Genomic DNA, 253229 nt, shown 5'->3' on the forward strand with positions numbered 1-253229 from the left:
ACCCAACCCTACGTACATACTTCTTGTCAAATGTCCCCACATGTTTTTAAGGGCCTCCAGTGGTGGATACGCATGATGGTCCACAGAAAATCTATTCCATTCTTTTTTTTAAATTCAAGTTCATCATTTTTTGAAAGGCTTTTGTCTCACATTGGCCACCAAACCACAATTACACACAGAAGTCCTCCTACTCCTGGAACATTAAAACCTTCTCCAATGTCATCTGGTGGCAGGCAGTGTGGGAAACAGCTCGTATTCACTGCATACTAAATCTCATTTCTCAGCCTTCACTCTTCCTGACAGAAACGCTACTGAGAGCCTGCTCTGGGAATGGTAATTAGTTTGTTGATTAATCATCAATGCTCAATGATACGGTGTCATTCCTTGTGCTTTTCGGTTTGGAGAGAGCTGTCCCCCTCAGCCGAAGGAAGCTCGGGATGGTGCTACATCAACCCAGCTCCTGGAGGAGGGTTCCAGACACAGGCAGGTCTGCAGGTGTGCTGTGAGCCCATCACCCACCCATGCCGGCTCTCACCAAACCCAGGGCAGAAATACCAGCCAACTGCTCTGCGCAGTGAGCCCGCAGTCCTCACCTGGCTCTACCCCTTGCGCCAATAAAGCATTTTAACATTTCGAGGCCAATTCTGTTGGTTTCCACCCCCTTGCAAACACTGTCTTTGTTAATACAAGTTGTGAATTTATTTCATTTTCTCCAGGAGCTCCCACACCATCAAGATCAAATTTAAGGTGTTAATTAAATGGAATGTGTAACACTTTACAGCCCAACAGACAACAATTTGGGCTAACGGCAATGGCTGGAGGTGGGTTACAGCCGCGGGCAGGGAAGGCTCTGATTGCCCCCTGTTGGCCTCCCACTAACCAATATTCCTGTTTTCCGATATATTCTCCCACTCCCTGGATTTCGATAATTATTTGACTACACCTCACTGACAGCACATATTCAATTTAAAGGCTTTACTTGTCAGCTTATACACGCTTATCTGCAAAAATAATTCTCCATGTTTATGGTTTTCAGTGCCTCAGCCTCCCAGATGTCTTTAAGTTCAACTTTATTTTGCCATCGTCTTAATCCAACAGCTGCAGAGGAAGACACAGCAACTTCCAGGTTAACTAGTTGATGGGTTTTAGCCAAACATCGTAACGAGTTCACGGTGGACCATAAATTCATTTCAGGCGACAGAGAGCACACCTGGTCAGAGTCTCTGCACAACAACAACCTGTCTGCAGCAAAATCCAACTGCGCGCACCTATCAGAAAAAAAAAACAGTGCCCCTGTTTTGCCCTGGTCTGTGCACCTTGTATACTAATATAAAAACTTACTTTAAAATAAATTTTTGTTCAGGAATTCTTTTGTAACAGTGGATAACAGAGTTTGCCTGATAATTGGATGGCTTCTATTTTCTATAAGCTTGTATTAAAAGTTAAGCTGATCAATCGGACAGAATAAGATCTCTTCTAGGTATGAACTGTCCAAAAGCAGCATCAGATTTTTCAAACTGACTTACCATCAGCCTGAATATTTTTCGTGACAGTTGGAGCTGCTCAGAAGGAATTTTGTATTTGATACTGGAAATGCAGACCTTGTTCATTAATTTGGACAAGGTATATAGAGATAGTGGCATTTTATTTTGGCCCTTTTACTGAAAAAGTTTCCAGTGTGTGTATTTACATGTAAAAGTTCAAAATGTCTTTCTACGCACACTCTTTGCCACCGACCTCTAATTCCCTGCTTATGCAAAAGTCTTTGCAAACAAACTGATCTGTTACAATCTCCTCAGAACAAAATACAAGATGAGTGCAAACACCAGCAAAGCCAATCCAGGGGTTTATTTACTTATTTACAGATAACTTGTTGAGGGATTTTCCCTGCTTCAGTTGACAGCTGCTTTGCTTTTTCTGCAGCAAACTCATCAATCCACTTCAGTTTCTGTCATGGTGGAATGGCAAACCCAGCAGTGGAAAGGTGGATAAAGTCAAGCAAATGCATTAAAGTAGTGCACACTGTTTGCTGCCTAAAGCTACACAGTCCAGCCCATATTTCCAATCAACATTCAGTTTTAGCTCAGTTTGTAAGTATGAACAGCTACACTGCTCTACTAAGATTAAATTATAAATGTTAAAATAATTTTCATCAGTGTCCAGACCCAGCACCTTTTCATCCTGCAAACTGCATTATAGTCCCCCACCACGTCATCATACTCCTGTGATCACCAGCATCCCACACGGAACAGAACAGGTTAATTTTTCCAAGGCTGAATCATCACAGAATTCATCTATAATAGCCCATGCAGAATAAAAAGCTAGAGATGCATTTAAATACCCCCAAAGTAATTTGGTTAGTCAATGAACCACAGTATCTTCTCCCCACTTACTGGTTCACTCGGCATCCATCACTTTTATTTTGTATCAGATACTCATTGTCTGGAGCGATAACAGATACGTGATCCAAAGAAAGGAGCATCCCATTGAATTGCTGGCACACAGCATAACACTGTCGTTACTCTGCATTGTGGTGCAAGCCAAAATACCCATTTTTAATGTGTTCTCTGCAAAGAAATGATGGCATCCATAACTCCGCTACATAATCTCAACAAGTTATTAAAACCAATAACACTCATGATGTGGCTTCATCCTGAGTGAGATAACATGGGTTGGTCTTAGTTTTAAACATGTAATTCCACAGATATAGATGATGCTGACACCTTTTTTTTTTTTCTTTTCTTGTAGAATAACATTTTTTAAGTTGAAATCAAGTGTACAGAGTTTCATAGCACAGAAACTGCGAGAACAGTGCTTACTCCTGAAAATGCATACTGTAAAGCTGACAGTTTAAGAAGAGGTGGTAATTGGATAAATTATTAGGAAAGAGGGCACAAATGTAACAGAACACCTTTTCACTTGCAGCCGTGGGCACCAAATGTACCCAAAGAACTCTGTTTCCTTTACTATCATGGCCATAGCTCTTTCCTGTGCCTCCAAGCTGAATTACATTTCCCTTCCACCTCCTTCTAGCAGCTGCCTCGCTCCTCTCTGCTCATCCTCACCCTGAGCCTGTTCTCTTGAGACAAGGTGTTTATTGCATTGCACAGCAAGAACATAGCACAGTGTAATGGTTAAATATCTACAAATATTTCTACCATGTTTTTCTTAGCAAAAACTCACAGTCTGCCTGACACTCGCTTACTCAAGGTACAGCGACCCTATCCTGCCACTGTGTCCCTTCTGGCATATGTCATCCAGGGAGCCCCAGCAGAGGGAAATTAATTTTATTCCACCATACGCTCCAGGAACACAGATGCTCAGAGGAATTCGGAGCAATCTCAGCTCTCAGAAATAGCAATCCAGCACCAAAACTTTGTTCAAAGGGAATTATCTGTCTCAGAACAAAGGCTGAAGTCACGGAGTCTTACAGCTTGCTTAACTCTCTCCACCCAGAAAACCTTTAAATCCAGCATTACTGTGCCAAGCCTATCGCCAAGGTCTTAAAGCCTGCTCGCAGTTGGCTCTAGGCAGTTAAAGCTGCTGTGCAGAGTTGCAGGGCCTTCACCTAGTTACATATATAGGATTTCTCCTTTGTTTAGATGTTTCTGTAACCTACTGGTCAGAGTGAAACCTGTGAAAGGATTCCAATGATGCTTCTGAGGTAAGACACAGAGAGACCATGGTGGATACCCAGACAAACCACCTGGGGAAGGGGAGGGCAATAAGCTGCAAGAGCAAAGTTGATTTTTGAGGTTATTTCATTTGCAACACAGTGGGGAGGGTCACCAAGGTGAAAACAGTCTTTGTGACGGAGGTCCTGCAGGGTGCATGGAAGGTGACTGAATGGCCTTTGCTTCTCTTTCAGGACCTCTAGCACTTTCAGGTGTAAGGGAAAAAAACCAGCAAGATCACAGCTTATTTCTGCATTCTGAGGAGAACATAAGAAACACAGAGATGACTTAGCAAAAAATGCTCATGCAAATCATCAGTGGGGGCTGCCTTGGGATCCTGCAGCAACCTGGCTTCTCAGCAGGCACACCGAGTGCTAATCCCATGCTGGAAACCTCCAAGCACCAAAGCCAGCCAGTGCTCCAGTGCAATATATATCAAAGCTGAGGCTCAGGGTTTTGGCTTTCATTCAGACACGTCCAAACTGTTTTGGTTTGCTGATTCCTGGCTTACCCAACAGGTAAAGTTTAAAGGTTAAATGAAACAGCAACAAAATCAAAGCCAAGGAGGATTCTCATTGATTTTTGAACAGGGTGAGGGAGCAGTGGTTTGCACCAGCTCTCCAGAAAGGGAATAATTGTAAATAAACAGCCTCCACACCTTCCTCCCACATGCGCAGGCAAACGCACTCTAAGCTGCTATCTCATTTCATTCAGCTCCGACAGCTCCCAGTATTAAAGATAATCAACCCTTTTTATTATTAGTTCCAATGTATGGCATGCTTGCATTTTGCTCTTAAATCCTGAGGCTTCTAACTCAGGCCAATTAACCACGTAGGATGAGGAGGAAAGCAGGAAAGAAGAGCTATTGTTACAGAATTACATGCGGGCAGCCCATCGCACGAGGACACGTGAGCTAAACTGGGGGACCAACACTGTCCCTTCAATGCATGCCGAACCAGCACCAACATGCTGTCCTTCTGCAGGCAGCAGCCACTTGTGAGCAGCTGACCAACCTCCTACGAACACAGGCACCATCATATTTATCCCTACTGAGCACTGAACATTTCTCTTAATGCAACATTCATTTGAACCCTAGAATCCCCATTCCTGACAATCAACATGGCCTATTTAGGTTACTTTAGCCCAAAATAACCCCTATGGCAATGACCAGTTCTGAGGAATAAAGCAAGCATAACTGCTTTCCACCTAAGCTCAGTAGAACCTCTATCTTTGCATTTGATCTCTTTCTTCATCACTAGTATTGTTCAGAGAGCTGGGAACACACAGTCAATGCAGATTTAGGAAATATCAGGGGTTTTTAAAGAAATAAAAGTCTAACATAGGCTCAGAGATTTTCCATACAGAACTACTATTCAGGCTCCCAAAAGAAGACATATATATCTGTATGTATGCATATATATGTGTGTATATGTATGTATATACATACATATATATATATGTATATATACACATACACACATACTATGGGCACGGTACCTGGAGACTACTGCACAGCAAAAATAAGTTATTCCAGCAGCCCTGGGGAAGGCTCCAGAAGGCTCCAGCTTTGCAGAGCCAGCAGCCAGGTTTGGGCTCATGGCAGCTCCTCTGGCTGCTGCAGTGGGCATGACAGGGGGCTGAGTCAAGCTCCCACAGCCCCCTCCCCTACCCTGCAAGAGAGCAGAGAACACCTGCAAACCTCTGGAAAACTCTCCTCCAAGGTGCTGGGTGAACCCTGGAGCAAGCAACTCCCCAGCCACCCAAGCCGGTGCTCCCGTGCAGGGCCTGACTCAGAAACAGCGTCACCAGCGGATAAGCTGCAAATTTCCCTGCACCACACAGCCGTCCTCTTGCAGCAGAGAATTTCAGTACATTTCTTGTGTGGGTGTTTTTTCCACTTCTGCAGCCGCAGCAAGGACGCTGACTTGGCTGCAGTGCTGTGGTGCGTGCGTACTTGAGCACGGCCGGGAGCAGAGACAGGGCTGGGGACCAGAAAGTGCTGAGCCAGGGTTTCACCCCCTCACTGCCACGCACCGCTGGGGCCAGCCTCTCCACAGGGCAGAGGAAACGCTCAGCTGCTGTTATGAAACAGCGTCCGAAAATGGGTTTGTTCCACAGTGAAATTATGACAGCCTTGACCTGCTTTGCAGGCATCCCGGCTTTCTGCCAGGCTGGTGAATCAAGTGATGCTGAACTGCCAAATCCACCAAACATCAAAGGAAATGAAGCTGTTCCCATGGGACTCGTTTTGCGCTCTGGCCACAGAAATGTTGCATCAGAGCTTCCCTTTGAAGAGCCAGGCAGCGAGGTGCAGCGGGATCCCCAGCAGCTCCTCGGTGGGGCTGGCCACCTCAGCCAAACAGGGCTTTATCTTCTCTGCGGTACAAACCAACATGTCTCAAAATGATTGTGAAAAAGCCCTTGCAAACATAATAGGAATGATTAAAAGGAGAGGTAAAAATAGCTAAGAAAAGGAAAAAGGTAGTAAAAGAATTAGGGCCATTTGCAAATGGTTTGTATTTCCAAAGAAATTCCTTACTGGTTGCCAGCTGTCTGAGCCCTGAAACTTGGCATAACTACAACAGACACTGAATTTGATACAGACATTTGGTTCCCCATATTAATCATGTAGAGTAGAAATGGAATACATCACTTATGTGTTTGCCTCAACAGCTAAGGCTTTATCCCCATTAGACTTAATGGAAACCTTCCCTTGACTTTCCTTGTGGCCAAAATTTCAGCTCCAGAGCACACCTCCAAGGAGACACCACTGGGGGGAAAATCCTATGCACCCGACAGAGAAATTCAGACAGTGCAGGCTTGTCTCTTGCATAGTTGGGACTAAAGTGGGCTGCTCTCTTATCCTTTACAGAGGACAGAAACCCTGAAAGACCAAAAGGAAAAGAACATCAGAATCAATGAGCTGCTTGTGCTGGAGGGGAGAGCAAGCAGGTAGAGGGAGAGCTGGGAAGCTAGGGAGCTGAGTGATGGCTGGTGCACCCTGGGCAGTCAGGACACCCCTCTCTCAGGCAGCGTTTGCTGGACTGGATTATGCCAAGTGAAGCAAAATGGTCCTATGTGACCTTAAAAGACATTAAAAGGTCAATGCACATGTTTGCAGTACAGTGAGAAAAAGCTTTGAAGTACCGCCAGCCTTGCCCATGGTGCAAAAGCCAGGAGAGGAAGAAGAGGTGATTCATTGCAGTATCTCTCCTTTCTCCTTCAAACACCAAACACCCACACAATTACTCTAAAACCATAACACATCAGGGGGGTTAGTATTATAACATGTGCCTTATGCCAGTATTGTTCTAGAAATGTCTTTTTTCTTTCTTTTAGCTACTCCCACAGGGCAGTAAGCACAATACATGTGCATGCATCTGGTGTGCCACAGACATCACAAAATGAGTCAGGTCCTCAGCTGGTATTATTCAGCTTGGCTGTCCTGATGGTTTTAATTTTATTTTCTTATTTCTGTGCCTCCTTCCAAACATTCTCCCTTCTCACATTCTGTATGCAACAATAGCACCATAATACATAATTGTATCATAAGCATCTCTGCAGTCCCTCACAAAAGAAAAATAGATGTGTAGATGTTGCTGACAGAGCGGCTGTGTCTGGGTGGCATTTTCCTTAACAATTCCTGACATCAGATTCCAAATCCTACCTTCACTTTCCTATATGAAGAGTTTCTCCTTCAATTCTGGTTATCTAACATACTAATCCTGAAAATATGCTTTTGAATATCTTTATGCTGGGAGTGGATTCTCAGGTTGTTCATGGCTGAGGCATGAATCCAAGTTCCTTCCCCTGCACTCACAAGTCTCCACATCACATCATTCCCCCTGCACCACTGATCATTTTGTCCCATTAGTGTTACTAGAGTTCACTTGCCTGCTGGATAGAAACCCTCTTCTGACTTCCAGAAATGTAAAACTTTTGCTAGAACTATTAATTCCACATATAAAAGAGAGTATTTTGCTTAAAGTTTTTGTCATTGTTCGGGGGATAAAAAGCAGTTACATTTCGTCCTTTCCGTATTTAAAAGGTCTACTGATGATCTAAGTGGTGGAGTTGGTTTTGTGCTGCATTTCCATACCTGGTGGTAGATGTCACCTCCTTTTTCTGACTCGGAGAACTGCATTGCATACGGCTATGCTGCTGCAAAGCCCTCATGTGATTTCCAAGTCTGTGTCAATCATACTGAACAAAACCATTTCATTCTTGCAAAGCATTACGTTTTGTTCCATTACAATGCATCCCAACACAAGAATTATTATACCAAGTCAGACCAAAGGTTATTCTAGCTCAAACCCAGTGCCTTACTGGGTCCCAGAAGAGAACAAAAGTATGGGGAAAGCTTGTTTGCCTCGATAGATTGTCCTCCCTTCCAAACACCAGCAATGCAAGGACTTTCTAGAGGTTATATGTGAAGCATTAGCATCAAAAAAAGCCCTGTACAAGGAGTGCCATGTTTCAACTGCATGGAGAGCATCGATTTCATTTGGTGTTCTCCAGTTCCTGCACTATGGGAAACAGTAAATGATTATTTGCTGCTCACCTTCTTCATACTGCTCCACAGCTTCCCTGTTACCAGAGTGCCAGAAGAGCACTGATAAGAGACAGTCTTATGACAAAGTTGCCATATAGCTTTATGACAGTCTTATGACAGAGCGTCTCATGACAGTTATGGTAACAACTTTCAATGTGGCCATTTGTCACCCTCTAGAGGTGGCCAAGCAATAAAAGGATTGATACAGCCCAGCTGTCAGACTGCTCCCTCCACCCTTCGCTGCTGAGAAGGAGGTCTTCTAGCTCCCAAGGCCAGGTCCTGCTCATTAACAGCCAAGGATGCCAGGTTTGGTCTCCTGGTTTTGCCACCCATGTCATTGTAGGGCATCGTACACAAAGATCTGCCTTCCGGACTCCACACAACAAATACCTGAGAGACTCGAGACATGCTATTCTTGAAAATCCTGTGAAAGAAATCTGCTCTTACAACTACTCATTTATTTAAAGGGTTATCCATAACCAAATACCATAGTGCACACCCACCTTTTACTCCCACAACAACTGAGCTCCCATGGTAATCATAAAATCATTTGGTGGTTGCTTGTTAATCTGGAGTGACAGATTCAATCTCTGTAAACAAATACTGGATATGGGGAAAAAAAAGCCAAGTTATGAACTTTTTGCTATGTATTGATCTACCAGCAGTATGACAAATATAAAGGGAGATGTAAAGCTATCTACATGGCTCATCTTACCTATAACTCTATAAAAATAGACCAAACTCTGCAGAAGGAGGAAACAACATACATTATTATGCATTTCTTACTTGTACTGTGGTGGTTTCTGAAAGCATACTCTACTGTGCTAGGATCTCTACGAACACAGAAGGTAAAGACGTGTGCTAGCCCACATCACCAAGCTAAAGACTGTGATACCGCTTGCCATGGATCAGCATAGCCCTCCTGCCTACCATGCAGCCACCTCCATTTGTACCATCCAAATATATTTCTCCTGTTTCTTGCACTTAATATAAAGGAAGAACCTAGACAAAACCAAAGATGCTCCTGTTCTTTGGCATCTCCTAGTCATAATGCAGCAAATCCCTCCGCCTCTAAGGAAACCACCAGGTGAAGTGGGCAGACTCAGCGGAGCCCCCAGCTTTTGCTCCCACAGGCCAATCCTTCTGGTGCCGATGTGTGAAGTGGTGTTGGTCCATGGCCTGGATCTGCAAAGCCTACACCACCAGGATCCAACATACCAAGGAGCAAAGCTCCCACAAAAGCTTTTTCTCTGTCAGTACCTGTTATGGAATGAAGTGCTTTCCGTAATAATGCTTACAACCCCTGTAAGAAGTGCCACCATGAGCTGGGACACGTTTCTTCCTTGCTTGTGACCATACATAGCCATGTGGGAGAAAGAAGCCAGAGGCTGGGTGACAGCAGAATCATTCTCTTTGCACCACTTGGCTTCATCTCATGGAAGCCCCTCGGGTGTGGGAGAAGTACTGGAAAGCAACTTAGCAAAGAGACATCAGGAAGCAGTGCAGGTGTTGTCAGAGCAGTTTGCATAAGGTGACCATTGCATTATGCAATCTGAGCTGAAATACTGGTCAGAGGGCAACCTGTCTGTCTCCTTGTCTTTCCTGATATTTCATCACAAGCTTTACTCTGCTAGAGAAGACAGCCACGCAAACACTTAGGACAGCCTTTGGAGTTGAGCAGAATTGCATAACTCCAGTTATCTCAGACATATCTGTGCCTATTTGCACAAGAGGAGAGTCTGGTCCTATGGGTTCAAAAAAGCAATCAGCATCTGCTTCTGAAAAGATTATTGCTTTATTCTCATGATTCTGAGAGGTCAGGTAAAAACCCCATCAGAAACCAGGTTAATGTGTTCTCTGCAAAACCTGCAATTCCAGCAACAGAAAAAATGTAACACATGGCTCCAGATCTCACTTTCCCTGGGTCACCTAGTGATAGTAGCTTCATTAAATTCAGCAGCAAATTTCTACCAGTGGAGAACCTGGACCAGTATTCCTATTTAAAGGGGCAGTAAAAGAAACATGCATTCCCAGTAAAGCTTGCACCTCTATTCCACTTTCTTTACCCCATCAAAAGACATAGAACAAAAAGAAACTTAAACTTTCACATCTGAGGTGTGAAGACAAATATTAAGAAGGCATGAAGAATTTTTTGCTAATCTCCAAATTAGTAAGAGGATAACTCCTGAAAGCTGGCTGTTTTCCAGTGCGCTTCCACCTAGTCCATTTAAATCTTCGACCCTTCTGAAGTGACAGGATCTGCCTGTTCCTTCTGAAAGGATGTTTTGAAGTACGCATTGGCTCCTCAGCTCTACAGGAATAAGTTTAATATTTCAGCTGCATATACTCCTTCCTCCTCCACATTGTTATTTGGGACTTGCTTGTGAAGCCCAGAAACAAGGAACACGGCTTCAAACTCCTCTGGAGGGACTCACCCCATCCAGTCTGTCTGCAAAGAAGCCCATTTTGGCATCAGCAGTTCTTTCAGAGAAAGCTCTTAAAAAAGCTGCATCTCTGCTGTGAACAGTGGACTGGGCTGTACTAGGGAGTTAAATACATCCATTATTATGCTGTCCAAGGCCTCCTTTAGACCAAGCATGTCAGACATTTTTGACATAGTGTATTTCTCTCATATTGACAATGCTTTGGATCTCTTGAATCTTGTCAAACCATTGAGCTCAGTTTCAGCAGCGAACTGTGCACGTAGGTACTTTGGCATTCAGACAGTCCTGCTGCTCACCAGGGCTAACTCTCACTCTTCAACACGGCTTTTCTCTGTTCAGCTTTTTCTGATAGAGGTGACATGTTTGCGTGTATTTTATACTTGCAATAATCAAAATGCTACAATAAGAACCTCAATTAGGAACACGATGAAAAAGTCAGAAAAAGAAGATGCAGTAAAAATGGCACCTATCACAGACAGTTGTAGGACATGCACTCTCTAATGAACTGCCGTCCAAGATTTGTTTGGGATGATTAATAAGACATAATGACAGATGATGAATATCTCGAGAGCAACTCCATCCCTCCTACTTACTCTGTGAGTCTAACAGAGCTGACCTTTTTATAATGCCTAGTAATTTTCATACTACATCCTGAAAACACAGCTAAAATGAGCATTCTGAATTGCAATACGGGACCACAAGGGACACACCAAGCAGAGGAAAGGTGTTTGCAAAATGTGACAAATTACGTATCTGCAACTTCACAGACTGAGGTTCAAGTCCAGTTTGAGATTCTGAGTGATACATGTTTGATGGATTCAGCTTAGCTATATCAGACAGACTGGCCTATAATCCAGTTTATAACTGTCACACATTAGTTGATAATGCTTAGGAGAAGATTGGCAGGACAGAATGACACGGTAACAGAATTACCTCCATCACCCACCTTACACGTACCATTTACTGAACTCAGATCAGAACTAGTGAGTCCGTGTTCGGGACCTCATGTCAACACAGTCTGTTCAGAAACCACATCTTTCACACAGTTGCACGAATAACTTTTTTCTTTTCTGGCCTGCCCGGCATTTAGAAAAGGTCGAAAATAAAAATTGTTTGGGGATGAAAAAAATGTATGATTCACTTTGAGCTTTCTGAAAAAAAGGAGGAGGGAGGGCATACATTTCAAAACCCAAAATGTTCACTTGAAATAAAAAATTGAAAACTTATTGTTTGACAAATATTGAAATGAAACATTTCAGTCATTCTGTCTTTTTTTGTGACAGGTTACTTGACGCTTTTCTTCCCCACTGAAATATTAGCTGAGGCTTATATTAATTTGCAAAACATATTGGTTAAGACAATTTTTCATTTTTCCTCCAAAATTATCTTAAAATTACAACTGTATTTCATGTTCTTTTACTCCATAGACACCCTAACTTTCCAGGAAGCACACAGGATTATCCACATTGAATGTGGACTGACAGCGATAGGCCAAAGATACATATATCTTTCTACCAACTTCTGTAGCTCCCGGGTTTATGAGAAGGGAGTCATAGCTCCACACCTTGCACCCACAGAGAGTAGCTCTTTTTATGGGCAACTTAAGTTTGCAAATAGCATTGCCTTTGTCCAACGGGGACAACTCATCCTTCTTGAAAAGACACATAGCTGTAGCTTAGTGATACTGTGGTCAAGAGCAATCACTTGATCAGGTCTGTTTCCTTCAGCTTTGGGTTACTGGATCTCTTCCTTCTCATGTCTCTGCTTAAGCATCATCTCCTTCACTCTGACTCCCTTCACTCTCCTTCGGCCCACAGCTGGGTTAAGTGGGCAGACTCTCTCTGCAGAGGTTACCCTTCGCCCACTGCTTGGTGGGAATAGGACACAAGAAGGAGGACCGTTGGCAAAATGCAGAGCATCACAGGGCAGGGGTCTGCAAGAAGCAAAAAGAGTTTTCTGGAACTAATGTGATGTTCCTTAATCACAGTGTTAATCACAGCCACATGGCCCAATTCTTCCCCTGTTTCTCTCCTGGACTGTGCCTATTTAGACTGAGAGTTTGTCAAAGGATGAACTTCAATCTGGGTTTGGCAGATGTAAATGCAGAGTGGCCTTAATAAAACAGTGCCACAGCAGTCCACCTCACGTCCTTTGTGCACATCTGTGAAGTGCCAAGAACACTTTTTGGTGTCATACAAAAATAATAGAGATAGATGTAGTTAATAAATAGGTAAGTACATTTTCAGTCCTCTGAGCTCCTCATTTTCTTTCAGCATAAGCCCATTTTTTACAGCTGACTGCTGTGATCTTCCAAGGGATGTGCTGATGTGGCTTGAACCAAGTTAATTTGCTTCCTTTTTCTTTTTTTTCAGGATTGCAGATGTCATCAAAAATAAACAGTACAAAGAGGGGGGAGAAAGAATAGGCAAAGCAGAAACTGATTCAGAAACTAATTAAAATAAAGCATAGTTCTCAAAACCTCTTTAAATTATTCAGATGTCACAATCCAAGGAAAAGCTGTTCTTTTCTAAGCATTCTGCTTTTTTTCCTTCTTCCTCCCTGCCAAAATAACTAGTCTAATTAAATGTTGAAGATATCTCCAAGTGAATTCAGGTTATCACAGACAGTGGTTTTGGAGGCATCCAAGGATCTTCAAGTCATGGTAATTTTGAAGAGCTAAATACATGGGTTTTTCTAAAAGTTGTGAAATTCAGGACTCAGGAACTAAGGGGTGAGGGAGCTGGTACAGCTGCCAATAGTCCCTGTCCTTGCACAAGGTTATAACCGGGTACTGTACAATGAAGGGAGCAGCTCCAGCACATTTGGAGACTTGAGAATTAATTATGGCTCAAGGATTCACAGTCCCTTTCTCTCCACTTGCTGTGTGCAGAGGACAGAGGGTAGAGAGGCAATGAATGGCTTCTGCTGCTGCACCACTCCAGCCCCTCTTTGTCTATCTGATTGCAACAAAGAGCATCAGATAAAATGTGCAACCACAGCTACCATCATCTTACAATGAAGGTACCAAGCAGAGGGATGTTTGCTCCACTTCAAACCATGATATTCAAACCATTCTGTTGCCTCATTTGCAACAAATAACACAAATCCCAAACTACCAAGCACTGTTTCAGATAGATAAAGTAATAGTAGATTAGCGAGCTCTTTAGAGTGACTTTTTAATCCAATGGGTGTTTCCACCAAGAAGGCAACTCTCCAGAGCTTTCTCTTCATTTCACATCTCCCCAGCAGGAAATGTAGCAACCCCGAGTGCAGCAGGACAGGTCAGCATTTACCCATCATGGCAGGACGACTCCTCCTCCTGACAGACCATGGGGATAGCTGAGTTCTAAGCCTTTTCCACCCGAAAGCGGGAACAAGGTCTCCAGTTTTGGGTGGTGAGAAAAGAAAAATTCCTCTAGCATGACCTTTTCTCCCCATATGAATATTTCAAGGAAACACCCAAGGAAATAGCTATTTCAGGCTGGTTGTGGGGACATTTGTGCTGGCTGAACATGCTAGCAATGCATTAAAAGACTGCAGCGGATCATAATTCTCACTCAACCTACTTAATATCTCCAGCAGTTATCACTGCTCCTGGTGCACACCTTCCCTAACCTACAGAAAATATGTGAGCTCAGTTACTTTGCTGCTGCACCTCAGTTCCTGCAGTGCCAAGACGTAACCTTCAGCGCGGGGCTTCCCCCACCCTAGGAACCAGTTCTTCTCACATCCATAAGTGCTTTTCTTAATTTGTTCTCTGTGTTACTGATGTGCAGCCTTGTGTAAATCCTCCACCCATTTTTGCCTCCAAATCCAGCCCCTGCCCACAGGCCTTCAGCTTTGCTCACTCGAGAGCGATTCTCAGAGCAATCATCTCTCCTGCAGCTGTTAATCTGTCATTAGCGTGCCATAAGTCAACCAGATATAGTGCACCATTACAAAACCTCAACAGAGTGGAAAAAATCATTTGCTTTACTGTCAACATAAAAACTTTTTATCTTCATTGACAGTTTTATTTAGAAAAATCTCGGCTATATTTTAATTTGGCTCTAATGATAGCTCTCAGAAAGCAGTGTCTGTACGTTAAAGTTTAGTGCAATAGCAGCTGCTAATTTTCTTTTTCCACTTTTTGGTTTTGTTTAACAGATATTTCTAAAGAAAGGATGTTTCTGGGGGGTTTTTTGTTGTTGCAAAAAAGCGCATATTTCTGGTAACACTGCAAACTGGCTAATTACCAACGGCTGCTAAAACCAGCTTCCTCCGTGTTACCATCAGCACTGAAATGGAAAGGGACATCTTTAAATCTTTATCTAGTAGGATAGCTACAATTTACTTCCCAGAGAGCATGTTGCACATTTGAGTGCAATAGCGTCCTGCCATTGCTCTGTGAATATCTATCTCCTACCACAATAACAAAACCAATGACTTGGAGTGCAGTCAAAATGCAGGGGCTAGTGAAATAGTTTTATATCTCTAATTTCAGTGAGCAGGCTTGGTGCTGAGAAAGGAGGTAGAACTAATGGTCTGAGGCCCTGTTTTCTGCAAAATAAGTGAAAGAAACGAAGGCATCATTGCTCTATCCATTCTTTTGAGCTCATTCTTTCTTTTACTGTGGTAGCATTAGCTAGGTTTTCCTGGTTCAAGCTGACAATGAATTCGTGCATGGGGAGAGTACATAAAATAGCAGCTGAGGTTCTCTACTTGGCCAAAACCTACCTGCCTTCTATAAAATATTTCCTTTGGAAACAACAATGCTTCTACAGAGCCCATAACCTTCCAGCTCTGTGATTTTGTGAATCGAAGTTCATAAAAATCTATAGGCCGCATCCTCGCTGGTAGAAAATGGCTTGCAACAGGCCAGTACTTTTGTTCTCTCTCCTGTTATCCACATCAAACAGCAACAAACACAGTGCCAATAGCCTGGGAAAGCTGGCACGGAGGTGGGGACATCAAGACATTCAGCAGTTTTGGGAGCAGTTCCCACCACACCAAGATCCATGTAAGACCCTAAAGTGTGTAAAAACAAACCCACTACGCTCTTCCTTTAAAAATTAAGCATGGCACAAGATTCTTGGTAACATTTGACAAAAAATCCACCAGAGGCTGACTGTCAAATAAATAACATTTGTAAAAGATGTTCCAGAGGGATCGTGCTGGCTTTGACTAGACATGGACAGCAAGAATGGCAGTTAGTTTGAACTTCTGCAGAATCTGTTTTTGTTTGTTTTATTTTAAATTGTAACAATATGAAACTGATCTTCCAAAACACTTTCTTTTTTTCTTTCCAAAAGATAAAACCCCAGAGCAAGAATATTTGTGCTGAAAAAAAAGTCTCTCAGATGAATAGCTTTATACATACGAGGATAGAATTGCCTGAAATAGCTTTGTTTTGAAACAATGCATTGTCTCGCAGGAATTTTAGACATTCTTTAGGAAGGCAGCACTTGGCATTATATTTCATGCCTTTCAAAGTATCTATTTTCTTAGGAAATGAAGGAAGGGGATGGGAGAGAGGTTTTTCACTGAACTGACTTTGCAGTTGTAAGGATCTTGAGCAGGAAGATGCATAAGAATGGACAGAAGAGAAAAGATTATATCCTATTCACCCCAAATGGCAACAGGAAAAATAAAGGAATGGTCTCTCCAGATCATGTGCTTGAAGAAAGACTTTATTTGAACAAAGTCTTCTCTTTATTGCTGCAAACCTGGTTCAGCTGGACTGATGAATGCTGAAGAATTGCATAGGTGAATTCAGAAAACCACAGCTGACAAATATCACATCAGGATAGATCATTCCATCAGCTCAAATAGTCTCTCTCTTTTCCTAGCAGTTTATTTTCTGTTACATACATGAATGTTAAGCCTTTTTTTGCTAGAGCAAATATAATGTAGTAATGTTTGGATATGAGCCCTATTCACAATGCCTCCAAAACCTGAAGGGTCTGATCTGGTGGTCTGGTTCATATCTGTCTGTCTCTAAGGTCCAAGGCACAAACTCCAATCCCTTTCCCACAGCCCTGTGGATACAGTATTCTGGTCTAGATTAATCTCAGAAATCCCCCAGGACTCAGATTTCAGGTCTGGAACATCATGTCACTTGAGTCTCCTGGTGGTTCCATTAATTATGGGAAAGCACCACAGAAGAAAGCAAGCAAAAAACTAGCAGGTACACAGAAACTTTCTCTTTCCAAGCTCCAAGTCACACAACTTCACCCCCCCCCCTACACACACAGTGTTATTTCACTTTGTGGTGTATGCCTGTTTGCTACCATATCTTGCCAGAGGGCTGGCTCACACCTCATCTTCCCGGCTTCATTTTCAGTTGGTAGTTAAATCCATCATTCAAATACTTTTTTATTTGCATATTTCTTCTGAAGAAAGGTCCGTGGTGGGCATATTATTACTCACTCTCTATTTCCAGTATAAATTTTAAGTCACCTCTTTGTCCCTTGTGCAGCCCACACACTGACGCAGCATCTTCTCACACTTCTCTCCCACACAGGCAGTTCATGAAATTACACTCCTAAGCCATACGGGGGATGATGGATGGTTGGTATTTATCTATTCCATGCAGGACTGGCTTACTCAGAGGCTGGTAATGGGTAAGAGAAGTTTTAGCTGGCCCAAGCACCATGCAAGATGCGCTGGCTGCCTACATATAGATCCTTAATTGCTTAAAGAGTTGACTTCACAAAAAATATTCCATGATTGACAGGTCTACAGGCAGCCTCGGGCAAGAGGTCAAGGAGTAGAGGCAGCTGATTGCCAGCTGGAGCTGAACACTACCAATTCATCAATCAGTGACGGAGCTACCCCAGAGGAACACTGACTGGGGGGGGGGGCGGGTTCAAAGTGATCAGTAGAAGGTTGCTAGAGGATGGAGCTGCTGGGGGAATTGCTGAAAAGGTGGAGGAGAGGTTTTGCCAAGAAATGGGAAAGGTGGAGCTGAATATGGTATTTGTGCGCTTGTCAGATAATACTACCATACAAGAGTGAAAAAACAGCTGTAGAAATCTGTTTTTCTACTTTACCCCTCACATCAGTAATTAATTGCAGGAAATCACCCCATTGCAGACACACTGGTAAAATGCACTCACAACCTGTCTCGCTTTCATGTCGGGGCTTTTTTTTTTCCTTGCTGAGGTGTTGAACACGAGACCAATAATTTTGCCTCCGAAAAAAAATTAGCTTGGAGGACCTGCTTCATCATCTTCCTTCTGCTTTTCTATAACAGTCAGTGTGGCAATATCCGTTTAAGTTTAGAAAGCATATTGTTACAGGATGTGTGGGAACCACAAATACCATCTGAGGCCAAGTTACAGTAAATTCTATTCTTAGTGTCATTAATGGAAATGCTTCCTTCTCGTCACAAAAGCAAATGAAAGAAGGTCCATTAATTTTTCACTCATGGAGCAGTAAGAAGGTGCTTTAAAAAAGGGGGAGGAAGGACTCCAGTCAGGCACATGAACAACTTCAAGACCTTAGCACGCTGCTGATCCCAGAGGTTGGAAACCAGTTCTGTCTGTGAATGGTCAATACTCAAGTTCTGCTTGTTGCTTTATAAATATCTTAAATATAAGCTCAATTTGAATCTGTAATTATGTTTGTGTTAGCATGATATTAGTTATTAAAGCCAAACACTGCAATAAACAGCTAATCATTACTTCTGCTTTTCCTGGCCACTGTCTGCATTACAGTAGAATAAATCAGAAGAAATGCATTTTCTACTACTTTGAATGTGATAAGACATGAGACAGTAAATATTTCACTTGGTCTTAGTGTTTACACTCCCTGGACTTGGTATTCCCCTGATTTATACCAAAGAATAGTAGGAGCAAATCCGCCAAAGTCAATGGAGTTAAGCTAGGGTAAATCAAGCCCTCTATTACCAAAAATCAATTTTCCATTTGTTTTAATAACATTAATTTAAATGAACTCACTTGATAATCTCATACCTCTGATACGTGCACAGAATTTATGCCAGGGGTAATCCTGGGCAAACCTGGGTGATTATGGCTTCTCAGCCACTCAAATTTGAATGACTAGTTTAAATAAAAGTATTAATAGGATTTATTTTTTGATCTTGTATACTGAAGCCAAGTGCATGGCATCCAGTTAACTTAAAAACATGTAGCAGACTTCAGCCAGTCAAGCATGTTGTTATTGCCCATCTCCTTTATCTTGGGGTCCATTTACATTTCCATTTTTAGATGCACACTTAACTTGTATCATGGCTGTGAAGGCTGGAAGAATTGTCAATTAGAATTGTGGGGTGCAGACCCCACTTCTGAGCCTGCTGCCCTGACAGCTTTGGGGGTTAAACTCCTCCTGCTCCCTTGGTCTGCCTTGCCAGGGTTCTGGCCTCAAGAAGTCACCAGAGCATCAGTTAACCAGTTCCCATATAAGATGAAAGGGGGAAAAACCTAGATCTCATTTTCTAGAGGTTTTATCCTGCAAAGACCCACGTCCACTAGCAGTGCCTGCGCGTGAAAATACACGTTGCTGATGCCGCTGTAACAACATACGCAAAAGCATTACAGGACGAGACAGGGCTAAACCACATCCATCTGGAAATAACAAGTGGGAAGAAACCTCCAGAGAAAAAGGTAATGTTCCAAGGAGAAGATGCTTTGTTTTTTAAAACCAAGGGTTGCAAGTGGGAAAAAAACACTGATCAGCTTTGGGGTTATAAATCCTTTGTTCAGGGCTGGAGTTTAAGCAAACGGAAAGCTAAATATGGTTACAAAATAATTACTCTAGGTTTGCTGGCCATTGGGGGCAGAGAGAGAAAGGCAATGGGAAAGGTCATTTTTTGCCTTGAGGACCTGGCTGCAGGTGAGATGTGGAGGTCAGCTGTCACGAAGCCAAAATACCTAAGTCACCCTGATTTTTACCCACCCTGGAAATTTGGAAATTTAGTCCCCAGGCTCATCTCTGAGACATGCTCCCTTGAGCATCAGGCCTGAGGTAAGGACTATTTTGTGAATATTGCTCCTCCACTGGCCCCAGGCAACTCTGTCCAGCTATGCTTGGCCCTATAGCTCCTATGAGGGCATCAGCCACAAGATGTCTCATTCAATGATGCATGTGTATAGGATCTAATGCAACCTCATCTGGAAAAGTGACAAAATCTTACACCTAAAGCCTGCAGGAAAATTACGTCACCCAACCGTGTTTCTTCAAAAAAGGTCACCCAGTGCTGCGTATAGGGCTCTGACAGATAACATGAGGCATTGTCTTTAATAAATAGGACATCTAGTTCCTGGAAAAAGTCCATTCCTTGTTGCTTCATAATATTGTACTGAAGATTGATAGTCATAATAAAAAAAAATCTTAGCATGTCTGCATTTTCTTACATATATTAGGTAGATTAGCAGGATACTTCCAGCAGAAGTGCTGTAAACAGAGATAAATTATGGTTTATGTATCTTGTGAGCTGCTAGTGTTAGAAGTCTAAATATTTCATCAGACACATACATCTTCACATTTCTCCTCCTTGGCTGATAAGGCAAACAGAGAGTAGTCAACAAGAACTTAAAGAAAAAAAACGAAACCTCTCTGATAGCTGGCTATAGAGAAAGGGGGAAGCTCTGAAAGGCCAAGAGACCACTCCAAGACCTGAAAGATCCCTCTCAATGAACCACTACGAATTAAAATTCACATTGGCTTCGTGAGGCACCAGCTAAGCAACAACATGATGAACAAGGAACCGTGCTTTGAGGTACAGACCCAGGTCTTTCGGTTGTGCAGAAGAAATAACACTTTGAGCCTGCCTTGAAGCCCATCTTGACTTTCTGCAGGAAATGTGCCCTGCAAAGTTTTGCCAGTATTAGGTCATGTTAGTGCATCACTGCAAGGACAAACACACAAGAACAGTGAAGGCAATCAGGCGAGAAGGGGACAGGGAAGTGAGTGGTGAGAGGCAAGGGAAGATTATGGAAAGAAAAGGGAATGGGAAGTAGAGGAGTAGAATGAAAGCAAGTACAGGAAAGCTGCTAAAAAAGGACCAAGGAAATCATCCACGCACGACAGCGCATTCATTTCCATCATTGTTCTGCTCTGAAGTCTTGGTTTCCAGATTCTGCATCACTTCTGACTGCCCAGAAACCCAGCCTCAGGAGAAACAATGCAGCTGCCTGGGCCAGCGGCCAGGATGCTGTCTGCCTAAGAACATTTTTATTCAACTTGAGGTTACAATTATTTGTTTCCGAAAACGTAACATTTGATGTAAACCCAGAGTGCTGACCTATTCCTTTTGAAAATGTAGAAGTCATTTGGGTTTTAGTTCCAGCTTTTGATTAAAAAGCTTTTAAGGGTAAACCTCAAAAAAATTCCTATGAAAATTCCACGCCAAACCCATTTTCTGGCCTTTAATTTCCAATAACCAGGGAGAAAACAACCATAAGTGGAGGGAACAGAGACACATATAAGTAACTTCAAGGAGATTATTCATTTTCCTTAATAAGGGTCTTTAACAGCACGACGACTCATGCAATATAGATAAGCAGAAACAAATAAATCAAGAAATTAAATAGAAAGAGAAAACAAATGGAAAACTCAGAAGAGAAAGCATTTAATAAAAAACTCAGGGAAGGGGGGAGGGAATGAACTAGTTCCCCACCTAATACCATTGGCTGGGTTTTTTGCCCTTCGTGGGCCATTTCTTTTGCCTATGTCAGGCAAAAGTCTTGGGAGACAGGAAAAGTCCTTGGGAGTTAGTAGAGCTCTCTGTCTTCCTCCAGCGACGGACCTGGTACAAGGTGGCCAGGTCCTTCCCATGTCTCCTTCCAGCACCTAACTACAGACCCCTCCATCACTCACCTGCCTGGTCTCTTAGAAGCAAAGACCCTGGTAGGAACTGGCAAAGGGGTGCTGTGGGGATGCAGAATAAGGACCATCTTCTGCTATAAATATACTACAGAGGTGGAAGAGAGATCATAGTAGAAAATGGCTATGTCTGGGGTTGGTTCTATCCCAGTTTTAAATTTGGATTTCAACTCTTCTCTGTCAGAGAGCCCCCGATATGGACAAGCATCTGTATTGTTGGATTTTATGGTGCTCCAGTCTTGGCAGACCTGTGCAGTGGTACATTTAGACCTGCAATAAGGGATGGTGTGATTGGTACAGTTAATCAAGTGCACCTTACAGTGTTTCTACCTGTTATCTTCTTTGTATTTAACACCATTATTTTAGAATTTTTAAAATGATCAGAGCTAGGCGATACACCCAAAATGAACAATAGCTTAATTAAAGTACCACCTTTCTTTTGTCTTTCAACCTGAGAAAATGCTTCCACTCTTTAATGCCCATCATTCCAGCTTTTGCTGATGCTTTGTTTTAATGATGACAATCTGTTGCAGCTCAGACACAGAACTCACATTTTCCCCCAGACACCCAGTCATTTGTTTCTTTGTGTGTGTGCTTTATTTTTTATGGGGCCAGCTGCTTTGTGATCAGCGAAATGTCAGAAAAATCATCTTACCATAACAAAGCTGAAAATAAAATATTCAAGGAAGCAAACTCCCATGGAAATCTTTAAAGCTCTAACAAGGGAGAATTCTCATCTCTGTGCACATGGGTGACTCACTGAAGTAAATGGGAATTACGTGACTGCATCAAAGATTTCAGTATGAAGAGCACAGATTTTCTCCTAGCTTTGGCCTTTTGGAATGAATTCACAAATAAGTTTTGATGAAGATTCTAGACAGAGATAAACTTGCTCAGTGATATCAGCCATGACCAGAATACCAGAATGATTTGCGGGAGTTACAGTATTTTCCTATCAAGATTAATTGCGTGCTTAACATAATATGTCCTTAAATGCTTTTTATAAATCAAGCACTCACATTCAACTGTCCAATTTGCAAATGGAATGAATGATACTTAAAGGTCAATACAGATGTGTCTTTGCAAATACAGAGGTTAATTGACATAAAACTTGTTACAACTTACAACACGGAAAAAAGCTGTTACAATTTCTGTAAATATTGTAATTAAACAGAATGTTGTTTTTCTAATTGTTAGAAAAGAAAGCCCAAAATTACCAGGAGGAAAGAAATTACAGCAAACAGATCTGCAGGAAAATATTCTCATTTTAAGTATCAGCTAAAATATAAATTGCCTATGAAAAATTCACAAAGATATACTCATGATGCACCAAATTATCCTCTCGGGTTTCATAATTCTGCGAGTGAGTGCAATTAGTTAACGGTGGTGGTGTTATAAAACTACATACTGTGGCTGGCGGGTTTTGAAACTACTCCAGAAACCAAAGTCTGACGCGAAACAACTATTGTGTTTGGGTATTAGGCAACAGGAAGTCTGCTTGATGATAACTGAGTTATACCAAGCCCTGCAGCAGCCACTGAGACCCTATGTCCATTTAATCTGCAGATGGCAAAGTAGATATGCCATTCACAGCTGCATGCATGAGGATATGACATCTTTGTCTATATTAATCTCATGGCTGGCTTCACATGACTCATTCAACCTTTTTTTCTATTACATGAAAGGGAAGGTAACTAGCGAGACCTCTGGTGATTTTTAAATAGGTCCAGCCTTGCTCTGATGTACATTTCAAGCAATAGGCTACAGAGCTACTCTCCATGTTCTTAAAGCTCTCCTGCCACGTGGTTGTGTAAGTCCACTGTATCTACGCAAATCCCTCGTATGTGTCATTAGCTCATTTCCAAAGCAGTCTTGTTACAACTCCCAGGCTGTGATGCCAAGAATATGACAAGTGGGTCAAATGTATTAAAGTATATTTGGGAGAGACAACATCAGCAGGATTTGTTATCCCAGTTATCAGTAGGGAGATAGAAGACTTAAATATATGAACAACCTTAATGTAAAAAAAAAAAAAAAAGAAAAAAATCTGCAGCATCTCTGTTTCACAAAGAAATAAGCTGACAGCTAAGGCAAAACACGGCTTTACCCAGAGGCAGCAGGAGGAGTGTAACAGGCTTCCCGGCTCTCCTCGTCCTCTGTGGCAAGGTTAAGAAAAACACCATCATTTTAGCTCCAAGTGGTTCACAGGAGCTTTGCTTTTCAGAGTAGCTTGATTTTGAGATCTTGTGCTCTGCTTTTCAGTCAATATTCAGATAAATACATCTTCAAAGTGGAATATCACCAGGGAAAAAATATCAAGCTTTTCAATGTCTTTTCCTGGAAAAACGCAAAGAACCCTAGCAGATTTGAGGACATCCACACAATAGTACTATTTTCAGTTATAATAGCTCCTTCAGGCCTCAGAGAAGACTGTTTAGAAAAGAAGAGACATTCCCCTCCCCAGAGAATTAACTCCTAGAGTTAGCCAAGATACTGAAAGTGAGGAAGAAACAGAAGCAGAGAGCTGTCACGGTTGGCAATGGTCATATAGACCCCTCAAGGAAGGGGTTAGCTGAGGATGCAAAAGGAAACTGAAAAAAAAAGAAAAGAAAAAAAATCTTTCTTAAAGCATTTTCATAAGGAAAAATAAACGTTTTCATGCTAAATTCCCATTTTGAAATTCAGAGCTTATGTTTTTCCATAATAATCCCATCCAGCCTTATACAAACAAAAATAATCAAACAAGAGTGGAATATTTTCCCCATAAATACTTGTCCCATGTGGACAGGAAGCTCCAGTTGCTTGCAGAAAGCTGAAGCTGAAGATTCAGGCTCCAGTCCTACTGACAAGGTTTTCAATGTTTTCTTGTTTGCATCCCTCTGCTCACAAGTATACTCGGAGAATAACAAGTTATCAGTAGAAAATAACTTGTGGAGAGAACACCTTGACCCAGAGGAGTGGAACCAGACTCTAGTCAAATGTTTTAAACCTCCCAGATAAGTATTAAAAGCCATGGGCTTCTGTAAAACACATATCATCTCCACTTTTTCTGTATGCAAAAAACAAATAAATTCTTAATATACTTTAAAGTATTTGAAGATGTCCAGATTCTTTAGGAAGGCTAAATTAAGCTTTTCAGAGGCTTTTTGATGATCTGCACTATGCTTGAAGCAAGCTCACTAACTGTGCTTTAGGAGACTTTTAACTTCAAAGATTGATGTGCTTGAGGGGCAGTGAAAGAAGTAATTTGTTAAAAAAAAAAAAGTAAGCTAAACACAATCAGAAAGACTTTGATGCATACCTGTGTTGACCTGGGAGCTGAATTGCAGCAGCCACAACAGTAAGTTATAACATGTTTAGAACAGAAGGGAGTAACCAACTTCTTGCAGAACTGGGAACTGGGAAAGCAGTAGATATTCTCAGACTTTGCAAAGCACATCCAAAGCTGTGTCAGATCTTGGCAGGTCAAAAATTCACAGCTTCCCAATGCAGATCACTCATAGGGAACATACATCTTTGTATGTTAACGCTTTTCTATTTTCTTATAAAAGAAGAGCAGAGATGCTACTGAGTATTCCTAAAACCCTCCAGTGACAAGAGTTTCATTGTCCCTAGGCAAACCATGGTTACAAACTTTTTTACCTCTTCCAAAACCCCAGTGCATTGATCTAAGACAGCATTTCCTTTTTCTTTAACAGATCGATGCTTATGACACACAGATGAGGAGTTCTACTTATTCCTTAATCCTACTTTGCCATTCATTACCTCTTCATGTGCATGAGATGTAAAGTAAGATATTGATACCAGATTTGGAAACCATGAAAAGGTAAGGGGCTTAGAGTATGACAACAGAGAGCATAGCAATAGAAGGAGACCTTGTTCACGCTGCTGATTCCTAGCACAAAATACCACAGTGTATCTGGATACCAAGCTGGACATTCACACTTCTGCTAAGCAGTCTGCAGGGGCAAAGGTATTTCAGTCAAACCTAGAATTTAATGTCTAGCATGAAGGTAGCCCTGGATTAAATTCACCACGTGCAGTGCTGGCTAAAATTATTTATCATGTTAACCATGAGATAAACCGGTAGTATTGCTACAAGATAACCAGGCAGTTACTTTTGTTTGCACAGAGCTGCTGGGTTGTTACCATACATCCGTTGTAAGTTACCGTGCAGTGTTTCTGAAGTAATATCTCAGTAAATAACCTGTCAAAACTGCAGCGAGCCCTCACCACGCAGGTCACTATCCCTGCAGGGGTACTGGGTAAATAGGAGCTGATCCCTCCTTTGGAAAGAGAATATTGCTGAAATCTTGCAATCTTACAGTGAGAAAAGCAGAAATACTTTTGAAATTGCTTTTCATCCTTTTACAATCCTGCTCTTAACTCTTCAATCCACTGGTAGGAAATGGACATTTATAGCGACTGTCTCTCAACTGTCAAACCTGACAACAGAATTAACAGCTCTGGTAATTAGCAAGAAAAGTACCTTGCCAGGCACAAGGCTCAGACTGCAAGGTGATCTACAGACTTTTTTTTTTCCCCCCAGGGTCAGGGTAGGGGTAAAATCATAAAAATGGTGAATTGCTTAGGATATGAAGAGAAAAGAGACAGCTAAGCCACAAATTTTAGCTCAGCAAATTGTAGTCAGATACTCTATAAAGACATCGGTTAACCTATACCTCAAAGCTTGTTAAAAACAAAGCAAGTATCTTAGAAACCCAGCAAATTAGATATACTGGAGACGGTTAACAGGAATAAAGGAGATTAAGTGGACACTAGTCACACTTTCAAAACCAGAGGAGAATTTAGTACTCATCTGAACCGCTTCAGACACAAAACACTCTCCTCCCAATAATACAGAAACTAAAAGTATGAATCTTGGGCTAAGAGGCTTGCTGACCACTTTTAGAATTACCAACACCTCACCTATTTCTTGAGATGAAAAAGTATTGAAAACTACCCGAGAAATAGATGTTCATACTTCCCTGCACTCAGTGTACAGTATTTGGCAGCAGAGCGATTCCAAGCGACCCAGAGCCCCGTCTGTATTAACACCACTAGGGATACATGACAAAAATAGTCATAGATGGGCAATGTGCTCACTGTTACAGAAATGGTCATATTCCCTTTTTGAAGGAAAATTACTTTTTTACCAAAGTGGACATTTCCACAGAAAAAGCATGTTAAAGTTGGAAAGCATTCAGTTTCAGATGACCAATACCTTTTTGGAATGTAAAAATCAAAAAATTTTTCAGAGAACATGCTGGTGAAGATTTTTTTTTAAACCAAGCATTCACTCTTTTTTCTTTTTTTCTTTTTTCTTTTTTTTTTTTCCTGCCAGGAGGAAATATAGCCTCCCAACCAGCTGTTCTCACTATTCAGAATGCATAAATATCAAAGCAAAACAGAAACATGAGCAGTATGGAAATACTCTCGAGGAACGATAAGACTACCTAGTAGCCTAGTCTGCAACTATAACTGTAACTTACAGTGAAACCCTCTTTCTAAATAGCCACAAAAAAAAAGATTTAAAAGATGTGCTGACAAACCAGAAAGGTCTTGTTCATTTGCAGGCTTGAGGGCTACATAGCACTGCATCGTATCAGGAGCAGCCTAGGAAAAACTCTTTGAGGACATGCATGCCATACACAGTGACTTAGCACCAGGATTGACATGACACAGCAAAGTAGCACAATGATACAAACACCGTGAAGGAAGAACTCCCCTCATTTGTTACTAATTAGACTTTGGAAAATACAGAAAATCAATATTGGTTCAGATTTTAAACTACTTTTCCTTTGTATTTAACAGCATTATTTTTATGTATATTAATAATAACCAAGATAAGCAATTCTGTGTGTTAGCAGCTACCCTAGAACATAATCAAGCAGCCATTGTCCCTTTTGTGCTTCTACTCTAAATATACAGACAAAGCACTGGGGAAAGGAAATGTTATTATTCCCACCTTAGAGCTGGAGAATAGAGACAGATAAGAACTGAGCAATTTTCCATCCTTAGAAGGGAAGTCTGTGTCAGAAACTGGGACAGAATGCAAATTTCTACAGCTATTCTCAAAGCAGGTTTGTTGGCATAATTGTTTTTGGACTGCACAGGTTGCCAAAGAATCCTGAGGAACATTTATGAAAAGTGAACCTTAAATATGTGCTATTCAGCTAAGAGCCCTTTCATGTTAAGAACGTGGATGGAGAGAGAGATTCTGTGCAGCTGACTTAAGAAAACCATAAAGAGGAAAAAGTGACAAAAGTAAATGGAAGAGAAGATCCAAGCAAAGTGAAATGCAATCATGTCAGATACCGTAAGCACAAACTGCAGCGTATATATGGAAGACGATACCCAAGCATAGCTGGGTGGTCCATTAGCAAAATATCAACTCATGTCACTGATTTCAGCAATGTTACTGCAGCCAGCTAAGATCATTGCAATGCACTGATTAACAAGGTGAGATCTAGACAGAGGGGAAAAAATGACATATGAATGCGTGGGGCTTTTGCTGATAAAGTACTCCTATAAATTCTGAGGGTCATATGCTGACACAAAGACAAATATAACAAAACCACACATGCACTGTTGGTACCCCACTGAAATCAATGGGTTTCCACCCTCTGGTAGAGATACAATTTCAAGATTGGGTGTGCAGAAATCCAAACGTATTGAGATTTTACTGAGGAAGACAAAATTACAGGCTGACTGTGCTGCAGACCACAGCCACAGTATTGATGTAGTTTGACCTTTTTAGCGAAACCCTCACTAGAAAAAAATCACACTGTGCTTGATTCCAGCCTTCAGATTTGGTACAAATAAATCTACTTTGTTAGGAGCAATTGGGTTAAGTATAGCACTTAAAGATGTGTCTCAAAGGATTGCTCATCCAAAATTCTTTTATGTTTATGGGATACTAATAGTGGGTGGATTTGCAATTAGGGTTGCATTTTCCCAAGATTTTAAACAAAACACTAATATTTATATGCAACAAGCACAGCTCCTTCTTTTGGTATGGTAATTCTGCTTTCATAAAGCACCTGAGCTTCCCCTGTCCTCAGTATAACTTGTCCTATTTAACAACCTAGACAGAAGAACTTTAAGAGGTAACCATCACTAGTTTATATTTTTCTACTAATTTGTAAACTGCTTTTGCAAAGTAACAGCTTTTCTGCTTTTAAAAGCAAGGAAGGGCTGCCTGGTTTGTGTGAAAGTCCTTATTAGCACATACACTTCTGTAGAGAAGCAGAGGCTGTGTCTCCCACTGCTGCAATTGTAGTTAGTACTGCAGTAACGTGGGGTAAGAGCGAGGGCTGCTCCTGCCCCCCAGCTAGCTGGGAGCCCCGATGCTGCACGGCATGGAGGTACGGAGATGCATCAGCCTGAGACACCTTTGTACAGCAGAGACTGGCACCAATGCCACCAAAAAGACAAAAGATGTGCTCAAAAGAGAGAGTTCTGCAAGGATGAAGAAAAACTAAGCTAAAGCAGCAATGGCTACAGAACATAACTAGACAGACTACTTCCCTCCTCTTTGGCTATGCTTTTTTTTCCCTGGATGCTTATTATTTCTTATCCCATTAAACAAAAGGATTGAGACCAAGTATAGTATATGCGCGTGTCTGTATATTTGCAGTAGCTGACTCAGATATGAGGGTGATGGGTGGCTTTGCTAGCTGCTGTGCCCTATCAGATCTTCCTTGCGTTGACTTTGCCAGCCTGATAGACTCAGCAGAGTTGCTCTCAGGATTTATCAGCACAAGCAATGTCAGAATAAAAACCCTGTGCACTTCTACTACAGCCTGTGGCAAAAACACGATTTCCTATTTGGGAGTTACTAATCTATCACACATTAATTAATCGTATAGACTGTAGATAGAGCACGGCTGAACAAACTTGGTAGAGAGAGGAATCTGAAGCCACACCAATATCCCAAGGGCTTGTCATAGCTCTGCCCTCCATACTCGGAAATGTCATTCTCTAAAGTAGGTCTTACATCTTTAGAAGATGAGCGTGGGGAAGAGCTCTCATCTGGGATATAGAGACAGTTTCAGGCAAAATAGCAAGAGTGGTTGCTCTGGTTTGATGAGGGTTTCCTCATTATGTTCTGTGCATTTTAAATGTGAGAGTTTGGTTTTGTAATGATATTGCACATCATCTTTGAGCCTCTGGGGGCTGGATGTAGGATTTCAGAAATAAATATATTAGCAGAAACAATTGCAGCTTAAAAGAAAAAAAAGTTATACTTTTCCTGATTGATAGCTTCTGTGTGCCACCTACAAAGGTTTGTGTTTCTCTGCTCTGGAGTTTCCCAGGCTCTGAGGTACTTCAATTAATTGTCATTTATATAACCAATGCATCCCTTTCTCAGGGGCAATGAAAGCTCTGACTCAGGAGAAAGTCATCAGATCCCTTTCATCACTCAGGAGCAGGACCAGTGACTAAAAAGCATAATATTTCATTTGGGTTTAGTCTCATCTCGGCAGCACATTATAGCAGGCAGCTCTCTGCTGCCTAGTTTTTGTTTGCTGACTTCAGGAGTGTACTTCAAAAGCTCCCTGTCCGCCTAACAAAAGTGCTATGCCTGTCTTTTATCATATCTTTTGTTCTGATGTTTAGCCCGCATTCCCAAATGGAAGATGAAGAATAGGAAAACTTATTCGGCATGACAAAACAGTCATTGTGTTAGAAAAAAGTGTAGCATGTATCTAAGTGAAAATGTTAGAGAAAGAAACGCCTAATAAAGAGAGTAGACCTACTGAGATATGTTTTTCTCCTAACACAGTGCCCCTGCTCTAGAACAGAGAAAAGAGAAACAGAAGAGTCATGTAGAAAGGACAGGCCCATCCCAGTCCAGCTTTAAGGAATCCTGTTGAACAGGGTTGGAGGTATGTGACAGGATATGTGGTTCATCTGCTGCTCATGAACACTCTGCCCTCAGCTCTATAAACTCCATGTACCAACTTCTTTGAGGTTAAAGGAAGATGGTAGCTAAAACAAACTTTAAAGAAAAAAAAAGTGTTGGAAAAAAAAAATTTCTGTATTTGTAAGGTGCTTTACTAAAAAAGCTTTTCCTTGGCTAATTTCTGGCTGATCCAAGAAATTATTTTTGAGGTGTAATAGTGGTTTGTAGTTATATCTTCAGGATATATTTTTGAGTTTGAAAAGAAAAGGTTTCAATAGAAAGGCTGCAGTCTCAGGATTATTTATGTCTCCCTACAATTAAAAAATTTAGTATTTCTGTCTAGCAAGCTCAGTCTAGTCTGAGCTTTCTTCCTGGTGAGACTTACACAATACTCATACCTACCTCCTAGGTCTGATTTCCTTAACAGTACTTTGGACTGGATTTGCATCAGCTAATTAGCCATTCCAGAACAGTACAGCAAGTACCTTCCAATCCTAATCTCTTTTTGTGTAACTTGTAGTGGCATTTAGTTAGAACAGAGCTCTCCCAGCTTTCTATGCAACTTTGAAGAGCTACTTATGCTCCATGTGGCATTTGTCTCTTAAAAGTGTGATTTACCTGGGTTCTGAGCTGCCAAGTCCTGGCAGGAGGAGGGCACACACCACATCAAGCCTCCTGAGAAAATATAGTTAGTAACTCATAGCTGTATGTCAGATGTAAAAAAAAAAAAAAAAAAAAAAAAGTGGCATCATTTCAGGAACATTGGTGGGCCTTAGCTCTGGGGAAAGGGCAAAAGTACAGCTAATCTGTTCTCTCTGCTTACAGGTTGTTAAGTCATCCAAGTGAGCCAAATCCACTTTTTATATGAATTAAGTAACTATTTGCACACCAAGAATGAGAGTGAAATGATAAACACTTTGCAGAAATCCAGGCTAAGGCAACATACCCACAGATACACCTGCAAGTGAGAGTGCTCTGTGTTAACTGACAGCCTTTTCTAAACAGACCTTGTGCTCCCTGCAGCCTCGAGCAGTATCTTCACAGCACGTACACCAAGCCGTGACTTTGCCTGATACCCCAGAAATTCCCCTTCACTATCTAGGATCCACTGCCTTTTTCAAATACAACAGACTGCACAAAGCAAGGTACCAATGCCATTGCATGTCTGCATTTCCTGACTGCATTTATTTGCATTGCTGCTCCAGTTAATTAGTGACAGCACTCTCAGTCTCACCTTCTGCATAGACCCTCAGTAATTCACTCTTGTCTATGAACCTGCCTTACCCTTTTTCTCTTACTTCACAGCTGGCAACATAAACTGGTCTCTAGCCTTGAAAAATCCTCTTATTTATAATCTGGTTGGCCTTAATCTACTAACTCAAGTTCACTCTGAATGATTTGTAAAAGGTACAAAACAATTTTTAGGCTTCCACAAGGAATATGAGCTGTTTTGTTCCAGTTTGTTAATTTATCTGTATCAAGACCACAGATCTCTGTGGGTCTGAGCAGGTTACAGATCCCTGGTATGCACACATTCTTTAACCTGAAGTGTCTCCAGCTTAAAGAAATTTATCTCTCTCACTTGTTCATTTTACTACTTGACTTCAATCAAAACTATCTCCACTGAAGTCATTCTACAGATTTCATTTCTCTACTTAAACACACCATCTATCCTCACTTGTACCACCTCCCTCCTCCTACTCATTTAAATGGGCTGTTATACCAGGATAGATTAATGTCACAGTCGTCTCCCTTGATTTAAACGGTGTTTGATTATATCTGTCAGGATATACTTCTCTCTAAGTATGTGTTCTTGCCTGATGTGTTAATCTGATGGAGTAAATGGGCCTAGAGACATGGCCTAATCATTGCACAACATTTAATAGTTAAGGCAAGGTTCAGGCCTCCAGGTACAGACTTGTATTAGTAATCCCCGCAGGCGGTGGAAAACATGCCATGTTTTGATGATATAATGGACAAAACACAAAAGGAAAGTGGCGTTCTCCAAGCATGAGGTAGTCAGCAAATACCACATTTTCTACATTTTTACATCTCTTTTTTTCCCCCCATTCCCCCTCTTTTTTTTGAGTCAGTCTTAGAAAAAGCTGCTTTGTCTTCAGCACAATTTCAGGGCTGGGACATCAGCCATGAAAGCTGCTTTTCTTGGACCTAAGAAGGAAAATTAAATTTTCACACTATAGGCAGTCCCTCCCTTTCCAACAGTCCCCTGGGTAAGAAGAGTTGGATGGACCACGTCACCTCCTTCAGCACACAGAGGTTCAAGATGAGGTGAAAGAGCAAGATGGTGGGGATGGGAAAAGCCCATGGAAGCAAAGCAAGGTTTCATGTTTCAGGCCAGACCTTACTGGAGATAATCTGGACCCTCCTTCAGGGTCGCACCTTTTTTGGGGGTGCAGTGTAGACTATTTAAGACCTTACCTGTCTTTGACCATAATTAGATACTGGTTTTATACCAACTTCATCAGCAAGGTTGTCCAGTATAGGAGTACATTTCCTATGGGAGAATCTCTGAAGAGGTGGTAGAATTCTCTCATTTGCTGAAAACTCCACAAATTTGGGAGTTCATTTTAATTCCAAAATAGAAAACATAACTTCAAGTAGCAGAGGAATGAAACTTCAATATTGTTTAACATTCTGCTTTAGTTTTTTCTTAAATAATAATTGAAATAAGCTTTTGAGATTATCATTTTTGGATCAAAAAAAATCACAATTAAAATATTGAAACAGATTAATGATCTCATTGAAGGGGTTTTTTTGACATTTTTCTCCTATCTAGCATTTTAATAAAAGTTAAACCAAAGAAGTTTTGATCTACTTAAAAAATAATTTTAGTAAGAAAAAATTTAGAAAATTTGTGGAGAGATTGTTCTGGGAACACGAGTAGGGCCTTAACGTCATTAAAACCTGCAAGTTTTAAAGAAAAGCTCCAGATCAAATTAAAGCCAAAGCAACACCCACTGTCCTCATTTTGGATTAGATTTCTTGGGACAAGTGTCTTCTATTTCTTCCAGCTTCTCTTTTGTGATGCTCTCTGCCTACCGCAGCTCTGTTACGCGCTTCCACATCTGTTGCTGTCCTTCAGGTTACTGCAGCCCTTACCTTCACACAAGAATTCTTGCGATCGCTAATATTGGCCTTTGTTTTCTGCATCTCAGCCCCAGGCCAAATCCATTGTAAAGTTCCCTACTCAAAACTGCTGCATCACAGTCAGGTTCATGCTTCATATGGAAAAAGAAGGAAATAACATGGAGAACAGACTTCTTCCCTGAAATGAATACATCAGATAAGGATGAAAAATCTTCTCTGCCAAAAAAATCTTTCCTCAGCAACCTAGATTTGTGATAGGTCACAAAAAGGAACCAAAGGAAACACTGAACAGATAGATGATGACATGAAGGTTTCCTAATAAAGCTAGATGCACTAATTTTTTTCTTAGCTGCAATTTTATGACTAAGCATAACACTTCTTATGAGCGATAGTAGAAAAGAACCATAAAGCTGACAACATAATGTATGATTGTGGTCCAAAAGACTGGGAGATAAATGCACGAGGAGAGAAGAAAGCTAGTCTGGGGAGGAATTGTTCTAGAGCTCTGCGATAAGGGACTTGTTAAACAGTTTTGTGGCAGTTACACCCAATATCGGGTGTACATACTATGGAAGTAACCACGATAACAGCTTCATATTTCTCTAGCACCTTCCTTCTAGATGGATCATTATTTATATAGCACTTGGATGTGGGCTAGATGCCCCCTATAAGAATTTACAATCTCATTTTATTCATGATGTTCAGTTACTGTGGTGAAAAGAGCCATTTATATCTAGAGACAGACAAGCAGTAAGAGTAGCAAACAATGGGGAAATGCAGTGCAATAAAAAGAAGCCAAAAATCAGGATCCCAGAGGGTTTATTCACTGAGAAGTTTGGGATGACTTTCTCCAGCTACAAAGAACAGTTACTTTGTGGTGATGGTATATCATGTTATACTTGATATCAGTACAAATCCTTCCTATGCATATTCGTTATGTTCATACTCGTTCCTCACATTCATACGCATTGGATCAAGCCTGATCCAGGGGACAGCAACGTTCACAGCAGTGCAGGACTGTGGTTATCTATACACCAAATCAAAGCATACTGACAGCATCGGACCACAGAACAGTTCATCCCCACTCCAACCCTGGAGAGCAAGACAGTTCAGCAGAAGCGGAAGAAGAGGTGGACCTGTTGTGAAGTCTACACTGCAGCTGAGTAAATCCCATCAAGGAGTCAAGATGCACTGATCACAGGAAAGGAGGTAGCCCCAAGACACAACTGGCCAGTTCTGCCACCCATCTGTAGCTCCCTGGCAGAGCACAGGCCCCTTGGCAGCCCATGTGTGAGAAGAGTGCACAGATCCCAGGGGAGAGCCTAAAAACAAGCTCCCTTCTCCACAATCATTCATGAATTATACAAGGGAGGAGAAAGAAGTGATATTGCACCTAACGTGCAGTGTTGCTATGCCCAGCCCTTGACATCTTGTTTTCTGTTTCATTACCCACAATATCAAGGCTTCCCAAAGCCACCTGCAACAGAATAAAAGTAAAATGCTTTCTCTTCTCTGTCTCCTGAAATGAGTTAATTTTTAACCGAGAAGGTTTATTGATGGTATAAGCATGAGAGAAAGGGCTACTCCTAATTACATCCCTATAAAGAACGGAGGTTTGGGGCAAGCAGGAAAAGCACATGGAATTAGAAGGGCTAGAAAGAAGGTTTGGGAAAGATCCTCCTCTCTACTAAGAGAAGCTTAATGGTAATAGGAAAGATATTGAGAGAGAAAATCCTCTAGCGACAGGAGTAGCAGTGATTCACCGCTCATTCTGCATGTATTAGATTTGACAATTGTATGCAAGAGCCCACCCATCCATCAACTCTTTTTCGTCATCATCAGTCCGTCATGGTAATGGGATAGTCGTGTTTGCAAGGCTGATATACAGTAATGATTCCTGGTTAACGAATCAGACTTAGCATTAATTACTTTCTGTTTTCCTCACAGAATGCCACTACAAAGATATTTTATTATCCCTTCTGTTAAATCACCATCCTACTCCCTTCAACTCTTAGTCCTTTCATATACTGGTGTGCTGGTTTTGGCTGGGGTAGAGTAAATTTTCTTCATAGTAGCTAGTACAGGGCTATGTAATGGCTTTCTGCTGAAAACAGTGTTGATAATACAGGGATGTTTTCGTTACTGCTGAGCAGTGCTTACACAGAGCCAAGGCTTTTTCTGCTTCTCCCCCCACCCCACCAGCGAAGAGGCTGGGGGGGCACAAGAAGTTGGGAGGGGACACAGCTGGGACAGCTGACCCCAACTGACCCAAGGGAGATTCCAGACACCATAGGACGTCATGCTCAGCATATAAAACTTGGGGGAAGAGAGGAAGGAAGTGGGGGACACGTTCGGAGTGATGGCATTTTGTCTTCCCAAGTAACCATTACACATGATGGAGCCCTGTTTTCCTGGAGATGGCTGAACACCTGCCTGTGGATGGGAAATAGTGAATGAATTTCTTGTTTTGCTTTGCTTGTGTGCACAGCTTTTGCTTTACCTATTAAACTGTCTTTATCTCAACCCACGAGTTTTCTCACTTTTACTCTTCTGATTCTCTCCCCTATCCCACCAAGGGGGGAGTGAGTGAGCGGCTCTGTGGGACTTAGTTGCTGGCTGGGGTTAAACCACGACAACTGGCTAGGCAGCTCACCAGACAGGCCCCCCTGTAGCCAGTACTATATCATTAATGCACACATATAATGGACTACTTATAGGCACAGTATTACTCATGAACATGGCCTATACCTATTTTGACAAAATCCACAAAGAAAAAAAGAGATTGTAGTTACTATGCAGATAAAAAATATTTTTCAACTAAAATGAGATTGCATGACTTCAATCACGTAAGCCAAAATACTTTTTCCTGAGCTATGTTCTAACGTTGTTCTTTACACAAGCATTGATTGTCTACGCAAGATAATAAATGTTGGGAGAAAGTTTTTAGAATTGTTCATCTAGAATGAAAGGTGGATGTTTCCTAATCAAAATAACTGTGCATAGAGAAATGAATGAAAAGAAAACAAACCCAGCCATTATCCACACTCAGCTCCATGAACAAAGTGTTAGGCTGAGCCAAGCACTGGTATCAATTTTCTTTGCTTAATGAAAAGGTTTTCCGAGATGTAGTCCTTTCTGCTTCACTGTGGATTGACAATACATTCTGACCTAATGGATGCTGATTACTGTTTCCATTATGCAAGGCTGACAGAAGCAATATTTCTTCGAACCACAACCTGTTGTTGAGCACAGAGCTATTGTAGTGTGACTCTGTGCTACAAAGGCCTTTTCATATCACATGTTCCTCATCTGCTTTGAACCACCAGACGTCCTCTCACGTGGCAATAGGAAGACCTGTGAGGCTGTCCTGCCATCACAGCTGGGATATCATCACTCAGAAGAAAAAACAAAACCATCTGGAAGTCTTAGTTCAACATGAAAACCAGATGAGACACATACTACACTTCAATTCTCTAAATTTAAAGACAAAAATGAAGTAAGCACCACAAGTGAGAGATTAACTGGGTGGGAAGTCCTTAGCTCCTCCTGATCTCCCCAAGGCTTCAACTGAGCACTACCAGAACTGGCACAAGAAACCACATCCTTCTTGCAAAACAGAAAAGAAAAATTTAAACAGTATTACTGTGTACATCTTGTATCTACCCAACAGCTATTTGCATTTGGAGCATTTGGGAATTTACCAAAGCAGGGCCAGAGCCTGGGCTGCTCAAGCCAGGCCTGTGGTCAGAGGCATTACATACAGCCCTGCCACTGGCTCCTCTCAAAGCAACTTATATACTCGGTGCTTTGTTTGTATTTGTTGATCACATATATCAGCGATCTTTTCACCATTTAAATTTCATAGCCTAACAGCTAAGACCAATTCTTCCAAGCTCTGATAGCACACTAGATGCTCATTTTGCTAGGTGCACTACAGGCTGCATTTCCCAAGGTAAGCTTCAGATGTCCCTTCCCACCACAACAAATTAGCCTGGTCAATGCAGGGTGCAGTTAATCTCACAAGACCACGTGAAGCAGAAAACCAACAGGCTGGTGTCTGACATGCTGTGCCATTGCCAAATGTTAAGAAGCAATGTGTCCTGGGCACCAGGAGAAGCGGGAAATGAGGATGAAGAGAATAGCCAGTGCTAAAATTACAAGCGTGTGGAATGGCTTTGAAGAAAAATTAAAGGTGGAAAGCTTAGTACAAGAGGCAGAAGAAAGCATATTCAGCTGGGGAGCAGAGTATCCACCATCTCCCATATCTGAGCCGTCACTGCAGGAGCTGCTCTGAGGCTACTCAGTGCTGTAGCTCTCTCTGGGTTTCGGCATCACTATGCCAGGCAGCCATCTCAGGAGAGACCCTCCTAAGTGCTTTGCTTTGCCTGTGCGATCAGCGTCACTATGGTTTGTGGGAACCCTCAGTGTCCTCTACATTAGACAAATCCTTGCTAAACCAGCTGTGAACCACGCTTGTGCCTGCAGAGCCTCAGGAAAAAGGAAAAAAAACCCACCAAAATGAAAAGAAGCCTCTTCCAAAGAATATTAAAGGAGAACTAACATGGTTTTCACATGCTGGGTGAGGAGGCCTGAGTCAGCGCGAGGAAGTGGTTGTCTCTCTACACCACCTCAAACCACTCTCAGCTGTACCGAGCCTCTGAGCAAATCTTCGCCCAGAGAGAACAAACTAACTGCTAAAATATCTTCCTGAGTTTTTGGTGCACACATTTGCTCCCTGTTTGGCTTATATTCACTCCAGCTATCTGCTATCAGAAAAATGTTGCAGCAAGTGGCAGGGCACAGCCAGCACTGGAGAGCACTGCCTGGACCCCATTCCCACGTGCCAGGCAGCAGATCGCTTGCCCATCGCTCACCAGCTCTCTCCAGTCTCTGCTGACCCTGAGAAGAGCAAAACTTCTGTGACTGCTTGGAGGATTTCTCCCTGCACTTCTGCTGTGTCTAGGGCTTCACCCGCCAAATGGTGTGTTGCTGGGTGACTGGGATCTTGTTAAGCTGCAGCAAGAGCAAAACCATTTGATGCTTTTAAAATAACAACTAGAAGGACAGGAAAAAAAACCCAAGACATTGTTGGATGTGATTATTCTGCAGGAACCTAATTGCTGGCATGGTGCCACTGAAGGCACAGCAGCTGAAGGTAGGACAGAAACACATGAAAAGCCACACACCGATCAATTGCCAGCAAAAAGTCATTACTTATGCGCTCATGTGTTTATTTTTCTGGGGACCAAAGGGGACATAGGGTTCTATAGCTCCAGGAACTACAAAGTTTCACACCAGGTTGATATTGCAGGTAATCCACTTCTATGCTAGTGAAAATACACTGCTGTCCTAAACTTGCCCAATGCAAGCAACTCGTGCTTTTTCACACCTCCACACAGCAAACAGCTACAAAAAGAACAGCACTCAACCAGCGTCACTCAGTGTGACATATTCGCATTGTCCCACTTCCCTCTCGGCTTTTTCTGAAGACACCTGGTGCATCTTCTCCACTGGCCACTTGGCACCTCCACTGGGTATCTGCAGCCAGGCTGTGTGACTCCTGCCCAGGGCCCAGCACCCAGCTCTGGCACTCAGGGGTCAAACTTTGCTTGTCAGTCAAGCCTGAGGTGGAGGGGTTTGCCTAAATGGTACTGTATTAGTGTCCTGAGGAGCCACTTAATGGCACTGATGATCAGCGGGACAATGTCCAGTCTGTGGAGGTTTCCTACTTAAACTACAAAAGGTGGAAAAGGAAAGAGATTAAGTGACCTCTTTAAAATCAAGCAGAGGCACGAGTAAAACCACAACTCTCCCAAGCTCTGTGCCACAGATTTATTCTTGGAGCCACAGACCACAGCACTAAGAAGTTGCTTGACTTCAAAAGCCTGTGTGGGTGAATGAGAGCAGCAACTCTTTCCAGTTCCCTTTTGCCATGCAAGATAATCCTGGTATATCTCACATATCCTTGATGCATCCTACTACTTGGCTGGCTTTCCTGCATAGGATACTTCCGATTATCTGTTTACCACCTTACCTGATGTGCAGGACAAATGGTTTGGGTTGTGAATTGTTCAGAGTACTGTACATGGTGAATATGTATTTTGTTTGCTATTCTTGGGCTACTGAGATCCTACATCAATGCTGTGTAGGAAACAGCTATGGACACATACCTAGTGGATAACTATGCCTTGCCATCACTCTGCAAAACTGTACGCTATTCTAAAACTGATTGATTGTGGCTCATGTAATGCGGATGTCTTTGCCAATGGAAACTGTGCTCACAAAACAACTCCGTAAGACGTGCAGCCACACTGGCACTTGCATATTTGTATGCTTCATTTAAAAGGGTCTGCTATGTGTTGTGGCTTATTTTCCAGGCACGGGTAAGTCATATTTTCCTAGCTCTTCAATTTGTAGCAACTTCACTCTCCTTCAATTCCCTCCAGTTTGCTGTGAACACTGCTGCTGCAATACTTTTCCATTTAGATGAACAAATAAGTCGCACAGCCCCTTGGAAACTGTTACGAGAGGTACTCAGGAAATAGCTGGCAAGAAGAATGCTGCAGTTCATATTCCCCCGGGGCAAGCACAAGATTGGCACAGTGCAAAACCAAGCCAAAAAAATCATAAATACAGATGAAAAGAAAATTCGGCATAATCCTTTCCCAAAGCTGATCGTTAGTGAATCTCTGAGATGACAGGCTGAGTACATGCCTAGCTTTCTACTGACGTTATAATGGCTGATAAGACTTTGGCAAATGAGTAGCAGGGAATGATCAAGCAAAACAGCTTTTGCCTCCTTAACTGTGCCTGAAATAGACCTCCAGTTGCATCTCACATAACCTTAGCAGGAAACTTCACCACCTGAAAGCAGCACTGCAGTAACCTCAGAAACAGAGCTGGGGAGACCATTGTACCAACAGAGAATACTGGTTCACTGAAACAAAAACTCTTTGCAGAAAGATGATTATTGTAACAAGGCAAATCAGGAAAGTGTATAGCAGAAACACAGCGAGCATCTTCTCTGCTAGATGCCAGCAACCCACCTGCCAGACTGACTGCCCACCAATCTGGGAGCCCTACCTTCCAAAATCCTATTTACTTTATTTTTTTTCCAGATTAGGCTGTGGCTCACGGGTACTGAACACCGCCTGGCCTCTGGTTATGCAGAGGAGTTTCCCCAACAATTCACAGCAGTCTGTTTTCTGACTTTTTTTCTACATGCTAGTTTCAAACAGGAATTTTAGCTTCTAGTCATGTTTATTTCTAACAATAACAGCCAGATCCTCATTTGCTATAGATGCCTATATCTCCACAAAAAATAAAGTTAACACCTGAATAAAGGTGTACCAGGCTGGGTTTCAGGGAGCAGTGTGATCTGACTTCCACTTCAGCTCCAGACAGGCCAGGATTTGGAGATCTTGGGGTAGAAACTATACATTCAAATTTCTTTCAATATGCTGCTTGACTTTTAACCACAGCCTTCTATGAAAATCCAAGCACTCTCAGACTGCACGATCTTTTGTCACCTATTACTTTAAATACCTACTGCTTGCCATTTCCTCTTTTGGGCCTGTGTAGAAACATTTCTAACGATGCTACCCAAAAAGCAAGTTAGTACAAACCTATACAAGCCTATTAGCCTCTAAGTGGTCACGCTGACTTAAGTGGAAAGACTCCAGCTGACTTCATGGGAAGCTGAATCAGGTCAGTAATGAAGGTTGCAAATTCAGGTTTGGTTCAGTCACACAGAAGTTCAGAGACTTGTCTAGATCTGTTGAATATGTGAAATCACGAAGGCTTTTGCACTTTGCAAGAGCAAATGCTAACACAAGAGAAAAAAATGAGGATACTGCAAGACTAAGCCTTCGCACGGCACTGCCACTATACCGAGAATTGAAACAAGAAAGGCAAAAAAAGGGGGCATTTGGTATAGAAGTGAATACAATCTCAAAAAGGGGGATTTTTTTTTTTTCCTCCTTCCTGGATGCTCATCTTTATTTCACTTCCTTTATTGTGTTGGCTCTTTTCATCTGGAGAAACAGTATGCTCCTCACTGCTTTCTGAGGTGGTAGCCTTGGTCCAAATTACAATCTTAACCGCATATATTATTAGTTACATGTCTATTGCGATCAGCTCCTCTCCTCAACAAAAGGCCTCTAGTCCCTTATTAACAATATTTCATCGCTGCATAGATAGATGTAGAATGACAAAGGCATATGAAATAATGAACAATGCAATGAAAGCCCCTTGGATTTTCCTATTCTACCCATAGTGCAGGACAATAATAAGGAGACATTTCATGAAATTAGAAAGGCTGCAAAGGCTGATATGGATTAAAGGAAAGACTTTTCCTCTTTGAACATAGTTTAGAACCAGCCTGTGAAATTAACTGCTGCCTACCCAGGGCTGGGGAAGAACAAGATCATATTTTTTGTGTCCTTTTTTCATGTGGGATCTAGTGCTATTCATATTCTCAAAGCACATTTTGAAATAAAGTAATAAGGGAACACCTTAGTTAAAAGAAAAGATGAAACAGGAGATACTGGTCTGCATAAGGCTCTTACAGGAGCTGTTGGTTGTTGTCTGGCTGGATTGGCCTTAACAATGCTCTTAAGAGAAGGAGGCTTAGAATAAGATGCTTGAAAAGCAGATGGGGGCAAGAAAGCTAACGAAGAAAAGGGAGAGGCCAAGGAAGGAAGGGTGAGATGCAGAGTCAACAAGCTGAAGACCTTCAGAAGCCTGGGCAGACTTCTGGAGTAGGATGGACAGTTCTGTCTATCCCACAGCAAGAATGATATTTGGGGTAAGTCAGCAATGCCTTGCTGAACTGGGGCACATCAGGAACAACAGGCACGGGGGGCACTGAGCTGGCACCAGCTGCCCCAGCCTGGGACAAGAGGGGCAGGGAAGCCAGGTGCTGAGCCCCTGCCTGCCAGGACACAAAAGCCAGGCGACTCTAGAAGCAGGGCAGCCCAAGCTCCACACTGCTCTGTGGGTTGCAGTTTGCCATACAAACTCATCAGTGCAGCCTTTATTACTTAGGAAACTGCACTGTTCTACATTTCATGGTGTCAAGCATCTTTAAATAAGGAACTCAAAGATGGTCTAATCCTCTCTCATAGTAAATGTAATAGTAAAGTTATGTTCAGCTTCTCTTGTAAGCTTGTTTCTGTGCCTATAAATCCCCGATGCTAACTCTTGATTTCCCTGGAGCTACTCCTGACAGCACTGCTGGTCACAGTCCTCTTCCTCCATGAAGCAGCTGTCCTGCCTGGTCTTTTTGCAGAAATGGCAGTGGGACAATACATGCTGGACTTCCCCACCAGCTCCTTTTTGTAAGATGAAAATCACATAGTATATTACTCAAAGATTCAAAAGCTCATTGCAGTAGCTTAAGATCCACTGGCAAAATTAAAAGTGATAAGGGATGTTAATCTTCATGCTCCAGGGTATAAACTAATTACCATCTGGAGTCACAGGAGGAAGCTTTCCTCTTTATACTGATACAGCCTTTTACTGTTGCCTGGGAAAATGATGAGTTTGGAAGAGGTTGTTTCTCTCTCTGATGCATTGACCTTTGTCAAAGACTGGATTCTCAGCTAGTGGATCAATGGCCTATTTTAGGATGACATTCCTGTGTTGATATATCACCTTCCATTCAAATACATTCATCTGATTTAACATCCATTAGCAAGGTAATGCCCCAGAGCCTTGTATTTGTCAAACTGTTTATTTACCCTTTTTATTCTGGAGATTACTGCAATCTTACATGCAAAGTGCAAGTGAACACATTCATTGCTCCATAACTCGCCTTTCATCTGAAAGGTTAGTGTTCCCTCCATGCCTTTTGGAGGCAGCAGTAATGGTGACACTGGTACAGACCTAAGCCTTTTATCAATGAGCAGCGTGGCAGGTCTATTTGTTTGAGCCCTTGCTGACACCCACAGTCTCTGTAATTCAGTCTGACAGATTGAGGCCGTGTTCCAGATCTCACAAAAGAAGCAGAGGCGGGTATTGATTTTTCTGTTATTGTTGGTGATTTGCTGCTTCATTCCTTTAACAAATGTTAAAAAAAAAATATAGTAAACAGGAAGGTCACAGCTGCAGGTTGGCAGAGCACACAGTGCTGTTTCCCCTGTTATTCTCTTCTGTCTCTATCTTTCTGATTCAATGGGCATGTTCCACAGACCTTGGGCAACAACACTGGATAAATATGAAAAAATAGCCATGATGCTGCTAACAACCCAAAGGGACTGCAGGAGAAATCTGGTTCCAAACATCTTTCACACTGCAACTTTGAGTAACGCTCCTGAATCACAATTCAGAGTAACAGCTGTATATATAGCTTCTCCTGCACTAACTCTGTCATGGAGATAACATTCATGATCATATGAAAACCAGGCCCCTCAGCATACTATGCTCAGGCTTAACTGTAACTCACCTCAGGTGTCAAGTTATTTGTCAAGCCCAGACCCAGTGCAGGTCCTACCACAGATATGCTGAATGCTGCTGGCTATGCCACCTCACTTCTCCAGGTATCACATGGACACCTCGGATCAGGCACATACCTGCTCTACGCATCTGCTGCATTTGTCCAGCATGGTGCACATCTTGTAGCGCCTTAGTCCTGATGTACAAAGATGCTAAGGGACCAATCTCTCATTAAAACCAACAGAACTTAAACACCTAGATCCCTTCCCTAATCTATTATATTGGTTCTTGTGCTTCTGGGAGCTTTCTAATCTCCAAGTGTACTAAAGTAAACAAAAGATAAACCTTTATGAGTCTGTTGCTTCTATTATACATCATCTCAAAATGCTCAGGATTTCCCTTTTAACAGCTAATTTAGGACATAAGATGTGCAGATTCAGGTCTGAACTCCTGGACAGAGCATGCTTCCATGTGCGGAAATAAGCCATCTGTAGTAATTTGCAGATAGATTCTGAATTTATTACCAGTGTCTTCAGAGTTCTCTTAGAAAACGCTGAACACTGCATCGTGTTTAGCACTGTGTTAAAAAAAACAGTTGCAGTTGCTCAGGTTTGGGTTTTTTTGTTTCTTGGGGGAGTGGGGTGGAGAAGAGAGGCTGGACTGCTCCCACGTATCCTCAGCAGAGCAACAGAAACAAAAAAATCAACCACTTTAATGGTATGCTGATGCCTCTAATATAACAAAATATATAAAGGATTTTTTTTAGCAGCCTTTCAGACTTTGAGAGATAAGTAATATCTTCGTACTGTGAGCGGAGCCATTTTCACTATCACAGGGCTTTGACAACCAGCTTCCTATGTAGTTTGTCATGTTGAATGTCCCTAATACTGTCTGAATACTGATACTGTTCATGACTTTTTGTTATGTCTCATGTAAAGATTTTATGTATTTAATTTAGCAAAGGCATTGATAAACGGATATAAATCTTTGGAGAGGCTACTGATAAAAAACTCCTTTAATAACACTGATGTCTGTGCTGTGTTAGGCTTCAATAATATTTACATGTTATCCTTTTTATGAGCTCAGTGGCATTGCAGTGATTGTTCTTAAAGATGATTGAAAAGCATAGTAATCTCCTGAGAACACTGACATAAATCTAGAGTAACCTTGTTGCTTCTGGAGGAGATACTTGTGCATTATTAGGAGCGCTATTCGGCCCAGGGATTGTGTCATACCTGCAGTTACCAGGAAGGAGAAATATAGATACTTAGCTTGCTACATGTCCTTATCCTTTCTCTTCAACATCCTTGGCTTGTTTGCCAAAACAAGTATTTTCCCTTCTCTACCCGTGATGGCAGTGGTGTGCAATACCTTCTTCTGGCACTGGTTCACAAGGAACATTTTCTGCCCTCCCAGAGGATGGGCCAGCAAAGAGGAAACCTGCTCCTGCATGGGTCGCTGGTTAGGGAAGCAGGACCACCAAAATCAGCAGAAATCTTTATTTCTCTTGTTCCTTGGCATTCCTGGCTTGCACTTCATCCAATGCAGCCTTGCTCTCATCAGCTGGCTTCAAGAAGCGCATGAGGGCATGTCCCTTAATGGCCATTCTCCAGCCGGGAGCTTGCAGCTTGGGCTACACAGGGCAGCTGCAGGCTGAACAAACATCTGCTTCAGCTAGCAAACACTGAGCTACCAGTGGTTTTGCTTTTAACAGTTATAACTCTATCTATTCTACTGCCTTTTACAGTTACCATCACGGGCAAAATGGACTTGACTTGGGGAAATTAGTTTCATCTATTATCAATCAAATCAGAGTAGGATAATGAGAAATAAAACCAAACCTTCCCCCCATCCATCCCTTCTTCCCATGCTCAAGTTTACTCCTGATTTTCTCTACCTCCTCCTCCCCAGCAGCACAGGGGGATGGGGAATGGGGGTTACGGTCAGTTCATCACACGTTGTCTCTGCCACTCCTTCCTTCTCAGGGGCAGGACTCATCACACTCTTCCCCTGCTCCAGCATGGGGTCCCTCCCATGGGAGACAGTCCTCCATGAACTTCTCCAACGTGAGTCCTTCCCACGGGCTACAGTTCTCCACAAACTGCTCCAGCATAGGTCTCTTCCATGGGGTGCAGTCCTTCAGGAACAGACTGCTCCGGCGCGGGTCCTCCACGGGGTCACAAGTCCTGCCAAACTGCTCCAGTTTGAGCTTCTCTCTCCAGGGGTCCACAGGTCCTGCCAGGAGCCTGCTCCAGCACAGGCTTCCCATGGGGTCACAGCCTCCTTTGGGCATCCACACGCTCCGGTGTGGGGTCCTCCCTGGGCTGCAGGGGGACAGCCTGCCTTACCCCATGGTCTTCCCCACAGGCTGCAGGGGAATCTCTGCTCCAGCACCTGGAGCACCCCTTCCACCTCCTTCTTCACTGACCTGGGGGTCTGCAGGGTTGTTTCTCTCACATATTCTCACTCCTATGTCCAGCTGCAATTTCTTTTGCACAGCAACTTCTTCCCCTTCTTAAATATGTTATTCCAGAGGTGCTACCACCATCACTGATGGGCTTGGCCCTGGCCAGCGGTGGGTCCAACTTGGAGCCGTCTGGCATTGGCTCTATCAGACATAGGGGAAGCTTCTAGCAGCTTCTCACAGAAGCCACCCCTCTAGACCCTCCCGCTACCAAAACCTTGCCACACAAACCCAAGGAGGTAAATCACTGCTTGCTCTGTCTCTCAGGAGCTGATCTGTGCTCCCAGGCAGGACAGACTCCTTTTTGAAAGGTGTGAGGTTTAATTCCCACGGTGCCACTGCATTTCTGTTTTACATACCCTGGCCTGGAGGTGATAACCGCAATGGGGGTGCAGCACTTCACACCTTAGGGATGCTGGCTTGTATCTCCCAGGGATGCAGCTTACTAGCAGTCCTGCAGCCCCACTGAAAGGGAAGGCGTGACTTTTCACTGTTTCCATTAGCACCATGCCAAGAGGTCACAACAAAGGCTGAAGGGAGTAGGATCACACCATGGGTGTGAGCACAAGCAGGTAGTCCCAGCACCAATGTGTTCAGCCAAAACATCAAAGCAGAGAAAGGTGGGAGTAAAAATGAAGGCAGAGAGGTGAGGTGATTGGCCCAAGGTCAAAGAAAAGCTCTTTGCCAGAGCTGGAAACACAGCTCTCATAAGTCCATCTACAGAGCTCTGCTGATCCTCTGAGCTGCTTTCCCGCAAGTGGAATACATGCCTATTTTGACAGTATTTTATTTGTGTACAACTGTAGTTGTGAACTTGTCATGGTAAATTGCTGTGTGAAACTTGGTCCTATTTGGAATATTACTTCTTCAAATTACACAAGAAGTCTTGTAGGAACACTTTACAAACGTTATTCATGTTACACCTCAGGGGCAAGATAAATAATACATAAATTGAACGAACACCCAGGCACATTAATGGGAAAGGCTATGCAACTTCAACTACCCCATGAACTTTTCGATTTTCCTTACAGAAATTGTTTCTGTCGATATTTTGATTTAAATTGGGCTGAAAGGGAAGAAGGAGGAAAGTTTAATCAGAAGGTTGTCAACAAACTGTGCTCACTTAAGAATTAGTGGACAGTGTCACTACTCGCAGTTTTGTACACTACATATCTTTCCTACAGATAAATTGTTCTGGGAGCTCTCCAGGGGGAAAAAAAGAAACAAAAAAAAATTCACCGTATTTAATTTTTTACTTTGTTTTGGAAAAAAGTTGATTGGAATTTTTTTCATTGCTGGTGTATTTTTGCAAGAAGTAAAAACCTTAAACTGGTACAAAATACTATTTACTGTAGATTACTCCTAATTGTCACGCAATTTTCCTCAGTGTTGGGAGACTCATGGTTAGCTGTCAGAAAAAGTTATGCTAACTAAAATAAGGAAAACTACGGAAACACACTCTGCTGCAATCAGTTCCCACCCTGTCTCCTGTCATGATCCTTTATTACTTTCAGCCCTTGATTTACATTGAGCTCTGCAAAGCAAGGACTTGTCTGTTTATTTAGCTCCTGTAACATCTCTTATCCCTAATGCATACAATTAACAGTAACACCATAGCAATACAAAACCTTAGATGCTGTCTAGATTGGTGGCAAAGTACACATTCACCATTATCTTCACAGTCTACTGAGATTTAAGAGTTTGAATTAGAAGAGACCATTGTGTCACCTAGCAGTCAAAGGCTAACTTTAGCCCAATAGGCTCACATCCACGCTCCAGAAAAGCTTTTCTTCCCATTAGGCGCAGGAGAGACGTGGTCTTACTTCACAATGTCCTTTCCTCTCTTTAACCTAGATACCCCTGTATCAAGCTCAACAGCCTGTGATCTGTGGTGTTCATTGATAGCCCATTTCTACGGTGGATAAAAACCACTGATCCTTCACTGAGGTACTTCCTGAATCTTGCCTTTATCCTTCTAGTATTGGCAAGAGCTTATCTTTCAGCAACAGAATCCAGCCAGGGATGGAAGAAAATATTGTTCATCTTGGTTTAGTACAAGTTTGTCAACCTAAGGAGAGCTTTCTTTCCCAGAGGAAAGTATTAACTCTTGTGAAGACGCAAGAAGGGATGCAGAAAGGCAGGGAGAGGTTGGCCAGGTAACACAAAGCAAGCAAGTTCTACTTGAATATCGCTACTGCTTTCGCCCTGGCCACACTGATTGATCTGATAACAGCATCATTTACAACAGGAGATGAGCCTAGTCCAGGAGCAATGGCAGCTGCTTGGCAGCTTGGGAAAAGAGACGTTAGGCTAGATTTCAGTAAACAAGTGATCTTCAACAGCATTCCTGCACTCGCAGTTGTATTGCTGGCAAGGCCAGCAGAAGCCCCAGGAACTTGGAGAAGTTTGGAGGCAGAGAATGGTGGAAAGATTCATGTCTGAAACAGTTACATACTTCATTGTACAATGATATAATGAAGACTGCACAGGTTCTTTTCATCGAAAATTAGGGGGTTTGTTTAAATAAAACAATAATTCAAGGTCAAGAGTAAATACCTGCAATACTACAAGTGGCAGGACAAAGTAAGAAAGCTCGCCCAGAATACAAAAAGCATTAGGACAGGAGGCAAATTAAGAAGTGCTTATAAATTGATAGTGTTAAAGCCTAGGGAACCATAAATGAGGAACACTCTAGTCAGTTATAGAAAGACTTAGATCATTTAGAAGCTAATGGAAAAGACAGTTCAAAGCTGACAAACACAGAATAATGAGGACTTTTAAATATCTTATACTTTCTGTGAATCTTAAAATGCACAGATTAAAAAGGTAAGGAACTCCAAAGAGACAATCTAAGGGTTGTTTTGCTTTTTCTCTTCTGCAAATGGAGAGCAAAATGCAAAGTCTTTCCTGGGAACAAGTGCATTAAGTAAATGCCCTTACACTGGGAAGAAATTTAGCCAAAATAGTTAAATTGTTTAGTAGGTAGCATAAAATCTAAGGAGAACAGCAAAAATAATTTAGAAGGAAAAAATTTGAAATCAACAGAAGTAAACATCCTGGCTAGTTATATATTCTTGAAAACTATAATAAACATCTGAATTCCTTTGGAGATCTGGCCTTCAAGCACTTCAAAGTCAGGTTTCATTTAAAAGTCAACATACTTAAGAGTTCACTTGCTTAAATCATCCTTTACAGTAAGACTAAGATTCCTGAGTCACTTTAGTGCTTTGGAAAACACCATTTTGTGCCCAACACAATACCATACCAAGCCCATACCAATCACACCCTCCTGTTCATTCCTCCAGGCCACACTTCAAATTTAAACATATTCTATATGAACGTTCAGAGTGTAACTTTCAAAGCTTATAAGACCCTACTGCTCATAACCGATCTCATAACTGCAGATCTACCGTTACTCGTCTGGTGTTTAATTAGGTGAGCTAATCTTTTCCTCATTTCCTAAAATCATGTTTCTTTCAAAAAAGAGCTGACATGTACCCCCCAGCAGATCCTTGCTATTACATAGCTCTTCCAAGAGCATAGAGACCAGACTCTCCTTCTGCACAGTGGAGCTATTCAACAAAAGTAAAAAGGTACCATTTTCACAGGACCTTTTGCACTGTGAAGTCCTGCTCCAGAGCCAACTTACACCTCTCCAACCTGACCAGCCTACTCCTACACTGCAGATAGGTGTTCAGTGACATCCCTGAACATTTCTAATGCTTCATTAAAGCACTAAATTGTGAATGCCACGTTTCTAGTCTCACAGCCCTTGCTGGCCTCTAAGCTGCAGAAAACCCAGCAGTTCCGATCCAACTAAAACAGTGGTTGGTTACCATATATTAAATAACATTGACAAAAACTTTACTGAACTCCTACAGCATAATGTACAAATTACTTGGCCAACAAACATCATTAAGCTTTGCTTAAAAATCTTGTAGTGTTTGGCAAACATACTGTTCAATAAGTGCCTTATTAAATTTAATTTTAAGTCTTTCTTTGAGATATGTAATTCTAAGGGTGAGCATGTATTTTATTATAAGATATAAAAAATACCCAATCAGACAGAGTAAGTGATTAAAAGAGCTCAGAAGCTTAGGGAAAAAAAAAAAAAAAAAAAGAAAAAAGTCAAGCAGACCTACTTGAACACTCTGAAAATTGCCTGGATATGGAGTTTACAGACAATTTAAGGGCTAGACAGTTTCAGGATGTTGCCTGTAGGTGTTTAATGACCAGCAGGTCTGTGCTGCCATGGGAAAACACAAATACCTGCAAATGACAAACATGAAACAAAGCTCCTATCAGTAAGAGACAAGGCAATTTTTGGAGGATTTCACACTCCTTTAGATATAGCCTTGCTGGTACTGAAGGGACAAAGGGAAAAACCTGTGTGGAAGTCATGAAGGTAACTATTTCCCATCTGCTGGTCAGGTTGTCTTGATTACATGGATGAGAAAACTTGAACTGGAAGAAGGATAATTCATTAAGCCACCTTGTATTCAGGACAAACTGATGAAGGCTTGTAGTAATGGTTGTAAAGAATGACTGACCAAGCCATAGTATGATAGATGAAAAATAAGAGGAAAATAGTCTATAATTATTGGAAGTACAAAATGTAATTCTTACTGAGGCTTCAAAATTCACCAAAGGAATGAAATAAATACACACAATAATATCTTGTTCCAATTTATAAGTGAGTCATTGGAGAAAAGATTAAAAGTTAAAGCCACATATTGAAATGGAGAGAGAAAATAAGTAGATTTTTATAGTTGTGTTCAAGAAGGGAGAATCATACTAAAAGTACAAGGAGATTAAATAAGCTAAGTATGTAACTGCTGCTGTAACAACACAGTTAGAAACCTCATTGAATTCAACAGTTAAAAAAAAAAAAAAAGGAGAGAGAGATGAAGAGATTATGTGTTCCAGGACTGTTGTATCATGTTCTCAGTTACTACATACTGGCCTTAACACCACTTGTTTTACTTTAACCAGTCAGCTCCACTCACTGTATACAAGGACAGGTACAACACAGAGCATCTTAAATGCTTTGTATATCTTTTTGCCATTGAAATGCAGCCACTTCCCGGAAAGTGTGATGATGCAATGCAAAGATCCTATGCTCAAAGTAGCATGCCAGAAAATCAACACCTTCTCCATAAGGAAAACTCAAGAAGAAAATCCTCATTTTTATTTTTTAAATGGGAAAAACTGATTTACCTCCCAGGAGACTGAAGTTGTTTTGAAACTTTTCAACATTTAGTTATTAGCCAAAATATTTTGACCAGTTCTGCTCTAACAGAAACACGGAAATGAAAATTGAGACAAAGATATCAACTGATGGCCCAGACTCCACAGCTATTAGACCCCTAACTCAGGATCTGACCTTACCACATGAAAATTATTTGTTAAGAAACATCCACACAAAGGACTTTCATTTGTGATATCTTGTCCAGGTAACCCACACCTGGCAGCCTTACAGTACTTCAATTTATAAGCCTCAGAAAGCTGAAGAAATGCATTTTAAATATATCTGAACTGGTGTAAGTCTGCGTGAAATCAATAGGCAGCATTCATTTAGCAGGAAGTTGAACTCACGCCAGTTCTGACTGAACTGGAAGGTCAAATAAACAGATATTTCAAGATTAAGGTTTGGGAACATTAATTGACCTTTCATATGCTTCTCTAAAATTACATCTTTAGTTCTGGGAGGCAATAACAGGAGCTGGAGCTCTACAGTGACTAGATCACATTGGTGACATGTGAAGTTACTGCCCATAGTTTTAATTTAACAAATGATGCCATTGATGGCTACGCAGAGACGTAAAAGGCTCTGCAGTTTCCCCACAGTCATTCGTTTTCCAACCAGTGCAACAGCTTTTGGAGGAAAGAAAGGAAGGCACTATGTCCTGCATCAGATTTGCAAGCTGTGGATCTATACCTCTGTGCATGACACCAAGTTTCACACCTCTGCTGCACCAGTGAGGAAAAGTCCCGGGCATCTGAATCTATCATTTATGCTGGAGAAAAAGCAAAGGCACCATGCCCATTCCTTCCTTGGCACGCTGTCCCTCTTCCCCCACCCCATTCTCCCCTACCTACTTTCAGACAACAACATTCAGCGTTATTGGCTCTGCTGTGGAGCCATCTCTGCATGAAGGCATTGAGCTTGTCAGGGCAGCAAACTTTTTTCCTCTCCATTCAGTACCTTCTCACCATCAACCATAAATAAGTGACCATCATTGATGAAGCTCTGGCTGCTGCTACATTTTCATTTTGTATTACTACATGCATGTGGGAGGGGGCAGTCCTTGCCCTCAAGGGTTGACCAACTAAATAGTAAGGAATGGGGATGAAAAAGAATATATATCTTACACCTCACCATTGGCCATGGGCCTACACAGAGGTCAAACATGTCCATGGAAGCCACAGCTGGTCTCCTAGTCCCTGATGTGCACCTCCGCCTCAGCACAGAGGGGAAAAGGTAACCTCCCTCTTCAAAGAAAAATCATCCCCAATTATAGTAACCTGAAATTCCTCAGCAAAGAGACACTTTTTGAAGCTGGGCCAGGTACAGAGGACAAAAGGAAACCAGTGTACACGGTAACTGTTCCCAGAACATTGCTTCAAAGTTTCTCTGAATGATCCAATTTTCATGCTATTTATCAGTGCAAGAAGGAAAATACAGCTCACCTGAGTAGATTATAATGTTGCTGATGGTTTAAGACTTAAAGCAAGTCTTGTCATCTTTTATTAGGCATAACATTAGAACACACTAGTAAGGCATAAACTGCATCATTGCTAAGTAATATCAGCTTTTTCAACTATTATTATTCCAGTCATCATCATGCTGCAACATGTAGAGATTTAAAAGGCAAATACCATAATTAAACCCACAAGAGGCATGTGTGGAAGGGAGTCCTTGCTGGGTTCATAGGTACACACTCTTGGCAGGTTTGGTTTCTCTATGTTTGGGGTTTTTTGGGGGGGGGGGGGGGGGGATGGTGGTTTTTTGTGGGTTTTTTGGGGTTTTTTTGGTTGTTTTTTTTTTTTAAAGGCAGTGCAGCAATAATTCAGGCATTCAGACTTCTGTTACCTTTTTCCTCTTGTAAATGCTCAAAACAATACTTTCAAGTATAGGTTGCCTTACCCTGTCTCATTTATTTTAGCAATCCTACTGACAGTACACTTTGATAGTAATCTTACTGAGTCTCAAGTCCAGGGTGGTGAAGGGAGAAACTCACTTTTCCTATTAGCAGTCAAGTACCACTGGTTACAATTCAGCAGCTATATTTGAATGAAATTCAGGTCAAGAAATTATGGGAAATCAATGAAACTCTGTTTCACTGAATTCCTGAAATTCTGGATAAGGTTGCATTTGTGCAGAGTTAAGCCCAGTGGTGCCAAAGGCATGGGTTGTATCCAAGAAACAAAAGCAGGTAAGTAATTTCTCCTCATCTTCCACGACCAGCAATTCTGCCCAAAGCCTGATCCCAGCACTTAGTTACTTCTAAAAAAGAGAAGTATACCTCTTTCAGTAGGTTGTATTGCCTTCTGTTTCTTCCTGTCACTTAACAATTTTAAAGCGGCATTTTATTGGTGTTTATCATGATTTAATGGTACAATCATTTGCTTAATATTTTGTTACCCGAAAATAATTATTTCTCCACTTAAGCAGGTAAGTTCGCCTTAAGAACAATTGTAATACCACTTCTGTTTCAATGAAGCTTCACTACACTGAAAATTCCTGATATATTGCTTTTCTCCCTTATAGCCTTGACATATTTTAGTTATAAAAAGGAGAATAAAAGTACAAAATTTTTAAAACTATGTTTTGAGCCTCTCACTAAGCTTAATTGTCTAACAGCACTGTGCTTCAGTTATTTTTCAAAAACACAAATTAAGGTAAGAATTATTCCATGTTTCATTTACTTATAAACACCACAGTTGTGGCCAATGTTCTTGATGCTCACAATATGAAATTGCTTCAGTAAGTATAAAAAAAGGTAAAAGGCTCATTGAGAACATCCTGGCTCGTGTACTAATTTCAATTACATCCAGCAGAGAACTAGCTGGTAGCTGCAGTGTCATTACATAAAATTCAAACAAATGTAAATGAAAGCAGAATCTAACCCAAGGTTATGGGGTCTCATGACCTGTGAGGAGACGTCTTGGTTCAAATGTCAGGGTTGTCTTATATTTTGTTTAGTCGACGCAAAAAAGCCTAGACTTGAACATGCCCACACCTTCAAGGCTATAAATCCATCCCCAAAAGCTGCAACTGGAAATATCAGAAAGCCACTGCTTGTGGATGTCTTACGCACCGTTTCAGCTCCCCGTTGCTCTGCCGAAGGGAGGTATGTGCTGAAGAAAGAAAAATGTCACCTGGTGCCAGTGGGCAAACGCCTTCAGGCATAAACCGATGTCTTCCTGGCGCCTAGGAGAGGGTCCTCCTGCCTGGTGAACCATGCTCTCTGAGGAGCAGAAACATTGTACAGTGAGAAATCCAGGATGAGCCACTGACTGAATTAACAAAATGGCTCCTATTTTATGATTTGGAGATCCAGCAGGAAAAAATGGAAATCAATAACGTTGCATATATCAGAATCCTGAAAAAAATTCTGAATTTCATGGAGCCTAAATTACACAAGGGTGTGTTTATCTCTGTTAGTACTTTTTTTTTTTTTTTTCCCCCTCTCCTCTGAAAGGCTGCACCAATTTTGCCTATTTAACAAGATACAGGAAGCCCTACATACCACATCCCACACTGATGACCTGATCCAAAGCCCCTCAAGGAAAGTAAGGCTTCCACTGACGTCAGCACCTTTGGATGGGGTTGAAAGGAAGTGGGTTTTTGTCCAAAGAAACAGACTGATGAACCTGGCACATTTATAGCATGAAATCCAGTAGGACAGCAAAGGACAGGATAACTGTGCCAGGGTACAGGCAGGAGGACAAAGGTAGTCACAGCATGGCATCTCTGCTCTTTTGTCCCCAGCTGGCTGTGCCACCAGCTGCAGAAGCAGTACTGGTGGTGGGTACTACTGCTGCTGGAGCAAGCCCCTGCCAAATGCCTGTTTGCCCACCCATTTCCTTCCCTCCTGGGCAGGGCAGGATGGCTGGGTTTGGCCCTCACACTTTCCAAAGGATAGTGCCACATACCAGGCTGAAGTGGAAGCACAGCTCTGAGCTGTCTGTGGATGGGATATGCTCCTGTAAGTCAAACAAGTCGTTCTGGCCTTACCTACTACTGCACTTGCTTTTCCTTACTGCTAGTAGATAGTTTCAGTCAATATAACGCTTTCTTTTCCTTTACTCCATCACTCGGTTGATGTCTGAACAACCCCAAATTTAAAAGTTATTGGAACCATTTAATGTTTCAAGCAACACAACCGCCTAGATCAACTTCTACTGAAGCACCAAGAGGAAGGGGAAGGTTTAAAACATTTCAGCACTTAGCACCAGGGAATATTATAAGATCCTGACAGTATAAATCTTGCTTCTGAGCTGTAAACATTGGATATTTGACATGTTCACAAGAACTCTAAAAATAAACTAACTTGAATTTTAAAAGCCTTTGTATCCCTGAAGGCCAGCTCACCACCACCAGTATAGTTTGTAATCTCAGCAGCAGGAGCCACACAGCCTGGAACTGTCACATCAGTGTCTGTAGCTGTTCTGCTACAACAGGAGGGGAATCGGGGATAATTACAGGCTGAATGAGTTGCATAATACAGCATGCATCCTCAGCAGTACATTGTGTCCTGATTACCGGCACAGAAGCTAGAGCTGCATTGATATTATAGTTTTAAATTCAGCCGTCTTTATTCTAAGAGACTGAATGCGAGAGGCAGACCAACCAATTCCAGAGATGAACAAAAAATGGTCAGGAGCTTGGAAAGAATTGTATTGTCTTCTGGCTGGCAGTCTGACAGCTGCTGATTTCTGTGTAGCACTGTGTCTAATAAATAGGTGGAAAGGCCTTTGAACAGGTTAGATTCTCCTCTTAAGCTCTTCATTAGAAGGTTTAAATTTCAGGACACCACTCTCTTCCAGTTATCACAAAGGATCAGGAAACCTATTTCCAGTGACTGCTGCCCAAGAGATAAATAATGCCAGGTCCTGGCAAAAAGAGAAAGGACAAAAAGATAGAAACAGCTGCTCAGTCTGATGCTCAGAGGCTGCTAAAGGATGGATTTTAAAAAGAACACAACCTGCCACATGCTAAAATGTCCAAATAGGCTTTGGGTTCAATTCCAGGTCTTCAAAAGGAATATTTTCAATCATGTCTTTGTAGGGTCTTGGAAATTCTTATTAGCCTACTCCCTACATGATTTCTTTATTCTCATCTTCTAGAGAGGCTAGCCCCTTGCTGAACATCCCATGCTCCATCTCTTCCAGCACTATCCCCACCATCAATCTGGACAGTTTGTCACAGCCGTTTTCATTTAGTTTTCACATAATTTCTCACTGTATTACATTGCAAATGGATTAAACTAATTTACCCCCTTCTTATGTTAACAAACAATTTTTAATGAAATCATGGCTTCCATCAAAGACAGTATTTCTTTTCATATTCTGCTGTATGTAAAATGCTCACAAAGCCTCTTCCAGAATTCATTATTTATCACTTCTGATGCAAAGATCAAAGGCCTACAGGACTGAAAGTTGAATTTTCCTCAGAAGTAGACATCAAGATGTCCCATCAATGGTTCTGGCACAGGTATATATGCAGGTGTATATGTATATTCATATTCAGGTATGTGTATATATATTGGTGTTCACCTTATATTTCTGCTCTTTATAGCCAGCCTTCTGAATGAAAATAGATACAATTTCAAGTCAAATTCACTGGAGAAAGGTACCAGTGTACTTGTACAGTGTTTAAGTGTCTCTTAGTGACCATAGATGCCTGAATGCTGCCAAAATGGTGCACCAGCCTAAATCTGGCCAAATACTTTCACTGGGCAAGGGGGCCAAGCGGTCATCATCAGAAACATGAGTCATTGAATCTGTTGTCCTTACATAAAGGAAAACCCTTTGACACTTTCATCCACCATGTCCCTAAGCACTGAAGTCCTCATCTGGATCCAGTCGTGTCAGCACAAGAAAGTAAAATATCAAGCAGACCCACTCTAAATAGATGTTTCTGCTAACCCGGGTTATTATGACCACTTTCACAACCACAACAGGAACAAAAGACTGTGGGACCACATCTGAAGGGTTATCTCTAGAAGCAAGATTTCTTGCATCATGAAGAAAAGGTGAGCTTCATCCCAGAAAGCTTTAATTCGGGTCCTTAGGAACTGTTGAGGGAAATACCTCCTTGGAGAATGATAGGCAGACAACATCATCGCCTTCAATAAAGGCAAGCTGAAAACAATAAAGAATGTTAAATATTCTTAACATAAATAAAAACAGTAGTGGATCATTCACAGTGGTATGATCGTAAGATCATACTTAATGTTCAAAATGTAAAGTGTTCCTGGAAGCTGAGCTTCATCATGCAGTATAAATATAAACAAAGCCTTATTATAACATGTTAACATGTATATGACAATAAACCCAATATTTATATTAGTAAATGGTTTGGCTGTTGCTAATATTTTAAGGGTTTGTGGTTGGTCTTTGTGTTTGTTTTGGTTGTTTGGTTTTGTGTTTTTTTTAAAATCACATAGTATTAACTAATATTCATTTCAAAATAAGTGACCTGACTGTATGTATTCTCTATGGTATTCAGGTTGATATACACAGTACAGAAGTTTAATCTTCATTCTGAATTAATTAAGAATTAATGACTAAGAGTGTTAGTCAGGTCTTGAAATGCTGTTTTTCTCAAAGGAAGGCAGTGGCAGAATTAGTCAACTTGAAGTAGTACAATTAGATGCAGCTTCACGAAAAGCATGAAGAGTTCAGCACATTAAAGGATATTTTACTGAGCATGTTATATGCAGCGAATGAACCTTTTGTATGTCTGCAAACCATTTAAAATTAATTTATTTTTCATTCAGTCTTACATATTGTATTAGAACTTCAGCTATCCAAGTATCCTTCGTTTCTTCAGTCATTAAAATTAATATATTAGCATACTCTGAAGTAGGGCTGGACCTATAGTTTAAATAGCTTCCAACACAGCACAGCAGAAGTGTTCTTAAAGGATGCAGAATCCTGTGGTCATCACTCCTCCATTTTACTACCAAATGTTATACCATTTTTCCTCTCCCCTCTCTATGGGAGGGTAATAAGCAACAGGGAGGCAACAAGGAATTTTAAAGAAAGCCTGGTTCAGCAACAAAGAGCACGCTTGCTGCTCAGTTTATGGTTGAGTGAGGTTTGAAGAGCATTTCTGCTGTACAGTGCTCCTTTGCAGGTGGGTTTTGTGGGCTGGCAGTTGGAAAGCGTGAAAAGGAACTTTCAGCTACAAGAGAAACCTGCACCTGCAAACTTGCCCACAAGACGACCCATCTTTCTTGAGTAAGGGTCCATTACAGGTAAGTATAAAATAAGCTGAGATCTCAAGAATGACAACATTATTCCTGACGCGTTCTCCACTGAGTATTATTAAGCACTGACAGCATGCTTGTCACCTGGGGTTAAACACACCCCATGGAGAGGAATTACACAGGCCCATATGCTACATTGCTAGAGCCAAGCAAATATTTTTCAGGCAAATATTTTATTCACAAAAAGGACTTATTTCTCAACTGAAATAATTTGCAAATGCAGATCAAATTCACTGAATCGCCTCAGAGGTTTAATAAAAGAAGGGAAAACAAGCTACTCGAAAAAAATCTGTGCATATTTTAATCTGGTAGTTTGAAACAACAAGTCTTATCTTTCTGTTTCGTTTCAAAGGGGTTTTTTTGCATTTGGCATAAGAAGATATCCCAACAGAAGATCTCCATAAGCAGAACTCTTCCCTCCCTGCATTTTGGGCCAAAGTTTAATTTCACACAAAATTAATTTTGCAGTTTTGTGAGGAAAGGAGTCATCTACATTGAAAAAGGCAGTTGCTCTGTTATACAGTTATAATACCTCAATGTTTTAGGACCTGATCCTAATTTAGGTAAGTGTAAAAAAAGATTTGCTCAAGTGAAAACTGCAAGGCTAGGCCAATTTTTATGAACTGTGAAACCAAGGTGCTAAACCATGAACTGTGTGTCTTGGGTAGATGAGAACATGAGGAGAAGAACAGAAAGTACAAGAAATCTACTGAGGTCCTACAAGAAACAAGATTGCTGCTTTTCAAAAGCTCAGTGAGTTCCCAAGCCAGCAAGGCAATTCCCATGTTAAAAATTAGGAATGTTCTTCCCCATATTGAGGCTTAAATTTGCCAAGGCTAGGGATTGGATTTAGGCTAATTTAATCTAAGACAATGGGAATATAGAAATTGTGCACAGAAAACAAGGGCAGCAAGAGACAATCACAATAATTGAGTTCAAAACCCTCTAGGAGATGAGCAGATTATGCCAGTCATCAGTGGAATAAAGGAAAAAAGGACATGAAATTTGAGGGGAGCAAGCACTTTTACAGCTCCAGCTAAATAAAATCTCTAATTCTCCTACAGAGCATTAATGTTTATTGAGCAGCAGAAGTACAAAGAAAAATGAGACAGTGAACTTATAGCCACCCACAGCCTTCCTCAGGTTATGCTTGTAGGGATAAAAAGATGAAGTGGTTTAATACCTTCTAATAAGACTGAGTCATACCACCTCTTCTCATCCGTGGCCTTCATATCAGCACAATGGGAATGTCCTCACTTGAGCAGACTCAAGGATACCTATGCTGTCACAACTTTCCATTGTGTGAGCAGAACATTTGAGAGTGAAATTTTTCAGCATCAGACAGGCAATATATCTGGGAACTCACCTACTGAACATCCTGAATCGCTGCATTTATAAAATGGATTATGTGTTGCGGGAGCCTGGGAGAGCACAGGACTGAGTCTCCTAAATGAGGAGCCCTTCCTACCCTACAAACCCATCATAGGGCTCACCGGGAGGCTGAAACAGTCACATTACCGAAGTGCTATCCCACATGCCCCCTGCCCTGCTCCCCTGATGCTCCCACCTCAGCTGTGCAACTCTCCTCCCTGATGCCCGTGAATCCCAACAGGAAAGGGTGGTTCAGCTTCTGCTGCCAGCGTGGTCACCAGCTGGGACCGCAGCCCTGGTCGCATACACGGTCTGTGAATACAGACTCGGATGCAAGTGGGGACATAGCCACAAGCAGGCTGTTAAAAAATGAGAATTTATGATGGTCACCTCTATTAGCAAGTGGATCCCCCAAACCCAGTAACACCTACTTCACCGTACCATTTCATCCAGGCCAATCCTGGGGCTTGAAGCCCGCAGGAACGATGCCTGCAGACCTCATTTTAATTAGTACTCAGAAAGTTCAGGAACACCAAAAATATCAATACTTTCATTCCATCCTGCTATGCATAGGAATATAAATTTTGTCCTTCTCTGATACACCATCCTTCTTCAAGATCCCCTGCTTCTTCAGTGAAAAGGGTGAAAATCATTTGCAGAAAGAGCAACTAGTCAGTGCTTTCCTTAGATATCCTCAATGAGAAAAATCTCTCAGCCTTTTCCCTCCCACCTCTGTCAAGGCTGAGCTCTGACAATAGCATTGCTTGTTTCCTTGTACGCTTTACTAGAATATGGGACATCACACAGCATTTGCATGATTCATGAGGAACACACATCTTCACTTTTATGAGCAGCAGTATATTGTTCTTGTTTTACAGATGCAAAACTGAGATGCAAGGGGATTAAAAGGGGGAAAAAAATCCCTTTGTTCCTCCACATTTTTAGGATAATTATTTTCCACATGTATGAAATTGTGACAGGGCCTTGAAAACTGAGCCTTTTAGTGTCTAGTGGCAGAAGGCTCAGCATCTTAACAGCCTTTGACCTCAGCAGCCCGAGTCCTGCTGAAACCTCCCACACATCCGTGAAGCTGCCTCAGCAGCAGAGAGGTGAGGCTGCACGCCAGCACAGGGGACCAGCCTCCACGGGGCTTAGGTGTACACAGGAGGTCCTGGCATATTCTCAGTTTGGATGCCGGGCAGACTGGGAAAGTACCTCCAGAAGGTACCCCGCCATGAATGATGTGTATGAATGAGAGATTTGATGTCCCCAAAGCAGGAAGCCCCTCTTCTCAAGGGGAAGACAGGTCAAGCTGTGGTGTCTTTGCATGCTGTCACATGAATTATTCGTGCAAATCTGTCAGCTAGATGTTATCAGCTACGAACAGAGCAAATCCCGTCCTTCCCTTACGGGTGATGGCACCTGAGTGAATGGCAATAAGATCTTTGCTGTTTGAGATCTTGAGTGTATCTTCTAATTTCAGCCTAAATGATTAAAATCTGGTATGATTAAAAAGATTAAAAGCTGTAAGCAACTGCAGACAGCCTTTCCCCTAATGGAAAGCCAGTAAATACTGAAAGATGCATGTTTCAGTTTGGGTCCTAAAATAAAGAATAGTACAAGGCTTGTGATTTAAAGTGTTCCATGTTTGCCTCTAAGCAGGCATCTCATTCAAATTCTCACTCCTCAGACCTACTCACTGATAAGTGGCATTGGCAACTACTCTGAAAATGTATCCAGAAAAAGAGCTAGAAGCAGACATATAAGCAAGCAGGAGATTTATTGCCAGATTTTGGTGTGAACAGTACTTGTCTCTCTCATCCATGACAGAGAAGATAACCTATGGAGAATGGTAGAAGGAAATAAAAATATGAACTAGGGAATGATGCTTTACACTGTGTTTGTTGCTCCTTCCTCTCCTCGTTCCCTGCTTTCACACAAAAATGATGATATGCACATGTAGAAGACCAGTTTGGTATCTCCAGCCCCACAAACCCTGGCACATACCAGCAGAACTTCTTTGCTTTCAGCACAGTGATAGCCAGTTTCTATCAGCTGAAGTCTTAATCGAATGGACATAAATACAAGCTTTTATAGCACATGAAGAAACATCTTAGCTATAGCAGCAACTATCTGATGGAACTCCTCTAAAATCATCAATATTCATAAGTGTGAAATAAAGAGGGGGAGGTGCAAATGAGACCAAATATTTCTGAATTTTTAAGTGTATCCACATTCAATTCAGCTGTTTTCAGAAACATGGTTATCAGTAGATTAACATAAGCTGCAGGTGAAAAATTAAGTCTAAGTATGTCCAGAAAAGGGTATAGTCCCCTCTAGATTCACTTAACCTGGAATATAATGCAGACCCTACTGGCACAGATGGCCAGGTGATGTAAATTTTAGATTACTTTCTTTCCTAGAATGGGTTCTTACCAATATATGCAAGTATGCTGTCCCACCTCTTGGCCACCCTCTCAATTTTACAACAGGTTTTACAGGATTAATGACTTAACATGCTTGCAAGAGGAGTTTCATATGAAATCCTTGGCCTTCATATTTGAAGAACGTGAATTTTCGTCATTAAGATTGGACACAAAAGCATGAGAACATGACCTCTCAGGCACTGAAATAGAGCCCAACTTCACTAAGGGCTTTTAATTTACATAGCTTTCAACCAGTCCCCTGTTTTGTATTTTTCTGCCTGGTCTTGATTCCCAGTACACTGCTTTCATTTTTTCCATCAGGGCGCTGCCAAATAAAATGCATCCCCAAACTGAAATTTTGATAGAACAACTCATTTAAAAAACCAAGATCAATTTTAGTAATACCTCATACGCTTTAATGGCAATGGAAACAATTGTGGCAAAACAGTCTCCAGCCATGGCTGCGATTCAAACACTGAACTGTGGCAACGCTAACGCAAAACAGATGATAGGAAATAGTAATATGTAAATAGCAATAACATGAACAGTGATTTACACTGTCTGCATTGAGAGAAATGTAAGCAACAAGTCCATTGTATTTTTAGATTTTTCCTAGCTTTGTTAACTTAATGTTTTATTATCACAGAAAGGATATTCGTAATCTGTGATGTGAGAATTTTAATCAACTGATGTCCCATTAGAAGCCACGTGTCTTTGAATAGGGCCTTTTTAATAATTTTTAACTGATCAATATATAAATACTAACATAACAATCCTTTATTGCCGAGTATATTTGTATTGATGTCTATACTACAGGGCTTCAGGTTTATAACCCTTACTTACTCACGCATCTCTATATTGCTTGAATATGTAATTCCGTAAAACTACAAACATGCAGGAAAGTTCTCATTAATTTGGAAAGTAATCTGGAATCCAATTCTTTCAGGCAATTTATTCCCCAAAAATGAGTCCCACAGCTTCACATATCTAAGAACTTCAGTGTTGTTTCATTCCCTGAGTGAGCTCATTTGAAGTCTTTCTTTTAAAGCAATCTATATTGGCATTGACTGCTCTGAAATTAGTTTAAATTAGGTCAGAAATAGACCTATTGCCTATAAAAATCTTATCTTCTATAGATCAGTGGTTAGCTCATTGTTATTGGAAAATATTTCTCCCTCCCATTTTAATCCTGCTCTGTTTGGTTTTCTTCCTCCTACTTTAGAAAATAAATGCACCATGGAAAAGTAGAAACAAGAGACAAGTAAACTTCCCTACCCCCACAAATTTGCATCACTGCAGACTTCAGATACCATGACCCAATTCCCTTGGGCCTTGGAGCCAGGAATAAGACAATTCTTTCAACACAGGTGAAAGATCTATAAAAACAACACTGTTGGAAAGGGCTATAGCAACAGACTGTTCAACAGTCATCTGAACTCCAGTTAAGAGGAAATATTAAGGGCCAAATTTGTGATTTCTTCTGAATTTAAGGTAGATTAGAATCTAGCTAGAATGAACAACAAATCATTTGTTAATTTTCTTTCCAATAAGAATCACAATATCTCACAGGATAAATCTTTTTAAATCCGATTCATTTTACTCTTACAAAAAAGCTATTTCCAGTTCCGTGTGGGTTTCGGCAGCCACTGAAAAATATGATACCTTTCTCTTTCTTTGGATTCAGGAAGCTGAAGACGCCCTTGGCTCGGAGCATCCAGCCCTAGATTACCTGTTACCAGCACATGGCTTGAGTTCAAGTTTCATCTAGCTGCCCCGAGCAGTGATGATGTGGATACATGCATTACTTTAACTCTGTCTTCTTACCAGTCTTGTATTGGTGATTATTTTTTCAGATACACAATACCTGGAAATATGCTGGATTTTCCTGATAATACATTAAAATAAATTTGCCTGTAAAAGTAGTGCTAAACTTTCCATTCCAAGCTGATAGCTATCACATAATCTAGGCCAGAGTTTACATCTGGAGTAGACCAGCCAAGTGCTATTTAAACCTAAAAATATATGACAATTTATATCACTTGAGAATCAGACTAGCTGTTTCTAATGGGGTTTCATTTGAAGCAATTACAAAACACAAAGTTGGAAACCCTATCATCTCGTTAGTTTCCCAAGGCCTATTATCTAGCCTGTGTATTGCTTCTAGAGGAGTGGGGATCTTCTTCAATTACTCATTCTTAATTTATATGCCAGAGTCTCCAAGCTTCTCCCTCCACGACTTCCCATGACACAAAGAGAAGCTGCTGCATCACCTAGCGGCTAAAGCAAAGCCTTCAGAGGAGCAAGGATGCTTGTGAGAATGGGCTTCTTCTCCCAGTGCTTCAGTCTTCCACATTTACAATGCACAGAATTAATTGCATGCAATATGCAGAAATTTCATTGTGCATATTTTATTTAGAGAATATTTAGAGTGCTTGAATATTTAAATATATGAGAATAGATCCTCAATGGGGACTACCTTCTCTTCCCAGGTGGAAAGCGGAGGAGCCACCATGCAGAAGTGGAGAGAGGCAGGTCATTGGAAAATTGCAATTAAAGGCTTCACCTCCTGACCCCCAGGCATGGCTCAAGCGACCGGAACGGAAATGTTTCTTCTCTAAAGCCCAACCCAAGTACTAGTAAGTCTCACATGCTCTTCAGCTAGTCCACAAAACTTGTGTGACTTCAGTGCATATGAATCACCCTTAAATCTGCAGTCTACATCAACTTGAGTAGGAGTCACTACAGAAGTGGGATGTAGCATTATTTGGAATGCAGTTAAAGGACAGACTTTTTTTTCCCCTAACACAGGAGATCTGAACAGATCGTTACAGCGCAGATAGAAAGAGAACTTGCCATACCATAACTCTGAGTACAACTATTAAATAAGAGGTTGAATTCCATATTATTAGATCTGATTGGGAGTTTTTTCCTCAAAGCAATTTGCAATGGGAAAAAAACCAACAAAAGCAGATTTTGCCAGACTGGAATTTGCCACAGGAAGCACCTTCTGGTTTCTTCTCCATGTTTAGTATTTTGTGGAAGCCATAAAACAGAGTGTAGCATGGGATACATCACGCTGCAAAACTATCCAACCCCTGCAGTTGAATAGAGGCAAGAGATACCTGAACTACAATTTCCATAACATGTTCCCAAGGCATATAACATTATACTGGTTCTAAACAAAAGGCTAAGTATTTCTACACTATATTGCTCTTCAGAACTCCCTATTCATAAATATTTTCAATATTTATTCCAGGTCAGGACAGAAACTTGTCAGAATACCAGAATTTTCTATGGGTTACGATTTCCAGTGTTAGCACAGCTCAGATAAATATTCTCTTTTACACGATAGGTTTTCTCCCAGAATGTTTTACATTTCAGTACTTTCAGCATGACGGGACAAGCATTAGAAATTTGCAGACAATTATGCTCTTTCAATTTCTTAATTTTAACAGGAACCTAGAGCGTTGTTATCAAATACGAAGTGAGAAACACTTCTCCTATGTAAAAAGTTACAAGCTATCCAATACAGGTGGTTGGGTTGGTTTCTTGTCACTGTTTTTCTCCCTCAAACTGATAGGGAAAAGCAAAGAAAAACTCTAGGAACTGCATATCTTACAGCAAAATGAAAATCCTTCCTTAAACAGTCCATAGCATAAAATCTTCCAAGTACCAAAAATGCTGCCAAGAAAAGTTTTATATACACATACACAGGTTGTTAATACTTGTGGTATTTTCAGACCTGACACCTGGAGCTTCACGACACACGTCAGACTTTCACAGCCTCCTAGCAAAGCTGCCTGCACAGTGAGGTCTTTGTCAGATGCTTCCTCTGATTCATGTTCTCTACGGCATGTGCTTATATCACTGTTACGCTGGTTAATAACCTGACCCTGAAAACTGGAAATATACCACAAATCACCATCATGGAAGAGTTTACGTCTCAACTTCCCGACTGGATTCAAAGTTCAAATGATAAACTCATCAGTGGGTGTACCGCTTTCTGGCTAATGGAAAAATCTGTTACTAGCGGGGAACTATTAATCTTCCAAAAAGAACTGCAATGCCTTACTTCAGATGATAACTTTGTGGTGGGGAATGAAAGAAAAATTGTATGGCAATTATTGCTGACCCTTACCATTAAAATGCCACTTACCAACTCTTCAAACCAGGGATTCAAATCCAGTGGGCAGCTCGCCAACAAGATCAAAGTCAGTAGGAGCTTTGCCCAAGTGAGTAAGTATTAGTAAGTGCCCAAATAAGGCACTTATCCCAAATGCAAATATTTCTTCCTTATTCAGCATGTGGAATTCCCATTGATGGAAATGAAAGTACCATGTGTGCAGAAAATGCAAAAGATATCTACAGCATGGATCAAGGGAAAGAATTTTGCCTGCAGTGTTACAAAATCTTAATCATTCATACAGCTCAAGAACCCCAGGCTGCGGCAAAAAAAAAAATTGCACATATTCTGTGTGAGAATTTCACCATCCACCATTTCAAAACTTTCTGGACTGGAATAGGGTTATTTTTCAATTGCCAACTGAAGAAGTGAAGCAGCTCAATGGGTTTTGCATGGAAACAGAGATTGAGGTTTATCAAATAAAACTAGACTAATTCTTATACTCGAACAAAAGTACCAGATACCTTTAAATGACCACAACTTAGTCTTGTATCTCAGAGATGCCGTGTTTCTAATGCTAGGCAAACTCACTTCAGCACCACATTTATAACCTCACTGAACAAGAATGTGGTACCTGCCTCTGTGTCAACAGTCCTAGAGGACAGCGCTATGTTATTTTAGTTCATCATTCCTATACAGAAATCAGAGAACTTACTCCCCTTTGGCCAAGTTTCAGAATTAGATTTTATTTACAAGTAATTCAAGGCTTGAATTGACTGAAAGACGCATCATTCATAGGCAAAGATTTTGCCTGCAAACTTAAGAGGTGGACAAATGACAAACTGACTCAAATGCATCTGTAACTAAAGGGCTCAGATGTGAATTGTTATCATTCATAGAGGTCAGACTACCCAGGCTTCAGCAATGTTCTTCTGATTGTTAATATTCTTGAAAGTGTTTGCAAATGCCCCAAGTTGCACGTTGTTTACTAGTTGTCATTCACCATTTGCTATTCCCTGTCAAAATGTTTCAGTCATTAAACCAGAGAGCAGAAAATATACCACATGCCCAATCACACACTGTGAATAATAAAAGTAGACAATTTGTGAATGGTTTGTGAACAAACCCAGAACCAGAATAGAATTCATGCAAACCATTTAGCAGACATCTGAATAACAGATCTCCTTCCAGAGAACAGCAATGATTTGCAGGTTGCTTCTCAATTAAAAAGAAAACAGTTAAATCTATCAAGCTTTGTGTTTTGAAAAGTGCTATTAGTGTAGTCCTAATATTTCACCTCTATTTCTGCTTTCAAAGTGGCTATCAGGAGACTACTTCAATTTACCTTTTCTGACAGAAATAACATTTGTTAGGACTTCAAGCTGAAAATGCTTATCGGGAACATATGTCAAAATACTTTAAAAAGCAATATTGATTATCTCAGAACTAAGAAACCTAAGTCCAGGAAATGCAAAGAAAAAGTTAAATATTACAAGAAATCCAAGCATGTAAAGATAGGAAAGAGTTCAATGGGTTCAGGTTTTATTCTGCCCACCATACTTTTTTAAAAACATTCTGAGACTGAAAAACTAAGTGTTCAATATTCACTATGCAAAGTGGCTTGCTAGCTTGAGCTCTCTCAGAGAAGCTGTACAGAGCTCCTTCTCTTCTTTTACTAAACCAGCATGCAACCATTTTGTAGCAAAGACACATGTGACCATCCAGTTCTGATTTCTCTTATATAGTCACACAACAAAGCTGAAAATTTACTTTTGTAAGCATTCATACCACCAAGTCTGAATATTTGTAGAAAGCAAGCCCAAAAGTAAAATAAATGCCTCCAAAGCACTTATAAGTGGGATTGCTTTTAGTGTTATCAGCCACGCAGCTCACACACAAATGGAGTAGATTACCACAATGCCTGGGGTGTGCTCATTACTCAGTTTTCCCATTTGTTTAAAGATTGATATTCTCATGGCATCTCTTTGGACTAACATCAGCGCATCCTATGGTGAAACACAACATTAGACCTTTATAGTGTGCGTGCTACAACATAAATCTACATTGCCCACATCTGTTCTCAGTACAGAACACCCCTTCCCCAAAGCAGGAGTTTTACAGCTGATCAGATTACATTTTCCATGTTCTGCTCATGGTGTTCATTCTAGATGGAATTTGTTTCTACGCAGAAGATGAGCACAAGGCCTGTGTGCTATTTAAGCTGCAATTAAGTCCTCAGAAATAGGTCTTAAGTGATGCATAGGCTGCTGTCAGCTCTCTAAATTTCACCCTATGTAATTTCTTCCATCACCCACTCACATTATGTTATTGTCTATGGCTTGAGAAAATTACTACTAGTGCATTCATAACTTCCATTCAACAAAGAGGCTCAATGATTGTTTTCTTTAACGCCCTCTGAGCTTCCCATATTGGCTGTTGTGCTTTTACAAGTACATTTCCCCAGTATGAAATTTCTCTTCCATCTTACACGGGAAGGAGTATAATTTAGAGTTCACCCTGGAACATCTCATCAGGGAAAAAGAATTGGATATGCACCATTTCCATTCTTAATATTATACTGACCTCTAGAGTAAGAAGTGCTGCACACCTGATAAATCAGCTGGATAACTAAGAGTGAAGCAGAAAGTAAGGTGAGGACTACCAGGAGCTGCCTGCTCTCAGGAAAGGTCTTGGGAGCAGGGCACTGGCACAGCACGGACCCTCACGGCTGAAGCAGATCTGAGTCAGCTGATAACTTGGAATAAGGATCTGGCCATGCCATAGCCTTCGTGCATTGTCCTAAGAGTCTCAAAACAACCCCATGCAGCATCTTGCATTTTGATTCATACCCTGAGGACTACAGAACTTAAGGCTCATACAGATTGGCAACAATTCACACAGCATCAGATACTTTCTCTTATTTCCACTTTTCAAAATAATAGTATTTTAAGATCTGAACACATTCAGAGCTATATATCCTCTGCTGAAAGCATTCACATAGCAATATACAATATGCTCATAGCTTTCTTTAATGCTATCAATTTCCTTTGTTTTCTCTTTTCCTTTGTCTGAACACTTAAATAAAATATTGATTCAAATACTTCCTTAGTCTGAGTCTGATTTTTTTCAGGAAAACTTTTCAAGGTTTCAAAAGCACGTTCCAAAAAGACTCAGCTTGGAAGTAGGCTTTACTTGTCATCACCTAGATTTCTCCAGGAAACCCTATGGCCTCTTACTGGTAAATTACTAAAATACAGAGAATGAGAGCAGAAAACAACTGCTTTATACCATGTTGACTGGACTGCCTCTTAGGAACAGTCAAGAAATAAAAATACCTAAGAACAGGTTACTAAGGGTAAGAGAATCCATTAAGAGATGCATCGCTGCCATTCAGGCCCCAGACAGCCTACAAGAGCAATATAGATAACCCCTGCCAGTTTCAAGAACTACCCACAGAATTAGCTAGCCAAGTTCCACTGTCAGCCAAGTGCCTAAAAATTTCATTTTACACCCTAAGTACAAAGTTCTCTGGGCCTTTGAAGCTGTCTTGCAATCAGCTAGAGATATTTAGGGGTGATGGGCCTTTAACAACATGTGGTAGCTCCTCAAACCCAACAACAATGTTTTTTCTTTCTTTTTCAGTATAAGTCAGCTATTTCTGTTCACTCTTTCCCTCATGTGAAGTCAGGCCAATCTGTAACAAAAGGTATGGTCACAGGCAAGACCTGTGAACTTCTGCTGTCTGGAAGGCAGTAAAGTTACTTTCTTTGATCTTCTGTATTACTTCAGCACAGCTCACAGTAAATTCAAGAACAGCATTGGTAGAAGTATTTCTGTTAAAAAAGGTCCTCTAAGAATTACACTGATACTTAAAAAACCCTTCCTAGATGTATGCTGCAGTACAAAAAGCTTTTCTGATTTTTTAAAATAGCAACTTCGAAAAAGACATTAAATGAAAAGAAAGCCTCATGCTTAAGATTTCAAAAGGTAGACAACTTGTGCTGATTTTCTGCGTTAATTCCCTTCTTGATCAAAAGCAGTATGTACTTTTTCACAAAACCACGAAAAGCTCAATTGTCAATAAATACAGGTCAGCGTTAAGGTTTTCAAGCAGTCAGGAGCTGAGCACAAACAGCAAGTGAAATAGCAGGGGCCACAACCAAGTTGGTATCAAAACACAGGGTGCAGAGTTAGAGCAATAAAGGGTACAACAGGTTTCTGCAGAACGGAGCTATTTTTTCCACAGTAGCTTATACACCAACTACATGGATGGAAGTACGTGACAGCCAGCAAGCAGAAGTCAGGAAGGGGCTCACCTAGCTCAAGCTGAGACCATTCTGCACTAGGGAACTAAACAAACACAGCACTCACTGAACACAGACTGCAGTCACTCACAGAGGAGGCAAATGCACAGATACCTACCCCCTTTGCAGCACTGCTGGCAGCTTGGCTGTCCTCAGAGGCAGAAGAAGAGGTCAGCAAAAGGAATTTGATCTTACAAGGACAATCCCCCTAACACATTCTCCTTAGCACCTACCACATGCCCACAAAGACCCTGTTCAGAGCTGTAAATCATCATCCCATGCAGATCTCATTGGGCAGCTAAAGGTAACGCTGCCCTTGTGCTACAGAGGGAAACTGAGCCGAAAGACAATGCAAAACTCTAACCCACTGCAGTAGGGCTGCAGGTGCTTTGGGTTAATCCTAAAGACTTTGCAGGGGAAGCCAATGGGTCTTCAGCCCTGCAGCTGTGAGGCACATCCAGCTGATGGGCCTTAAACTGCATCTTCTTTTCTTAAGGGGGCCACATGCCTGAAGCAGTACATACAGCTCTTCTTTGAACCCGCTTTTGGCCTCACTCCACAGCACTGTGTGAGCCTCCCAGCAGTCTTAAGGTGTCTCCATGCCTGGGTGCTGAGATTTGCCATTCCCAAGCCTTAGCACAGATTCAGGCTGATGAACAGCCATGGTACAGGACAACTAGCTGAATATGGTAGGTGTGCCTGGAGCACAGAGTCACTCTCAGCACACAGGTTCAAAGAGGACTTAAGCAGTAACACGGTATCTTGTCTGTAAAGCCATCCAGGGCAGAAGATACCACAGAGGGAAAGGCTCTGATTCAGACGCAAAGCAGTATAGAGGGCTGGAGGTATGTCACTGTACCACCACTTTGGAGTTAAAAACATGCACACACACAAGGCTGTGATGCAAATCACCCAGCAGGAATTAAATCTTCAGAGAAATTCTGCAGTTGGGTCACTGTGGGGAGGTGGGTTGCACAGTCTGTGAACATTGCTATGATCAGATATCAGTGATAGAGTGGCTGCAACCTGACCTAGAAGAAAGCTGCCAAAGCCTGCATTTTATTTATGTGTTTTACATGTTACCTCCTAAAATAAAAATCAATATGTGTCAGACTCGTGATGTTTAAATGTGTAATTCCCTTTCTAGTAAACTGATGCTTCCCCTTACCTGAATGATAAGCAGTTCTGGGAACACAAAGTAGGAAGAGACTGTGGAGAGCAAATGAGAGGGAGGGGCTCAAGAGACTTGAGGTTACTGGAGACACTGGAGGTGGAGACAGCAAAATCAAAGTCACAAATAAACTGCTCAAGGTCAAAAAACAATGTGCATTGTTGAGATGTGCTGCTTTGTTTCTTAATCCCAGAGTTAAGAGAAATAGAAGTCCAGACTCATTGTGTGCATTCTCCAGGGCAGGATTGGGAGGGGAACAAGTAGATATGTAACCAAAAGTCAACAATCCATAAAACAATAAGAAAAGCAAAAGGGAGAGTGAGCGGACAAGGCATGCCAAGAAGGGGAACCCCGCTCTTCCAGCAGCAGAGCTGCGCCTGCAAAACAAGCCAGACCGGAGCCCTATTTCATTAGGAACTGAAGGAAACACTCTGCATGGGGCAACTACACAGGTCAAGGGCCTAGTGTCATGTGAAATGCAAGGATGCAGTTACCTGTTTCAAGAGTACCTTGGCTGATCAGCAGTCATTGCCACCAAAGTTCTTCCTCTTTAGGCTGTTTAGTAATTGGCACTATGCTGGGCTTTCTTTGTTTTCCCTCTAACCACCATGCTGTTTCTAATTTTTTTTTACATCTCTGATTGTGTTTCAGCCTATTCCTGACCCAGAAATGAAAATAATTAACTCTGTTGTTGCTATTCATTATCTACTCTCTTTCTCATTTAGTAAGTGCTTGGCTCTTGAGTGAGTAGCAGAGGGCAATGACTGAAGTCCTGTGGGCCAAGCTGAGGGAAACTGCCAGGAAGCCTTTATAAACATAGGTAGAAAGGGTGATGCATTGGACACTGTGCTTTGTTATAGTTTGTAAGAGCCTCAAAGTGTGCTGGGTTTGTATCTATGCTCTGCCATGCTGCTCTTTATTGAATAACTTGCATTTTAAAAACCAGTGGTGTTCCTCTCTCTGTAGCGACATACACTTGGCTGCCAGCCTGTGTGATTAGACTGGGTTATGAATGTACGAGGAAATGCAGGGGGTGACAGCACTGGGGACATAGGGGCAGGGCAGGAGAAAGCCATTTTGTGGGCAGAAATGTCCCAACTTGGACTGGACAGAAAGCTTAACGTGATACAAAGTCATCATTTCATAAATTTCAATCTTTTTTCTGTTGATAAAATTAGGCCAACTTTTCCAGTGGGGACAGAGAAACACTGGCCAGTGTCTGTATATGAGGCCACACTCTCAATCACACTTGAAAATTTAGCATACAGTGCTATGGTGGGGACTACTGGTGCCACAGGCCTGCCAAGGACACCTAGGAGATCCCTTTGCCCTTGCAAGAGAAAGCTTCCACATCTAGAAGTTAAAACATGTTTGCCATCTACGGCATTCACAAACATGTTGCTTTGGCTACACACCAGTTCCTCCTCAGGAATGGGTAATAGTAATTTTACAATGTTGGTTCTCAATAAGTTTAAGCCAGTTTACGCAGGCCACCAGAAGACAATGTCAAGCTCTCTTCCCCAAAACTCATGCGCACTTCATGTCCTGCCAGCTCCTTTGTGCACCAACACAAGCATTTGTCTGGCCCAGATTTTCCGTTGTAGTGTTAGTTTTAACCTAGATGAGTTTCTTGGCCTCCTTCTCTGAAAGAGCAAGTGAGTTGTGGTGAAAGAAGGGACAGTGTAGGATGAGGGACAAGAATGGGCAGGCAGCAGCACCATCTTCCAGAAGTAGTGACAGCTTTTCATGACTTTATATGATTACAAAATTATGGCACAAGTTGCATGATACCATTCTTGGATGACTGGATAACTAGAACTTCCTAAATAAGGATTACAAGTGATAAATAATTAATGAAATAACGGATAATACATGACATGTAGTTAATACTCTTTCTGGGAACAAATGTCTAATTATTCAATTCCTCTGAAAGACAGTCATTCGTTAAACATGCATGTGAGCAAAAGTAGTCTAGTGTGAACATCTGAGATTAGTTAATAATGAAGAACATGAATGTGGTCAAAATGCACAGTCATTCAGAACTGAAATAATGTCATTTGGACGTGAGCAATGTTTTTGTAGCATTCAACCAGTTCTCTGAGGATTTGATGAAGTTCTAAAACTTTGTAGTGTCAGGCTCCTTTCTGACATTTGGAAGCCAGGTATCTTGACAAGTTTAAAGGGGCGGGGCGGGCGGGGGGGGGAGAAAGGAGACAGTGAGGGGGGGGAAATGTCATGGAAGGGACACTTCTTTCCGGCTCCAAAGAATGTATTGAGGAAAAAATGGCAATTTTCTCATTACACCCTGAGGCCTTGCTGCCTGAGGTGCAAGCTCTGAATCCAAGACTTTCCTAGCACAGTCCTCTGTAAAACCAAGCAGAGGAAGGTATGTGCTTAAGGTGACAGCCGTGGGAGGAAATTTCCAGGAATACTTTGAAACATTATTGTTTACTCCTCACTGTGTTAACAGAGAGTCTGTGAACTGAACTTCCACAGAGGCATGTTTTGAAATGGCAGACTTCAGAATATCTATTTATTTTAACTTATGCTTATTGTCCTCACCTAACTTCTACTCGAAGTTAAGTTTTATTTGGAAGTGAAACTAGTTTGGGCCAGATTCAAGGCCCACCAGATGAAAATGAATGAAGTCTCTCTGTTCCACTACATCAGCTCAAGGTTTAGCCTTGAGGGCAGATTTTCAAAAGATTTCAGGAAAAATTTCAAGTGTTCACTATGCCTATCCAGGGCTATGTTACCAGAAATGTTCAACCACCTGACTAGGGGACAACTGGCACCCAGGTGCTGGCTGTCCTTGAAGGTCGAGTTAGATTCTGGTCACTTATTTGGGTGCCTATATAGAAATGAGCTTCTCTGCAAATCTTGCCTAGGGCAAGCAGTGTTATGTACAGCCTCAGAGAACAGGATTTACCAGCTTCCAGATTTGTCTGGGTTCCAAAGGCATTACTCATGAAAAATTCAAAGAAAGGAAAAATAAAGGATCCAACAACACTCTTACTAGATTGAAACCTGACTCAAACTCTTAAATTAACAGGTCCATCATAGTTACTTACTGATTTGTCAAGCAGCATCAAGTCAGCATACAGGCAGAACTCTGTGTGTGTGTGTGTGTGGTGTAAATATAAAAGGGTATCCCAGACAACTGCAGCATTCCCCATAGCAACAAGTCATGTGAACTCTTCAGAAAATGTAAATAAAACCATAAAGTCATGTCATTGTGCACAAAAAACCGTGCAGAGTAGATGCCCTACAGATATGAACTCCGTAATAATCTATTCTCCTGGAAGCCTAGGTGATTTATTTTCCCACAGCTTTTTTTGTGTGCGTCTGAAAGGAGTTTGCTTCATTTAATGGCTCACATTCTGTTCTGGGGCTTGTTAGTGCAAAGGAGACAAGTCTAATTTTGCTAATTCCATGCTGTGAAGGGAGTCAAACAGCATCTCCTATATTCTCTGCCAGTATGAAACAAAATCATACTTCCATCAGCTTCTTAATACTATCTCACAAGATAAACTTCTTTTGCTAATAATACCTGACACTTCTATGTATGAACGCACCAAAAAAACTTCAGAACAAATTGATCCCTGGTGTAACTGTATTGAATTTACTGGAATTAAACTAGTACTAACCTGGCATGTTACGGGGTCAAAGCAATAAGCTGGAGAGCCTCTTCTTCCTGCAGGCTCACCCTGACAGTGAAGGTTAATGGTGCCAAGCAGAGCTCCTGCCACTTTCCTAGAGCCACCAAAGGCTTGAACTGGGATTACACAGCAGTGATAGGGAGCTGTTGTAAGGCTCCTGTTTTTCCCTCCTCCTCTTCAGTCAGCAGAAATCTGGGCAAGGAAGAAGACTTCAAGTCAGTGTAGTTCACTGATTCCTCATGAGGGTCTGAGTGAACACCTAGAAAGTCAATGGGAACACCTCAAAATCACCAGCATAGCAGCTTTTAGGAGAGCAGTAGAAGAAGAGGTAAGCTATGAATACAAAACCTGCAATTTTGCAAAGGAAACTAGGAAGAATGTGTAAATCCCAGAGGGACCCTCGATACCAAATCCCAGAGGGACCCTTGATACCTTTACCAGAGTTCAGAATTTTGCAAAATTGGGCCTTTCTAATTGCTTTAAACTACAAAATGGAACAGACTACCTTTTCTTACCTTCTAATCCTTTGGAAATAAGTAATTGCCAAAATAATTACTTTTTTTTCCTAAGGTGGAAGCCTAATAACATTTTCCAAAATCTACCTTTGTTTTTCTTACTGGTTTCTTGGTGGGGGAAAAAAAAGTGTTGCCATTTGAAAGACTTTGATCTTTCCAGCTTTCCTTCTTTGGAATTAAGAGTAAGTGTCTCTTCACTTGGGAATGCTTATGAAAGAGGAGAGAAACTGCTGTTCAAGAAGTATAAGCTTTTGTATCCAGCAATAATTTCAGGTCTACAAGATCCATAATCTGATCAATGCCCATGTGTGATCCTGCCCTGTTTGGGCAGGATCTGTCTTTCACAACTGAGCCGGACAGCCCCAGGACTGGACTCAGCACAGCACTCTAGAACCTACTTCAACCTCAGTATCAATAATGCCAGCAACCAACCTTGGCAAGGGAAGCAGAACACACCCACCTTCAAGAGCTTGATGACCCTGCTTAAATACAGCTCAAATCCAAGGCAGGAGTGGGTACGGGAGAATCTTGACTTAGGGAATACAGTCAGACCTGTTTCAAAGCATAAAATTTGAATCTAATTGCAAATCTTTATTTGCACATTGTGTTAATAGCAGGAGGGCTCCCTGCAACCATGGAGCTAAGATGGCAGACTAAATAGGTGCACATAGGTAGAAGTGTATCCATCTAACATGAAGGTCTTCTGATTGCAATGGCAGATGAAAGGCTCACTGAGAGGCTAAGCGAGGCTTCACACTCACGGTACGTATGGACACCAGTGAGCAACAGAAGCCCTCTGTTCTCTCTTTTAGGCAAAAAATCCTCTGTACCTCAGTATTTTTGCATTGCACTTATTTACCCACCAGGCTGGGGTAGCTGAGTGGGGTATGTATCTTTCTCTTGCCTTAATAATTAATACGCAAGCTCCTCCTGCCTCCAATGGAGAAAATGTTCTCCAGCATGCCAAAGTGAGCCTTTGCCCAGTTTATCACCAAACAAGTGAGGCAGAAAATTGTCAGAAAAGCTTTGAAGCTAGGAGCCATATTTTGCAAATACAAAGTTTGCTCATGTGATTACTGATGAAGGATGTTAAAGCAAATGAATTTCTCCCAGGGTTCACCTCCATATCCCAGGGACTCTCTTGCCTAGCAGTAACTGCGACCCCCGCACAACAGGTCTTCTTGTGGCAGTAAGAGCAGAAAGACCACATCAATCTACTGAGGTATGCATCTGTCTGAGGTATCGTAGGGTATTTGGGGGAATATACTTTGTCTGCAATTTACAGCATCGCCACGCAAGGGTTCATGCAGCATTTCATCCTAAAGGGCCCATTCATGGAAGACAAACCAAAGAAATGCTACCTTTTTAGCAAAGTGTTTTACAGTACAATGTGAGTTCAACAGATTGGAAATTATAACCACCTATAACAATGTTCAGGGCTGCTCTGACACACAAACAAACATTGTATTTTAAACATCTCCTAACTGCAAGGGCGGCAACTTACAGAACGCGCCTGCAGCTTCTGCAGACAGCACCGTGACTTGGAGCAAAATATATTTACAGCACCTAAGGGAGAGGGAAAGACCCAGTGGCCTGGAGCCTGTGTTTTGTAACTCATAACGCAGCAAAGGTATGAACCATGGCTGGGAGACCCTGAACTCATACAGCCAGCAATCCCAAGGGTTTTTGATGCTTGACAAACAGCAGCACACAGCTGAGCCTGGGCTACACTGGCCACAATATGAAACAGCCTCCTGAGAGTAACCTTGATCCTAAGTAGTGGTTTGTGTGATTTTATCCAAGTACAAAACCACCAGATCTACATATTATAGATAAATATTTAAACAAAGATAGGTGAACCAAGTTTTTTTCTGGTGCATTTCCCATGGAAACATTAACAACGTGACATCAACATAACAGAATCCCTAGATGCTACAGGAATGGGTCATACACGCACCTGGAACAAGAGAAAGGCACAGGAAAGGCTTCAAATAGCTGTAGGGGGAGTGGCCATTAGTGACCATACCTCTGAAATTCAAAGAGGTGGCTACTTTTATGTGGCACATATGATCTGTGTTGTCCATCTTTGGGCCTGCTTCCTACCTTGTCAGAGCTCTGTGTCTGTGAAAGAGGCTGGCAGCCCACCACTGACAAATACATCTGCTGGGACCCCTGTAGACACAGACACCTTGCAGCAAGTGAAGCACTTCGCAGGATTAACCTCTTGTCTGGCTATTTTACAGTTTGTCTGCACTGATAACCTTCAGTGACTGTAGGTTCTCAGACATGAGCACATGAGGTAATATTTGCTCATTTATTGTTATATTTATTTGGCAATACATGGCAAGAATATGACCATTATCAATGAATAATACTTCAATAAAAAGTCTCTTTACTAAAGCAATGACTCTGGTAACAGATACTGTACTGTGTATAATGACAAGAAAATATCTATCTATTGTTGAAATAACCTTTCTAAAAAGAACATTGCAGGCCCAGGTGTCCTCTACAGATGTTAAAGGAAATCCCTCATCATCATCACCCCAAAGAAATAAGTGCACTGAGAGAATTACTATTTTGGATAAGTGCCCATGGCTCAGACATACTGTATGGTAGCTATGTCTTCTCAATGTGTTAGTTGTATTCAAATGTTTATGGTAATTGCATGAGCTATGCGGAAACCTCTCAGTGCCATTTTCAGTCTCACAAAAGGACAATTCTGGAAGTTATCCAACATAAGCCATTGAAACTGCCATTCCCCAGTGACCAAGGCTGCAGAAGCTTGGAGCACAAACTGTATTTATGTGCCCTATTCACATTAGCCCCGTGGCTGCCCTCCAGGCCCTACCTCTTACATACGTGCATTGCACAGATATTCTAGTCCACAGATGGAGGCTTTACATGGAAAACACATCCTTGGAGCAAACGAGCAGAATCAGTGAGAATAAGGCTTAGAGGCAGCAGGTTCACAGGAAACTATACCTCAAAACTAAATGCCAGAGATGGAAGATGCAATGGGACAGCAAAGTGAAATTGAAAGCAGAACCCCAAATCTTTAAACATTCAGAATAGCAATACTGCATGGTAGAAAAACACAAAGGGAGTGTCAGATTCAAGGGGGGATTAGAAACAATCAGCTTTGAGATAATAAGAAGTTAGGAGACAAATAACACTAAGGAAAAAAAACCACAAGAAGCTACCAAAAAAAAAACCCCATTGCAGAAGCTGTGACTAGCCCTTGGTATGCTGCAGATCTTCAGTTCCCAAGACAGGGTGCCAACAGAAGGCACATTCAGTGAAAGTGCCCTTGGCAAGGGCTACCAGGAGGCTAACAGCAGAGCCCAGCAGAGAAATGAACTCCTGGCAACAGGGCTAAAGACAAGAACATTTCTGTGTGAATAAAGGACGCAAACTGAGGTCACGTTGAGTGTAGAGCCCCAAGGCGAAACACACGTGGATTTTTCAAGGGATTAATGGGTCTTTTATTTCCTTTCCAAACTGTTACACTAGCAGCAGCCACCTACCCAGTTGCATAGTTGCATCTATGCTGAGAAACCTGAAGGAATGGGGCAATAACGTACAGTCATTTCAAAGGGATTTAGGTCAGGTCTGGTCAGGTTTTTCTATGCTAGTAGCAAGAAGAGAATCTTAAACTCTGTCCTGTTTGACTGGGCAGGTAAATATCAAGTTTGTTTGTTTTTTCTCATATTGGGGCTAGTGTTGTGTCTCATGTTTTCCCATAGTTTACTCATTCACATCACACACAGCTTGGTTTACAGGATTCAGTTTCCTCCCTAGTAAAATGCAGCCCTTCTAGGGTGGAAATAGCAAGGAAAGACCTTTGCACAGCAACACTGATCAAAAGTTTGCAAGACAGGTGCAAAAGTTACCTGGGTAGGCATTATCCAAGCCAGTGCTGGCTTATACAGCCATCAGGATACTGGGTTTGCTCTTCACCTCAGCAGCACCACCCACACAAGATCGTTACCAGAGCTCACACTCTGGTCTGGCGTTGCTGTAATTTGGGGTAAGAGACATCATCCAATATTGCTTCCCTCCTCCTCTTACACTGCCTGTGTTTCCTTCCCATGTTACCGAATAGAATGAAAATACCATGAACAGATGAAAGCACAGCAGAAATTCCCAGGATGGCCCAAGGAGTTAGCAGACCTGGGGAGGTTGTGCTAAGAAGCAGCACATCCTCCACAGTCCCAGGCATTGCCCATGAGGAAAGGCTGAGACGTTTTGCCTCAGGCCAAGTTAGGTACGATGAATAGATAGATAGGGTTGGAAGGGAATCAGTAAGGATCCTAGTTCAGTTATCCACATTTGGGTGTAAAATCCCAGGGTGAGTTTGTATCACCATAGGGAATTTTAGCAAAGTACTGACTAGGTTTGGAAACATGCCTTCCCCTTTCATTTCCAGTATGCACACCTGTAATCTGACAGCGTGTGAGCTTAAGTGTGTTTTTTATCCAAAGGAAATGGGATTGCATCTTATGCCCACTAAACATTGCTCACAACCTCCCAGGGAATTTAGCTGCATGAAGAATCATCCAATGTCTTGGAATAGTCTCTGGGCCAGGGTCACTTCTTCAGTCTCAGCTGTTCTAAATATTATTTCCATAATACAGATTGTTCTTTTTTTTGCACCTATTACCTAGAAGTGTTTGCTTGGCTGCCTTCGCTGGTCTTACAGAAATAAACTGTAGTTTTAGAGTTCTGGTTCTGGTTCCTTTTGTTACCAAAGACACTCAGGAAATGTAGAACCATGTTAAATTACAGGATTTTTAGGTAGATCACATTTAAACTCCCAAGGATGGATGGCCACCAAAGCCTCCAGAGAGATGTTCTGACAGCAAATCATCCTGTTAGGATTTTGCAATTTATTGTAAATGTACATTTGACTGCCCTCAGCTATCTGTTTACATTTATTTTAGCAGATTGAAGATTGCTTTATCATCAAATTTGTATTATTTCTGTAAGGTGCTTAAGACTCTAATCAAATCTTCCTTAAATTCATAAAGCTGCCCTGAAAGTTATCCCTGCAGGTGAGGTTTTCCCAAGGTGTTCAATGTTTTAATGGCTATTCACTCCCAAATTTTCAACATGCCTTTGGAGCTACTGTCAGTAGGGCTTGACACCAATTGCACTGAGATACAGACTTGCCACTGTTATGGCAGAGGCAATACAACCTCCCCTATCCTGCGCAGCAATCCTACCTGTACTCAGCATTACATCAGCCCTCCCCGCTTTCCACCTCCATGTTTTTAATACCACTGTCTCAACTAGACTCCCCTTTTGACAAATCATAAAGCAGGAATGGAGAAGCTTCGAGGTAGGGCAAGAACAGTTATTAACATGCAAAAGACATTCATGAGGATATAGATCAAATAAAATTTAGTGGAAGGAGGAAGTGAATTAGAACTGACATTAACAGATGTTTATGAAAAATAAATGGAAAAGAGACTGTAAAGGTTTACTGTGTCTCACACTATATCAACGAGAGGTGCACCAATGAAATTGAATCGCAACAACCAGTAGAAGGGATGATAGGAAATCTTGTTTCCCAGAACACTTAATTAATTTGTGACGCATTTGCCATGAATGACTATGAGGCCAAATAAGCAGGACTCTAAAAAAGATTCAGCTGTTCCTATCAATAAGGGTATCCAGATACTTTTAACTGTGAATGAAATCCAGGAGGAACAACAACCTTCAAGAAATCTGTAAGTGCTGAAAAACCCAACTTCTATCAAGAAATGCATATTATCGTCTGAAAGCACCCGGCACAAGTACGATCTTTTGCTGGAAGCAAGAAAATGAATTTGATGCTGCATTTATATTGGTGATCTGTATGTCCCTACACATCTAACTTGGGATTTTCTGTCAACCCCACAAAAGTACCCATGTTTCTTCAAAAGTGCAGTTATGCCCACCATTCGGTTGTTTTCAAGTTTATGTTTGCTTTCCCTTCATAGGGCCAATCTGTTAGCTAAAAGATAATAAAGTGGAAAATCTTTTTTTCTCCCCCATGGTTTTTTCAAAGCCTGTTTAAGTATAATCTTTTCCACATTGCTGGCCACACTATTAATGTATTCTTTTGTTTTCAAAGTGTATTTAGTATAATCTAGAAAGTCCACAAACAGCTTCGGCACCACTACAGCTGCTTTTGGGTGAATCGTCGCGAGTAACGTCAGGAGGGAACTGGTGGAACCCACAGGATTGGGCTTGTACCTTGCGAAACCACTACGGACAAGGAACCAAAGCCAGTTTGTGCTCGCTTCGTACTGTTGAAGGAGCCAGGTGCCCGTGAGGGGCCATCGCTGGGCGGCCGGGCCTGTCCCCTCACGGAGCAGGGCCGGCCTGGCGGCAGCGGCCACGTTCGGCTCATCGGGGAGCTCGGGGTGACGGGCCCGGCCGCCATCCCGCGGGCCCGAGTGAGGAGAACCAGGGCCAGCCGCGGTCCGGGGTGGTCGGACAGGGCCACGGTGACGAGAAGTGACGCTAAAACAAAGAAATTCTTCTTCGCAACGCTCACCTCGCCCCGGCCGGGGAAAGGCGGCGGAGGCCGCTCATTGCAATGGGGACGGCGCCATCTCGCGGCGGCCGCTCCGCTGGCGGGCGGGAACCGCCGCCCTCTCCCCGCCGCCGGGCCTCGCTGCCGCCGTCCCGCCGAAATCGGCCTTTCCCTGCACGAGCTGGGGTGCCGTAACGGAGTCGTGACTGGAGCCAGCCCGAAAAGGGGGGTTTCTAGCACCTGGGAAACTCCGACCGTCTCAAAGGACGCAACGCTCGCTGAGAAAACGTTTTTTTTTTTCTGGGCTTACAGAGCCATTTGGGGGAAGCACTGTTTGTCCACGAGGTGTGAGTTGGGGTATCCGTGTTGAGCCCCGCTGGGCTGTGACTCCCTCCCAGCACACTTCGGAGGTGCCGAACTGGGGGGAAGCTCCACCAGGTACACGGGAAGCGAGCGCACGATGCCAAGGCAGCCAAAATCATCCTGCACGGTGGTGGCTTTGGTCAGTTGTAAACAAACCCCCGACTCTTGGGTGGAGAAACACATTCTCCTGTCTCCACCTGAGGAATCCCTCGCTTGCTCATCCGAGATTGCGTCTCATTCCCATGACTCACTGTGCTGCTGCTGTGAACAGCTGCCCCAGAAGGCTGTGAAATGGCCGCCTTGGACAACACGGCCCCGGGGAGATGAATTTTTCAGATTATTTCAGGAAGATCAACACTATAGTCAAACATCACAAAACTAAAGCGTGCATGGGATTTTCTTGAAGAAAATACGGAGTGGAAGGTGTTCTGGGTCTCTCTTTTAAAAAAGGGTGAAAAACAAAGAGATAAAAGAAGAAGGAAAAAAAAAAAAAAAAGACCAGAGAGAGAAACAATGTAAAGAGGCTTTAATATTTTACTGAATAGGAGGAAAAATTTCAACCCCTGCCCTCATTGACTCGCTTTTCACCCTCATCACATTATTGCACTTAATTAACTTTACTATTGCCTGCTGACCTGAGCCGTGTAGCTACCTGGCAGTCCCAAGGGACAGGTGAGATCCATCACCCCTAATCCTGTCTGCAAAGCAAAGGACAGTATATTCTACCTCTTTAAAAGGAACTGCACAGATGCCCTCCACCATTTTCTGCTGTTGAGATTCCTGTGCAACAGTTACAACACAGCTATATGGGCTTGACCCATTATGGAAAAATTACTGTTGATTGCAATGAATTTACAATCCAGCCCCCTCTAAGTGTGAATTGATTCCTCTGTTTTTATTTTCCTCTCTTGCTTCCCAAGAGTTAATTTTCCTGCTTCAAAATATTAGAGAGTAGCCTCCAGGCTTTTCGTGGTTACCCATATTTTACGTCATCCTTTAATCTTCCGGAAATCACTTTGTAACATCTTTTCTAAAATGCACTTTCCCAGTTCCTCTATGCTTTCCCAGGGATCCTGCTGCTATTGTAAGAACAAATTTAATTTACATTGATCTCTGTTCCCAAACGAAGCTGAGTACAATCAGTGAGCTCCACTGTTCTATGGAGTTCATTAGTACTTCATTGCAATGGACATCACCTCACTTCACATGTATTTATGCTACTGAAAACAGCATTTATTAACGTATACCACTCTGTCTGTGGCCCAAGCCCATAGAGTGCTTTCAGAGCTGAAAGACTAACAGGCAAAGTTTGAGGGCATAAATCCAGAAATTAGACTTGGAAAGTGCCTCTTCAGCTGTCACATAACCTGTAGCCTTAACTCTGGAGAAACCTGAGTTTGTAACACTGAAGTCTATGTTGGACCCCAGCACTGAAGTGTGTAACGCTGTGTGTGGCATCTAGTCTCTCTTCAAGTTAGCAGGTTGGAGCTGACAGTCACAGACTCATTCACTGATGACTCACAGCAAATTACTTAAGGCTAAAGTTGTGCAAATCCTCAACACCACTCTGTTGGGCTCCTTTGAAAATCTGTCCGTTAAGGGTGAATTGCCTTGTGCTAAGAACTGGAAGTCCTGCCTCCGTGTCTGCACATCTCCCCACACCTCCAGGAGCAGTGATAATGAGATTTAGCCATGAAACCCCACCATTGTGGAAATGCCTTCCAATGCTCATTCAAAGAGGAAAGTACTTAAATTAATGCTTTCAGCCTGGCAGAAGCAGGGCACGGGAACCAAGATAGCCATCAAACTGCAAGCCACTGATGCTCCACAGAGGCAAGGGCAGGGATCACAGAGTCATATTAAACAGCCAAGCCTACAGCATTTTCAGCTGCAAAGCTGTGTTTCAATTAAAAGGCAAAGAAAAAGATGCAATTAGAGGGTCTGTCAGTAGGAAGCATGAACAACAGTAGAACAAAGAATTTGACTGGGCTTGGTCACCATTTAATAAAAGCTGATTTTGAAAGAGAAAACGTCCATACTGCAGAGATGAATGAGGGTGGCACAATGGAATTATAGTTACCAGGAGAGTAGCAAGACAAAGGCCATCACAAACCTCCCTCAAAGACAAAGAGATCTATTGAGCTAAAGAATTCTTCTATGCAAAATATTGGAAGTGACACACCAACTGGAACGTTAACTCTGGAAAATATATAATAGTGGCCCATCTTGTGTTTGCCCTCCTGGATAGATTAGATGGACTAAAACAATTTTCCCCTTCTTCAGGTTCTGAGGTGCTCTAATTCAAGGACAGATACATGCAGATGGAAGAAAAACACATTGACATGTCAGCACAGAGCTTCTTCCAAATGAACAAAAAAAAAAAAAAAAGAGAGAAAACAAATCTTATTTAAAGCTTCACAGAGAAATCTGTTTCCCACTGTAACAGCTCCCTGGTGTGCAAAGGGCCACACTCAGTGAATAAGTTGATCAGTTTGTCTCTCAGTGAGACAAGCGCAGCAAATCAATAATGACCTTGCCTTGAAGAATTAAAGCCTGACTGGAGCACCACTGGCTTATAGCTGTCCTTAACTCCTCTGAATTGCCCTGCGGAAAAGCCAACAGCCATGAAAATACCCTCATATTGTCAGTGCACTAGCAGCACATGCAGACTGCAGAGCAGGGCCTTCCACTGCCCTTATCCTTCTGAGCACCCTACCAGCTGTGAACAGCTTTCCACCACGGCTCCTGCTGTTTGGGCACAGCATGGAATAGCCAGCTGGAGCAGTGGTTGGGTGCCCTACAACTACACGACTGAGTCAGACTCCAGCAAGAAATCCTTCTAGTTCACCTTGGTGTTAAATTGCAATGATGGTATCTTCATGCATCAATGGAGTAACCTGTTCTCTTTTGGCTTGATAGCAATGTGCCCATCCACCTGCAGTCACTGCACCGCTCTCTTAAGGAGTCAGGTCTTGCACCCCACACTGTCAGGGCATTTCCAGGAGGCCAGATCCATTACCTTGACAATCAGCTACCTGCAGGGCCTCTCTCTTTCTTCCTATGATTTGTTTGAGATGATGTGGAGTAGCAGAGTTCAGGCTGTTTTCAGTGAAAGATGTCGTCTTTGCCTCTCATAGACTAGGTACAAATACTCAAGAATAGTTTAACTTCTATTGCTGTCAAATTTCAGCACCTGTTAATCCCTAAACCTTCCAGGTTAAACCAATCTAGCACAGTTCGACAATCATACAATCAAATGAGATAATCTGGCTCCCATACATAATGCTCTGAGCCACCCATTCCTACCGCTTCCTTTGTGCCAGCACTGTTGCTATCTACCTTCTTAGAGACCTGGTTCAGGGAGTTACATGGGGAGAAAACAGTTCACTTCTGTCTGTAGAGTTACCTTACTGCCCATTTAACATCCTGAACCAGATTACCATCTGTGCAGGCAAGCAGCAATGCAAAGGAGGGTATGTATAGAATAAGATGTAATTAAATAATTAATTGTAATTAATTACAACAGCTAAATATGTATTATTCTCAAGTATTAATAAAACTAATATACAGATTGGTACAGAGAGGGGAGAACAGGACAATTTCACTGTTTTTGGTAGTAACTGGCCTCTGGATTGCCTATAAACCTTACCTATGCTGCTGGCAATGCTGCATTAATAATGAGGAAGAAAAGATTCTGCTTCAAGCTACATAAAAGCCCTTTGCAAACCAGTAGCTTAAATGTAATTGTGGTAGAATTACATCACTGATATTCCTTCATAAGGTGACCAGCTCTGTGAACAGTGAGAAAGCACAAAACCAAACAAATCCATAGCTGGCAATTACTCCAAACACCTGTACCAACCAGGCTCATTAAAAGTAATTGGGAGGCATGTAAATGATGTTCTACCATTAACCTGGCTCAATTATTCAGAGTTGGTGTGTCAAGCTTTTAATCAGCTACAAAGGCAGCATTGCCAGATGCTTTCTCTGAGAGAAAATGATAAAGGTGGGGGGGAAAGCATGCTGCCATGTAACTCCACGTTGTGCCAGACCAGAAGGAGCGCTCATAATGGAATAATGCAAAAAGATTCTAAAAAAAGGGGTCACTCCTATGTTCTTTTAAAGGTCTGGTTTTATATATGTCCTGGTTTCAGCTGGGATAGAGTTAATTGTCTTCCTAGTAGCTGGTATAGTGCTATGTTTTGAGTTTGGTATGAGAAGAATGTTGATAACACACTGATGTTTTCAGTTGTTGCTAAGTAGTGTTTAGACTAAGTCAAGGATTTTTCAGCTTCTCATGCCCAGCCAGCAAGAAGGCTGGAGGGGCACAAGAAGTTGGGAGGGGACACAGCCAGGGCAGCTGACCCAGACCGGCCAAAGGGGTATTCCATACCATCTGACATCATGTCCAGTATATAAACTGGGGGGAGTCAGGGTGGGGATCGCCGCTTTAGGACTAACTGGGTGTCAGTCAGAGGGTGGTGAGCAATTGCATTGTGCATCACTTGTATATTCCAATTCTTTTATTATTACTATTGTCATTTTATTATTGTTACTACTATCATTATTATTTTCTTCCTTTCTGTCCTATTAAACTGTTCTTGTCTCAACCCACAAGTTTCATTTTTTTTCCGATTCTCTCCCCCATCCCACTGGGTGGGGAGGAAGTGAGTGAGCAGCTGCATGATGCTTAGTTGCTGGCTGGGGTTAAACCACGACAATACACAAGGACTTCAGTGGTGGAACTCAATTGTTCTGTCCCTCTGGAACCAGTTCTCACCCTTTGTACAGCGTTTTAAGACCTCAGTCTTAAAACCTTGGCCAGATTCTGCCCTGTGATTTGCATGGGGCGCTGCGACATTGAAGGGGAGACATGTATCTAACTTTGCCTTCTGACTCTGGGGTTACTTCTGCCCAGTGAGCAGTTCTCAGCTTAAAGGAAAGGGGTAAGTCAGGGCTGGATATGTGCTGGCGACACTTCTGCCTCTCCTGGGCTCGCGTCCCAAAGGCCATCACTTACTGAATGACTGTTGTTTGGCAGTCTGGATGGAAAGGCTTTCTGGTTTGCTACTAGCTGAGAGGAGCACACGTGGGAAAACTCCTTCAGAAAACAAAACTTGGAGGAGGTGCTGACTGCAATTTTCAAGGAGCACCAAGGATACAGACATGCCTGCTCCACTGGGTTCAAGGAGATTTGGGAACCAAATGCCTTCAGGTCTCTTTGAATATCCCAGGTGGGAACCAGAAGACTTCTTTCTCCCATGAGCTGACTATCACCTTTATACGTGATCTGTGTGTCTCCTTACATAACTTTTTAAAAGCCCATCAGCGTATCACCTCAGCATGTGGCAATGGAAAACTGCAATAGCAAGATGTCACAGAGGGTTAAGGAGGGGGGGGAGGAATAATATTATCTTTAATAGGACCACTGTCAGCCTTACTGCCCGCAGCAGTTCTTTCACACCTCTGCTGCTGGATACAGCGTTTTCTGGTTGTGGGCTCAAGGCAGATTTCATTTACCCTGGTGAACGGAATGACCTTAATTTCTTTCAGCCTCCCCGAAGTAGTTCCAGATTTATTCTGAGGCAAGGGGAGAATCTGATCCTAACTTTTTGAAAACAAATGAGTTTACTACACCCTGGGAATTTTCAAACATGACACATCCATCAGTTTTCCTTTCTGACTAACATTTGGCAAAATGTAACTGTCAAAACTTTTTAATTCAAACCAAATAGTTTGTTATTTGTTCCAAGCCACATATTAAATGTCAGTGACAAAAGTTTCCATACAGCCTTTGTGGGTTTGCACACATAGCTACCCTATGACCTACACCAAGGAACAGCCCTGGAGCTTGGAGAAACTTAAATCCATGGAGGCGAGGGTGTGAAAACACAGCTGGGCCCAGCAGCTTCTGCTGTTGCAGTAAATCCCACTTTGCCCCTCTGCACATCCCTCTAGCCTTAGAGTCTTTAGAGGTGAAATCATGAGCTCTCCTTCTCAATGCAGTTCTTTTTTGGCACTAAAAATCCCTCTGAGGCAAGGACAGTTTGGCATATTTTCCCTGTCTGCCCATCAAGCTCTTAAAAAATTAAGTTATTAATCATCTAAACATTCACCTCTGCTGCACTACGGCTTTCTGGCCAGAAAGTCCCATAGGTGGTTATTTCAAATATGACTCTGCTTCCATTGAAGACTTTTGAATTTAAAAAAATCTGAAGTATGGACAAATGCACCTTGTGATAATTACTGCCTAGCACTATACTTTTAAAGCAGTCAGCTGAGCTTCTAGTTTATATTTCACTAATTTGCTTACTTGGTAAAAAAAAAAAAAAAAACCAAAACCAAACCCCACACTCATCATGTGGTTTATCTGAGGTCTACACACACAGCAAAGCATTGCTTGCAAGAAGGAAGAGAAGTTTGCAGCAAAATTGTTTTGTAACAGATGTATCAATGGAAAAAGTTAGTAACTGGGAGTGTTCTCTCTTTCCCTGTCTCGCAGTTGCTATTAGTGCTGGTCTTTAGGGTGTAGCTTTCCTCTTGGGCTTCTGTGTTTGTTTTACGTATTGTTTTCCTCTTCCTTTTGGTCAGGAGCCTTTTTATGATCCGGCAAGATAATACTGAGCAGCAGCACCGCATCTGCAGGACAAAATGAGCCTTTGCTTTAAATATCCAAGAGACAAATGGAGGTAAGTAGAAACAAATGGATTAAGCTGTTTGGGCTGGGGAATTGCTGTCAGTTTGTTATTCGGAAGTTATTAACAACTAGTACGTTGGATTTGTTTTGGTTTTTTTCCCCTATTTGACTGCAATGTTAAGAATTTAGCTAAAGTCCAGCATGGAAATATACTGAAGTTGTAACTGCGTTCAGGCCTTTGGTAGGGATTACAGAGTTTGTTAGGACAGAAATCCTTTAAGCAGGGTTTCCTAGGCCTTCATGGCAGACCTTAAACAGATTTTCCCTCCTCCTCTTTCCTCATCTTGCAAAGCGTCTCTGTACTTCTGATTCACTGTGCACACTATACCTAATCAGAGAGTTTATCCCGCTCCTGTTATCTTCCTGTATTTCATATATATTACAGAGGTTGTATTTGCTCAGCTGTATTGAATCCTATTATAAAAGCAGGGTGCAGAGGGCAGTTTCTGGATGCACAATGAATCTCTGTAACTAATAAAATATAGCACCTGCTCTGCTGGAAGTAGCAATGTGAAGCCAGAGTTGACAGGGTAAGTGATCCCACTTCATAATCCTATAATGTTGATACAATTTGGTGGTACCAGCATAAAAGAGATACTCAGAGCTAAGCTGGACTTTGAGATAAATTGAAAATGGTGTCTTTAAAGGAAAACCACTCAGTACAAGATTTGATGACATGCAGATCTTTGACTCATAGGGTGTCATATCTGGCAGTTAGGTGGATGAAAATAGTCTTGCTTATTGTGTTGTACAAAGGCGGCGAATATTTCAGTTTAGAGAAGAAAGGGGTGCATGTCCAAACAAGACTCCACATATGCATCACGAGCAGGCAATAAAAGACTAAATATTCTTGACACTCCTTCTTTCTGTTTTCTAAATTATCTTTTAAGAATCTTGAAATTTACTGAGATGGAGGGTTTTTTCTGTACTGTTCAGTGAATACTTCTAATATCAAACCTTAAGTTACATTAGTTTTGCATGCACACCTATGGTATGTTTTTGGTCTGCAACTGCATTATCATGGTTTTTAGAGCCAGGTTTCCAGACTCAACTGCCAAAAAAGAAATCACTGTTATTTACTGTTTACTGATCATTCAATCTTATGTCTGTTTAAAAGTTTTCTAGGAAAATATTGATAGCAAACAATTGCAGGTCAGAGACCACAAAGTTAGTTCATATATGAAATAGAATGGACATTTTCCCAAAATATTTTGTAGAATCGACAAACTTTTTAGATTAGTTTCTTCTTCTGTTCACATAGACCAGACACTATGCTCCCTCATGCTGTGAAGTACCAGAAAGCAGAGTTGCGTTTTGGTGCATGAAGGACATGTAACTTATGAGAGGACATTAGCTCTACAAGGGTGTTAGAGAGCAACAACTTTGAAGTGGGGATATATAAATTATCTTTCTGTTGGTCACATTACCTCTAGCTTCTCCCATTCTCCTCCTGCCTGACCTGCTCTCCCAGGTAGACCCAAAGCTCCTTGGGGCAGGGTAGTGCTTGCAAGAGTCTTGCTCTTACATAGCAGCATAGGACAGATAATAAATCAAATGTGCTGGCTTTATTCATCCCTTTCCATAGCAAAAAAGTTCACTAAAGTTGATGGAAGTTTTTACATGGCAGTACCAGACCTTAAAGTATGATTGTCAGTTCATTGGTTTCGTGGAAACACTGAGCTAAACTGCATTTATGTTGGCAAACCCATGCCCAGAGAGCTGAGTCACTCTGCGCAAAGCAGCAGCTATGGCTCTTTGAACATTTGCTTTTCCAAAGTACAACCTTCCTCTTCCACCAAGGCCTCCAGTATGCCTCTTGCTGCAGATGTTTGCTTTTCATACACTGCACTGAGACAAAAACAGAGGCAGTTAGACTTCCAAGCTATCACACTGGTAACAAGGGAAGAGAGAGAAAGTCCTGTGTCAGGAACAAACCCAGAAGACAGGCCTGGGTTATGTTTAGAACTTTGAACCACTAATACAAAGAAACAGGGATGTAGGATCATTATTAACCTGTATAGTTATTTTCACACCCTGACTTTAAACTCATTTATACCAGTGAGTATTTCTACTGGCTTTTTAGTTTCTCTTTTTGCACAGCTTGAAATGCTGCTCACAGCCTGTGTAAAATCTGAAGGGGCAGGTTTTGGACACATGGAAATAAACTGCTGCAGTCGTCAAAGCCACATCGAGGTACTCGAGGGGAAGTAGGACCAGTCACCCCTTCTCTCCTGAACTCTCACCTAGAGCACAGACCTTGGATTTCTGCTATGAGCAGTTCATACTCACAAGTCCCTCTGCTCCTGAGTTATCCTAGCTGGATTTCTAAAACAAAAAGGCAGAATCATGCTAATTGTAGAATCCAGAAGCTAAGAAAAATAATATACAAAGAAGAGTACACAAAACAATATCCACCTGTAAAATAAAAATCTGCTGGGAGTCAGTGGAGAATAAAGACAAAGAAACACGAGAGCAGCCAACTAGAAAAAAAAAAGGCCAGCATAATACTCAATAGTCACAGGAAGATCAAAAATAAAATAAAACTACTTTGAAACCTCTCAGATGGAATACACTGCAGAAGAGCTGACTGGTCCCAAAGAAAGCTGTCAGAATAGCATAATGAAAGCAGCAGGCAAATTTAAACAGGACGTATCTTAAAAACAAGGAAACAAGATTCCTATAAGCAACATCTGAAATGTCAGGAAGTAAAATACTTTCAAAAGAAAAACATTGGGAATGGGCAAAAACTGAATTTGAAAGTCTTCCATCCAGTTTTCTACTAACCGCTGCTGGATATTTGACAGCCATTTAAATGCTTTCCCATCCCCTCAATTAGAGAAAAATCATCACATCTTTTTATGTTGAGAGTTAGTTGATGAATGTCATGTCATGTATCACTGCCTCTGCATCTGACAAGAATCAAAGCAGAGATTTTGAAATGCAAGTGTCTTTGAACTGCTAATTATGCTTAACAAAGAAAGTGTTTCAGTTGTTGTTTCTTAATGAAATTTCTGCTTTTACCTAAAAGGTTTTCCTGCCACCTTATTTCTTGACAGTATGAAGCTATGTTGAAACCAACGGTAATCTCTTTATTCCTGATTATACTGTGATGTTTAAAAAAGTGGGAAAATGTCCAGTCTTTCTTGCATATCTGAAGCTTCTGGTGATTTTTTGAGAAATACTGGCAAAGGTAACCCTCTGATAAAGATTTTGTTCTTTTGGATACATGTGCAGACATTAAAAACATCTGTGAAAGTTCTGAGTGTGAGAGTAGGATTTCAGCTCAATTTCACTGCCCCCAGGAATTTCTCTTCTTAATTTCTTCTTCCTCAACTCTCTCTTTGCGGCCTTATTCTGAGAGGCTTTTAAATACCCAGACAAAAGCTGCACTCAACCAAACTACTCAAACAAGAGCAGTCACCAAACAGGAGGATAAGTTATAGGGAGAAAAAGATAACAAGTGGTAGGCCAGCAATTTGACATTGTCTCTAATTCCACCACATTCAAGTACTTTGGATAAGATTCAAAAAAAGCCAAAAAAAAAAAAAAACCCAACCCAGAAAAAAAAAAGCTAACACCCCCCACAGGAAAAAAAAAAAAACAAACAACCAAACAGCAAACACCCAGACTTCAGTGCAACCCCTCAGAGCCTCAAATCTTTTGACTTGCATCCTTCTCTAATTTAATGCTTCTTAAGTGAGGCCAAAAAGTGAAACTCTAGGAGTCTTGGGTTAGGAAGCAAGTAATATATGTGTCTACTCTGCTGGGCACAGGGAGTTTTGATCTGCCAGAGCAGAGGTTGTTTTGTATGATCAACATCAGGCTATATCTTGCAAAGTAGGAAGCTTCAGGCTAGGAAAATACTGGAATATGAGGCTATGAAGAAAGTCCAACTGATGTAGAGAGCTGCTGGTAAGTCAGGAATTGATGGTAAAACCTGAAGTACCTGGTATGGATAAACAAGTTTTATACTGTTACTCTCTATCACTGGAATCATGGATTTTCCCAGTGTTAAGCAGAGCAGATTCACAATAATTTTTAAAAATGTAAATATTCTTTGATTTATATTCCATGAACTGAAAAAGGGAGTATAAGCTTTGTGCTAGCTCCTCAGACTGTAAAAGACACCATAAGTTCAAGAGGGTTGATTCTCATTTTCCTTATATCTACTTTAAAACAGCTTTACACATACAGGTTGAATAAAAATGACAGTCAGGCCTATTAACTAGTTTACAATTGCTCCTTTCCATTGCCAGTTTGTCCCCCATCTTCCTGTGAAGTACGCAGATTTGGAAAAATGTTTAAAACATATTATAAATAGTACAATTCAGAAACTGCATAAATGGTAACATCCAAGAGTCAATTGCTCTTCATCATTAAATAAGAGGGCATTCAGAGACACTGCCATGCAGCAGAGCCTCGGATTAGCTCTGAATTGCCTCTTCTGTGAAAACCTCTTCCCGCTGTTTTATCTCATCCATTTACAAACATTCTTCCTTTCCACCCACTTGCAGTCCCTGCAAGAGTGTTTAGGAGTTCAGCTCATTTGGCTGGGATTAAGATGTGGACATTTGCTATTAAAAAAAAAAAAAATCCATAATGTGCTGACGGTATGCTTACATGTTCTGTTACTCTAGCACTGACTGGTTTGAACGCTATGAGGGTGCCAGCTTGATAGAACTAGTAGGATGCTAGGTTGAAGGAAGCAATTTGGTGCCATTCCCAATAGGTGCTGGGGAGAAATAACTGGACCTGAAGTGTGGAAGAGGCTCGCCGAGGAACATGTGGCAACCTTCTCCTAATGACTGCAGCACTGAGCCTGGGGGTGGGGACTGCTTTTGGGAGAAACTTTGTCCCCATCCATAAAAAATGTGCTCAAGGATGAAAAGTACAAGGAAAAGAAGAGGGGGATGCACCACAGAGTTCAGTCCACTTTACCTTATGCCTTGGGTAGGCAAAGAAAGAGCTGAGTAGTCTCAGTGAGATCACTAATGGGACACTACACGAGATCTTCTCAGTATGTGCCTGGGAAGTAGCGAAACGGTGAAAGAAACATGAAAGCAATAGAGTAATTTGCCTGTAAACTGTGGAATTATGTATGTTGGGAGAGGCTGAGGACAGTTTAAAAGAGTGCAGATGGGATATATAATGGGTTATGGCCATGCTTCATCACTGTACAGACTAAACAGCCCCCATATGTTAATTAAAGCAAGCAGCCAGTGGGACAGCAACATCTTCTGCTAGGATGTGTGCTGTCTGGCCTGTGTAGGTTGGAAGAAAACACTCCCATCCCTATCACAGTGCAGACTCTGTTGGCGAATTGTAGGCTAATCACATTCGTTACAATTAAGGTCTTAAAGGCAACCATACAAGTACATTAGACCAAAAATCCCATCTAGTCAAAATTCATCTATGCACATTACCAATAACAACCTTGCAGGCAAAAGTTAGCATGTATTTCCCATTTTCCAGTGCTGAGATTTGCATGTCCCCAAAGGAGCAGCGTGTTTCCTTGAAGCATTAGTAAACCACACAGTGGATGTGTTGTACGTCAGATTAACCTCAGAGAGAGAAGCTACTAGCTGAACAGTTGTATTTTTCGTGAAGCACATCTTTTACTTTTTACCTAATGGTGGATAATTCTGGAATCTCCATCACTGAGGATTTTGGAAAATGGGGTAGACAAATGAGGGAGAAGTGGTGCAGGTAAAGCTGAACATGCCATGGGGCAGCAGATGGACCAAGTGACCTTTAAGGGCCCTCCCAGTCTCCATTTTCTATGATTTCTCTAATTTAATGCTTCTGTTTCACTAACTAGACAGCTGGCCCTGTATTAGTTGACAAGTAACAGAAGCAATGCAGGATGGCTTAGATGAGGCCAGTTTGGAGTGTTTGCTTTCATTTTATGAGCAGTCATCCAGCTCTGGAGGAGAGCTAACAGGCTACATGCACAGCCGGTCTTTGTGTTTTCAGACATCTGAAAGGTTGTGCATGCAAACACTAACCATTTTACAACTTTTTAGAAAATACCCGGTTGCCTACATTAGCCTGTGATACCGTTTGCGTGACATGTATTCTTCCACTGTATTGGTATTGCTATCACAATATTAACTTTTAAGTGTGGGAATGGACTTCATCTGTATGTTTGGAAGCAGAAGTTCTTCCCATCATACAACAGCTTCAGTTTTTACCCAATTTACCAGACTGAACTTCGTGCTGCTACAATACCTAGCCTCAAACCCACATATGTTGGTCAGCTAAACAACTGAAGATCCAAAATGTTTAATACTTTCCAGTCCGCTAACTGAATAGCCAAACATTTTGGGGACAGATTTGCCATGGCTCCAGGCCTAGTTCTGCAAGTGCAGGTCATGCTGCATCTACTCCAGATACTCTGAAATGACTGTGTTCCTGCCCTGAGTGCATTAGGCATCCCAATTTGGTATTCCTTTTTGCAGATGTGCTGTTCTTTTTGGCAGATATACAACAGGTTTCAGTTTCCCTGAATCCTGTCTGCTGCACATGCATTTAATATATTCAGGAGTTTTGTTAAGAGATTGAAAGTCCTGGATTTAGAGCTGTCTATCACAAAGCAAATAATCTTGAAAACATGTGTGTATTTGAGCAAGAAGAGCCAAGTCCTCATCTGGCAAGCGACCTTTCATCTTCCAGCAGCAGTCTTTCTCCAAATTTACAGTCTCAATTGTTCACATGAGAAACTTAAGATTTATCTGAGTCAGAAAATACCTGCATTTTAGTTTTTCAATGCTAAGATATATGTACAGCTGCTCCCATTATTTCAGAGGGGTTGGTTTGTTGTTCTTGTTTTAAAATCACTTCCTGGTCTCTTTTTAAAATAATTTTTTTGAAACGCTCTTATTTTTTGAGCTTAGGAGTCATAATGAATAGAAACCTGTGAATGCAATTCTGTTCAGATTCACGTGTTGAGTCACGGGTCCCTCACAAGTATGTGCAGGAGTCAAATCACGTCCATGTAAGGGGATTGGCAGTAGCTTTGGAAATACCTGTCCTCTTTCCCAGTTTGCACTCATGCGCCATGCTTCCAGCTCACTTTTTTTATAAAAGCAAATAAACATTTTGTCTGCAGGCATCAGATATTGTCTCAGCAACCATCCCTGTATGAGTGTGCTGCCGCATAGGGTGGGAAGGGAGGCTCTGAATTATGTTATGTGGTCTGAGTGTGTCTTACACCGTTAAGATTCATGGTACTATTAGAAGATCCTTTTCTCTCTCTCTCTCTCTCTCATCTTTTACTCAACACCAAACAAAGCCAAACAAGTGGTTCATACAGTTCTCTGTCATCTATCACGTACCTGCTCTTCTATCATACCTGTGCAGCATTTTCAAAATCAATGCTTATCTTTTGTCAGTTATTATTCAGCTGTTTTTCAATGCTCTAAATCTCTTGATTTAGGGGTTGCCCAAGCTGATGAGGTGATCAGAACCAAACCATTTCAGGCACTGACAGCTCAGCCATCCACACAGAAACATGCCACCTTCCCAGGAGCCCTTGCCGCCAGCCCCAGCCTGTGGCTGATGCTCCTCCAACACACCCTCAGCTCTATCACTGAGCTCCTGCTTACTTTGAAGAGTTCACTTTGCCTCTTGGAGTATATCTCTGACTCACCCTTTGCCTCCTTTTACCCATTCAAAGTATATGCCTGCGCCACGTAACTGCATGAGTTGTCATGCCCCAGGGAACCAGCTAGTGACTGCTTTGTGCTGTGGGCATATGTGAGCTTTGCAGTCTTATCACCAAGCCAGATAGACACAAGCCCAGGTTTTCTCCCCCTGCATTAATAAGGTGCACCTTATTACATGTTTTATTAAGCCACGAGTACAACAGCAATCCTAGCAGGCCCCCGGTACAGCTATTGATCCTAATCTAATGGTAAAGCAGTGCTCAGGCAGGACAGGCTTTCAGGTTTTGACGGCCGCTTGTGTTTCGACGTTCTGGTAAGGAAAAGGTGTTGAAGAAACATTTGAAACAATTTATAATCTACTTTTGTGGATTCAGATAGGTCAGATAAACATCTGAGCACGTTTGTTGAGGAAAACAAACTGCCATTCTGAACAGCTGGAGGTTTAGCCATCCCCAGAGCAAAGTCCATCAAACCTAGAGATGTGGCAAACCGCCAGGCAGCTGCATGTGTGTCATTTTGATGGTCACACAGGAATGCCCTCGGGGCAGGAGGGGATTAATGATAACTCTCTGAAACCCCAAGTGCCTCATTTTTGAGCTTCCCATGGCAGTATATTTCTTTTTCCATTTTCACTTTGTTCTTAAAGCTTCACTCTTCATTTAAACCCTCTAAGGAAACTCCTTGCACGATAGATGTACATTACCCTTTCAGGAGACAAAGAACCTCTTTCAGAAAAATAAATACTGAAATCTATTTAGTAATGCCCCTCATGTATATATCTCTCGCTCGTCTTTCCTAAATATTAGTTCAGAAAACAGCTTTCGTTTATAGCGATTTCATTGCCATAATCCAGATAGCATGGATTATTTCTATAGTGATGTTCTAATGCTAATTTGCAAGAGTGGAAGGCAATTTGCTGTCCTAACAAATTACTTGTGTCCTTGGATGAAACAGACAGCAAAGACAGTGCCCCTGGCTAATTGGAAACACTAGATAGATATCCATAATGTTCTATATACAAAGCTTAGTGTTGGAGATGTTATTAACATTCAATTTAACACCTACAAAATTAAAACTAAAGCTTTATCCTCATTTCCAAGCAGAAACCTCCTTGGAAATAGCTTGATGTGATGTTTTGAAAGATGTCAAAAGATCACCTCTTCGTAATGACCAGGAAGATAGGGATCCAATTAATGATGTCCGGGTATTTATACAAATGCTTCTTCTCAGAGCTGCCTGTCACAGCTAACTGTATACAATACAAATCAAGCTTATAAAACCAGAAACACTTCACACTCTGAATTCCTTCGTGTTCCGTGGAAATGAGTCTCCAAGTCCAGCAGTCTAATGTAACACTTAAGAGCCACTGTGTGAAATATAGGATTTGGTAGACGCTGTCCGTAACTACAGGTAAAAAACACTTATGAACTCTTAGTGTACGGATCCACACGCTGATGATAATGTACACAGTACAGCAGCCAGTCCAGACACTATTTCTACATCCCCCTCCTCCTTCTCTAAAGGAGGGGTTTAGGGTTAAAACAGTGGATGTAAAAGATTTAGTTTCAATCATCAGGCCTGATACAGGTACAGGGCACAGTCGCCATAGTTCACATTCCTTACCTGGGTATTATCCCTATTCATTCCAGCCCTCACTGGTGTCTATGAAGATGACAAAGACTATCTCATCTTACAACAGCTTGCAAGTACATCCCAGACCAGCCAGTCACATGCTGCCTTACACTAGGTCATGAAGCTAGAGGTGCTTAGACAGAGCTGTATAGATCATCCTTCACTGCCAGAGGGAGGTAAAATTTGGAAAAAAGACTCTATATAGAGTTTGAGAATTGAGTTTATCTTCAAACCATGGTGTGACAAAAGCGCCATTCAGCTAGCCTGTACAATGGCTAGTCAGTGGGGGCACTGGGGGCAGGACCAGGGGCATGGAGACAGGACAACTGGACCACTCAGCTCTGCCAAGGCTTGAAGTGCAACTTGGCTTGTCGTGCTCTGGTCAGGACCAAACCAGCTCTTCTCTGCCTTTGAAGCCTAGAGCCCAGTGAGCAGCACAGCATGCAGATCTAGGCCAAAGTGGGAAAGCAGCATCTGCCAACTTATTTGCAAGAACTGTTGTACCCACAGCTGAGTTCAGTACAAATATTATTTGTGAGGGACAAAAAGCGATTAGCATCTAACAACTGGCTCTTGGTAGAGTCACCTTCAGACTAGTCAGGCACAGTCCTACTTAATCTGCCTGCATTTCCAGAGCACTGATCACTATGTATCTCTGCATCATGGCCATCCATCACACCACCAGTTTCTCATCTAAATACTGCCAACAGCACTGTGAGTAGCCCAGTGCTGACACTCCCTCCTTCTCCCTCTGCATCTTATTATTTAAGTTGCTGCTGGCAAAGAAAAGGAGAGTGGCTGTGTCCACAGTGACATTAGCAGAACTGTCAGCTTAATCAATGCTGATCCTTTCCCGCTCAGCCCCGCTTCTCTGCTGTTCCTTTTTGAGGCAGAAGAGCAGCCCTATAAATTCACCACTGCCCAGTCATCCAGAAATACTGCTCATTTTCCAGAAAGCTTTTGGTAGCCTGACTGCTTCCAACTCCACATGCTATGTCCCCCTTGGCCACCCGAGGTCTCCTGAGCAGAGCCATTGCCAGGGCTCCCAGAGCCCACACTTCTCCCCTGGTCAGCAGGAGCACCTCTGGCAGCAGACAGGCAGAGCGAGGAGCCCTTCTGCTCTCTGCAGATTAATAATCATGGGAGAAACAGGATTACAACAGCACTAAAGGCAGAGCAGGTTGCCAGAAAGGCTGAGTGCTTTGAGAAAGAGCTTTCGGCAACCAAAGAAACTTGTTGAAAGGTTTTCCAAAACCTTGGAAGCTGGGATGTTTGTAAATAGCCCATAATCTCCTCCATTCCAACAAAACGTGCTTTTGCAGTTTGGAAGGGAGGAGGCAAACCTCCACTAGCAATGCAGCTCTACTCAGCTCGCTCATCTCCACCTGGGCCATTACTGAGCAACAGTGGGGTCTGTAGAGGGGAACAGAGCTGCAGACAATACTTCCTAACGTGAAATGGAGAGGATTCACCATGAGATGATCCTCCTGGACTCCAGCTGCCCCATTAAGTCAGGCAGAACTGGTAGGCAGACACGTGTGTGAGTACAGAGAGGCAGCTGTGTCACTGCTGCCTTTCATTGTCCTCAGGACTTCAGTAGGACAGGGAATAAAATTAGCGTCTCCACCTCATCCAGACCCTCACCACCGTGTCTCAGCACCATACCCTTCCCTTTTGGTAATACAGTTGTAAGCAATGACTTATGAAGGCAGCTTGTTTGGTATTTTTGTTTGTGTAGGGTTTAGAGGGTTTTTTTTAAAGACAGTTTTCAGAAATAGGGATAGTATTTTTTTTCCTCTTCAGTTCACCAGGCTGACACACCAATTCATGATGTGCCTTGTTTGATACAGTACGTGAGTCAGCTGGAACTAGATTTCACATAACAAAGCTTTAGTAATGTAATTGGAGAGGGAGCATCGTAGCAAAGATAAACATTCTTGGAAAACCAGTATTCCAAAAAGTTTCATCATCCGTAATCCTCCTTCTCTGTCTTGCGTTTTGCAAGTTTGGTGTGTAGGTGTTTGCACATCCTTGTCTCTCTCACCGTGCCTCTACCACTTGTCAGCTCATTGCAGTTCTCAGCCTACTGTCAAGATCACTCTACCCTGTTGTCATCCGACATTCCCTAGAGTTTTCTGGAAGGGGAAATCTTGAGTGCAGTTGATCTGCCCCAGTGTCATTCAGCCACAGGACCTGAAGAGTCTCTCCTCCAACCAGCACATCTGAACTACAGCCAGGGTACAGCGTGTGCCAGGAACAGGAGCAGTCATGCTCTGGGACTCAGCACGCTCAAACATTATCTTTCCTGCAGTTCATCCCATCACAACATAGATGTGGCCTCACAGTATAGATGCGTTCATTGTACTAATAGTAGGGTTGTTACCTATAAACTTTCTCTCTTCCACTATGTCTCCATGTGCTTCTCTAACACTATCTTCTTTGCAAAATGGTCAAGTAAAATTTAAGTACCATGTTCTTGCACAGAGGTTTCTCTAAGACTTTGAGGGTCAGTGAAAGAAAGGTTTATTTCTTTCCTCCCATGACAAAATAACACCCTCCAAGCAGCACTGCAGTACTAATGTGTTACTGCCTTTCAGGAGGAGCAATTCCATCTGGTCGATATTCCCACCAGCGTGGCTATGGAGAGCTGGTTGTTTAGCATCTCTAGATCGCACGGTGATACGAACCTAATCAACTCTCTGTCTCAATTTTCAAATCTCATTGACAAGCATATCTTGTCTCCCTTGTCAGTACTGCTTAATTTTCCTCTTCCACTAAGCTATTATTTAATTCAGTGGCAGTAGCTAGCGCTGACAGGCAACATAATTCATAGGACTGACCTGGGGCCACGGGCCAGAGCTGTAGGGCTCTGATCCTAACAGTCCCACAAGCTTGGACAAAGCACTGTGTCCCAGTTTCCCCATCTTTGACATAAGAGTAATGTTTCTGCTGCCAAGGGAGGCTGGCATGATTATACTCTAGAATATTCAATGCTAAACACTTCTACCAGTCTATTTATCATGTTTACAGAGTAAAGGCTTGCAGGAGTAAGAGACTAGAGAATAGCCCTATAGTTACAGGGTTGGGCTGGAGTACAGGAGATCTGACTTCTGTTCCTGGCTCTTACACAGGTAACAGGAGAGACCCTAGGCAAGGTTTGGGCTTCAGACCTCTACCTTTAGAATACCAAATACAATCTTTCCCTCTCTGGAGGCTAAATCGTTCTTATTTGTGAGTTTGCAAAGATATCGGTTACTGTCATTTTTTAAGTCAATTGCTACACGTACAGTTCTAGTATGGATTCAGTTTATAAATAAAGGACAAGAAGGAATAACTGCAGTTAGGAGAGGCTTTGCAACACTCAGTCAACGTCTGTTTTCTTGTATTTAATGAAATCTTGCACATCAGAATTAATGCAATGAGGGAAATGGCTCTCACAGCCAATGCTGACTTCACTGACTTCAATAGTCATTCATGACATTGAGCAAGACAGCTATTACTTGCGCCTGTTTCACTGAAAATAGGGAGAGCCCCATCAGACCTAATACATACTAAAAAAAATCAAACAAGATTGCCTACAGTCTGGAAAACAAACTGACATGCTTTGTAGATTTTCCCCTTAGCGTAGTTTCCAGACAAGCATCTCTACCACAGTTCAAAGAGTTAAAGTAGTGCCATGCCAGATCTCCCACAGAAGTTTTCAAGGAGCATGCAGAAGTCCAAGAGGTATAATTAATGTCAAGTGGTGTGTGCAGGCAGAGTCCGTTCCGCTGCGTCCCGTTGCCCAGCCCACCTGCTGCCCACCAGCTGCTCCTCCACGGCTGCCCTGATGTGCCCATGAAACTCCCCTCCAAATGCTCTGCTCTGCTTCTTTCCGTGTTCCTGAGGAAACGCTCAAACAGCTCATCTGCTCTTTAAGCAATTAATGGACTCCATGAAACATCTGGTGAGCGGAGTTCTGTAGGGCCCCTACTTTGCAGCAACTCACACCCTGTGGCACACGTACACTTCTGGCCTTATGGTCAGTAGCTGACCAACTGGTGCAAATCAAATTCTGTGGAGTTACACTGACACGCACCAGCTGGCTAGTTGCCCTTATCAATTTGCATAGGTCTTGATCACATACACACTCATATTGATTTATTAGCATCAGTAAAGTTACTCCCAGACCTGGCCTCTCTGTAGACCAGTGCCTAGGCCTGCACAGAACATGCTTTTTTTTGCAGTTATGCAACTTCATCTGCTGAGAATATCTCCCTGCAGCCCTCTTCATCCTCCCTCTAGACCAATAGTTTAGACTTAGATTACAGAAGGAGGGGTTTTCTTCCTGATAGGTTAAGGATGGTTACGGTAGTAAAGATGCTCACTTGAGGATACCAGCTAGGTGCTGGCACTGTAGGTACAGTGGTAAGGAAAACTTTGGTTAATGCAGAATGTGCTTTGGGGGAGCTAGTTGGACAGAAAATGGGATTGAGCCATCTCTCTTCTCCCAGAAAGAGACAACTAGTCACAGAGCTCAGCTTTTTAGACAGTGGAGCAGGAATCAAAGCCTCATTCTACCAATTTTATCCTTTTGAAAGTTGGGAACAGAGATAAATCCTTCCCTGCATTATGCTGCTCTCAAGAGCAAGAAAGAGGACTCCCAATGGTGCTGCGCAAGTAGGAGAGCAAGCGACAGTCTCAAGCCTACCTCTACATTCCTGTTCTTTCCAAAGCATTCCACCTGCGCAAAGTCTTATTCATGAGTATTAACGATAAATTTGCTTGCTGACGTGCTTTAATTACTATGCTAGTCCTGCTATCCTGCTTGGCTCCACACGCCACTTCCTGCTGGAATATCAGGTTTTGATGAAGGAACAAGGAGTTTGTAGATCTGCGTGATGTTGCTGCTCATCACATGAGGGTGAGGGGGATTGCACCTTCTTCTTCAGTAATCACACCTCAGTGCTGTGACCCCACCACCTTCAGCCTGCCCTAGGGCCCTCTGTGGCCAAAAGCCCTTTGTGGAGGAAGCGAGAAGCTGCCAAAAGTACGCAGGGAGATTGGCTAATGATTCAGCAACGGCTGCGGGAGTGAGAAATGTTCCCTGCTTATTTGGGGTTGGTGACCAGCACATTATGAACCAGCGAGTGAAAATACAATCACCATTACGAGCACTGACATCTAAAGGCACTACCTTCCAGCTTGTCAGGCACAGGAGAGCTGTGATGAATTAGCTTGCTAGCCTGATTGTGGCAGGGCACGGTGAAAATACTAAGTTTCCACAATACCTGTGTTGCATAAAAGCTTTTGTACAAAGCCTAACCACAGCTTGTGTAACTTGAAGGTAATGGGAGATGAAGGAAAATAAAACAGGGTGAAAGCAAGCAGCTGGTTATAAGGAAAGCATAAAAAGCAAGGTGTCTCTGTGGCAGGGCAGCAGTGAGGGACTTGTCTCACTTGTGAAAATGACTTCCATTCTCGTTCTCTCTGGTTATGTCTCTATTGCCTGTTTGCTCGTTTTATTCCAGGTTTGTCTTGTAATATGTACTTATACATTTGTCAAAGGTCCTGTGCAAATGGAATATGAAAATAAGCCGCACCTCCTAGACACCATTAATTAGACAGCATTAATGACACTTGCCATCAGCCACAGAGGGAAAACCTTGGGTGAAAAGGAAAGCCAAAAAGATGTGGCATAGAACTGAGGGCCTGTCTTAAGGGATGTTTCTGTCCTTAGTGTTGTTCTGTCTGTGCTAGGATTAGGCCTAGCTTAAAATAAGATAAGATCAATAGAAAGGGTTGGAAAAGCATGTCTGCACACAAAAAGCTGGTCTGCTCTAACTTGTATCCGTTTACAGACATATTGCCCGTCTGTCCTGTGCAGAGCCCTTCCACCAGCTCAGCTTTTGGCACAGCCCTCACTGCAGGAGCCGTGCAACTCGGGAATGGCTCAGCCCACAGGATGGGAGGATGAACCCACCACCGACCCAGCAGTGACAGGCAGAGGCAAGGCGAGGTCTCCCATGTACTCATCAGCTTTCCCGGTAAAGGGATCGAGTTTCTCTTCCACTCATCCCTATCTCATTTCCCCCAAGAGAGAAGTAGCACAGCTCTATTTGGAGAGCAGGTGGCAAACACCCATCTCATCCCCTTGTTCAAATGTTTGAGACCTCCTTTCCTGGCCAGAAACTAACTACAATCTTAAATCTCAGTCATGTGCCCCAGCCCCTTGTGAAGGGTTGGACTGACCTGACTCTCCTCAGATCTCCTTATCCTCCCCTAATTCCACCCCTTCACTCAGAGCTTCCCCTCTTAAACCCAGAGTGAAAACGAGTGTCTCTCCAAGGCAGACACCAAAGGCAGGCTGAGCTTCACAGCTATATTAATAAGGAAATTAAGACTCATTGGAGGAAGTGTTGTTACCTCCATATATAGCATTATACTAAATTGCTGCACTATTTCTAGCATCCATGTTTTCTCATGAATGCTTAAATACCAAAGCCAGTTCAGATCCATAGCAATGACAAAAGGCTGTAGAGGACAAATTTGTTTCTTAGCTTATATAACTGCTATAGTCAGACAGAGAAGTGACTTAATTTGAACACAAAAGTAGTTTCATGAGAGGAAAATATCGGTCATAAAGAACTGTTTAATCTTTCAGAAAAAGGTGTCTGGAAAAACAGCTGGAGAAGCAGCCAGCCGAGCTCCAGTGAGCAGCGAGGGGAGCTTCTTCTAACAGCTAACCATGTCAGTGTCAATGGCAGATTCTCCCTTCCTTGGCCAAGTCAGGGTCAGATGACATGTCCAACCCCCGTAGAAGTTTTAACTGTATTATATCAAGATCTATAGACACACCAAAAAAAACCTCTTTACTTGGAAAAAGCTCTCCCCTATAGTGAGAGGGATTATTCAGTGACAAGGTGGTGATCTCTTCCATCCAGAGATCCCTTCCACGGGGCAGAGCTGTTTACAGGTTTTTTCCTAGGGTCACTTGCCCCTGAAGACCCTGGGACTGCCTTGGAGCGGTGGCAGAGACACGCGAGAGAACAGAGCAGGCAGAGGAGCTGGGGGGAAGCGGGCAGGGAGAGGGGTACGGGCAGGCTGGGGGTGCGGGTATCGCCAACGGGGCACCTCTGGTTTGACAAGGGAAGGAGGCATCTATCCAAGTACGAACTGGCTGACTTTTCCCCTTCCCTGGTGTGCAGGCGAGTGATCAGAAGGATCCCCCCGTCCCGAAATCGGCTCTGATAGGTCTCACAGAGCTGGTGGGTCTGAATGTGGAAGGGAGGAACGCTCCTGAGATGCAGGAAGGTTGGGTCCATTCCGCTTTCATCCCCAAATCCCCTGTGACGCTAGGAAAATGGCAGTCTCTCCCTGAGCCCCGGAGTTTCGTGGGGGCTCACTGGGAGCCCGTCAGCACCCCTCTTCAGCCCCCCGTGCCCCCAGGTGCAGGCTCCTCGGGGCAGGGGCTGTCCCCGACAGCTCGCCACCCTGCTGCCATCTCCGGCCCAGGGCCTCTAGGTGCTGCTCTACAACCAGCAATGGATTTCCCGGCAGGAGGAAAGGGAAAGGGAAAGCCACGGCAGGAACTTCCTCATGTTGCAGGAGGAAACTGCAGCAGTTCTGGATCACCAGAAAGTGCCTTTTTTTTTTTTTTTTTTTTTTTTTCCAAAGCGTCTTGTTCATTCTTGTGTAAACCAGCACACGGGGCAAGGCTATCCGTCCGTATTTCCTGCAGGGATTGCAGCAGAGGGAATAAGCCTGAGCAGAGCGTTCTGCATCACATTTTGACTAAGCGACAGCTGTAGTTTAGCTTTTCAAGCAAAGGAAAAAAGAGGTTAAACAGAGATATCTAATGGCGTTGTCATGATAGGAGTTAACCCTGTTAGGTCAAGAACAAGAATACCAGTGATTCCACAGAGAAGAGTAATGCACATGGGGCTGATGCTTGAAGGTGAGGCTTAAAGCTTCAGGCATTAACAAATTAACATTTCGCCTAATTAGATATTGATCACTATCACAAAGCATGTCATGACCACCATAAGCTTAGCACAATGCGCTAAGCAGTGATGGAAAATTGGAACATGTACCAGAAAGCATATCGATTACTTCTCCTCTAGGAAGTTCGCTCAGACATTTAGCAAATCTGTGAGTCTCATCCCACTGTTTCCTAAATGAGTGACAAATATTCCCTTATTTCCCGAGGGCAACCTCACAGTTTTCCTCTTCACTGCCATCCTATGATTTTCACATTGCATTAAGGTGAAGTGTTGTTCCTCCTTTCCTGATGCCCCAAGGAATGGAAATTTAAGGTGTTCATTACCCAGCTGATCCTGTGCCAGCTGGGACAATCAAGGAAGGTAATTTTGTCTCACCACCTGTAGAGAGATACTGTATTAAGAGTGTCATCTTGTGTGTATCCTGTGCTGTGCATGATATAGCATGAATTCTTTGTGGCCAGATGAACCCTTAACACCATCCCACAAATATGCTGCGAGCACTGAAACAGTAAATAACAGATCTGCCTGCCCTTGGGTAATGAGAACTAACAAAGTTCGTGTTGCATCCCTGATAGTACATGTATACTTATATAAGGGGTTTATTACTATACATACTGCAGAAAGAAAGAAGCAAGAAGACTGTATAAGTTTACCTTGGTTCATCTGGTTCATGGGGCCTCTCTGAAAGTGCCCACAGGAGACTGTATTTCCTTTGAAATATTAATCCCAGCTTAATGAAGGGATGGTGCATGATCAGGCACAAACCTTGGAGAATGGCTCTTTAATTTTTCCATCTGGGAACCCTCCTCTCAACAAAAGCATTTAATGCCTAAACATGTTCTCTGGTGGCTGTTGCATGCTGATGTGTGAGGATTATGTGATGCTGCTCATAGAATGAGAAGGTCTCAGACATGCAGTGAGAATTAGTTGGGTGGCAGAGAGTGACGGTAGGGTGCAGTGACGGGAGCGATTGGAAGATGCTCTTCTGCAGCATAGTCTGACACAGGTGATCCTAGGAGATACAGGAGGCATATACCTCAGGGAAGGAAAAGCCTTGTTAACCTTGGTACATTCAGTTGTCACCACTTCATTGTATAGAAAATAGTCCCTGACAGGAACGACACAGACGCTTCCCAGCTGCAGCAGTGTCCAGGCAATCCAGCAGGAATATTGAACTGTGGATAGGAGGTCCTGGGCAGATACAGACAGCGGCACAGCAGGGAGACAAACCTGCAAAGGAATGGGTCCTACCCACTTCTCTGCAATGTCAAACCGTGTCCCAGATGAGAAATAGTGCTTGAGAAACAGCAGGGAGCAGAGGTACTTTACAGCCTATACCACCTACCAGACAAAGCGGTAGGCAGATTCCCTGCACCTGTTGGAGAACTGAGATCCCCTGTTTCTCATTTCTTTCTAACACGTGTGTTAACGTTTGCTTCATGTCACTTATGCCGTTGTGATGAAAGCTAAACACTGAGAGCGGGTACCTGTGTTCACTCTTGATGCAGCCTGTGGTCCACGCTTGGACACTATTTGGGAGCTGGTACTTTGCTGAACGCAGCCGCTGACTGTTCCCGCTACCTGCATGCTGCTGCCATGGCAGACTGAGCCTTCAATTTTGAGCAGGTCCCACACAAAAGTTCATTTTGCAGCACTTTCCCTCCAGCCTGTTTCAGAGCCATGCTGTTACCCTGCCTTTGCCAGCCCCCTTCATTCCTATGCTGTTTCATATAGCCTATGGCAAACTTCCCATTTGTGTGAATACACAGCCTCCAGGCAAAACTGTCAGCAAAGTGCAGCTTCCTGAGGGCTAAGCAGGGAAAGGCATCTGGGGAATCCAGTCCCGAGGCCAGAGGTCTTAATGCCTGCAGAAACATAAGCCCCCCACAATATCCTGCTGTCCCTAGATGGGAATTGCTGCAGTGACTGACCCAGCTGCCATCACTGCCCAGACACAAGGCAGGTCCTGATGAAGAGATGGACAGGCTTTCAAAAGATTATATTGTGTAGAATCAATTTTGACTTCTTGCCTACTAGCCAGATCCTCACACTTCCCCCTGTGTGTACATACACACACACCACAGTTTCCTTGCATTGGGAATTGGAACGTTATTTCTAAGTTTTATGGTATTTGTTGATTTTGCTGCAGGCGTTTGGGTTTTGAGTGAAGAGGAGAGAAAGCAGCTTATGCTTTTCAATACTGGAGTGTGCATGTGTCTGTGTGCATGTTCTGCATCTAAGGCAGTGTTAATGATATCTGGTATTTTTTTGCTGGAAAAGAATGGGTACCAAACCCTGCCTTCTTCAGCACTACAGGCATCATCTCTTGCCCTGCCTTGCAGTACCTCCTGTAATTAGGTTTTATGTTAGAGCTCAGAGTCCGTTTTCTGTGTCAGACGATGCCTCAGCAAATTTTGGCTAAAGATTGAGGATTGGTATCTGTGGGAATCAAGCCAGAACTTATAGCAGAAACACAGGTTTTATTTTTCACTGAATTATATCTTAACAAATATCAGCGGGTGTGATAATTACTTGCTGGATGAAATATACTTTTTTAATCATATCATTTGTTCTAAAACACTGTTTCTGGTATTTTCTCCATGGGCTGATTTATTAATGACACCTTGCAAGCTGAAAAACTAGGACTTTTCCCTTCCAGCCTTTAACATAGATGAAGCGGTATGTTTGGGATTACTAACTCAGACTCACTGTAAGCTTCCCTAAAATACAGAGATAATCATCTGCTTTTAATGCAGCAGGTGCTCTTGCAAGACCTCCTGTAACGCTATGTTACTTGTGGCCAAAGACTGCTATGAGCTACCTCATGCTATCAGAGGTAAGGGCTGTTGAGCAAGCCAAGGCTGTCTTTCTCCAGGGGTCGGTGGCATCACACCGCCTTACGCTGATGGCTGAGAACTGTCCTGGTGAGAGTCCAGCAAAGCAGAACCTGCTCATAGCTGAGTGCCACTTCACTGTAGCCAGAAAACACTTCCAGTTAGAAGAACAGTTACTGCTAAAAATGGATTCAGGTCAGCTTTTTCAATGCTTTCTCTCAGGCAGGATATTCAGCGAGTTGTCCTAGGCTCTGAGTGCACTTTCTCTGCCGAATGTGGACAGGCCGTTTCCTTAATCAAGAGCCCCCTCACGTCAGACGTGTCACAGCTGTCTTTCTGGCCCCTTTCCTCTCTGCATTCTCATCTCGGCTTTACTTTCTATTTAATTGATCCTTAAAATCCTTCTCAACATAAAAATCTTAACAGTTGCCACCATGACAGGTCCATCTCAGTCAGAGGCAGCTGCATCCTGCTTCCCCCCTCCTCTCTCTCCTTTCCCCTCTCTACAACTGACAACGTAGCCTCACACAACGTGCAGGCTCAGTTCAGGAGAACTAGGGGAAAAAGATCAAATACACATCAGTCAGTATTACTGTAGGTGGGACATATATTAATAAGACAAACTCCTCATTTTCTGAGGACAGGGATTATATTTAGCACTGGGAGGAACCTTCACTGTGGACATGTAGGAGACTGACGTATCCACTACAGGTATTTTAGGCTCTCAGAGGCTGTTCAGGATCCAGCATTAAGTGTGCTCGTTGGCCCAGTCTACTAACACTGGCCTAAAACAGACACCGTGCCACCTCTGAGTCACAGACATTTTCTGTCAACTGCCTGAGATTCAAGCATATGTAATAGAGGGGCTGATTTTGCTTCAGCATGTTTTCTAATAAATTATTTCTTAGAAATAAAGCACTAAACAAATGGGAATTATAATGAAACAAGACAACAGTGATAATACCATTGTATGTATCTGGTAATAATGATGGGGCTAGATCAGATAATGAAGGTGTAAAATGGATAAACATTGGCATCTCTAATACCCATAATAAATTCTAGGACATTGAAAAGGCAGCATGATATCAACATATAACAGTTCATAACACTAATGACAACAGCCTCGTAGAAAAAATGATATTTAGAGTGCTAGTCATTGAAGGAAACAATGACAAAGAAGGAAACAAAACACAGAAACCACCACAGGACCGCAGAAAATGGATATATCCAACATGCAAAATAACCAGAGCAGTTCTCCTGCTTGTCCTCAGCTTCTTGGCTTACACTGTATCTCACAAAGCACCTTTTGCTCTTTTGCTTTCATCCTCACATGTGCCACGGGGGTGACTACTGCTAATGATAAGAGTGACTTGAATTCCCATGGATTTAGCATTAGCAAATTCTGTGCAGATTCCTCTACCTGACAGGCAGGAAACTTTGTTATAGCAAAACATTTTATGCTGCTAAAAGTCACCATGTTTATAATGGGGGCGCGGGGGAAAGATACTCTGCCAGAGTCAGAGGACACGATCTGAAGCGCTCTCTATGGGGACGGCATCGCTGCTGGTTTGCCCGGGGTCGCTTTGCCCTCTCTCACCCAACCTGTGCGTCCTGCGATGGAAGCAGCAGAGGTGAGAGTGGGAACCACGTTAGATGCGACCGTGGAGAGAGGGCAGAAAACTGCAGCGTGGGCTCTTCGGGGCGGCAGCCTCGCAGGGCAGGCTCCATCGCTGCACCCGCCTCTACTGCGCTGCTCAGACCGCACTTCAATCCCACTGGTTTCAAAGAGAAAGGGATAGATGTAACTTTCTTAACCAAGCGATCCTCACTTCAGGGTTCATTATTAGGCCAAAATTAAAACCAACAAATCTGCTGAGGTCCAACAGCCCCAAATTTAGCAATCTATTTTAATAAGCCATAACAGCTCTGCAGAGTCCCTCTGGATGTCACTGGGGATAAAGAGCAAAGGAGTGAAACCAGATATCTGTCAGCATTAGCAGACTAATAACAATGTCTCACAGAAGGTAAGGCTGTGACTTATCCTTCTCCTTCAGAGTTTCCTCATCATTTTGCAGCTAGGGAACCGGGGCACAGTAACAGTGTTTGTAAAAGAGATTCCTTTCACCGTAAGATCATCCTCCAGTAACAGCTGCCCTGTCAGAGGCACTTGTACTGCAGCCCAGCTTAATGCCATGAAACCAGAGCCGGCCCCAGAGATGTTTCATTAGCCCCCCTCCTCCTCAAAGAGCAATTAAAATACACTCTGCTGTCACATCGAGCTTAGCTTTGCAGCACATGTGGTATGTTTGCAAGTGATAGCCATTCCTGTCATATATTGAAATTAATTTCTCAGGCAAAAATCTGCTTTATTGGGAATGAAAATGAGCAGCAGACACATCAACACAAGCGCAAGTGTGTGGCCAGCAGGACGGCAACAACATTTGTGATAAAACAGCCTTTCCCACTGTTCCCTTCCCCCTCATATGATAATTTAGTTATAGTGCCATTTTTCCAAGACAACTAAGTGCACATAATTTTCTCTTTCCAGTTGACTGCTGCAGAGTGGCTATGCTTGAGAAAATTAGTTTTTATCATTTTAATCATCTAATCTTCATAAACCTTTTAACGCAAAAACAAAAACTACTTAACGCACAGCAAGATAATTAATATTGAAAATAGACTCTGCAGGGGAACTGTAGTACCTGCTGCCTTGCATTAGACTCCCAGAATAATGAATTAGCTAGGAGCTTTAAGTAAGTTTGTAAGAACAATATAAACAGTACCAACACAGACACCACTTCCATTTGCTTTAGATAAATGACGTCAAGAGGCTACTTAATACGTTGATAGCCTAGCATCAAGAATAACTTTACCAGTGTCCCTGCTGAAATCTGTCACTCATAAAAAAAAGTCTTTCATTTTCAGAAATATCACTTCAGAGCTGACAATGTGTAACAATGTGTGTGACAAAAATGTAATGATTTACCTGACCTGGAAGAGGAAAATTTGCCTTTTCCCCTTACCCCACCAAGCCACAATTGAGTGAGGGAAGGATTTGCAGCTGGAACGTGTTAGGAGCAGCCTTGGAATGGGTCAGACTCGTTTAGCAAGACTCCCCACCTCCAAGACAAAAGCTTTTAAGCTGGACCAGGGGCCCAAGATGAGGCTTTCTGCTGCCCTAAGGCGGCAGTGAAGCTAGATATTCCCTTTTCCGGCAAACAGCAAATTCGGGGTTTTTTTAAAGAAGAGTGTGGGGAGAGATCGCAACTAATCCTTTCTGCTAAACGCATCTACCCCTAAGCAATGTCACATAACTCATTAATGCTGAGAACTAGGCGCTGCCAGCAGAGACTGAAAGGACCCCTAAATGCCAAAAATAATGTGTGCACTTACAGAGCACTTAACATCTTCAAAGTACTATACAAATATTAACTAATTATTTAAGGAACTAATTACTGAAAGATGCTTATCGCTTTTTCTGAGCACATGCGTTGGGTGTATGCAGGGGATCCTTTGAAGGACCCTGTTGAACTTGCTGGGGCTGCCGCTTGCTTTGGGGGGTTAATGGCTGGTGTTTTGGGGCGGGAGGCACCTTCGTCTTGCCTGGCTCAAGGGAGGACGCTCAGCTTGGGCGGACGCTCAGCTTGGGAGGACCCAATGACAGTGGTCCCTGTCCTGACCCAGACCCTGCACCCATAATTCACAAGGGGCCATTTCCAGATTTGACCCCTCCAACCTCTATGGCAGTCAGGTATGCACAAATCTGCATGACTAATAAGCGTGCAGGAAAAGTTTGTTATCTGCTACAGTTACAGTCACTTCTCAAGGGACTGCTCAAAGATGTGAGGTTAAAAAACCTGTACTGAAATAGAAAACGGTGGGAAGGAAATCAAACAAGAATACAGATTCATTTAAAGCTCAGTAGGGAATGGATAAGGATAGCAAAAAAAAAAAAAAAAAAAATCAGAGTGAATTAATGCTGCCAAAGGATTTAAAGGGAATACGAAAGACACTTATTATGTGAGTATCAGGGGAAGACAAGCAAAAATCCTAGAGAGAAAGTATGTCCATTAATTAGTAAACTAGGGTGGGTATGAAACTAATGATGACTAGAATCTATCTTTAATGAGACAGATAAAAGAAATGTGAACAATTCAGAAATGAGGAAATGAGGAACGGCCAATAAAATATCTTTTCTTAGTAACATGTGAGAAAATACTTGAGGGAAAATGAGCCTATACATAAATCAGCTGATACAGATGAGCCTAGGTTATTGGTGGAAGTGGTGAAAATGCCATACCGCATGTGATTATTTTTCCTAATTTGTGAGGAGAAGACTAAGAATTGACTGAAGAAAAGCCTATACAGACACTTAAAAGGAGAAATAAATGATCCCAAAACAGTTTTCTGAAAATCTACGTTTTACCCTTTCTAAAATAAAGAAATCGACATTGCTTTGGAATGCAGTGGAGGCGAGGAATACGAAGGCAAGCGGCACAACCTGGCCCATCAAAAGGTCTCTCCAACGGTCCCTGAGTGGCTGCAGTCCCTCGTGGCAATGGCCAGTGGTGCCCAGCACCTTGTTGCTACTCCTGTGATGAGACTCCAGCAGGAGGTCCCCGTCCTGGCCAGGCACCATGCCACCGTAGAGAGAGCCCCGGGAGCGATGCCTGGCAGGGAACAGGATGCTTTGCAGATGGTGCTGAGCAAGGCGTGCCAGTGCACGGCTTTCTGAGGTATTTTGGTGACCTTGCCACAACACAAGAGCAGTTGCTTTTAGCAGGTGGAGGGACCACAACCCGTGGCTGCAGCCCTCCGGGGAAATTGTGCCCCAGGTCATTGTGCGGGATCCCAACCATTTTGGGGCAGAAATCACAGTCCTGCCTGGGCTTGCACTGATACAATAAAGACAGAAGTGCCAATTAGCTGAGCCCACAGCGTAGGATTAACATAAGAGTGCCCCCCAAACACCCATTTTTAGAGGTCTTGATACACTCAGCTACCTTGGAGGCAATTCTGGTCATGGGTGTTTGGCACGCCTGAGAGCTGGTCCTGGCAGCACGAAGCCTCAGGCAGCGTCGGTCTAGCGAGAATAAATCTCACCAGACAAACTTGATTGCTTTTTTGATAGAAACAGAAAATTAACGGATGAAGGGAATGCTGGAGCTGTAATATATTTGCATCTGAGTAGTGCATTTGATACTCTGCCTCATGAAATCTTTCTAGAAAAATTAATTTAAATCAGCTTGGAGATGAACACTGTCTTCTTGATTGAAAACAGGCTGGAAGGCTATAAAGAGAGGTTAACAGTGAGTGGCAAAGCATGGAGTCGAAGATGAGGAGACCATAGAAGAACCACAAAGCTTACTCTTAAATAAGTTTTATTTAATATCCTCACTGTTCATCTAGAAATGGAGGCAGAAGCAACATTTTAATAATATATGCAGACAAGATGAAATTAGGAGGAACTAAAATCCTCCACAAAAGATACGAACAGATCCAGAGAGAGAAGCAGTTGGGTGAGGATGCTATAAAATGAATTCAGGGTTAGTTACAGAACAGGAGAATTTGACCAGTTTTCCTGTTCACTGGAACAAACCAGATCAATCAGTTTTCATTGGTAGGAGGAAAGGAGGTTTTGGTTCATAATTCTGCATGTCTGCTTCTGCAAATGTGAATCTTGCTAGCCTGAAGACTTATGAAAATCCACTTCTACCCCAGCATCCTTCCTAAACGGGAGGTCTTGAATTACACAGCCAGTTGTACAATTTGGATATTTTCTAAGTTAGTGACGTAAGGCATGGTTTTGACTTCCACATGGGTGATGGTGCTTAGAGTTCAGACTGCACTCTCCAGGACAGATGTGCACACCCAAAATTACTTGCTAAAAATATTTCAAATTTAGCATTTTAGAATCTGCCTGCTAAATATCTGAAACAGAACAGCAGGTGAAAATCCTTCTTCCCCCTCAAAATTTGTGGGCACAAGTTAGACCCAAGTTAGAAATGAGATACGGCAGCAAAAGGGCAGTGCAGTTTGGGGCAGCAGAGGTTCAGACCACCTTTATGCTGCTCTGCTGTTTCTGCACCTGGAACACTGTGTTCAGTTCTGGGAAACTCATTAGCAAGGAGATATTGAAAAATTGTAGTGAGTTCAGAGAAGAGCAACAAAAATTATCAAGGGGATGGAGAGATTCATTTATAAAGAAAGATTAAAGGAGCTAAATCAGTACTGGAAGAACTGAATTTGTAATATACTGTCACTCCAAGAAAAATGGCTACAGAGAGACATTACAATCTAGCGTTGAAAGGTATAAACACCAAAGAGAGGGAAGAATTAAGTAGCACAGTAGGGTGTGAAAGAAAGCATGAGGAGTCGGGAAACATAGACTAAATATCAAGAAAAAAATGCCTGACAAGGGAAGCCTCATAGGTTGCAACACTTGAAGTTAGAGTGAAAAAAAAGCCAGAAGACGTGTAATGGGGGACAATCGCCCAGTCCCCCCCAGAGAGCCAGAAGATCCCCATGCTTCTTACTGCTTTCTGTGGGAACGGCACAGATCCCTAGCTGGGGGGTTACGTGACAACAATGATTGTATGAATAGGTATGAGACTATTGTTCACTGTGAGCTGTGGTGACAGTATCATTTCCTTCATATAATTTCACATTTTCCTCTAGCTACCATTTGTTCAGAATGAAAAATTTGGAATCTGGTCTCCGGACATTTTTTTCCTTGATTACCTGAGAGTTTTTATGGTTGGTGGTACTGTGGGACCAGACACACACAGAGGTTTCCTCCTCCATGTAAAATTCACAATTTAATCTCTCACAGTCGCTTGTTACTACTCTACAGAAGTGCACTTTTATGTTCTTAAGCGTAGCTGCTCTGTGCCAACAGCAACAAGCTCAGGGCAGATATCCTTAATGCCTTGTCCAAGCCAATACAAGTTATTCTTCAGGATTTCAGCCTCCTAAGGACTGTGTAGCTAATGCAACACAGCATCTCGGTTTTCTCATTTATTTTGTTTTACTTCATACGCTGTATTGCTTTCACCTCTCAAATATTGATTAAGTCAAGTCAAGGCCTTGTACTAATCAGTGTTGCACAGTTTGCATTGTTATACACATGTACCCATTATAACTGGTTTTTGTAAAGTAGTTTGTGAGCTATCTGTTTCCAGAATTAGACAAGGTCTGCATGTTTTAGCTGAGGTCAGCTCTTAGGTGTTCAGTATCACCTAGGCTCTGTTTACGAATAGTTTTCTGTGCATTAGAAAATGTAGTTTGGTCCTCCCCCAGTCCTAGTGATGGTTAATTAAAGCAATTCATGTGAAGCAAATCAACTTCTGTGAGTGATTAAACAAAGGGAAAGATCAGGTAGGTGCATAATATCTACCTTGGGTATAAGCCTATACTATCAGAGGAAAAAATTGGAAATAAATTAAATTAAGGACCTTTGGGAGTACTGTTTGCCCCCACCCAAAAAGTAGCAGTCCGGGAGAAGCTAGACCTCTCGTAGCACTGAGAGCTAAATTCTTCTGTCACTTGCACCATGTGAAACTCCTAAAATGAGCAAAACTTGTAGAGAGCTTATCTGATGAGAAAGCGCAGACCCACTCTCCAAACGGTGGCAACCAGTGGGGCAAATTCTGCCTACCTAGTTCCTGGCAGCTGTCAAGTGTAAATTTCTAATCTTTGCCTAAAGCCAGAGATATAGTCAAATGACTTTGTATTACTGTCATTTGTATTCTGCCTCCGGACACTTTCATTCCTCTTGCTTTGAGTAATATTTTTTCAACCTTGTCTTCTCATTAAAATTTCCTCTTCATTATAGTGCATTTCAGTATAATTTCCTCCTGAACCGAGCTCAGGGTACAGCCCAACTAATAAGAATTGCATGATCTGCATTATTATGCACACATAACCCATTATAATTGAATCTTATTCCACTTTAATTGCACATGTTTATAAACACTGTGTTCACTGAAACAGATTATGTGTTTTAGTTGATTGTGCCATTAATGATTGAAAAGTCAGTGCCATTTTGTGTTAAACCCATTTTTGGTTTGCATAACAAGCGACATAACGTACAACTCTTCTGGAGAGTCACAAGATACATTTCTAATTTTCTCTTGTTTATTTTTAAGTGTTGAGAAGAGTTCTCCCTACACTGAAACCATGCATCTTTAGAAATGCAACACTTTGTATCATTCAAACCATCTTCAGCTTTCCAGAGCGTGGCAGGATTTTAGTCAAATACTCATTCGTGGTTGAATTTGGAGGCCAAATTGATTTTAGCGACAGAGACCTTGCTCTCAGTAATTTACAACACGCCCCATCACCGAGGCAAGCCCAGCACTTCTGCATTTTCAGAGAAGAGCTTTGCACCCAGAGCTCCCCCTTTTGCGAGCGTGCTTAAATGCCCCCGCCGACTGCCAGGCAGTTTTGTTTCTGGGCAATGCGATAAGGTCAGCAGATGCAAAATTATTTAGGAAATGGACCTCCTGAGACTTCAGATACTGAAGAGAATTGGAAAATTTGGCAGCACACTGTGCTGTTTTGGTGCAAGGTCGGTTAGATAAGGTCAGTCAGGATGTTAAATCTAGCCACTGCCTAGTTTGTCATCAGGTTTTATAACAGGAACAAGGGAGCCTGATAGACCAGAGTCTCCAGAAGAAAAAATATTAAAAACAAGCCAGCATTTTCACCAAGATTTATAGAAAACGTACTTCTTTTTATGTGCCTTTTCTCAGATACATTTACCCTCTGTAGCATTAACAGAGATAGATGTGCTATATCTGGGCTCTGTTCAGCTTTTTCTTCACATATGTTTATCCTGCTGCTCTTTAAGCATCTATGCAGGGCATATTCTCACCCTAAAAGCTGTCCTTCAGACATGAGTAACACCTTGCTGAAGATGCTGACAGGACCACCAATTGCAAGCATCTTGCAAAGAGTCCTCAAAACTAGCAAAGCTTTTTGCCACCACTGCGTCACAAATCCAGTGGCTTTCCCTTGAGCGTCCCCTGTTACAGAAAGTCGGCAATTGGGAGCTGACTTCATGGCCCCAAACATGCATATTGGGTTGTTAAATTTAATCATCATTGAATAAAAGACTGTTACGCTAGCGAAGGAGAAAGAAAGGGTTTGTCCTAAGTGGAAGAGAGGTTTTGGCAGAAATCAAAATGCAGGTGATGTGCTCAGCATCTTCAGGATGCGATTGTTTATGTCTTTGACAATAAATAATACATCATAGGCATTGACAAATGGAGCTTCACAAAAGCCTTGAGAAGTAAATCAGCAGTTGTTATCCAGGACTGAGAGGGAAATGGGGCATAAAAAGGTTAAGCAGCTTGACCAAGAGGATACAGCAAGCCCGTGGCAAAGTACAGCTCCTGTGATGGCCAGGTCTATGCTGGTAACCACAAGCCCTTTCCCACCCGATTTTCTTTTGGCTGTTACCAACTGCAAAGGAATGGCCACTGATAACGCATTTGGATACTAAGTTGTCGGGAGGATGTGAAGCCAGGAGATAAATTAATGGGTTTTATGTTCTGTGATGGATTTGCAGAGAATCTCAGAGGCTTTAATTTGGACAGTCTGGGTTCTGCCATGCCTTTTTGGTTTCATGTATTGGATTTTTGGTAACTATAAAGCTCTCCAGTGGGGCTGGGGATCTGAAGTGTTTTGGGGTGGAATTAACCAATATAGTGTGATTCTGTGTTTATAACAGGAAGGCTTTTGTTTTGTGCTTATAGGGATTTGGGCAGGATATTAATTGTTGTGCATTATGACTCATAGTAAACTTACTGCATTGTCTAAACTATTTTCTAGGTGTCATGAAATATTTAGAGGTTTCATGTATCTTGAAGTACAAGATTTTGTCCACCTCTACGCGGTTGTGTAAGTAGGGATGGCTGTAAGAGTATATATCAGGAGGTACACTGATAACGCAGAGGTGATCTTGCGGGTGTTTATGTTTACTATGATTTATAGCAGTTTGCTGTGATTTGAAAATGCTTCGGGCTGAATCAGGTTAATTCACACAGTCTGGATTCAACGGAAGCAGGATCTCAATGCTCTAACTGCCTTGCCCCTGTTTTTTTTTCCTTCCTTCCTTCCTTGCGTGACACGTTGCCTGCGTGGCTGGTCATGTCCAGACCCCTAGTCCTACAGCCGGCTCAGTGCAAGCAGGCCATGGTGGTAGCAGGTGGCTCTGTTGAGGCTTGCACTCCAGAGGAGAATTTTGTTGCTTCTAGGGTAGAGGATCCCAGCACGCCCCTCTTTTGCAAAGTTATTCCAAGCCTGTAGTCAGGACCTAGCGCTGATCAAATGCTTTGCTATCCTGTGATGAGAAGCGTGGCAGAAGTGAAAAGCATTACTATTATTGCTGTCCTTTGAAATGTAGTCCCTAGGGGAGCTGACATTTGAAGGATTCACTGCATGTGGTGAGGTCTGCTGTCAGCCTGGGAAGCCAGGATTCGTGAAGGGTGGCTTACAGATACTTTGTGCCATGCATTGAGGAGGTAAAGCTTTTGTTTGGGGAGAACAGCTCTGCAGAGCTCTGGAAGGAGCAGTTCCTGTAGCTCCAGGAGAAGAGTTGGTTACAAGGTCAGAGCTTTTAGAAAGGGCAAAGAGAAAACAACTCATGCATGCATGCATGCGCCTGTGTGTATTTGCATGCATGTGCATATGCAAGTAGGTTTGTGGATATAATTATCTCCTAGGTTCCTGGATGATTTGGAGAACAAAGTATAAAGTTCAGAGTACTTTTTCATCTTTGTATGAACACAACTGCATTAACCTTAAAAGAGGAAAGAGGAGGGATTTAAAGCACTGCAATAAGGCTGTATTGAGGATGAAACCCTTGCAAAACCCTGGTACTAAATCAAACTCATTTTAGTTATATAAGCTCATACACTCCTCTGTCACACAAACTATTATTTTTACACTCTCAGTACTGAAAAATGGCCAAATGTATTATCATTGTTTTTAACCTGGCAAAGACATTTGCTCCTGGCCTGAGATGCTGTCTGCCAAGCTTCAGGACTGAAGCAGATTTTTATGCTTGAAGCTTTGTACACACAAGCCTCTAGGAAAAAAAAATAAATAAAGAAAGAAGAGTTTATCACTGACAAGTTGGCACAATCTTAACTAGTGTTGAGCAGCTGGAGAATCTGGAAAGCACATCAGACTTGGAATCAGTGGGAAAAAGAGGAAATTCTGCAGTTACCAGAGTCTTGCCATAAAAGGAACAAATTAAAGAGAGAAGTGAGCAGGCAGAGCACTTCAAACATGGGACAGTTTGCAAACAGCAAAGCATGGTGATAAGACCATTAGAAACCAGCTAGCAAAGCGATTAATGAAGTGGAATTGCCTTTTGGTTCTTGGGACTGACAGTCAATTGCATCCCAACAGGATCACCAGAGATCCGAGTGCAGAAGTCAAGCCACCACTGAAAATCTGTACTTATAGGCAGCACCTTCTCGCTGCCCTCCCAAACACCTCTCCTTCCAGCAAACACTGATAATCTGAACTTCTCAGCCAGGCTGCTTTACTGGGGTTTTAGTGGGGAAGGTGGGTGGAGGAAGAACAATTCAAGAGAAGTGGGGGAATAGGCTCGGTGGCATGCAGAGCTTAAAGAAAATGTTTAGGAGTACATCGAGTGGGAAGCTGGATGTGAGGACAGCTCGCCTCCAAGCCCCAGGAATTCCCTAAAGTCCTGGGAATGCCTGCAATGCAAACCCCATGGCCAGGGTGGGAGGTCACATCTCAGCGCAAATGTTTCCTGTCCTCGCTATATGGGGTACTCCTAGTTGTGGAGTGGCTTGGTGCTCTGAGCTAATACTCGGGAGCAAATGGAGGGGCTTTCAAGCACCAGAAATACCCAACGATTAACTCAACAGTGGCTAAAATAAAAGAAGCGTCATGCGTGGAAGAATATTTGGCATATTTCCAGGTCTTAGCAAATACAAAACCCCATCAGTCTAAAGGAGCATTAAGAGTTTATGATGTGGAAATAACTGGCTGGTGTGTGACGCATTTCCAGCTTATGGTGAGCCATCTATTAGAAGAAAATGTTTTAGACATTCTGGGGCTGGACTCAACCTCGCTGCTGCAGGCCAAATGCCATGAACATGAGGCGAGTGTTTCAGAAACAAAATAGCCTACCATGTGCAAAGAGGGAAGAGATCAGGAAACATTAGGCATAATTACTTCTCAGCTATTTAGTACTCTGATGAGGTGATGGGGAAAAGTCTTCTGTAATAGCTGAGTTCGGGCAGCTTATGTCTGCTATGGTGTCATCTCTGCTGGCTTCCCCTCGTTCTGAGGCATCTACCGGATGGACAGAAACCTTTTACAATTTGACCATTTGACTTGAAGCAAGCTCTCAGAGTAAAAGGGAATCTGCCGAAATGGCAAAAGTGACTGAACTGTTTTCAGTGCATCTATTTTAGCAGCAACAAAAAAAGGCTGCTCAGTCATGTCCAGCAATCAAGGTCAGCATGACCTTGGGTTTGAGTAGCAGCACTCTATCCACTCCAATGGAGTCGGGTGATTCTGTAGAGTCGGGGATCTCAGAGCACTCCACGGACACTGCCTGGGTTTACACATACCTTCATCAATAGAAAAAATATTTGCTTTACAAATGAGCAAACCAAAACACAAGGAAATAAAGTCTTGCCCAAGAAGTCAACAGCACATTCAGCAACCACAGAGACTATGACTGCCAGTCCCTCTTTTTAGCTGCATTCTCCTTGGGAGTAAGCTGGGGAAAAGTATCAGCGTCTACATTCACACGTATTGCTCAGTGACAAAAGATGGCAATGAATCCTTCATCTCCAGAGTAATTCCAAATGGTATTCACAAGATCCATAATCACTTCCTTAATGAGCAATTTTTGAAGAGCGTTTCCTTTCTCTAGAGAAGTTCATCATTGGAAGAAAATCTTACGTAGTTTCAGGAGGGCAAGTCTCTTCCTTCCATAACCCTGGGGGTGCAGGATCTGCCTCAAGGTGTCTGCACTTGGCATGGTGGTAGCAGACCCAACAGCACACCTCTAACTCCAAGAGCTACGGGCATTCATATAGAGACCACAGGAAAATGTGAGCCAAAATTCAGTCAAACTGAAAAATGGGCCTGTGTATTTTTTTTTCTTTTAAATACTCATTTTCTGTCCTCTATGTCTTTTTAATTCTTCTATCTGCTATTTTTTGTCAAAGACAAGATTTGTACTTTTTATTTGACACAGTCTTTTCAATTCCTCTGAAAAAAAGACAAGCTGTAAAGATATCAGTGCCAGTTACAAAGGACTACAGTGAAGATATCTCTGCTGGAGAAGCTCTAGTAGGTATCAGACAGCACCAAAAGGAAGGGAGGTTTGGTCCAAACTCTTTACCTCTGGGAAACTGTCTCCTCTGCAATGATTACAGATCTAGGCTTATTTTCCCATCCTTAACCCTAACGCGAAGAAACTTCCCAAAAGCAAATGTTCATTCTTCTCCCCTGAAGTACCAGGTACTTCTCAAATGCATGTAGAATTTGGGCACTCACTCACACACTTGTATTTTCATTTCAGACAATACCACCTGGATACCGTGCAGCACGCTCTTCATGGCCTGAACTTTTTAAAAGAAAATGTACAGACACTTAGAGGAACAGAGAGTCCCCTTTGCTTCCTGACTTGATTATCATAGTAAATTTATGTGCTTTGCAAGTACCTTCACGCCCAGAAGGCAGGATGAGTTGAGATGCTTGCTCAGATAAGAACAACTCCTTGAATGGCATCCTTGCTGCTTCAGTCACTCCTAAGAAAATGTGTCAAGAGGTACTTTCATTGGTAACATGACATCTCGGCAGTGCTGTTCCTCAGCTAGCTTTTCTTACATGAGCTAAGGAGACATCTACTTTATGCCAGCAGAAGGAGAACATTTCACTGTGCTCCGTAAGAGTTGTACCATTCTGCTCTAATCCCACTGCCTGCTGAGAAGCATCACTGTGGCACAGAGCTATGGCATTTTCCAGCAGACGTGAACAAGCCAACCTCAAGACAGGCAGTGCCTCAGCACAGCCCTGACCTATCGCTTGCATCCCTGCGTCTTGGCGGTGCAATTAGTAGGAGGCCAGGACTGGGCTAAACCCAGCCGTGCAGGTTTCAGTGCAATTAGACTGGGGGTAAAATGAGCTACTAACTCTCCGCGGGAGACTGCGACTGCAAATCCTGGGAGCGCTGGCCCGCGAGCAATACTGCAGCAGAGCGGCAGCCCTGTCTGCAGCAGCGCGCGCGTCGCTCGTGGATGCCACAGCCCTCCGAAGGGACACTGCTTGGTTCAGCGCCGCTCCCCAGGCGAAGGCGGCAGAAGCAGCGGCAGCTGGAGGTCACTTAGCAAGAGAGACCGAGGAGGGAAAAGGGGAAAAGAGCTGCCGACGCCGAGCTGATGCCTGCCTGGTCCTCCTCCTGCTGCTGTTTCCTGGGAGATGAGGATCAGACCAGTTCTATTTTCAGGATTTAGATAAAAGTTTCAGTCACAGGTCATGAATCTTTCAGTTGCAAGAAAGCCTGACTCTTTTTTCTGCGGGGCAGGAACAAGACAGCGGCCGCTGTGCTGTGCCTGCCAAGCTCAATGTTGCCTGGCTGGAGTGCCCAGCTCGGAGCAAGCTGCTTCTTTCATCCAGAGGCCATAAAGATGCTGACACCCACGAACGTGCACACCGGGGATATTCACGCATGGACTCACAGAGCTGGCCTTCAGTAGATATTTTCTATGCTCCTGACTGGTGCAAAGTCTCTTCTCCGAGCCCTCTTCGACCACTGCCTTGCAGGGGGTAGGATTTCACAGAATCACTGCGAAATGAAAGATCTCCCGACCGGAGCAATAAAACAGAGGGCTGGGAGGGGGTTCTGCGTCACTGAGCCCAATCCTCTGCAATCGCAGGCCACCATTTCATAAGATCCCTTTCATCCACCAGTGAAGCTGTATCTTAAAACTAGTTTGTTTTTACCTCCAGCTCTTTGTCAAGAGGACTAATTTAGTGCCTCATTCTTCTGATGGCTGGAAACCTTCTCAGAATTTCCAGCCTAAGTTTATCCATGACCCATTTATACCTATTTGTTCCTGTGCCAACGCTGTTCTTGAGTTGAAATAGCTCTTCTCACTCTCCAGTGTTAACTCTCCTCCCCCCTGCATTTATAGACAGCAATCGCATCTCTCAAAGCCAAATAGTCTGCATTTGCTGCATTTCTCTGCAGCTGTTCCCATTTTAACAGACCTTTTCTGAGCTTGTGTGCCAGGACTGACTACCTAGTGCTCCAGGTAGGATCTCATCAGGCCCTGGATCAGTGATGTTCACACTGGATGTCTGGTGCATCATAGGTCCACAAATTCCTTCTCCAGGGTCCCTCGGGGCACCCCAGAACAGCTAACTTCACTTAATTCTCCTCTATTGTTTCTAGGAGATAAGCCCCATTTCACAGAAATAATGCTTGGCATGATTCTCTCAGTGCCCAGCCTTGCCCTTTGTACGATTACATCCCTCTTCACACTTCCATCTCTCCTGCTGCAGCCTGCAAGACTATCCCCCTTTTTTAATACAGTTTTCTGGACCTCCACTATTGTGCTAATTCACCCTAATTTCATCTCAGCCACAAATGTTAAAGCATCTCCTTTTGTGCCAGGAACATTAGAATTATAAATGCAATCATCCTCCCCTACCAACCCTAAAGGGACTCCAGGGGCAGCCACTGCACCCCAAACTTTCCGAAATACATTATATACTCTCCCTAGCTCTCCAGACATTTCCTGCACAATTTCACTAATCCCCATTTTCTCCAGTTTGACTAATCTTTTCACTATGTCAAATACCTTGTAGAAGTCCAGAGAGATTAGGATCAACTGCACTGCTTTTGTCAAGAAAATCAATTATCTTATCAAATAAAATCATCAAATTCATCTGACACAATATACCTTTGGTAAAGCTGTATTGCATTCTTCCCTTCAAAAAGAATTCCTTTTTCTTCGTAAAGCTTTGTATAATGTTCAGGTCAGACAAACCAGCCTTTAGTCACATTGATGATATTTTTCTCTTAAAATATACTAAGCAAATACTGTACCAAAGGGGTGACAGGAACAGTGCCCCATCTGGAGACAGATTCCTCACATTTTGGCTCCAGCAAAGCCACAGCAGAATAGCACCTAACCTCTGTTACCTGCTTTTCTACTTCTTTTATGTTTGGAGTTTTTCACATTCTTCAGTGCAAAAGCAGTTTCAAATTGGGCTTTTACAGTGTCAAAGTACAGAATCAGGGGTTTAGGAATCAAACAGACCAAGTTCTAGAAAAGCAATGTAAGACCTGTATTTCCACATGACCAGTAGAAACAAAATACTATATTCTTTTCCCATGGCAATTAGGGAATCCATTCCCTAAAAGAGGCCGGAGAATTGCAAAGTGCATAGAAGCACATGATTAGAAATTGAAATAAAATTGAGAATATTACATGTGTGTCATGGTTTAACCCCAGCCAGCAACTGAGCACCACGCAGCTACTCACTCACTTTGTCCCCACCCAGTGGGATGGGGGAGAGAATCAGAAAAAAAATAAAACTCATGGGTTGAGATAAGAACAGTTTAATAGAACAGAAAGGAAGAAACTAATAACGATAATAGTAACAATAATAAAATGACAATAATAATAATAAAAGAATTGGAATATACAAAACAAGTGATGCACAATGCAATTGCTCACCACTTGCTGACCGATGTCCAGTTAGTCCCCGAGCAGCCATCCCCCCATCCCCACTCCCCCCAGTTTATATACTGGACGTGACATCACACGGTATGGAATCCCCCTTTGGCCACTTTGGGTCAGCTGCCCTGGCTGTGTCCCCTCCCAACTTCTTGTGCCCCTCCAGCCTTCTTGCTGGCTCGGCAGGAGAAAGTGAAAAATCCTTGACTTTAGACTAAACATTACTTAGCAACAACTGAAAACATCAGTGTGTTATCGACATTCTTCTCATACTAAATCCAAAACACAGCACTACACCAGCTACTAGAAAGAAAAGTAACTCTATCCCAGCCAAAACCAGGACAATGTGTTTTGCTTGGGTTTGATCCAAAGGCTTCTGGGTGGTGCAGCTAACAGGCTATTAGGCTGTGAACATCCTTCTGGTGGGGATCTAATTCTTAAGCATCTCTATATCCTTTGGTCACTCATGGAAAAGGACCTGGATTTGGGGACCTGATAGGCTCCTGTGTGTCAATTTTATGTTAGCAAGTTATTCATATTAACATCTTTTCTCTACCTTGTTGTCCCTCCTCCCTTCATCCTACTCACTAAGGAATTCCTTTTTCTATGCTCAGCCAGGCCAGCTTTTTGACTTTTTCCCCTCAAACCTTTGGTGCCTCTCCTTATTTTGGTGATGTTACTGTCCCTTAGGATGGCCAGATGTGATTGTATCCTACCAGATAATACAATAAACAGTGCTAGCTTTTCATAGATCTAGTCTGTGAGTAAGCCCTGAAGAGGTCATTAGCCCATGAGAGGTGCAGTTTATGTGAGGGAGGAAGATGAGGACAGAGGAGGGTGGAAGGCCATGGGCTGGAGGGGTTTCCTTGTGCCTTGTGCAGGTCACATCACATCTTCATGCTTCGTTTTTGCTTTCTCGTGGCTGACTGTCCATTGCGATGATACGCTCTTGACCCTGCTCCTCTACTACGCCTTCGTTCAGCACAGCTCTTGGCCAGGGCTCTGCATCTCATCCTCCCTCCTCATTTTTGGTAGCCATGCCGAGATGTAGGAGCACTACGACTGTTTCAATAGCTACTGAGACAGACCTCCAAGACATACTGTACAAAAACTGCAATATGGCATTTTACTAACTGTTTATACTACATACAAACAATAAAGTTGATGGGTTAATGAAAATTAAGAAAAATGAGGGCATTTCACTCAAGCTGTTCTAGGACCATCTCAAACAGCCTTGCATGGACAATTAATCTCCTACTCCTAATATAAAAAATAAAATGAATGGTCAGTGATTGGAATTAAAAGAGAAAGTAATGAAACTGAAACATGATTATTATCAAAGACGGACTCTAATAGGATACCAGAGTCCAGCTGAAAGTTCAGACAAATTCGAACTTAGCGGCAAAGAAAACCCCACTTAATTTTCTGTTTCACAAAACAGTTTTATGAACCTAGTAAGGAAATTTTAACAAATCTGATTATGCAGGGAAAAAAGCTCTTGTCATAATTAGTCCAATTCAGACATCAGATGCCAGCAAAGGGGGAAGATTCCTTCTCATTCATATTCCTGTCAACCCACTGAAATCAGAAGGGCTTCAGGAAAGTTTAAGGCTTCCTTTGTAAAACTATATTGCTTGACAGTAACTGGGTTCACACTTACATTTATGTGGTTCTTCCATCATACTCAAACATTATTGAGTGTTATTATTAAATGGACAAAAGGTCTCTGGAGCAAAATCCCACTTCAGGATTTAAGATTTTAAGAGTAAAATGCGTTTGTACATCTAGAGTCAGGAACTATGGCAGACAGTAGTAATTATACAGTAGAGAATATATCTCATATATGTCATACCAAATACATAAACGCAGAACCTTGATCCTCTATTTCATTAAAAATGGCTATATTAAAAATTAATGGCATGAAATTTCTTCACAGTATCTCAAATATTTCAAGGAATGTTGTAGTAGCTAAAATACCGACAGGCTACTGAAATAAAACACATGAATAACTTTGGGCAGACAGTGTCTTTTTGTTCAGCGGTTGTACAGCTCTTGACACAATGGAGCGGTCCGTGAAAGGGAACCCTGAAAGGACGAAGCCATCCAAAATAATTAACGCACATGATTGATTTCTTTGCAAAAGAGAGGAAAGAAAAAGCAGACCTTCAGCTTTTGGACTCAGACCTGTAATCTTCATCACGGTGTGTGGGAGAGATCACTTGCTACCAGTCTAGTTAAACACTGGATTCCTAATCGGCCCCGGATCAACAATCCTTCATGTTATCCCGTGTTCAGCAAGGCCAAATTTTGCCCATTTCCACCAGCACAGGTAGGAGTAACTCTATCGACTGCTGGGGAGTTGCTCTGTATTTACACAAGCGGAGCTGAGAGCTGAACTGGGTCTCCATTTCTTTACCCCTTTAAAAGGTATAATTTGGATTACCTCTCTCCTGAAACCCTACCTTGACAAATACGCTGAAGCATCTCGTTACTGACCTCATATATGAACGCAGCCCCTGCCTCGGCTTCCCCCTGAGCTTTCTTATAGAGAAAAGAGGAGCGGCGATGCCAGCGCGGGCAATGCCGGCTGCCCACCCCTGCGCCGGCACGCACCCACGCCGCTGCCCACGAGGGCCCAACTCTGCCTCTTACCGACAGGTGAACGACTCTTTTTTGGAACTGCTTTTCACACGGGTATTTTAAACCCTGCAGGCTGTACGCAAGGCAGCCACCCGTCACCGATGCGGAGCGTCGAGGCTCTCGCACCCCGCAGTCCGGGGGAGGTTTCAGCGCGCTCTTCGTCGGGAAAGGCGACGCCAGGCTCAGGCGGGAAACCTGGGAAAGCAAAGCCCCGTCGCGGGGTGCTTCGCTCTCCAGGGCCATCCCCTCAGTGCTCCTCTGCAACAGCTACAAACCGTGCTTCAGTACGAGTTCTTCGCAGCTTAAGAGACCTCCCTGCTCACGTGGGCTTCCTGACCCTTCTGTACCGGCCAGCAATTAAACCTGATCAGAGCAGAGGTTTTGCGTTGGACCGAGAGGGACAGAGATACTTTGCTTCTTTGGTGGACTCGCTCCTTTTAGCGTTCGTGCGACGGCTGAGGGCCCGTTACTCTATCGCAGTTATTTACCTCCGCTCTGCAGACTGCACAATATGTCTGGAGAGCCCGGCAGGCGCTCCGAGGAGTCGCCTTGCCTTTCCTGAGGGATTACGTTAGGGCTTGCTGCTGGAGGCTGAGCGTGGCTTAAGCCCGCCAGCCTGGCAGGGGTTAACGAGCCAGCGGAATGCACCAGCGAGGAGGGCGAAGCTGGAGCCCCGGCGGGCAGCAGAGGCGAAGAAGGGAGAGAGTTGGTTTAGTCTTCTGTGCAAAAATAATAGCAACTCGGGGCGAGGGGGGTAAATAGACACGCTGCGTGAGATAAACGGGACCCTAGAGATATTTGTTCCTGCACTACCAGATCCATCATGCTTCCCCCGAAGGGTACTGCGTTTCCAGGGACTGGGTTTTCTTACTAGTTTACTGCACCAAGAGGTATTTGAAATATAAGCATGAAAACTAAGTAAAGAAACTACATCCTTCTTGCAGTGGCTGTGGGTGGGAGGAGAACGGATTAGAGGAGCGAGCCAAAGATTAGAGATGTGGTGTGTGCGCCTGTGTGCGTGTGTATGTGAGGCACGTCAGGGTGCTTTTATCTTTAAGCACAGGCAGCTGAGGCCAAAACGCGTCCCCAGAGCCTGATCCTGCAACATCCAGCTGGTCGCACTGGAGCTGAGGCGTTAGTTGCATAAGTATCTACTTTCTGGGACTGTTTTTTCAGGTTTGTTTTATCCATTCACCATTACAACACAGCTGGTTTCTGTGGTCTAAAGTCCAGCTGGGAGCCCCTGCAATAGAAGGGTAGGATTTGTGTACTGTTGGACAAATCCTCGCGCGGTGCTTTTTGCTAAGGCATCCCGGTAGGGATGAACTCCACAGCTTGCAGTGCATTTTCTGTGCCTCTCTTGGAGTCCACAATTTAGAGTCAAGGTTATTTCTAAGAGTCCCAAAATAGAGCAAGTACAGACACAAAAATTTAGAGAATCTACTTAAAACTTCTCAGAGCAGAGAAAAGGTCAGATTATAGGTGTGTTTATGGACAAATTGTTCCTTTTCTTTTTTTGTTTTTTTTAAAATTACCCAAAGTGGAGAAATAATGAAACATTATTTGAATAGGCATAATGGGTATAAAATCATTTCAAACACATGTAAACAAATAGCGTTAGGTAATTAAAAATAGAGATAACTCGCTGGCTAAATTCCTCTGGAGTACTCTTCACTTCAGCCTTTGATGGTACATTAATATTTTTGCATATGCAGAATTCAAAAAGGTATCAGAGAGGATGGAAAAAAGAGATTTCTTTTATCAATGGAAAAATATGTGTTTATGCCAAAGGAGCATCCCTGTAGCCCACGTTAAAGGCAAAACCTTATCATTCTTTTTCCTCTTGCAGAGCATCTGCTTAGTTTCCAAATACCGTTCTGGGTTTTTTTTTTTCCCCAAGCCATTTATCCATAAGCACGTGCTGTGTCTTCAGCTGCTGTGATGATGGGGAAGAGGTGGCAGCTTTGTACAGGGGCTGTAAGTTTTTCATGGGGGGGAAATAACTTTGTACAAAACCTATATATCTTTGGAGATGTATGTTTAAGACCAAACGTAGCCCTCAGTGGCATAAATCCCAAACCACCCTACTTCAGTAAATACAGTCAAATCCTTCTGGTCACTCCAGATTTACACAGGAAAACCGAGAAAATATTTTGAACCTTGGTGAATTTTTGATATTCACAACCATAAATCCTCTGCCGGCAGCTTTGGCGGTAGCCACACAGCCTGCAGCAGCATGCCCTGGTGCGGGTTAAGCCCTTTTGAGCACCTGCTACAGACTATAGGTCAATAAAATTAAAAAGCAGCATCTTCTGAGAGGTTTCTCCTGTCCCCGCCAGCACATGTTTTCTCCAAACAGGCTGGGCTTCGAACTCATCCCAGGCAATGTCCCTCCTGCTCCCCGGCTGCTCTGAAGCTGCCCCCAAAATCCTTCTTCACCCTCCAAGCGGGGCTGCACCACCCACAGCATCCCACGTAAGCGTCCACGGTGATCGCGGACGCAAGAGCCAGGGGACGTCAAGACACGGATGGGGGAAAATGGAAGAAAGATTCTTTCCTGCCACCCCATTCCCAGGCCCAGCACAACCCCGAATCATCCTGGACGGTGCAAACCCCCCGGCTCCGTGCACAGTCCCGCTAACGCACTGCACACCTCCGCAGCTATAAGGCAGCTGCTAACGCTCGTGCCAGAGCAAATATCGTGAGATGTGTTGCTCGTCCTCAGTTTAAGGAGAGGCCTATGGAGTCAGTGGAGTTGTGACAGCTCTGCTGAGACCTTGATGGCTCTGATGTCTTGGACACATATGAAAAACAGCCTTTCCTTCTGGGTACCCTTTAGTCCAAAGAAGAAAAGTAAAACGGCTGCGAGATGGCCGTGAGGACACCGCGAGGGAGGTTGTGCCCTCAGGAGCAGACGTATGTGACCAGCAACGTACAGCGTAAAACACGCTGCACAATACGGAGGCTGCTTAGGCAGTTTTAGGCTCTTGCTATTCTGAATTTAAAGGTTATCGGCAAGACGGCGACAATATAAGCTTAACAAGACTGAATTTCAGTCATCTTGTTTCGGTTCACGGGCAAAGCTCACAAAGCACTTTGTAAAGGCAGAGGATTATTCTTAGCTTACAAATGGGAAAACTGAGGCACGGTGCTACAAAATGGCCTCTCCACAGTACAGATCCTGACTCCCAGGCTATTTACCTGTCTGCTTCTGTTATTGCTTCCTTGAAAACTCCCCGCACCGAGGCACGGCAAAGTCCCCTTCCCTCCCCCTTTGCATGCTCCCGCCACAACTTGATCTTTCACACCTGGAGCGCAGAGCTTAGCGTACAGCACCAAATCATCAAAGAAACCCAAACAGGCATTTCGCTGATGCAAAAGAGCTTTCAAAAAGAGACAGAACAGAAATAGAAGCATGAGCTTCATCAGAGAAGAGACTATTCCACCAAAGCGAAGCAGCAGCTGAGTAGAGAATAAAAGGAAGAACAGATTAAAGGAGATACTTGAGTCCTGAAGAAAGGAGAGCTCTGCATAGCAAATGATTTGCAGGGGGGTGGAAAAAAGGCAAGGAAAGAATTATCTAGCAATATCTTGCTAAAGTTGCTGGAGAAGTAATATTAACATAGGAATAGGAAAGCGTGGATAGAAAAAGCCCTCAAGAGTTGGTGGAGAAACAGCTAAGCACTGTATGTAAAATCGGAGAGCATCGAAGTGGCCAATTTGGTTTTTCTGTGAAAGGTGAATAGCACAATGCATTACCCATCACAAAGCACGGAAATCACAGCAGCGTTGATTGGAGCAGCTCTTCAGGAAATTATTGAACAAGCAAGAAACAACCTCTGATCACGGCATTCCAGGAGAGGAGTAAATTTGGAGAACTGCACACAGAGCTTAGACCAACATGGGCTGCGAATGTTTGAACAGTAATCCATTGCTTAACAAATGGGAAAGCAGCAGGCAGCAATTGCTGCTCAGCAGAACTGTTCAGAGCAGGAAACCATCTCTGCCCAACAGTTGCACACAAAATCAGGCTTTGAAAGCACTGGTACTGAGACCCAAACTGAGGAGAGTAAAATCGCTGAAGCGTGAAATCCTGTTGGAATTACTCAACACTCATGCTGGAGACCGGCCCCAGCAACTGGGTGTGCATCCTCAGATACATATTTTACTAGCCTTTAAGCAGTAAACATTCGCTGGGCCCAGAAAGCAGCATTGTGTAAGCAGCCTGTTTTGTTGAATTCTGTTTTGTTGCTGTTCAAACTTACAGTCAATCTTCAGTGGTTTACTGAGGAGGATTGGGCACACCAGAAATCATTTAATTTCATCATCTCTGCCAAAAGAATTCAATAGTTTACACTACCCATCATTGTGAAAGATGCTCTTTGAGTCTGGATTTCCCCTCCAGGTAATCATAAAAGGATGCCTGACCTGTATCTGAGCAGAAAACATACTGAAGTCAGTGGAGTGGTCCCTGTTTGCACCAGCAGAAGCAGTCTAAAGAGGGAAAAAGGTTTATTCTGATGTCCTTGCTGATAACTGCCTTGGGTATGTCCCATCTCTGCTGCTCCTCAATACCGCTGAGGACTAGACACTGTTGCAGTATGTGGAAGCTTTGATGTTTCTGAAAATTAGCTGTGCTTTATGATATATTTGCTCAAGGTAACATCCCAACTGGCAAGCATTAATTAACTGGCGCATCTAGAAGTGCAGGAAAACAGTAAGCTCTTGGAGATGGAAAGGAAAGTAAAGGAAGGGTTAACCAGTCTTTATTTTTGCCAGCAAGTATATGTACTCTGTTCCCCATCCGCCCCCATAAAGTATGAAATGTAGCAGATGTTTTGAGAACAGCTAGCCTGATCTATCAGCCTCTATATAAATGAAGGTTGAGCTAGTGAAGAAGAAGGCAGAATAATGTTTACAAGAGAAGAGCAAGAAGATTTCCGACACCTGGGCAACTTAATGATGGCAGATGGCAAAAGCTGAAGGCAAAGAGAAGGAGCAATGCGCACCAGCAGCTGTTGAACAAATGGGGAGTAGGAAGGCCTCTGCTGAAACTGTGCAGAAAGAATTTAATACCGGCAGTTCTGTAAGAATGATAGTGTGAATATGCAAAGAGGAGCCTGTGTTTTAACTCCTCAGACAACTATCGTCAAAAGTACCCAACGCATTGTCAGCCAAGGAGATTTTCACAGCAAGAAGCCATCTATTTGCATCAAATACTGTCAGCCTGCAAAGCAGCAACTTCTGGGTCATTTAACAACACTCCAGATGTAGTTATTTTCTCCTAGGCAAGCGGCTCAAAAAGAGCTATGCAAGAAAAAGACAGAGTTGGCATATAAAGGGGGACAATCAAGCAGCATGTGGAAGTGATTATCTAGTTCGTGTAATATAACTCAGTTAAATGAACAGATTTCCAGGACACATGGGTGTCCTATGATTCTCAGCACGAGAGAGACTGCAAGACTATGGCCAAACACAGGGTTGCATTTTGCCATCAGTAAACAAGTGATTTCTGACTTTATGCTAAAGATAATAGGTTTATGACTAGTCAGCCAGGACAGCCTGGCTGAGTGTTTCCCTGTGGCGGCATGTCAGCTATTGCACTCTGAAGTTGCGGAAGACACAGGTGCTGCCTGTTTTACCTCAGGAAAAAGAAGGGAAATGAGCCAGAGCTGTAAATGTAGGGGCTGACGTCAACTGGCTTCCTTGATAATTCTTGCATTTAAAAGACAGAGGTGGGATTAATGCATGTAGCCAAGATCACCATTAGGAATTTATCTTCCCCCATGCTGGACTCACCCTTTCTAGGGAATAGCTGCCATCTGCAAAACTCAGTTCTGAGTTCAGGCTCCACAAAGCCCAAGAGTATCTGGATGTGTATGACAGAATTTGGCCACTTTTGAAGGATCCTCCTCCTTGTTAAGACTAATTTTCACTTACACTGTAATTATACGTAGTTAATACAACCCATTACCTGCTGTGCACGTCACATCTGTAGCTCTGCCAGGGTAACACTGCATTGACCACTGACACTCTACAGAGAGACCCAACATAGAAGAACCATTGACGGATCATTCCTGCAATTCTTTTAATACGCAATTCACACCAAGTATCTATGGATTAGTGAGACTCCCTGCTGCTGTTTGAAAAAGTCTCAGCAAGTGGGTAGAAGGAATGCTGTCTGATAGGTATACGACTTCAAAACAAATTCATACTGTTCCTAGAGAATTTGTCACCACAGGGGAAGAAAAGGTTATTGTATATGTAACCTGCAGCTTTAATTATATTGTGTACTTCCCTGTGCAATTAGAAATGTGTATTTGTAACAGATAGTTACACTTTCTAGTTATGTAGCTATCAAATTCTCGTTATAATTAGGATGACTCATAATGAAATTATGCATTAGTTGCTCCATTCGTTATATAGTTTGACTTACAGTCAGCATACAAACTACAAATCTTCTGAATTCTTCCTCTCCTTCATCCTCCTTGGCCGTTTCCTAAGCAAATACTGGTCAGAAACAGAAACGTTTTGAATTGTTGCAACTCCTTTGCAAGCAATGGGTTTTCTCAAAGAGGGTCTGCTGCTGCAGAGCTGAGCAGCAATCTCGGCTCCTGTGGAAGTCAGTAGGATTTTGCCAATGGAGAGCAAAGTGAAAGCACATTTAAGCCCTCTCTTTCTCAGGGCAATCCTACTCTGCAACATTCATACAGTCCAGGAAGACAGAAAAGATGGTTATCACCTGTTGACCACTAAGTCTGAGTGACTTTAACCTACTGCAAAGGATTGAAGCCTTTGGGATCACTATGGCAGGGAGGTCCATTGGTAATTTATTCACTGCATAAGGGAGGGGGGAGCTGGGATAGTCATCTGTTTTTTATGAGCCACCTTGTATTCAGCATACAGAATTGGTGAACTGTAGACATGGGTGGCAATGATCACCTGCTTTAACCTCTCATTGTGACGCTGTTGTGTCCAGTTCAGTATTGAAATCTCTCAAAAGAACGTCAACAAAGTCAGCAGCCCTAGACCTGTGTATCTCCAACAGGAATCTCTCTAATGTCTCTTGAACTGCTGTGTCATCCCACTTAAAAACCGACTGCACAGTGAACCCCTTTGTGAGACAGAAGTATCTTGCTCAGGACAAGGAGAACTTTTCTCCCCCCCCCCCCCCCCCCCCCCCCCTTTTTTTTTCCCTGCCTTAAGGTGAATGTAGTGCTTATGAAAAATGCTAGATAAGTGGCAGTTAAAAATTCTTTAAATTATTCACAAAGCAGGTGGTGTTCTGGCAGCCGTGCTAGCAGTCAGCATGTAATGGTCCTCCCCGAGATTCATGCCTACAAAATTCAAAGTCCCCTTTGCTCCCACCAATTTTGGGAGAAGCTTAAGGCGCTAATAATCCCCCACTGTAAACTGAGAAACAAAACCCTGAGACCTCCCCTCCGACACAGTGACTGTGTAAGGTGCGGGGCGGTGAAAAGGGGAAGGGAGGGTGTCCAAGAGCAACAGCAAGTACAGGCATAGGGAAGCACAGAGTGCAAAGGCAGCCCCATTAGGAGCAGTGTTGATTCAGGAGCAAATGTCATGCTTGTGGTAGCCCCAGATGTCCCCATCAGCATCCATGGCTCGCTTGCACCAGCAACAAGCTTGCTTTCACTCAATAGTTTTCACGAAGGCCAATTCAGAAGGAGGGGAGACCTGTAGCCCACGCTGAGCACACACGCTGACGTGCTGTTAGGTACAGCCCTTGGCAGTGTGGGCACCTGGCGTGTTGGTGGCAGGAAGCGATGTGGAAAAAAAAGAGGGTTTTAAGTTGGCCACTTTCCCCCTGGGAACAAGGCAGGATTTACCAGCTAGTTCAGCACGGACCAGCAGCCTCCTGTCCTGCAAGGGCAACTTTCGAATAGTCTGTAACAGTCACCAGTGCAAAGGACCAACACAAATCCAAACCAGAACTTCGCAGAGGAGAAGGCTCACACCTTAAGCAGCCCTCAGTGCCCTCAGGTCCCAATCATTTAAAAACCTAATGCATATTTGCCATTAGTGCTCTCATAACCTCTTCATTCCCACGGTGTGAGGCAGCCACAGCTGGGTTTCCACCGTGATCTGCTTGCCCCCTTAATCTCTCTAAACGCCATTCATTTCTGAGACCTCTCCATGCGCGGCATCTTCATTTTAGGCCAAGGGCTGTGAACTTGGTTGTACCAAAAAGTCAGGCAGGTGCTGAACAAGCAGCAAAAATGCTAACTCCCCACTTGCTCTCTCCCAGCCTGCCTTGGCACCAGGTTGCCTCTCCAGTCCTTCAGCCCGTGTGCCATTGCTGCTGGCAGTGACACATCTGTGCTGGTGGCTTCTACATTTGTCCACTAGGGACCACACTGAGATCAGCAACACTGAACCGACAGCAGATGTTAACAAGCTTTGATCCATCTTGACCTGGGCTGGTTATTAACTGACAACCAAGAAGAAAAAGGTTCCAAGGTCTCAGCAGAGCACTAGTATGTCTGACCTGGGATCTGGAGATGCGCACGGTTTTACTGAAAACAGGAGTCTCCAATAGCATCATCTCACCACCCCTCTTGCCCACATCGCAGGCACTGCGAATGCTGTGCATCGCTCACGTTTCTTCTGCTCATCGTTACCCCAGGTGCTGTCAACTTGCAAATTTAGATCGCAAGACCCTGCTAGCTGCAAACTGTATTTTGCCCTTTGGGAAGCGTAGCGTAGCATACATCCGTGACTCTGTAAATAAAAACCACGGTATGGTCCGTGCATCCCCTTCGTTTGCTTTGTGCCACATCTGCCTTATAGACTTTTATGAACTTTCAGCTTCCAACCGCTACTTCCACCAACTCCTGCGACAGCCTCGGCTTGCGGTGGGGGCGGATGCTGTCGCGTTCATCTTGCCGTTCGCAACAGTCGTGAGAGCTACGGCACCTTCCATTCCCGGGAGTGATTTTCTCCTTAGTTTCAAAACAATGTGTGAAACCCTGCTCTGCAGAACAGTAGCCTCAGTAAGTTTAAGGATGACTGAAGCTATTTCCTCTCCCGGGGAGGTTTAAAAGCTACGGAGGGATGAATGGGGTTAGACCTATCGCTGCATTTCTAGCAGCCATCCTATTACAGCACTGAATAAAAGCAGGAATGGCATGTCTAGCCTAGGTTAATAAACCCTACCGAGTGCATGCCTTAAAAGCACTACGAAACAGCCTTAAGTCAGCTTGAGATAACTAATTTCAAGCATGGCTGTCTAGTGTGCCTGTCATTCCTATTGTCCTTCCAAACTATTTCAGACATTTTGAGCAGGGAGTACTAAGCTATGAGTTAGCGGGGGTTGTGACATTAATGGTCCAAAAAGGTTTAAGCACCAGGAGGGAACGATGACGGCGCTTAACAACCGGTGGCGGTTTGGAGGATTCCGCTGGATCTCTGTTTGTTAATAATTAGGCTTCGCCTCGGAGGAAGATGTGACAACTCTCGGAGGTAGGATTTGCATGGGAAACAAAGGGAGCTGTTGCTGTTCGGTGCCCATTGTTTGTGCTTTGCTCCCCGGCTTTCCGAGCCAGCCCAGCCAGGTGCAGTGGGCAGCAGCGGCGAGGCGGCCGTGGGGAGGGGGTGATGGGACCTGGGGGGCGTGGGGGGGGAGAGCCAAGGGTGGAAATGCTGTTGATAGTCCTGCGTTTTATGGCAGAAATGCCTCGAGGACAAACTGGTTCAAATCTCGCCGCCTGCTGAGGGTGCATTCCACGTTGCTCTTCCCACGGAGCAAAATACATAGAGGTCATGCGGAAAACACTTTACTCCTTTTTTTACCGAGCCTGCTGGGCTGTTTCTGAGATGGGAGGAGAGGGGAAGCTGCCCTAAAATAAAAGGGGAAGAGGAAAGCTAGGGAGCCTGTAAGATGAGGGAGACATGCTATTAATGTGTAAAATGTGTCTGGAGTGCCACCGATGTCATTTGAAAAGGAGAAAACAGAGCCAGGGTGGGGGGCGGGAGGGATTTTCCGGGTGAGGAACTCCTTAGGTTATAACCTATTGCAAAAAAAGGCGTGATGTGTCCATCCATTTTGCATAATCAAAGCTTCCTCTGCACTGTTGGCATTGTTTTGCTGGACGAGAATTGTAGTTTCAGGCAGAAAAAAGGTTCGATTTCCTCCTGTGCCACCGCCAGACCCCTGCCACTCTCCCTCCCTCCCTCTGAGAAACAGCGCTGTGGGGAAGGATGTAAATGACATTTAGTTGGATGCTGAAAGGGTTGGGAGCAAGGGCTGAGGGGGGAATGAACGCTCAGTAGTATAACAGGAAAGCTTCCCCTTGAAAAAGCTGGTTTCTTCCCAGTCGGAAGCCCAAGAGGTGATATGCAAAGTTAGAAACCTCATGTACTTTTTTTATGATGCGCCTGTTCAGCATTACTAGACAAGAAAATGTCCAAACATCAAAGAGTCAGGTCCGCGTGGCAAAAAAAGGGCAGTGAGGTTTGCGTGGGGTCCTGCTCAGTGCCGGGCTGCAAGTTTACATTTTTGTCATTGCATATGACCCTCGCCGAGATAAGTAGGGGGAACTTAAGGAATGAAAATCTTCTGTCCGTGCATATGCAGAATCCTTATCATTTGGTGTGTTTGATCCGAGTGTGGTGTTCCCTGTGTTGATGAATTGTTTCGACTTGTGCATTAAAGTTTCATTTCCAAACAACAGAGAGAGACTTCAGAGTGAGTGGTATTTAGTAACAATAAAATGTTCTGCTTGCGGAAATGCTTCTCACAGGAGCTATTAAAAATGCACTTAAGAAGCTGAGAGTCATATCTTGCAGTAAGAGGTATGGTATCACTTGCCATGCTAAATTTTAAAATTAAGGTTATGGTGCCATTTTTAATCTACTTTAATGTGGGTGTCATTAAGCATACTTTACAACACTGTTGTCAAAAGCTCACAACTTAGAGAATTCTGTTAGACTGATTGTTTTCATTAAATCTTCATTAGAAAAAGAATTCCTTTATAGCAGGGACTTACCAAGTAATTTGAATTTACTCATCCTAACTAACGTTCCCTTCAAGGAGAATTTCAGTGTATTATACCGCGTTGTAAATAGGTCATGAAATAATTCATTTAATAACAAAACGCTAATGACAATTTAACAACAAAAGTGCTAAATGCATTCAACCAAAATAAATACCCAAATAAATAAATTTGTGCCAAAGAGAAGCAATATTGGACCAGGAATGGTAAGAATTCCTTTTAAGAAACATAACATAAATATTCTCCGTTTGATCCAACCAACAACTTTTCTGTCAACTGCACTACTTCACATTGCAAATTGGGGAAAAAATCATTTTGACCTGTGTTATGTACACTACTTAGTCCATAAGGATAACAGTGAAAACTTTCTTCCAAAGAAATTGTTTCTAGCGGTTTGCAGTATGGATCAAAGAGATGTTATGCAGAGATATTAAATCTGTGTCAGAAATGAGCAATGCATGTGGAAATCGAGTACCTATTTTTCCTTCTCCGTCTCACTTTTGTCCAGAGGCTTAGACAATTTTACTTCGTTTTACATCGGCGCCTTTCGGAGGGAAGGGGCTGAAGGGGTAAAACCACAAGGACGTGGGAGGCTGCGTTCAACCTGCACCCAGCCACAGACTTCTCGGGGGACCTGGGCAAGTCCCCCAGCCTCTTTGCAAAATGGGCAGGGTAATAGCCCTGCCTTGCAAATAAGGGTGAGGATAGTGTACTAACGATGCAATGGAAATACAGACGGCGGTGCTCAGGGAATGGGCCTGAACGTAAAGCTCCAGATAAGGCAAAATGCAAAGCAAAATTTTGTATCGGGAGCAGGTTCATATTTCAGGCGTTTTCAACTGTAACATAAGACATATTGCAAATCCCATGATCCAAAACTAAATCTGCTTTCAAAACTATTCCAGACAAATTTGCCACTTACAAAAACTTCTGCCAGCAGCAAACATCCATTCGTCTGAGATCCTGTCAGAAGTGACTCCAAATCTCGCAGCATTCCCTTTGCTCCATCAACGCACAGCAGATAATGAAGCAAACTGCATCAGATTGATTTACTGTGCCGAGAAACAATTTCCCTGTTTTCTTCAGAAGCTCAATGAGTACTTTTTGCCATGAATCTCACTTGCCCTTCTGCTTATGAATTGTCTGTGGAGCTCATGCAATTTGCTAATTTATTTATTTATTTATTTGATATTATTTGGGAATTTCTTCAGTGAGTAACTCTTAGCTTACAGATCTTTTGGGAATGGCAAATGTTTGCAAATTCATACTGTGTTGCTTAGTTCAGTCATGTGGTGTTCCTTGATTAGATGATTTGTATAGCTAACTCACAGAAAGTGAATTGCAAATTTCACAACCAAGAATACTGTTTCATATTGGATTTCCATCACTATCTGAGCAGTCAGGTTTAAAATTCATGTCTTGCAAGTGGTCGTATGAGCAACACATAAGCACTGAAGTGCTCCCACCAGACAGATGTGAGAGCCGGGTTAAACAGCCTTCAGTTTCATATGAATATTCATGAAAAGTGTTTGAATTCTTGCAGCTCTGTTAAAACGAGTAGTCAGCATCATCCATTGTGCACTGCATGGGCCGTTCTCTCACAGTGCTTGCCACGTCCCCCTACTCTCCCTAACTCTCCTGTATCAGCCCACAATGCCTGTGGAAACCGTGTGCGCGGCCAAAATAGAAGGAAAAAACACCATCATGGAAATTTCTAAATTTTCCACATTGTAGCCTCTCCTGTTGTGCCTGTCTCGCACATTGCGTGACATGAAGACAGCCAACAGGGAGGACAACAAGAGAGCATCAGCGGTGATGCAACGAGCGCAGGAGAGAAAGCATTGAAAGAGGGGAAAAATTAGGGTGACCTCTGGCAGAGAGGGCGACCAGCCACACACGGAGCGTGTACGTAGGAGGTAGGGATTGACACAGCGCGAGCACACAAATACACCTGTACAATTTTTAACAATGAATCTAGTGAATTTGGATCATTCACCTCAAGGTTTATGGTCGTACCAGACCCAGTCCATGGCAAGCCCTGGAGCTGTCGCTCCCGATCCTTCCCCGTGCAGGCGCTACCTGGGTGCTCGCCACGGGTGCAGTCAAGCAAGGGGGTGACGCGGTTTGGCTTTTGTCGTGCAGGGGTCTGATGACATGGCACGGAAGAGTTGTGAAAATAACAGACGAGAAGAAAACTATCTAACATCTGGTGCATGGTTTAAAAGCAGCGAAAATCAGTTGAGAGAAGAATTTCTGTCAAGTGTTTTATCTCAGAGACAAAAAAAAAAATAATCAGCTGTCAAAACACCAAGTTCTTTTGACTCAGAAACAAATGAGAAGGAAAAGGTTATCAAGCAGGAATATATTTGCCTTTTGAATTATTTTTGCACTTTACTTATGTCAAATAGGAGGAAACCTTAGGTCTCCTACCAAGTGAGCTGTATTGTCCAACTACTTCCCACTTTATTAGAGTAAGTCAGGCAAGTGCTGAATCAACAAGGTTGCTGCGACTGCACAGAGCCAGCCAGCAGTGTTATGCCCTCGTTAGATGGACTTTTTTACCTTTTCAATGATTTTAAAGTCCAATAATCCTAGATATCCTTATTTATTCTAAAAGTAGAAACGTGCCTAAACTGAACTCGGCAAGCACTATGTGTGAGCCACACAGTGAGAGTCACTATGGGCAATACATGTGTGTTCGTATTCTGTCAGGGCACGTGTAGAGCCAGATTAATACTGCTTGGGGAGAGTAAGAGAACAAGAAGAATTAGAGGAACTAAAATCAAAGCAAATACAGAGGATCTTTGCTAGGACAAAAATTGACTTAATGTAGCCTGGAATGAAATCGCAACTTGAAACTCCCCCTGGATACCACTAAAACTCCTATTAGGTCTTCAAATACTTTTTGTTTCTTAATATAAAGCTGTCCTATTACCCACAATTAACCCCCAGCTCTGCTTGTGCCAGGTGGGATAAATTTGTATGGACCACTTTTAAAGAAGTAGTTAATTTTTAAAGGGAAAACACAAAAAAAGTCAAATCCCAGTGCTCTCTGCCCACATTGATGGTTGCCCCTCTGGTCCTTGCTTTGGTGCCTCTGATGCTTGGTTGAGAGCAGAGAGCTCCCACTGATAAGCCCTGCAGGGACACACAGCAACATCTTGGAGCTGTAGCATCTTCTTCTAAGATCCTTGAAAGGCTGGAGGCAGCAACACAGTCACAAATGCACCTGGGCATCCCCACTATTTATTTATCATCTCCTTCTATAACTCTACAGGAGGAGTGACCTGGCAGCCTTGAGGTCCTCAACAGTCTTTCAAAACTACTCTAGAAAATGCACAAGCTCTTTAGGTAACCCTTTGCATCACATAACTGGACAAAACCTCATCAAAGCTTGCACCAGCCTATCTCGCCTGCTGAACTGTCGTGGTTTAACCCCAGCCAGCAACTAAGCATCACGCAGCCGCTCACTCACTCCTCCCCAGCCATCCCCTTGGATGAGGAGGAAAATTGAAAACAAGCAAAAGTCGTGGGTTGAGATAAGAACAGTTTAATAATTTAAATAAAAAATAAAATATAATAATAATAATGATAATAATGAGTGAAAAGGAAGATAAAGAGTGAAATATAACCCAAGACAGACAAGTGATGCACAATGCAAAGCTCAGCACCTGCTGACCAATGTTCAGTCAGTCCCCAGGCAGCGATCAGGCTCTCCCGGCCAACTTCCCCCAGTTTATATACTGGACATGATGTCAGATGGTATGGAATACCCCTTTGGCCAGTCTGGGTCAGCTGCCCCGGCTGTGTCCCCTCCCAACTTCTTGTGCCCCTCCAGCCTTATTGCTGGCTGGGCATCAGAAGCTGAAAAATCCTTGACTTAGTCTAAACACTACTTAGCAGCAACTGAAAACATCAGTGTGTTATCAACATTCTTCTCATACTAAATCCAAAACACAGCACTATACCAGCTACCAGAAAGACAATTAACTCTATCCCAGCTGAAACCAGGACATGAACACCTTGGCACTGATCTGCATCACAACTCCCCATCACAGGGAACTGGTAGATCCAAAAGCAGCGGGGAAGGTGTCCTTCAGAAGAAAGGAAAAAAAAGTCACGCTAGCTGTAGTTGTTAAGTGTCTCCAAAACACTGAAAGGGGGTTATAGCTAGATACACAGACAGCGGGCATGAGCAGTCAGGACCTGTGCCCCAGCCATCCCCAGGTACCCAGCAATTTTGTCTGAATTCAGTGTTCCTCCCGCTCTGCGTGCCACTGCATTGTCCTAAACGAACCACCGTCAGAAGGGTTTTGAAGACCAGAGGAGACAAAAGAGCATTTGTCCTATTTCCCTACTTCCCTTTCAGTGGATCAGAGAGGGACTGAAGTTTCTGCTTAAGCCCAAGGTGGTTCGTCTGTCCAAGGTCACCATCCTGGCAGGAGCCCTCTGGACGGCACTGTCCTTGCGTGCCTGCTGAGGCGCGGTACCAAAGTGGGGACAAGATAACATTGCCTGCCTTAAAGAATTGTTGCAGAAAACATTCAGTATACTTGGCTGTATTTTACTAGCGGGCAAGCTATTTTCCACCTCAGCAGAGTGGTACTCCTTACTGACAACCATTAGTTATTTGCAAATTTAGATAGGCCTTATAAACGTCAGGCTCCTGAGTGAATAAATAATGTTTCAGAGCAAGAACTTGAAATAAGTCAAACTAGGAATGGTGAGAAGACCAGGAGTATGGTCCCTTTGGGACACACTCCCTACCACTTCTAATTAATATCTGGTACTTAAAGCATCACAGCCCATGGTTAAATCAAAGTCAGAGGAAACAAAGGAATATAAAATCCTTCTGGAGACTTGCGTCCCTCTCCATCCACAGGAGCAGGTGTGCTCCTCAGCACTGCTGCCAAACAGGCTGACTTTCTGACCTCGGTTAAAAGTGTATGGTTTTTTGGGGGGGCAGCCCAGGGGACCCAGCAGCCAGGCTGCCCTGGCAGCTTGTAGCTGCCCCCAGGGCTGGCATTGCCCAGTCCCGCTGCCTTCCCCTTCCCCACCCAGCCACCCTCTCCTGCACCTTCCCAGGCTCACCTGGCCCTCTGGGGAGACAGTTCAGCTCACAAAACCTTCAGGAAAACTGCGCTTTGGTTTTGGCTGGCTGAGGGAGCCCAGTTGGGAGCCAACAAGCACCAGAGCTGGTGCAAGAAAAGCAGGAGAAGGGCATAGCCAGGGGTGAGGTGTGGGGAGCAAGGAGCAGTCACAGTCCTGGCACAGCACATTTTCTAGCCAAACCACCCTAAATTCCTCTGTCCTAATGACCCAGTGGGACTTCTGCAGAAACAGGCTTCAGATAATCACACCTTGACCACAAAAAGATGTTGCAGAGCCCAAAAGTTATAAAAGAACCGAAGGGCAAAAAAGGACAACAGCTTGTCTGCCCTCCTTGGTCTTTGATTGTCGGGGCCCATCTAGCTATCGATGAGCAGTTTTTAAGCTTATATGTTGAATTCCAGATCTGCTGTTGTGGTGATAGGGAAAGAATTGATTCAGCTGTGAAAAATAGTCCTTGCAGACCCGGTGTGAGGAGGACTGTTGTGATTTGGCAAAGTTTACTGGTCTAGGAAGTAAGAGTTTCAGAAAGGAAGCAACTAGGACATCTTTCAATTCCTTCAACAAAGCATATATACTTCAAGGCCTAGGGAGCAATAATGCAAGCAGGGAACAAAGAAAGTTCATTTGTAACCATAGCATTTTATTAACTGGAGGATCTGCAAATGAAAAGTCCCCTGACTTTTGAAAACTCATGTTAATGATGCATCAGGGTATAGCATAAACTTCTGACAAATTCCCCCTCTTCGTTTACTTCCATACGATATGTTGATCTTGCTGCCGCTGTGCTCTTTGAAAGCTCTGCTGCTCTCCTAATTATTAATTGCATGAAACAAGTGTTCCCCCATCTTGCAAAAAGCATCACAGGACATACTGTCTGGTTGTGAAATATCCCAAGAAGTCCACAGCAAAATCTTTTTGGTAGAGTTTAATTAAGATGATCCCGTAATTTGTGTGCAGCTGATTTAGAAGGATTTTGTCACAGGTAAACAGGCTTTGAAAAAAAATTGCTTTTATCTCTTCTTCTTTTCTGTTTTAGTCATATTTCAAGTGGATTAGTATAATCTTTCCTTGGCCAAACTCTACAGCCAGTCTCTTCCATCATTGTTCTAATTTTACGAAAAGAAAATGATTGAAAGCGGTTAATTAAAAATCTCTTCAGAGATGCATATGTGGATGCGCTTATTCACTAAGAACTCACAAAATAACTCTGCATTTTAAAACAATTTATCTGGTGCATTAAGCGTGAACGGGATGTCTTTGTTAGGTGCGCCTGCCTTTAGATGGTTCCCTACATGAATATGCTTGTAGTAGAGAGATATCTGCAGTAACTCAGCTCAGTCAGAGAGGATCCCCTTTTAAACTAGGTTTGAGTTTCTAGGCGGGTTTCTTTTTTCTTTTTTCCCTGTGTGATGAAGAAGTTGATTGATTTCAAGTGAGGCGTCTTTCCCTGCTGGGACCTGGACTGTCAAAAGCCATCACAGAACTTGCAAAATTCTGTCATAACACCAGAAGCCCTAACTCTACACCAGAATCATCAGAGTTCAGGGAAAATTCCCAGTAATTGACAACAGAAGTTTTCTTAGCAATGATATTCTGCCAGACTGAGACATTATTTTCCTCACACACAGACACCCACGTGGGGGACAGCACTAACACAACCGGTAAACTCTATTGACATGAGTGAATTTATCATCAGCAAGAAGACACAAGTGTCTTCACACTAAAACCTTGGACTAGACTATTCATAAACTCTTAAGGTCGATCAAAAAGGCAAATTCCCATCATGTAAAGTTTCTATGATTTCTTATGAGCCAAATAAAAATTCTCAATTTCCTTGAATTCAGGGTGAGGGAGAAGAAAATCAGGACTCTCGATCTCAATGCTGTGCCCTTCCTTAATAAAACTCCAGCACATCCGTGCCGTAAATGCAAATAAGCGCTGGCATCCAGAGCAACGTGTAGAGGTTCTCCTGGCAAAGCAGGAGGAAGTTCCTCCGCAGACGTGTTCCTGCTCTGGGTGAGTGTTCACCCATGGAGTCAACGCAGCAACCCTGCTAGGCTGCGAGCACACTTCTCAGGCAATTTAGATATACCTAGGGAGGTTCCTAGAAGATTTCACGTACTCCACCTCTTTTTTGAGCAGAAAATCTTGGACAAAATAATTTCTCAGGCCCCTCTGTTTCTAAGTTCACTTACACCCTCTTCAGCCTCCATTAAAACATGCTGTTTGTCTACTCTTTCCACTCTTTGTCTACTCTTTCTATTCTCCATCCTCTTGTCTCTATTTAAAAGCCTCACGTATCACAGCTTGCTGGTCACTAGCCAGGTATCCAGATGGTACTTATGTACCACATTGATAGGTGCCTTAGAAATAGCAGGGAGAGAAGGGAGAAAAAAAAAATCACTGGAAGACTTCAGATGCTCTTTTTGATAAATGGCAATTGTAGATCTAATTAGCCGGTTCCCTTCTTTGGAGAAGCTGGGGAAGCAACAACAGTTGCAGTCCCACAGAGCAAACACGTGAGAACATGTCTCTCACCGTCAGGTTTTAGCTTTCCACTCAGAACAGTGTCAGGCAGATGGTCCATCTATCCATCCCTCTTCTTTGAAAGACACCACGTTTTCATCTGTGTCTGAAGATTTCTCTAAGTGCCCGTCACCATACTGCCTCAGCACCACTACTTTTGCACAGGCAACTGGTTTCTAGAATAAAGAACGAACACTGCTCACCTTAATTGTGCGAGTATCCCTCCAGCAATAATCAGGCTAATTGCTTCAGTAAGGCCAGCAGGATTTGGCTCTAAATCAACCACCAAAATGACTTAAGCATAAGCGCGTGAGTTCCTTAACAACTCCAAGACCCGCTCGTTAAACCTTATTTACATCTCAGAAATGCCGTTTCTTTTCTCTCTTCCATTTGACAAGGAGAAAGGTAGACAGGGTGAGGTGTCAGGAGCACCTGTGTGAGTTGGGGGCTGAGCCCACCCCGAAGGCAATGGCAGGGAAGACAGGTCTCCTTCCCCTTTGCTGAAACGCCTCGAGAAGTCTGCCCGTAGGATCTCCAAGTTGCATCGTGTCTGGGGATCACACCAGCCTGCGCGTCTCCTCCCGGGGATGGCACAAAACCGCAGAGGAAACTGCCGAGAAGGGAACCATTGCCTGAGCCCGCTGCGGCTGCATGTTTGATTTATACCTTAAAGCATAAGATAACATATCCTTTAAAATATTTGGCTTGCTCAATAACACTGATACATGCTCTCTTTACCTACAGAAATTTCTAGTTGTTTTGGTTTGGTTTTTTTTAATTGCATTAAGCAATTGGCGTGTATCTTGTAGCAAATATTTTAGCATGATAAAGAAGTCTCAGGAGCTTCATTTTAGCAGCTGGCTCTGGAGGGGGCAGGGAGTTAAAATCCTCCAAGTCAGCCGGTGTGTTACGCTGGACGCTCCCCAAACCAAGGTACCCGGAGAAGGCGCCGAGAGGAAAGGCTTGAAATCCCACCTCCACCAAGGGACATGTGGCACAGAACCAGCTCTCGAGGTCGAGACCTTCGATTGGTCTTTCAGAGAACCGCATCTTTTTAAATAGTGTTTTGGCCCGTTTTGACTGTTTCTATAACCGCAGGCCTCGGGAAGAGCCGCAGGCTGGGCTGCGGTCGGTCGTGCCCGTCCCGAAATTAGGGGCGAGCTGTTCCCGCTCGCCGCGTACCTCGGAGCCGCGGGGCTTTTCCGTGACCCGCAGCAGCAGCTGCCACTCAGATGCACAACCGTGAGCCTCTGGGACCTTGAATTAAAAACCCAACATGCTTATGGAGTTTAGGGACCCTGAGGGCTAGGGAGGAGGTCAAGGGACCGCATTTTGCACCTACGACCCGCCTTGGTCCTGGCTGAGGTGTTTAAGTCTCTTATTGGAGCTAAAGCTTTTTTCTAAGCAGTCCCAGTTCGTTGCCTCCCCTCTTACAAAAATCTCTACACGTCTCTAATATTTTTCATTGTCAATCTCTGCACTCTTTTTATATCCATTAAAGACTTTATGAGATAGGATGACCAGAAATGAAAAAAGATTCTGAGGAGAGAGCATACAATTGATTTATGTTAATGGCATTGTAATAATATTTTCAGTGTTTGATTTCTTTTTCATTCTGTACACAGCTAAAATGTTGATTACTTTTCTATTTCTCTCTCATTTATTGAATGGCTACTTACATTGGGCTCCCCAAATTTATTCTCAGGTCTGTCTCCAAAGCAGTTAAAATATAATTAATTTAAAATCCACCAACACACAAGAAGTTGGGGTGATTCTTTCCAATCAATCTTACTAGAATTCATCAATGAGTTTCACCAGCTGTCACGCTGCTCATACATTTGTCTTCGTAAAGCTCCTCTGACTTCACTAGCTTTGACACATTTAATAACTGTTAATACTAAAAAAAAAAAAACACCCAACCCTGTAATTTCTATTGAACCGTGCCATAAGCCTTAGAAGCCCCCAGATGTGCATGAATAAATATCATAATCACCTGTGACAGCATCCTTAATGATTTTCATGTTTCTTTACAGTGATAACTTTCATCTCTTATACACGTCAGAAATATAAAAAAAGCTAAGTGTGCCAAGATGTGTTAGGAGTTTATAAAGGCAATCAGAGAATAAATGTTACTACTTAATTTTGCCTTCGTAACGTATTCTGCCTTGAAAACTATATTACGTGTCAAATTGCCTTACCTTAAAGGGATTAGAATATGAAAAGTATCCTTCAGTGATGGAGGGGAAAAAAGCCTGAGTATTTTTATGATGGCGTTCGATAACCCAACAGAAGGGATTATAGAGCATGATGCCAACGATAGCCAGAGACTGAGTATAAAGACCTTTTTTTAGTCCCGTTTGTCAGCTAAAGGTGAACAAACTGTTTTGGACAAAACCCAGCCTGGTCCTTGTCTCAGAGTTGATACAAAATCAGATACAAATATTTCAGCATAGGTATGACAAAGTCACTTGCCTTTCTTCTGTTCGTTACAAGGTGGCTGTGCACTGCCTTACTTTGGCTGATGGGAGACAGAAATACAATATCGCAAATTTGGGATCTGCTGAAAGCTGGAAACACCAACAATAACAACACTTTATCTTGAAAGAGTTCCCAAAATTAAGGGCTAGATTTTCAAAGCAGCTTGGCATCAAGAGTCCTTCAGACTTCCCTGGGAAGTGGAGAATTGAGAACACAGACATCGGCCTTTCATTTTTAACCTGCCCCTATAAACCGACTAGCGGTCATCACACCTTTCCTACAGGTTAGAAAACAGGCGTGTTGTGGGCAAGTGATTTTATGTTAAGGTATTTCAAGGTTGCAAATGGTCACATAAACCTGTTTTGTAACAGTGTCACCCAATATCGAAAGTCTCTGTATTTTGTGGTGAAACACTCACATTGTTAGCTGCTTCAAGCAGAGGCACAGGAGCAAGTCCCCAGCATGAGATCTGAATGCATATCTGTGTATTCGGTTCGTGAGACTGTACAGCAACATTTGTGTGCCTTCATGCATGATACGTAACACAAAGTAGTTACTGAACTAATAAGCATAATTTTATCTAATTGGGATATTTATTATTGAAGCATGTGACATGGTAGCCAATTAAAGCTTCTGGTTGTGCCAGGTGGAAGACACACATAGAGCCATAAAGATCAATTAAACACATTTAGACATTGCACATAAATGCAACATTTGCAAAAGGCGTTGCACAACCCCGTGGGAGGAGAGGCAGCACCCCGTTCCTCCCACCCCTGCGGATGCACCAGTGGGCTTTGGAGAGGTACATCGGAGAGGTACCGAGGAGGGTTCTGCACGGAGGAGAACCTCCTGGGAAAATGAGATCAACGGGGCTGGAGCCCGTGGGCTTCTCACTGCACGGTGAGTCCCCAGGCTGTGGATTTCAGCAGGGCTGAAGTCCCCACGGCAGCCAGAGCCCTCCCACAGCCTCACCCAGGCACTTCTTGCTCTGTTTCTTGCCCCTCTGAGTGGGACTGCAAATGAGCTGCAGTCTGACAGGTCTGAGTATATATTTCACAGAAGAAGTCAAACCCCAAGCGTACGCACGTTTGCTGTGTGAGTTTTGCACCTATATATGTTTTTGCAATGTCTCAGAGGGGCAGGGCAGCAATTAGCCGGCCACGTTTGAGATACCATTGGCATTATCCTGCTGGCCGCTCCGCGTTCCTTAAATGCGGAGATACCTACTGTGCCGAACCGGCGATGTGCAGCGAGCAAAACCCTGCCAGCTCCAGATGACATACTGCTATGAAAGCAGTAACCTTCGGCCACCTTTGCTCTCGCAGGCTGTTGGCCATCCTGCAAAGTCAAGTGCGTTGACCCAGCACCAGGCGTAGCCCAAGAGCGTGCCGAGCACTGAGCCGGCGTTGTGCCTTGAACAGGGAAGGTTGCACAGAACCCGGCGACTAAACACATACACACACACGCGCACGTTTTCTCTGGCTGCTTTGCTTTCCTGGAGGGCTTTATTCATATTTCTAAACTGTTCGGTGTGAGCAGCAGAGAGCGATGAAAGATTGGGACAGTAGCAGCTGCAAATGAATTGCTGTATCGCGGGTACTGAATGATGATTTTGCAGCTATCTGAGGCTGGTTGGGTGATAACTAATATCCTGGGGCGGAGAGAAGCAGAGCGGCAGTGGTCTGGCCAGGGAAGTGGAAGGTGGAGGGGTAATTAGAAACCATAGTGTTTTCGAGCTCTTTCTTTCTGGCTATTTTTTTTTCTGAGTGAGGGGGTGTATTTACAGCATCACGGGAACTGGACCAGCAGCTCTTCTTTCAAAGAGCTTGTTGCCTACCATTAAAATGCACTTTATGTCATAAATCCAAAAGAATGACATTTTCATTCATGAGGTTTCATAGTAACTACAGAAACAAATCTTCCCTCGCTGAAGCACTCTCTGCCTTTCAGATTCTCAGGCACACATTTCCCAGGATAGTATTTTTTTTCCATTCCTTCTTATGTGTTATTTTAATTGTTATATTTCCGGCTTTCACATGCACATGACTAGGAAACATTGCTTATCCAAATAGAGTTCCTTTTCCTCTCTAACTCATCTTTTTCATCTGTAACTTATTTTATTTCCAGACATGAAAAAACAGTTACAAATTATATCTGACAGCATCTCCCCAGCTCCTGAGATTTCAGATGTGTCTTGTTCTGTGGTACCTTTTTTTGCTAAATGCATGTGAATAGGACAGAACATGTGTTGCAAAAGAAGCGTTTTATCATAAATTAACCCTGATTTCTTCATTCAGATTCTAGTGATACTGTCAAATTACTTCACTTTCTTCTAACTCCTGATTGTCTTTACTATCCATCCTCACAATTGAAAAAAATCGAACAAACAGGCTATTATGTGTGAAAAGTAGTTTTTAACACAAGAAAATGAAACATAAAAACAAATGCTGAAACCAATAAACTTCAGAAAATGCAAAACTACAGCTGTCAACCTTATCATCAAGAGTGGCAACAACATCACAGCTAAAACTGAAAATCCTCAAATTCAATGTTCCATGATTGTACAGTGTCAGGTACTTAACTGTACCAGCCCGAGGCAAGAACTGATCCCTACTCGGGAAAGGGTTAGTGTTTCGACTGAAAAGGGATGGTTCCTCTTATGGAAGAGAGATGGTATTTTCTTATTTGAAAGCAGATGAGCAAAGGCACAGAAAAATTACCCATATTGTCCAAAAACACATAGGAAGCCTAAAACAAAGTTAGCAGGCAGTCTCCCAAATCCCAGCACAATGACTAAACCCCAATTAATGTCTCCTACGTTCATGGAATTGCACCCATTTTTGCCTTATCCCCGCGGGTCAGTGCACTTGGTGTGAGAGCTGCCACCTCAGTAAGACAAATGCTCTGCCTAGACACAATCCTGTCTTCAGAGCCAGCAAGCAAGTCTTCTGAGGAACATACAAGAAACTCCTTAATTGGTAAATGCAGGATAATCTATGCCAATGAAGGTCTTATCCTGACAGAGATTAACTTTAAGCCTTGAAGCATGAATTTTTATGACCGTTCCAAAATCTAATTTATTAGTGCTAAATATTATTACTCAAAGCATTCGCATTACCCGTAGACGTGTCCACTCCATCTCGGGAATTGCACTCCCACACCGAACCATTCAGTTACCTATTTAATTAGCACAATTTTTTGTGACGGGCATTAAAGGATAATATGAGACCCACAGGCTTGTGAGTTAACGAGTCCTACCAGGTTAACGGAAGAGGAGAATGGAGAGGAGCACAGCATATTTTAGACTAGTCCCAGTATTCACAAGTGAGATTTTAGATCAAGGTAAATAACTCTGAAACGCTGCCAGACTTGTTTCTCTGGATTTCTGAATGGTTTCCACTTCACTGTTGCCGTGCCAAGTTTTGAATTTGCTTTGTGCCAAACTTCATACAAACAAATTTGCAGAAAATTCATTTCAAAGTCTGACTTATGCTAATATGAGCAAAAAGCAAACGTAAAAGGAGCAAGTCAGCGTTAGGGCTACGGCTGCTCTTTCTGTGATCACTTAAATGAGGAAAAGAAACAATAAAGCCAGATTTACTTTTATCTCGCAGCTAAGCCCTAGATTTTGCGCAAGCAGATACCAAATGCACCTAAAACTCTTAACCAGCCTTTTTTTCAAGCTAGCAAAGGCTAGCTTTGGGGTAGGAGGGAAGGAAAACTTCATTGTGTCTTTGTAGGAACACTTTAAACTCTCTTTTCAAGGTTCATTTTCCCATTACAGCTCCCAGAAACTCATAATGCTCCAGTTGAGATCAGCAGAATCAGGCAGCTGAAGGAAGTCTGTAACAAGAAACCTATGTGGAAAACCTGTTATTTTTGTATGCATATTTCTAAAGTTATTATCAAAGTAGCGGGAGCTAAAACATTTATTTTCCCTTGAGTATCCCGAGTTACTCAGATGCCCAAAGCACTTCAGCGCTGAGCACTGGCGAGGACTTGCGCAGGGGGGTTCTGACCACAAGCAGCAGGAGCAGCTCCTCGGTCGGATCAGGTCACCCCTGTTCTCACCAGGGCCATCACCTCCTGGGGAGAGATGAGGCTGGCCAGAAAGCTGCAGCCAATTAGAGGTAATTAACACAGCTGGAAATCCATCCCAGGCAGCTATTAGTGAGACACTCAGGGGAAGGGAGGGGAAGATGAGTCCAGACACTGTTTTTCACTTTCCTGAGCAGCTACTCAACAGAGAAATGTCAGCGGGAGACTCGCGGCCCCTTCTTCTCTCATGTGCTGAGGAAAAATACCCCAGGGTGCAAGTCCTCCACCCCGTTCGCACTCACCCCTTACCTGTCTCCACCACTCCCTCTCCAGCTACCTCCAAATATTCCAGATCATCCTTTGCCCTCTGTGCTGCCTACCATGGCCTTGCCAGGAGAAGGCTTCCTCCGCCCCAAGCCCAGGCTGCCACGATGCTGGGACAAGAAAGGAGAAGGGTACGGCCAAGACGATGAACATGCTTTCCCTTAGGTACCTCATACCTTGAGGGGACCAGATGTAAATTAAAAGTGACCTTTGACCCCATCTGGTTCTGCTAAAACGGGTTATGAGGGAAGGACCAAGGCAGGACTGTGGTGTTTCAGGGCCACCCTGTCCAAGGGCAGACAAGCGCTGCTCCCAGCCAGGTTGCACAGACCTCAGAGAGTGCGGCACTTCCCAAACCTCCTCTTTTCCGCTCCCCAGCACGGAACAAAGCTGTGTGTCGTTTACCCAAATGGCAGCTGCAGCTCCTTTGGAGGCAGCCCAATTTTTCAGATTTGCGCTTACATTCATGGACATTTAGCCTTTTTATAAACAGGTATTGAGTTTGGGTCAGCTGGGGATAAGCCAGGGCTGCTGCTTTCCCTGCAGCAAAGCTCCCATTGCAATGAACTCATGCGTGGCCTGAAAGCAGCCTGGACAGAAGGGCTCCGAAGGCAGTAACTCAGTTATCACTGCCCTACAAGATACACAGAACTCCTGAAAGTTGCTTTTTTTGTTTAAAAGAACAAAGACGGCACAATCCCCTTCCTCGCAGGCAGCAACCTGACCCTGCTCCTTCAGCCCCTGCTATGCAGCCCTTTAAAAACAACAAACCATCCAAGCGAATCCCCTGAAAAGCCCCAGGCAGCCTTTTCCAGCTTCTCCTTCGCTGTTGGGCATCCAGGCGGGACGCTCCCACTGCCAAGCGAGGGCTGGCCGAGCTTTCCCCCGCCGCAGGACCGGTGCCCGCAGTGCTGGGCTGGCCACCGCTGCTCACGCTCTGGCTGGCCCGTTTGTGATGGAGCCCAGGTGAGGAGCAATCAGCGCGCTACGCTAATCGCTTCTGCGCTAACCCGCTCGATGTGATTTTGCCATAGTAATTGCTCCGCGGTCCAAAAGATAACGACTTGTGGGTAATGCAAGCCATACACCTACTGCCGGGTGCTCACCGGTCATCGCTCTGACACAGCCAGCCCAGCCTTCTGCCGGCTCCCGCTTTGCCCCGCTCAGCTATAATTCACCTTTTCATGCACACTTCTGCACTGTCCTGTCACGCAGAGACACGGGTAAAGAGCAGATCACTTAGGTAAAATTATCCTTCTCCCCTTGGATCCCATTTTCCCCTCATTACATCCTTCCCCTGACCAGAGTGAACAGCTGATCTTTTGCAGCACATGCCCCGCAAAGGTGGGTAGACATTTATAGTGCCACTCAAAATAAGTTAAAGGCTTGTTATCTTTCAGAACAATTTGCCTCGCCAGCTGTTAGCTATCCGAGTTTGCTCCAGCAAAGACCCTCTGGTATCCAAGTGTCTAAAAAGTACAGCGCACATAAAACCCGTTCTTCTGCTCTCATTAATTCTCTCTAGATAGCGGCGGAATATGCAAATATTTGCAGCCCCCCAAACCCATGCTCCAGAGCGCTTTCCTCCAAAGTTAGAGAGAAGGTGTAAAACCACAGAGTACAACAAGCCCGCAGGGGAAGCAAGTCTAAGGACCCCAAAAAAAAAAAAAAAAAAATTCTTCTAGGCAGTGCTGTGGCAGCACACTGGCTGCATGCTGATGCAGACGATGGGTCTGGGCAGTTAAATCTTTCCTCCCTTTTTTGGGCAGGCAACCTTTCATGCCCAGACAGCACCATGAGGCTGTCCAGCTAGCAGCACCAGCCACAGCACAAAGCGAGTCCCTAGCACTGAGGCTGTCCACATAAGAATAATTGCAAATGCAGAATAGCCAGAAAATGGAGAGTTGACAGCATGAAAATGTCAGTTCAGAATTCAGTGGGAAAAAAAGTGTAAATCACTCATTTTTGAGGACATGACTAGTCTCACTAAGAAGTACATTTAAAGTAAAATTATCTGGACTAGGGCAGAGAAAGGTCAGTTAATCCTTTTCTTGGAGCACGTAGTTATTCCCTGGGATGTATTTTTTTCTTGTCCATGCGAGTCTTTCTATCACGGGGGTCTTAATCTTCAGCACAATTAAGAATTATTGAATTTTCATTTTCACAGTTGCTTTGATCTCATCTTGCTGGGGGAAATGCAGTTGCTAGCCCCACTTCTCCACGGTATTAATTTTTCCATTGGCTTTATGGAAGCTATCAATTTACTGGCTGGCTTTTGTCATGATTTAAAAACATCATCTCAGTAACGTTGTTATCTTCCAGCCATATTTCACAGATATTGTGAAACTGGTTTATACTGATATCTTACTTAGCATCTGGCTGACAGGACAATTGCAGGGAAATATTACCAGAGATATAAGGCCATTATAAGATAAATAATGAGCTTTAAAGCTTAACAGGTTGTTTTCTTTAGAAGAGATCACGGCGATGTTCCTATGCACAAAATAGCCACTTGCCATACAAAGGCTGAGGTGGCAAGTGCCCCTTAATGCATGAAATAAATCCGAGAGAGTGGCTGAACAACAGCTTAATTCTGAGCTGAAGTTTTTCATGGCTTCTTGAATTATCTAATTTGCCAGAAGTGAGTGACTGCTTCTGGGAGTGTACCATAACTAATAATGCATTCCGGAGTCATTAAGGTTTATCATGTAAATCTCTATTTGAGTGCTTTTAAAACGCATATTACTTTCTTGATAAACTATGATGGCTCCTTAGGAGCTGTTAATACGAATTAGGGTGCATACCATACGTAGTAGAAAGCCTTATGAAAAGTACTTATTCCACATGCAGTGTAATCAGCTTTTAAATTATATTAAATACTGCAGCTGTAATGTTTTCCCCCCAGTCTCAGGGATCAGATCGCTCTTATAAGAATATTTTTTACTAAATTCATTTCCTCAGATAAAAGCCCAGTTTTGAGTTGTGCAACCAGGAGGTGAGAAGTTGGAGAGTGAAAAATTGCAGGGAGGGGAGGACGAGCTCCTTTCGTTTGTACCAGTTAAAAATCCCCAGATACTTTTCATAAATAATTTCCATAATCTAAAAAACCTCTTACTTTTGAGCAGAAATTTCCTATGTACGTGCAGAGCAGAGCTTCTTGCTTATTATTCTTACCTCCAGGCCCTGACGTTCGGTGTCTTTTCAACGTAGTGCAGCTACCTTTGCCCTGTGTGGCGAGCTCACTGGGGCACATTTATTTTCTATAGGCACAGTGGGCTTAGATGTTTATTTACTGCACCATAGCACTACTGCAAACATCATCACTGTCTGGAAAACCCTATCCTGATGCATATTAAATGAATAGGATGAGAGAAAGAAAAGTTGCATTGACTTCAGCTAGAGTTAGGTCAAATCACAACATCTCACCTTGGCCTTGTCCAAGCTCGTTCAAGGCAAAATAAGGTCTCGAGCCAGGCGCACTCTGCGAGGCAAAAGCAGGGGACCTGGAAATGAGATGGTTGCTGGGGGAATGGTGTAAACATTAGCTCAGCTGTAATTACAGGTGGTTTGTCTAAAGGAGATCTTTGGCTTGAAATAATGGCTGAGAAAAATCTGAGTAAAAGCCCCAGGATCTGCCTCGCGCTCGATAAAGTGACCTTGTAATCGCTGCAAGTGGCACATGATCGCACAGAGCAGTTATCACAGGTCAAGGGAGGATGGCTTCATATGCATACTGTGACAAATAGAAAGACTGAATAAAAACTGACTGAGTAAAAACTGCCTTCATATATGGAAAAGAACCTGAGGATGGGTCCTGTTCTGCTTTTGTAATGGAAGGATCCCCAAACCTCTCCACGCAGCGTCCTTGCAGCTTATTTCCCACACCCCAGTGCTCCCATGTCAAGCGAAGGCAAACAGCCCTCTTGGCTGGAGATGGGATGATGCCACTTTGCAGACCTTCTCAGGCGCTTGCAAAATACGCCTGGGATCAAAATAGCCACGAGAAGTGGACAGGAAGGGAACATGGAGAGCAGCTGTATGCACTTAGAGAGCATGAGAGCTGTAAGCTGCTGCAGCGCTCCTCTACCCTACACGGTCGGCTCAATTTACTTAACAGGGTCTATAAAAACAGGGAGAAATTTTTTTTCTCTCCGGCAAATGCTACTCTCCGATCATCAGTTACAATTTTTGCTAGCTTTTGTAGTGTCACAACTTGGTACCAATTATGCATTTGAAGACAACCTGCTGGCAAAAAGCTGTTAGCTTTCCGTACCATATTTTTGCTCGCTAGACGATTGCAACAGGCAGCAATGCACTACGGCAAAGAGGGTTTGTTTATGTGTTAAACCTGCAGGTATCCATCTACAAAGTTCTTTATTCATCAGTGATATATCTCTCTGCTGCTACTTCTGCTGTTGAGCGCATCCTATATACATGTATATATCTTCTTGACAGACTAAGACAGGTAGGATTTGGAGAGAAATGCTGCTTTTCAAAACAACCTCAAACAAAACCTCAAGCAAACTCCCTGCATCAGATCCAGTTTCCACCATTTGCATTTTTGAGCTCCATCATTATCACATTCGGCCTGAAAGCTTGTGGTTTTAGACTTTGGCAAGACCTGTTGAAAGCAACATAATTGAAATGTGTTAAAGCCTTTTTTAACGGCTCCTTTGTCTCACATGATCCATGATGAAATTTCTGAGGGAGTGTTTTCCTTCCCTGTGGCTCTTCCCTCTTTTTTTTTTTTTTTCCTATAATAAACCTACTTGGCTTTAAGTACAAACTTTTACCTTTTCACACCCTTTGCATGGAAGAAGTTTGGTTTTACTATGGCAACCATGCGTCAAAGGTAGGATCCTTTCAGACTTCTGTTTCTCTCTCCCTCTCTTTTAAGCAAAGATTGGAATATATGTGGCAGCAAGGCTTGTAAAATCCAGTTTCTACAGATGTCGGTCTGAACTGTTTCTTTATTTATGAGGAGCATCGGACAGAGTAGGCAGATGCAGTGTCAGATTAGCTCTGCTTGTCTCACAGGTGCAGGGTAGACGGCTTTGGATGTGCTCCAGGCACCCAGGCACCAAACAGAATGGCTGTCAGAATAATGTTGCACTTTTATTGTATGAAAAGCAGTGTGAAGCACCAGGTTCCTCATTGCTTCTTGCACAGTGAAGAGCAGCACTATGAAAGATTATAGTACAATTGGGAGGTACAGAGAAGGTGATAATTTATACGATAATGTCCAATGATAATGTATGGTGTATTCGTTCCCATAAATGCTGAGACACTCTCAGAGTTTATCACTTTCTACATGATTTTAGTCTCTACACAATTACACACTAAGGCCTTCAGTTGCCAGGACATGTTGACATTTCTTTCTTTCTTTTTTTTTTTTGTTTGTTAAACTGAGCAAGCATTTGAGCGGTATTCCATTAACCCAGGCCTAGGAGGTGGTTTTGGCATAGGATGCTCCTGTTGCTGCCATATCCAATGCCTCCAGTCATTGGCTTCATGCCTGGGTTTGACGCGAAGCGGACAGCAGGGCTTTGCGAGACAGACAGTTGTAGGCAAACAGATCGGGGTGCTATAAAATTAACACCTAAGCGTCGGGGAGAGCGTGAAAGCTAAAAATACTTGCTGTGTGCCTACAGCCAAATTTGGAGCTTGCATTAGACAGGCTTTTTCTGTCGTTCCTCACCCCAGCTCCAGGGCATCTCCTTCCAGCAGCTGAGCCGGGAGCGCTCAGCCCCAATGGCGTTGGGGTGGTCACTGATGTCCCTTTTCGCGGTCCTCTCAAATGGAAGCGGCAGCCGAGCAGTAGAGCTCTAAAGCTGCTGGCAAGTGCAAGCAGGAGCGCTGATAGTCACTTTTCCAGCACTTCCCCACCTCGCTTTCTAGACCTTTCCAGGTAGATCAGCAAGAGACTGAAAACACTCAAGTCCTGCCTTCACGCAACTCCAAAAGGCTAGGAAGACTGGGAATACTGGAGAGAGCAAGAGAGGGAGAATTACCCTGGAAAATGGCCAAGGCACTAACCATTTAATATACACAGTTCTGCTAGAGAGACTCACAACTGTGTGTAATGGCTGTGCTTTCTCAAGAACATTTTCTTTAAAGTGTTTACAAAGTGGATTTTGTAACTATGGAGGGGCAGAGACAGGTACATCCCAGCTGTATCACACTGGGACCATGCTCAACCACAGCAGAGAGCAAAGAGAGGTACAAATTCATGCTACAAACCTGCACAGACAACAGGCAGAAGGTAACTTTCATACAGAGGTGTACTCAGAAAGCAATGTGGTAGGGAAGGATTTTGCTTCCTTTCTCTGCAGCACTGTTCTGCCTTTCATTTAAAATTATTGAGAGGTGGAGTTAAATTGACAAGCAGCAAGGACATAGGAAAAGTTGATAATAGCCATGGGCTCAATCTATAGGGATTGATCCTGCCAGTGATTGAGCTGTCTTCCATTAAACAGCTGATGGCAATGCTGGTTGCTCAATTTACCCTTCCAGTGCCAGGATTTTTTACCCAAACTTCCTCCCTACCCTCTCCAGGACTGTCAGAATATCTGTCCATATCGCTAAAGACTTAATTTCCTTGATTATTGTAGTAATCCAACACACTAATCAAGCAGATGCAAAAATGTTGTGAGCAGACAGTCATAGTGACCGCAGTGTCCCAGGGGGATTTTCGATGAGACTATGAAGCCAGAGGTTTTCCTCTCAGTTTCAGGGCTCCCAGAAATGATCTGAAGACACTAAAAAAAATTCTCCCAACAGTCTCACCGGACCTGCTAGTCACAACAGTGCCCAGCAGCCTGCATCGATTTTCCTGCGTGGGGGGGGCTTTATTTCCAGAAGCGCACACGCAAATCCAGGTTGCTGCAATAGTCCCTGAAAAGATGCTCTTTTGGGAGGACAAAACGCTGTCACTAGGTATTACACACAGCTCTCCTCCACCTCCGACCCCTCCAGTCCCTCTTCCCATCCCCGGAAAGTCTGGTCTCATCAATCCACCGGAGGTATTTCAACCTTTCTGACCCATTACCGATCAATTAGATAATTAAGAGGTTTCCCCTCAAGCTAAAAATCACAAGTTCAGCAATTATTAGTTGTTTTAAACCAAACACCAAAACAGATCTCCTATAGCCTGTTAAAGCTTCCCTGAGGTTTCAAAGGACCCTGTTTAAAGCTGTTGCTCACCAGAACTGTATTTAACCAGCTCCAAAGCAGCCTGTCCTCCAGCTGCACCGGGTGATATCCCACCGGACCCACAGCCACATGTGCAGCAGTGGGGCTGGCAGAGAATCGCAGCCCCCTCCAGGATAAGAGCCCAGACCTCTACCTGAGTTTTAAACCACACAATTACTCCCTGGTACACCAAGGGGTGCAATGAACTGCAGCGGTAGGAAGGCAGGCAGGCTGAAGTCACTGCATTTTGGCCAGGAACGCGCATCTCCTGCTGTGGAAATCAGGCAGAACGGTATCTGGAGGTTTGCTGCAAGCCCCTCTTTTGTAGCAATCAGTGCAGGGAAATCACGGAAAGCACATCACAGAGGGACAAGAAACGAGTAAAAGCCCATGAAGAATCGGGACCAAGTATCTCTCTGAGAAAACCGTCACTGAGATTAGCATTGGACAGCTCCAGCCTCAACAATCTCAGATGAAATACAACTGAAGTCTGGTGTGTGAAGCAGTCAGCCAGGAAGGGGAAATTATTTCAGCTCAGGGTTATTTCTATTTTTAACATTTCTCTGTTTATTTCTGCATTGCAAAACACAGAGAAGACGACTACCTGTGCACCAAATTGCAGAGGTAACTGCAGTAGTTTCAGACCTAGGTGAAACTACAGAGGAAGGAGGAGACAGATTTCTTAAATGGGAAAAGTCAGTGATAACCAGGACAATTAAAACCCTTTTACCCTCCTGGTAAATCCCTTTCCTGGCAATTCTGGGAGATGTCAGCAGTAGGTTATGACCCTCAGACATTGATTAGGGAGCCTATGTTCCATCTGATGATTTTTTGGTCAACTTTTTGAGATTCACATCAGAAGAAGAGTTGTTGGCCAAATTTAGCTATTTTTCCCCACAATTCTTTTAGCAATCTTACCCCTGACCAAGGAATAGTTGGCAAATAAAGCAGCTGCCTTCTTATCCATGAGAGAGGGTTCACCCAGACACATTACTGCAGACAACTGTGTTGTAGCAAGTAGTTAGCAATAATGAATAATTAATGAATAAATAATGTATTTATGTCTCAATACCCCAAGGTCTTTGGGCACCTTCACAGAAAATAATTAAAACAATAGATTACAAAGAAGATGACAAGTCCCTAGGCAAGTGGATGTACATAAAACCACAGCAGTGCAAAAACAAAGAGGAGGTGAATATGATGCAGAAGCTAAAAACTTCTTGTGCTTTGCTCTACAGACCACACAGCTTCTCATCTTGCACCACACCCCAACCCTGGGATGTGAAGAAGCTAAAACCAAAGGCAAATATCAGCCCTAGCAAGCAATATTCTCAAGCCTTACTGTCATGAAAACATCTTACCACCGAAGACTGATAGCTAGGGAGGGAAAACACAGGTTTGCAGGCTACAGAGATGCCCGAATCCATAAGTGCAACCAGCGTGAGATGCAGGTAGCTCCTAGCCATGGCTCCTGCGAGGGCCTTTTCCAGTCGATCCTCCAGAGATCCGAACGGTTTGAAGGGCAAAGAACAATTCCTCAGTATTTCCAGCTTTGCGCCTCTTACATAAGGCTGTCCGCGTATTATGACTGCTAATAGCTGGGATTATCTGGCCAGACGCCATCATTAACAGAATGCAGTCAAGACGCAGGTTATATGAGTGGACACCTTTGATCTTTGGGATAGTCAGGCTGTGCTTGGGGAAGGCTCTTAACTGGGAATTAAAGTAAGCAGCCTCCTCTCCCTGCTGTATACAAACACACAAACTCTTTTCAAACCCCTTTCATACCTGCTTGAATAACACAATCTCCTTAGCAAAACACAATAGGCTAAAAGTGCTTTTTTTCTAAGTGACCTGGTGGAGTCACAAGGAAAGGTTTCCAGCTACCGTTTGAGAAGCCACAGGAATTACATTCAAATAAAAGAATTCACCAGTCTGAATGGTTATGAGCGAAACGCAGAACAACTCTGGGGTGTTAAGTCTCGGGGAGCAGAAGGGGAAAGGGGCTGTTTGCAATCTGGAACACCTCTGTCCTTTCCATGCAGATTCTCAAAGAAACCTCGTACCAGATCTTAACTTCTCTCTTGATGGTGCAATATAAAGGTCCCTGGAGGCTAAAACCTAGTATTAAATACTTCCAGTTACTTACGAGCACCACAAAGCCAACATTTCCCCACTGCAGAGAAAGAGCATAGTTGTCACATATGCCCATATATCCAACCTACAGCGTTACCAGTTACCACATTATACTTTCAATTCTACAGCACAGTTTAGCAATGCTGCAACTTCACTACATCTTAAGCAAGAGCAGAAATCTCGCACTGACTTAAGCTCAGTGATCCACCTGAAAATTCACTCCATAGCTCTAAATACAACTCAGCTTGCCACCCATGTGATGGTATTGGGTGAAGAAAGTGGCAAAACCGTGCACGCCTAGGAGTAAAGGATGGGACAGCTTCCTTCAGCAATGCCCACAGTTAGTTCAGCTTCAGTCAGCTGGGAAATTTTGCCTTGATTTTCATTGCTTACCTCATTCCCTTCCCTATTACATTCGTAATTGTCTCAGAGAAGCTCATCATTAGGTTTCTCCATCGTTTCTGAACTCATCCCCAGGGCTCAATGCAGTGATGGGGAAAGCACGAACACTCTCATGCATTAATGTTTCACTTAATGTAACGCTCGTCAACATCAACACTTCCCCACCTGCTGAAGCAATGATGCTTTTATAGAGGGGAGAAAGCTGTAAGCCTTGGGTGAACACCTTAAAACCTTTTCAGTCAAATCAGGACCCAGTTTCACGTGGTCCCACAAAAGCAGCAAAGCCCTTTTACAGACAATATAGAGTCGGTGGGAACCGTATGTCACAGCCTCCCATCAGCCTCTTCCCAGATTTGGGGTTAGACCTCCCTGGTCCCTCAGCTGAGGAAACCTCCGAATGCTTCAGTCCTTCCTCTCAGCGGTGACACTAAGCATAACATGTGGTGTAGGTCACAGAGCCAACTTTTAGCAAAGAACAGAACTTTTAGAGATCAGGCTGCCTCCCTTCTTCCAGTAAAGCTCAGCATAAGGGAAGCAGTTAAGTTTCTGGGCACTGTTGATTCCCCCAATGAGCTTGTAAAATACTCACTGAACAATTACAAATTTTCTGTGAAACCAACTCCGGCACCAGTAAACATCATGACATGGTGGGAAACTGGCTCCCGTGCTTTTATTACCTCCATCCAATTATTCGGGACCACTAACGAGCACCATAGTCACCTGGGACTTCACCCAAAACACATAGAAGTCACCAGAAGCGCTCCCCCTTAAGTGAAGGCAAACTTTCAGGTTTGTATTAGACTACCGTTACCACTGTTCCTTAGCCCTTTGTACTCCAAAATGTCCCATTCTCCTGTTTTGTAGAGTTTGCTTCCTAACTCAGCTCTGGTTGAGGGTCTGAGGTATCCAGACCATCTTTACTTTGCTTTGTCAGACACCTGCACTGGCAGCAGGCGGGCACAGCAGCGATGCACTGTCTGGGACCTAACTGCTTATAATTACGTCATTGTGAAAGAGAGGTCCTTACATGTCCTTACACTTGCCAAAATGTAAGCTTGGGGTACCATAAGACACATGCTGTTGAGTTTAGAGGTTCTCCTTCTTCATACTTGAATGTTATAACTACTTTTAAATTAATGGTTTATGTCCATTTGCTTGGAGAATTGTGATCAGTACGTGCTACAGCTCTGAAAGTGTGCAAATAATTACTACTCCAGAGCTGTTCAACCAGGCTGCCTCCAATGAGTTTTTTGGTGAGTTTTTTGCTGTTTGTTTTTGTGCTGTTGTGTTTTGGTTTTTAAACAGTAGATTAAAGGGTTATTTCTGTAGGAAACAGACATCTTGGTAATATTGAAAATGAAATGTCCTAAATCAGAGCCTAGGAATGTATTATTTCACGCACTAGCTACTGAATGATGAATTAATAACAGTATCTCAAATACATCTTCCATCAATATGCTTATTCAGATTCCATCAGCATTTAATTAACATAAATTATATGACATGAGGAGGATTCAGGCAGTCATAAAAAAGAACACTTCTCTTGTAAGCTACTGAAATTCCTGAAATTCTTGTGGTTTCTGCAAGGCAGCAATTTCCACACACACCCCTCCCCCCCCCCCCCGAAATTAATCACAAATCAAATATTTTCACAGTAAATTCAGAGCTGAGTTTTTCCTCATTTTTCTGAGGATAGGATATTGGATCTTTAGCTTTGGTTCAGGTTGTCTGCTAAGTTTTATGCCAAGTAACAGCAGTTATAGAAAAGAAATAATGGCAGTATCTAGCTGCAGAGGGACCTTCAGCAGTCCCTGTAACCCTACAGTGAGGTGGAGCATCAGTAAACTACACAAGCCATTTCTCATTTAAGCATCTTAAGTCGAGAGAAAATAGTTATGACTGTCCTAAAAAGCCTGGGTGTTTTCTTATTTAAAAAAAATCTCATAACAATACAAAAGGTCTTACTGCTCTGCCTTCAAAAACGTGCAAAGAAAAGCAGACTGAATCCAGGAAAGGGAAAGTTTAGGTACACAGTAGAAATGTCAGCCAAATGACCAGAGTGATGAGGAGGGAAAGAACAGCTGTAGTCCCCCATCGTGCTGAATGGCATCCAAATGCTCATTTGCAAAAAGAAGGGAACCAAGTACAAAAGGCAAGAGGGAAAGACAAGGACATGCAGGTTCCTAACAGCAGAAACGGGGATATCAATTTTTCTGTGTGCCTTTCTGAAGCTGAGAGAGGGAGATGCCTGCTTTAACCTACAACAAAGAACTAAAAGCTGGCTGAGTTAAACCAGCGAAAAGTTATTTGTATTAAGTATCACATTAAAGGTATATTTTGCTATTGTTTTTGTGGCTCATGCTTTTATTTAGATGTATTCTTTTGCCCTTAAGTTTTGTCCAGTGAAAAAGTTGATTCTGAAGTGACCTGACAAACCAAAATATTTTATCCCTATAGATGTGTTTGTCCTTTAAACTAGGACAGGGGACTGCTAAGAAGTGTCCAGCTCCCCAGCCTATTACTCCAGGGAGGGCAGGCAGTGCAGTGCCCCAGCATGGATGCTGCCGCGCAGGCTAGGATGGCAGAGCTGCGTGTATGTCTGGAAGTAGCTTCTTCCAGAGACTAGCAACAACTACAAAAGCTTTCTGATATGTAGTAAAGAGCAGATCCTAGCCTCAAAAGTCTTTGAGCAGTTTGTAACAGGAGGCTGACTCTCCTTTGTACCACATGAAGGAGAAAGCATAGCCGTATAAATAAATGGAGTTAATGTATACTGCAAGTAGTAGGGAAAAGATGAGCCCTGCATTCAATTACACTGTTCAAGTCCATATAATCCACTCCAAATTAGTTTATATAAAGCTCACTATCCAATAGCCCTCCCTGCTATTGTTACGTGTTGCCATATAGTAACAGCACTAAGCACCACGCAATCCTGCAGCAAGCAGCTGTTCATTCTCCAAAGAGTTCACAAGAGACCAGATAAGCAAAGGAAAAATAATAATAGCGCAAAGCATCCAAGGTTAGGGAGCAAGCCAGTAACTGAGGCAGGAATAGAGCCCATGTCCTTCTTGTCCTTCATCTATGCAGTGGAATCCACGACATGCTTTTTGGCCAGTTAGCTTCTTTTGGTGTAAGATGCTGTGCTAAGACTCCAGTATTAATACCCATACTTTCCATAGGTATCATACAGGTCTACAAAGGCTGACAAATAAACCAGGAAGCATAAAATAGTGCCTTGAACAGGGCAGTTCTTTCCTAAACTGGCAGATAATAGATGTCGCCATAAAAAGCTCAAAGATACACCCACTAAAAGCACTATTGTAGGAACCTGTTTTCAAAGCGTGCCACATTCACGCCTGCAGTCAAAGTAGCTGTGAATTCATGAAGCCCATCTCAAACTCTGGTCAGAGAACAAGTCTCATTTGGGTTTTTCCCATTAAAGCAAATCACTTGCCAATGTGTTTGAGCCTCAGAGTTTGGAAAGGGGAACTGTGGCACCATCATTTTCATATCTCCATTCGCTTCCATCCCATCCTTTTTCATAGCCAGAATTGAGCAGCTCAAGAACAGTTCTTCAAAAGCAGTAATAATGGCCTTTAATCATCCCCCCCGCCTCAAGATACTATTAAAAATTGGAAGATTAAACCATCATCCCTCCTTCATCCACAGTGCAACACATCCCAACTGTACGTTTATGTGACCTACGCATCTTTGGGTACACGTTCGCACCACAAAACACCACCAGAAGCAGCTCCCGGGAGCAGAGGTAACAGCACAGGAGATTTGGTACCACTGAGGCTCTGGCATTTTGAGAGTAGTGACTGAGATTTTCAAAAGGGAAACGAACTGTCCAAATCTGATTACAACTCAGTGTGAATTGGACTCCTAACCTCTTGGGTCATTTTTTTAAAAACATCCAGGCCAGAATCAGTAACAAAAGCATTTGCTTTTTTTATCCTGCCCTTTGCTTTCGCATTTTTCATTACACGAGTATGAAGCAATATTGTACTATGACAAGCAGTCAGAGCTAAGCTGAAGCACCGCTTCTGCTATAATCCCTCTCTTTCAGTTGCTCATTTCCCTTTCTCATGACATTCTCAAGAGGCTTATTAATAACAACTGGGGAGACAGATCTTTTCCATCTCTAACATTGTAACGGGTAAGTTTTCCCTGGAAAGTATTACTGAGATTTCTTCCCCAGACATCCCCCCTCCATGCCCCACTCCTCAAGAGCAGTGGTATTTCCAGAAATTAAGTTAGTTCCACTAACGGTGTTATATCCTCCATTCTTGACAAACCACCCTTCATTGCCTTAATGTTCTCATTATGTTTGATACATTGCATCACTGTTCATTTATTATAGCATTTTAACTTAGGTTCAGATTATATATCACTGGTGGAGCTCTCTGGGATAAAGGGCAATGAATACTTTAATTGCCTGATAAATTATTAAGGACACTCCTTTAATTGGGTAATGTGGTGTTTACATCTTTGAAGCAAATACTTATGGAATCTGTATGGGTGCAGATTTTTGCTAGACACACAGCTACCAGCCGCTATCTCCCCTTGAGAATAATAGTTTTATCAGGCTATTAAAATAAACACCACACAGGATAGATTGTACCAGATGCCAGGCGAGATCTGCAGCTGGAACAAAGAGGAGAGCCTCCATCAAAGTCAAAGGAGGTACATTGACTTACATCAGCCGAGGGACTGGTCTTCTGCATCCAATGGATTTCACTCAAAGCAAGGCAAAATAGCAAGAGACCTACATTTTAGACTGCTTTAGCTAACCTAGTTCATTTGAACTGAAATGGGTCACAGTGTACCCACACAAGGAGTTCAGCAGCAAACCCAACTTCAGAAGGAGCACAGGGAAAACGCAGCTGGGGAGAGCAAGTGCATATTGTGTTAAACAGAGCCTGGCATGACAGAAACCTGGTCTTCTGGCTGCTCTTGCAATGCAAATCAAAAATAAAACATCCCCTGGAAGGGCACAGCGCAAGCAGCCACTTACAGCCCATAGGGAAAAGATGGGGCTGTACAGCTGAGAGGGAGAGGCACGCTCCTGCCCGAGACCTCGTTGCTCCCGGCTTTCTCTTCTGTCTGTTCACCTCTGTACTTTGAAACTGGGATTTCTTGAAGTTTTGCAACATCCCTTCTTTCCCGAGCTGTGTGAATGTGAAAGTATTTGTCACATCCTTTCCGGCCCGGCTTTCCCTTTATTTAAGGCTCCACTCTCATTCCTCTATGGCCAAAGGACAACAAAGCAATTTGGGAAGAAGATCTATACACACACACACATACATATTTACATGCAACATAATATGTATCTATACACAACTTTTCCTAAGAAAAGATGACACTTCAATGTCTTTACCTGTCAAGAGATCACCACACTTTGTTGGGGTAGGAATTCAGCCTGACATCGTGCCATACAACCCTGGGGCACAGTGATAGCTGGGTGTGCCCCCCCTTTCCAGCAGCACTTGGGTGAAAACACAGTTAAGCCTTACAGATAAAAGAGCCCTCTGCCCTTTCAAGGGCTGCTGAGGAAAATGCAGTCACAAACCTACTGCTTACTGTCAGTGAATCTCAATAACAAAGTCAAATTAGGTGAAATCCCAGCTGATGCCTCCTTACAAAAGCTGAGGTTGAAACAGTGCATCCAGAAAAACATCTAATTCAATGCTCAGATCTTAAGAAAATCAATCCCTGTGAACATGTACCCAAATGAAAACAGGTGTAGATGGAGAAATTCCTCAGGTTAATGCTTCCAAACAAATCAATGCACAAACTCCTGTGGATTGATTTCCTGGAGCTCCAACTCCCCATTAGCTCTTCAGGACAATCCTAATCCACCATGGATCTATGAAACCAGGGAGCGGGGCTATTACAGTTTCTTGCTCCTTCTCTAATTCTTCTCCTTTTTACTCCCCCCAGACTCTGGCCACTTGCCCACCCCCTCCAGCCTTCCCTGCTCCCTGTTGCCTCTCCATCTTGTCGTCCACCACGGAACAGCTCCCCCAGCCGTTCCAGAGGTTTCTACCCCGGCTAACTGCTTTCCTGCTGCAAGTTGCAAGGTTTTCAGCAGAGGACAAAGCCCAGCAGCGTTAAGAGGCTGGGCAGGAGCAAGGGCCAAAACAGCTGCCAGGGAAGGGTCAGTGAATTCTAGATGTGCAGAAAGAAATCCCCTTCCCCACCCAGCTGTGAAGCAGGCACACATTCTCTTATTTTAGCATTTCTGCTGTATCATACCATGCAAACGGGTGGTGGAAAGAACTCAACCCAACAGTGCCCTTGCTTTTATGGGATCCATCCCTCCTCCTTTCACCGATAACCTTTGAAATCAAATCCCAAGAGGGCCCCTTTGCCAGTCAAAACATCATTGTCTTGCTCAATCAGTTATAACTGCGGGGCAGCTAAGCTGTTATGCTGATTGTGCCGATAACTGGTGCAAAGACACTCTGTACAGCTTAATAACCATTACAGTTACCTCCAGGTAAAGTTTACCTCCAATACCCATGCTATCAGGGGAGAGTAGCCCAGAGAACACAACAATGATAAGAAATAAAACAGTTTTAAATACATGTTTTGGGGAAGGTGGTGGTGATTTTTAAGTGTCATCAGGGCCTTTAGCTTCACACACAGTTGGCAGTGGAGCCCCAGGGGGCTGTTGCACAGGGGGACCCTGCCTGGGGCCGGATTCCTGCCTGCAAAGCCTTCTGGAGAAGAGATGCTTCTTTTACCACCATCCTCCCGTGCAGGGCTGAGGGAAACTGCCCATCCCGAGGGCCACAGAAAACGGCATAGCTGCCAGCTTACAGCACGGGAGCCCGGGCACCAGCTGCTGACGGCCCACGGCTGAATTTGGCCTTTCTCCCAACAGCTCTTTGCAAATTTAACGGGTGCCATTTCCCACTTCAGCTGGCAAAAGCTCTGCATTTTATTCTTCTTTTGGATGCCCGCGTGCAACTCCCAAAGCTTTTGACCTGCTTGTGGTTTATATTCTGTAGGTCCACTGTTCTCACTTTGACATTAGCTTTACCATCATCCTCTCCAAGTCAGTCCTTTACCATAGAAAATATAGCAAGAACAAAGAGAATATGCCTCTGTCTGCCCTGTGCATCTGTAAAGAAGGTCCTATACAATAAAGTGCAGTAACAGCCTGTAAGGCACTGCACCAACTCACTGGCTTTAAATCCCTAATGCTGGGATGAAATTGTCTCTTGGGGTTATTCCCGCAACAAAATTAATATCTTCTCCAAATGGAGGCGGGGGGTAGGACGGGACAAATTGCCAAGCAGAAAGACAGCCATGCAGTCAGTCAAACCGCCACTGCTGACCTATGACAACGTTTGCTGCCTGCGCTCAAGCCTACGAGCGCGACGGCAGCCCCCCAGCCCAGGCTGTGCACCACGGTCGCGTGGAGCACAACCGGCAAACAGGGAGCAAAGCTTTCTCCTTCCTCGGGAAATGCCTTGCACCGCCATCCCTCATACCTGCACACCCGCAGTTAGTGCTATAGGAGTGGGACTTCTCTGGTATATGGTGCAAAATATAGGCACGAGGCTTTAGAGGACCACAATCATAACGATGCAAAGGTCTTGCCGGGAACATGAGGCTCCCCAGGACTCAGGGTCACACTGAGGTGGATGAGGTGAAGAGGACAGTGAAGGAAAGGGCTTGTCTTGCTGGAGAAACATTTGAAATGGAAATCCACCTTTGATGGGAAAGATCCCATTGCATTTTCCGTACCCCACCACTGCTCCATTGGCAGCTTCCTCACCTGGCTGCAGCCTCAGTGGTGTGTCACACAGCTGTAAAAATGACATAAAAGACAAAAAAGGGTGCACATAAAACCTGTTTTGAAAAATAAATGCTCCCGAATGCTATAGGCTGACAATAACACAGGCTAAAAATAATACAGAGTTTAATTTGTAGCGCTCTACAAACTATTACAAACAGGCAGTGGGAAATAGCTTCCTATTTTCTTCCCTCTACCTCAAGGCATTTCTTATCTGCCTTTGCTGGGGTGACCATCTATCATATCTCTTCGAATGTGCTGGAAAAAACAGGCATGTTGCATCTGATTATGCCGCTTTATCTCCACCAGTGTTTTAGGAGCTGTTCCCACTTTGGTTATGTTAATCTGATAACATTATTTCTGAGCGAGTTGCCCCAGCAGAGGGATTATGAGCTGCATAGTAGAGGCCAAATCCAGTGTAATCAAATATGCTGCTTTTGTATTTCAGACACTGATGTCAAAAGGTGTGAGCGCACCATTTCTCTGATGTCAGAGGCAAAGCAAAATTCAAACTTCCAGAAAAGTTTTAAAAGAGATAATACGTATACAGGAGCGTCCCGTGTTGTACAAAATGGGTACAGAAGCAGGGAGGGAAGCAGAACAAAACCTCTCTCCTAGCAGGACCAAAGCTGCCTCCAAATCTGACCACGTCTCTTGAAGGCTGGAGCGGTTTACACAGCTTTTAGCCCCAGCTGACCTCCGCATCCCCACTGCTGTGGGTTGCGGCAACCCCGCTCCCTCCTGAGCCCTGCACCGGGGGAGGCTCCGGCACCGGGGCCGCGGCTGAGCTCCTGCTCTCTGCCAGTTCCTGCGCTAGCAGCGTCCAGCCAAAGCCGGAACATGGGCACCAAGAAAGTGACTCGTTTCCACAGCTACATCACCTTTAATTTAGCATTAGGGCTGCCTACAACCGAGGAGGGCTGGAGAGGGTGGGCGGACAGCCTTGCACCGGGGGACCGGGAGAGCAGCAGCGGACACAGCCCTGCAACATACGCCCAGGAACGCGCTCTCGTGCGTGGCTAAGTGCCTCCAGATGCCACAGTCCGATAATTTGGAGTGTCATGTTTCGGCAATAAAAGTGAGAATATTGTGGGAAACAACCTTTGATATCCACATTGAAACTGCAAGCATCAGAGCACTCGGGCTCTACTTCTTCAGCATCAAAGCTGCTACGTCAGGAAGAGCAACGCAATTGTGTGCTGAAACATCACGCCTCCATACCCCAAAACCCAGCAGGGGTTTCCCTGCTGCAAACTTTTCCTATGGGCAGCCCGGCTGCGCGCTCTCCCATCTCAAGGTCCAGGTTGGGCACTGGCAGAAGCAGCACCCATTTTAGAGGATCAGCATTTCCACTTGCTGAGTATCTAATATCTCTTGTAGAGATGGACAAATAATGGAGCTTTCAGTCTGATGGACAAAGCAGGTCACAGAGGGAAAATTTAGTTGCAGTTGATCTGAAAAGGACATTTTTAACCTAAATAATAAAAACCCCATTTCATTCCAAGTCTACTTTAAATATTTTAAAATCTAGGGTTTGTTTTTTTTTTTTAAATTAAGGGACATTTTCAAACTAGAAAACTGTTTCAAAACAGAGTCCAAGAGTTTAATTTTGAAAGTTTTGAAACAGTATTTTGTGAGCTTTAAAACAGAGCGACAGTTTCGGAAGTCCTCCTTCTATCCGCAGCCAAAACTATCGCTCTGATTTAGGCCATTTTAGTGAAAAGTTTGAGTACTTTGAAGCAGAAAAATTCCACCAAGCTCATTCAGCCCTACTGCTGGAGATGTCAAATGGAGTTGTAGTTTGCCAAGACCTGCACATCCACCTGATGTGAGGCAGCTTTCACAAGGTAGCAAATCCATTTGTTCATTGATCAAGTGGATAATTATGCAGTAAATAATTCTTGGTTGGTCAATTTACCTTTGACTACAACTATTTTATTGTCATTTGGATTTATATCCTAAGAGAAAGATACCTTCCCCCACGCTCCTAGTTATAACCAACAAGAAAAACCAGGAATGGGGGGGATATCAGCTTATGCAGAATTCAGCCCTTTCCACAGAGCAGCAGGAGTTGCCAGCCTGCAGCTCCAGCCCTGTCACACACCAGTGCCCATGCAAATACTTTGGTTGTGCGAACCATGGAGGTAATTAAGCTAAACCACGTAGTTAAGACCAGAGCTTGGGCATCCCCAAGGATGCTGCTTTTTCTGCTACTTTCATATTATTGAACTATAGCAACGGAGGCTTGTATCACTCATGATGACATCTCCAGGAATAATTTCAGCAATGAGTTGACTCAGCAGTATCACCATCCTCCCCATGGCATGGCAGGGATATGCTGGAGCAGGCACAGGTTGCAGTACTCGATGCTTTAGGGGACTCAGAGAGAGCTGGCATACCTTTGCATTGAGGCTGCCAGAACAGGCATCGAGTTTGGCATACCAACTATCTGCAAGGAAGAGAGGGTGCTGGACCAGCGGAGAAGAGCACTTGGGAAGCGTTAGTGACAACTTCTGCAGCCTGTTGCCCATCCTGCCCCTCCCCACGCTTCTTCACACAAAAAAAACCCATATATAGAAGGGTCGACAGCAGAAGTGTGTCATCTACTCTGTCTGCAGGGATCAGAAAACTAGTATAAATTATCCTTTTCATTAATTACTTGATCCTACCTAATCCCCAGTAGATGATGTTGACCTCGATAGACCAAATCTAGGTTTCTTAGCCTATACAACCTCTTTATGCTGTTTCCTAGCTTCCATTGCAGAGCTACTTCCCAGCTCCGTTACATCCTGGCTCCCTTCCACTGCAGCTCAGCAGATCCACAGCATCTCCGCTGTGAGTCCTGCCAGCTGCATGGAGCAAACCCAAGCCCTTCTGTGCCGCTCAAAGAACTGGGTTTTTCTGTCATACTGCCCAAAAATGTTGTAAATGCTCCCGAAAGGACAAAGAAGTGTTTGAGATGTCCCCCACCCTGGAAATCCAGGGAGATTTACATCCTCCTGAATGTCACATTTCAGAGAGCTCAGGGGTGTTGGACATCCCAGGCCAAACTACTACCAAGAGCATAAAACCACAGCACAAAGGAGGCAGCACTGTGGATGATCCCAAGCAAGTTCTAAGGGATATCAGTACTATGACATATTTAAATTGATTTTTCAGACTAAGCCCAACAGCTACTTATCTCCAATAGCAAAATTAACATTCAATTAGATTTGCTAAATAATTCATGGCAATACATTTCACGTGGTTGCAAGTTCCAGCAGTGAATCATCAGTGTTTCACATTATTGCCCTGACAGTAACTAGGATTATTTCTTAAACAAAGGCATCTCTCATTGTTTCCACTATCCACACCCAGATTCTTCTGGGGCTTGAAGCCTCACCTTCTCCTATTGCCTAAGGCTACATTTGAAGGAATAAAAGGAATTGTTGCTATTGAGATTTTTAGTTTAAAGCAATTTAACCATACATAGAAGATTGATTTACTGCTGGATTTTTTTCTCCAGCAATGAAACACATTTGGAGCTCTGCAAATCTTTTGTAATGAAGCGATGCAGAACCACTGTTTAGTCATGCCATTGAAATGAAAGTTAACTGAAAAGTATTCTGGGGACCATGAACCCTTTGCCAAAACTCAAAGAAAAGATTTATATTGTCAATCAAAAGGCACAAACGTTTCCAAATTGTCTTTTGTGGGTGTGCATTGTTGGGAGAAAGGCAAACAGGACACGGTAAACATTTGCTGCAGTCTCCGAGATACCCAGGGTATCAAGTATTGTGGGAGGGATGCAAGTAATTTCCTAAGAAACTTCCAAACAGATACACAGCAATAATACTACAAGTTGAGAAGGAAGAAAACAGTTTTCCATCCATCATTGAAGCACCCCTACCTTTACCAAATCCATCCTTTTTCATTATCATATGTGAGACTAAAGCGGACTCTCAAAGAACAGGACTTAGGCAAGAAAAACCACAAAATTCACCCTGTTCTGCTTCGCAGTCTGAACTATGTTTTCTCTTGATGGTCAAGCACACAGAGCAAACCCACTGTCACTCCACCAAAGCCTGGGGAGCAATCCCAGGCTTGGCCCAAGACAAAGACAAGCTGGCTCCTGGCCTCAGTGGCTTTCTGCTTTGACATTTGAAAGCCTTCTCAAACTGCTTTTTATAAGACACATATTTATACGCAGGGAACCTGGAAACAGTGGCTGGGGCGTACGTTGGTTTGGAAACTAAGAGCCTGAAACTGTGCCTCCTGCTAGCTGGAGAGTTCTGTTTATTTGTGCCATTATGTTTTATACCCTTCCCTGCATAGGAGGTATAATTAAAGCCACCTGGAAATGCAAAGTGCCTTTCACCACACAGCCAGCTGACAGTGAAGCCACTAACCCCAGTCTCGCAGGACAGTATATTCCCCTAACTTGGTTTTGCATCAATCTCTCAAACTCAGTCTGGCTCCATCTCTGCTCCCCAAGGATGGGCAATTCGGTAAATATGTGGTACCCCCTGCCCAGCTCCACTGCCTGCCCTGGAAATACCAAGTGCTGGGACCAGCAGAGCTGACCTTCAGCTCAGGGCACCCACAGCATTGCAGAGTCAGACTTTCAAGGCACCACGTACACACACTTAAAAGCCCCAGAGAGGCACGGTGACGGAGAGGAGGTCCACGCAGTACTGCACAGGCAGTACTTTCCTCTCTGAACTGAAGCATTTTGTAAACAGGGTTTAGCAGGCAGTGGATAAAATTTGAGCTCTCTATAACCCTAATCTTAGAGATTACTAGAGACTCTCGTATTGCTGAGGGATCAAAGATGAATAGCCATTTTAGCCTGTGCTTCCGCAGCAACTTTTACAACATTAGATATAATGACCAGGTGCTCAGCTGGTATAAACTGCTTCAACTTTATTTTCTCCGCTAGCAATAAGAGTCAGTTCACACCATCCAAGGACTTCTCGCAAGGTCGGTATTAGATAAAGCCAATACACAGGTCTCACTAAACTATATAGCATTTACTCATTTTTCTTGCGTTTCTTCTGAGATCTCCACAGACGCTAACCAACTCATTAAGATATTGTCTCTGCTGCAGACACTGGAGTTTGTTGGCATGCAAGATCAGCAACAGATACTTTAAAAGAAGAAATAAAGAAAAAACATCCCACCACTTTTGCTGCCGTGGGACTAAGATCCACTGGTCCTGCATAGCACACGGCAAGGGAGGAGCACCAGCACTAGTCCCGGGTACCAGGCACAGGCTAGCTGTTTCCAAATTCCCTGCTTGTCCCCATTTGCAGGGTATGCACCTGGCATTACACAGTGGCAACTTCAAGCCCAGCGAGGGAAACAAGGTCACTGTAATCATGATAGCAAGCAAACATCACAGCTGTGGACTTACAGCCTCAGGCTGTGGGCGTCTCGATGAGACAGACTGTGATTCTCAAGAGATACGCAACGAGCTGGCAGTGTCTCAGCAAGCAGCAGCATCCCCCGTAATGAATGAACTTGCCATACTCTGCACAAAAAATTCAGAGGGTGGTTTATGTCTTAGGCTTTCATTTGGTCCAGAGCTATAACTGGCTGTGAAAGCCAGAGAGGAAGTCCGATTCAAAAGGTTTTGAAAGGGAAGGGGACAACACAAACCATACACGTGCTCCAAGAACAAAGTGTTAACTCCATCCACACTTCTCTCATAATGCAGCCAGGTAAACTGCAGCGGTGATCATGTCCTGCCATGAAAGTAGGCAGCATCCACCATAAGAGTCTGAACAGCAGTGGTTAAGAGATACATTGCGGGAGCCTCTCTTGCATTATAAAAAAGTTAGTGAATTAGTCAGAGAGATTGGCAAAAGACAGGAAAGGCTGGAGAACACTTGAGCATGATGCCAAAACCCACGAGCCTCTGAATGGCTCTGCTGTTCTGCGAGCTAAATGGCTATTCATGCCATTAAGACCGAGAGTGACAGCACTGACAAGATTTATCAAAGAATATCTACTCTGGGCTCAATGAAAAATTGCCCCAGTAAAAACCCTGCCAGCACCACTGACGTATATTATCTTTATTAGAAAGGCCTCTCTGATAACCAAATTCATTAGGAATTTTAGCAATTCATTTCTTCTTATAAACTTCTGCATATGAATTCAGCACAGACAGATGCAAATGGCAGCTTTGGCAATACATCATTATATTAAATCAGGGCTACATTTGTCAGTGGGTGTAGCAAAGAGGAAGGTTTAAAGTAAGGGTTTTTTTCTGCAAAGCACACTTAGAAGCAATGTGGTATACTACTAAAGTGCCTGTGCTACCACTGGAGTTTGTATTTAGCCCCCCCTTAGTCCCAACAAGTTAGATGCAGTATGGGGAGGCTGATGCCATTGCCCTCAGGGTGCCGTAATTAGTGTCCTTTACTGTTCATTTTTCTTTACCAAAATCTACACATGTTCCAAGTTAGACACAAAAGCAAAAACAAGAAACTTTGCTAATGGAAAGTTAGTGAAGCAGGATCCAACATCCCTCCCACTGAGTTTTCCCACCAAAGCTGCTGGGTCAGGAGATGGCAGGCTGGGCTGTAACAACAAGCTCCGTCTCCCTGCCAAGGCCTGGTGAGCAAGGATGGGAAAATGCAATAACTGTCACTTCTAATTTTCCCTCCGATGTGACAGCGCAGAGGTACGAAAGGAGCAATTTGCCCCAGCTGCTCTCCCGGGGCAGAGCAGCCAGACGCAGTGCCGCTCGGACATCCCTGCTGCAGGAGAGCTCAAAGTGCCTCCAGACGCTCAACCCACAGCTTTCCCAGACTTTGGCTTTGTGATTGCTGCTTTGCACGAGCACTGGGTGAGCTCCAGCCTGAAGCAAAGCAGGGCTGGAAAGCTGAAAAGCAGCAAAGAGATGGCTCTTGCTAGGGCAAAGGATTCCCCAACTGCATCTATCCCAGCTAGCAAAGCCGCTCCTCAAGCTCAGATGCACATGACGCACGCAGCAAGGCATCAAAAATGGCTATGGGGACAAGGCGAGGAGTAGGTTTCCTCCAGCACACCCTCCACATCATGAGGCTGTGTGATGTCCCATCCCCAGGCTGTCCTCAGACGCAGGGTGTTTCTGACCTGGGCCATGGCAGGAGGTTTTGGGAATGTCATCCTAAGTATGCAGAGCTCAAGATGTGACACGAAGCACTGTGCAGCAAACGAGCAACCCCACCTTGCCTCCACACAGGCTAGTAGGCAGCCGATTCTCTCCATCGCCTGATCCAGGGAGGTCCAAGAGCTCACTTTGTGAGATGCAAAGTTATGAGATGGTAGATTCAAGCAGGAGCATGCAGCAGGCTCCAGCCAGGGATGGCTTCGGACTCTGCCACAAGTCCCCCGCCTCTTACAATCTGCCCCAACACTGGCATCGTTTATAGTCTCAGCAAAGCAACACAGTGCTCTCTTGTTCTTTAATTTGGGTCCAAGGAGCCACAGAGCGGTTAAGAGGAGAGTGTGGTGCCAGCAGGAGAGGAAGCTGGTGAAGCCCATAAGCTCCCATAGCACACTCCTGCTAAATCATGCCCTTTCTCCAGTAATGGGAAAGTTTAGCTAGGGTTTTTTAGGGCAGAAGGGGCTTATTACATGAAACCAGTTCAACCCCTACCAATATCTGTGCTGGCATGTTCCAGCTGGCAGCGATGTTTCAGCTGCCCCCACCTCAGAGAGGGGTCAGAGCCACCCTGGCAATTCCTGCTGCCCTGGCAGCCGGGCTCTGCCTGCTGTGCCCGAGAGGATGCTCAGAGCCCGGGCAGCCCCATCCAGGCAGGGGCAGGGGCCATACGGGCAGCATGCAGAGCCCAGAGAAGGGGTGCTTCCAACTCCTACGTGGCCTTGGAGACATGGAGAGGGGGATCTGGTCCCCACACAGAGGTCTATGCCCCGCATGGATCACCAGATTTCCAGCCTTTAAAAAAAAAAAAAAAACAACAGTAGGAAATTGCACCTAGGAGCAAATCTCCATGCTCAAACCCATTGGTTTCCACAGCTGCTTATTCAGCAGCCTGGAACAGCAAAAATTAAGAGTTCATGCACAAGTTCAGTGGTATCCCCTGGTGCAGCAAGATGAAGCTTTTAGCAGCAAGGTCACACAGAAATTCCCAAGTTCGCCGTGCAACATCAACCCACCTGCACACAGCCTTACAGGGCTTCAGAAAAGGAAGCAGCATCTCTTGTTTAAATCTGCACATTTCAGTGCATTAATGAAGTTCTCAGCTGTCCATCTACATTGAAAGGACACACTACACCATGCTTTAAAGGGTCAGGAAGAGAGAGTGCAACAGCCTTTGACTTCTGACAGCAAGTTACTCCTTTAATCCTCACAACAGAGGCATTCAGTGTGGTACTGAAGGCCTAAAGTCGACCTAATCCTGCTGCTGACCTAGAGAGATCATTAAATGCAGAGGGCTGCACAGCGGCTATAAGCCATGAACCATAAGCCTGGCTGTTCCCCAATCTCTACCAAGAGCCACAGGTCAGGATTTCCCAACCCCCAGCCCCTCCTTTCCCCCAGGCAGGGCTGAGGCGGCACACATGCACACTGCACACCCAAAGCGGTGCTGAGGTGTGCTGAAAAATCAGTGTTTCAGACCAGTAAATCCATCCCCTTTGACCTGTGAAGAAATGGGTTTAACCTGGGGATGGTATTGAGGCAGGTCTCACAGTATAGACAAATAGAGACTTGATTTTAGTATCCTATTTTTACCACTGGACGGCCAGTTTTGCTAAATTACATGTCTAATCCTCCAGAGAGTGAGGGGCCAACAGAACTTGCAGTACATTGTTATTGCAATGGGCAGGTGAGGAAAAGCACCTTACAGACCCGGGAGCCCATCCCACACCAGGGGAGGCAAAGAGTCTCAACAGTAGTGAGTGACACAGTGCATTTAGCCAAAACTCAACTGGAAGAAGAGGAATAAGGGCTGACAGACCTGTTATTCTAACAAAAAGTTTATCACGGTCTCTGTGGAAATGAGGTGTCCTTCCCTGCACCGACTGGCAAACATGAAGAGACAAGGCAAGTAGATTGACTGGAATCCCAATTACATGGCCCAGGGTCAGACAGCAAGGGTACTACGTTCAACTCCTACAACGCTTCAAAACCCTTAAGAGGCAGTTTTAAACAAAAGGCTAAAATGCAAATCTCACTTCTTGCTGGCTAGAAAAGAACAAAGAATTTCCCACTATGGCCTCTGAAAGATTAGGCACATTATTGTTAACACTGTGTAAGAAGTGGACATTAATTAATGCTGAATTGCAAAGAAATTCCAGTAGTATCACATATTTCACTCCTGCTGCTGCAGCAATGAACCCATTATGAATAAAGAAATTAAAAACATATATCAAAAGCCAAAGTTAATGATCTTCCACTTATTATTAAGTGTGAGCAACATACACCACTGGACTAGACTGAAAGAGGAAGAACATATCTCAGCTTTTGTTATAGGATAAGATCACAGCCCAAAGCCCATCCTGTGCTGAGAATGAAGTGTTTATCAAGCGATTTCAAAGATACACGCTGCGACCTTGAGCCAAGCACTTCACATCTACCACCCAGTAGGTTTTCAATCTACAAAACCGTAACAGCAGCACTTACCTCCTGCAACTTCAGAGTCAAGTTTAGGGTGTGGGGACCACTTTGCTGCTCTGTCCTTGTGCGGCGGATGCTACAATGGTCAGGGACATCCTGGAGACTCCTCCAGCCACAGCAAGGAGACAGTGAAATCCCATCTCAGGGTGCCATGGGTGGGTATTTAGGAGCAGCCCTGGTGGAGGAGCTGGGGGAACCAGAGACACCCGGGCATCGTGGCTGGCAGGAGCAGAGAAGCCCAGCAAGAGGTGGTTACAGCCAATCGAGGGAAAATTGGGCTCAAATGAAGAGCCAGAAGTGAGACGAGACCAGCTGAAGCAGATCAAGCAGTATAGGGTCAGTCAATCAAAATTGTATTTGTGCTGCCAGGAGGGGGTTGAGGCTTTTTGCATTACCACAGATTAAAAAAACCCAAAGGTGTAGGATTGCATTATCATCCTTAAACACAAGGGCCAAAGCCACAGCTGCAGTAAATCAGTGATGCTCCAAGGACACGTGAGAGTGGCTCAGCTCCACGAGCAGGGACACCAGCTCTTTTCTTCAGCATTTGCCCATTTCCAAGACATCTGTCACCTTGCAGATGAACCCAGGCTGACACTCAGCTAGGCACATCTGCAGCTGCAGTGAATCTTCCTTGCAAGTTCCCATCTCAGATATTTATTTCAGTAGTTCTTGCTTTCATATCTTTACTATTTTTACTACTTCCTTTAGTTTTTTTGGCTTGAACTGAACGGTGTGCCTTCACATTATTTCCATCATTGCTCTGCCTGTATCTGATACGTGTGTCAGCGACTGCGAAATTCCACAAAGCTTAGCTAAATCCATGTTATCTGGTAAATAATAGCAGTATGTCCCCCTGTTCAAAGAAAATGATGAGAGGTTTATTACTGGAGCATCAGATGAATTTCTGTTTTATATAATTATGCATTGAATTTAAAAAGAGATGTCATGCAGGCAATCTTTAGAGTCATAATAGACAATCTGTAAGAAAGAACAAAGGAAAATAATTTTAATAAAACATTACACCCTAAGCAAGAAATATGCTTCATGTATCACACATGAGAAAAGATAGTTATTTGATGTAAAACAGAATTGTGACCTTGCTGCAGAAGGGTTCATTACCTAACACCGCAACAAGCAAATTAATGGATTTTGGAATGCTGCAAATAATAGTAATAATAATCATTTTGGTTCCTGGCATTTGCTTGCTGACAGCCAGATTTAGCAGCAAGCGTTTTGTATTATTATTTATAAAAGGGATTGCAAATAGAATTCCACATAACCTTAAAGACATTACAGAAGCATGTGTCTAATACAAGGGTATTACACATGAGTAATCAAGGTTTTCTAAGTGCTTACAAGCCAAGCAGCAGAAGCCCAGAAAGAAAAGTACATGCTTTATGCAAGGACACGTATGTACATGGTACTATCAAGTATGCATCATTCTGGCATTTGAATCTGCACATAGGAAGGTTATGATTATGGTTACTATGGAAATTACTCATGCGGTTTCATATGCATTTTGCACATGATAAACAGTTGTGTGATAATTAGTCTGTTGATACTGTTTAAGGGAACTGTTGCACTCCTGGGAAGCGTCAAATTGTCAGGTTTGGACATCGCCCTCTCTGCAGTCTCTCCTTTGCTAAGCAATAAGGGTTGTTTAAATTACCTCCTCCAGTAGGTCCCAGTTCAGTTCTTGGCCCTTCTGGGCTGGACTGGAGCTGCCTGGAGCCCTGCCCCAGCACCCCACTCTCCAACACGGCTCCACCTCAAAATACCAGCAGCAAATTTGCTCTTTAGCAGCTGATGGAAAAAGTTTGCCCTCCCCACCCCCTCAGCCAGCCTGTCTGCAGAGCACTGGGAGCGGGCTGCAAGAATGATGTGTTATTTGGGGTGAAAATTTGCTGGAAGAGTGACTGCTGCTCCCAGAGGGATTGGACAGATAGGGAAAAGCTGATGGTTTTGCAGTGACAGAGAGAGCACTGAAGTGCTCTGCCCCAGGTAAAGGATGTGCTGCCAAAAATGAAGAAAGGGAGCAGGAAACAGCGTGCGGGGGTTTTACCTCATTAAACCCGCACAAAACCTAAATCAGGCCTTCAGAGCGGCTTGCGATGAAGCAAGTGTTCTGCGTGGAGCTGGCAGGATTGCCTTTGTTTTTCAACAAAGATCACAAATAGGTTTCTAAAACACCTCGATGTGTTTAAAATGGTAAAGTTATTAGGCAAGTAGGTACAATAAAAGAAACATCGCTGCAAATGGAAAACCCCCAGGCATATACGCCTTCAAAACGCTATTGGAATTTTAAACCCTGATAATTGCTTTGTAATGTAAGCAATTGCATTACGAGCGTGAACACCGCAGCCAATGCATCACAGCAGCCGTACCTTCAGCTCCGGCTTCAGCCATTCCCCTCAGCAAAGTACCCTCTGATTGCAATAGGCTTAAACGTAACTCGTGGCGCAACTGATTGCATATACTGAAGTGAGTTCATTTAATGGACAAACCTGGCTTCTCTGTAGTTGTCTGGGCAAGACTGGCAGGGGGAGAAAGCCCCGTGCCACGGGGCACTGCAGGGTGCTGGCTCAAACGCTGCCAGCCAGGAGCCCGTCCCGGCGTGGAAGGGATGCTCCGGCAGCCCTCCCCTAAAGGGAGAGCCCTAAACAGCTTTTGGTCCCTAAATCCATGATCTATTAGAAAACCACTAGAACAAGGCGACTTTTCTAAGAGAGAAAATTTCCCTCCTCGAAGTGAAACAAATTAAACCGGAGAGGGCTAAAAACAAACCTGACTGCACCCTTGCAGGCTGTCGTTTCTTTCAGGCTTGCTCTGAATTTAGCAGCTTCGGAGGCTGCATCTAAAATATATTCAACCTCCCCTGGGTCCCAGACATTTCTCCTCGCTATCGCCGCCCCGGCTGACGTCCAGCAGCTGCCCCACACTCAGCCTCCTTGCCCCAGGGCCAGCACAGAGCCAACGAGCCGCCTTCCTCCCCGCCACCTCTTCTACGGACTAATGCACACAGTAAATTACCAGCAAACAAATCAAAAACCCCACTGTATCACAGAGGGACTAAAATTAGCAGTGAAATTGCCTGGAGGTACAGGAGCGGTTGAATTTGGTACGTGGCAACGAGCAGCTCCCTAAAGCCGGAGCGGGAGCCGCATGCGGCCAGGTTCGTGCGAGCGGTGGCCAAAGCACTATAGGTGACCCACCTATAGCTGGCAGGTCCTCCGATGAGTTTGCTGCTTATGCTTTCCATCAAATTCAGGCTGAAAATATTCATGGTGGGTGTCTGCCACAGGCTGAGTTTCAAGGTGGGGAAAGCTTCACAAAACAGCTTCACAGTTTCCGAGCAGTGGGCTGGAGAAGAAACGCCATGTTTTGTCCGTGTTAAAGGCTCTGAAGCATTTAATTGAAAAGCTTTAGCAACCCTGTACTTAGGAGGAGGAGCTGGGAATTTGGCAGGAGGGTTTTTGTGTCAAAAGCGTGCCTTTTGCTATTTCTGGAGAAGAAAAAAAAAAAAAGCTGCCGAACTGGCCAAATTGTGAACCTACCGAGGTTTGCAAACACTCGGTAAAGACCTGCTCAAACAAACGTAGCTGCCAAATTCTGCAGCCGGGCTTGCTCCTGGATGTCCCTCTTCCCACCGGACCGCAGGAGGGGACGCTGTCCCTCCCAAGCCCTCGGGTTTCAGGGGAGAAGGCAGCGGTTCCTCCCCGTGTCCTTCCAGCAGAGCCGTCCCCAGGTGCGTCCCACCGCCCCGAGCCTCTTACTGGGGGCTGGGTACGTCCCACCAGCACCAGCAAGGGTCCGGCCCGTGATGCAAGGGCTGCGCTGGAGCTGCCTGGTGCCCTCCCACAGACCCCGGTGTGACATGGGATCATCCGGACTTGGGATCTGAGTCTGTTTTTACCCACACCTGTAAGTGTCCCCCAGACCTTTCAGCAGCTACAGTCATTATCACCCCGAGAGCGTTGCAACTTTCTGTACTTTCAGTTCCTCAATTACATTGATTATCACATAAAACACTCCTGGTGCTACAGGAACAGACTAAAAAATAATAAGTTTGTATCTTCCTAATACAAATGAAACCTATTAGTACTATTGAGAGCGTAGCGGGTTCATTGTTTTGCAGTAATGAAGCTTTCATCTCAAGAGATCCAATTCATAAAGAATACTCGCCAAGGCTGTGCACATTTCCTTTTTTTTTTTTTTTAATGCCACTGACATCCCTTTAAGTTCAAATCTGATTCTGGATTAGACCTGCAATTGAAATAAAATGGAAGAGCTACAGAAAATTAAAAAAAAAAAAATCACCTCTGATTGCAGGGCACACCCTGGCCACCCTCAGGCAGGCAGCGCCATGCCCACCCCAGGCTGCGGGCGCTCAGATCCACACACCTTCCCCTGCTATAAATAGCTGCAGCCACCTTTGCTCCGTTTCCCAAAATAGAAACACACTCCAAAGGAGATAGAAGCAGCAAAACACTGTACATAAGTGCCTTTTTTGGTTTTTTTTAATAAATATGAATTTGTAACCAAAACCACTCAAGGTAGGCAATAATACAGCCAAGGAAATGCTGTTTGCAAGCACCTGCAGGGGAACCAACCGAAGGCTGCAGGCACCAAGTGGGGGGTGAGGAACAAGCAGGTTTTGATGCTTGTCCGCTTCTCCCCACGCCAAGCTCCAAATCACAACGGTGTGATTAAAACGTATAACCTAAAAATTGAGATCTGCCCCTCTGGCTACTCCAGAGTTTCAGCGAGGGTAAACAGTCCGTCTTCAGGTCTGCCCACCGCCTCCGCAGGGCAGGACAGGCTCCGGGGGACCATCCCTGCTCCAGGAGAGTCATGCGGTGGGACATGGCACCCAGACCCTGCCCCGACACTCTGCTCGGGGGAGATGCATCTCCCACCACCCCTGGGAAAAACGAAAATGAGCCCGCTTTTCCCAGCCTGGTGGCTTCAGCCGATCCACGGTCGCAGAATGGCACCGGGTATCGGAGATGCCCACGGACATCCCTCCCATCAAGGGTTCGTCTACTTCTCCGCTTCCCTTCCACCAAGAGGCACAGGCAGGGAGATCTGATAGTAGTAAAGGTTTTGCTCTGTCTTTCAAGCTTCAGAAAGAAAATTAAAAGGCAGGAAAGAGGCAGAGGAGAGGCTTCCCCCCTTGTATTTTCCCTCGGGCCTGAAATGACAGCACCCGGCCACGCAGCAAGTTGGGGATGCGGTGGGGGTCGCCTGCCCTCCCACACCTCAGCACCCACAGTGGCAGCGAGGGAGCGGGATGGGGGAAGGATGAGCATCTCTCTTCCCCTTTTCCCCCTGACTGAGGGGGAAAAGTCAGGCCTCGCTTATCACAATTTTGATTATCTAAAAACCCATCCCTTATCCAGAATGAGGTCATGTTGCTGTCATGGGTCATCACATCAAAAATGGACTTGATTATCTTAAACCTCATTTATCAGAGCTAGTTCATTGTTACCCGTATTACTTGGTAAATGAAGGTTTGAGCACTTTGGGCTTTGCTGGTAGGGGCAGCACATTTTCACCCGAGCTTTTGCCTGCTAAGGTTTAAACACCCTGAAACCACAGGTCTGAATCTGAGTAGGGCTGGATCAGACGTCCCCAAGCAGAGTGCACGATCCTGGCTCTCTCCTGCCCAGACATTAGAGATGCCACAACACCTTATGGGAACACAGATTTCATCCCAAATCGCCGATACCCATGGCACGCAATAGCCATACTGCCAGAGCTGCCTGCAGGAGCCTTCCTCCGGCTGCTGGGCACTTCCCTGGGGGTGGCCGAGCTTTAAGGGTGAGCTCAGGAGCCCCTCGCAGAGATAACAGACACCTCATGGGTCCGGCATTTTGTTGCTGTTTGTTGTATTAATTCAGAGGAATTAGTGCCACGGGTCAGAAAGCGCATAAGGTCAGTGAGAAAACGTGGAGAGGAAGGCGACTTGCCCGGTGTCTTGGCTGCAGACTTGCCCCACGTTTCATCCTCCCTGTGTTAGCCTCTGCCAAGAGCCAGCTGAAGGCTGCTGGAAGGGTTTTGCATGAGAAAGCTAGGAATGATTTTTGATTCCTAATTTATCTGGTAAAAGGAATTGAAAGCAGCTCAGCTGCACCCGCTTAGGGTTGTCTGTCTGTCCCCTTCTCTGCCCTGCGGGGCTGAGCATCATGCATCATCATCCCACTGGCGCTGTACGCACAGGGAGTCGGAGCTTTCTGGCTGTAGGTGCACAGAACATTGCAATGTATAAACTTGTTTCTAGCCCTGTAACATTGCCTCATCCCTCTGTAAACCCGGGCAGCTCTCACCGCAGAGCTTCCCAGCATTGGGCATTCATGGGTCAAACTCTTCACTTACACCAACTTTTTGAACACAATTACCAGCTATTTCAAACACAAAGTGTTCTTAGCCTCACCTTAGATCAACTTTTCCGGCAACACTGGTTCCCAGAAAAAAAAAAGGCAAAAAAACCAAAACAAACAAAACAAACCCACACAGATCTTCAGCAAGAACCTTCCCTCCAAGTCAAGCAGCCACCAGAGAACAGGCAGTGCTTTGCTGCATGCCAAGGGGGGGGTCAGGCAACCGGGGCTCATTACCGGAGCAGGAGGGCTACGAGGCAGCATCAAACACACCAGGCACACCTCCTGCAGAAAGCCACCCTCTCTGAACCCTTGTAATTGGTGATCAGTCCCGCACAAGGCTAGAAATCTGGTTCATTAAAGCATGAACTGCCGAGCCCCTCGTTAGATGCCAACAACGTCTTCTCCTGGGGGATTATGTACCCTGCAGACAGGGTTACTGGCCCTGGAGCAGCAAAGCAGAGGTGGTGCAGCTGGGGCACATTTCCCATCCACAGGGTGATACCACGCTGTTTCACAGAGAAGCTGCTTCCCACACGCATCAGAAAATATCCAGTATAGCTGCGTACACACAAGGCATATGTTTCCGTATAACGTATCTATATGGTGTAGCTCCTCTTTCTGCTTTCACTGTATTTTATCTTTAAATTGGGAGAGCTTTTTTGTAGCAAATCATCAGAGAGGAACAGCTAGTTACCAAGGAGATTCTCTGATGAATCAGAGACTGACTGGTATAAGATCTAGACAGGCTGTAGCTTCTTAATTCGTGAGACCTTACATTTTAAACAGGGGAAAAAAGATCCTATCACAACCAACTGTGGACCACGCCAGCAAAAGCAGCTTTTATTTTTGCCGTAGGAGCAAATAGCAAGCACGCTGCGTGGGAAATCAGTGAGCAGCCCGAGACGAACGGGAGCGTCTCTCCGGCACGCTCTTGACTTGGAAAAGCAAATACCACCCAAGGACAAAGTGGCCCGATGGAGGTGACTGAGGGAGAGGCTGGGAAGCCCCTGATTCCACACTGGCACATGCAAGGATACACAGGGATGAGCGAGCACCGGAGAAAGAGCTGCACTCCTGCTTCCGCACAGCCCTGGCATTTTGGAAAGTAAAGGTTGCACGGCCAGGTGAGGTGCTGCCTATCCGTGCACCGGCCACGGGTTCGGCACAATATTGGGACTGCCCCAGCCCTGAGCCCGCTTTGCTGCCTGACTCGCGCAGTTTTCTTCTGAGGAGCAGGTGAGAGGGATGAATTTTACCGAATGACAGCGAAGGCACTGACTCCGTGCTGAGCATCCCACCCTCGCGGGGATGGCCATCATGCCCCGGAGGGGCCCAGGCAGCCAGGGACGCGCAGGCAGAGCAGATGGGAAGAAGATTCTTTACAAAGGTGGGGATAACAAGGACCTCCGTGAAATTAAGTTCGGAGAGAGAGAAAGTTCCGCTTTTTGGGGGTGACTTTATTCAGAGGGTCTTTGCACCCACTTCCTTCTGGTGGTTCGTTTCTGAATAATTACTGAACACCGGTGCTTCGCCTCTATTTAAAAACACAAGTAATTAAAACTGCCTGGGAACTACAAGAGCAGTGAGAAATACTTGGAGACATCAAGAGACAAGATATACTGAAACCTCCTGCTTGTAGATAGGTTGTTTTCCCAAAGGCGGAAACTACAGAAGTATGTAGATGAGAGGGAAAATCTCCCTGTCAGATCCCCTTGAAATCTCCATTTTGGGCACTGCTGCTCCGCTGCTGCTAAGGTAAACCTGATCCTTACCGGGGGAAGCTGCAGGACGCGCCGAGGCGTTCGGGACAGGGATGGTGCCGAGAGCTTAGACGGGCCGCTGTGAACTATCGGGGAGTGAAGATTAAAGCGTGTGTTAAAGAAAATTCAGGCTTTACTGCTAAGTGCACCCTGGAAAGGATTTCTTAGAGCAGTTACATCTGACAAAAGACTGGCACAAGCCAGGCTTTAGCCGAGGTTTCAAGCGAAGGACATTTTACAGGCAAACAGTTTCAAGTGCTGATTTGAGATATAAATTACACTTGCTCATCTGAGGAATGAATTAGCTGTTGGTAGCTTTTGTGGGCTGGAGCTAGAGGCTTACAGTAGTGTTTTAGTGATGCATATTGTGATGTTATTATGGGGGGACAACTTATTAGAGTACCCCGTGGACCTCATTTGGAAAGCAAAATACTCCAGAATGCTGTGAGAGAGACTGAAAACAGCATATGGGGTAGGGAAGGGGCACAAGAAACACTTGCTGACAGCAAGCTGCTTTTGGCACTGAAGAAAAAAAAAATTGTCAGGACATTCCAAGCTGTGGCTCACAGCCAGTAGGTAACTCACTGTCCCCTCCAACTTCACATGCAGGGGCTCATACAGCATTCACTTGCTGCACCTCCCAGCTGTGCCAGGCAAATTAAAGGTGTAGTGGCAGCAAATTAAAACAGGCTGCCAGCTTTCGTGTACTTAATGGGCTATTGAGTCTTATTTGACTTCATATTTATGATCTTTATTCACTTTGGGGTGAAGCTGAAGTCATTTACACATTAGCATTTAAACCAGAGAAGGGCTGAGGAAGCAGTAACTGCACACAAACTTCCCACAGGCAGAGCACAAACCTCCACACGCTCCCCAGCTTACAAACACTGTGCTATGCCACAACAGTGCCATTACTCCAGCCTTGGGCTGATTTGGAATATCCATATTCCCCAGAAAGCATTCAGAGTTTGCTTTTCCAAATGTGTACAAGCAGTAGCTGCTAGAACATGAACTGTATCATACACAGTGCTTTTAATCCGAGAGTAGCAAACAGGCAGGTTAAGGATTTACAAATGGAGAAACTGAGGTAGTGAGCATTTAAATAATTTGGATAAAAACCTGCAGCTGAACAGAAAGTGTCCAGATAGGAACTTAAGTCTTCACTTCCACTGCTTTGCAGTCACTATTAGTCAGGAAAGCCTTGGAAATTCATCACTCATGACTTTTGCTATGCAGCAAAGCTGGTCTGAACACAGGGACTAACAGTAGCATAGCCCCTGTATGGTGCAGTGCCTGGGCTGGAGGAATACCTGCATTCTGCCTCTGCTTGTGAATTTTGACTGCAGTAAACGAGTAGGAGGTTGACAATGGTCTAAACACTGGCTTTGGAGTTCGGTTTGTTGCCGTAAGCATTTGTCTGTGTAAATACCTAGAATAAGGTCAAGGAAAGAGGTGGGGATTCATGAGGAATATGAACTGCCAGGGGAAGGGTGGCCTCCACCAAGCCATGGTGGTTGACAGCACATCTGGTCCCTCAGTACTAAACTGGTGTTGGAATGGGGAGAGATTGTTACAGATAAAGCTAAAATACAAAGAAACTGATGTAGTTTGCTCCGGACCTCTGCATGCATATATTCTTACGTGGTGTTTCTGAGAAATCAGTTATTCTCAGCACATATAGCGTCTGTTGCTGAGCACAGAGTCCAGGCACTGGGGAAACTTATGAAACAGCCATACAGATTAGCTCTCAGCCATAATCCACTCAGTCCCACTTGAAGAAATCCTGTCTTTCCCCAGGAGGGCTTTGTTGCCTTGCTAGAAATCCCCTTATTCACCAGCAGCCCCTCGGTAGGGCAGGTGGGTTTTTCCTCACAGGGGTACTCTGTGCTATCTTCAGCCATTGACTTCTCCCCACCCAAAACCAGTGCTTAGATGGATCCCACAGAGTATTTCCCTTGCGTCCCCAACACGGTGTCCCAGCATTGCCTTACCTCACCTGGTCACTCCAGGGGACAGACACCCCGGGAGTCCCGAGGCTGCGGTGGGTTGAGCAAGCCAGGTTTGGGAGCAGGACTCAGGACCACCCCAGCCCCTCACACACTCTGGAAGGCAAAGCTCAGCACCAGCACAGCAGGGAGGCACAGGATCCTTCCTGACAACCTTCTCTGAATGACCCAGATTGCATCAACGAGCTCTGGAGGGAGCCCGCAGCCAGTGCTCTTCAGATGGGAGCGTAGGATTTGCAACATGGGGCCCAAGAGAGACAAGGAGCACGGCAATGGGAAAGGAAAGCAGAAGGCGTCAGCACCCTTCCCACCTTCAAAGCTGGTAAATGTCTCTTATTTCCCTTTCTATTCTTTCTTTTAAACAAGCTAGAGAAGTCACCCCTTCTCTGTGCCACTCGGCATGCAAAGCGGCAGGGTGTTAGGGAGACCCTGATGCCGAGGACTGAACCTTGCCTTCCAGGCTACTATTCAAAAGTCCAGAGGCAGCCCAGCAGGCTGGAATATTGCATGTGTCCAGAATGACCCAACGTTCCTCCCCTTCATATTTAAGGGCCATTTGGTAGGTAAGCATACCAATAACCAGATGCTGCATGTAGTGCCAGCAGAGGGACAGTGGTAGCAAGGGAGTCTCCTGGTTTTTGCATGCTTGTTCAGAGGCTACAAACACCGAAGTATTGATGTTTGCAATACCCGCCCAGGTGAAGGACAGGCAGAGGCAGCAAAACCCAACCAGTGAAGGGGTCTGTGATGCTCCCCCCCTGCCCAAAACGATGCATGGTGGGACATGCCAGAAGTCCCCACTCCCATGAGAGTCTCCCTTTGGGACACTGCAGCTCTGCAGTGCCTCTTGGGCTGAGCAATGCCTTTTGGCTCATATAATCTTATTGAAATGCAACAAGCATCTTCCCTTATGCAGGTGCAAGCCACAAGCACCATTATTCTGGGCATATAAGCCACTTACAGCAGCATTGCCTCTCTCTTAATGAGAGAGAGGCATCACAGCAGTAGCTACACTATGGACTACTAATTTACTGCTAAGTGTCTTGACCCTAGACTTTAACATGCATTTAACTAGAGGTCTACAGCAGACATATTACAGTGCAACTCTAGAAATCCACTTTTACAGGAATAGTTTTAGTGCCAGCTGAACTCCGTGGCAAAAGTCCCTCCAGCTCCCATGTGGCTGGGGACTCGCTTCTATGCATCCATGTACAGGTAAACACTGTTGTGTGGAATATTTGGTTAACAAAAGCATGAGGCGATGCAATTTCAATAGGTGTTTCACCAGAAATGAAGCAAGATGAAAAGTATGGAGTTAGAAAATTAATTAACTGTCATTTAGGTAAAGCTTCTCCAGCACAGAACTGAAATCTGCACTCCTGATGCAGCCCCACAGATGCCTGTAACCCTTGGGCTTGAGGCACACATCAATATTCTCTGCTGGGCTGGGTCCAGATCAGGTTGGCTTCACTTAGCATCACACTCACCCTTCAGCACAGGCACATACCTGCCACTTAGTGCTCAGAAATATCATTTCCTAGCTGCACTGCCAGGGGTGTGCAGGAGGGATAACAGGCCAAATTTCAATACAATGTCAGGCAGTTAAACTCCCAATTTGCTCAGCAGAGCCATGCCCATTTCTAAAACGGGTCAGCTGCACCCCTCAGTTGGTAAGCTGGTCTTGCTAACTGGTATGTGTCCAGCAGCAGTTTTATGCTCCTGCTAATATCAGTGGAGATGTTAAATTGCCTTTAATTAGAGCTTTGAAAGATCCCACTGTTTCTCAGCAATTAGCTTCTGTACTGGGTTTATTTGAATTGAACAGTAGCCCTCCACACTAGAGATGTGACAAGCTTGGAAAACTGTCCATTTTTTACTCTGCTTCTAATTCTTAACTCTACTGCCAATGTGTAAAGGCTGGTGAGGAGACAAAATAGGTCTTGTACAGGAGAATAACAAATTAAAAAAATCTCAGAAATAGCTTAAGCCCATCCACGTCCTACCCACATGCTCACAGTTGGGTTTATGCTGCTTAAAACCAAAGTCTGCCTCTGCTAATACACAGTTAATTAGCTCTGAGTGAAGCTGTGTGGTTTTGAGAAGCACTGGAAGTTTCAGAGGTGGGGGAGCATGATGGAAAGCATCCTGCTGCTGCCAGCAGACCTGCCAGGTCTCAGCACTGCAGGCTGCCTCCCCAGCAATTAGCAGGTCAGCATTAGGAGGCAAAGGTTGCTCCTGGATGGGATTTGCTGTCAGCACAAGGTCTCGGTGTGGAAGGAAAAGACCTTTCCACCCTGTCTCCAGCCCTCTCCCCTCCCATTCTGCACATGTCCATCCTTCAGCATCCCCCAGCTCTGTCATCCATATTAGATTTCCTCTGTCCCACTCAGGTCTTATTCTCCCTCCCCAGCTGGCCTCTAAGATGCTACATCTGACACTGGAAACTGCTTTATCCCCCCTCCACATCCCTCTGCCCTCCATCTCATGGCCTCCAGGGCTCCTGCCCCTCTGCATTGCTCCTACACCAGCTCCAGAGCTGTAGCAACATGCTGATCTGAGGGATGGTGTGCCTTCACCACCTTGAAACAAGCCTCCAGCCAAGTTATTAAAACCATTTAATACCACTTGTCTGACTGGTACAGAAGTTACACTACTTAAAATAATAGCATTTCTCACTAGTTACAGATAAAACAGACCCCTTTTAGTCATTAAGGTATGGCCTGATGTACATTACAAGATATTAACAGCCCCATAAGTGAAATAACAGATACAAGACCAAAAGCGAAGTCATAAGCGTTCTCAGATGCCTGCAGATTAATCATTTTATATCTCCATAGGAGCATTCGCCAAAGCTTTCTATCACTGTACAGCCTTAAAGCCACAGGACACCTCTGCTCCCAGTTACAGCTCTGCCTTGTCTACAGGAAGAAAAAGCAAGGGAGGAAAGGTGCTTGGTTGCCTCCAAACACAAGCTGATGGAAAAGCTGAAAACAGAATCTGGAAATTTTGATTCCTGTTTTCTGTGTCACTCAGGGGGAAAAAAAAAAAACAGTCCCTTGTTGCGTCATTCCTTTACAGTGATTATAAAATTGATACTTCTTTCAAAATGTTTTTTTTTTTTCTTCAAGTGCACATCTACTCCCGATCTCATGGGCTCAAGCCATGCTCTTGGTATTTTTGGAATTGATTGCAACCTCCTGATCCATAAAAATAAGCAACACCACCAGCAAAACAAGAGCACAGGTGCTGCTAAAATGGCAATCACTCCTCAGGATCTGAGCCTGCAGTTACACAGCCCGAGACAGAAACCCACTGCCTCCTCCATGCAGCAGAGGTGCCAATTTCCCTCCATTTGGGGATTAAATAGAAGACCACAGAGCAGTTAGCTGACCTGTCTGTATCCCTCTCAAGGGCTGTAAGCACTCAAGCAGCAGCACAGCTTCACCTTAATTGCATAAGCACACAGTTTGTTCAAACTGCACTCAGGCCCACACTCAAGGATTTAAAGTAGTCTTTAGCATAGTCACTGCCTCAAGTGCATTAGTCTCCTTTGCATACACATAAGGTGCTTGAAAGCTTCAGCTCCCATCCCTACTCCTGCAGTACAAATTGTGACCATTTCTTTTTATGCTGTTGATCAAAAAGACCACAAGTGACTAACATCAGATGGGTCACAGAAAGCAAGGCAAAAGGTTTGAGCAGAAAAATTCTACCAGAACCCACCATAAAGGATCAGGCAAGTTTAATTCACCCCCTTTTTATCCTTACAACCCCACTCTCAACCCAGAAACAGCAAATTTCATCAGGGCACCAGAAAGCCACAGCTGTTTTGGAGCACTGCTCCTAGCCAAGTGCTAGCATCTGCGGGGGGGACCATCATGTCACACAAGCAAGCAGCCCTTCCAGATTGGCCATTTTTGTAGGCACCCGATACAAGTACCCAGCCACAGTCATAAGTTAATCAAACCATCTGCAGCTTCCACAAACTCATCATGTAAGACAAACACATCACTTATTTTCACCATGGTTAACAGCCATGAACCTGGAGGCTGAAATTTCAGTTCGTGTCAAGGAATGCAGTGGTCAATAACAGATTCAGCCCACAAATAACTAGGAAAGTCCTGATCTGTACAATGGGCCAAGGATAGAAAGGCGACTCAGGTCTCTCCAAAACTAGAAAAAATGGGCTCCCTCACTTACATTTAATAAGTTATTGCTATAGCCTAGCCCAGAACTCCTCCAGCAAAATGCCATTAGACCCACCATCTGGTACTACAGACAGCTGCTCCCATCCAACAACTCTGATTAGAACACATACTAGAAGAGGTGGCTTCAGAGTTCAAGCATCAAGCTGAGACAAGCTAGGTGCTCAGGTTGAGCAGTTAACATCCTTAAAGACCCTCTAGACAGTCCTGGATATATAGCATACGCTGTAAGGGAAAGTTGTTTATCTGGGGGAGGTAATCAGAAGGGAAAACAAGTCCCTCAACCCTGATCATAAGCATTAAAGACTGGGGCTCCCTGTTGTAGGACGATGGCCAAACTATTGCTTCTTCAAGAAACTGGCTGAAATCCAGCCCTCAAAAACATTGTCAATGGCATCTTGTTAGGTGTCCTGAGGAAGAAAATATTACAGAAATATGGACTGTCATTCATTATTGCTGTCAGTTTTATAGGACAAGTGTCAGGATAACACAGCCAGGGCCTCGTGCTTCTGATGCCAGCAGGAGCTAGCAGCCCTGGAAAAGCAGGTCAGGCAGCCTCATGCTGGTCCCCAGGTGGGGAGAGGATCACCATCAAGGGCTACCAGGGATAAGCACCCCAAAAGCTCAAATCTCTCATTTCATACCTTCTCTAAATTTGGCTTTTCTTCCTCCACCTTTAACTGAAGCCTGTGGCTGTACCAAGCTCACCCTATGCCTCGATAACCAGGTTTGCATTCCTTCCCACCACCGAGCAGGTTACCACCAGCACTTGTCCCCTTTGCAATATTGCAACTAAAGCTCTATTTCTCACATCTTATTTTCCCAGTTTGAGATTATTTGGTGCCCACATGCCTCTTCTCCTGGCAGCACCCCCAGCATTGCCTCTTGGTGGCCACAGGAGCACTCAGGCTCTGTCTCATTCTACTAACCCACTCTCCCATCTGGTACAGGCAGCACCAATCAGCCTCCCTCAGGCAAGGTCTTATTACTAAGAGGGGAATTTTCCAAATATTGACTCATTTTAGCCTAAATAATGTCATTCTGATATTATTGCCTGTAAAGCTGGCTCTGTTTCACCTTCTACAATAATTCAAAAGCAACTTGGCTGCATCAAAGATAACTCACAGATAATAGCAGCAGAACCAGGCCATGTTTAGTACGGTCCATCAGCTAAACTAAAACTCTGAGACCCCCATCTGCTCTTGTCAAGCAGTGATAGGCATAAATCAATACACTCATTTCTGCACAGTTCTTCTATGATCACATGCCTACACAGGGAGGAAAGCACATACATTCAACCTCACTGAACTTTAATGTAGATTACAGTAAATCATATATTGTAAATACTGTATATTGTACTGGCATCTTGATGCCCCTGAAGGCTACAATACAAAGAGTAAAGATACTTTAAATAACAATGCACAAGTAAAAAGGAAATACTTCAGACTACTGAACACAATACCTTAGATGTACAAATAGCACTTTTCCACTTGCTTGCAAACATCTTCCCCCATTTCAGACAGCTCCCAATTCTTTGGTCCAACACCTCCAAAAAGCTGTTTTCTCCAAAATGCCTCAGCAAGAAGCTCTACAAAACAACCCCTAACAAACCAGCCACCACTCCTGCTGCGGCTGCTGAGTGAACTATTTATCTGCTCTTAATCTAGCCTTGATCACAAGCACCTGGAACCCACAAACACCCAGCACATCCTGGGCTGATTGCTCTGAAGTGCCATAGTTTCATTAACTTCAACAGATCCCTAATGACAATTAGTATCAGCTGAGGACCTAAGAGCTGCTTCCTTTATTTGTTTATGAGCCCAGGCAGTATTTGGAGATGACATAGTAGAAAAAAAAGAAAAGAAAAGTTATTTTTTCCTATTAAGCCTGAAGTCAGGGCAGTAGCAAAAGTTAACTTGCTTGCAAGCAAAAGGTTTTGCTTTGTGATACATTGTTTGTACCTCTGAAATTCCAGTAAGAAGTTTAGCATTCACTTATTTAGCAACAACTTCAAGGGGCAGTGAGCAGGAGATGTTTTGGATGCTTTCGTGTGGCTCGTGTTGCTAAGGAAACTGCCTCCGTGATGCCTGTGTGCTCACCACACCTGGGTCACTTGGGCTTTGCTTCTCAGAGTAAGGGGTGAGTCATGGCTGGAGAGTAAACTGCACAAACTTGCCAAGGAATGCTCTGTTCCATACTTCCACTCACACATGAAAATATACATTAGTAGTAGTAGTTAATAATGAAAAACACTAGCACTCAGAGATCTATATTAATGCTTTTGCTAGTAGTAGCACGCTGTATATTAACAACTATATCTAATCCTTCAAATAGACACAGGAAAAATAAAACCACTGGTTTTTCCACACACTGTTACAGGTCCTGGCAATGTTAGGGTGTAACATTAGGGTATATCATGTCAAAAATATCTTGATGACACAACACTGAATATCAGTGCTTTCTAGCTCCCTTCACATGATAAAACCAAAGCCTGAGTTACTAAACACCTAGTCATTTCTGAAACTATCACCAGAAATAGATGTTTGTGTGAGTTGTGTGTTGCACTAGTGGCAACAGTAGGCTTCAGTTTGCAGGGGCGGTGGTTGAAAAAGAAGAAAGGCATGTTTATTAAACTTTGTCAAACCAGTTAGGTGTTCTTACATACAGAAAGGTGCTGGTACGTGACTGTGATACCCATATGACAGTTAGATATACTCTCCACCTGTAAATTATGTAGTCTGTCTACACCCTTGTGCACCTGAGAGCTGTGAGAAGCCATCAAAGCACCTCTTGTTTCTTTATGTTTGTTTCAGGTTTTTTATGTCTTGATTTTGTTTCTGCAAATAATGATGAGTTTGATATAGGACCAGGTGTTTTTAGGCTATCATAAAGTGTGGATATTACAGAGGTCCATTACGAGGCTTTCATTAATGCTAACAGATATTGTATATTTGTACTTAAGGCTCCGTCTGGAAAATCATCCAAAAGTTTAGTTGAGCTTTCAGAGCCTCGTAGGTCTCCGGCATGGCCTGGAGCTCTTCTGAGTGATCATGGGAAGATATGGCAACCAGGAGTCTGAATCGAGCCCAATTCCTCTTCTTCTTGAGATTCGGGTCCCACCTTTGAGCTGTGCAGTGGCAGCTGGTATTTCTTGCCCCAGTGTTTTTCTTTGGCAACCTCTTGGGTCCCTTAGTTTGGGCAATACATGTTCAGTGTTGCCCTGGAATAGACCTGGAATGGATCCCAGGGAGCTGGTAGCATTTCTGCTGAAACGAATGGTACATCAAGACGTACTGAACTGAAGAAATGAGCATTCAATGACTTGTTTAACTCTGCGTGCCTTCCTGTAATGTATTTCCACTACACTTTCACACTTTAAGATTCTCCATCTGGCCTTAATAGAAGAAAGTATCTAAGGGTTAAGGGCTTAAGCAACGGGGGGTCATTTCTCGTGTCTGCTACCACACAGCACTGAGAAAGCTGGAAATGCCGCACGCCTCTTTCCTCTCCTGTTCCCCCGGCCGAGGGCTCGTTTCGTTTCCCCATGCAGTAAGAGCCGGACTGCCTATTTCTCCATTTTGCTGTCAGGCGGTTTTGTAAGCGTCAGAAGAAGAAAAGTCCGAGGCACTGCCGGCGGTCGTCCAAGTAGAGGGAGCTGCCGGTTGGCTCCTGCCGGAGGCCCCAGCCAGGCACCCGGCACGTGGGCATTTTCGGAGCTGTGACCTCTGCCTCCAGCCTCCGGTTGGGGCATTTGGAGGACCCTCACGAGGATGCCAGGCGGGTTTTGTTTTGTGAATGTAAATCACTGTGAAAGCACGGGGCGGGCTGAGTTCCTGCTGTGGAGCTTGAGGGCAGGCAGGGTTTAGGCTGCCTGGTCCCGTCTTGTTTGATTCCCTGTCTTGCTGCTTTGGTAAGCAATGTGGGCTGATCGTTGCATGATGCCTTTCCTGAAACAGATGGCTGCTTTCTTTTAAAGCTTTCTTATTACGGAAGTTTGCGAGTGCCAAGAGAAGTGTTTAACCCTTGAGGGCTTGCATTCAGCACGGGCGTCCCATCAGACCATCTGCAGGAGCACCGCCGCTCATGCCAGAGCACCCACCCCGACGGGCCAGCTCGGCTGGCTCACCTTAAGCGGTGGTTTTGTGGACCACACTTGCATGGACCCTTTGATATACATCTGACTGTTTTCTTCAGGCAGGCTGCCTTGCAGCAAGTCCTCACCATTCATTTTCAAGGAGACTTGTCAGGACCTGCATTACAGTCGGGCTTTTAGCACCCTCAGAGTCCCAAAGCCGGGCAGTGTCCTCTTCCCACCTCTGCTCACCTTCCTGCTCTACAGAAGCCACCAGACAGGGAGGATGCTGGAATATGATTTGATGGTGGATCTCAACATATGCAGCAGGTGACTTAAAGGCAAGGGGCCTCTGCACCCCTACAGATGATCTGCCAAGGATGTGTTGAATTTATCAACAATTTCTTTCAATATTTGCCATATTCCCTACTGTCTTTTCTGCAAGTATTGTGTTACTTTAGCCAACACCCACCATACCTCTTTTACCTTCAATTTTATAGGCCTTGCCAAAGAGATCGCTGATATGCTATGTTAGGTACTTCCATTTGCTCGTATAAGCTGCCGTTTCTCCAGATATCAGAACATTAATAGACCTCTATGTAAATGTGTCTCAAATGTAGAATAATGAGATTTAATATTGCTTCTCACTGGTCTAGTGGGAGGTTTGCTTGTTTTTACAGTGAAATCATTACTGTTGCAGTTTATCAGCCACGCAGAGATAACAACCTTCTTATGGCTTGGATAGCAAACTTCACTGTAGAACTTTGCTAGGTGAGTTGTAGTACCCCTTCCAGCTGCAGCTGCTGCATTATGTGCTCTTAAGTTTGGGGTATTTGGCCTCATGATTCCCAGTTGTGTTCCAAATTTTCTTTTAGACCAAAGCTTGGAAGCTGAGATGAGTTAATATGCAAAGCTACCTCTAGTCTTCAGGCTGCAATAGCCCAATGTTACCTTTAAGTGGGATGCGATTCCATCTGGTGAACCTTGGCTCAGACGACTGATAAATTTATCTGTTGCTGCCAGCTGTGAAACGGCAGGGTGCCTGAGATGAGCATCCGCAGCATCCACCCCCATGGGCCAGGATGTTGTTCTTTGTTTCTGGATCTAGATAAAAATTCATCAGCCTTTTGGGAAGGAAAAGGGTGTGAGGCTTAATAGTACAACACCACCATCAGCTGCTAGGTGACTGTTCTGCCTGACTTGATAGGACTCTTGTGGGAACCCTGCTTTTGTGGGATTTTCGTTATTTTCTCGGACCGATCTGCCAGAGAAGGGCTAATCTTATGCGATGTCAACCACATATTTGCAGATAAGAACATGTAGAAATGGTTTATTTTAGATCCATCCAACAACCAGAGCACACGGAGTAGCTGCGGATGCAAGGATTCAAAGCCAATTCCTCAAAGCCCTTCCCAAAATTTAAACCAAGAGCCTCAAGTGAACATTTGACTTTATATTCACTGATTATCTTTCTAATTATTTGTAAAAAAAGACGACTGATTTCCGAACTAAGACTTACTGAAGATTTAACAGCTTGGTATTTGAGCATCAGTGACTCTGTTTCACTGAATTTTCCCATCCGCTCCCTTAACTAGCAGTTAGCTCCCATCACACAGCTCCAGGGCCAAGGCTGTATCACGAAGGACCAACAGGCAGCATACGGTGACGTTGGAAAAGGCAGCAAAACATTCACGTGTTGTTTGGCCACTGACTGCAGGTGTATGTGGCTCAGAGAGGAAACCTGCCAGAGCAAGCCGCTCTGCATATCACGTTATCAATACTAGAGCATCATGCAGCACATCATGGGTTGCCTCCAGGGTAGCCAGACAGCTGAACCCAAAAAACCAACCTAAAATCATTTGCAGGCTTTGTGCCTCCATTCTCCATAACCTGACTGGCTCTAAAGAGTATTTCATTTGTTTCCCCACCGTCTTAAAAAAACCCTTCACCTAGCTTTGACCTCAAATCCTTGTGCTCCAGACAGGGCTGAGAGAAGATTGTTCCTTAGGACTTCAGCACTTGTTAATTCTCTTAAAGAGATTACTCAAATCTCCTAAGCAAATATCAGACTAGATTTTGGATTAAGCATGGGTGCTAAAATGACCTTGCTGATAAAATCAGCATGATCTAACCTCACAAATTGGAGAGGGAAGCCTTGGATGTCATTTTGACTCGGTAGGTACTATCATGGTAAGTTATCGGACTGCTCTGCATCTCTGTTCCCCTATCTCTAATATTCTTGCAGTGTTCCTTGAGAACCAATACAAAAAATGTCAGATCTTTGTGGAAAAGACAATATACTGACAAAGTCACTGGGGCTACGCACGACCTGCTGTTTTCTTTTACTAATGCTTATTGCTTTTTCCATTTCTCATATTTGAGCTGTCTGGTTCATTTCAGTGTCAGCACGAGGCTGGTTTGCACAGCACCCCGACTCCTCCGTTAATCAAAGTACCATCGTTCGGAAGTGGATTTAGCTGAAGGCGTTTGGCAGGGTGCTGTGGTGCAGGTGCGTGGGCACGCTGGCGTACCCCAGAGTCCACCACGGACCCGTCTCCTCAGCCCCCCGCCTTTGGGTGATTTCCCCACCGTGCAGCTAATAGGCAGAGTTATTTATGCCCTTGCGTCTATCTGTGCTGTTTTCTTTGTGTCTCGCTTGGGTTTCAGAAATAATTAACCCTGCAAAGACCTTGGCCGTGTAACAGACGTTTTCTTAAGAAACAGGAGCGGCTCAGTGAGGTTTCGTTAAGTGTTTTTGTCATTGTGTTGCGGCCAGGAACGAAGCCCAGAAATTTTATCTGTGATGAGCATTTCACAAAAAAAGAGATCATTAAGTCAAAACTGTATCACTTTCAACCTACATTTCTTCTGTTGTTGTTCTGTTACTGTTCTTCTATAACCCCAGCAGATTTCCTTGCAAAATCTTTAGCATCTGTAATGGAAACAATTTCAAATCCAGTAAGAATTCACAGACTATGTAAACAAAAAATAAAAATTCCTTGGAGAGCAAAGCCCATCGTGACGGAAGCACTTACGTCTACTTTCAAATCTCTTTGCCCAATTTTCAGTTTAATTTACTCATTTGCTAATCCTAATTTTCCAGTACTGTGCTTACAATATCTAACCAAATATCATTCATGTGGAAACACATTAAAATTCTGCAACAAACTGGAACTTATGGCTTCAAAACTCTTGTCAGCTCTGCTTCTCAACCATCAACATGTAATGGTGGGTCTGCCTTCCTCTCCTCAAAAACATATCAGTCGCATTCACTGTTCCCTTCCTGAGCACTGTGCTCCGTTTCACTCTCACTGTTGTCCATTATGGCAAAAGTATCCTACTTCCACTAAATTTCAAGTATACCTGATGCAGAAATATAACCTTTTCCAAAAGATTTCTTCATATGCTATTATTTAGTTTTCCTTTGTTTTTAAATAATTTAATATATTTTTATAAAGAATGTTGACACTGATGCGCTGTGCATAGAAATAGCAAATAATTGCACTGTGACAAAATATCGGGAATAGTGCTATCTATGCACAGCAATCAGAACTGAAAAACTGTGCGTTATACACTCTTGACTTCTGACAAAAAGGAAGAGTGGTCTGATTTTGTTCCAATAGCGAGGGCTGCCATTTGAACAGGCAGATCCAAAGGCTACATTCCCATCACACCGCCCCTGGTTCCCCTGTCCCAGATGGAACGGGGCTGGGTCTCGCTTCTGCGCATGGAATGCCGTGCTGGGAGGGAAGAGCGGATCTGACCCTCTCTGATCCCGGCTGGGCTCCCAGGGATAAAAGTGTCCATAGGGACCCCAGGCTGAGGCTGAAAGTGCATCTCCGGATGAGGCAGCTGAAAGTCGCTTTGTACTCAGTAGTGCTAGCTCCCTTCCCTCCACAGCTGTCTCCTTCGCTCCCTTCAGGGGGTTATATTTCTGTGAGCTAATTTAAGGAGAAAAGCCTTTTTAATCCGGTATCTTACAGCCTCAAAGTATGGATATTTTTTATTTTGAATAAAATATGAATATTAAGCTCTTTAGGCAGGGACTTTGTCTTCCAACGTCTCTTCAAAGCACTTAGCGTGCTGCTAGTATTACAGGTGTAAATTCTACAAATAATATAATGCAGTTCAGATCTCAGAGATCTGTTTCATTAAGAATGGGCTCACAAAGTGTATCTCTATGTTGTGATAGAAAAGGCTCAGGTATGAGGAGGGCTTCCCCAGAAGTTAGTGCTGAGCCTTGCCCTGGAAGAGATTGGGGTCAAGAACCTGTTTTGATTTAGGTTGCCTCATAATTCACGAGGCATTTCTTGTTTAGCTTCCACCAGTAAAAAAGGGCAGGTTCCCTGCCCAAGGAACAAAAATCAAGTTTAGCATACAGAGCACTCATCTGAGAAGTGGACGAGAGCTGTTTAACCCTGCAAGATAACGGCATGTAGTAGTTCGAGGCAGAAGGCGAGAATGAATTCCCTAACCAGCTGAAGGCAAACAGGTAAAAAGGACTTAAGAAAGAAAAATCCTTGTAGAAAAGAATATATTATTAACTGAAAAAGTAATTTAACAGAATAGTAATGTTCTCATACCACTGAGCAAATCTAATACCAACTCTGCAAATCTAATAAGATCTCTGCAAAAGCAGAGAAGTTCAATCTGAAATGCACTCTTTTGAGGCTGAGGCCAATGTCCATTAAGTACAATAGAAATACTTCATCGGCGTCAATACAAGCTGGATCAGGCCTCCACTGGATTTGGATTGTCGGTGGCTGTTATTGTCTCCACAGAATATTCTACTCAAACTCACCACAGCAATTAAAGTAGCATCTAATTTCCACAACAATACAAGCAAATTCTCAATATGCACTGCTCTTGAACGCAGAGTGTAGCAGGCACCGCTGTGTTTGCGCCAGAGCCCTTTCCTGCATTAAACAAGAACCAAACTGACCGAGAAAAATCACAAGTGGGTGGGAGACAAACATCAGACCTTCTTAAATGAGGTGTAGTCAATAGGCAGACCCCACAATGTACAATTTACAAGAATCCTAGTCTCATCCTCTGAGGGATCCATGAATAGTCAACAAGAGACATGCCGCCCATCTTGCAATGATTATGCCATTGTGTTGCCAGCCATCGTATTTCTCATTTCACTAATGGCCAGTTCATTGTACTTCAGCTACTTCTTTATTCCATGCATCAGCTGGAAACGATCAGCTTCATTACCCATAGCTCCTAAAGGCTCCATGCCATAGTCCGTGTGGAATTCAGCCGGCTTCAATGTACATGGAAAAGGCTGGCCATGCAATGGTATTTCATACAACGCAACTGCTGTGCACCCAGCTATCTCGGTCTATCACTTTTTGCAGGACCCAGCAATGTCTCCCAGTTGAGTGTTCCATTAACTTTTTCACCCCTTGTTTCTTAAAAAGCCCAGAAGCAATCTTAATCCCCCTTATCTTGCTACACTATTATCTTGCTGCGTTCCTGGTGGCTTCACGCAGAGATTTTGTGGAACTATGTTTTTTCACTTAGCCCAAAATTGGCTTGGAGAAAGACAGTGCAAAGAGGTCTTTCCTTGAGCAAGCTAGAAATAAAAATGAAAGTCTTAGTTTGTGCCTGATTTTAATTTGGATCAGATTAGAGGAGGGTTTGTTTTACTGCAGTTTAAGAGAAGGGAGCATCTCTCATTTGAGATGGGAGATTGATTCCTGTTAGATCTTCCTTTTAGATTAGTCCCTTGTTGGAGCCCAGGATGATCCACAAGGCCTTGTCTGCTGGGACCAGCCTTAAGCCAACTCTGTCAGCTCTGGAAAGAGTGTCATTATGACGTCAGTAGTGTCCTTTCCCCGATGAACTGAGGGCGTCTGTAGTGGAAAAAGGACGTGTAAGATTGGAACTGCTTAAATACAACTGGCCAGGAAGAAAAGGTACAAAGTCCACTTACTTTAGCGTGGGCCTGAAGTAATTTTATGGATCATACATTTGTAATAGCTTGCTGTATTAATAAATTCAGTACAGAAGCTTTCAAGTTCGAAGCAAGCCTCTCAGTCTATTGCTTCAGAAAGCACAGTCCAAAAGCTATTGATCTATTTATACAGATAAGCACCCAACAGAGTTATCGGAATCAATGCAAACGCTCAGAAAAAGATTCAATACAAATAATAATAAATAAGTAAAGACCCGGGAAAAAGAAATGTACAATTTAAAACTAATTGAAATGCTGACCCAAAGAATAGCTGTTTATCTGCATTTCTCCAAAGGCAGTTCTGAGAAAGGGAAAGAGAGTGCAAAAAGTAAGTGGATAATTTCAGAGGTGGCAGATGGGAACAGGCAAGCAGCATCCAACTCAAAGGAGATGGGCAAGGGCTAGAAAGTGGTGGAAGCAACATTGGATTTTTTTCAGGTTTTTTTTAATATGTGAATTTAAAATTACTTTGTACAAAACAAGGTCTGAGCACTGTTACTGAAATCAGCCCAGGGAGAGTACAGGAGCAGCACGGGTATCCACATACATGTTTTCCGTGGCTGGGCAGTCTAATTTTGCACCCACTTTCTTTTTTGAGGTCAAGAAAAGTTTTGACCTGAACCCTGTCTTTTGGGTTTGCTGAGCCATTTTTCTTCTGCCTTGGCTGTGTCTGAAGCTGACATAGGACAGGATGGGCCAGCCACCGCCACCAGTCTTTCAAAGTACATATCAGCCAGTTCACAATTCAGGATTTAGGCTGATGACTGTATGGTAGGCTTTGGGTCATGCCTGTCTTACACTATAGTGTGGACAGCCTGTCTTGAAAATATTATTTAAGTTCTTCTTCGAGGTCTGATGAAGACCAAGAGCCCCAACTGCTCAGTGCTGGGTACAGCAGTAAAGAAAGGCCAGCTCCAGCCCTGGACAACTCACAACATGCTCTAGTTTCATTTCAGGTGTGGCCCAGCCAAAAATATAATGGGAGGTTCAGACCAAGTGCTGCCTCACAGACTTCAGTGCATTACATCTTACCCTACAAAGTAAACCCCAGCTTTGCTTGGCTTTAAATGAGGAATGGCAACAGCCTAGTATTCTGGGGAGAGAAGGTCACAAGATATGTATAATTTCATCCCATCCACTTTAGTGTACATGGAAATATTAAGACCTTGCAAAAAATTACAATAATTATCAGCTGAAAAAAATTGGTTTAGCCTGGAACGCTGAGTCCTTTAGGAGAAGTTCATCAAGTTTTGCCAGCAAGATTTAAACTTTTCCTAAAATAAGGAAAGAGGCTCCATTGCAGTCCCAATGCAGTAAAACAGACTTATATCTTGTGCACTGTTTCTGTGAACATCTGATGTGAATCAGCATTGTTTCTACCTCTGTTGGCTCACCCCAGAAATTGAGCTCCTCCTCTCCCTGTAGGCAGCCTGAGCACACCGGGAACGTGAGCGAGCAGGAGTTTGGCACCAGCCTGAACCTCAGAGCTCCTTGATACAGCCACATAGACCCAGACAAAGCCAAGCATCTGCTCTGACTGCAGAGGTCACAGGACAGTTGCTTTGCTGGTACAAGTCAATGCGGCACTGCTGAAGTCGGCAGAGGTGCTCCGATGGGCACCGAAGCCGGGCAGCGAGTGCCGAGACAACAGATCCAGGTGGTGGTGAGAAAGAACAGAGTGGGAAGAGACAGAAAACACTGGACAAATAGGAAAGAGGAAGAAGATCAGGAAGTGACCTCAGGTTATTGAGCACAAGATTTAAAAGAAACAGGGAAAAAGTACTTTCACAGAAAACATAAGTGAACTGTGGAGCTTCTTGGCAGAAGACCTAGTGAAGGTGACAATGGAAGATGGCTCGGAACAGAGGTCAGACCAGCTCTGAAACCTGCCAACCACAAGGTCCCAGGAGGGATCATGAGGTCCCACAGGCTGGTCGCAGCACCCGTCACGGCTTGGTGCAGGTCCATCAGTACCTGCTCTTCCTCGCATCCATCCCAAGCACCCATCAGCAGGTGCCCGGCACCGAAGATGCTCTCACCCAGCACCGCTGTTCCTTAAATACCTTCCAGGAGAGAGAAGCAGAGGGCAGGTCACAGGCTGATGTAATTCAGCTCCACTGAAATCAGAACAGATGTCAAGATGCAGTTGAAGGACTGCTGAAGTCACTGCTGGAGGGGGGGAAGACCCTGCTGGGTTTCATATGTGGTCCAAAGCACACTGAGGGGTAGAGAGGTTAAAAGTTTAAAAAGCATTTTGATAAAAAGCAAAGATATTGTCCAAAAGTTAACCAGAAGCCAAGATTTATTCTATGATTCCATGATTTAGCCAGATCTGCGCTTATTTAACCTTCAGCGTGAGATCAGGTCTCAGCCTTTCTATTCTTGGTAACAGCTGATGAACGCAGTGTAACAAGGTATTAATAAACATCTGCCCAGCTCTTAGATTAGTATGGGGAAGAATTAATGGAGATCTTAGCACGTTCATATTTTCTAATTATGGCAGATGACTTTATTTATAGAAATAATAGGGAGAATGGAAATTGTCACTGACACCATGTCAATACACGTAATGAAATCCAATCATTTAATTGCATTACATTTGGCTAAGGAGTCATATCAATAAAAGGCCCTCAGAACGGTTCAGTGGTCGGTATGTACTTCATGTTAGAAAGCTATTAAGATTCATATTTTTTTCGATGAATCATTGGGAAAATAAGTCATCTCTGACAGACCTATTCCTGTGCCTCTGACCCCAAGAGGGACGGGGCTGGGGGGCAAAGCTTTCCACCGGGGGAGAGGAAAAGCCCCTTGTACAGCTGTCTGGTTTTCATGCTCCTTTCTGGACACTCCTTGCTTCCAGTCCCTGAAGCATCCAAAATAATAAAATAAAGCCCAAACTATACTTGGGTTGTCGCCACCCGTGGCTAAGCCAGCTCACGCATCAGCTCTGCTCCATGCGGTGCCCTCCTCTCTGCCACGATGAAGTATCACCAGCGCTTCTGTGGGAACAATGTCATACTATACCACTGAGATAAATGAAGCGCAATTTTAAACCTTGATATGTTTACGCCTCCTAAGAGAGGGGGAAAGGCCTATAAAACTCCTGCTAAAGGAGACATGGCTGTTTGGATCGTTTGCAGCTTGTTAGGTAAACCCTGAAGCCAGTTTTTATTGGGAGGTGCCAGTGTTGGTGTTAGAGAGCTGCTGGGGTTTAAGCGGGCTTTGGACTGACTGTGGCTGTTTCTCAAGGTTTGAAAATACATTTCATAATGTTCAGTTCAGGCAGGCAGCTAGGGAAGTTTGGATCTTTTCACCCAGAAGCAGGGAAAAATAAAATAAAGCTACAATTATGGTGACAGATGGTCTGTTACACACAGAGCATTGCTAGTAATTTTGTTCCTTGCACATTGAAGAAGGAGGTCTGGACTGATGCTGAAAAGCCAATAAAGTCCTCTGGTTCTCTTCTGTTCTTCCAAAACTGTGTTTCCTAATCCATTCTGATCTTCCAAAGCTATCAGTCTGAATTAATGAAAACGGAGTAAGGAAATATTACTATTTCTATTAATTATAGAGGCAGGTTTGTGCAATAAACAGAATTCATATCCCTACAGTGCTGCCTAAGTATCTATAATTCAGCTGCTCCGCTCACAACTGCAGCATCTTCTTTACATTGTTTTACAAATTAGCAAACCTGAAATCAGCAGCCATGTACAGTGTGATGACATTTAGTTTAACTACAGGGGATCTGATCTGCTGAAATCCACGGGTGGTCTTCCAGCACTACTTTCCACTGTGATTGTGTTACAGCTCCCAAATTAAGTACTCCTAGATCAGCTCCATGTTTTCTATAGAAGTGAAAATACAGATGCTTAGGAAATACTGTCAGTTACTTGTTACAACTGCTGGTACTCTTCCAAGTACTGCCAAGCTAACGCTTGGGGTGATGCTCTTTCAGAGCTGAGCAGAAAGGAGGGCCAGGGCACTCCTGGAGCCAACCTGAATTTCCAGGTTAGTTGACTGGTTTGTATTTACTGCAGGGTACAGGGTGCAAGAACCCGCACGTGGATATCTTTGCTCAGTGGCTAATGCCCAATATTTCCATACCCCACGGGAATTCGTTTTGTGCATCGAAACCTGCAGAAACAGAACTGGGTGTGCGGTCTCCCAGCCAGTCCTTCCTCTCCCACCACCTTAACGCCAGTGTTGGCAGCCTGTGGTAGGACTGACGGTGGCAACGGGTTGGGTGAGCACCTTCTGTCACCCTGTGGTCACTTTCACGTCAGACCAAGCCTGGGACTAGAAAGCCCCAGAAATGGAACTGACTGCCAAAAGCACTATTGCTCCAGCAGTGGTGAAGGAAGCAAGAGCTTTCGAGGTGGTGGTAGAAGAAAAGCAAAATTCCCAGGGGCATAAAGGGAAACTGGAAAGGCACAGAGTGATGGTCATTCTTGTTCTACTCCAGCTTTCCACCTTCCAGATTAAATAAACATTGCTTTTCTCTGCACCTGAGAGAGGAAGCGAATTGTCGATTCCCAGTTGACGAATGCATTTGATAGCAGGGCTCCTGCCGCAAGGTCAGAACTTTGCACCAGCAAACTGGTCTGACTGGGGAGTGCTCTGGCAACTGAAATACTCCAGTAGCAACATTTTCCAATAGCTGTAAGGCACCAATAGCAGATCATTTTTGATGGCAACATGTTCTGATAGCAAATGGCTCCACCAGGCTAAAGAAAAAAAGAAAAGGCACTTCCTTGGGCTATAGTGCAAAAGGTTGATTTTCCATGTACTTATATATCCACTACTCACAGTGCTGCTGGTGTTACATTTTAAGCATCTGACTCAGGCATTTGAGTGGAAAGGCGATAAAAAGGCTTGACTTTGATTGAATATTGGACTTGAATTTCCATTGTGGTAAAAGGTAAAAATAAATACAAACAGTATGAAGAAATCAAAAAGCTACTATTGGACAAAATGTTCCACATAATTTTTTAAGTCTTTACAGCTACTGAAAATCTCTTTTTGGCTGGCATGAAGGTCAAAATTCATTTTTTGAGCATTCTTTCAGCAGGGATTATATTTAGATACTGAACCTCCTCCTAGTTTAAGGGGAGTATTTCTTCAATTACATCCAATATTAGTCCAGCTGTTAGGATTTCCCAAGGGACCACAGCAAACTGAAGAAATGCCTTCACTCTGGTGCTGACAGGTCCTGTGGCATTGCCCTACCCCTTTGCTTGCTTCTGCATTTGGCTCCTGACCTTGCTGATATAAATAAGAAGAGAATCAAGTACCCACTCTCTTCTGAAGTACATATCAAAACGCATTGAAGTGATAGGCTTCATTAAGCTTGTACATCAGCTTTAAAAGAAGAAAAAAAAAAAAAGCTGAGCTGGGGAATTCATGACAGTATTTCTAGTGTAAAGAAGAGGAGCAGGTGGGGGCGAAAGTTAAGTTTTACACCCTCTGAAGTAAAAATGCAGTCCATATTACAGCAGTGTCTGATGAGATTTTCTGAATTACTACTGTCAAATTAATATGGGAGAAAAGCCCTGTGAACACATTAGGAGGAAGACTACCAGCTTTTATTTACCTACTACACTCTGTTACAGTGAGAGTGTTATAACAGAGACAGCTCAAGTCCTCTGCAGGGTGTTAGCTGGTACCTTAACAAATTTTCCTACAGGTATGTTTGCTTAAATTGATCTAAATAAATTTAAGACTTCAAATACCAGCTTTTAGTAGCAAGATAGGATCTTGAGAATATGTACATATGAAAAACATTTTTGGTTAAACTTACCTTAGCAGCATCCTCAGTCACAAGCTATGCTGTAAAGCACCTTTATAATAAGATACACACCCACTGTATCCTGTGGGAGGTGGAAATGGCCTTCAAGATTTGAAGGTCAATGTGAAAACACAGCTTTTCTGCATTTTGATTCAAATGTAATTCACATGATTACTGGGGCTCAGGGACTGTTAAGAAAGACAGACAGGAAAAGCTTTCATAGAAGCACCATAAAGGGTGAAAATTAACAGGCAATTGTTAAACTGCTCTAAAAAGTAGAGAATACAGACATAACCCACATGTTCTGATTTTCGACATCTATTTCCTTGTTTCATTAACGGCAGTATCAAATGCTTAGTAAGAGCCTTTCGTTGTTGGGAAGAAGGTGGGTAGAGGCTGGACACTCTATAGAAAAAGGCCAGAGAAAGTAAGATGGTGCGGGCTGTATCTGTAGTAATTATTGGAACAAATCCCATCTGCGTGGCAGTCAAGGTCAGGGGCAAGCTCTTGCTCTCCGGGCAGGCCTCTAGCGTGTCTTCAATGCGTGTTTTAGCAGCCAGGATCTGCTTTTAATCTCCTGCGTGACATTTGGCGTTAGGACAGTGAATTTTGTCTCGATCCTGATAGTTCCCGTCATTCAGCCACTGCTGGGTGGCAGCTGGCCGGCACCGGAGCGCAGCCCCGCTGCCCAGAGCAAAGGCAGCAGAGTACAGGGATGATCAATCCCGGTGGGGTGCCACGGGGCTCTCCATCCCCAAAACAGAGGTGGGATGTTCGTCTGACTGTCGCTCCTTGATGGCGAGGAGTTTTGTGCCTACGGCAGATGAACCGCTTCCCGTTTCGCGAAGTCCTTTGTATTGCAAGTGCCGGTCCCCAAAACACCAGGTAGCTTCCCTTGAACGTGTGAAAGGGGATGGTGCACAGAGCTGCTGGAGAAAAGTAAAATCTTTTTCCCTGATGAAGGGTACAACACGTGTAGACCTCGCACATCCACACACGTGGACACACGGCCTGTCCCTGACACCACCACGGTGTAAGGAGTTGTGGGAGGTGGGTAGAAAGCCGCCCGCGCACACTAAGATGCCCATGCACAGCCTTGCAGTTCTCCCCAGCAGCGGGGCAGAGGTCTGGGGAGCAGCATGGCCACTGAAATAACAGGATTTGCAGAGTTTAGGGACTTCTCCCGGATCTGCAGCCTGCCCTCGTCATCCAAAGCTGGACCTCTGGGCAGCCATGTGGTCAGGTGAACCCGCCTGCGTAGGAGAAACTGTTCAGCGCTAGACCTCTCACTGACTTTTCTAGAAAGGCAATTTTGCTGGCTATTTTGCACTTGAACTTCTGTACTGAGATGGGTTATCTTCCAGGAGTTACTACAAAATAACTTCCCACAAATGGCCCAGCAAATGAAAATCTATTCCCACATCCTGACAACTTCAGGGTGTTGCCAGCACACGGTTTTGCTGCCACCGGTTCCTTAAGGCACTTTTGCCCAGCACTGTTGAAAAGGAAAACATTCACTGTGCCCTGGGGGAAATGAAGCGTAGAAGTCCCGTTATCACTGACAGAAGTTTTGCCTCTAATTCCCCATCTGCTCTTCTGAATGTTAACCTACAGTATTGGCACATAAGCTTAAATGATAAATACGGTTTCCAAATAGAAAGCAACAAAATATTAGTCAGATAAGCTGGTGGTGTCTGCAAAAATGTGGTGTGGGCACTCATATTTTGAGAAAGGGAAATTATAGGACAAAATAATATTGTTATGTTATGTTGATTGAAGGAAAATGCTAGCACATAATAGGACGAAGTAACGGGTCAAAACCAGATTTATTTATTTTTTTGATCTTTAATCCATATGGGATCCTGCACGGCTCCTCCTTCCTATTCTTATTGTTATTGGTGTTTAGCAGCCAAGTAAAATAGCACACGAGGCAAGAAATCTGAGAAGAGAGTAATAATGTGATGCATAGTGTTAACTCGCTGGTTTTGGAAATATCCATTTATCTTGGTTAAATGAAAGCTTAGCCCGAGTATAAGCCAAGTAATCATGATTAGGGAGAGAAAAAGACATTCACCTCCTTGGAAACTCAATACTTTTCAACAGTAATAGCACTGCAGTGACATTGTTCGAAGCTGGATGCTTGCTGTAATTAATATAGATTATTGCCGTATGAGGAATGGAGGCATCTGTGCCTGCTCCTACCATTGTTTTCATTTCTAGACCAGTCTTGAGACCAAAATACATTGGGGTTTTGTTTCATGGACATGGCCCCTTCACTGTTCAGAGTGCTCCGCTGGCCTCAGAAGACTGGAGAGTTTTTGTTCCCTTTGTTGGTTCAAAACTGCGTAGAGGGCATAGGTACACTGTTCTCTCTTATAGAGACTTTGCTATTGTTCTTTCTCATTATCTTTCTCCTGAGTCTCAAGAAAAAATTGGTTTTATGCTAAAAAGCATATTACAGGAACGCATCTATAAAAAGATTCACGAGCTCTCAAGCTATTGGTTTTCTAAGGAGGCTAAATCTGCATCTGTACCTTCCAGTGTATCACGCACTGAACTCATCCACAAAGCAGGTGATTTAGTTCTTACACTGATTTTTGACCTAATAGACTGGTGCAGCACTGTACTAAGCCTGGCTCATCAGTCTCGTCTCAGTAGTCATTTGACTCATTGACTCCGCCACATTTCCCATCCACTTCATACCACTACTTCTGTAGATTTCATTACTACCTTTCTGCAATATGCAGCCATTCCTATGCTCTCTTGCATGGGCACACCACTATTATCTTTTATCTTGTATTCCTGGTCTTTCTAATCTCTGCCTTATTGTAACCCACTTAATTTCTAACTTTCTCCCAGTCTTGCTCATCAGGCTGGATTTGATGTGTGCCCTAACTACGAATGAATCCATTAGAAACACTTCCTTCTTCTTATGCTGGAAACTGCTCTCTAGGGCATGCACCTTCCCTGTAGGAATTAGGATTTTGCATTGGTTTTACAATCAGGCAGTAGTCCTCTGTCCTTAATACGTGACTTGGAGATCCTTGCCAGTGGACAAAGCAAACAGGGAGCTCCACAGAGCACGTGTGTGAGTTCAGAGGTCCATGGAGATGTAGCCGTATTGTACACAGCTTAGATTCAGCAGCCAAAAGGCGGCTGCCACTACAGAATTGCATTTAAAAAAATAAGGCCACTTAAAATGTTCAATTCTGTGAAAATTACATTAAATTTATGCATGAAAAAAAATATTTCCAGTGCTTTCCTACAGCACTTGGGCACAAAATTCTGTTTTGTGAATTTGACATGGCAACTGATCATACTCAACTAAGAGGGCTACAGATGGTGAAGTCTGTGTCCTGAAAGGATGAGGACCCACCACAGAGTGTTTATGCTGCAAAATTTACACTTTTGTAATAAGACAAAGAGGAAAGATGCTCATGAGAGCCAAACTGGGTGTTTGCTTTTACCACGGAGGTGCTTATTTCACAGCTCCATGCCTCGGTCGTATCGGTAGGATGGAGCTATTATATCGGTCTTTCCCCATCAAGCCCATTTCTTAGTTTTGAGGGAGGTGATAAATCTCTACCCAGTGTCTGTCATAACCAGATTTCTGAGCTGATGTGGTCAGTATTATTCACAACCTGTCTGTAGACATCTCTCTGCATTCAGATGTCCTCCAGCAGATCCAAGAGACTGGTCATGAGGGAAACATGACTGCCAGGCAGTTGGAGACCTGAGCTCACACTCCTCTTATTCCTCCCATCTGGCGATCTCAGACATTTAGATCTCAACTAACTGTTCTGTGCATATGCCAGCAGGTTTAATACCATATCTCTTGTTGACAGCCAGGAAAACTCAACTAGCATGTAGTTAAATAAGTTGCTTGAACTGCCAGGTCACACTGGTGGGGCTGATCCAGCACTCCTGGTCCTCTTCCCTGGCCACTGGTTTGGATCAGATCTTTCCCTAACTTACCTGCACAACCCAGTGCAAAAGTAGTTGCCTGCAACGGCGAAGTAGCTTTACACCAACACCCAAAGCAGGACGCCGACCTGCTTACTGGGGGAGCAGTGTGGGCTGGTGGACTTGAGCACTGGTTTGAACCAGGGATGAAGCCAGTGAGGAGCTTGTGCAAATCATCTCCTTGCTCTGCGCCTCAGTGGCACGCCCGCACTTTTGCAGGAATGACAGACATCTCTAGGTAATGGTCTTTAGTGAGATGTGACATGTGAAACCTCAGCAGCGGTCTAGTATTCATGCTGACTGCCCACCCGTTAACAGTGCATGCCAGCTACAGTCTGCTAGATCCTCGTAAAAATTAACAAGCAAACTAAATGCAGAGTGCTGTGTTTTGCCACAGAAAATAAAGTCAAACAACAGCTGAAATTGGGGAGGGGAGGGGGGAAAGGGGAGCAAAGAAGGCAGACCAAAGGCAACATAAGAGTTGTATTTATTTTTTAATCCCATCTCTTTTAGTGTCTGTGATGAGCGCTGTAACTAAAGGAATCTAACTGAATTAGAATTTCAATATGTCCTGAGCAGATTGGAGCTGTTTCCATTCATGAGCAGCACGTCCCAGCTGTAATTGCCTGCTTGCTTATCCACACAGCTCTTTACAGCTAATCCAAATGTGGACTCAAAAATAAATAGTGCCAGAGCATTCACTTCCCGCTGGGCAGTAGTTTTAGCTCGCTTCTGCCTTTGCTTTGTTCTGGCTGGTGCTCTCGATGGCACGGGGACTGACTGAAAAGAGATAAAAGATGATTGACCCGCTCAAGGAATTAGGTGGGAGAAAAACCGCTCCTGCCATATCTGCCCTGCCTGTTTGCGCTTTTCCTCTGGGTGCTGCTTTGCGTCTGTTTATCTTTCTCTGCCCTCACCTCTCTCCCCAGCCGCATCGCTCGTGTGATCTGCTTCTCCTTCATGGCTTCCCTAAGGGCTGCTGGTGTGCCCTCCCTGTCCCCAGCAGCGCATCACCCTTCCTCTCCCTGTGCTCCCACCCGCAAACACACCATCAGGGTTTTAGCGCTGCTTTCCTGAAATGAAACACTCTCTTCAGGGATATTTAAAAGCCGTGTACTTCTCAGATCAGGTCTTCTCTGGACAGTGTAAAGCTGAGGCACAGCTGCACAAAGCTGGAGCTGGAAGGGATGTCCCCATGGACTTGGCGCTTCCCCAAAGTAAGGCTCTGCCTTTGCTCTCTGACATGGGAATCTATGTGTCTTGGCTCTCTTCCCCACTTGCTGGGTGGAAGGTGGTTGTCCACCAGGCTATTTTCTCCACTACATCCACCACAGACTTCTTGGGAGTCAAGAAGACTGCTTCAGCAGTCAGAGGTGTCCAGCTCCCACTGTGCAACCAGTTATTCTTAAAAATAGTCTTTTTAGTATCCAAAAGAGCCTCCTCTAAGATCTGGTCAAGTGGGGTACCCATAAAATCTCAGCTGGGGAGAAGGTCATTCCCTCTTGATGACAATCAGACTGAATTCAGTGTGGAGCTAGAGCTGGAAACACCTCCCAGCCCTGGGAGTGGAGGAGCAACGCAGCAGTGAACCTCCACTTCATCTCCTTTCTCTCACCCTCTCTCTGTTTCCCACTGGGTTTATCCCAGCATGATCGCAAAAGACAGGGCATCTTCGCTGCCACCCATGTGCTCTTAGCACAGCCAGCCTGCTCCAGGGCCTTATAGCTCTTCTGGTGCAGTGCAGCACCCAGGGTGATACATCTCTCTGCAATTACAGAGAATTGTGCTAAGATTTAAAGGCAAGTATCAAGTGAGGTAGCGCAGCACTTTCACTGCCTTCATTCTCACTCCCAGAATCCTTCCTCATCAGTGTAATGCTACCTGGTGTTTGGCAGAGCAGATCTCCCCCTAAACCCCTCTTGGCTCAACTGACTAGGGGCACGTTGCAGGGGGGTGACCCAGCACTTGCCACTGCTGCACCCCCTCCCAAAGGCAGCCCATTTTACAGGCAGATTGTGCCCTTCTCTAAAGCCAGAGAGCAGCTGAGATGATGAATACAGTGCTTGTCCAATGTGTCACTTGCTACGTAAATTCAAATTCAGCACAAAAAGCTAAAAATGTTTGCAGAGTCCTGACAGGCAAAGGGGACAATTATCCTCAGCTGCTCCTCAAAAACGTTGATCCCCAGCGACTGCAACGTGCCAAGAGAGGCATTGCCTCGTGCTTGGATTGCAAACTCACCAGCACCAAAACATGAGGATGGTAATAAGGGCTGGGTCTTCACTAGATTCTCTGCTACCTGGAGATGGCCTGAAAATGTCCTCTGCCAGGTACAGTGACAGGACTAGCACATCCCTTGTAGACATGAGGAAGCTGAAGCCATAGTGTCAGACTGCTCCAAGGTGACCAGAAGGTCACCAAAGAAGAGAAGTTGGGACTCTCTTGCTTGTGATAACAGATAGAAGCTCCCTCCTTTGTACCAGACCTGGAGACACAGGAATTTCTTCAAAAAGTTGTTGTTTCAATCAACTAATAACACAGTGTGGCCAAGGTGAGTGAAACAAGTCATCATGGGCATAGTAATGTATAGGAAGAGGCACTGGGAAAAAAAAAAAAAAGAAAAGAAAAAGTGGAGAAGGAAGTTAAATTTTAAAAGATCAGGAAGAACAAAGACTATAAAATCTACAGCCATGCTGTGTGGTGCTACTTAGACTCGTACTAGGAAGGTAGCTCTTAGGAAAGGGGAATGAAAGGGATGAAAGGCATCATTAAATGGCAGAGCTTGAAAGATTTTTCAAAACACAGAACGCCAGCACTGGAAAAAAAATATAATGAGATGGAAACCTGAAAGATTTAGAAATTACTTTGGAATATTTAATTTTGAAGTGTGAACATATTGCATGTTGTCATGTAGCAAAGAGGTGTAGATACCTCAGCCTTTCTGACTCTCTCTCTCACTCCAGTATATGCTGGGGAAAAGGCATTAACAATCGTAAGGATGACTTGAAGTTAAAAGAAATTTTGCCTTTGAAAACAAACCTAAATACCGCTGTGTTCCACATACAGCTAAGCTGCATCCCCATGTGATGGCTTCAGTTGTCACTGGCAGCATCATTCTCCTCCTCCTTTGGACATGGAGTGTCCTAGACATGTCTGTGCCATGGGACCCCACCAAGACCGCCCTGGGTCCGGGCTGTCTCCCTCATTCTACTCAAAAACTAGATGGAGAGCTCAGCTCCAAGCTCAGCTCTGGGGATATTTAGGAGAAGGGCCAGAAATAGAGGTGAATTCATTAATGAAGCATCATTAGCCAACAGTCTTCCTAAACTCTCATCAGTACATTAACACCAGCTGCCCGTTGTCCATTTTCCCCTTGCCATAATAAGGAACCCCAAATTCAAGGTCATCTGCCAGTTGGATTAGTCAGTTAGTACAGCTGGAGCTCCTGAGATGCTCCAATGAGAACAGTTATTTATGTCACTCTGTCCTGCACCGTGCCCATTAGCTTGCGGTACAGCAAAGTCCGGTCACGAGGCAGAAATACACCATTTGATATTGCTGTTGCTGCATCACAATTTAGTGTTGCTGCTGCCAGAGCGTTAAATGTTCCCTAAGTGGTAACTGTCTTCTACTAATGCAGATGCATTTCTTTTATGAGTTAGCTTATTGCTGTTCTTCTTGGTCCACACTTGCTGTTCTTCTGTTATGGCCGCAGACAAGTGGGATTAGGGCAAGCAGATACTGTGCTCAGATGGAGACCTGCAGAGAAAACAGGTATTTTGACTACACAAGAAACACTGCTCTCTGAATTGTGTCAGAAGAGGAGGATTGCCAGCTAGGTGTTCGCCTGGTTTCTGGTTTGCATCTTCAGTGCTGGTGAGTGAGACCTCCCTTGGTGCAGGTGTACTGGGGCTTTCGTGTCGAACCACGGCCACGGCCACAGTGGGTCTCACTCAGATAGCCCAGGCAGACACCAGCTCACTTTTTACCACCCAGCTGGGTTTCTCCTCACACTCTCCCTGGTGTAGCTCCGCTTCCATCCACCCCTTCATGTTGCCGTGGACCATACTTGGGAGTCAGATATTTCAGGTGTTAGTTTTAGTCCTGGGTCCAGCTCTTACATTCTTTCAATACCAGGACTAGAAAACTCCCCTGGATCATCTCCTGAATCAGACAGGAGCATTTTAATATAGTAGTTACCTCCACCACTCCGCCTGGGAAACTCTTCCACGCACTACGGCACCTGAATGCCAGACTACCCAGCAGTCAGGCTACACTTTACATCAGAAATTCAACAGGCCATTTTATTTATTCTCCCATCCTTCACCACACAATACTTCTCCCTTTTTTCTGACTCAGAAAAGCCATAGGAAAACATGCTGTGCTCAGACATAGGTGTGGGTAAGACCTATTGGGGCATAAAGTCTAACTGTCCATATTCAGTAAATTCACCTCAGAGTGAACCACCGTCCCCTTGCAGGTTGCCTTTGATGCCTGGTTCTAACCTCTTCCTTTTCCCATGGGCATTGGGGGGTGGGACCACCCCCAAAAAAGTCTCTCCAGCCATGGGAGAGACCAAATATCTCCCATCACTCAACAGCAGCCTCCCTGTCTGTCCAAGAACTGGCAGCGACCGCCACGTTGTGGCACAGGGAGAGGTTAACATGTGGACTAGCAGGAAAACTTCAGGGCTCACAGGGAACTGTCCCGGGGTTCAAATGAATCCTCTGGCTGGGAAATATTGGGAGGAAGCATCCAGAGCACTTGGTAGTGTGGACAGTGCAGGACATGGGTGTATTCAGACAAAGCTTAAGAGGTCAGTGATTATATGTTTAGGTGAATGTTTAGCTTTTGTTGGCTTTTGATGACTCAGGGTGTCTTTTATGAGGCAAAATTAATGCAGGTGCTTCTCTTTTTACAGTGGCCACATTGCCCAGGAAATGAAATGCCGTAAGGGGAGCAAAGCTCATTAGTTTGGTGCCATAAATGGTTCTCCAAGGTCTCAGAAACCCTATGATTAACATAAACATAGACAGAGGCAATTACAGATAAACACACATGTAAACCCCAGCTTTCCATCTAAAAACATGGTCTGCAGTATCCCTCTTTGGCTGTTCACAGATGTGGTGACGTAGAGGTAAGGAACATTTCATACCAATCATGGCATAAACCAAAGCCTGAGGAAGGAAAGCAGCCAGCCCAGGGTGAAAGTGAAGACAACAGAGCACATAATGTAGTTCCCAAGGTACCAGCTAAGGGATTTTGAGATTCACCCTCAGAATTACATCTTTTTTGGAGCAATTTGAAGCAAATGTTGCTGCCCCCAATGTTTTCTTCACACTGCAGTCCTCTTTCAGGTGGTTGCTGTTGGGTGGACATGTTGACACTCCTTAGGATGGGGCAGAGTAGTTCTAATTTTATAAGACCTATCTCAAGTCTTCATCTTGCAATGGCTGAAAAAGTTGAAACCTTGTCAGGTTTTCTACTGAGTTCCATAAAATTCACCGGAAGATAATGTTCAAGAGGAGGATGAGAACAGGGGAAGATGGGAGGAGTGGGACAGACACACTGTGTCAGCATCATGGACCTTTAGAGCTGCTCCTTGGCCAGTGCAGAGCAGTAAAGGGCCCTGGGCACAAGCTTACATGTATTCATAGGAGATTGCACACTTTTCACTCTGCGTTTCTGTCTTAAACATTATGCATTTATTCAGAATAGACCCAAATGTGAAGAACGAGGCATGTTTTGTAAAAAAACGAAGCTTGGCCTCCTTGCCTGTGCCTGTGGCAACTGTGCCAAGAGACAACTGTGTTGATGCCACACCGGGTAAATAATGAAGGAGACAGCAATGTTCAGGCAAACTCGAGCAGAAAGCCCGGAGTCCAACACAGCATCCTGAGTCTAGCAAAAGTCACATCAAGTACAGCAGTTTCCTGGTAACCTGCCCCATAGGAATATCCCCTACAGACTCCTGATAGTCAAAAAGCAGCTTGAAGCACCTCTTCTAAACTGTTTTTAGCAGGTATTGTCATGACTTTAGGTGCTCCATCTGTTCAAGCAATAGCACAATCCACTTTTACTCTAAATGCTAGGCTGACATCCTGCAGTAATGAGTTTCACAGGCTGATTACTTGTTGCATGATAAAAATATGTTGCCAGCAGCTGACTCAGAGAGGCAATGGGCAAAAACAAGTAGTGCTACTTGTTTTCTCAGAAAAGAGAGAGGGGACAGGGAAGGAACGGGGTTCACAGTCCTGCCTTGGGATTAACTCAGGGGAGGAGAAAGGCATGGAAGTTTGCTAACTGTCCTGGTGGGGCAGGACATGGTCGTGTAGGTCGTAACCGTTCTAGGTTACAAGTCCTCCAAAGGCCTTCAAAGGAGCGTCTTGAGGAGTTTGTATTTTACTGTTCCACAAAAGGCTCCTACCTTACCACTAACCCTCGCCAAAAGGAACGATGGACTTCAGTTGCTTACATCTGACCTCTGGAGTGGCTGCTGTGATGTCATCAGTGTTACAATTTTACACAAAATTAGGCGTGCAATTGTGTGTTAAATAGTGATGGTTAGCTTGGATTGCCCAACTAATGAAGCAGGCAGCATTAATGCTATCACATATGGACTGCTCCAGGGCACTGGCACTATAAGGGAGTCTGAAATCACTCTGACTTTGGTGGGAAGAGAGACACCTCTTTTCCTCCTCTGGCATCCCTTTGGTGGGACAGACACCTCTCGCCCAGCTCTTGCCCCAGCGGTGCTCCTACAATTTGTTCTGGAGCTTGCAAATCTGCCTCCCTGCCCAGGCAGTCCTGCCCAGCTGTCCCTGTAGGCTCAGACAGGCAGCAGAAGCTGCTGATCACTTCTAATGTGTGCCCAAGTTTTGCTTAATTAAGAACAGGCTCTCTAATAGCATTCACCACCATCTCCTGACGGCTCTGGGACCACTCAGGCTGTGGCGGCACAGCCAGCCAGGCTTTCCTGTCGTGCAGCTTGTGTGACATCCTAAAGGGTGCAGGGGAAATTATATAATTTCATTTTCCAACATTAAGACACTCAGCCTGTGACTGGTCTCAGCCCAATATCCAATGGGGCCTCCAGGCCCTTGTATAGTTGCTCTGAGCCCTCCTGCATTGCTCGATGCAGAAACACCAGCTCGGTCGGCGCAGGTTTGGTGGTTGCTGTTGTGCTGCCTGAGGTAGTGCGGATGCAGTCTTATATACCAGAGTGAGGATTAGATCCAAGGTCCTGTAACCCAAATTTCTGGCCAGTATCACTATAAAAACACTTCCTAGTCGGTGGCTATATTGATTAGTTCCTGGCTATTCCACCTTCTAAACTATAGTTATTTCAGGGAGGAAGTACCTCATCTTATTGTTTTTTCCCCAATACTTAACTACAGTGGTTGTAAGGAAAGAAAAGAGTCTTTTTTGGCGCTCAGAGCTGCAGTGATGACCACAGCATCAGGGAAAGGGCTGGGGGAGATTCCCCTCCTTCTGTCTCCCTTCTTTTGGACGGCTGCCTTGTCCAATTTGCTGTGCATGAATGCAGCACAAAAGCTTCATCAAATATTTCCATCTCTTATTTCAAGCAAGGTCCCTACCTGCAAGTCCCAGTCCCGAGCCAGCATCTCTGAGCATGGCAGCAGGATTCCAGCAGGGAGGAGGTGACGGGGTCACCAGTTTGGCCAGTTTGCCAGCCAGCTGCCCAACCGGGGTGTGAGTTTGCCCTGGGTCTGTGTCATGGACCCAGTGGTAGGGCTCTGGGCTGACTCCAGATGGAGAACCCAGTCCCTTGGCACCCATCAGCCTGTCTGCATACGGATGGATTTTGGCTCCCGTCCATGTCAGTCTTCCCCTGCAGCCACCTCTACAGGATTTAAGTATTCTCCCAGGTTCACCACTATGCAAATATTGAAATTAGCCCTTTGCATGATTATGTAGATAGTGACATTACAGACTTTTTCAGACGAGGAGCACTGAGGAATTCATGTGCCTTCTCTGCTGACAGCATCAACAGTCAGTTTATTTTTCAGTGAGCTAAAGAATGGCCCCTAGTGTATGAAAAACTTCGGCATTAAAGTATTTGGTATCTGGAACATTTCTTTTTTTTCTTAAGCTTTTCTCTGAATGGAGTAAGAGCACAAGGTGCTGTGCCACAAAATATTGTAAAATCCAGCCCTCACCAGGAAGGGTCCCATTCTCAGAGACTGAGATTTTAACTGAGGCTCACTAAAACAGGAGCAGATTAGGAGGAGCTATGAGGGGAGCTGTCGCCCCACTAGCAGGTCCAATATAGCCTATGCTTCCAGCCTGGCAATGAAGTTACCACCTGGAAAGATGGTTGTTCACGTTCAGTTGATCTAGGGTAACCAAAATCTGCTAGGAATGACAGATATAGTGAATGTGCCTTGAATCAGGGTAAGAGAGCAGCAATTCTTGAGATCCTTTCAACTCTGTATTTCTGATTCTATGAGATCTAATTGAAGTACAGGGTTCAAATTCAGTCCTTAAAATGAAACCCCTCAGACTCTTCCCCTCTTCAGAAGACCCTGAGGACCTGAGAGAAGGCAGCAGGTCTCATATCCCACTGTGAAACAAAGAAGCCCCTGGGCAGGAATCTAACTGGTCTGGCCAAATGGCCTTGGGACAGTAATTTCTCTGTGGGAAAAGACATCTTTGTCACATCAGTTACATTTCCACAAAATGCTGCATTTACGAATCATATTTTTGCCTCATTCAGACACCTTCCTTGAGAGCATCACCTTAGTGAGAGCTGCAGTACAACCAAAAAACTGTGATGAGCGTGCACGTGCTTAAACAATAGCCACTTTGTCCCCCAAAAATGCTGCCATAAGAACATTGGATGCAGCTATTACCTTTTCTTAAACTACTGATGATTGCTTGTCCATGGTTCAAGTCCTCTGCGGTGTGGAGCATAGCTAAGCCTGATTAGCCAGGATCACATTTTACCAGTGGGGCTAATGAGATTTATCCTTCATTCCCACACGCTGATCTGTCATCCCCATTATTTTACATCTCACCTTGAGTTAACAAATGGTCCATCTTCAGAGCACACTGGGCACGGCCACAGGGGATTTGGCACTCTGGATATAATGTGGTCTGCCACGTTGGATGGGCAGTGACAAAAAATATCCCTCTTCCCCCAGGTCCTTCCATCGTCCCACTGCAGCGAGCAAAGCCAACACTGGGCAACCCTCTAAAATGTTTATTTGGACCAGTGGCCGGAGCTCTACATCTTACAGACATGATGAGAAAAGGTAAACGGCATCTATGCTGATTGTCTCTTACGGGTTTGAATCTTTAGGAGTGTGGCCTGTAGCTTCTCTTCCGTGGCAGCACTAGAGAAGTAGGAGGGCTGCAAAGGGTGTCCGTCCCTTGCGTCTCAAACACCCCCCCGACCCGGCTACTGCTCCACCTACCAGCCGATGAGTGCCAGGCTTAACACGCCAAGCCAAAACAGAGTGGAGGGACAACGCCAGAGCCATGGCCAAAGCCTTGTCCTTGTTCCCAGGACATCAGCAGCACACCGTGACCATCTCTGAGGTCAGCCCACACGCATCGCACGTTTAAAAGCACACTAATCCCCAGCCACAGGTTTTCAGCCCCGGCTCCAACCCCTGTGAAGCCTTTATGCCTTTTGCAGGTCTCCTGCTTCCAGCCATCGGCCCACACCACTCCCGTACCCCTCTCCAGACAACACACACACACCGCCTCCTCTCTCCCCGCCAGATCATTGCCCTACCTAACTTTTACACATTTGGATGATGCATCCAGCTGTCAGAGATGTTTCTACGCATGCGTGCGTGAGGAGGAGCGTGTGCGCAATACACTGCAGAATAGCTGGGGGATGACAAGTGGCTTGAAAGTGAGCTGGTAGCCCACCAGCCCACTTAAGGAGTGTTGCTGGAGGGGATACGCTGAAGGAGACAGAGGAATAAATGAGTTACTGGATTTCCCAGGGGAGCAGGGAATTACACAGAAGGGAAGGAAAAGGAAGGAGAGGGTTTATGTCTGCAGACAAAGACAGCACTCAGTTGGGAACGAAAGAAGTTAAATATCACTGATGAAAGAACAATTGTCAGTAATGCTCAGACTCACCCTTCCAAAATCTCTCTCCTTTGTAGTGATATTTGCTGGAGAGCTTGTCTTGTCACAACCGGACACATTTCCCTTTCTTTTCTTCCCTTTCCTTTCCTCCTTCCCTCCCTGCCTCCTCTCCTTCAGTTCTTCTTGCAGTCGCCACTAAATGTAATCACAGAAAATCAGACTCCCGTGAAACAAAAACAGAGGTCAATGTTATCTACAGTGCCAATTAGCAAAACACAGCCTTCAGTTATTCTAATGAGACATTACTGCTGGCATCTGCTTGGGAAAACTGCACTCATGAGTTCAGGCAGCAGAGCTGCCCTCAGGACACCAAGTTTCCTTGGAGAATTGGCCCATTTGCTGAAATTTTCTGCAAAGGCTGCATAGGTGTTCAGCTCTTTTGATAATCCGATCCCAAACAGACATTTTGAAGCCACAAAGGCCAGCTTGGCAGCAGGTTTCCATGGACTTTTGGTTGGAGCTGGTTATCTAACTGCCTCATGTACGTCTGCAAGTCTCCTCTTTTAAGTGAATTTTCCCCAGGCCAATGTTCTTCTGCGTTAAAACACTGTCATGGGCAGGATGGTCCAAGGTTAGACACTTGGAGGAGATATCTGCCCACACATTGGGCTGGCTGAAAGCCACGTGCTCCTGATTAGCACCGCCTTCAACTCACACCATGCCTTTCAGTGGGACTTACTAACTTGGGCTGAGCACTGTCCTAAACAGGGTTCACCGGTGTCTGGTCAGCTTAAACCCTGGGCAGAGCTCACCCCTGCCTGCCTGCAGAAACAGGGAGGTAGGAAGCGGTATCTCTATACTTATACACCAGCCATGGTAATTTCAGGTGCCTTTTCAAGCGTTGGGTGGTTTTATTTCCCAGGTGGTCCTGTAGAGCCGTACAGAAGGAATTGTTCATACCCTGTGGGTGATTAATAAAATGCAGGAGGGAAAGGGAGGAAGAGCAAATCTGACTGGAGCCTCAGGACTGCAGAAGAGAGGTGTGAACACAGAGCAAGTGTTGCTAGTGGGAGAAACTCATCTGCCAGCATCTAGCAGTGATTTTTAACACGTGTAAGATCACCAGCAGCATCACGGTATCAAACAGGCAGTGCGTTTTAGAGAAATGACTTCCCCTAAATGACCCTTTCCTAGGAATTTTTGTTCTTTAAACTTCAGACAGGAAGATTGTCATGTGGAACAGCAAATTTGTCACCTAACACATGCTACATCCACAGACTTTTGAGGAATTGCACTGTAATAATAACCTGTGCAGCAATGGGTCACTTGCTGTGGAGGAATCACCTCCTCCCGGGTGGAAGGTATCTCTCAGGCATCCCTTTTTGCAGGATCATGCCCAAAATGTATGTATTTCATTGCTGTTTTAGACATCCACTGTTCCCCAACTGCCACTTTTTATGCTTCGAAAACCTAGCCAAGCCCTCATTCTTTCTCAGGTGTCAGTTAGGCTTTCCACACCATTGTAAGCTTGGAAAACCAAACCACTGGTTTCGTTTGGTGGGGAAGAGGGAAGGAATTGAGTGAACAAAATCTGTTCATATCAGTAGGCATCCTACAACCATCACTGAGAGAGCTCCAATGAGATTTCCTGTTGCCATAGCTCTAATAACAAAAACTGATGCAGCTAAATATACCCTGTAAAAAAAAAAAAAAAAAAAGTAAAGAAATTGGCTTCTGAGCAGAAAAGTCCCCGAGCATTGGGAATTCTGCAGGTAAGATACAGGAGGGGTTTTTCACCCTTGCATTGAAGGATTTCTGATATCAGTAAACACCTCAACATGAGGTAATTTGAGTGACATCTGCATAACAGCTGTGATATCAGAGAAGGGAATGTGAATTCAAAGTCACTCTGAGTAATTCAGGCAGGCAGGTATCCCCATCTGACAAGCCCCATGACTGTGCAGTGCTGGAGGAGGCACTGTCTCCCCCAGCACCACATGATGGTCCATTTGGAAAGGAAGGAATCTGAGGGTAGCTAATTTGTGTTTATCTAAAAAAAAAAAAAAAAGTAATTGCAGGTGCCTGGTTATTCTAGATTTCCAGTGAGGAAACCTGATCCCCTTTGCAGACCTCCTAGATCTACCCATTTTGGAATGAAATAAGAACTGTTGTACTGGGTCAGAAGCAGCATTACTTCAGCCTCTCCTGCTCTATGCCCAGTGCCCAGTTGCAAACTCTTTGCATACAGGACCATTCCTAACACATGCCAATAAACTAATCACATCCCCGGAGCTGCAGATCAGTCCCGTGCCAGGAGAGCACAGAGCAAGTTGGTATGCCTCGTCCTTCACATAAGCGAGTGCTAAAAGGTCACGTACCTCATGATGGCAAATAAAGGTCTTGGCTGCAGCAAATACGGGCAACTCTACAGAAGATGTAGGACTTCTTTATTAAGGCCAGTAGGCTCAGACCAGCATTGTAACTCTCCTTGGCCATCTCATGTTCAGGCTAACATAACCTGGGCTGCCTAATTTCATCACACAGGTCCTCCCTAAACCTTCCTCTGGAGATCTGTAAGGAGCTGCTGACCACATTGCAGAGGGATCCCCGTGCTGCTGCTGTGCACAGAGATGTGGAGAGAGAAATCTCTGCTCTGTCCCCAGCAGGCACAGTCATGACCGAGATTTCCTCTCTGGCAGCTGAGCCCGGGTAGACCAGCCAGCCCGTATCCTCTGAACAATTTGGCAAAAGGAACATGGAGATTTAGCAGAGGAGAACTTCAGTTTGGAAACGATCAAGGGAGCAAAGACCTTTTTGTCCTTGGAGGCTTGCTTTCTATTAAATGTCTTTGCACAGGGCAGAAAGACCCCATGTTCTGACAGCTGGGACTTCTTTAAAAACAAACAGCCCCCCCTCGGTGTCGTATTTGGGAAGTTATCACAGGTAATCACAAGTATTAGAGAGAATCATCTAGATGACTAGTGTCTGGTATGCAGCGATCTGTACTTATACACACCGCAGCAGTCAGCTAATTGTGGCTGTGCAGCCCTGGGATCCAAAATCAGCCAGCTAAGCACGGCACTCTTCCAGCTCACCAAGCAGAAAGAGGTCCCCAGGCTGTGCCAAAAGTTCACGCGTACACAAAATCCCCGCCACGGAGCAGCGCACGCACGCGTGCAGGCCACTGCTGCCGCTCCAGCTAAAGAGATGCTGAGGCTGCTCTGTTAGTGGCAAAATATTGTGTGCAACGTATCACGTCCCCCCAAAACAGGGCTCTCAGGGGCAAAAATGTGAGGTCTGGTAATAGCAGATGTTCCCAGTATCATACAGAGAAAATGGGCGCCTCCCCGGCGCAGGCACGAGTGGGGAGGAGGAGGAGGAGGAGGAGGATGGACGGTTACTCAGCGTGCCTCCTGGGCTGCGTCAGGACCGGTGCGTCACACGCTGGCACGTGCCTGTGTTACCAGACCGACTCCTGGCAGGGATTCAGGAGAAAAAAGTCCTCAGTAAGGTGCACAAGGCTACCACTTTGCTGTTGTTCAGGGCTTTGAACAATAAATATTTGCAAAAGAGCAACCGAACAACTGCTCCGAGCGTGCCCCCTGAGGCGGAGTTTCATTTAGCTTTATTTGCTATGGCAGGCAAGTGTGGGAGATCCGCCTGGCAGGCAGTCGCCATACACCGTCCCCTTTGCCAGTCACCTGCCAGATAGATCATTTCTACAACATACCCTTCAGTCCGTCCTTTTTTTTTTACCTCTCATTGCACGTTTCTTGGCTCAAGGCCACATGGGAAGTATTTGTAACCATTCTCAATTAGCTATTTGTTTTTAAATTGTCCATTTGTATCCCTTTTATGTCCTAGCCGCTCTGATGACATTAGTGAGCGATTGCACTGCGTCTGTTTTATGTCTACACGCTGACATAAGTTATGCTGTGTGATCAGTTAATGTGCTGGAACTGCATGACAATCTCTGCCTTCCTGCCTGCTTCCATTTGGGAGCAATGCAAATCCTAATAGCAGCTCTCAGAGTTAAATACAGTTTGATAAATAATAATAGAAAAGTAACATTAGATTATTACTCTACATTACTTCTTTGAAGGCAATTGCATCTGCCAGTTGACAATATATTTTTTCTCCCCAACACCAGAGAAAATTTTGACAGGCTGAATTACCATTTCATTTCCAACTAGGAAAACATTGACAAGACTTAAAGGATGGTTTTGAAGAGAAACCATGGACATCTAAAGATGTAAATTACAGTTGGATGAAGAAACCTCAAGGGGTCTTAGGTATGGGAGACTATTGACTGCAGTACCACCTAAGCAAGATTTTTGCTATAAAACCCCACACCATATGTGCTTTTCCTGACTATGACTCATCATCTGAATACAAATTTAATTCCAGTTTTGGGGAGTTTATGATTAAACCTATTTTCTTGTTTCTACTGTGTTTATGTATGATTTTACATCTGTCTTAACTCTATTTCTTTGTCCCTGTTAATGAATGTAAGTTATATGGTTGGTCTGACACAGTGCTTTTTTCCAAGGTTGAGTGAAACTTGGTGGTTTCAGCTTAAATGAGTGGTGGGTTTGCTAGAGCCCAAAGTGATGTTGATGTTGCTCACCTGCCATTTTGCAGACAGTAGAAGAGGAACTTCTTCCACGTGTACTACTATGTCCATGTTATGGTGGTGCCAGGGCTCAGAAGTGTGCGGTTCACATGCTTCGGGTGCTGCCTGGATGATTCAAAAGAACCGTAACAGAAAACACAGGAGATTTTGACCAGCCTCAGGTCTGTAAGTACATTTTAAACCCACAAAGTTTGAGTGTGTTTGAAATGTACTCAAATATTTCCTTCTTCACCATTGTGTCCTCATGACCCATTGAATCATCAAAGGCTCCGAGATGAAAGAAGGACTTATGGTTAGAAAATGCAAAGGACTCTCTGCTGAAGGGGGAATGGTTTGTTGTAGCTTCTTTTTTTTTTTTAATCCCAGAACAAATAGCTCTGGTGGATAATTTTCTGTGAGGGTTTTCACTGTAATGAGTAACTGGGCTTCCAGAAAGCTATTTTATAAATAAAGTAAATAAGCTCCCAATCAAAAAACCTACAGAAATCAATTGCAAAATCCCCACAGTGTTTCACGAGCTTTGAGTCACACTTGGGGCAGAAAATTACCCAAACCACTAGCCTGCAGGGAATCAAAAAAAGAACGTGGTCCTTTCAGATAATTTTAGTGACGGCTTTCTTCAGGCTATTTTCTACATATGGTAACACAAGACCTGTTACCATATTCAACTGAAGAAAAGACACCTCATATACCTAAACATCTTCTATTGGCCTAAGGTGGCATTGACAGGTCAAATTCACCTACGGTATAATTCAACTGAACCAATGAAGCTGTACCAAAGAAGGATTTACTGAGCTGGCACAAGAGTCTAATCTTTATATTTGCTGTAAGAGGTTTTTACCTTTTCAAAAATGGCTGTAATTTATTTTGGAGATGAATAAGTTTCCACCAGGTCAGAGTGGATCCGATGAAAAAGGACACCCGAGGACCCTTAAGCCTTTCTCTCCCATGAGATGGGTATGGAGGTGGAACTATCCACCCTGTAGAGGCTTCATTGGTTAAATATGAACTTCACATAAGAATGTATTATTTTCAACCTCAGAAATATTTACCAAAAAATCAGGGATCACGATCTACTGGACAAAAGGAAAACAGTCACAGCCCTAAAAGCCGGAGAAGACCGGGCCATACTCCTCGGGCTGGCCATGATGGTGTGCTCTATCATGATGTACTTTCTCCTGGGAATCACCCTGCTGCGGTCTTACATGCAAAGGTAATTTCATGATGGTTACCCTGATCTCACACTCTCTGCTTCACTGTCTTCGCATGGCTTATTCGTTTGACGCTTTTTATTAAAGTTTTATAATTTTTCCTTTGGTCAACGTAGGTCTGATTCTGCACTTCCTTACCCCAGTATAAATCAGGCATAACTACAGTGAAAGCAAGTTGAGTAACACCGGCATAGGTGAGGGAAGAATTAGGTCCCTGTTTGACAAAATCTTGATCTTTAGACTTGCCACAGTTTAACACCAGTATAATATCCGTATCAGCTCGTTGGCAGTCTGCTGAACCCTGTAAGCCCCTCACGGGCTGCTGCTGCAAAATCCAAACTCAGGAGAAAACAGCAAAAACATTTAGCAGTCTCAAGAAACAACGCACTTTCAAATGAAGAATGGAGAATTAATTGGGGAAAGAAATCAAGCTGCTTTGCAGCATGTAGTTTTCCGTGTAGGTTATTACTTTCATTTTAACAAGTGAAATCCTCCTGAAATATAGTAATTTGCTGAAAGTGAAAGATCATCTTTCATCATTACTGCACTGTGCTTAATTTTTCTGAGGCCTTCTCTGACTTCCTTCTCTGCCACAGAGCAGAAAGTTTGGCCTGTGATTCGTTAGCAGCATTTGAAATCAGTTTTCAAGTACTAGCCCTGTATAAAATCCAGCCCAGACTGTAATAAGACTGTCAGCAATGTTTTTTCTGCCCTGACCGGTGGAGTTAGGAGAATGAAAAATGTGTAACTGGGGATCAAAACATTAGTCTGTCATGCCCAAAATCACCCTGAGGCAGCGGCCAATACCTGGCACATTTTTGGCTTATCCACCACAGGCTTCTTCTTTAGGCATGTACAAACTGGTATGAACATCCTCAATTATATTGATGCACCTGCAGGAAGAGATTCCTTCTTGACCCTGCAACGATATGGAAAAAGTAGCGGTGTCTGAGGATGAACTGTACTGATTTGCAGCATCTTGTTTGTGTCATAAAGGCATTTGTCCCTTTTTAAGTCCAGGCAAAGTTTAGATTTTGGAAACAGAGATCAAGACCTGTTAAGTATCCAAGAGCATTTGCTTTTCCAAATTGCTCTCCCAGACCTTTCAGCAATATCAGGGTCAATTGCAGAGGCTGCTAAGGTCAAAATTGCTCATGTGGAAAGAGAGGATTTACATTACAAACTGTGTGAAAAATTGCCAGAAGATATCAAAGCACCTACAAAGTATCAAATATTCCATCTTCACAAGTCTGTTGCAGGTAGGTGTTACTTTATTACCCCCATGCATGAATAAAACAGCAGTCAGAAAGGTGAAAGTGAGAAGACGACAACCCAGGAGTCTTCGCTGTCACGTCTCTTCGCACAGCCAGATCTCCTTAGAGGTTGTTCTCCTTTACAGACAGCAATAACCCTCCAACAAAATACTCCCTGGGAGAGGGGGAAAAAAAATCCTTCCACTTGATTTCCCCCCAGAAATCATAGCATAATTTAATATAAATATAAAATGGAATATACAAGCAGAATTACTGCCAAAGTAAAATACCAAGAGAATTAGAAATCTTTGCTATCACTTACCGTGTAAAGCCTTTTGTAGGTTTGGCAAGGGGCAAGCAGACCCTCAGCCCATTCACGGCGAGTGGCAGGACGGCCGCGCTGGGTGTGAGCCGAGGGGCTGAGCGGGGCTCAAGGGGAGCTCTGGGGTGAAACCTTCCCCCAGCCCGTGGAGGGATTTTCACAGAGTCCTCAGTGTCCCCTTCCCACTGCTCTCGTCCCTAAGGAAAATACAGCCGTAGATTTTTAAATATATGCGAGAAACCCAAGTGAACATTGCCAGTGCACACCCAGGCTCCATCGTTCCAGTTTTAGCCTCTGGTGAATTGGAGACAAGCTAAAATCCTCCAGAATGATTACAACCGCTGACTTAACTTACAGAAAACCGAGCAAGCTGCCACTAGAAAAAGCCTTTCCACAGGTAGACTTGCACGCGGTACCACTTGCGTGTTACTGTGTCTTCATGAATATGAATATATGTACCCTGGTAATTCAAAGCTGTCCTGCCAGCCTTCACTCTAAATTGAACCGGACTTGGTGATTAACCATCAAGTCTTGGTCCAGGGTGTCCTGTCATGCAGCACTGCGTGCGTCGTGCTCTCCCCAGGGCAAGCTGCTCAGTTTTCTTCTCTGATATCTCTGCTGATTCCCTTTGGTTTCAAATATACCTTCTCCAGACTAAAAGTTCCAGTTTCCGTTTCGTTTATACATAGAGATAAGTGAAACAGGTATTTTTGTGCCCAAAGCACAAACTTTGGGTACTACAGAGCAATACATGGTCTGCGATGTGCGATGCGAGAAAGTCCGGCCTTTGCTCAAAGCCCTGCAACGTGTGCCATCTCCTACAAGATGCCCCCAGTATATCGCTGACAGGAAGCCTGAGCTGCATTTAGTGCTTATTGCCCATTCTCACCATGCTCTTATGTCTCTTTTTTCCCTACTCAGCGTCTGGACAGAAGAGGCTCAGTGCTCGCTTCTCAATGCATCCATCACAGAAACCTTCAACTGCTCATTTAGCTGCGGTCCAGACTGCTGGAAAATCTCTCAGTACCCCTGCCTCCAGGTCTACGTTAATCTTACCTCTTCTGGCCAGAAGCTTCTGCTCTACCACACCGAGGAAACAATGAAAATTAATTCTGAGGTAGGAGCACAGAATCAAATTTCTTCCTAAATGGGTTTCTGGAGGGTTACTCACCTCGTTATACCCATTCTTCGCTTTAAAGTAATATAAGGCTTCCAGCTCCTGCTTCACTGGTAAGTACGGAGCAGAGAAAGCAGAAATCAGTGCACAAACTGAGCTCACACCTCTGAAGGGGGCAGTTTTCCACCCCCATCCCACGCAGGGAGCGCAGCTCGTCCCACACGGGCTGGTGTCCCCGGCGGCTGGAGCCTCCCTCCTCCTTTGCAAGTGCTTTACAGGCACAGGCTAGCGCCGAGCACTTGTCACATTGATATTCTTGTGCGGCTGTGGACAAGTCACCTCCCACCCGGGTATGGCTCTGCACGATAGCGAACTCCCCTAGCGATGTGCACGGAGCATCAGCGGTGGTGAGAATAAAAACGGCTTTACTACTGTGAGGCCAGGCAAGGTGACGGGGAGAGACGAGAGCCCCGTGTCTAACAGCAGGCATGTCCTCATCTCGACCTCTGGTGACAAACTCTGCGCCCCGAGCATCTCCATTGAGGTCCGCCGTGCCGCGGGGGTCAAGGCACAGCACTTACCCCTGTGGATGGTGCAAAGATGCTGAAAGTTTGCTGGGCAGGGGCTGTCAAGATAAAAGCAGAAGCATAAAAATAAAAGGCCTGGCTTTTGGGCACCTATAAGCTAAGGAGTCAGCCCATCTTTCTTGCACAACTTCCCTCATTCCACACGTTGAACCAAAAAAAATGATTTTTAACAAATCTGCGGAAGAATCCCTCTCTCTGCTCCAGCAAGTACAAAATCCAGCATAACTCCATCCAGGTGGGATGGAAACAGCTCCTGTCTGGAGGCTTTAATGAACGCAGCGGATGCACAGAAGGCATCTCCCCGCCGGCCCGCAGCCGCAGCTGTGCGGCTGTCGCAGCGCTGTGCATCACACCCAGGCAAGCGGCCGCCTCGGCGCCGGTCGCTGTTTGCTCCCTCCGCGTAGCCAGGCAGGACTGGACTAAGAAATGTCCCTCTCCCCACCTGCCTTTCTTCGTATCTACAGTGCCTGGGTACCTAAGACTGCAAGCCGTAGCGAGCCGGGACGCGGCTAAGTCATTAGACTTGCAAGTGCCAGATTTGCATTAACTACTTAGTTACCCAAGGTCACTGAACCCCAAACTGTGGGCGCTTGGCAAAGCGCAGCCCGTAACAGCAGAGGCCCGGTTCAGGCAGCTGACAACGTAACCTATTGTGTTTCTATTTATGGCAGCAGTTCAGTAGACCAAATTACTTCTGCATATTAAGATGAAGCGATATTAAAATTAGTCAAAGCACGGCGTGGTTGCACCGGGCCGGTTATTCTGCTGGATAATTAGCTCCTGTGGCTGAGAGATGAAGTTCTCTGGATCTGAAGTGCGAAACGGAGAAGAACGCCCGCATCTTCCCCTCCGGTTCGGCGTCGGTGCAGAAAGGAGGCACTCGCCGTTCGTGAAGTCTGCAGCAGGACAGACCCCACTTTCTGCTGGGGCAGAAGCAAAACCCAGGGAAAGTCATGCCGCAATTTGATTAAAACGGATCAGATGGGTCTCTGTGCTCCACTGGATTCAAATAAATCAAGAGATTCAGCATAAATCTCCACATTCTGTTACTGATGATTTTTGCTTGCTGAAACGGACTTTGAAATTCTCCCTGATGCCGCCTCCTCTTAATTTAATGTAGGCATAGTTAATACTTCTCCAGCCCAGGGTTGTTTTACAGGTTAAGCTCTGCTCTCGGGAGGATTCCTAGGTTTTCCTGACATGCTGCTGGCTATGTGACCTGAATCCAAACACAGTTTTGAATGGAAGTTTGCAATGCCTATAAAATACCTGGCTTCTTGTGCCTGGTGAGGACCAGCAGAGAGCCCAAGCTCGGATCAGCACAACCCACGTCAGGTCCTTGGACACGCGCTCCCTCTCCCCGAGGGAGCAGCCCTGAGCACAGCTGAGTTTGTGATGCTCCAGCTGGGTGCTAGCTGTCTTTCTCCATCCATCTACTCAGGTCTGTGTTTCCTATCTTTCTCCTTGCCAAATAAACAAAAGAAAAAAAGCCGTCCCTGGCTCACTGAGCCCTGACGTTACTGGGGTCGCTGCAGAACGTGACGCTTACCCTCCGAGGCCGACGCCAGTGACCTTCAAAAGGTCAGCATCCCCCCCCAAGCTCCCTGCCTCGCTGAGCACCGCTGCGCACGCAGGGCAGCATCTGGAGCCTGTCTCTCTCCTCTCCCCGCCAGCTAGCGCGGATGGAGCAAAATGCACTTTGATTTTAAATAATGATTAATCTAGGAGACTTGCTGTCTAACCTGTCGGCCCACAAGGTGCAGTAAGCAGTAGGTGCAATTTATATTGACATCTACAGCGTGCTGCTGCCAGTCTCCGGTGAGAATCAGTGGGAAGTAAGTCGATATCAGTCGAGCTGCTCGAGTCTTTCCCAGGAAAGCACACGAGATTTTTCATGGCTTTTCATTGCTCTCACTGTGCGTACTTTATCTCTAGCCTTTAGGACAAGCCCAGCCCCTTGTCAATACTACAACCATAGCGGTTTAAATGCTTCATGGCTACACTTTCCTCCCTCAGCTGTCAGAGGAAAGCTGTAACCTCTGCGAGAGGTAAATTGGCCGGCGTCCCCTCGTGCCTCGACCACGGAGCCAGGCTGTCACCCTGAGGAAGGGCTGCGGTAGTTAAAGCAATTCTAGAGGCCCCGTTTCGATCTCACACTATATCATTTTGATTCTTTTTGTGTCATCGGAGCTACTGCTGATTTATACCCTTGCTCCATAAGTGAGACAACAAGCAGGATTTAATCACCAGAATCACCGTTATGCCAGCTATAACTGCCTGAGACTCAGTAATGATGGGGCATCTCATGGTTTCCAGCTGAAGGTTCGGGTATTTATAACCTGGGCAGGAGTTTGCCTGCTGCAGCGGGGGAGCAGCGATGTTCCGCTGCGGCTCCCAGCAGACCCACTTCTGGGCTGAGACTGGAGAATTCAGTCTGCAGGAATCAATATCAGGCCAAAGCAGACACAAAGCTTCTCCTTCAGCCCTCGGTTCAAACCTGTTGCAATTTCCAAAAGAGATGTAAAGAGATGTTCACTGCCCAGCCTGAACTGGGGGCTTTTCTGGCAACAGCATTTTCAATGTAACGTCCTTGATTTAAATGAAACTGCCTCCAGCTTGCCTGGAGATTTTCTGTGATCTCCATCCTTGGAGATATTCATAACTTGACTGGACAAGTTCCTGAGCAATTCTGCACTGAGCAGGGCATCGGACTGGACATGTCCAGAGGTAGTTCATACAAGCTACCTACCCAATCCTTTAAATTAGGAAAGTAGAGCTGGAAATGTAATAACCAGTAACTGTCTAGTATGTTCTTCTTGTGATCAGATTGCAAGTAACACAAGAACCACTCTTCTCACGTTGTATCACAGAATCCTCACTTGAGGTAGAGAGCCAGACATTGTTTACTTTCAGATTTGCAGAGTTCCAAGTGTTTGACAATGCAGAGTTATAATAAAACAGCATAGATTTAGTAGTCTACATTCACAGGTACAGCATAACAATTGTGGGTATAAAATTCCCTGCCAGGCACTGGAGAAAACTAAATGAAGATCAAACAAAAGAAAACATCAAAACATCCCATTATCCGTGTCTACCTACTTGTTCACCCGTGCAACACCGCAGACACCAGCACAGCAGAGCCAGCCCTCCGCTATCCCTGGGATCTGGCTGGGGAAGCCAAGGCGTGGAAGGAGGCCAGCAGCACCCCACAACCACAACTTAATGCACACGGAGGGTCCTTGTGCCGAGGAGCTCCTCAAAGCTGAAGCCAAGATGCCTCCAGGAGCTCAGGAGGACTGGAATGAGGCGGACAGCACATGGACTAAAGGGCAACCGTGTCTTGGAGAGTGCATGGGAGGCGGTTTCAGCACAAGGAGCCTGGCTGGGAGGCAAAGTAAATCAACGTCCCTTGCACAACTGCATTTTACAGCTTCGTGCTATCAGACCCTCTTGGCACGGGCAGCCCAACCAGCCCGACACGGCCGGTGGCTCTGTGCCATCAGGTGTAGGAGGCAACAGCTCAAGTTCTGCTTCAGCATCAGGTCTCCTCTGGAAATGCTTGGAAAATACTCGGACTTGCAGGAAGTCGGACCTCCCTCCGCTGCACTCCTGGGACACTTCCGCAGACTTTGAGTCCAGGAATCTGTCATCATTAGGGCTTTTACGTGCCTGCTGTTTTCTGTCAAGGGGGAAGGGCTGGACTTTGGCAAGAGTGGCCAAGTCCTCATTTAATCTCCTCCCTCAGGATACTTCAAGAGACTTCAAGAAACAAAAATGTATAGCACCAAAGTTGCAAGAAAAAAAAAAAAAAATCTGTGCTGGAAATACTGCTGTTACAACAGTGATAGCACATAACTTAGTAAATGAAAATGAGGTACACTTCGCTGAGAAATTTCCTCTACTTATTAGATTATGATCTATTAAAGAGTCATAGGCACTGGAAGAGAGCTTGTGGCTTTGGACATTTAAGACAAAGCTGGGCAGAGTGCAAGAGAATATCCTGGAGGGAGCAGACTGGCACCAGCAGGAAAATGGATGAGATATTACTGCTCTGATATTTTCCATCTCTAATTTCTAGAGCTCTATGAAATATTCATAATGGCAGTGCTGCCATGCTCTACCCTTAATGCTCCAGTCTGCTAGCGCCAGACAATCTTTCTGCCGCGCTTCAAATCATATTCTGTGCTAATAAACTTGCCAATGAATCAATCAAATCCTGTTACGAGGTTAATCCTTTGATCATTATTAGGACTAGAGATTTGTCGCAGTATGTTACAAAAAAGTCACAGCATAGTCATGAAAAAGAACGGAGGAACATTTATAAAGTATATACATTAAAACAATAATAATCAAAACCCATGGATCGCATTATTTTAATTAAAACCCCTTTTTTCCTTTGCAAAACTCACTTTCTGTCATTAAATTATCTGGAGCTACTTTAGGTGCTCACCCAGGACAAGCAGGTTCAGCTGGGCAGGCAGGGAGGATGACGGGGACCCACGATCACCCCATAACTGTGAGGCAGTGCTGACCTTCTGGGTCCTCCCGTGCACATTCCATGAGAAGTTAAGCAGCAGATTTCCACCCCTCCTGAAGCAGTTCTTGCCTAGCTAGAGAATTGAATCAAAATCCTGTGCAGGTGTAGAAAACCTTCAGGTGTGGAGGGGCGTAAGTGTCTAGAAGACAGGAGGGAGCGAGGGGCCCTGGGCTGCTCCCGTCAATCCTCTTCCAGACCAGCAGCAGCAACAGCAAATTCAGGTCCAAATCCAGATGCTCTAGGTCAAAATCCAGATGTGGCCTCAATCCTTATGTGTCTGCCCACCGCCTCACCAGCCCACACTAGCTCTTTGCGGGGAACGGTCAGCTCAACCCAGGGCCACTGTCCTGCATGTTCCATGGAATATCTTCAATGCATGGACTCCATAAGTTAGTTTTTTAATTAACTTGTCTTTTATATTCTTTGGGAATGCTAGGTTGAAAAGGTGTTAGGTAGAGCCACTCCCAAATCTTCTTTTCATTGTGACTGAGACTGAAATACAAGCAGCATCTTCAGAGATAAGGAAGTGTTGGACTTACGCTGGGGTCAAGAGCAAAAATAAGACTAAGAGCCATCCTGGTAGCCAGGCTGATCTTCAGCTAGAGGTTGAATGAAAGGCTTCTGGGTTGTCAGCAGGAAAACTGTGTTTTCTCCTATTTGTCCCTAATCGACGCATTACCCCTTGTAAAATTACAAATTACACAGGAAAGTTTGTGTAAAGGTCTCTCGTCAGCCTCCTCCTCTGTGAGTGAACTCCTGTGCCCGCTACGATCACTTTGATCTGATCCAAGTGAGATCTAAACTACCGATTTGTATTTACAGAGAGTCAATTACTCATCTAACTGCGAGCATATGCATGCCACTTAAGATGAAGAGGTACTTCATCAGTTCCATTTTTGCATGTGTAAATTAGCAATAATAATATATTCACCTATCTCAAAAGGCCGCTGTGCAGATTAAAGCATTAATGTTTGTACAGCACTTAGAGGTTCTCCAATGGGAAATTCTGTAGATGTGCAAAATATTGAGTTTTGTCTCTGATAAATTTATTATTAGCTTAATAGTATTCCACTCCTATTATGAAAAGCATAATCATCTTGAGATTTTCCTGCTTGCCACCTGAAAACAGACATTGTAGCCGGTTTGAAGATACATTTTTCTTCCTCTAATTTCTTCCCAGTGTTCATACATACCCAAGTGCGGCAAGAATTATGAGGAATCCATGTCGCTGGTGAACGTAGTGATGGAAAACTTCAGAAAGTACCAACGCTTCTCCTGCTTCTACGACCCCGAAGGCATTCAGAAGAATGTGATATTAACCAAACTGTACAGCTCCAACGTGCTGTTCCACTCCCTCTTCTGGCCCACCTGCATGATGATCGGCGGGGTCGCCATCGTCGCGATGGTAAAGCTGACTCAATACCTTTCCCTCCTCTGCGAGAGAATCCAAAGGATCAACAGATAAAAATAAAAACTTCTCTGAGATTTAATTACAGCGAAAATACTGTTTTCTCATTCTTCACCAAAGAACCTTAAGTTTGTAATGTGCAAGTCTGTTATAAGTTCCTTACTATATTCTTCTAAGTAGAGCAATAATGCAAAAGCTGTTCTATATGCAAACATGATGTTATTATTATGCAGACAACTGGAAAAAATACTGTTTTGTGTTGACTGTCTATATGATCTTGTTTTATGCTGAGACTAGTACTTCTTTCTTTTGTATGGCCAACATAGGGCTCAGTGCGACCATTTGCCAAGCTTAATCAATTGACACTTTCAGTGTAAAGGATTCTGGGGGAAATTCACCGCTGGACATTGGGCAGCCAACCACTTGTGCATCACTGGGGTCTCATGTCTGGCTCGGTCCATTCGATGGATTTGTGGCTTTGCTTTTTTATTATTGGCTGCAGGGGCGGGGGGGAAAGCATTGATAGGGTTTTTTTATGGTAAGATGGCACAAAAGGGACGTGTTTTGAGGCCAGGATAAGCATACGGTATTTCCAGGACTTGGTGATGCTTTGTGTTTGCTCCCCCAGTTCAGAAGTAAATTTTACCCTATGGTGTTTAAGGTCTTTTGGAAAACCCTTTGGAGTTTTATTTTATTTAGTGCTATAATTTCCTTCTGTCTTATCAACATCATCTTTGTCACTTGCAGAAGCTGTAGCCAAAAAAACAAAAATCACCTTGTTCCATTTTCTATTCTAGTCTGAGCCCTGTTGATGGAGATGGGACCAGAACACCTTATGTAAAGGTTTATTACTCATTTGTCTTGTATTTGCTACCATATCACTGTAAAGAAAAAATAACACAATCAGCTATTTTTTCATTTTTTACTTCCAACTATTTTAGATTTTTTTACTTGATATATATACAGATATATATATAAAGAAAAAGCTATATTATATCTAGTTGTGTATTGGAACTTGATTATGGGGGGAGGGTTCTTTGTTTTTACCAACTGGAAAGTGTACAGTATCACTCATGTATTTATAACCTTCATCCTTGGATAATAACATAACATGGAGGAGCAGCACTGCAGGATCTTATCCAATATTCATGATGTTGTTTCAGTCAAAGGTCTCTGTTGCTGTGACATCGGAATTGACAAAAATCTCATCCAATACTACGGCTCTGTTAACTGAATAGTTAGATAATCATCACGACACATCTGGAAATCTCTTCTGACCTTAACTCAGTATGCAGTGCTGGCTGACGTGAATTATGATTTAAAAGGCCCAGGTGCAATGATTTATTGGAAAAACTGAGATTCTGACTAAGATATTGTCCTATCTGTCAAATATTTACCATGGGGAACCTTGCCAGTATAATTTCATGCACACCATAGTCACGATTTCTGCATAATTTATTTTTATTCTCCTATAGAAAGCATTCCTTCTTATGTTATGTTTTAAAGACACCTCTCGCAGTTTCTCACTTTGCACTCAGCCTGAAGGACAAAAGCAAGGCAGCTCCTGTGAGCACCCTGTGAACTCACTATCCAATAGCTCAAAGAAACCATTTACAGGCCTATTCAAACCAAGAAACTAACTTTTTTTCCCCCTTCAAAAAGACTGCAAAGCAAGTATTCTGCCTAGTTCATCTATATATAAGTACCTTTCCGCAATGTAACATGAAAAATTTCAAGATATTACAAAACTTTACAAGTCATGCAAGTGTAATGTGAGCTGTAAAAGAAATGAGTTCTCAGCAGTGAAAATGAACCTGCAATCTTGTAATCAGTAGTATAATTTTCTTTAGGTAAATAAATTCTTGGAGGGTGGGGGTATAATGAGGGCTCCAAAAATATGTAATAAAATATTAAATTAAATCTTTCAGATTTCAATATCTTCTGCCTTCAGATCTGACTTGTTTCATCAGACTTTTCTTTGTAGCTTCTATTACCAAGAAATGAGGAATGCTGATGCAACAGAAAATTCATAAAGGTTTATTTGCACAAATGTGGGTTTAATCAATCTGTGGGATTTGCAGAAACCATTGTCAGTGGATCTGGGCACCCTCGGCGTCAGTGGCACTGGAGTCGCAAAGTCTTTAGTGGACTGCCAGCAAACTTTTATTCAACCACCCGACCGGCAGCAGAAAACGTGGCTCACCCCCGGTGCCAGCGCGGCCGGGGGGATGGAGACGGGGGACCCCGGCCCCGCTGCCGCAGAACCCCGCTGCTCTGCCGCACAGGCACGGGACCGCCATAGCTTCGGTGGTGCCGCCACGCGGGGACACAGGGATTCGTTGCCCGGTCCCCGTGACACGAGGGGCTCCGGGCTGCGGATGCTCGTCGTTGTTACAAAACCTTATTCTGCGGGTTTTGCCGAAGAGGGAGGTATCTGGGTGAGGCCCCAGGAGCCACACAGCCAAGGAGGCATCCTGACCCACTTCTAGATAGTCCAGGTGGGTCCCAGGGTGTATCTTCATCCTTCATAAAGTTGATTTCCCCTCAAGCAGAGAGGTTTGATATGTGTCTGGTGTCGCCATCCTCCGTTGTCCCTCGTCCATCTCCCCACCGTCAGCTCAGTCATCGATGCTGAAGGAAGGACCATGCTGTCGATCGCGATTCACAAATCAGAGATAGCGCACAGCATCGCCACCAAAGAGCTGCGGTGGCTTTTTCACACCATTACCGACACTGATGTTGGCCGTTCACACCACGATTTACATGGCCTGTGATAAAGTAGCTCTTTGGTTGTGCATGTGACATTTTCGGTGCCTGTATTTGTGCATTTTGGTTCTGGTGACAGGAAAGCTGATTGTTCCTGACATTTACACATCAAATGCTGCTTTCAACACGTTGCGCCATAAACATTTCACCAGCGCTCCTGTGGGTGAAACATCTTGACGCCGTTGCAGTCTATAATCATTTTGTTGACATTAACGGAGAGATCTGTGGGATAGCAAAACAACTTGAGTAATTGGATGGAGTGAGGTAAAACAATAATTTTAAAGGGAATTATCAGTCTGATCACTAGCACAGTTAACCCCCTACTGAAGCGCTAACATTGCAAACACAATTTCTGACAACTCCTGCTGCCCCAAACAGAGGTTGTGTTTCAGTGGGGATGTTAGCCTGTGCTATTTCTTTCTCTACCTCCATTTTGATATCATGTTTATTCCCTGCAAAAGTAACTGACATTCCTGTAGGCAGCTCAAATGAATGAGAAATACATGATAGTGAAATTCAGTGATCAGGTAAATCTACACTGAGACTGGTCCTGACCCTTCCCAGCACAAACATTTCACCTCTCGATGGCCCAGCTGGGCATTTGGGACAGCAGGGAACGACAAGTGCTGCAAAACTCCGGCATGTAAAGGTGCAATATGAAAACGGCGGTGCAGTATTCACAGGCATTATGAGCTTATGAGAGGCACCCCTGTGGGATTTAAAACATGTGTAAGTATTCCAGGTGCCAAATTCACATGGCCTTTTAATAGTTGTGATTTTCTTAATTAGATTATTTATGTCAGGTCTTATTTCTATTCTGGAACATCTAAATCTGAAGCTGAAGTGTGAACATCCCTGCCGTAATACGCTGAAACTTGACACCTTGCAGCAGACTTACTAAATGTCACCAGCTAGGACAACGGAGAGTTTATTTTGGTTTAGCTTTTCTAATTGAGGAGATGTCACTTTATCTCTCAAAATGTACCCAGGGTGCAAGCGTACCCAACTCCAGCGTGAGTTTGAGGTGAATACAGAAAGGAGAGAGGGCTCAGGAAACACGAGAGCCTGCCCATCTCGAGAAGACGCAGTGATTTCAAACCTGAGGGACAAAAAGGGAAAGAAGTCCCAAAGTCCCAAGGCAAGGCTGGGGATGCTGCTGGCTTCATCTCCTCGACTCCATCCTCATCACCAGCCACAGAAGAGGTCAATGGAAGAAGCTGCTGAGAAAGAACTGGCTGGTGAAACCTGGCCCAAGCAGATTCCTGCACTTGTTTGACTATGAAGGCTGTGACCTTACAGCAGTACAACTGTCCTAGTATAACCTCTAAAGGGAATGGCAATTTCAAGGTAATACCACCTTAAAAATTGGCCAGCTAATTTCCCTTCTCATGCAGTCATGCCCTTATTAAAATAGCTGCAGCCATTCAAGTGGATTGAACCAGTATCTTTGCAGCAATACAGTTTTTTCATAGACTTAACGTCTGAGCACGGTAGCATCAGCTCCCCATTAGCTGCTGTACTGCTCATCGTCTATCAAAGATTTGGGAAAAAAAACCTCACTTTTCTGCTCCACTGAACACTTGTCACTTCCCAGCACTCGATTTTGCAGAAAGAAACCGCGCACGGTTTGTGGTGTACCCAAACATCTCACAACTGGATACAAACTTTGCCAAATTGTTTTTGTTGTGCAGGAAAGAGTGAAAAGCAGGGGCAAACATCAATTATTTTGTGTCAGTGTTTTGAAAACAAGATGTTTCCATTTTTCAGTTTGAATTGATGTTGCCTTTTAAAATCCGGGGTGGGGGTAGGTTTTTTATTAGGAAAGCCGGAAAAATAAATATAATGGTTCCTCTGATGTGAAACAAAACTATCAGCAATTGCTCGGTTCACCGAATATTTTGAACATTTTATTTTTTTGCGGCAGACCAGAAAAACGTTTCCTTTCTTCCATTTTTCTCAGCCATCAGCAAAGTGCAGAATCAGTCACACACACAAAACCAGCAGCAGCCCCGGCCGGGCTCCAGCCAGGCTCAGGTGATCGTCATCTCAGAGAGCATCACTGATCATTACTGGAGTAAAGCACAGCACCTACCTCAAAGACTACAACAGCTACTAAATTAGGAGGAAGGAAAATAAATAGGAAGGAGGAAAGCAGCATTTATCCATTAGCATCACCCGTGTGGGGCAGCGGCCACCAGACAGCAGCTCCTCTCCCGGGTGCCGACATCCCCGCAGAAGATGCTGCTGCTCCAGGGAAAGTTCGCGTGCACGTACTCTGTGCCCTTTAAACCAAACCGCCTTAATATTTTTTTACACAAAGTGGAACGCTCAGGCCACGCGATTCATTTTAGCCCCAGAAGCGCGGCCAGCACAGCGCTTGGCCCGTATGAGTTGGCTCTCCCAAGCCGCGTCCTCTCTTGCGTTTTGAGAAATCGCAGCGAGCCCGGAGGGGTGGATGCCGCGCTCGCTGCCCGGCAAAGCCGCGCTGCCTCTGGCCACGTGCCGGTCCCCCGACAAGCCGTTTCTTTTGGCCTCGACCTGAGGTTGCCGAATGTAAAACAAACCTTATTTCACACAAAGGAATTTTTCAACTTTCAGAAATGATCTGGGAAAAAAAAAAAAAAAAAAGAAAAAAAAATGGAAATGCTGCCAGGTGAATTCACACCAGGCTTTTTTAAATGAATCAAATTTCTCCGAACACTGAAAGATGTGTTAACATTAGCAGAACCCTCCGTACAAGCCTGTCTACTTTTTATAGTTCTCCATCTTCATATGGGGAGGTGGTAGATGAGTATATATTTTTAACTGAACCACATTTATTCAGGTGAGAATTTAGCATATTTCATTGCCTAGTGATTTTATTGTAATATAGAAGGTAAGAAATGCTCATTCTAAAACGCTCTGCAAACTCTATATGTCCAGCAATACTAAAGCGTGGCCATTTCCAGGCAGAAGAGCAGCAAATGACTCATAAAAAAGATGAGCAGAGATGGGGAATCAGCTTTTTCACCCAAAACACAGAAAAGGTTTGTTTACTTTGGAAGTTCAAGAAAAACAGGTGAGAAGTAGAAGTGTCTCCAGGGGTCAGGCAGGTCAGATTTAGGGGAGCAGACATCTTCACCCCCTCTGGTACAGCACAGCAGGATCAGCCACTGCTATAGGTTGCAAAAAAAAAAAAAAAAAAATTAAAAAAAAAAAAATTATGGCTATTGTTTTCAGGAGCACCCTCCATTTCTAATACATTTCAGGGAAAAATGTTAGAAAACTGCTGAAACACTGGTTTTGCCACTCAGTTCACCCCAAACTAGCTTCATTTTTAAAGACACCATTTCTAATACACCATTTTTTTTCAAAAGCTAGATTAATTTGCTTTGGAAAAAATACACAAACAGAATTTGAACCTCAATGGACTGATCTCCCACTATCCCACTGAGCTCTTTATATTGACCCAACTTTATTTTTTTCAGGTTTTCCAGGTTGCAGAAAATTTTGAAGATTTTAATTTTTCATCCCATACACAGGATAGGAAAAAACAGCTAAAATGTTCTGGAAGTGAAAACATGCTTCCCACGCAACTCAGGCTAAAATGTTCAAGAAAGTCTCCTAGCATAGATTTGCTGATATATCATGTGATAATATATATGAAGAAGGTGGGAGGTTTCATCATCTCTCTCTCCTTAAAGTCTCCAACCTGGCTACTCTTTTGCATAACTGCAGTTACTATTCTGTATTCAATTATAAAAGCACTTTTTAATACCCAGCCACCTGCACACTTAACTCCAGGTGACACGCGAAGGATGTGCTGTGCCAGAGGCTGCCAGGCAGCTCCAGACCCAAAATCAAGTGGGCAAAAAGGAAGAGCACTTTGAAACCCTTCCATGTGGAAGGCACTTATGGTTTTAATCACCGTGTACGTAAGCTCTGTTACATTCATCTCGGAGTAAGTAGGAAGCGAAGTCTGATGACTAAGCGGCAACACCTTGATCACTCCCCTTACAAGCAAGAGTTCAAAGCCATTAATACAGCAAGACAGCTGAACGATACGACAGGAGTTTGTTAAAACCGCAGAAGGCTGCAAAACCCAACACGGAGGGAGTCCGAGTGTAATTACTTACCGCTTCCTCTGCACCACTTCACCGTGTGCTTAAAGACAGGTAGGAAAGCAAGTGAGTACCAGCAGCAGCACGTTTCCCACCACCAGCCTCTCTCTTTCCTCCCCAGCACACGCTGGCTCTCACCCCCTGCAGAAAGGAGCTGCTGCATCTCAGCCTCCAAGTATTAGACATTAGCTCCTACCAGATAGCGAAACACACGCCAGGACATCTGTCAGATGCGTTATTTCATAGCATGTAAACTGCCACGGGAAAGTGCCATTAGTCCAAGGTTTCTATTAAACAGCCTCCAGGAAGAAGTGGGAAAGCACACGGGGAAAAAGACAAATAGCAAAGATGAGCAAATGTTCTGCTTTACTCTGGAGAAGTGAGGATAATCTGCTTCCACAGGGGGGTTTCCCAGGGCATGAGACATTCGGGGGCGTCACTCTGGGTGGGCAGCACGGGGTGTTGTGGTCTGACTAGCCGGGACACACCAGACACACAAGCCTTGGTCCAGCTACCACCGCCTCTCCTGCCGACAGACCTGTCCCTGGAGGTACGCCCGAAGGCGAGTCCGAGGCCACAAAACCCTTGTGCAGGTGGCATGCCCTGTTTGGAAATAATGCCCAGGATTCCATTTCATGGGCACAACGCACGACCCTTCACAAATCTCTGCTTCCCAACGAGTAGCTGCTTAGTTAGTCCCACTGAACCAGATGCTAAAAGTTTTGAGTATTCAGTATCAAAACCCCAAAACAAAGAAAAATTTCCAAGGAAAGAGAATGTCCAGTCTGGACATCTGACCTCGGTCCACTGAAATCAGCAGCCAAACCTCCACCGATTTCAAACAAATCAGGATTCAAGAGCAGCCCAATGAGTGAATTGATGTGGAAAGCGAGTACTTTCTCCGGCAGCAAAGCTGTCTGCACTTGTGCTCTCTGTAGGCGCTCACCGCTCACATTCACTCATACCGGGTCTGGGACAGCATCATTAACTTACCAGCAACCTCTGTGTCAAATGGGTTTGTGTCAGGCAAAGCTCAGAAAAAACGTTGCAGAAAGTTGCAATGGAAAAATTTCCAGCGTGACTCTACTGACCCGACGGGTCCACCTTCTCTGAACTCACTGGTAATTTTTTCTCCTCTGTTTATCAAAGACAAGAAGTTGAAGACAGACCTCCTCCTCCCTGGCACAGAGTAGACACATGGGATCAGCCGCCTTTGAGACACGCTGCATTACTGAGCACTCAGATATTCAGCTGCTTCGGGCTACTCAGGTTCCCTCATGGTACATCCCCACAGTAATCACCAGAAGCACCACGATAAACCGGCAGACCTGGGTCCCGCCAGCTGGGCAGTGGGCGAGGAGGGGCTGCAAATGCTGCAAAACCCACGCGGAGGGCAGCAGAAATGCTGGGCTGGGCTCTGGGGACAGCAGCGCCCAGCGGCATCAGGGAAAGGACACCCCAACACCTGTACCCCGAGTACAGGTCTTGTCCAGTGAACGGGAGCAGAGTCAGCAGCTGTGATGGAGTTGGCTCTGCGTGGAGAATTTGATCAACCTCATTTAAAAACCTGATTTTCTGCTAATACTCCATCAACCTCCATTTTTCACTCTTTTAACTCAAAGTGTCCTATGGAGGACACCAAGCAGAGCTATCCAGGAGGCTTTCCCCATGTTAAGGAGTACCAAAATTAGAACCCACATTAGAGGGAATTCAGATCCTCTCCTGTCAAAACCAGGAGGGCTTTATATGATATATCCAACCGGCAGTTTAATCCTGAGCCAGGAGCCGGGAGCGAGGGACTGCAGCCCATGTCACAGAGGGGCACAGGGGAGCCTGGGCAGCTTTGCGTGTCCCTGCCCTGACAGCAAGCGGTGCCCGTTCCTGAGCCCCTGCGGGTCTGTGGGCACGGTCTGTGCTCAGGAATTTGGGAGGCACTCACTGCTCCTGATTTTCTGGTGTCCTGCCATTAGTTCTGTGCTGCTAAGCAGTCACCTTAAGAAGAGAAAACATCTGCAGTCCCAGGTTTCTGCTGCCTTCTCCGGCAGTCCTTCATCTCGTGCCAATAACATTCTGGCCGCAAATAGCAAATTAATGATCTAGGAAATTTGTTGTTCCCTCTTATCCTTTTGGATTCCCCTCCCACCCCTTCTGGCCTCTCTCCAGGTGAGGACTTGGCCGTGCTGGTCAACACTTGCAGGAAAGCAGGGGAAGCAAAGCCAAAATACCATCCACTTACCATCATCGGAGCCATGTAAACTGGGTCAGCACTAACTCAAACCCAGATGCTCAGGCAAGGAGGCTTTGGTAGTACCAGCCCTTTGACTTTGGTGCTGGCCATCACCACCAGCAGCTTGCTGTGGACCCATTGACACAAATGACTCGAGGGTCCCCAAAGGGGACTGTGAGGAAGGAGCATTCAGGGCCTTCTCATGCAGTCGTTGGCCACTAACCCTTCTGCTGGGCTGAACAACATCCCCAGCCCCAAACCCTGCTGCCCCATGCCCAAGATAACCCTCAAAGCTCTCACACCTCATGCCAAGAGCAGGACAGGAGGTGGCAGTCCACCCTGGGCATACCATCAGGCATGTGGCACTGAGAAAGTCCCAAATAGCCACTTCATTTCTTCTGCATCTGCGGTGCAGATATCTGCGATGATCTTTATCCCTCACATGCAGGGGTTTGCAGGAGCAACCTAGAGCGTGGCAATGGTATAACCATTGCACCAAGCTCCCAAGCCATCCCACCCGCTGCAGAAGCTGTGCATGCACACCCATGGGTGGGATTGTTCTCTTTTCCGTTATGTGACTGGAAATAGGCACCTTTGTCCTTCCCTTGTGTCGCCTTAGCTGTTGAACAAGCTAGCCCAACAATTACTTCCAGCCTTGGATAAAAATCTCCTGCCCCAATGCTGTTAAATTATGTAGAACAAGATTATAATTACATCCTAAAAAAAAACCCCAAACTCTGCACTTAACAGAACATTATTCAGGTTGCAAAAGCAAGCACTCAAAAGTTACAAAATGCCAGAAATAGAGCTGCCTGAACAACCTCCATGCAGCGCTGCTTGTATATACAGGCTCTAACTGCATTATGATACAGGCTCTGACTATAGAGTGATACACCATTTTCCACAGGACCCCTGGCCCTGCCCCAGATGAATGACTTTTAGTTAACGAGCCATTCTTCAACATCTTTTTTAACCCTCATTGTTCAGTGTGCGCCCTCAATGCCTTATTGCACCGCTGCCAAATGTTGCTCTGCCAGCAGAACTGTCTGGCTCCTTCTCCAGGGCACAAAGCTGCTCCGTCCAGAGATAGCCACACAACCCCCGAGCAGCCCAGCTCAGAGATGGACACCGGCAGACACACAGATTAAGCTGGTTTTCTGCAGCAGAGCGTCATGCAAAGTTAGCTACGAGGCTCTGGTACCCAGGGTAGGGTCGCAGCCAAGGTACCAGACAGTAAGAGCAAGGATGGGAGAGGGAGACACATCTGCTGTCCTTCAGAGGAGGACACTGCCGTGATGCCTGGGAGGGTGGTGAGGATTCAGTTAAGGGAGGCTGATGGAGAGCCTTCCTTTTCCCAAAATCCTGCAGATCCTTTTCCTGCTCAACTCTGCCAAGCATCAGTGAAACTGCCGGGCTGGTGCAACGCAACCGCTGAGCTCTGCTCTGAGCAGGGCACGGCCCAAGCAGGTCAGCTCTGTGCCAAAAACAACCTGAAGGAAACATTTTGACAGCTCCAGATTGATCTTTTTGAGACTTTTCTGACCCCTGGGAAGCAGGACCAGTTTACCTTTAGTTTTTAACTCCATAGTGTTAAAACCCTAGGAAAGCGCTGAGGGACAGAAGCCCCCATCAGCCCGCCTTCAGTGACCGGCACCAGGGTTGAATTTAGCCCTTGACTCTGGATGGCTGCCGCCAGCCGAGCAGCATGTCACCAAACCACCCACCGCAGCCAAAGGGGTCCCCGGTGAAGGGCCGGTCCCCTCCGGCAGCCCCGCTCCAGGAGCCCGCAGGTCCTGACTCCCCCACGTCTCCCCAGAAAGCTCTGACAACTTGTTTGGAGGCAAAGCAGAGAGACAAGAACGAGACCAGCAAACAGCCTTTCCCAGAAACCCCTATCTCTGGCCGTTCCCCAAATAAAATAAAAATCTGTTGACACAGAGACTTTACAGTCACCAGAGACCACGTTCCTCCAGTTCATCCTGGCTTTACCCACATGCCAGGCCAAAGATCAGGGTGTTTGTGCGCTTGAAAAACTTGGCACTGATCAAAACCAGCCATCAGCCCCACAGATAGATCAAGTCCTACTCCCCTCAGAGGACTCTTCCCAGAAAATCCCCACAATAAGCCACGAGTGTCCACCTGGATTTACCACCAGTTGTCAACCGGCAGCAGCCGTGGTGCACATCACCATATTCTAGCAAAATGTGGTGAAACATGATAAGACAAAGCAACAATCAGGAAGAAATGAAGCAAAACTAATTGACTTACCTGGATTGTTCCAAAACTATTTTTCCCTTGGTGACTATTGCTTCACAGACAGTGGAGACAGCGTAACAGACTCTTTCTCACTGGTCCTTGTTTTCTGTGACTCCGCCTTATTTTTTTTTAACATTTGGTTTGAATCTGACGGAATTCCTGCTCAGTGACTCCAGAATATCTCCAGCACAGGAAATATAAAGAATTAATGCAACCTCAATGCATAACAGGTTTGCACTGCATAGCATCTCCTGTTTCTTGGGAAGCAAATAAGCATATGCAAGTTGCAAATCCGTAAGCTTTTTGAACTGAAAAAAATAATGAATTACATTTACCTTCTCAATATTACACAGTTTTGTGAAAGATGAGACAGTCCAGCAGCGCACTAAGACAGGGACTGTGTAGCAGTTCCAGACTT

At 44.0% G+C, this 253229-nt stretch overlaps 1 protein-coding gene across 8 annotated transcripts; it reads left to right on the forward strand.

Moving 5' to 3' along the window:
- Positions 1 to 89948: 89948 nt before the first annotated feature.
- Positions 89949 to 243397, forward strand: LOC115347039 (calcium-activated potassium channel subunit beta-2). Of its 8 annotated transcripts, none has more exons than XM_030027906.2 (6): positions 138464 to 139040; positions 192518 to 192667; positions 225494 to 225604; positions 232070 to 232240; positions 234735 to 234930; positions 241235 to 243397. In XM_030027906.2, exons 2-6 carry the CDS (start codon positions 192618 to 192620, stop codon positions 241517 to 241519), a joined length of 813 nt encoding a protein of 270 aa, XP_029883766.1. In that variant the 5' UTR covers positions 138464 to 139040; positions 192518 to 192617; the 3' UTR covers positions 241520 to 243397. The 8 variants fall into 8 exon arrangements, with proteins under 8 accessions (XP_029883767.1, XP_029883769.1, XP_029883773.1 ...); XM_030027905.1 differs by lacking the exon at positions 138464 to 139040 and adding an exon at positions 190320 to 190334; XM_030027907.1 differs by lacking the exons at positions 138464 to 139040; positions 192518 to 192667 and adding an exon at positions 89949 to 90052.
- The last annotated feature ends 9832 nt before the right edge of the window (positions 243398 to 253229 follow it).

Source organism: Aquila chrysaetos, chromosome 10 (assembly GCF_900496995.4).
Source record: "Aquila chrysaetos chrysaetos chromosome 10, bAquChr1.4, whole genome shotgun sequence".
NCBI lineage: Eukaryota > Metazoa > Chordata > Aves > Accipitriformes > Accipitridae > Aquila > Aquila chrysaetos.

Bases quoted from the DNA above. Each gene is read 5' to 3' on its own strand.
- LOC115347039 (XM_030027906.2), top strand. From the start codon at position 192,618: ATGGGAAAGGAAAGCAGAAGGCGTCAGCACCCTTCCCACCTTCAAAGC. The intron at 192,668-225,493 runs GTAAATGTCTCT...CTCTTCCCCCAG, and splicing joins CCTTCCCACCTTCAAAGCTG to GTCCTTCCATCGTCCCACTG. The intron at 234,931-241,234 runs GTAGGAGCACAG...ATTTCTTCCCAG, and splicing joins CAATGAAAATTAATTCTGAG to TGTTCATACATACCCAAGTG.